Consider the following 258,569-nt stretch of genomic DNA (forward strand, 5'->3'; position numbering starts at 1 on the left):
GACCTTCTCAGCCAACAGCCTTCTATACTGGGTTCCCAGCTAGTTGTGGTCCGTGGCAATGGGCCACTGGCCCATGCAAGTCCGACCATAGAACCCATGCTGCGAAGCATTAAAACCTATTCATCAAGTCTACTGGCTAGGGTCCAGTATGTTTGACAGTGAAGAATCGAGGTGAAAAGTTCAACACCACAGCACTGTCCAAATCCATAGAATCCATAGAATTTTGAAATTATGTTAACAATTTGTTAGGAAAACGGCTTGGAAAGTTATATTAGCATGACGCTTGATGCCGATCCAATCAAGGCTTGACAGGTTAGTCCCCACCCCCAGTGGACGTCATCCCCCATTGTTTGCCTTGTACCTGACAGAACAGACTCTGGTATTTTGTTTTAACGGTGCTGAGGTGATTTAAGGAACCCTAACAGAAAAAGACATGCAGACCATATTCTCATGCCTGTCTTAGTCTAAACACATCCAGATTTTTATAAAAGCGTTGTACAGGGGTGATTTGCTGACATTATTTACATGGGGAAAGTTTTGCAGCCTTCCTGAAGGCCAGCAGATCGGGATTTGGGAATTTTTTGGCAGTGACCTCCATCTAGATTTGTGTGCTAGCGGGTGCCCCCCCCCCCCCCACCCCCCCCCCCACCCACCCACCCTCCTTGAAAGCCCACCATTCTCCTTGAAAGGAGCCCCATACAGAACCAAAACCTGAAACTCATTCAGAAGCAGCTCTCTTCCTCTGTCAGTAACACCAACACCCCCCAACCCTCAACATTCCAAATGTATGCCCTTCGATGTTTCTATCGTGCCTATCTTTGGAGGGGAACTCTGCAGACGCTTCCTGTATCCCCGAAGAGAAGAGTGATGCAACGGAGAACAGCCAGCAGTCCAACAGATTGGGTTCTCTCTTCAGCAGCCATATGGGACCACAGAGAGCCCAGTCTGGTTTTCATCCTCAGTCAAGTCAGTCAGCTGCCCTGCCCTAGCTCTGTACACAATGGATTGGGAGCAGGCCCATGACTTTGACTTTTAACTCACTTTGCAGATTCCATGCTCTGCCGCCAGTCTGGCCCAATATGCTGCGCAGAACCTCCCTTGATGTGTCAGCCAGAGCAGCTTTGAATCCAATCATAAGGCCATAGGTTCCCCCTGTAATAGTCCATCCCTGTTCCTGGAGAGGGGACACTAGGGAATTGCGTTTATGGTCAGCAATGTGGAAAAAGACAGATTGATTTTTCGCCACAAATCTCAGGTCCCTCAGTGATGTATTTCAGCAGAGAAAAACTGACAAATAGTCCGGTAAATCTATACGGTAGTTAATCTGAGGAGATAACAATTTACTCCTTCGGCTCGCACCCTACGGCTGACAGTCGTTTATCAGGATCTTTGTGAATTGTTCTTATCAGTTAAAAAGCACTGAATCTAATATGGTGATGGAATAAAGCCACCATCATCTATTCCCACACAATTCCTGCCGAGTACATATCTTTCAGTCAAACACTCAAACTCATGGTAAAAACTCATAGGAAAGAAGAGGGTCCATTTTGTGCATTTTCTAGTTCAAATGCACTAAATCTAAAATGGTGATTGAATATTTTTTTTGCTATACAATACAGTCAAGTGTCTTCTGTACATCTTCCAGAATGCACCGTCAAACTCATGCTACTACTCACACTACTTCCCAGACAGATCTAGGGAATCAAGAGAGTCCATGTGCATTTTCTTATCAGTAAAAAAGCAATGAATCTAACATAATGATCAAAATAATGCCATACATGTAGGCAGGCTATTTCTATAGTGCCAAACATATTCCAGAATCAAACTCATGTTACTACTCAAGCTACTGAACAGACTGTTATAACTAAGAAATCCAGAGAGTGGATTTTGCACTCGTTTGGAATTATGATTGAACGAGTTAATGAAATAAATCTGGACTGAATTGAATGAGTCAGTCTGTCTGCCTGTCAAGCAGGTTATCAGTCTGTCAAGATTTTCAAACACCATTTAGCAGGCTGAGCGTCTCAGTGGTCTGTTTTGAGTGGTTTCCCCCGGCCTTCGTATCCGTCACACAAACAGAGGCAGCCCCCAGGTCTAGTCTATCCCTCATCCTTCTCTCCCATATTGGACTCGGAGCGAAGTAGAGAGAGGGCTTTCAGGCTATAATTAAATTCCAATCCCAGCTCTCAGTTCTCCACTGGCCGTCCCCGGCTCTCTCAGTGGGAGGTTGAGAAGTTGGGATTGCCGCCTGTTGTGGTTTGTTTGAAAGCTCTCTGGAAGAGTTCTCTGGAAACCCCTGCTATAACGATGGAATTCGCACATGTGGTGCAACAGCGGTGGGCCCCTCTATGCTCAGTCAGTACAGGCAGAATCATGGAATCATAGAATAGAATCATGTATGGTTCTCTGTCCTGCCCATTCAACTGGGAGAAGTCAAGAGCCTCACTGCTTGTTGTGTGTGTGACTCACGTCCCCCCATCTCTCTCAGGGGGAATGGTATTCGTGTATACTGTCACGTCATCTGTCATTGTCGGTTATGAAAAGCCATGATAGCCTGCATATGATATCACGATTATGATAGCTTGCCATCGTACACGCATTATGACACATACCTCGAGTGCTGCACCACTCCATTCTCCACTGTCTTCCACTTTTTCTTCCTAGTACTGCACTCCCAGCACACTACTACAGACAACGGCAGATCATTGGCATCGATCCATGGATACAAACTGGAATCAGCTGCAGCAGCGGGGTGTCAGGCATTGCCTCCTGACAGCGATATGAGGGCTGGACTGCACAAGTCCAGTCGGGCAGGCAGGGACTAGCACTGTAGGAGAGACAGGCAGAGTTCTGCACCACTGATCCACGTTGACAGTGATGGACAGGTTCTGAGAGGAGAGCTGATGGCCGGGCTTTTTCGCCGCTCTGGACAGTTCTTTGAAAGGATGGACAAGACGGTCGCAGGGCTTCAAAGTCAGCAGGGCATTTTGTCTAGTGTATGTGTGTGTGTGTGTGTGTTTGTGTGTGTGTGTGTGTGTGTGTGTGTGTGTGTGTGTGTGTGTGTGTGTGTGTGTGTGTGTGTGTGTGTGTGTGTGTGTGTGTGTGTGTGTGTGTGTGTGTGTGTGTGTGTGTGTGAGTGTGTCCTTGCTTGCATGTGCGTGCGTGTAACGGCAAACGGACAAGCAGAACAATACACGTTAAAGAGGAGGAACACTTGAGTTATTGATTCTGTTGGATTTTTACCACAAATGTCCATACAAGACATACAAGATTCCATTAGCCTATGTAACTCTGATGATTTAGTGACCAAACGTTGTTCACATGGTGGCTGAATACTACACTGCAATGGAAAATGAATGTATATGGTCATTTGGGGTATTATCAACAGTAACATACTGTGAAAGACTCATACTGCCCTGTAAAAAATCTATGTATTGAGATTCAGTCAAAATTACTCATTTTATGTAGCGAAGTAAACTACATTTGCAAAATTTGTTGAGTTGACAATGATTTTTAAGTTGAGTTGCCTTCAACTCACTCAAAATGTCCAAATGTATTAAATCAAGCTACCAAAAAACTGCGTGTTTATCAAATTAGAAATTCACAACCATAAAGTTTTGCGTTGACAAAAAAACATCAAGTTCTTATAACCAGAACTTATCAAATTGGCTTAACTTATGAAATCAAGTTGAATCACCTAAGAACTACATGTTTACTCAACTTATACATTCACAACAACAATCTACTGAAGCAACATAACAGCTGTGTTGAGTTAACATGTCAAGTTAAGATGACTTCAACTTGTCTAATTGTCTATTTTTATAATTAAGTTGAATCAACAAAGATCAATGTGTTTACAATTTAGAAATTCACAACCAAAAAGTCAAATCAACTGAAACAACATAACAGCTGTATTGACTAAAAATGTCAAGTTCAGATGACTTCAACTTATTTTGTGTGTGTGTGGGGGGGGGGGGGGGGGGGGGGGGGGCAGAGCTTATTTGAATAATACCCAGAATGGTTTGCAATCGTTAATTGTTACATTTACATGTTGGTAATTTAGCTGACGCTTTTATCCAGAGCGACTTTAATTAGTCCGTGCATAAAAAGTTACAAGTAAAACGTTTCTGTAACAGCACTGAGAATGTCATTATAGTTAAAGTGTTATGTTGGTTGGTTGACATCACTGAGTGCACTGGCAGTTTTGAAACTGGTGAAAAAGCTTACACGAGCAAGAGACAGATGGGAGCATAAAGGTCCATGCTGAAATCTTCATTATATCATTGTTACACTATAATTAAAAAATATATTTTTTACAGTAATTTACAGGTAACTAGCTGCCAGTAAGTTACTGTAAAAAAAAAAACGTGATTTTTTTACAGTTTAGGTTTGTTTAGTGTACAAAACATCAGGAACTTCTTCCTAATATTTAGTTGCATTCCCTTTTGCCCTCAGAACAGCCTCAATTCGTCGGGGCATGGACTCTACAAGGTGTCAAAAGCATTCCACAGGGATGCTGGCCCATGTCGACTTCAATGCCTTCCACTGTTGTGTCAACTGGGTGGTGGAACATTCTTGATACACACGGGAAACTGTTGAATGTGGAAAAACCCAGCAGCGTTGCAGTTCTTGACACACTCAAGCCGATGAGCCTGGCACCTGCGAACATACCCCGATCAAAGGCACTAAATCAAATCAAATCAAATCAAATCAAATTTTATTTGTCACATACACATGGTTAGCAGATGTTAATGCGAGTGTAGCGAAATGCTTGTGCTTCTAGTTCCGACAATGCAGTAATAACAAGTAATCTAACTAACAATTCCAAAACTACTGTCTTGTACACAGTGTAAGGGGATAAAGAATATGTACATAAGGATATATGAATGAGTGATGGTACAGAGCAGCATAGGCAAGATACAGTAGATGGTATCGAGTACAGTATGTACAAATGAGATGAGTATGTAAACAAAGTGGCATAGTTTAAAGTGGCTAGTAATACATGTATTACATAAGGATACAGTCGATGATATAGAGTACAGTATATACGTATGCATATGAGATGAATAATGTAGGGTAAGTAACATTATATAAGGTAGCATTGTTTAAAGTGGCTAGTGATATATTTACATCATTTCCCATCAATTCCCATTATTAAAGTGGCTGGAGTTGAGTCAGTGTCAGTGTGTTGGCAGCAGCCACTCAGTGTTAGTGGTGGCTGTTTAACAGTCTGATGGCCTTGAGATAGAAGCTGTTTTTCAGTCTCTCGGTCCCAGCTTTGATGCACCTGTACTGACCTCGCCTTCTGGATGATAGCGGGGTGAACAGGCAGTGGCTCGGGTGGTTGATGTCCTTGATGATCTTTATGGCCTTCCTGTGACATTGGGTGGTGTAGGTGTCCTGGAGGGCAGGTAGTTTGCCCCCGGTGATGCGTTGTGCAGACCTCACTACCCTCTGGAGAGCCTTACGGTTGAGGGCGGTGCAGTTGCCATACCAGGTGGTGATACAGCCCGCCAGGATGCTCTCGATTGTGCATCTGTAGAAGTTTGTGAGTGCTTTTGGTGACAAGCCAAATTTCTTCAGCCTCCTGAGGTTGAAGAGGCGCTGCTGCGCCTTCTTCACGATGCTGTCTGTGTGAGTGGACCAATTCAGTTTGTCTGTGATGTGTATGCCGAGGAACTTAAAACTTGCTACCCTCTCCACTACTGTTCCATCGATGTGGATAGGGGGGTGTTCCCTCTGCTGTTTCCTGAAGTCCACAATCATCTCCTTAGTTTTGTTGACGTTGAGTGTGAGGTTATTTTCCTGACACCACACTCCGAGGGCCCTCACCTCCTCCCTGTAGGCCGTCTCGTCGTTGTTGGTAATCAAGCCTACCACTGTTGTGTCGTCCGCAAACTTGATGATTGAGTTGGAGGCGTGCGTGGCCACGCAGTCGTGGGTGAACAGGGAGTACAGGAGAGGGCTCAGAACGCACCCTTGTGGGGCCCCAGTGTTGAGGATCAGCGGGGAGGAGATGTTGTTGCCTACCCTCACCACCTGGGGGCGGCCCGTCAGGAAGTCCAGTACCCAGTTGCACAGGGCGGGGTCGAGACCCAGGGTCTCGAGCTTGATGACGAGCTTGGAGGGTACTATGGTGTTGAATGCCGAGCTGTAGTCGATGAACAGCATTCTCACATAGGTATTCCTCTTGTCCAGATGGGTTAGGGCAGTGTGCAGTGTGGTTGAGATTGCATCGTCTGTGGACCTATTTGGGCGGTAAGCAAATTGGAGTGGGTCTAGGGTGTCAGGTAGGGTGGAGGTGATATGGTCCTTGACTAGTCTCTCAAAGCACTTCATGATGACGGATGTGAGTGCTACGGGGCGGTAGTCGTTTAGCTCAGTTACCTTAGCTTTCTTGGGAACAGGAACAATGGTGGCCCTCTTGAAGCATGTGGGAACAGCAGACTGGTATAGGGATTGATTGAATATGTCCGTAAACACACCGGCCAGCTGGTCTGCGCATGCTCTGAGGGCGCGGCTGGGGATGCCGTCTGGGCCTGCAGCCTTGCGAGGGTTAACACGTTTAAATGTCTTACTCACCTCGGCTGCAGTGAAGGAGCGACCGCATGTTTTCGTTGCAGGCCGTGTCAGTGGCACTGTATTGTCCTCAAAGCGGGCAAAAAATGTCATGTACTGTCATGTTGTGTCTTGTCTCTGTCCTTTCCCTTCACCCTGTCTCCCTCTGCTGGTCGTTGTTAGGTTACCTTTTCTCCCTCTCTTTCCCCCAGCTGTGCCTTGTCTCCTCCTAACCACCTCGTCACACCGTTTCCCACCTGTTCCCTTTTTCCCTCTGATTAGGTCCCTATATCTCTCTCTGTTTTTGTTCCTGTCCTTGTCGGATTCTTGTTTGTTGTGTTTCATGCCTGAACCAGACTGTCGTCATGTTTGCTGTAACCTTGTCTTGTCCTGTCGGAATCCGCCGGTCCGTCTGAGCCTACCTATGTTTGGTAATTAAAGAAGCTCTGTTTAAGTTAATTCGCTTTTGGGTCCTCATTCACGCACCGTAACAGAAGAATCCGACCAAGAATGGACCCAGCGACTTCGGATCCTCTCCACTCAGCCGTCGGGATCCAGGGAGCGATGCTAGGCAGACACGAGCAGGAAGTGTCTGCTGCTCGACATGCCGTTGAGACCCTGGCCACCCAAGTCTCCAACCTCACAGAACAGGTTCACCATCTCCGCCTCGATCCACCGGCCACTTCCAGGGCTTTCGAATCTCCGGAGCCCAGAATCAATAACCCGCCGTGTTACTCTGGGGAGCCCACTGAATGCCGCTCGTTCCTCACCCAGTGTGATATTGTGTTTTCTCTCCAGCCCAACACTTACTCCAGGAGCACTGCTCGTGTCGCCTACGTCATATCTCTCCTTATTGGACGGGCTCGTGAGTGGGGCACGGCAATCTGGGAGGCAAGGGCTGAGTGTACTAACCAGTATCAGGACTTTAAGGAGGAGATGATACGGGTTTTTGATCGATCTGTTTTTGGGGAGGAGGCTTCCAGGGCCCTGTCTTCCCTATGTCAAGGCAATCGATCCATAACAGACTACTCTATTGAGTTTCGCACTCTTGCTGTCTCCAGTGGCTGGAACGAGCCGGCCTTGCTCGCTCGTCTTCTGGAGGGTCTCCGCGCAGAGGTAAAGGATGAGATTCTCTCCCGGGAGGTTCCTTCCAGCGTGGATTCCTTGATTGAACTCGCTATTCGCATTGAGCGACGGGTTGATCTTCGTCACCGAGCTCGTGGAAAGGAGCTCGCGCTCTCCGTCGCCCCCCTCTCCGCATCACTACCATCTTCCTCTGCCGGCTCGGGTGCTGAGCCCATGCAGCTGGGAGGTATCCGCATCTCGACTAAGGAGAGGGAACGGAGAATCACCAACCGCCTCTGTCTCTATTGCGGTTCCGCTGGTCATTTTGTCACTTCATGTCCAGTAAAAGGCCAGAGCTCGTCAGTAAGCGGAGGGCTACTGGTGAGCGCTACTACTCCTGTCTCTCCTTCAAGATCCTGCACTACCTTGTCGGTCCATCTACGCTGGACCGGTTCGTCAGCTTCCTGCAGTGCCTTAATAGACTCTGGGGCGGAGGGCTGTTTTATGGACGAGACCTGGGCTCGGGAACATGACATTCCTCTCAGACAGTTAAAGGAGCCCACGGCCTTGTTCGCCCTGGATGGTAGTCCTCTCCCCAGGATTCAGCGTGAGACGCTACCTTTAACCCTCACTGTTTCTGGTAATCATAGTGAAACCATTTCTTTTTTAATTTTTCGTTCACCTTTTACACCTGTTGTTTTGGGCCATCCCTGGCTAGTTTGTCATAATCCTTCCATTAATTGGTCTAGTAATTCTATCCTCTCCTGGAACGTCTCTTGTCATGTGAAATGTTTAATGTCTGCTATCCCTCCTGTTTCCTCTGTCTCTTCTTCACAGGAGGAGCCTGGTGATTTGACAGGGGTGCCGGAGGAATATCACGATCTGCGCACGGTGTTCAGTCGGTCCAGGGCCACCTCTCTTCCTCCACACCGGTCGTATGATTGTAGTATTGATCTCCTTCCGGGAACCACCCCCCCCCGGGGTAGACTATACTCTCTGTCGGCTCCCGAACGTAAGGCTCTCGAAGATTATTTGTCTGTAGCTCTTGACGCCGGTACCATAGTCCCCTCCTCCTCTCCCGCCGGAGCGGGGTTTTTTTTTGTCAAGAAGAAGGACGGGTCTCTGCGTCCCTGCATAGATTATCGAGGGCTGAATGACATAACAGTGAAGAATCGTTATCCGCTTCCTCTTATGTCTTCAGCCTTCGAGATCCTGCAGGGAGCCAGGTTTTTCACTAAGTTGGACCTTCGTAACGCTTACCATCTCGTGCGCATCAGGGAGGGGGACGAGTGGAAGACGGCGTTTAACACTCCGTTGGGGCACTTTGAATACCGGGTTCTTCCTTTCGGCCTCGCTAACGCTCCAGCTGTCTTTCAGGCATTAGTCAATGATGTCCTGAGAGACATGCTGAACATCTTTGTTTTCGTTTACCTTGACGATATCCTGATTTTTTCACCGTCACTCCAGATTCATGTTCAGCACGTTCGACGTGTCCTCCAGCGCCTTTTAGAGAATTGTCTTTTTGTGAAGGCTGAGAAGTGCACTTTTCATGCCTCCTCCGTCACATTTCTCGGTTCTGTTATTTCCGCTGAAGGCATTAAGATGGATCCCGCTAAAGTCCAAGCTGTCATTGATTGGCCCGTCCCTAAGTCACGCGTCGAGCTGCAGCGCTTTCTCGGCTTCGCGAACTTCTATCGTCGTTTCATCCGTAATTTCGGTCAGGTGGCAGCTCCTCTCACAGCCCTTACTTCTGTCAAGACGTGCTTTGAGTGGTCCGTTTCCGCCCAGGGAGCTTTTGATCTCCTCAAGAATCGTTTTACATCCGCTCCTATCCTTGTTACACCTGACGTCTCTAGACAGTTCGTTGTCGAGGTTGACGCGTCAGAGGTGGGCGTGGGAGCCATTCTTTCTCAGCGCTCCCTCTCTGACGACAAGGTCCACCCATGCGCGTATTTTTCTCATCGCCTGTCGCCGTCGGAACGTAACTATGATGTGGGTAACCGCGAACTGCTCGCCATCCGGTTAGCCCTAGGCGAATGGCGACAGTGGTTGGAGGGGGCGACCGTTCCTTTTGTCGTTTGGACTGACCATAGGAACCTTGAGTACATCCGTTCTGCCAAACGACTTAATGCGCGTCAGGCGCGTTGGGCGCTGTTTTTCGCTCGTTTCGAGTTCGTGATTTCTTATCGTCCGGGCTCTAAGAACACCAAGCCTGATGCTTTGTCTCGTCTCTTCAGTTCTTCAGTAGCCTCCACTGACCCCGAGGGGATTCTCCCTGAGGGGCGTGTTGTCGGGTTGACTGTCTGGGGAATTGAGAGGCAGGTAAAACAAGCGCTCACTCACACTCCGTCGCCGCGCGCTTGTCCTAGGAACCTTCTTTTCGTTCCCGTTCCTACTCGTCTGGCCGTTCTTCAGTGGGCTCACTCTGCCAAGTTAGCCGGCCACCCTGGCGTTCGGGGTACGCTTGCTTCCATTCGCCAGCGTTTTTGGTGGCCCACCCGGGAGCATGACACGCGTCGTTTCGTGGCTGCTTGTTCGGTCTGCGCGCAGACTAAGTCCGGTAACTCTCCTCCTGCCGGCCGTCTCAGGCCGCTTCCTATTCCCTCTCGACCGTGGTCTCACATCGCCTTAGATTTTGTCACCGGACTGCCTTCGTCAGCGGGGAAGACTGTTATTCTTACGGTTGTCGATAGGTTCTCTAAGGCGGCTCATTTCATTCCCCTTGCTAAGCTTCCTTCTGCTAAAGAGACGGCACAAATCATCATCGAGAATGTTTTCAGAATTCATGGCCTTCCGTCAGACGTCGTTTCGGACAGAGGTCCGCAATTCACGTCTCAATTTTGGAGGGAGTTTTGCCGTTTGATTGGGGCTTCCGTCAGTCTCTCTTCCGGCTTTCACCCCCAGTCTAACGGTCAAGCAGAACGGGCCAATCAGACTATTGGTCGCATCTTACGCAGTCTTTCTTTTCGCAACCCTGCGTCTTGGTCAGAACAGCTCCCCTGGGCAGAATACGCCCACAACTCGCTTCCTTCGTCTGCGACCGGGCTATCTCCTTTTCAGAGTAGCCTCGGGTACCAGCCTCCGCTGTTCTCATCTCAGTTCGCCGAGTCCAGCGTCCCCTCCGCTCAGGCTTTTGTCCAACGTTGCGAGCGCACCTGGAAGAGGGTCAGGTCTGCACTTTGCCGTTATAGGACGCAGACTGTGAGGGCTGCTAATAAGCGTAGAACTAAGAGTCCTAGATATTGTCGCGGTCAGAGAGTTTGGCTCTCCACTCAGAACCTTCCCCTTAAGACGGCTTCTCGCAAGTTGACCCCGCGGTTCATTGGTCCGTTCCGTATTTCTCGGGTCATTAATCCTGTCGCAGTTCGACTTCTTCTTCCGCGATACCTTCGTCGCGTCCACCCGGTCTTCCATGTCTCCTGCATCAAGCCCGTCCTTCGCGCCCCCGCTCGTCTTCCCCCCCCCCCCCCCCCCATCCTTGTCGAGGGCGCACCCATCTACAGGGTCCGTAGAATTTTGGACATGCGTCCTCGGGGCCGTGGTCACCAGTACCTCGTAGATTGGGAGGGGTACGGTCCTGAGGAGAGGAGTTGGGTTCCCTCTCGGGACGTGCTGGACCGTGCGCTGATCGAGGATTTCCTCCGTTGCCGCCAGGTTTCCTCCTCGAGTGCGCCAGGAGGCGCTCGGTGAGTGGGGGGGTACTGTCATGTACTGTCATGTTGTGTCTTGTCTCTGTCCTTTCCCTTCACCCTGTCTCCCTCTGCTGGTCGTTGTTAGGTTACCTTTTCTCCCTCTCTTTCCCCCAGCTGTGCCTTGTCTCCTCCTAACCACCTCGTCACCCCGTTTCCCACCTGTTCCCTTTTTCCCTCTGATTAGGTCCCTATATCTCTCTCTGTTTTTGTTCCTGTCCTTGTCGGATTCTTGTTTGTTGTGTTTCATGCCTGAACCAGACTGTCGTCATGTTTGCTGTAACCTTGTCTTGTCCTGTCGGAATCCGCCGGTCCGTCTGAGCCTACCTATGTTTGGTAATTAAAGAAGCTCTGTTTAAGTTAATTCGCTTTTGGGTCCTCATTCACGCACCGTAACAAAAAAGTTATTTAGTCTGCCTGGGAGCAAGACATCCTGGTCCGTGACTGGGCTGGATTTCTTCCTGTAGTCCGTGATTGACTGTAGACCCTGCCACATGCCTCTTGTGTCTGAGCCGTTGAATTGAGATTCTACTTTGTCTCTGTACTGGCGCTTAGCTTGTTTGATAGCCTTGCGGAGGGAATAGCTGCACTGTTTGTATTCGGTCATGTTACCAGACACCTTGCCCTGATTAAAAGCAGTGGTTCGCGCTTTCAGTTTCACACGAATGCTGCCATCAATCCACGGTTTCTGGTTAGGGAATGTTTTAATCGTTGCTATGGGAACGACATCTTCAACGCACGTTCTAATGAACTCGCACACCGAATCAGCGTATTCGTCAATGTTGTTATCTGACGCAATACGAAACATCTCCCAGTCCACGTGATGGAAGCAGTCTTGGAGTGTGGAGTCAGCTTGGTCGGACCAGCGTTGGACAGACCTCAGCGTGGGAGCCTCTTGTTTTAGTTTCTGTCTGTAGGCAGGGATCAACAAAATGGAGTCGTGGTCAGCTTTTCCGAAAGGGGGGCGGGGCAGGGCCTTATATGCGTCGCGGAAGTTAGAGTAACAATGATCCAAGGTCTTTCCTCCCCTGGTTGCGCAATCAATATGCTGATAAAATTTGGGGAGTCTTGTTTTCAGATTAGCCTTGTTAAAATCCCCAGCTACAATGAATGCAGCCTCCGGATAAATCGTTTCCAGTTTGCAGAGAGTTAAATAAAGTTCGTTCAGAGCCATCGATGTGTCTGCTTGGGGGGGGATATATACGGCTGTGATTATAATCGAAGAGAATTCTCTTGGTAGATAATGCGGTCTACATTTGATTGTGAGGAATTCTAAATCAGGTGAACAGAAGGATTTGAGTTCCTGTATGTTTCTTTCATCACACCATGTCACGTTGGCCATGAGGCATACGCCCCCGCCCCTCTTCTTACCAGAAAGATGTTTGTTTCTATCAGCGCGATGAATGGAGAAACCCGTAGGATGCACCGCTTCGGATAGAGTCTCTCCAGTGAGCCATGTTTCAGTGAAGCAAAGGACGTTACAGTCTCTGATGTCCCTCTGGAATGCTACCCTTGCTCGAATTTCATCAACCTTGTTGTCAAGAGACTGGACATTGGCAAGAAGAATGCTAGGGAGTGGTGTGCGCTGTGCCCGTCTCCGGAGTCTGACCAGAAGACCGCCTCGTTTCCCTCTCTTTCGGAGTCGTTTTTTTGGGTCGCTGCATAGGATCCACTCCGTTGTCCTGTTTGTAAGGCAGAACACAGGGTCCGCGTTGCGAAAAACATATTCTTGGTCGTACTGATGGTGAGTTGACGCTGATCTTATATTCAGTAGTTCTTCTCGACTGTATGTAATGAAACCTAAGATGACCTGGGGTACTAATGTAAGAAATAACACGTAAAAAAACAAAAAACTGCATAGTTTCCTAGGAACGCGAAGCGAGGCGGCCATCTCTGTCGGCGCCGGAACTAAAATCCTTTGTCTTGCCTATTCACCCTCTGAATGGCACACATACACAATCCATGTCTCAATTGTCTCAAGGCTTAAAAATCCTTCTTTAACTTGTCTCCTCCCTTAATCCTAAACTAATTAAGTGGATTTAACAAGTGACATCAATAAGGGATCATAGCTTTAGCTTCAACTGGATTCACCTGGTCAGTCTATGTCATGGAAAGAGCAGGTGTTCCTAATGTTTTGTACACTTGTTGTGTATATAGTCTACTTAACTTGATAGTAAGTTATATTAATTGAAAATAAGGAGTAATTTGTAAATGGAGGCTAGTTATCTCTACTGAAACCTAAATTGATTAAACTATAAATAGTATATTTGACTGACAAACTGCAAAGTTGACTTAACTTTCTTTGATTAGTCAAAGTGAATTTGGTGTAAGTTACGATAGCTTGAAATGAAAAGTTGATAGAGCTTGAAAAATTCCATGCAACGTTATTTCTGGAAATTCGATAGTATTGTATCATTACACAGCACTTGCTTTGATTCTGTAATACGATTACAATAGGTGTACTGCAATAGGAAATACAGTAACTTACTTGCCAATTTGCTGCCTGTAAGTTACTGTCACATTCATGGCAAGTTTGACACTTTGACACTTTAAGTTTACATCTGCAGTGCTGACACAGTCAGAGACAAGTCCTATCATGCTATGAGCAGGAGTTATGTGTCACAGAAAATGTTCCTCTGCTCCTCCCAGCTAATCCAGTGTTCAGGTTCCCTGCTAACTCATTAATTCAAGATTAAACGTCCCCAAGGGAAGCAATTAATGCTAAACTTATTAGACAATATGCGGCCCCTCGGGCCGCAGTCTAATCTGGATGGTAGGGCCCCAGGTTGTGTCACTTACCCAGCTGTCAGCTTTGATGACTCACACACATATGAACACAGACGCAATAACACAGACGCACGCGAAAACACAGACACACACACACACACAAACACACACACACACACACACACACACACACACACACACACACACACACACACACACACACACACACACACACACACACACACACACACACACACACACACACACACACACACACAGAGTCCCAAAAGTGTTTGTGTTTGGGTGTGTGTTTGTCTATGTTTGTTTGTGTGTGTGTGGGTCATTGCGTGTGTCTGTGTGTGTCTGTGTGTGTTGTTTACTGAGTGTGTCTAGGCGAGAGGATCTATAGTGTATAGTATGTACAGTATGTGAGTGTGCAGAAGCCTATGCGTGTGTGTTCATGTGAATATTTCTGTGTGTATCTCAAGGACAACTAGGACAACATCCTCAACAGACACACATTTTACAGACATGCACACATCTGCGGAGAGCAGACTCGTAGAGGAGAGCTGTATGTCCTCTTTACGACAAAATTAATCTTCTCGGAATACTTATGACTGCTCCTTTAAGATTTGTTCTTCCTGTGCAAAATATATAGGCCTATGTCCAAAACATGTAGGACAATTGATGTACTGTATTTTCTTCATTGATGCTACAATACTGTAGAAAGGGCCCACATCTTACCCATTGCTGTCCTCAACTACTGGACACTATGTTGCTGGAGTGCAACTTTTCACAGAGTAATCCCCTGACTCAAGCCCTTCTATTATGATATAATTTATGTTTTTTTTAACGTTGCCTCGATCAATAATTAACGAGACACAATGTACGACAAATGATCCATAATCAAATAGTCTACGGCAAACACTGGGTAGGGGGTTAAGAAGAAGTCTGTGTGTGTGTGTGTGTGTGTGTGTGTGTGTGTTTGCATGAGGTGGTCAGAGACTCAGAGACAGACCCAGCTTTAGGGGCTCTTTTGAGGTTGTTAAACATGTTCCTGTTCACTTTACCAGCTGCCATTCTTAAATGGCACAATAAAATCCAGTAAACCCTAAAAGTCACCCGGGAAAACATGGACTGCTCTTTGAGCATCAAGTGGGGTCAAGGACAATCCTGCTACTCAATTCTCTTTTTTTTCATATGTGTAATTTTTTAGGTGTACATAGATCGACACTAATAGATCACAAATAGTCATATATCACATACAAATACAAAACAATGTTTTTTATTCACTTATGCAAAATAGTTACAACCTAGAAATATTGGATATGGCACAGCCAGAAGAGGGAGTTTTTCCTAGCCACCGTGCTTCTACACCTGCATTGCTTGCTGTTTGGGGGTTTTAGGCTGGGTTTCTGTACAGCACTTTGAGATATCAGCTGATGTACAAAGGGCTTTATAAATACATTTGATTTGATTTGATTTGGACACTTCAATTAAATAAATAGGAAGCCAAAAATTTTTTCAAACATGTTTGTTTTCTGCTATTAGATGATGAGAGTCATCATGAAGATAAGTCATTGTAACTCTATGCGATATTGTATTATATAATGAGTGTACAGTATTATACTAAACATATGTGCTGTAATTTCCCCTGCCCCAGGCAGATTATCTGCTACAGGACCACTGTGTACTAGACGGATAAGGATGAGCAAGCAGCCGTGGTTTTAGTGCTAGATGTTACATCTGGTCATATTGTGGTTGGTAGCCTATGACAGCTACTGGAACGATAAAGCGTATTGCTCTGAGAGCACTGAAACACAGCCAGTCTGCCTTTACACCATCGTGGCCACAATAACACAGCTCCCTCTTCTATGGATGAAGAACCCTGACTACCTATTGAAAGTAGGCTACAGCTTGGAATGATGCACTCAAAGAACAGCTTTTCATTTTAAGATGAGAATAAACATCATAAAGGGCTATTCGGGCCTGTTTTTCAAGACATATTGCAATGTTAATACCACGCACAGCCTTGAATCAATACATTTCAGCCCTGTAGGAGACACTGACTAACAAAAAGAACACTTAGAAAAAAGCATTGTGGGGAAAATAATGTAACATTAAAAGCCACGTCTTATTCTGTAAAATGAAGGTGACTGTATTATTGAAAAGGTTCACACAAATGCACTAATAACATTTATATACACAAAGTGAGGGGCTGTCAACAGTTTTTTCAAAGCACAGTATAGAAGTTTGCTTGGTCATAAGGAGATATAAGTTGGGGAAAGTTGAGGAATGTTTGTACAGTGTACAGTGGGTATAATAGAGCAAGTGCTAACTGTTTTGCGGGGTGTTTTTCTTCCTTCTTTTCTAACACAAGATAAACAGATTACTGGAGTTCACACTGACTCTCCTCTTAAAGAAAATAGCAAGTATCTACACCTCCCCTGCTGTTCCCTGCCTCCATTTTTTTCTTCCCTCATTTTTTTTTCTCATGGCAGGTAGTTGCCACGGAAATATGACTTGACCAATATCCTGCACAAAAGCAGTGATACATCAATGCATCACAGTGGGCATTATCATGGTACCAGATATTTATTTTAAATGAAAAATAAACATCTACATTGTGTTAGGTAAGAACTCCATAAGGGAAAAACAATAGATGTTAAAGTAAACCCTTTGGTTTCATAAGGTTTCATTGGATTCACAATATAGGCTTGTCCTTATTCCAGAAAGCCCACCAGATCAAGTAGACCCTGGCATTATGTGTAAAGGAGTGAGTAACTGGCTGCAGGGAAGTCAGGCGCAGGAGAGCAGAAATGCGTAGCAAACGGAGCCCTTTATTGAGGCGAACAAAACACGGCACTCAGAAAACTAAACACGCAGAAAACTAAACACACACGGGTTACAATAAACCCGGCGCAAACCAGCCTGGAGTACACATACATTTACACATAACAATTCCACACACAGACATGGGGGGGGGGAAACAGAGGGTTATATGCAAGACGAGTAATGAGGGAATGCAAACCAGGTGTGCGGGAAAACAAGACAAAACAAATGGAAAATGAAAGGTGGATCGGCAATGGCTAAGAAGACTGGTGACGTCGACCGCCGAACGCCGCCCGAACAAGGAGAGGGACCGACCTCGGCGGAAGTCGTGACATTATGTGGCTTAACGATGAGGAGAAACTGTATTTTTGTTGGGGCCATTGTGTATTTCAGTGAGCAGAATTTTTTTATGAAGCCTGGAATAAAAGTAAAAGGGTGACATAATTAAATTCTACAAATATTTAGCAAAGTGCACGTAATAGACTGCCGGTCAAAAGTTTTAGAAGACCTACTCATTCAACGTTTTTTCTTTATTTTTACTATTTTCTACATTGTAGAATAATAGTGAAGACATCAAAACTGTGAAATAAAGAGCCACCCTTTGCCTTGATGACAGCTTTGCACACTCTTGGCATTCTCTCAACCAGCTTCACCTGAAATGATTTTCCAACAGCCTTGAAGGAGTTCCCACATATGCTGAGCATTTATTTGGGCTGCAATTTCTGAGGCTGGTAACTCTAATGAACTTATCTTCTGTAGCAGAGGTAACTCTGAGTCTTCCATCCCTGTGGTGTTTGAGAGCTGTTTATTCCATAGAGAGCTGTTTATTCCATAGAGAGCTGTTTATTCTCTGTTGGTTGGTGCTTGATAGTGACTAGGGTGGGTCATCTAGGTGATTAATGGTTTATGTTGGCCTGGTATGGTTCCCAATCAGAGACAGCTGTTTATCGTTGTCTCTGATTGGGGATCATATTTAGGCAGCCATTTCCTCATTGTGCTTGGTGGGATCTTGTCTACAGATGTGTGCACACCAGTAGCGGCACTTCTCGTTTATTGTTTTGGTGAGTTTCGATTTTGGTTAACCTTATCTACTTATGTATTTATTTTCCTTCTTTATGAGGTGCACACTGCACAGAAGAATTATGACTGAATTATCACTGTGAATCATTGTAGTATATGTCAATTAATCCCTGTAAGGGATGGGGTTGCCAACTGGCAATTTGACACAAAAAAATATTTATTTATTAATTTCATTAATTCATTCATAATGTTTTGAAGTGCCAAAACACGGTAATTGCTATGTTATTTTTTTCACTAAAGCTCTCAACAGTGCTATTCTAATTTTCACAGTGGAAATAATCTCAAATATGCTTACATTTCTACCACTTTAAACACTGTCTGAAAACACGACATCACTGGCTGCTGCAGAATCTTCTAAACTGTGACTGTTAACAGGGCGACCGCAATCTTCTTACAGGCAATAATTTCAACAATAACCCCCTAAAGGCCAGGAGAAAGGAGAACCATATATTTCTGAGTCAGGTAAGTTAAACTAGAATCAACAACATGGTCGCAGTTTGACAAAGACTATTGACTATTGGCCTTGATGACACTGACTGACGCTCTGCCGTGACTGTTTGTCTGCCATCACCTGTTGCCAGGTAACGTAACAAGAAACAAACTAATGCAGTTCAATCAACATATTTTCTTCCTCCTCCCTCCCTCCCTTGCCCTCTGGTTCATGGGAGAGGCTCCACTCAAGGTTAGCGACAAGCTGAACCTCTGAAAGGGTAGCATAAATGTAACCACATGTAACATATGAATTTGCATTAGTATACACAGCAAAAGTCCTAATGCAAAGTTACAACTCACTTTCCTTTTGTTCAAGTAATTACATATAACCGATGGCATTCTTCGGAATTCTGAAAGTAAAAAAAAAAATCTGGGGTGGGTGATGTAACACGGAGGACCCGGCAAGCCAGTCTATTCCCTATAATGTAAACTCCAACAGAAATACCTTCAAATGTATAACTTCAAATTAAACCAAATAGTTTGTACTCGTGACAACTGGTTTCAATTTCATAGTCAGCCAACGTACAAGCAAATACATTATGAATTTATTGCTACTTATCAACTTGCAAGGTTGATAGCCAACTAGCCTGCTAACGTTAGCCCTACTAGCCTGCTAACGTTAACCCTACCACCCTGCTAACATTAAGTTAGCAGTACATGAGTCAGCCAGCTGCGATCAACACCTAGATACAGCTACATTAATGACTCCAACCTAAGTGTACGTAAACTTCGACTTCAATTGTAAATTCACACATTTTGCTCCTAGCCTGAGAGGATGGATGTTCAATATGTAGATAGATGCAGAAGGGTAATGTTGCCCATGAAAGGTAGTTAGGCTAGTTAGCAAGCATTTTAACCAGGTAGCCTAGGACAACAAACTAAAAGTGTGTACTGTATGACAGAGTCATAGACTGTTTCGTCAACATGAAAGAAAGGACAATGGCATCGGCGTTTCTCTACAAGTAGGGTGAGTCAGCAGCACACACACACAAATCAGAACCATGGACGTTCACATCATATTTAGCTTACTCTGATTGGACTCAATAGTTTTAGGTATCTTTTAGTTGTCGTTGTATTACACTAATTATAGGTGATAAAATGTTCAATTTGAAAAGGTGCTGGAATAGTGGAGGCAGCTCCTGTTATCTTTGCAACTTGCGGTAACTCTCCGTGGTTCTAAATCAATAGTTATTTAGTAGTTCGAAAATGTTGGAAACATTAACTTGCTTGACCATGCAGCCACATGGTTTGTTACATGCAATATGCTTTGTCAACTTCACCGGACACGGGTTGCTCTCCGGTTTTGTGATGAATCAAAGTGTGGTTGAACTTATTCTGCCACTATGTCTTATTGTCTCGGTGTTAGGCCTATGTATCACAGTGCCAAGACATATGAACTAACAGGTTATAGAGCAAACAATGCAATTATCACAACACAGGTTGTAATATGGCGTTTCTTCTGGCTTGGCTTCCCAAGTGTATTTACCCACGTACCTCTACTGGGTACTGCAAAATTAGAGCAAGCAGGTATGATTTTCTCTTTCGTTTTGAGCCCACGGAAAGGCACCCAGAGCCTGCCGTGCTAATAGTTTCACACTAGATAACACAGACACAAAGTCTGTGAAAAGCATGCTGCATGGCCAAATAAAATAATTTTATTGTCACGTACACATGGTTAGCAGATGTTAATGCGAGTGTAGCGAAATGCTTGTGCTTCTAGTTCCGACCATGCAGTAGTATCTAACAGGTAATCTAACAATTTCACAACTACCTTTTTCACACAAGTGTAAAGGAATGAATAAGAATATGTACATATAAATACATGGATGAGCGATGGCCGAACGACATAAGATGCAGTAGATGGTATAGAGTACAGTATATACATATGAGATGAGTAATGTAGGGTATGTAAACATTATATAAAGGGGCATTGTTTAAAGTGACTAGTGATACATTTATTACATCAAATTTTGTATTATTAAAGTGGCTAGAGATTTGAGTCAGTGTTAGTGAAGGCTGTTTAACAGTCTGATGGCCTTGAGATAGAAGCTGTTTTTCAGTCTCTCGGTCCCAGCTTTGATGCACCTGTACTGACCTCGCCTTCTGGGTGATAGCGGGGTGAACAGGCAGTGGCTCGGGTGGTTGTTGTCCTTGATGATCTGTTTGGCCTTCCTGTGACATTGGGTGGTGTAGGTGTCCTGGAGGGCAGGTAGTTTGCCCCCGTTGGTGCGTTCTGCAGACCTCACTACCCTCTGGAGAGCCTTACGGTTGTGGGCGGAGCAGTTGCCGTACCAGGCGGTGATACAGCCCAACAGGATGCTCTCAATTGTGCATCTGTAAAAGTTTGAGTTTTTGGTGACAAGCCAAATTTCTTCAGCCTCCTGAGGTTGAAGAGGGGCTGTTGGGTGGACCATTTCAGTTTGTCCGTGATGTGTACACTGAGGAACTTAACTTTCCACCTTCTCCACTACTGTCCCGTTGATGTGGATAGGGGGGTGCTCCTTCTGCTGTTTCCTGAAGTCCACGATCAACTCTTTTGTTATCTGCATGAACATGCCTTAGGCATGCTGCAAGGAGGCATGAGGACTACAGATGTGGCCAGGGCAATAAATTGCAATGTCAGTACTGTGAGATGCCGAAGACAGAGCTACAAGGAGACAGGATGGACAGCTGATCGTTTTGCAGTGGCAGACCACATGTAACAACATCTGTACAGGATCGGCACATCTGAACATCACACCTACGGGACAGGTACAGGATGGCAACAACATCTGTCCGAGTTACACCAGGAACGCACAATCCCTCCATCAGTGCTCAGACTGTCTGCAATAGGCTGAGAGGCTGAACTGAGGACTTGTAGGCCTGTTGTAAGGCAGGTCCTCACCAGACATCACCGGCAACAACGTCGCCTATGGGCACAAACCCACCATCGCTGGACCCAGACAGGACTGGCAAAAAGTGCTCTTCACTGACGAGTCGCGGATTTGTCTCACCAGGGGTGATGGTCTAATACGCATTTATCGTCGAAGGAATGAGCGTTACACCGAGGCCTGTACTCTGGAGCGGGATCGATTTGGAGGTGGAGGGTCTGTCATGGTCTGGGGCGGTGTGTTACAGCATCATCGGACTGAGCTTGTTGTCATAGCAGGCAATATCAACGCTGTGTATTACAGGGAAGACATCCTCCTCCCTCATGTGGTACCCTTCCTGCAGGCTCATCCTGACATGACCCTCCAGCATGACAATGCCACCAGCCATACTGCTGGTTCTATGCAAGATTTCCTGCAAGAAAGGAATGTCAGTGTTCTGCCATGGCCAGCAAAGAGCCCGGATCTCAGTCCCATTGAGCACTTCTGGGACCTGTTGGATCGAAGGGTGAGGGCTAAGGCCATTCCCCCCAGAAATGTCCGGGAACTTGCAGGTGCCTTGGTGGAGGAGTGGGGTAACATCTCACAGCAATAATTGGCCAATTCTGGTGCAGTCCATGAGGAGGAGACGCACTGAAGTACTTAATGCAGCTGGTGGCCACACCAGATACTGACTGTTACCTTTGATTTTGAGCCCATCTTTGTTCAGGGACACATTTCATATCTGTGGAACGTGTTCAGTTTGTCTCAATTGTGGAATCTTGTTATGTTCATACAAATATCTACACATGTTAAGTTTGCTCTGTGTTTGAATGTTGGCACCCAGCCCCAGTGATGCTGTAAACATTTGTTGCGCCAGTTGGACTCTCTTGTGGTACTCTGTTTTTGTTCTTGTTTATTTATTTTTGATTATCTTTTGAGGCTTTTCTGCTGTACCTACCACCTTGTGGATTTACCTTTTTGACTTGGAGGATTACCTTTGTTCTCTTGGAATTACTTTTGACGTTGTGGATTTATATTTTTGCCTGAAGAACTTTCCTTTTACTTTATTAAAACACTGTCTCAAGTACTGCTGTTTCTGCCTCATCTTCTGGGTTCTGCCGACTATTAGTGGCTCAGTTTGCTAAGGGACTGTTTCTCACACCGGAGACCCGGGTTCGTAACCCGGTCCTGACAGAAACACAGAGCAAAGAACTGAGGAAAACTAAGGGTTTAAATACAATCAAGGGAAATGAGGCACAGGTGCAAATAATAACTGGGAACAAGGGAAAACAAAAGGGCAAAAAGCACAATGGGGGCATCTAGGACCAAGACCGGCACAACCCTGACAATCATGGCTTGGTTTTTGCTCTGACATGCTCTGTCAACTGTGGGACCTTATATTGACAGCTGTGTGCCTTTCCAAGTCATGTCCAATCAATTGAATTTACCACAGGTGGACTCCAATCAAGTTGTAGAAACATCTCAAGGATGATCAATGGAAACAGGATGCACCTGCACTCAATTTAATTTCTCGTCTTAGATTTTCTGCCTTGTATTGATCCATATCTGAATATAAGCACAGACCCGGCATTACTGACATGAATTTGACCAACCTTACTACATTTTTTTCAGGACATGCATTCTTAGGGAAATGAGTGAATCAGAGGAGGAATCTCACAATAACTTCTGGCTTTGTAGCTGTAAAAAGTTTATCAAAACAAACATATTCCCTCATGTTACGGAGCTAAAAAATAAAGTGACGTGTGTGTGTGCGTGCGGGTGTGCAGGGGCGTAAAGATGGAGGCGGGGTGGTTTCGAAGAGCCATAATCATGATGCCTAATTCTATTTAAAAAGCAAATAGAAATTCTACAAAGGTTATCTAACATACCTCTTTACCTGTTTAATGGTCATTTTAATGAGGGTGTCATTCTGACTGTTGTAAATCACACATCTCAATATACTGAACTAACCCACCTAGGATATTACATGCAAATTACAACACAGTACATGGGATCATAACACACATCAATGCAGGCACATATCATATGGCATCATAATATCAGGATTTGTGTATTAATTAATATCATAAGGTGCCAGATTACATTTACACATTTCGTATCCTTCATGTCTAAGCATACCTCTCTATGCTCCTTACTGATGGTTATTATTTTTTTTAAATAAACTAAATATGCTTCTCTGCATCTCAGCTAAAATCTGGGTTGAATACTGAAAGTAATGTGAGTTTTATTCAGTACATTTAGTAACTGCTTGATTTTCCAACAGGCATGCCAACTTAGATAGTTAAGACAAGCTACTCCAACTTGATTGATATCCTGAAATGGCTAGGTGGCTAGTTATGAGGTTGGAAGATTGGGAACCAGCTAGCTGGCTCGCTAAAGCAAACTTCATAAAATGGCTTGGTGGTTAGTATAACAGAGGAACAAAAACATTTTTGATTTATTTATTAATCAAGAAGGAATCAGTAAGATACATATCTTGATCAAATGAATTTACAAACATACCTCCTGCCGAGTGTGTGCAGGGGTGGGGGGGCGGACTCTTTGCCTGGTCCAGTCAGTGTGCCCCCTCCACAAAATACAGTGGACAGATTTTTTTTATAAACAATTATGATGACAGCGTCTTTTTTTCTCTTTTCTTAGACTCCACTGGATCAATGAAAAGAGTTCACAGCCCCTTAGCAGCGGGATACCTTTGAGTCATTCTCCACTTTTTACAGGGACTTATTCACAGCTAATTTACTTACAATAGTTTCAACCACGTACTGAGACTATGCCCCCCAAAAATACAGTACAGTACAGTCAAACCACGTGGAGATAATCGCCAAGCTTGGGAAATCAATGTTCTGGTGAGGAGCTATTGCTTTCCAAGCCTAGGCCGACTCCAAACAATGTTCCTTTATTGAATCACAAGGATTTCAAGATCACGGTGGCAGGCTATAAAGGCAGTCACTGTTAAAGCAATAGGATATGCTACTGTAATTTGACCCTGGACTGTATAGCCAACATCAAATGTATTTTATTATACTCTACTGTAGCAGGACAACAAGCCTTCATGACGTGAACTTACGAGGATTGGCTTTTGTATGGTACATTATGCTCTGCATGCTTCTCTATCTGTTCTATACACTAACAGATACAGTAGAACAACATACATGTGTATACAAACATACACACGTTTAACATCTATGTGTATGTCAGCCCAGACAATTCACTTTGTTTTGAAAATAGCTGCTGGATAGCTGTGTGTAGTCTTAATAACTTAGATAAGTCACAATCTGGTTACCTGTAAGGACAAACATAGTTATGCATTGGAGTTATTATTTATTAACTTAGTTCGGGATATCTTCTAAACTACCCACAATACACTTTTTCTCAACGTCATATGGAGGCTCTACTCTGCTACCGAGTTCGTAGGCTAGCTCGGTATCTATCTCAAGCTGGCTAACATGATTCACTAGCCATGCTAGCATTTAATGACATTCCAGACCAAGTGTTGGCGGTGGTGAGCAACAATCCACCAATCACAGGAAATGTGACATAAACAGAAGCAGATGGGGAACGTGTGGCCTGAAAGCGGGAACCACTGCTTTTAATCAGGGCAAGGCGACCTAAAACATGACCGAATACAAACAGTGCAGCTATTCCCTCCGCAAGGCAATCAAACAAGCTAAGCATCAGTATAGAGACAAAGTAGAGTTGCAATTTAAATGGCTCAGACACGAGAGATATGTGGCAGGGTCTACAGTCAATCACAGACTACAAAAAGAAAACCAGTGCTTTGAGAGACTAGTCAATGATCATATCATCTCGAGGCCCTGGGTCTGTACGCTGCCCTGTGCAACTGGGTCCTGGACTTTCTGATGGGACGCCCCCAGGTGGTGAGGGTAGGAAACAACATCTCCACCCCGCTGATCCTCAACACGTGCATGGCCACGCAGTCACAGGCCCGCCTCCAACTCAATCATCAAGTTTGCAGAAGACACCACAGTGGTAGGCTTGATTACCAACAACGACAAGACTGCCTACAGGGAGGAGGTGAGGGCCCTCGGAGTGTGGTGTCAGGAAAATAACCTCACACTCAACGTCAACAAAACAAAAGAGATGATCGTGGACTTCTGGAAACAGCAGAGGGAGCACCCCCCTATTCACATCAACGGGACAGTAGTGGAGAAGGTGTAAAGTTTTAAGTTCCTCGGCGTACACATCACGGACAAACTGAAATGGTCCACCCACACAGACAGCGTGGTGAAGAAGGCGCAACAGCCCCTCTTCAAACTCAGGAGGCTGAAGAAATTTGGCTTGTCACCAAAAACACTCACAAACTTTTACAGATGCACAATCGAGAGCATCCTGTTGGGCTGTATCACCACCGCCTGGTACGGCAACTGCTCCGCCCACAACCTTAAGGCTCTCCAGAGGGTAGTGAGGTCTGCAGAACGTATCACCGGGGGCAAACTACCTGCCCTCCAGGACACCTACAACACCCGATGTCACAGGAAGGCCATAAAGATCATCAAGGACAACAACCACCCGAGCCACTGCCTGTTCACCCCGCTATCATCCAGAAGGCGAGGTCAGTACAGGTGCTGGGACCGAGAGACTGAAACAGCTTATTTTTATTTTTTTATTTCACCTTTATTTAACCGGGTAGGCAAGTTGAGAACAAGTTCTCATTTACAATTGCAACCTGGCCAAGATAACGCAAAGCAGTTCGACACATACAACGACACAGAGTTACACATGGAGTAAATCAAACATACAGTCAATACAGTAGAAACAAGTCTATATAATACGATGTGAGCTAATGAGGTGAGATAAGGGAGGTAAAGGCAAAAAAGGCCATGGTGGCAAAGTAAATACAATATAGCAAGTAAAACATTGGCATGGTAGATTTGCAGTGGAAGATCTCTTCTATCTCAAGGCCATCAGACTTAATAAACATCAGTTAAACAACCATCACTAACATTGAGTGGCTGCTGCCAGCATACTGACTCAAATCTCTAGCCACTTTAATAATAAAAAATTGGGCATCTTTCTTTTGGTGTTTTTCGGAGTAAGTAGAAAGGCCTCTTTAGTGTCCTAAGTTTTCATAACTGTGACCTTAATTGCCTACCGTCTGTAAGCTGTTAGTGTTTTAACAACTGTTCCACAGGTGCATGTTCATTAATTCATGGTTCATTGAACAAGCATGGGAAACAGTGTTTAAACCCTTAACAATGAAGATCTGTGAAGTTATTTGGATTTTTACTAATTATCTTTGAAAGACATGGTCCTGAAAAAGGGACGTTTTTTTTTGTTGCTGAGTTTAAAAACCTGTTTTTGCTTTGTCATTATGGGGTATTGTGTGTAGATTGAGGGTGAACATTTTTTACATCGATTTTAGAGTAAGCCTGTAACGTAACAAAATGTGGAAAAAAGTCAAGGGGTCTGAATAGATTCCAAATGCTCTGTAGACTAGTACATCAGAATCACTAGTTGGTGTTAGGGTTAGCCCGGGTTAGGGTTAGCCCGGGTTAGGGTTAGCTCTAACCCTAACCCTGAAAATCAATCATAAATAACCATTAGAAAGAACTGCATCATAAATATGAACTAACCAATTTTAATTGACTAAAATATAAAACCATATAACAACTTGGTGGACAATTCAGCTAAAATGTAAAAATGCATCCCTCCTATGTCAAAGGTCCTTTTTCTCCTCAGTGATACGTTTGACAACTACATATCCTCTGAGATGTCATTGTTTAAAGTGCTGTGAAGTGAGAAGGAAATGAGTCATATTTAAACTTCAAATGTGTTTTTCATATAAGTTTGAAGTCACTCCACATCGTCCAGGCTCTTCTTATCAAATACACTTTTTCCCCTTACAATATTCCACATATTAAATGAAGAAGAAGCGGGAGATTTTTTGCCAGTGTGTTTTATCATGTTGTGCTTCACAATTTATTTTACCACACACTATTTCAACTTTTATTAGTAATACAACAATTTATTTAACATTTTCTTCTCTGTTTCAAACAGAAATAGAGTCCATGTTTTTTTCTCCATTTTCACAGATGTATCAAATACCTATAGTTTGGAGACAAATGTTATCACATTTCAGAAAATAAATACCCCACAGTTGGCCTTGCCTGTATGACGGCTGCTGGTGTGGCTGTATTAGCTTTGGTATAAGATGTGTAATGTGCTGTCACGTCCTTGGCTCAGGGGATTGCATTTCCTCCATCACACTTCATGGGTAAAGCCCAACAAAACACATACACATGGACACACACACACACGCTCACACACAAACGTAGAGCCTAACGAAAACACGCACCCGTGTGCAGTGTTTACAGAGCAATCAGTTTGACAGGTAACTGTAGACCTGTTTCTAAGTCAAAGGAAATGTTTGATATGAGGGCTGACAGTTTTACAATTATTTTGTGCACGAACTAGGATGGTTTATGACAGATGACACAATGCACAGGCAGGCTCACACATACAGTGCCTTTCAGAAAGTATTCATACCCCTTGACTTATTCCACATTTTGATATGTTACAACCTGAATTCAAAATGGATTCAATGGATCTATACCCAATACGGATGAAGTGAAAACCTGTTTTTAGAATTTCTTTAGAAGAACAAAACAATTATAATGTACATTCCAGATATTTCTGTATTTAATTTTCAATAAATCTGCAAACATTTGGATAAGTCAACGGGTTTGAAAGTAAGGCTTTCTGGGTAGGTCTCTATTCAATAGTTTGGACACACCTACTCGTTCCAGGGTTTTTCTTTATTTTGACTATTTTCTACAATGTAGAAAAATAGTGACGACATCAAAACTATGAAATAACACATGTGGAATCATCTAGTAACCCAAAAAGTGGTAAACAAATCCAAATATATTTGAGATTTGAGATTCTCAATGTAGCCAGCCTTTGCCTTGATGACAGCTTTGCACATTCTTGGAATTCTCTCAACCAGCTTCACCTGGAATGCTTTTCCAACAGTTTTGAAAGAGTTCCCACATATGCTGAACACTTGTTGGCTTCTTTTCCTTCACTCTGCGCTCTGACTCATCCCAAACCATCTCAGTTGGTTGAGGTCGGCGGATTGTGGAGGGCTAGTCATCTGATGCAGCACTCCATCACTCCCCTTCTTGGTCAAATAGCACTTACACAGCCTGGAGGTGTGTTGGGTCATTGTCCTGTTGAAAAACACATGATAGTCCCACTAAGCGCAAACCAGATGGGATGGTGTATCGCTGCAGAATGCTGTGGTAGCCATGCTGGTTAACACACTGACAGTGTCATCAACATAGCACCATAACACCTCCTCCTCCATGCTTCACGGTGGGAAATACACATGCGGAGATCATCCATTCAGCCACACGCGTCTCACAAACATGGCGGTTGTAACCCAAAATCTCCAATTTGGACTCCAGACCAAATGGTAAATTTCAACTGGTCTAATGTCCATTGCTCATTTTTCTTGGCCCAAGCAAGTATTTTCTTCTTATTGGTGTCCTTTAGAAGTGGTTTCTTTGCAGCAATTCGACCATGAAGGACTGATTCACACAATCTCCTCTGAACAGTATGAGCTGTGTCTGTTTCTTGAACTCTGTGAAACATTTATTTGGGCTGCAATTTTTGAGACTGGTAACTATAACGAATTTATCCTCTGCAGCAGAGGTATCTCTGGGTCATCCATTGCTGTGGTGGTCCTCATGAGAGACAGTTTCATCATAGCGCTTGATGGTTTTTGTGACTGTACATGAAGAAACTTTCAAAGTTCTTGAAATGTTCCGTATTGACTGACCTTCATGTCTTAAAGTAGTGATGGACTGTCATTTCTCTTTGCTTATTTGAGCTGTTCTTGCCATAATATGGACTTGGTCTTTTACCAAATAGGGCTATCTTCTGTATACCCCAGTACCTGATCACAACACAACTGATTGGCTCAAACGCATTAAAGAAAGAAATTCCACAAATGAACTTTTAAGAAGGCACACCTGTTAATTGAAATGCATTCCAGGTGACTACCTCAACAAATCAAATTTTATTGGTCACATACTGTCAGAACTCCCCAAGGAGATGTGGTTGTGTAGTCAGGCGCAGGAGAAACAAGTTCAGAATGAAAAGGGCGTTCAATAAACCAGCTCAAAAATCACAGGACACCGGACTACAGCAGTAGCCATGAAACCCCACTCAGACACAGTCCAGGGAAAAACCACCTGTTAAACATGAACTAACGAAAACGCAACCCAAACTGACAGTCAAACGAAAACAATCCCGCACAAAAATCCAAAGGGAATGTCGAGATAAATACCCCCCTAATTAACCAAAATGAAACCAGGTGAAACACAAAACAGACATAACCAAAAGGAAAAAGGATCGGTAGCAGCTAGTAGACCGGCGACGCCGAGCGCCGCCCGAACAGGGAGAGGAGCCACCTTCGGTGGAAGTCGTGATACAGTGTTAGCAGATGTTATTGCAAGTGTGGCGAAATGCTTGTGCTTCTAGTTCTAATAGTACAGCAAAATCTAACAAGTAATCTCACAGTTCCACAAAAACAACCTAATAAACACAAATCTAAGTAAAGGAACGGAATAAGAATATATACATATAAATATATGGATGAGCAATGACCGAGCAGCATAGGCAAGATGCAACAGATGGAATAAAATACAGTATATACATTTGAGATGAGTAATGCAAGATATGTAAACATTATTAAAGTGGCATTATTTCTGTATTTTTATCATATGTTTATTATTTTCCAATAAAATGTCAATTTAAAAAGTCAGCGATACAAACATTGACATTTATTGTACTCTTGAATGTTATTTCAAGAGTACAATGAATTTAGAGGACAAAACAAAACTTAACTCACACATACACAAAATAAAACTAAATTCTATTAGGTGGTACATGTATAAGTTGACAGCATATAGTCATTACAAGCAGTGTAGTTAATAAGCCAAAAGTAAATATTGAGTGGAGTACAACACAGAGTAGCAGCAGATCATCAGGTGCACAGTGTTTCCTCTGGCACATTGGTGCGGCTGGCTTCCGGGTTGGATGCGCGCTGTGTTAAGAAGCAGTGCGGCTTGGTTGGGTTGTGTATCGGAGGACGCATGACTTTCAACCTTCGTCTCTCCCGAGCCCGTACGGGAGTTGTAGCGATGAGACAAGACAGTAGCTACTAAAACATTTGGATACCACGAAATTGGGGAGAAAAAGCGGTAAAATAAAAAAATAAAACAAATAAACACATTGTGTAAAAATGTGTAACAGGCTGACAACACCACTCGCATGCATGAGCGTTGCAAAATAAATTTAGAAATCTATATTATTCAATTATTGCACCCACACTGCTCGCGCGCACCAAAGAGCGTCTGCGTTGCCAAAGGCTAAAATAGAAGTCAGTTCTGTTTGTGACGCAGATCGTGCTGCAAGTCCTGCCTCTCCCATTTCCTCATTGGTTTATAGAAGCATGTACCCATGTGCCCTCTCCTCATTGGTTATACCCAGGTGGGTAAAGACGAACGAGGTCAGTGGTGATAATGCACCTAATTTATGAAAGTTGCCAATCGCAAGTCCAGAGAAGAAAAATCCTGGAAGGAGGAGAGATGACTAGAAACTATTCGGTTGACCTTTTTTTTGTGTGGATTAATTGGCGGAGTAGAGGACCTTGTGCATTTCAGGTAAAATAACAACTCAATGTTTGTATCCCAGGACAAATTAACTAGCAACAGCAAGCTAGCTAAATAGGACAAATTAGCTAGAAAGTGCAAGCTAACTAGCTAAATTGCCATAAATGTTGAATGCTTTTCGACCTGTCCCCAAATTAATGTAATTGGTTCAGAGTTTGTTTTGATATTTTAACCTGCGTGCCGTGATCGCGTTTGGTGTGGGGGGACAAAATACATTTATGCACGATGGTCCCCCGCCGCAGCCGGGTTGAGTTCCGTGTAATGGGGATGGATGTATTCCAATCTGCTTTCTTATGCTTTTTCATGCTAAGAATGTTGTGCTAATATTAGGCACAACTTAAATATGACATTCTCTAAATGTTTTTTTAAATGTCCCGAGGACCTCCAGGACAAGGTAAACTGTATATTGTGTGAACATCAATAAAATATTATGTTAAACCTAAAACGCGTATGAACGTCATAAAACTGACTTACCTGGAAATTGGAATTGGAACATTTGGAACACAATTGGAACATTGTGCAATGTTGTGGGAATGTTCTATGCAACCTATGTGAATATCACACAAATATTCTTACAGCATCCCAAACTACTGCCATTACTTAATCAAATGTCCTGGGAACCTTTAAAGAACTTAGACAAGGTGTTCTGTCAACATTCTTAGAACATTATAGGAATGTCCTCTGCAACCTAACGTAAACACTGCATGAATGTCATCAAAACCAAGCATATTTTTGTGTTTTGGGAACCTCTCTCTTGTAATGTACCCACACTGATCCCACAACCTAATTTAATGTTCTGGGAACCGTTAAAGAACTCAGAAAGGCTGTTCTGTCTACATTCTTGCAACATCAAAGGTATGTTCTGTGCACCCTGATACAAACATTATCTGAATGTCAGCACACCTGGATAGTCTTAGTGTTTTGCGAACATACAGTATCTCCTGTTTATATCCCCATAATGTTCCCACAACCTACAGAAACACCCTGGGAACCTTTTATAGAACAGAAGAAATGTGTTCTGGGAACGTTCTTGTAACATCAGGTGAATGTTTTTTTGCACCCTAAAAGAAACATTAAATCAACACAAGACGTGTTCCCAAAACACAAAAATTGTGTTTATTTGCAGATGATTCTATAATGTTTCTAATAGTGTGTTCTAAGAACATTCTTGCAACATTAGGTAAATGCTTTATACAAACTTTCTATACTCATCAGCACGGATGGACAGTTTTTGTGTTATGAGAATATGGACCGGGACCTAATGGACGTTCTGGGAACTTTCACAGAATTCATTTTGGTTTGCTGGGTACACACTCAAAAAAGTCAAAAATGATCATCATTTCCTATAATAGGCTTCTGTGTGGAAGAGTCTACAATCCTGTTCTATCTACCCTTGCTCGCTCGCTCTCCTCGTCTCGTGTTTATCTCTGTCTCTGTGTCTGTACCTCCTGTCTGTCTCTGTTTTAGAGGGTCAAGCTCTGGCCACGGTATCCTCGAAGCAGCAAAATACAATTAAAATGAATAAAAGGTACTTGATAAAAGCTATGCATTAGCGGAACATGAAATAACACAAAGACACAACATTAACTTCACATAACTCAGCATTATTCTTAGGTTACCAGGCAGAGAAGCAGGCTGGGTATGATTCAATAAGGTTATTGTTACTTAATACCGTTTACCTTAATCATTGAGACTAAGCGTGGGAGCCGCGGCTTTTTTGTCCAGACCATGCATTTTTCTTTTGTTCAATCAGATAAAAACAAGGCTTACAAATACATTTCAATTACCCACAATACATATACCGAGAAGTCGTCACCACAACAGAAATGTGACCAAAGGAAATATCCATGTGTTTTACAGTTTGTGTTAACTATCAATTATTTTAATTCAAAGAAGCCTACAGTTTTGGTTGTATAAATATAGCATACACCACACGCAGAATGCAGTGTAGCAGGAGTGTGATGGCAGGGATGGAATGACGCAGAGAGCCACATTCAGATGTTCTTTATCTTTTTGCTGCAGAGTGAAATGTAGAGGAATGTAAGCTGTGCATTTACAGGGGCCCTGAGGTAATATAATACTCCTTCTGCTTGTGTCTGTACTAATGTGATTATGCATAGTTCCCGCTTTGGCTAAAGTTTGCTATCCCTCACTAACAAACGTTTGCCCGCAAGAACGCCTTTTTTTCATCCTAATATGACCGTTTCTTTGTGTTTTTCTCCCAGCAAGACCGTAGTGAAATGGTCAAATTATATATTTTTTAAAGTGTTGGCATAGACAGAATGTTCATTTTCATTTATAGCACGTTTAGGATGCACACACACACACACACACACACACACACACACACACCATAAAGGGTCTGTGATCTGAGTTTGAATGAAGCATCTTGTTTGATGTCTTTTGAAGATGGACATGAAATAATGTCCAAAACACCAGCGGGAACAACATCAAACGGACCCAAATGAAAACACCATGTCTGTTCGGACTCTGCCTTATTATGCCTTCATTTGCGACCGGGCCCTGTGGAAACTAAGCTCCAGGATTGTCTGATTATAGATTAAAGATGGGTTGATTAGTAAAGTTCTTTCATCTCTACCAAACTTCGACAACTTCTCATTTGCTTCACGAATAGTGTGTCATCGCTGATATATATCGTCTAATCCAAGGTAATACTTGGTGGGAAAGCTGGGACGATTGATGGCTAGGAGCGTGAATGGTGACATCATTGAGGGTCCTTGTTCTTTCGTCAATGGCACGTGACTGTGTCCCAATAGAAAATGGAGCCGCTCCCTACCCCTCCCCCTCGTGCACAAGTGTATATTACAGCATTACCCATGCTCCCCTCAAAAGCCTTCCTCCCACTCAACATCGGGGGGAAAACATGATCACCAGTATATTGGTTGATATTACAAAGCACTTGTCTTGAAGGTGATAAGGTGAGAAAGCTAATTTATCAGACAGATTACTTAAGAGATAATGAACCAATATATATGCAACAAAAAAACAACCCCTAAAGCCTTGCGAGAGAAGGGAGGCACAGATTTTTCATTCATCATTATTTTGCCTGAGCTAGGAACACACAGATAGATGGGGGGATTCAGACACAAAAATGACACCGCCACGTCTTGTACCCGGGTTGTGTTGTTGTTGGTGTCAGAAAGGGGGATTTGATTGTGTACCACTCGGATTTAACGGTTTACGATAAAGCTGCCTCTACGGACAAGACATGGTCCAAATGAACTGCGTGTCCGAGAGAGCCTGACTGTACTACTGTATGCATGGGTCCTGGTCATCAGCTTTTGGATTTCATCTGATTTATAAGCAAACGTGAAGCCAAGTTTCCATATAATATAACAGACCTGTTCAATGTCTCCCGGCCCCGGGCCTGTTGGATCTGGATGGCTCTATGTAAACGCAGAGGCTGACATTCAAACACCGCGGCAGGGAGCCACGGTGGACTTAGCAGCTCAACTCTGCCTTGGCCTCGGGCCTCTGCTTTGCTCTCCCTCTCTCTCCCTCCGCAGTCTGACAGAGAATTGGCATCTCACATCGTCTAATGAAGTGTATGTCACAGTTAAATGCTGAACTGAGCAGACGTACGTCGTCTACTAACAACAACTGGGTGGCCAGTTCGAACCAGGACCTACCTGCTTGCTGCAAGACCTTACTAGGCAATAACATTTGAATGAAAGTTATTGAGCAGGATAAATCTGATGACTCTCCCTTTGCCATTTCTCTCCATGGCTGCAGGTCTAAACAGAAGCTTACAGTCATCATCATGAGCCATGTCTGGACTTGAAAGAAAGAATAGTCAGACATTTGCAAACAAGAAAAAGTCTCACATTTATTTGATATCAAACAAGAGTTGAATTTTTATATAAGCTGACAATGGGATCGTACAAAATAAATGATATGAACCTAAACAGTGCTGAAACAAGTCACACTTCTCAACCATTTTACTTTTTCAAATTTTCAATAACTGTTAATAAATTAATTAGTGTCAAAGTCTGAAATATGCTTGTAAAACTTGAAATATCGCGTTGACACATTTTTTGAAACCTGACAATTTCTTTCAAGTAAAATAAATTACACAACGACCAAATTCACGCCAAATCTGTGCTTGGCATGGTGTTAACACAAAATATTACTGGCAAAGCTCTTGATTCATGAAAGCAAAAAGCACTTCACAAATGAAGATGTATGGTTTATTATGGGATTTTTAAAAAAAGATTTTTTTATTTGATTTTTTTTATGTTCAAACATACCACAATGAGTCAAGTGAGAGGAAAAAACTGATTTGAGCAACCTGTTTCGAGAATAATCTCAACATTGAAATGTTGTATAATTGGTTGCCATAACATTTTTTCAATATTTTTTTTTTTTTTTTTTTTTTTTTTTTTTTTACACTTGTGGTACAGCAAAATATATTTTCTTTTAGCTATTACTCTGACAACAGTTAAATGTGCAATAGAGAAAATATAAGGCCTGAGTCTGAATTAGTGGTTCTTTGTTTGACAGTCCTCACTATTTAGTGGAATGACTCTAGAACATTCTAGAGTCCAGGACCCAACAGATACTCATCCTCATTCATTCTGGAATCCCCTCCAGGAACACTTCACCAGTGTTCTAAACCTGGAGTTCTAAACCATTGTTTTTTTCTCTTCTTCAATATAATACAAATGCAGGCTGGACAGGAATGGCGCCAGACAGACTTCTCTCTGACACTTGTAGTGGTCTACGCATTTACCTCTCTGAAGTCCCACAGCAGAGCAGAGCAGTTCAAGTCCACAGACAGACAGACGGTTTCAGAGGATATTTGTGTGTGTGTGACCGAGTTTATGTGTGAAAAAGTAATCCATCTCCTTCCTCCCTACCACTCACAAACATTTCACTTCCCGCTCCGACGGGTCATTAGGAGTGCAGAGATGGAGGGCTGGGAGAACCGATGAGGGCTGGCAATAGTCTTGACATCAACCAAAGCCCACACACATACATATGTTCAAACCTGTGCAAAAACACCAGAGAAGTGCTTCCTCTCCTTCCTCCACCCATCTGTTTAGAGGCTGGTAATGAGCTGCATCTGTCCGTCCCGGGGGCCCTCTCCCTCGGGTACACAATCCTCAGCGCTGGGGGATACGATGCACCCATTGCTGGTGCCCCGGTTTATGTGGTAGTAGGACAGGGGCTGGGGCCCGTCGCCCAGCTCAGGCATGCTTTTATGGTACAGGTCCTCCCCCTCGCTCCTGGGGGAATGTGACAGGTTATCGTCTTCATCGGGGGGGTAGGATGAGGCTGAGGGGGAGGCTGAGGGAGAGTCTCTCAGGTTGGGCATGCTGGTGTACAGGGAGTCCCTGTTGTTGTTGGGTGACTGGGAATCCCCGTCCCCTGTTGCCCCCACTGTCTCTGAGCCGTGGCACCCAGGGCCCTCCACAGCCCTCCTGGGGGCCTTGTGGGCGCTGTAGAGCAGGGAGTGAGTCCTCTGGGGCAGGAGTGGGGCCTCTAACGCCTCCTTATGGTGGGGATGGAGCAGCAACTCTAGGGTGGGGTGACCTCCACCTACTACCCCGACTATACTGCCTCTCTGGGGGGACGAAGCCTCAGCGTGGTCCACCACTACGGCATCATCTTCGCTGCTGCTTCCACCCCCACAACCCCTATCCCTGTCCACAGTCACCCTGGTCTGGAGAGGGGCCTGGTCCCTGTCCCTGCTATCCCTATGGGGGTTGTGGCCCTTGGGGGCCCCGCGGGGCCTCAGGTTGTTGTGCACCAGCTCAGAGATGATCATCTTCTCGAAGGCGGCGTCATCCAGGCTGAGGCCCCCCAGGTCCCCCGGGCCGTGGACCACGCCCCCGACCACGCCCACAATGTCCTCATAGTCGTCTTCCTGGTTGTCTTCCTGGTCACGCAGGGAGTAGCTGTTGTTAAAGTTTCCGTTGAGGGGTAGGGTGTCCATGGCACTGATGTCCCTGCTGTGGGTCAGAGAATGCTGCCCTGCAACGAGAAGCATGATACCTGGATTAGATATCCCTGTTTTAAAGTTAAGAATCAATATCAAATCAATAATACAATACAATACAGTTTGATACTGCTCAGGACACCTCACTGTTAAGTGTTTGTAACTTTTGCTATCTGGATATTTTACATTGATTTAAATCATATTTATATGTTCATAAAATATACAATTAAAGAGGTTCAAGTACAGTGAGTTCCAAAAGTATTGGGACAGTGGCATTATTTATTGTTTTGGCTCTGTACTCCAGAACACTTGACTTTAAAATGATACAATGACGATGAGGGTAAGGTGCAGACTGTCAGTTTTAATTGAAGGGTATTTTCATTCATTTCAGGTGAAGCGTTTAGAAATGACAGCACTTTTTGTACATAGTGCTCCCATTTTAGGGGACCAAAAGTATTGGGAGAAATTCACTTGTGTATTAAAGTGGCCAAAAGTTTAGTATTTGGTCCCATATTCCTAGCACGCAATGACTACACCAAGCTTGCGACTCTACAAACTTGTTGGATGCATCTGCTGTTTGTTTTAGTTGTGTTTCAGATTATTTTGTGCCCAATAGAAATTAATGGTAAATAATGTATCGTGTCATTTTGGAGTCACTTTTATTGTAAATAAGAATATAATACATTTCTAAACACTTCTACATTAACGTGGAGGATACCATGATTACGGAATAGTACTGAATGAATCATGAATAATGATGAGTGAGAAAATTACAGAGGCATAAATATCATACCCCCCCCCCCCAAAAAAAAATGCTAACCTCCCCTGTTATTGTAATAGTGAGAGGTTCGCATGTCTTGGGGGTATGATCTTTGTGCGTGTAACTTTCTCACCATTATTCACAATTCATTCAGGACGATCCGTAATCATGGTAGCATCCGCATTAATGTAGACTTTAGAAAAACGTTCTATTCTTATTTACGACAAAAGTGACTCCAAAATCACACAACACATTATTCACCATGCATTATTGTCACTTACCCAATACTTTGACGCTTACTGTACTTCAAATTTGACCGTAACTGTAGTTTTTAACTGTCGTTTTCTATCATATGTGTCTCCATCTAGCATCATCATGTCTGAACATCATAGACAACACAGAAGATATCCTGAACAATATTTCACAAATGAGAGAAAAAAAAAACTTTAAAAAAATGGAACATTACAGCAACACAACACACAGATAATGTAGCTAGCCAGGTAACAACGACAATGCAAGATCAACATAACACCATAACACCGAAGTCATGAGAGGGAAAAGCTGTGGGGGAGGTGGAGGTAAAAAAAAAAGAAGTGACAATGACTAAAACATTCATTCCACCCTTAAAAAAAACAAAAGAAAAGAAAGAAGAAGTAATGTCGAACAAAGACTTTACGGCCATCTCAAGCACAGCCCCCAACACCACCACGACACACAGGCACGGTGCAAAGACTCACTTTACCACCACTCACATCAAGTGTGTCTGCTCAGGCTATCTGGCCTAAGAACTGCTGATATGCAACAAAAAAAAGTAAAACATATGCTTTTTTATTGCGGCTTAAAAAAAATCAAAAATTACTTGAAATAACACAAAAGAGGAACGAGGAGGAGGCTTCGAAAATCAGGCCTGGATTCAGTCGGTCTGTCTCAGATTTGGGGGCCCTCAAAGTGACTGATTTATTTGAGTACAACTCTCATTTTACAGATGAATTTGAAATCATTTGAAAACGTTTCAGAGAGCTATAGAGAACAAATCCTGTGAACAACTGAATCCAGGACTTGGCAGGTGGAGGGGTTTCAGCAGCAAGCAATCACAGCCTCTTAAAGTCTAAAATGGCAGGTACACTATCATATCTCTTACTTTCTCTCTCTGCTTAGAATGTGATTGGGGGGGGTAATTTGATTTAACAGGTTTCTATCTATCTACTTCTCCCAGATGGGAAGGAACTACTTTGTACACAATAGACCACATTGATAACCTCTTGTGAAGACCAAAGACTGGCTAGAAGAAAGTCGGCAGAAGATGAAGAAGAGGGAGAATAAGAGGATGGAGAAGAAAAAAAAAGGCAAAGATGTATTTTGCAGATGAGTTACTGCTTTGCTTCAAGCTCTGCAAAAAATTGGTGAGATTGAAGTTTTTAGATTTCAGTTAAATGAGTCTGAATAGACCTGACTGGGAGGCGGAGGAATACAATCGGAGCTGAGCTGTGACACACACTGCCGTGGAGATGAGGAGCATCTCTTCTCTCTCTTTGGTGGAGAGAAAAGAGTGTGAAAACAGACATCAAAGAATTTTGATAAAGAGTGGAAGGTGGGAAGACAGAGGGAGGGATGAAGTGTGAGGGCAAAGAAAGGGAGAATATGGACAAATTCGGAAATAGCGTGAAAAGCCCCATTGCAGGTTTTGCATTTGTTTATGTATGGGCAGTCATTTGAATGCAGACAGGTACGCAGTAAATTTGGCAGTTTTAAATCAACACTTAAAAGGAGTTAATTTTAAGCACTGTCTTAAAAGTATATACGGTCCCACTCTACAGAGTGTAAAAGGTACTCTGATTAGAGTGTTGCATTTTGAGTGTTAATACAACACACTTGCCAGTGTTATTCACATGTAAACGAGAATTAACACTCACAGTGAATAGAATTAACTCCCATTAGTGTTAAAGAAAAACACTGTTACAGTGAGTCGTTTGGGGTGAATATGGTGGAACGCAGGGGTCCCCCACTGGCGGCCTTATTTGGCCCACACATTTTTATTTTTTATTGTTTGGACATAAAAGACTTTAAAGCAAATAAACTCCCAAGAGATTTTAATTTTGGACATATGTTCCAAAGTATTCCCTGGCATTATAGAGAGATTTATGTGATCGTATACAAATGTAAGCAGGGTTTGAAATGACTCTGTTTTAGTCAAATATGATATACGTCTGAGCTTCTTGCGGTCACTTTGCATTCTACAAGTTATCTGTAATTATGTTCTGGTACCCTGACCATCCGCTCAAGAACAAATTGGCCCGCGGGTGAATCTAGTTGATGATCCCTTGTGTAAAGCCAAGTTTGCATATTTCCCATGGTGCCTTTTCTTTGAGTTAATTGTAGAGTTATGCCCCATGACTGTATTTGTTAATGACAAGGTTGTTGAATTCTTTCCCTTTAAAGGAATGTGGCTTTCACCTAGGTGAATGTTATTACAATTCAACTGTATGACAATACATTACATACTGTATATATTAAGGCTTAACTTTGATGGCCTAGTTTGACCCTAACACAGTGGTGTTAGGAAACTCCTGGTTTACAGGCAACATCAGGACTGCAAGTCATTTTTATTCACCGCAACCTGCATTCAGAATGACTGTCAGGGTTAGGAAACTTGACAGAAAATATTACCATTTAAACTGGAACAAACATTTCAGTAACGAGTGCAATAAATCTTACCAACTGATTGGATTAGTTAAGAAAATGTATATTATTTGTCTTTGTGTAGCACAAGATTAATCAATCAATTGATTGGGACAAAATTGGTTTGACTTTGGATAGCCTATTTCTACAATTTATAGTTAGTTTGAGGGGTTTAAATCATTGAACTTTGAAGATATTGGAATTTTAACATATTGTCCCATGTACATTGTGCAATTTACTGACGGTCCCTAACTAGCCCCATAGGGATATCCAAAGTCAACTCAAATATACCACAGGCAGTTAGATAGAGTCGTGTGCTGCTTCACTACAAACTGATGATTACTTGTGCTGTCAGCTGTGGGCAAGATTAAAACAAACCCAACCTTCATTTACATGGTGCTGCAGTCACGACTACAAGTCTCGCAATACTCTGTTTTGGACTAGATTGCCTTTATGACCTAAATTTATCCTATTGGCATTTTGTAGTCAAGTTTGACAACATAATACATGTTTCTGACTCATATTGATGCCACAGCCTGTTTTCTGAACGAGAAGTCAGTTTTTAGGGGCAGTTGCTCTTTAACTCCTGAATCCACACTAGAAATGGTACACAGCGAAATCAACACCGGCCAATTTGCTGTGTATTGTCTACTGGGAGGGGGGTAAGTGATGTGAACATAATTTAACTGGACACAGCCGGAGCCAGACAGCTGCATTCTGGGAAAGATTCCAACGGAGATTTGCCCAAGATGTTCTCTTTATCGTTACTGCATCAAATTAACATCTGCACTGTATTACCTTCAAATGAATACACTTCCGGGTGGGGAGGCTCATCTAGAACGACTCGAGCATTTTCAACTTGAGCCTCTTCAAACACTTTACACTCGGGTGATTCATCATCACATAACACTACTTGACATCTGTCTGTTAAGAGAGTTGCACCCAAACCAGTCAACATCTATTCGGTCAATTCTTCAGCTTTCCGTGTTCTTCAATTAGTCACTCATAATGTTTGAGTGCTTCCATGTTCTTCAACTGTGAGTCGCCAACGATAGTTTCTGTGATGTGTGAGGATGTAAGTTTAAGGAGTATCTCCCTCGTGGCTGTGTGTCTCTCACGTGTATTTCCACATGACTAATCTGCCTGTAGGGAGGACTGACTGACTGACTGATGATGTGTCTCGGCAGGTTAAGGGATGATGACACTGACGCAGACAATAAACGCTTAATTAGACCGTCACTTCATTCACCACCACTGCTCAACTAGAATAAGTTAGCGTAGACTGTAATTATCCTATCGTGAAAAAAAAATGATGTCTCAAAAGCATTGTCTGCTTGCTACATAGCAGGGGTATTTGTAGATTCCACTTACATTTGTGGTGTTTTGATCATACTGGTACTTCATTGATATCACGATGGTAATTAAATCATAATGTGTGATTGTCACATAAATCGGTTCGTTAGGTTCCCAAACTCTTTCCAACCTCATCCAGGGGGGAAAAAGGCAGAAAATGTGACTTAAAAGTGTTCTCAGTGTTCTCATTGTGAAGCGAGTGAACTCGGCGACCTGCCAAATCAGAGCGAGCGACTGCAGTTTCTGTATATTCTCCTGTATCCTTCTCCCCCCCCCCCCCCTCCACACATTCATCCTGGTGCTGCCTCCTTTCCTTCCATCCGCTCCTCTTTCATCATCAAATGCCTCTGCATATCTGAGGGGTATATAATTCTGCCTGCATTGCGTCATGTGCTCCCGTGTTTTTCTGTTCCTTTGCTTGGCTTCCTCCTTTAGTCTGACAGAGAGGGTATCTGGGTCACGCTACACAGACAATGACAGCATTCAAATAAATGGGGATTCGGTGTTTGTAGTCAAGAAATAAATAAAGAATGCCATTGAACCTGCTCAAAATGGTATCATCGAAGGGCGAAGGAGGAGAATGGTAAATAATAGGATATAATATATAAACTGAATAAATTCATCTCGATTTCCTATAAATGAATGTTGGAGTAGTCTCGATAAGATAGCATTGACCATTCTCAACCTTATCTCATGCTGTGTTACAAAGCGCAGCTTGCATACTAGCTAAATAAAGAGAAGTGGTAATGAGAGAGAGAGAGAGAGGAGAGAGAGAGAGGAGAGATGGAGAGAGAGAGAGAGCAACTCTAAAACAGAGTAAGGCTTCTCAACAATTCATGCTGTGTAGGGGCCCACAACCCCACAAAGTACCGCTATTTCAATTAGTTTCAAACACACACAAAAACAAAACAAATGTTTGTCCAAATGGCACCCTATTCCCTATATAGTGCACTAATCGAGTCAAATTTGTCAAGGTGGCACCATGGTGGAACTATGGTGCCATTTCAAACACAGATCTGCATTGAAAGGTTAGAGGTCACCATGCACCTGGTGAGTGAAAGGCTGGAGGGGAGGGGGTGTTGCACACCACCGTCTCAGCCAGCAGGTTGTTATAGGGGTTGTTAGGGTCGTGGGCTCGGAGCAGAGGGTTAGTTAGGAGGTAGTTGCCAGTCATCCCTGTGAGAGAGAGAAGGAAAGACGAGGCAGGAGAGTGAGGAAGAGAGGAGATAAAGAGAGGGTTACTTAGGAGGTAGTTGTCAGTCAATCCTGCAAGAAACACAGAGAGAGAGAGAGAGAGAGAGAGAGAGAAGATGTGAGCGAGGGAGGCAAAAGGCTATTATATTATTATACAGTTTCGTAACATTATTATAGAAAGGATGAGGCCGGAGAGTAAAGAAGAGAAAAAGAAGAAGATGAGACCAGAGGAAACAGGGACGTGTGTGTAGGAGTTTCAGCAGTGTGTTCCTTCAGTAAATACAACGTGCTGGTTAGTTGAGTAGCTGATGTTTAAATAATGTCTGCACACCGCGTTCTCCAGACTTCATTTCACAGAACAGCAGGCACTAAATATCATCCGCAACAAGTGCGTCGGTCGTCTGTTGTAAACAAAGCCACTTGCTTTACCACCAGATAGTGCCAGAAACTCCGGTACAATACTCACAACATTGCCAAATAGTTTCTCTGTTAAACAAATATTTGACTAATAAATAAACACAACAGTGGGTTATAAAGTGGGAGTCAAATGATTCAGTATGATTAGCCATTCATGGTCAAAATATTCAGTATGATTACAGTAGCCATTTAAAACAAGTAATTGCGAGTATCCACTCTGCAGTCAGCAGACATAATATAGTCAATACAACCACACTGATGATGTGGGGACTGACTACACATCGGTATCTAGTGACATCACTCTGCTCCAAAATGTATATAGTATACGTAATACATAAGTATAGACACCGGCTGGAATGTGGTTTTAACGAATCAGCATTCAGGATTAGACCCATGTGTTGTATAAAAGTATAATGTCCCGTCATTGAAAACTAATCTCTTATATCTCATCTCTTATCAGGAGCGATTAGGAGTTATCTTTTTGCTGATGGCACACACTGATAAGGGGGAAAGTTGAAAAAAACAGAGCGGTGTAGTGTTAAACCTCACTGCGACCCCCCCCCCCCCCCTGTCTCTCTCTCTCCTTCCCCCGTCTCTCTCTCCTTCCCCCGTCTCTCTCTCTCTCCGTCTCTCCCAAGCTTTTTCTCTATCTCTCTCCTTATCCCATCTCTCCCTCTCTGTATCTTTGTATCTCTCTCCTTATCCCGTCTCTCTGCATCTCTCTCTCTCTTCTTATCCCATCTCTCTCTCTGTATCTCTCTCTCTCTCCTTATCCCGTCTCTCGCTCTCTCTCTCTGTATCTCTCTCTCTCTCTCCTTATCCCATCTCTCCATCTCTGTATCTCTCTCCTTATCCCGTCTCTATCTCTGTATCTTCCCACCTCTGGTGAGGAAAACGTATAAGGAGAGATACAGAGAGAGAGAGAGATGCAGAGAGAGATGGGATAAGGAGAGAGATACAGAGAGAGAGATTGGATAAGGAGAGAGATACAGAGAGAGAGATGGGATAAGGAGAGAGATACAGAGATACAATCTCTCTTTATCCCATCTCTATCTCTCTCTCTCTGTATCTCTTTCCTTATCCCATCTCTCTCTCTGTATCTCTCTCCTTATCCCATCTCTCTCTCTCTGCACCTCTCTCTCTCTGCACCTCTCTCTCTCTGTATCTCTCTCCTTATCCCATCTATCTCTGTATCTCTCTCCTTATCCCATCTCTCTCTCTGTATCTCTCTCCTTATCCAATCTCTCTCTCTGTATCTCTCTCCTTATCCCATCTCTCTCTCTCTGCACCTCTCTCTCTCTGTATCTCTCTCCTTATCCCATCTCTCTCTGTATCTCTCTCCTTATCCCATCTCGCTCTCTGTATCTCTCTCCTTATCCCATCTCTCTCTCTGCATCTCTCTCTCTCTCTCTCTGTATCTCTCTCCTTATCCCATCTCTCTCTCTGTATCTCTCTCCTTATCCCATCTCTCTCTCTGCATCTCTCTCTCTGTATCTCTCCTTATCCCCCCCCCCCCCCCCCATCTCATGGCTGAAAATCAGCAGGATCAGGTCAGGGTGAGGATGAGTCAGTGCAGCCAGCCAGTTCCTGTAGCCAGCCAGGGTCTCCCAGAGTTGAACACACAAGCAGACACCAGCTTCTCATCACTAACACTTGAAGCCAGACTAAATAGCTACATAACACTTCTCCCATCCAACAAGTAGCAGTTGTGCAGGTCGACCATCAAACGACATGTTTGAAGTGAACTTTGACTCATTTAAAAATATTTTTAGCGTGTATTTATTTACCCGTTCAAAATAATTTATTTCATTTGTTATTCATGGTTTATTTAAATGAGGACGGATACGAGCACTAGACCATATTGAGTAAACAATAATCCGTTTATCAAAACGCAGCCTCTTTGAATGTGGAGGATCATCCATCAGTGACTTGGTCAAGTTAAATGCACACAAATGAAATCTGCATCTGCCAGATTTATTCCGGCACTTGTTGTCTATTCAAGGTCACATAACAGAGAGAGTACAACATGTGTAAACAGAGACCGTGTGGACAGAGGGGGCGGTGTCTTACCCTGGTTCAGGGTGGAGGTGCTGTTGATGTCTCCGGAGATGAAGGAGGATTCGGACTGCTTCCTCACCGTGTCGTTCCACATCCTCCTGATACGACTCTGTGGAGGAGGTAAACAACACACGCATCGTATGAGAACAACTGTTAACACCGACGTCAGTTCCATGCAACAGAAAAAGAGCACAACTATATGGAGGCATCAAGCAAACACAACGGATTACAAGAACCACTTCCAAGACTGACGCAGGAAACAAAATGGATGCATCCGAAATGACACCCTATTCACTTTTTTTCATCTTTTTTTAAAATATTTTTTACAAAAGTAGTGCACTATATAGGGAATAGAGTGCCATTTCAGACACAGCCACAGTGTATTGAAATGACCTTCCACACTGATGTCCTTCCGTGTCACCTCTACATGCTAGCATGCAACAGGACAACAAGGCGTAGGCGCTCCCTTTCACTCTCAGGGGGAAAGAAAGGAAGGCTATTTCACACAAGGGGATTGGACTGTCCACCTTTAACTCAACACTAACACTCTCCCCTCTATGTTAGCATGCAACAGAAAAAAGAAAAAAAAGCCTTTCCCTTCTATGCCGCAAACCAATTTCCCCCGGGGACTAAAAAGCTATACTGAAGTACACTACAGTACTGCTCTCAATGGAAAGAAAGGGTTGAGAGTGAGAGAGTTTATTCCAGTGTTCATGCTGCTCCTCGACGTGCTAGCATGCAATAGGAGAAGGAGGGGGGAAAAAAAACAGGAAAAGAACTCTCCTTTCACTCTCAAAAGCAAGAAAGGACAGAAAAAAAGGTATATATATAATTCAACTTCCCGCTGCTGTACTGTACCTAGTATGTACTGTACCTGTGTGGCGGAGGAGTAGCGTGCGGTGGATCGAGACGTGGCCGTCTTGGCCGAGCTGTGGGACCCTTCAGAAGGCAGACCTCCGCAGCACTGGGACTGGCGGAAGCATTTGCTGTACTCTTTACGGACCTGCAGCGGGCACAGGATCAGGGCAGAGCGACAGAGACACAGTGAACACAGAGACACCACAACCGTGACAGTCGACTCCAGAGAGCGAAAAAGAGAGGAAGCTGCCTCGGTCCTGCAACAAAGAGCCACAAAATAAATATGTTTATCAAATGCCACCGAGCCGACAGCAGCAGTTCAAATGGCGTGTCTTTGGAGATAGCCCTATCACAGCTACCACGATGACACATTCAAATACCACCATAAGGAGGGGGATTTTGCACGGGGACAAATACGACACGGAAGGTGTTACTTCTATCAGAGATGGTCTTAAATGTCAAGAGACAGTAGACAGCAGACTGAAAAGTATACATTTTGCATTGGCCTTCTGTACACACAGATACCTTCTGTTATCTTACTTCTTTGGGAAACTAGACATAAAAAAAAGGTTATTTCCCACCTCTGGTGAGAAACTTATAGTCAAACATTGATGTACAAAATGTTGTCGCATTATCTTCGTATATATGTCATATGTATTAAATCCTTACCTTTTTCTGGAGGAGGCAGTGGAAGATAAAGATGAACATCCCTTGCAGAGTGTTGAAGATGGTGAAGAGGTACGCCATGACCACGGAGGATTCGTTGAGGAAGAACAGGCCAAACGACCAGGTCAGACCCAGGAGGAAGAGCAGGGCAAACGCCCCAAGCACCCAGGATCTGGAGAAAAAAAACACACACACACACACAATATTGTTCCCAATCATTAATAATAAACTAGGTAACTTCCCTAATTTCATCTTTCATTGACTTGAAGTTTCTCTCTGTTCGGTTCCTACGGATTTGTTCTGTGGGGAAAGAAGGAGGCTGTAATATTATCCCTCTCTATTTCTCCTTCTGGACACGTTATACAGTATATACAGAGCAACTCATAAAAGCTGATACGTAGATTTTTGAATGAGAACTTCCACAGAGTCTCTGACAGAGTCTAAATAACTATGTTTCCTTGGCCTTCCCCGGGGTTGGCTGGTTAAACAGAAACAGCAAACACAGCAGGTTTCTCACAGGAGGTCCAGGAGAAGCCTAGAGGGAATCAGATAACCAATGGTGAGTTCCCTCTGGCCGACGGCTGGCACAGGGAGCCATCGATGCACAGGAGAAAAAAGAGTGAGCAACCCTGGACAAGAAAGAGAAAAGAGACAAGTGAAAACCAGACACCATTGTACCACATCTTTGAGTTTCAGAGAGAGTCCAAGGACAGAAGAAAATGCAAGCCTTAAAGAGAGAGATGCTGCAGATTAGTTGTGCTTTTGTGTCATTGTGTACATTTTTCGCTATTTGAAAAACGCTGGCTCTTTATGGTTGTTGAAAGTCAACTAACTGATCATTTCAATGTCTTGTGGAAAGTTACCAAATCTAACTTTGCGGGACTAAATAAGTGGTCGATTAGAGGTGGACTCCAATTAATGACAGTTAATGAGTTTTGGGTCCTTTGAATAAATGATTTGTTTGAATTAGCCACTATCTTTGAACGCAGGCTCTCTTTAAATTACATTCTTAACCAGGATAGCACGGCTCAGGGGTCAATTAAACAATTTTGCTGGTATTAAAAGCCGAAAAAACAAAATGAATTAAAAAAAATGTGATTACATGAAGTCCAAAACACAACACAGGAATGGCACATGTCATTCTGTCTCACAGTTATTGTTTGACAAGTATTTTAGGACAGAAACTGGCTAGGGACTTTTCTTTTATCCAATTCTCTGGATTGAGTGGATGTTTGAATAAAGATGTGGGCACAGCTCCAGTTCCTCCCCCATCACCCTTAAATCATATATATTTGAGCTAGGGTTCCAGAGGAACCTGAAAATGATGCCAACACAGGAGCGACTAATACAAGAGGTCAAGGTTGCACAAGCAAGGCCATGGCTGGGAATAGGACAGCACACAACGCTTTGTTTCCCCACTTAAAACTGAGCTGACACAACCAGTAACACCAGCTTTCACATCACCTCCAGAGACCCCCTCCCCTCTCACCTGATACCGCCCAGCCGGGTCGAGTCGGGTTTCATGGAAGTGGAGTGCTTCACCATCTTGTACATGGTCACCACCAGGATGATGAGGTTGAGCTGTCAAAACAGAGGCACAGCGAGCTTAGCGCATCACACTGGGGCGTGGCATTCATTCCATGGTAGGCGCAGCAATGCATGTCGCCTACATTTCGTGGCAACTTAAAACTGCAAAAAGGGTGATTTGCACACAGAAACAGGACAAACTCTCCGAAAGGTAACTGGCAGCATGTCCCCTGCACGTTTTAGTGACTTTCTGAGATCATGCATGGTAATTATGCTTAACCTGTAGTGATTGTGGCACAATCGCAAGCGTCCAACGTTAGGACGTCTTACCAAGAGGGATATGAAACATTCAAGCTCCCGTGCAAATGGTAAAACAGACTGCCTCCCAAAAGTGAGAATGGAGAGGTTTGTGGCTTAGCTTCGGTCTCCAGCCCCACTAAAACTGGCTATGATAAAGTGCCTTGGGAAGCCCCTTCCCACTCCCATGGCTGATGCAACGCACAACCTCAGGCCTTACTTAGCCAAGCAGGCGGGTGCCAAACGCAGAGTGTTATTCCTCACCGAGAGAGAAAGAGAGAGCGAGAGTGTAAATCTAATACGGCCAGAACAGAACAGAACAGAGAGAGGGTGGAAAAGACAGAGTAGAGCGCCATATTTTTTAAACAAACGTCTAGAGCCAGGAAAAACAGCTCCATATTCTAAGCTATACATTCAGAGAGGTTTCCATGACTTCAGGATGTGTTTTCTATGAGCGGGGGGAGACTTAAATTTGGCTCAGTCACTACCACATTAAAACCTCACCAAAAAAACTATTCAGTAAATATTCAGTAAATATTCAGTAAATATTCAGTAAATATTCAGTAAATATTCAGTAAATACTATATATTATTTTTATACTTCTATAAAAAAAAAACAGATCTTCAATTATAAGTTATTCAAATCTTCACCATAATCTGCCCCCCAGCCTATTTATTCTGAAACCTGACCAATCTTTCTGAAAGAAAATAAATGACAAAAACTTCATGGGTTTGCGAGAACACAAAGCAATACTGTTCTAGTAGAGATACGGTCCCAAGTTTATTAAATACAATATATTTGTGGGCTGAATTTTATGAAAGCTGTTCACTCTAGAACATGAATACACCAGTAGAGCCGTAGCTATGTACTTCCCTTTAAAAAAATAAACCAATAACGTGTGAAGAAAGACAGAAAGAGGGCAGAGACAGAGAGGCATAGAGGGAGAGGAGAAAATACAAATAAGGGGGTTTAAGATCAGAGAGATGTGGAGTTTTGTCTCCTAGCCACTAGGGCCGATTTAGGTCCGCATGAGTCGAGTGGTTGGAGATGCATTAACACAGCCACCAGTGTCGACACAGATCTGATGAGACAGGCAGGCAGATAGGTAGGCAGGCATAGAGGCAGGCAGGGAAGCACCGAACTGTACATGTCCTTAATTCCCCCCGCATCCCACTATCTACCGAAACCAGAACACACTTTTTCTTGGGTATCTATGCACGACATGTGCTGTATAAACACAGTATGTACACATTTACACTTGTCTTCTGTGCGAATAATACAAATGTATGTGTGTGTGAACTCCATGCAGCCTGTGTGAAATATTAAGAGGTGAAGACGGAGATGTCCGTGGAACAGGGATTGGCTGCAGATGCGTCATGATCCTCGGCAGGGCCAGGGGGTTGTGGGTAATGGCTGTCTGGCCCACCCACTCATTACTTCCATGTTCATCCGTCTCTCCCCATCTCCCTCAACCCCCTCTGTCTAACTGAGCAAATGACCTTCATGCCTGAGATTGTCTCTTATCCTCCTCCTCCTCGACTGAGTGTGTGAAAGGGAGGAATTCTGCCACAATGCGCAACTCTTTCCACAAAAAAAACTGCTAAGCTGTTGACTGCTGCTCACTTGACTAGACTGATTTCATAGGACTTTACAGCTGAATGGCTGCTGATGTCCTCATGTCAGATATAATGGACCACTTTCCTTTAACGCAAATTGATCAGCGAAAGCAAGAGATAAGTGACCAGACGAGAAAAAAAATATATAAAAAAATACATGTATTTTTTTCCCACTGCACATTTCTTTGAGGAAAACATTTTTTGGATAGATAGACATATTAAAACAGAGACGCAGGCATACTGTATGAAACATACACACACACCGGATTTACATTCACACACACACACACCGGATTTAAATTCCAACACAAACACACACACACACACACACACACACACACACACACACACACACACACACACACACACACACACACACACACACACACACACACACACACACACACACGGCTTACCATGATAATGAAGGTGACAGGTCCTATGAAGCTCCAAATGAAGTGGTTATCCACCCTCAGCCAGCAGCTGCAATGGGACATGGTCATGTGATCAGGTGATAGCCATCCCTCAAGAGCAAATGAGCTATTCTGGCTCTCCCACTGTGACTGTAACATCTCTGCAATTACATTCTAAGAACACAGCGGCAGTTGTTACATCGTATCCTACTGATCACTAACCAGCCTGGCTTCTAGACGAGATAGATGGCATGATTATATAGCTTCTACAGCAATAGAACAGTGATTTATTTACCTTCGTGACCAAAGAAGAGAGAGAACCTGACCTTGAGCACATTCTGGCTGCGAGCCACACAACAGCACTGGTATTGCCTGCACGACTTCAGAGGCTACCAATGTCTACAATTGAGAGAGCGGTCTGGCTCTATTTTAGACTCTAAACAGTCAAAACGTGGTCACAAACAGTTTCAACAAAATGTGTTGTGCTGAAGCTACTGTATGTATCATCAGAGGAGATGTTGATTCAAATTCAGGGACTGTTGCGCTACAGCCACAAAAATGTAAAAAAAAAAAAAACACCCTATTTAAGGAAGGCTTACAACAAATCATAAGGCTTGTTCTTGGATAACGGCCACTGAAGAATAAAAGTTTGAAGGCGCAAAGGCAAGAGAGAAAAAAAGCTCAGAGAAAATACCAGACCAGCACAACCAACCAGCCAGAGAATTCATTAATGTAGTGGTTTTGCTCACAGCTTTTCTCTTTCCTCTCTGACAGGGTATAAATTTGCCAGGAGGCAGAGGGAGACTAGGGCCTGTGATGTAGCTCTCATTAGCACTGTGGGGAAGAAAAGGAATCTTGATATGGAGCTGGCTGGCCTGGGAGACCTGATGCTCTCTGCACAAAGAAAGGAAGATAGATACTGTTGAATGCTCCCACAGTTTTATTGTGTAACGTTTCCACTTCAAGGTCTTCCTCTGACTCAACTTTTCGTACCTTGCACCTGAAGGTTACTGGATGTGCGTAAAATAGGGCTGTCAGAGTAAATCAGTTAACTTGCGCTAACTATTTGTAATTTTAGTGAAATTTTTTTAAATGTTTTTTAAAAATTAAATCGTGTTGTCTGAAAGCATTAAAAATACACTGAAAACAACCAAAATACATCATCTATACAGCTAAAAACGACAATGCGATGTCAAAATAAGTTGACATTTAGGTTAAAGAAAGTGTGCTTTATCAATCTACTTGATTTTGCTTATCATTCCTTTGGACAAAATCAAGACGTCAATATCTCGTAATGCATTTGTATAAAATGTTTTCAAATTACAGCTCAATTCGAGCAAATTCTGAAATGACGATTAATCACAGCAAATCCTGCGATTAACTCAATACAATGTTTTGTAGCGTTTGACAGCCCTAGCGGAAACATAAACTACTGCATTCGGAGTCAAGCAAGATCACAAAAGACCCTGCCTAAAGATGACATCTAGTGTTACTTACGCCTTCTGTGTCCCGTAGCTGCGGTAGTCGATAGCGGCCGAGATTCCCACCACCGCGGCGGGAAAGAGGTATCCGGAGACGTAATAGTACTTCCTGCGGGAGAACTCGCTTTCAAACACCTCAACCAGCATGAGGTAGAGCTGCACGCCCTCCAGGCACATCCAGGCAAACGCCGCCAGAAAGAAGAAATGAAGAACGCCCGCGATGATGGAGCACACCAGCTGGGAGCCGGGGACACATTTAGAGGTTACACACACACAGAGGTAAAAGGACAGTGGCACTGAAACTGCATTGATTCAATGGAAGAGTAAGAATAGATAACTGGAGCATATTCCCCTGGGAACAAAACAATGGTGCATCTAAGCCCACTCGGATACTTGACGGGGTGCCCATGCTCCTTACCTTGGGTTCAGTCATGTTGATGCCCACGAGGAAGACAAGCTCGGCGATGAAGAGGTTGAGGCAGAGGTTCTTGTGGATGGTGTTGCGGTCACTCTGCAGGCCCCTGAAGAAGCAGAAGGTGAACAGGCTGATGGCCAGACACACCAGAGACACAGCGATGCCCATCCGCGTTATCACCGTCAGCAGCAGCTCGTGGACGCTCCCCTCCACCTGGTGGACAGGACAGAGACACACAGAGGGGGTTAGAACCAAGAACCTGGCGAATCGAGGACCTAACATGACATGGTTAGACCCCAAAAGCTTTTTTTTGTTGTGAATACCTTTTTATTGTATTCAGATGGTCAGGGAATACAATGAGTAGGAAGACAGAGACAACAGTATCTAGCACAGAACAGCCGCCAACTTCCTGACTCAGGCCACTTTGTACAAATGCCGTTCCCAACATGTATCAATATGTATCAGTATATAATCTGAAGTAAACTTGGAGCTAATATGACACAGTACAGAGATTTAACTCAACCTCTAGTTAACCAATGAGAAACACACAGCAGCCCAGCAGGGAGGGTTTACACTTAATCACCTGCCGGGAGACCTAAAACATGACAGACTTCATGTCCCCATCAATGAACCTTGACATAACACGACGTCCTGACTCACTGAGGGATTTCACTCAACATCTACTGTAGGAAACAGATGACATGTCTTTAGATCCGTGTACATGTGCCGGGCCAATGTAAAAAAGTCATTAGTAAGCTGTCACAGAGCTCTGTATCGTCGCTGGGTGAAGGGTTGATTGCAGTGCGTGTCACAACCCAGGAAAATGAACACATTACAATGTGGACATGTAGGCTATAAGACAGAAGCCTTCAACCATACAGAATATCACTCAGGGATAGTGGTCTGAACATGAGGTAATCCGTTCCGTGACATGACTAATTTTTATTAAGGGCAGGCCAGGAGGAGTTGTAGTTGAGGTGAGTAGTTGGGTTGGTGTGACTGAGGGATGGCTTAAACCACAGGCTCTGGTTTTTCCTTGTGGTGAAGAGTTTTAAGGTTCGGGGTTTGCGAGGGGAAGACGCGGGAAGAGTTCATGAGTCGGGACATGTTATTATATACGCCACAAACTTATGTTCCACGTTTATTACTGGGTAGGATGCTCACAGCACATGATATTTATCATGTAATTGGATTGTAATTGCATTTTGCTTGCGAATGGATCTCACCCACTTCACGTCGTCGAGTGGAAATGGAAAATAAAGAAGCACGACACCGGGCCGCCGTGCACGTTTCTCCGTGTAGGATGTGCGTGAGTGCTATTAGTCACGGAACATAGGTAAAATGTCCTTTATTTCCAATAATGGCAGAGCTAACTTTCACTATCTTGTGTCTGCCATCTCTTGCTTTTTACTCCCGGCAAAGTAAGTGACAGCCTCCTTCTGTTTCTCTCCACATACATTAACAGCATTCCTCTCCTCAACCCCCATTCCCCCCCCCCACCTCAAATCTAATCAGCCTCTGAGTTTACTATCTTACTCTAGCCATATTTACGTACATAAAATACATACAGTGGGGGGGGAATTGGGGCAGAGCCACTACGAGTGTCCTTGAATCCCAAATCAACCCCTAGCTCCTTATGGAGATCTGAAAGGAATGGATAGGTGGGGCAGAGCCACTACGAGTGTCCTTGAATCCCAAATCAACCCCTAGCTCCTTATGGAGATCTGAGAGGATTGGATAGGTGTCCGCAATATGGTTACAATTCCACAGAGTATTGGGGAAATTCCACCATATTTCTTACACATCTCCAATCTACACAAGTGTCTTGGGGGTTAGGGGCTAGCTAGGGGTTGATTTGGGATTCAGTTTAAATCAGAACCACCCACTCACCATGTTCCCTAGATGAGACAGACACACACACACACACACACACACACACACACACACACACACACATACATACATACATACATACAGTAGAGTCCAACCACACAGCATGAGAAAACCCACAGAAGGCCACTCACCACATTTCCTCGATGGGCCATGAGGATGGCGAAGTTGGTCAGGTGACTACAGGAACAGGTGGTGTGGCTCTTGTTGGTGTCCAGGAGCTTACAGCCCTGAGTGGACCAGTAGCCCATCATACTCCTCTCAGAGTAGTTCCAGAATGAGCAGTTGGGGTTGTAGTAGTGCTCCTTCTACAGAAAGAAAAATAACAAAATAACAAAAACATGGACATTGATTTTAAACCACTAGCTAAAAGTTTGGGTTGTAGTAGTTCTCAATAAGCAAAACAAAACAAAACAAGGAAACCTCTTAAATACCACAACCAACATTATAAGCATAGTTTAAAACAATTAACAGATGACTTTAGAGTACATATGCATACTATGTGCCTATGTCATTTTCCATCAGGGGTCAATAACCGCAGGCAGACGAGCCTGCCATGGCAAATAACTATGGTAGCAAAAAGCTAAGTACTGGAATACACAAGATAGCACTCAAGTTAGCCTGCTTCGGCCTATGGATGGATCCCACCTTGTCTGTCGTGTCAAGTGCAATTATAAACCATTCCAGCATATTGACATATCATAGCATGACAAACACGATAGCTTTTCCATGTAAACTAACAGAAGCGTACATACCGTGGGAGTTCCCGATATGACACCTACTTATATTTTACAGCCGTGCTAGCTGTATCCTATGAAATTGGCATTTATCCTCCACAGCTACTAAAGACCACACAGCCATTCCTCTTTCCCACTATTTCCCCCTGCACTGAACCACACCACGGCCTGACTCTAGAGCTCCAGGGTTTTTCCAAGGGGAAGGGGGACTCACGTCGAGGTGCTCCAGGGTGAAGATGACGGGGTCGGACACAAACACGCGGCTGGACTCCTTGGTGATGGAGGCGGCCAGGATGTGTGAGTTGACGGTCAGGTCTGAAAGGTTACGTCCTCCTCCTCCTCGGAGAGTGGCGTTCTCTGTACTGAGGAACCGGCCCAGGTGCTTATAGAGGACAAAAACCAGCTTGGCCACACCTGGGGAAAAAAACACATTAGAATACGATTTATGGTGGCATTGTGAATGTATAAAATTGCTTCTAATTTCTATACTTCGGCCGCTGTCACAGTGCAGGGCAATGCTCCTTCAGCGTGATCACATTCATTCATCTTTATTCATACACCCCCCCCCCCCCCCCCCCCCCGTTACCGTTTTTACTGTTGACTTTGACTGTGTTTGCAGACAGCTGAATGGAGGCTCCACCCTTGCTGGTCTGGGGGAACCTGAAGTCCTGCATCTGGCCATCAGTACTGAGCACATACACATCCAGCACTAAAAGAGGACGAGAAGGGGGGGAGGTAGCGGGAGAGGAGCAGGAGGAGACGGAGAGAGGGGGAAGAGGAGGAGAGGGGGAGGTAGTGGGAGAGGAGCAGGAGGAGACGGAGAGAGGGGGAAGAGGAGGAGAGGGAGGTAGCGGGAGAGGAGCAGGAGGAGACGGAGAGAGGGGGAAGAGGAGGAGAGGGGGAGGTAGCGGGAGAGGAGCAGGAGGAAACGGAGAGAGGGGGAAGAGGAGGAGAGGGGAGGAAGGGAACGGTAGTAGTATACATTACTGACAGGTCACGTTTCAATAGCAACACGCAGTGTTTAATAGAGCGTTGATATAAAGGTTGGGAAGTGTGAAAGAAGGGAGGAACCAGATCAAGTGTTCCAGCTAGAGAATCCAATCTCATTGTCAATATCCCATCCGGCACTATTTACTGTAAAATAAAAGGATCTGAGCTGCTCCCCGTAACCCTGGCCTACAGAGCTCCTTATGGAGAGAGATGGAGAGAGAGAGAGCACAGCACCACCCAACCTGCTGAAGCATGAATGTCAAATATTCATAAGATAAAAAATATCATTGGGCTTTTTCTTCCCCCTGTGGGTTCAGATAACTCTGGCCTCGCCAGCGAGCAAATCTCTGGAAAGCCTGCTAGATTCCTGCAGCAAACCCCCTGCCCTCTCTCTCGCTCCCTCTATCCCTCCCTCTCTCTCTTGCTCTCCTCTCTGCTGTGCTGTGCCAGCTGCCGGATGGCTCTCTCTCTCTCTCTCTCTCTCTCTCTCTTTGATGTTTGGAATTACGGAGGGGTCAGGAGGACGCACGTATCAGCACACTCCCTCCTGTCAGAACCAGCCTCAACTTCCTCACCACAGATCGCTTTTGACACTCAGAGATGAGGAATTGTTCTCCCTCTGACATTTTTTCTCCTTTCCTTCGCTTCCTTCCTTCTTTCTCTCTTTCCCTCTATCCTAAACGCCCCCACCCCCCCGCCCCCACCACTTACCCCTCCCTTTTCTCTCCTCCTGCCCTTGACGTTCGCCTCAAGGTGCCATTTGTGTTTCAGCCTGAATCAGGAAACTATGTTAATTAGGAGTAGGGATCCTTTTGGGCTTCTCTCCTGCTGCTCATCAGGCGAGCTGCAGAGAAGACTGTCCCGGGGCCTCAGTCCTCACGTAGCATTGTCAGAGATTGGGATAGTTCTACTAGCTATATTCCTACTAGTAGAAATATATATGTATATTTTTTAAAAATCTGTTGTTGAGGCCCTGTGTGCTAAAAGCACATAAACAGAGCCTGTTCGCAACGATACATGGCGTGTATAGGCAAACGATTACATTTTATATTAGCTGGCTGCAGTACATCTGGTTTTTGTTATCCGCTTGTAATTACCATTTACCGACAAAGGGTTAAGGCAGGGTTAGAGGACATAGCTACCGTATAGAATACACTATATATACAAAAGTATGTGGACACCCCCTTCAAATTAGTGGAGTCGGCCATTTCAGCCACACCCGTTGCTGACAGGTGTATAAAATCGAGCACACAGCCATGCAATCTCCATAGACAAACATTGGCAGTAGAATGGTCTTACTGAAGAGCTCAGTGACTTGCAACGTGGCACCGTCATAGGATGCCACCTTTCCAACAAGTCAGTTTGTCAAATTTCTGCCCTGCTAGAGCTGCCACGGCCCACTGTAAGTGCTGTTATTGTGAAGTGGAAACGCCTATGTGCAACAGCGGCTCAGCCGCGAAATGGTAGGCCACACAAGCTCACAGAGCGGGACCGCCGAGTGCTGAAGTGTGTAGCACGTAAAAATGGTCTGCGACACTCACTACCAAGTTCCAAACGTCCTCTGGAAGCGACGTCAGCACAAGAACTGTTAGTCGGGAGCTTCATAAAATGGGTTTCGGTGGCCGAGCAGCCGCACACAAGCCTAACATCACCATGCGCGATGCCAAGCATCGGAGTGGTGTAAAGCTCGCCGCCTTTGGACTGGAGCAGTGGAAATGCGTTCTCTAGAGTGAGTAATCACGCTTCACCATCTGGCAGTCCGACGGACAAATCTGTGTTTGGCGGATTACAGGAGAACACTACTTGCCCCAATGCATAGCGCCAACTTTAAAGTTTAGTGGATGAGGAAAAATGGTCTGGGGTTGTTTTTCATGGTTCAGGCTAGGCCCTTTAGTTCCAGTGAAGGGAAATCTTACTTTTACAACACACAATGACATTCTAGACAATTCTGTGCTTCCAACTTTGTGGCAACAGTTTGGGGAAGGCCCTTTCTTGTTTCAGCATAACAATGCCTCCGTGCACAATGCGAGGTCCATACAGAAATGGTTTGCCGAGATCAGTGTGGAAAAACTTGACTGGCTTGCACAGAGCCCTGACCTCAACCCCATCGAACACCTTTGGGATGAATTGGAACGCCGACTGCTCATGATTTTGGAATGAGATGCTCGACGTGCAGGTGTCCACATACTTTTGGTCATGTAGTGTATCAAATGATTCAATTGATTTTCCATGAGAGGACCAGACAGTTCATCTTGCAGAACAAATTCAATGCCCCTACTTAACTATGCAAGAAAAAGGCAGCGGGGAACTCATAACCATAGCAACAAAGAGGCTTGTGTAGGGAAAATGACAGTTCACTGCACAAAGCTGACTTAAATGAATGAGATCACATTGCTAATAAACTGCCTGTGAGAACATATTAGCTTGCCTGGCGCTGAGCGAGACATCAAACCTCCTACTGTGACTTCAACTAAATTTGGTCTTTCTAAAAACCACTTTGCCTCTCTCCTGGAGGAATAGCTGTCCAGGTTCTTGTCTAGAATGAATAAGCCCATGGAAAAGAAGCCCGGGGGCCTAGCAGAAGTATGTTTCTACAGAATGGTTGTGAATGTTAACTTCCACTTCCTTGAACATAACAAACTGTAGAAAAAAAAAGGCAATTTTAGTACTGAGGTCAAAGTAATTTTCTTCCAAGACAGGGGGAGATAATACAAAGGAAAATAATCATTAAAACTGTGGATTGTAACTGGCAGACGTGTCTAGTTTTTTCTTTTTATGAGTGATAGGCAGGGGGGGTAGAAAAAACAAACATACTTATGTTGTCTGCAGGCACTTTGACTACAGCGGGTTCAATCAGGTTGTCGGCAAGGATGAAGGCTCCTTCCTCCAGGGTATCCAGTAACATGGTGGCGGCGTGCGTTTGCTCCGTGGAATTCATGTCTTCCCAGGACTTCAGGGCTTCCGGCCTCAGGAGGTTGTCAACCGTATCCACAATGGCCTGTATCCGTGGAAACAAGTCAAATGTCAGACCTTTGTCACTTAAAAAGAAAAAAAAAAGAAACATGTGATCCCTCATAACTTCTACTAGTGCCTGCAGCATACAGGCAGAAACGGGGGCAAGAAAAGCATATGATGCTGACGGCAAGTAAGGACAAGCGACGACCAAAAAAAATCAAGATGATATGAAGATTCATTCAAATTAAAACATCACTTAAAGATGGCATGGTGGTCACAGAATGAAAACTACAGGATGTTGTCTCCCCACTTCCCTGGTTTAGACCCATTTATTTTCTTTTGAATAACAAAACTGTGCCAGAGGGGAAGTTCAAACAGAAACCAAATGTTTTTCAAATGAATGGAGCAGTTCTTCCACAATAGTACTCGCTCGGTTCCTGTTCTTTAGCATCTGATTTTTCCCAAAGAGCAATTATCTTCCTCTTCGCTAACAATAAATATATTCCATAACAGGATCTGGTCATTATGGCCTTGAAATGTGCAGCTTTTCCTTCCTAGAGGGGAAAATGTTATCGAGAAAATGAATCCATTTGTTTCATGGGTAGCAGTCAAAGTAAAGAAGGGCATAATTCTGCTTTCAATGGCAATCCTTTCATTTCCTGCTTGGCTGATAAGCAGTAAGTAAGCAAAACATTCCAAACCCTCACGAGAAAAAGTATCACATGTTGATCAAAATGGAGGTCACTGTGACCCTGTGCAGGAGAGTTCACAACTTCCATGTACCTTAGCATATCTATCTATATCCATATCCACACAGCAGCGCTAACGCTAGCCCCATTGATGACTCCCATGTAGCTTATCTACAGTGCATTCGGAAAGTATACAGACCCCTTCCCCTTTTCCACATTTTCTTACGTCACAGCTTTATTCTAAAATGGATTAAATATTTTTTGTTTGTTATCAATCTACACTCAATACCTCATAATGACAAATCAAAAACAGTTTTTTAGACAAATTTGCTACATTTATTCCAAATAAAAAACAGATACCTTATTTACATACAGTACAAGTCAAAAGTTTGGACACACCTACTCATTCCAGGGGTTTTCTTTATTTTTACTATTTTCCACATTGTAGAATAATAGTGAAGACATAAAAACTAAGAAATAATAATGAAATAGGGAATCATGTAGTAAGCAAAAAAGTGTTAAACAAATATATGTTATATTTGAGATAAATTTGAAGCCACCCTTTGCCTTGATGACAGCTTTGCACATTCTTGGCATTCTCTCATGAGGTAGTCACCTGGAATGCATTTCACTTAACAGGTGTGCCTTCTTAAAAGTTCATTTGTGGAATATCTTTCCTTCTTAATGCATTTGAGACCATCAGTTGTGTTATATAGGGCTCCTGAGTGGCGCAGCGGTCTAAGGCACTGCATTTCAGTGCAAGAGGCGTCACTACAGTCCCAGGTTCGAATCCAGGCTGTATCACATCCAGCCGTGAATGGGAGTCCTATAGGGTGGCGCGCAATTGGCCCAGCATTGCCGGGGTAGGCTGTCATTGTAAATAATAATTTGTTCTGAACGGACTTGCCTAGTTAAATTAAAACAAAAATTGTTGTGACAAGGTAGGGGTGGTATAGAGAAGATAACACTATTTGGCAAGAACAGCTCAAATAAGAAAAGAGAAACAACAGTCCATCATTACTTTAAGATATGAAGGTTAGTCAATACAGAACATTTCAAGAACTTTGAAAGTTTCTTCAAGTGCAGGCGCAAAAACCATCAAGCGCTATGATGAAACTGGCTCTCATGAGGACCGCCACAGGAAAGGAAGACAGAGTTACCTCTGCTGCAGAGGATGTTCATTCGAGTTAACTGAACCTCAGATTGCAGCCCAAATAAATGCTTCACAGAGTTCAAGTGACAGACACATCTCAACATCAAATGTTCAGAGGAGACTGCGTGAATCAGGCCTTCATGGTCAAATTGCTGCAAAGAAACCACTACTAAAGGACAACAATAATAAGAAGAGACTTGCTTGGTCCAAGAAACACAAGCAATGGACATTAGACCAGTGGAAATCTGTCTTTTGGTCTGATGAGTCCAAATGTGAGTTTTTTGGTTCCAACCGCCGTGTCTTTGTGAGACGCAGAGTAGGTGAGCAGATGATCTCCGCATAAGTAGTTCCTACCGTGAAGCATGGAGGAGGAGGTGTGATGGTGTAGGGGTGCTTTGCTGGTGACACTGTCAGTGCTTTATTTTGAATTCAAGGCACACTTAACCAGCATGGCTACCACATCATTCTGCAGTGATACGCCATCCCTCCTTTTGGTTTGCGCTAAGTGGGACTATCATTTGTTTTTCAACAGGACAATGGCCCAGCACACCTCCAGGCTGAGTAAGGGCTATTTGACCAAGAAGGAGAGTGATGGAATGCTGCATCAGATGACCTGGCCTCTACAATCATCTGACCTCAACTCAATTGAGATCGTTTGGGATGAGTTGGATCGCAGAGTGAAGGAGAAGCAGCCAACAAGTGCACAGCATATGTGCGAACTCCTTCAAGACTTTCGGAAAATCATTCCAGGTAAAGCTGGTTGAGAGAATGCTAAGACTGTGCAAAACTGTCATCAAGACAAAGGGTGGCTACTTTGAAGAATCTAAAATATATTTTGAATTGTTTAACTCTTTTTTTGGTTCCATTTGCATTATTTCGTAGTTTTGATGTCTTCACTATTATTCTACAATGTAGAAAATAGTAAAAACAAAGAAAAACCCTTGAATGAATAGGTGTTTCTAATCTTTTGACTGGTACTGTATTTACAATCGAAATTTAGCTCAGGTGCATCCTCTTTTGATTGATCATTCTTGAGATATTTCTACAACTTGATTGGAGTCCACCTGCAGTAAATTCAATTAATTTGACATAATTTAACCTGTCTATATAAGGTCCCACAGTTGACAGTGCATGTCAGAGCAAAAACCAAGTGATGAGGTCGAAGGAATTGTCTGTAGAGCTCCAAGACAGGATTATGTCGAGGCACATATCTGGGGAAGTGTATCAAAACATTTATGCAGCATTGAAGGTCCCCAAGAACAAAGTGGCCTCCATCATTCTTAAATTGAAGAAGTTTGGAACCACTAAAACTCTTCCTAGAGCTGGCCGCCCGGCCAAACTGAACAATCGGGGGAGAAGGGCCTTGGTCAGGGAGGTGAACAATAACCCGATGGTCACTCTGAGTTCTAGACTTTCTCTGTGGAGACGGGAGAACCTTCCAGAAGGACAACTATCTCTGCAGCACTCCACCAATCAGGCCTTGATGGTAGAGTGTCCAGAAGGAACGTGACAGCCCGCTTGAAGTTTGCCAAAATGCATCAAAGGACTCTCAGACCATGAGAAACAAGATTCTCTAGTCTGATGAAACCAAGATTGAACTCTTTCACCTGAACGTCAAGCGTGACGTCTAGAGGAAACCTGGCACCATCCCTATGGTGAAGCATGGTGGTGGCAGCATCATGCTGTGGGGATGTTTTTCAGCGGTAGGGACTGGAAGACTAGTCGGGATCAAGGGAAAGATGAACAGAGTACAGTACAGAGAGATCCTTAATAAAAACCTGCTCCAGAGCGCTCAGGACCTCAGACTGGGGCGAAGGTTCACCTTCCAACAGGACAACGACCATAAGCACACAGCCAAAACAACGCACAAGTTGCTTCAGGACAAGTCTCTTAATGTCCTTGAGTGGACTTGAACCCGATCGAACATCTCTGGAGAGACCTGAAAATAGCTGTGCAGCAATGCTCTAGATCCAAACTGACAGAGTTTGAGAGGTTCTGCAGAGAAGAATGGAAGAGTCCTCAAATACAGGTGTGCCAAGCTTGTAGCATCATACCCAAGAAGACTCAAGGTTGTAATCGCTGCCAACGGTGTTTCAACAAAGTACTGAGTAAAGGGGCTGAATACTTATGTAAAAGTGATCCGTTTTTTTATATATATTTTTTTACATTTGCTAAAATAAAAAAACATGTTTTTGCTTGTCATTATGGGGTATTGTGGTTATATTGATGAGGGATAATGTTTTGTTGCGATTTTAGAATAAGGCTGTAAGGCTGGAAAAAGGGGTCTGAACTAGAGGTCGACCGATTAATCGAAATGGCCGATTAATTTGGACCGATTTCAAGTTTTCATAACAATCGGAAATATATATTTTTGTATGTATTTTTGGACGCCGATTTTGCCGATTAAATTTTTTTTTTTTTACAACTTTATTTAACGAGGCAAGTCAGTTAAGAACACATTCTTATTTTCAATGATGGCCTAGGAACGGTGGGTTAACTGCCTTGTTCAGGGGCAGAACGACAGACTTTTTCCTTGTCAGCTCAGGGATTAAATCTTGCAAATTTACAACTAGTCCAACGCTCTAACCACCTGCCTCACGAGGAGCCTGCCTGTTACGCGAATGCAGTAAGAAGCCAAGGTAAGTTGCTAGCTAGCTAGCATTAAACTTATCTTATAAAAAACAATCAATCAATCATAATCACTAGTTATAACTATCAACACATGGTTGATGATATTACTAGTTTATCTAGCGTGTCCTGCGTTGCATATAATCAATGCGGTGCACATTCGCGAAAAGGACTGTCGTTGCTACAACGTGTACCTAACCATAAACATCAATGCCTTTCTTAAAATCAATACACAGAAGTATATATTTTTTAAACCTGAATATTTAGCTAAAAGAAAGGTTAGCAGGCAATATTAACCATGTGAAATTGTCACGTCTCGAGTCAGGGTATATACAACAGTTTGGGCTGCCTGGCTCATTGCGAACTAATTTGCCAGAATTTTACGTAATTATGACATAACATTGAAGGTTGTGCAATGTAACCGCAATATTTAGATTTAGGGATGCCATCCAATAGATAAAATACGGAACGGTTCCGTATCTCACTGAAAGAATAAACGTTTTGTTTTCAAAATGATAGTTTCCGGATTCGACCATATTAATGACCTAAGGCTCGTATTTCTGTGTGTTATTATGTTATAATTAAGTATATGATTTTATAGAGCAGTCTGACTGAGCGATGGTAGGCACCACCAGCAGGCTCGTAAGCATTCATTCAAACAGCACTTTCGTGCGTTTTTCCAGCCTATCAACTCCTGAGATTAGGCTGGTGTAACCGATGTGAAATGGCTAGTTAGTTAGCTGATATCCATACCCACACAGCAGCGCTAACGCTAGCCCATTGATGAATCCCATATAGCTGATATCCATACCCACACAGCAGCGCTAACGCTAGCCCATTGATGACTCCCATATAGCTGATATCCATACCCACACAGCAGCGCTAACGCTAGCCCATTGATGAATCCCATATAGCTGATACCCATACCCACACAGCAGCGCTAACGCTAGCCCATTGATGACTCCCATATAGCTGATATCCATACCCACACAGCATCGCTATCCCTACAGATAAACATATCCATCAGCATAATTTCCCCACAAATTCATATCAACCCCATGACCCGATAAACCAGTGACAATTTAACCACAGGTGACATTAACCACAGCAGAGGCCCAGGCTACACTATAGTGGTAATTAGCCAATAACAACAGTCACTCAATGTACCAATTAGTGCAAAGCTGTGATTATCATCCACACACGCACTAATTGACCATAGGCACAATTACCCTTTTGTCTGGATTAACCAGTGGGGCGAATAAACACTGTAGTCCCTCGCTATCACACCAGACTGATGATTAACCAATCAACACAACAAGTAAACCAACCACACGGATGGCTACCATTATTACCTAGAGCTATGATATGCCTACAAGCCCAGTCAGAGTTGGATAGGATAGGACGAGAGTGAAGGAGTCAGAGTAGCAGTAGTGATTTCAGGGCTAGGGCCGTTACACCTCAGACAAACAAATCAAAACTCAATGGTCTACCCTCCTGGTGTGTACCCCCTTCCTTGTAGGCATGAAGAATGAGGAACAAAAAAATAAATACAAATAATCGCTGTCTTTAATTTGCGGCAGCATTAGAACAAAGAAAGAAAAAACCTCTGTTCTGATTGAGTCCTCTTTAATTTATATAATTCTCGCCTGGGTGGCGGCCCCACCACACACCAATCACAAAGGGTGTTACCCAAGATGCCCTACAGTGAGCAGGAAACGCTTGGGTGGTGGTGGTGGTGCTGACTTCACTTACATTGCCTATTGATGAATAAAGAAGACACCCGTAAATCAAGTTGACGGTGACACGCAGTGCATCCCAATTTCTCACAGTAAAAGAGACCTCAGTAAAAACAGCCCTAACTCATGGTGAAGAATGCTCCCACCAGTCAAACATAGAGACTGAAGAGAGAGACAGAGGTCTGAGGAGGCTGGTTCGTTTCGTGCAAGGCAGGCCCACTGTGTTTACGCCAGAACCGCTTCTTTCAACAGGACCTGCTCTCAGATTATAAACTCTGAGGAAAGGAAAATGGCATGAAGAGAGAAAGGAATGAAAAGACCCAACAAATCCTATATGAACACAAACACATTAATGGGACTGAAAATGAATCCATCAAACAAACACAAAAATTGGCACTTTTGTCAGCGAGAGGAGGAACAAGGAGAGGCTGGAAATGGTAAAGTGAAAAACTGAGTACACTGCCACTTTGATCAAACTTCTGGCTGACAGGGAGCTACAATTACGGCCGTGGGAAGGCAATTACTCATACAACGCACAAAGAGGGAGGGGAATAGAGAGAGATAAGAGATAGGAGAGATATTGACTTACAGACAGACAGGCAGCGATATTGACAGACAGACAGGCAGGCAGATCGACAGACCAGACAGACAGGTGAGTTGAGGGGTAGAGAGATAGATGGACATACCGTCAGGCTAGCAGACACACAGGCAAATAGACAGGCTGGCAGATGCACAAGCAGAGAGACAGGTGGAGAAGCAGATGTGTTTTGCATACAGACAAGCCAGCAGATGATCACAGACAGACAGACAAGACACCAATGTTTCATGCTACTGAGCATATTGTGGATAGGTCCACCTTTGTGGAACCAGCAGACATACAGTACCTTCATATATGCCCTGCAAGTCCTCTCTCTCTTTTGAAGCTTTTTAACACAAAGTGAGGATTAAGAACAAGAGGCATACTATTAGGAAGCAAAAGAGCTCAGAGGGAAAAGGAGGTTAGTCTATGTCTTTAGAAAACAGATATCCTAAAATACACCACTTAACCCATCAGGATGGAAATGATAATATATAAACCTTATGTTAGGTAGATGAAATAAGAAGCTCACTGTGTATTATGCAACACATTCTAAAATGTGTTTCGGGAAGCTGTATCTAGCTTACATAACGACAAGGGCGTGGCCGGCCAAGACAGAGCTGCACAGCATAGATGGGGCATCGCTGAGATAAAATTCCTGCGCTTTGCATTAACGATGTTTTATAAAGCACTGAGAAAATAAACTAAGCAGGAGATGGTCATTTGGATTCCACGGCACTGAGGTTATAACAGTATGCCGGCTTTGGGTTTTATTGTCGAGCCTTTTGTTGAATGGTCTCCGTCTCAGTCAAAGGAAACTGCTTCATTATTCCCACAGCTAGCTACATCGTGGCTGCAGGAGTATAGTACTGTGCAGTTTTAAGAGAGTACAGCCAGAACATAGACCGAAAGATTCAGTCTAGGACTAGCTAACCCAAAAGTAACCACGACAACGCTACCCTGGTGCCTTTTGGTCCAAATCATTTCACTTTTAGGTTCTGAATAGTACTGTAAAACCGTAATTCATTTCACTTTTAGGTTCTGAATAGTACTGCAAAACCGGAATTCATTTCACTTTTAGGTTCTGAATAGTACTGCAAATCCGGAATTCATTTCACTTTTAGGTTCTGAATAGTACTGTAAAACCGGAATTCATTTCACTTTTAGGTTCTGAATAGTACTGTAAAACCGGAATTCATTTCACTTTTAGGATCTGAATAGTACTGCAAAACCGGAATTCATTTCACTTTTAGGTTCTGAATAGTACTGTAAAACCGTAATTCATTTCTCCATATGACTGTCGCCAGGGGCGCAACTTTGGTTTTAGAAGTTGGTGATGGTGGAGAGGAGTTATTATTTGTGTTGGCTAGCGAGGGGCTGCAATCCATCAGCTCTAAGTAAGAGCTGCCAGGTGAGAAGGCTGTGTTTCAGAACCCAGTAATTACTAAGAAGAGGTGGGGCTGGAAGAATGAGCTTCCTCCCTCTCCACAGCCACAGCTCCCCCTATGGGCTGGGCCGGCCTCTCCTCCCCCTCCTCCCCCTAACCTCACCTGGAAGGAGAAGTGTGGGGAGGGCTAATGAGTGGGTTAACCTATGTAGAATCAAAAGGTGGAGCAAAGCGAGAGCAGGAGAGGAGGGAATACTACCCACCCAGAGATATATGTATGTTTATACAATGTACGGCTCTCGTACTAACTAGCCTACCTGAGGTCACATATACTCAGATTTATGAACTCAAATCGTCTCCTAATGACATAAATTGTTTTATATTACCTTGTTGAAGCTACGCCCAGCTGAGTCCTTTTCGCATAGCTCCTGGAGCTGAGCGTCCAGGATGTCCACCAGCTGCTCCATGAGACGCACTGACGAGCTGATGTCACCGGCGAACACTGGACCCTGTGTGTGGTGGGCCAGCTCATTGGCTAGGTTAGCCGCATTCTCCCCACTACGGATCTAGAGTTGGAGGAAAAACTGCAATATTAAAGGTCCGGTTTAAGCTTTTAATTACTTGTTTCCTCCTAAATACTGTACCTGGTATGTGGTATGTTAACTATGTGCTGGATACTTAAGGATATAATGGATACTTAAGCAATAAGTCAAGAGGGGGTGTAGTATATGGCCAATAAACCACGGCTAAGGGCTGTTCTTATGCACGACGCAACGCGCAGTGCCCTGGACACAGTCCTTAGCCGTGGTATATTGGCCATATACCACAAACCCTCATGCCTTATTGCTATTATAAACTGGTTACCAAAGTAATTAGAGCAGTAAAAATAATTTTTTTGTCATACCCGTGGTATACGGTCTGATATACCACGGCTGTCAGCCAATCAGCATTCAGAGGTTGAACCACCCAGTTTATAATAATGATTTAATGTGGATAAAGGAAGAAAACAGCAGAGCAGGAAAAGGCTCATGGTCATTGGTGAAACATCTTTGGATGATAGGCATCACAGAGTCAGGTAAGGTACAGGTAATGTATCACATACTGATTTAAACTCAAATCAATATTAATGCTGCAAGCTATAACCCACAGAAAGCAATCCACAGTGTGCAAGAAAAATATAAACAAATGTGCATTAAATGTGTATTTTGTTTACAATCTATAAGGCATTCAGTGGAATACAGTATATGTATGGGCAAGCCCCTTATTTAGTGTTGAAACCAACCAGGTGCCATAAAATGACAGATACACTGTGCCCTTTCAGATAAAGTAGAAGAGGAAAGCTGATGTGTTTTGTTCCTTCCATCGCTGTCACCAGAGCCATGGGGGGACATTGTTGACCGACCTTTTGTGCCACTTGAGTGACCCAGTGGGAGGTACAGTTGCTGAGGTCAGGTCCCTTTGGGTTCCAGGTCCCCCCTGCCACCGTGCAGAGGTAGGAGGCAATGCCTGGAGAAACGCACAACAAAGACAACCATTACACAACCCTATTGTCTGTTTTTAATGTATGTGTGCATTTGTTTGTGTACATTTCTGTAACGTTGCTGACCACTGCCATCTTGAACAGTTCTCTCTATCAAAAGAAATTGCATCACAATGAGTACAGCCTGTTTAAATAAAGGTTAAATAAAAATGTATTTAACAGAGGTTAGGCCAACTCTTCACCCTCCTACAATTCCTGTCCTCCTCTCAATAAGTTTTTCAGGAAAAACAAACAACTGAGGTCAGCCACGGTCAAAAAAGCAATGATGCAAAAAGTGGCTGACCAGTAGGAACCAAAAAGGTTGCCAGCTTTGTACTGTCTAAAAGCGGACACTGAACAGTGAGATATTCTCATACAGTTCATCTTTATACTGTAGGAATCATTGTCTGTCTTCTTATAGTCTAATTCAGTGGTATCCAAAGTTGGGGTTACAAACTGCAGTGAGGCCCCCCCCCCCCCAAAATATTTTTTTTTAAAATAAAATGCATTAAGTACATTTATTTACTGTTTTCTTTTGAAAATTAAATTAATTTAAGGTTATTTGTTGATGTAAAAATCTACATACATTTTACAGATTTCAAAAGGTTGTGTAATTATATTTGGGATTAGGGTGTGGTCGCGAGAAATTCTTGGGGAGAAAAATGGGGTCCCCAGAAATTCAATCAGTAAAAAATGGGTTCCCTGTTGAAAAGGTTTGAATATACCACAGGTCTAATTGCTGGTTGTCAATTAATAAAGTTGCCATTACCAGTGAAGGCTCCTCAGAGGAGGAAGAGGAGGACCATCCTCATTGAATTTTATAAAATAAATAAAAATTCAAATATTTACAAAGTTATCCTTTTTAGATAAAACGATACTAAATATGATCACATCACCAAATGATTTATAAAAACACGCTATTTTGCAATGAAGGCCTACAGTAGCTTCAACAGCACTGTAGGGTAGCACCATGGTGTAGTCAGAGGACAGCCATCGACTTCAATACAAAACCTAGGAGGCTCATGGTTCTCATCACCTTCCATAGACTTACACAGCAATTATGACTTCTGGAAGACGTCCTCCAACCTATCAGAGCTCTTGCAGCATGAACAGACATGTTGTCCACCCAATCAAAGGATCAGATAATTAATCTAGTACTGAAAGCATAGCCTACAGCTAGCTAGCACTGCAGTGCATAAAATGTGGTGAGTCGTTGACTCAAAGAGAGAGAAAGACAATACTTTAACAGTTTTGAACAAATTAATTTCTTCCAAAATGAAAGAGAAGCAAGAGTCATTTTTTCCCTTTCAGTTTCACTTCGCTAGCAAATGCAGCTTGCTAGTTTAGCCTACTCAAACAGGGGGATGCTATGTTAGTTAGCTGGCTATGACTATCCAACACAACACTGGAACTCTTCCAAGTTAAGGTAAGCATTTGGTATTACTTATTTATTACCAGCAGGGCCTTCCTGTGTAAGTGCTAAACTGCTTACTGACTGTACACTAACATCACTGCACAATTGTAGGTTAATTGACTACGATGTTACTTTAGCTAATATGGTGACAACGTTGTAGGCTGTGTATAGCTGTTATGATATGGTTTGGCTTGTAAAGATTTTTCCACCTGGTCACACACAGTTGGTCATGTGTTGTGCATTGAAGTCCACAAGTGAAGGGAAAAGGTTAGAGGAGGAGAGTACATAGATGCAAGATGGAATAAAATGTGGCTGCTATGAAAGTGAACTATGTTTACACGTGATCAGGGATGTATTCATTTAGCCAGTTCTGTTGAAAAAAACAAATGGAACAAAACATACCTGAATATGTCCAACAGAAACACTAATTTGCAGATGTTGGGCTAATGATTACACCCTATATCAGCTAGATGCATTCAAGACTGTGAGGGGTATAGGGGACATTCAGTATCATGTAGTAGCCTAAATCGCTGTTACATTGAACTGGGTGAATGGGATATGAATGAGAGTCATCCAACGTGCTGTAATAGAAATAAGGCAATGCTCATGAAAAGAAAATCATCCTCCCTCATCTTAAACTGCATTGACCGCGACTGCTCTGTACCGTATATATTACTGAATTCTTTGTAAGCCTTGATGCCCTGCATGTCTGCATTCCATATTATTGAAAAAACAATGATAATATACATCCCCTTACGCCACCACATTGTACATTATCTTACTGTTTATTTTATCTTCCTATATTGTCTGTTTGGCCCTATTAGCATATTGTAGGTAATGAATATCACATTTTGGGACCTTGTCCAATGTAAGGTAGGCTATGTGAAAGACAATGTCTAAACACACTAATAAGCACAAACACATTCATACACAGAGGACTACACACACACACACACCTTCCCTCCCCCACCCACCCTCCTTCCCCCCCACCATCCTGGTTCCCGATAGTACCTCTGGTTCCTTTGGGGCAGGGTCTCTCCACGGTGACTCCAGTGTGTGTCTGGGGCCAGGAAATGCCTCTCTTCGTTGTTCCCTCACAGAAACGCCTGGGGGTGGGGGGGATCTCTGGGGCGGTGGGGTCAGCCGTCCCATGGGGTTCCTCCGCTGGGTTACCCGCCTCTCTTTCTCTCCCATCCCTGGGGTCAGCCGGAATCGTGGTGTTAACTGGGCCTTTGACTGTGGACGTGGTGGTGGTGATGAGAGTGGTGGTCTCAGGCAGGGCTGATGAGAGGGAGACATCTTTTGTAGTTGGCACTAGGAGAGGATGAGAGGGAAGAGTGGTGGTTATAGCTTTCATAAAAAACCCAGCCTTACCTTGAACTCCCTTCATACATTTCAGACGTACATCAGATACATCAGTCAGCAGGGAAAGTTCAAGGTAGTTTCACTGTTTAAGTTCCACACCACCAGAAGGGGTGGTTGCTCTACTCCACACATCAACTGGAGACGGCCCATACATTCCTGGAGACACAGAGTCTACTGCAGCACTCTGGTATTACTCGACCTCTCTCTGTTCTGTTTCTGCTCCAGCACAGGAAGCACAAAGTCAGGAGGAGGAAGCCTGCACACGCTACACCAGGGTTTCACAAAAACCCGGTCCTGGGGCCCCACCTGAACTACACAATTGATTCAAATAACAAACAAGCTTTGGTTATTTGAATCAGTAGTGTAGTGCTGGGTCAAAAACCAACACATGCACCCAGGGGCGACCCCAGCACCCAGGGGCGACCCCAGCACCCAGGGGAAACCCTGCACTACACTATCTCAGACTATTTTTACCTTTACCCAATCCCCAAAATAACGAGAGGTCAGGTCGTGTAGCAGCATCTGCCTGGCTCTCCTGGGAGTGGCTGATTAAATGTCAACAGGGAAGACAAAGCCTGCCTGCATTTGACTTTTTTCTTGTTCGTTTCATCTCTCTCTTTGATAAAGCCGGCGTGGGCAAAAACCATACCTCAGCGATAATGCTCTGCTGATGTATTCAATGCACAGCTATAAAGACAATCTGTGTAGGTGTGTGTAGTAACCAAGAAGGGGTAGTCTGTAGCCTTTTAAAAAAAAAATCACAGTCTCTACCCATTTGTGTGATCACAGAACTGTGAATGTACAGTAGACGTCTATTTGAATGAAAGAGGCAAATAGGAAAATAGATATAAAAAGGGTACAGAGAAAACAGTTTATCGTGCATGCTTGGGTGTGCTTTGCAGCCCGCGTAAATGAGGCAGTGACTGTGTGCATGACTACACTGGTTGCCTCTTGCCTTACTGATCTTATATTATATCCACGGCCACACGATCGCTGGCGCTGATAAGAGGCAGCTTCCCAGAATGAGGTCTGCTACTGTGAAAGTCCCGCAGTGCCGTCTTCAGAGGCCCACGGTGCTTCAGGGAAAAGGCAATATCATGCTATCTGACACCCCATCATCAAACACATATCTCCATTTCCCCACCGACCTGAATGGTGAGAATGCCCACATTTAGAGTCTGAGCTCTGGAGCTAATCAGACCATCAGGAGACTGGTCGTCTTTGTTTTGTGTTTCCATTTCAGTGAAATCTGGAAGTTCATTACAAAGCCCTGTCTGTGTCTGTCTGTGTTTACGACAGGCTTTTCAAAAAAGACCTCAAGGGTGCATACACAACAATGCATTAAATCTAGCCGGACGCCGCGGTTCTCAGAATGATGGGGAGGGAAAAAGTGGCCCAGACAGCGACACATTTCGGATAATTATTTTTATTTTTTTAAATCACAGCCAGGATCAACCAGCCTTGTTGCAATGTTGTTGTGTTATGACATTTCATTCAATGACCTTTTCTCCCCTGGCAGGAGCAGTGTTTAATTGGGCTGTACTCATTCCGTCATTGTGCGTCCATCTGTCGGTCAGCTACTCACTCACTCACGTTTCTGAGCATTGAGCATGGATGCAAATGAGCGTCTGACATATGTCCAGTTTATTGTTGTGTGAACAGATGTTGAGAGGAGGTCTCCTATGAATATTTGACATTCATGCAGCAGCAGGTTGTGTGGTGGTGTACTCTCTCCCGCTCTCCCTGTGGACACGCAAGAGGCTGTGAGAGAATAAAGACTTAAAAGGGAATCTACGAAACACCATACTGAGAGAAAAATACTCATACCAGAGTCACCATTCTAAGGAGACAATCATAGCTACTGATAAGCACTGGAATCCTGGTCTAGTTGTAGTTTGCTAGCGCCTGAACTTGACCTCTCGGCCGCTTCCTCTCTGCAGCGGCAGATAAATAAATAAACATACCAAACCTAAAACACTTGTCAGAGGACCATCTTCCCGTTACATTTCTCTTGATGTCGCCATCCACCGCCCTCCCGCACTCTGTCATTTTCTTTTGATTATGACGAGTCGTTTCACAGATGGTGGTTGAAAACAGTGGGTCCTCTGCCAGCACTCAGGCCAGAGAGGGGCCACCTCAATTAGCTGTCATTTCACTCAAGAGCTAGTTAAAGTCCCTCTGGGTGGGGGAGGCAGACGGCTAGGACACTCTGGGTGGCATATGTTGAGTGATGTCTGTTATAAATAACACGAGGTGCTCAGAGGTTGAGTAGCACTCTGAAAAATGCACGGTGTCGGGAGTTTCGGGAACTTTTGAAAACTGAGTAGAATGAACTAGATATAATGGAATCGACAGCAGTGGAATGGGGGCCATTGAGAAAGCAAATAAATGGTTAGGCAACACACTGTGCACAATTTTTTTTATGTCGGAACATGCAAAAACGAAATAGAATGAACTATACGCAAATCGCCAGCAAGTAATGGGGCACTTCAAGGGAGTGAGGAAAGGGTTAAGCAATACTCTCCACTAATGATAAATAAAGATGAAGCTAGAGTTCTATATTTTAACATCACCGCAGGGCACTTTTCTTACTCTCCAAAAATGAAATACTAATAAGATGATCAGAGGCATAGTTACTGTATGCTGTTTGTCTAAGCTAGCCCTATTGGTTGAAGGCCAAGTCCCAACTCCCGAAAAGCCAGACTTCTCACGCCTCTGCAAAGGACACGTTTTGCCATTGTCTCTGAAGAATTGAGGATTCGACATGAAACGGTTGTTTAGGAAAGTTTGACAGGGAAGCAGCATAATAACAGGCCATCAGTGTGTCTGTGGCGTGGAAGAAGCAGACGTCGTGTGACTCTCGCTCTCTCTGCAGAAAGAAGCCGTTTCAGCCTCTACGGCAACTCAAGGTTTGTTTGGAAATCAATGATTGTCGAAATGAAAGGGTTGATTAAATACTCGATCGACTGAATGAAAATGTCAAAAAATGCTGAGTGTCCACTACATCGGCGTTAACAATAGATTCAATAATTAAGCAACGTCTCAGTGAACTTCCAAATGTCAGAGTCCTCCAAAAACCTGGTGGCGGTGTTACATTCTCTTAATTCACACAGTGTTTTTCAAAGTGTGAATCTGGCCATCTAACGAGGACTGCAATAAGAGGCCAAAACAGCCTGTACCAAACTGTTGGACGCGACACAACCAACGCACCACCAGCCTACACTGCAACGCCATGAATAACGAATGGTGTGAGGGTGAGTGAGTGTGTGGGCGTGTGTGTGTGTGTGTGTGTGTGAGAATGTATGTGTGTCTGCGAGTCTGCGAGTGTCAACGTGTGTGTGTGTGCATCCATCCATGTGTTTTAAGCTTAGCCATTTCCAGTCAGCCAGACAGTCTCCCTCTCTCTCTGAATGTCTCAAACTTAAAAAGGGAGCAAACAGCGATGCTGGTGAGCCACAACTGTCGTGTTGCTTTTTTGAAGATCCCTACGCCAGACCAGTAGCTAATGACAGAGAGAAACAACAAAACCCAGAAGACATGAATATTACACTCGCTTGTTTTTATACAGTCTCATCCCGCTCTGCGTGAGCCCGTGTGACGTGCTGATGTGAACATCAGTTCCGTGTAGCTAGTAGCTCCCGTAATGGGTCTAAGAGAACCCTCAGGGCACATAGCCCTTTCTGCCCTAGGAAGACAGGTTTTTCCTGGCTTTGCCTTTAGTACAACTTGGAATAACTCATGGGTCTTTCTGGCAGAAAAGGGCAGAAACCACTGCCATCACACAGTGGACAAAGTAAATAACTGAAAAGGCGTAGGTTGTTTTACTCCTAATGTGTTCTTATTACCTGTATTTACTGGACCAGGGCGATTACCACATCAAGCATTGCTGTGGCATTGCTGTGGCATTGCTATGGGCGTTATTGACAGTTGTTCTTAAAGATCAAGAGACAGAAAAAGCTCTGCCAATGCCAGGCAGGATTTGGATCCATGTGATCCGATTTACGAGAGCTGAAACTGAACACTGGGGCCACCTCATTACTACCGAAGGGAACACCAGGCCATGGAGCCACTTTGAGAGAGAAAGGTAGCTAGCACAAAATATACTGTGCAGCTATGAACACTCTCTCTTCCAGTTCTTTAAAATGTCCACTTGAAGTCACACATTCCAATCCACCAATCAGGAAGTCAGACTCATGAAGACTTGTGCCATGGCAACAAGAGGAACAAATGGAGGCGTTCCAACTATCCGCCTGGCACCTTGACCTCTGACACGCACACACACACACACACACACACACACCCTTGACTCCGGTCTGCATGACTCTCCTTGCTGATGTGTTAATTCCTTCTGATCCACTAAGCGGCAAGGACTCACGTGATCTGGTAAATATTCCCTTTGTTTCTCTGCTTCAAAGAGTATAAAGCCTCACTGTGTGTCAGTCACGATACAATTTATTAATGAGCCCAGCAAGTGCTTCTTCATCGTGCTACACGTCGATGCAAAGTTTAAAAAGCATTCAAATAAATATGCATAACTGAGTTTTATTAGCAGCCAAATTGAATGAGCAGAACGTCGATAGAGCGAGGCAAGACGAGGCGCTTTAGGACATTAGCACGTTTTGTGAGGCAGAAGGAGATCTAGTCGATTAGAATCTCACTAACTAGCCTTTTCCATGTGTGCAGTGGCATGGTCGGCGACTCAGCTGTGCCTTTCTTCTCCTTGGGTTGTTGGATCTCTCCATGTGGCAAAACCCCACAGTTCTCCATTGGCCCAGTTCCTCTCTGTGAAGGCATTCACTTAACACTCCTCTTTTTTACTCCTCAGATCAATGCTACCTCGATGGCAAATACATTTTCTCCCTTCTCCCCTCGTTACTTTGAAATGCTCCTGGCAATTATTGGCTCCCCTGATTAGTCTTTGGAATTAATTAGACCAAGACCCGAGTCGATGTCTTTGAGGAATCTCAGACAATACTCTTGCGAGTGTGTCCCTACACATTTTGTAACAGGTGGCACTTAGGGGCACATTTTATTGTCACGTCGGAGCAGTACGATCTCTTAAATAGTGAGCCTTCTTAAGAGGTGGACTATCAACGTCTTGATCACCGGTGTCTGTGTGTTCGGAAAGCATTCGAGGAGTTTCACTCTTCAACACATGTATGTGTTCTGAAACTCACACCCCCTGTAGTATATTCAAATGAATCCTTGGAGTTTGGAATATATCTTAGGAATTATACAGGTATCAAATACAGTTATATATGCACACAAAATATACATCTGGAAACATGGGGCCGTGGGGGGGCCCCATGAATCTTAAATGGGGCTGACACCAATTAGTCGACTGGTCAATCGTTTGGTCGATAGGCTGTCGACCAAGATTGCTTTTAGTCGAGCAGTAGCAAATATATCTATATTTTTTATGGCAAAAGACACCTGTCTTATTCGCGGCCATCTCAGTGAACTAATCCATTGCGGAGGCTGAGACTAATCCATTGCAGAGGCCGTGGGGATGGCACAGTCCAAGACGAAGGAGTTTGGCTAAGATGCACAATGCATATCTCGCTCCAGAATGCACCCCCTCCTGCCAATTTGTGCACATTCATTGTTTCATAATTCATTGTGTGAATTGTTTGCCTTTCATTGTTAGTTCCCCACTACATACACTACATGACCAAAAGAATGTGGACACCTGCTAGTCGAACATCTCATTACAAAACCATGGGCATTAATATAGAGTTGGTTCCAAACCCAGATTTGCCCGTGGGACTGCCTGATGGTGAAGCGTGATTCATCACTCCAGAGAACGTGTTTCCACTGCTCCAGAGTCCAATGACGGCAAGCTTTACACCACTCCAGCCAACGCTTGGCATTGTGCTTGGTGATCTTAAGCTTGTGTGCGGCTGCTCGGCCATGGAAACCCATTTCATGAAGCTCCCGACTAACAGTTATTGTGCTGACATTGCTTCCAGTGTGTAGTTTGCAACTGAGAACAGGTTATTTTTACGCGCTACGCGGTCCCGTTCTGTGAGCTTGCGTGGCCTACCACTTTGCGGCTGAGCCGTTGTTTCTCTTCCACTTCACAATAACAGCACTTACAGTTGACCCGGGCAGGTCTAGCAGGGCAGAAATTTGTCGAACTGACTTGTTGGAAAGGTGGCATTCTATGATAGTGCCACGTTGAAAGTCACTGAGCTCTTCAGTAAGGCCATTCTACTGCCAATGTTTGATAAACATCTCAGCAACGGGTGTGGCTGAAATAGCCAAATCCACTAATTTGAAGGGGTGTCCACATACTTTTGTATATACTGTGTATATCATCAGTAGTGCATTTACAGTTAATTCTTATTATTTATTTTTTTGCTTACGGTAATTTCTGTTAATGCATTCAATAGCTTATATTCTTATTCAGGTCTTTACCGTTCTCATTGTCGGCGTGGATACGTTGTTTGCAGAGCGCACAACCTATGCTACATTTGTGAGAAACAAGTTTTGGTTAATTTCATTCAATTTGTGAATTTTGTAAGGACATGCACCTGATTACGCATAGAAGTAGGCCTATAAGCTACATGTCCTGCGTGCAAATGTAGGCATATAAATGTGCACATTTGGGGATTTGGTAGTATTTCTGATTGGCTTAACGCACCACCACTAATGACCTGTGGAGCTTCTCAAAGTAATGTTTTCGTCACCTCAGGTAAACAAAGTCTGTTTTTACATCCATTGAGAATGACAATAGTTCCTCTATGTATCTGAAAGATCTTTCCACCTCTCTCCCTTTCCATAACCACTCAGCGTGCTCTGATCCCGTGGAAACGTCACAAAATAGGCCCACCTGATTACTTCTTATCCCTTGTGCAAATAACCTACAGCTGTGTGTCTGACCCAAGTTCATTGGCGCTGTAAATCAAATCAAACTTTATTTGCCACAAGTGTAGACTTTACCATGAAATGCTTACTTACAAGCCCTTAACCAACAGTACAGTTCAAGAAGAAGAAAATATTCACCAAGTAAGCTAAAATAAAAAGTAATAATAAAAAGTAGCACAATAAGCATAACAATAACATGGCTATATACAGGGGGCACCGGTACCGAGTCAGTGTGCAGGGGTACAGGTTAGTTGAGGTACATGTAGGGGCGGGGGGGTTGTTCAGCAGTCTTAATGTCTTGGGGGTAGAAGCTGTTGAGGAGCCTTTTGGTCCTAGACTTGGCGCTCTGGTACCACATGCCGTGCAGTAGCAGAGAAAACCGTCTATAACTTGGGTGACTGGAGTCTCTGACAATTTTGAGGATCTGGGGGCCCGTGCAAAATCTTTTCAGTCTCCTGAGGGGGAAAAGGTTTTGTCGTGCCCTCTTGTCTTGGCATGTTTGGACCATGATGGTTCGTTGGTGATGTGGACACCAAGAAACTTAAAACTCTCGACCCGCTCCACTACAGCCCGTCAATGTTAATGGGGGCCTGTTCGGACCACCTTTTTCTGTAGTCCATGATCAGCTCTTTTGTCTTGCTCACATTGCAGGAGAGGTTGTTGTCCTGGCACCACACTGCCAGTTCTCTAACCTCCTCCCTATAGGCCGTCTCATCGTTGTCGGTGATCAGGCCTACCACTGTTGTGTCGTCAGCAAACTTAATGATGGTGTTGGAGTCGTGTTTGGCCACGCAGTCGTGGGTGAACAGGGAATAAAGGAGGGGACTAAGTACACACCCCTGAGGGGCCCCAGTGTTAAGGATCAGCGTGGCAGACGTATTGTTGCCTACTCTTACCACCTGGGGGTGGCCAGTCAGGAAGTCCAGGATCCAGTTGCAGAGGGAGGTATTTAGACTCAAAGTCCTTAGCTTAGTGATGAGATTTGTGGGCACTATGGTGTTGAACGCTGAGTTGTAGTCGATGAACATCATTCTAAAATAGGTGCTCCTTTTGTCCAGGTGAGAAAGGGCAGTGTGGAGTGCGACTGAGATTGCGTCATCTGTGGATCTGTTGAGGCAGTATGCGAATTGGAGTGGGTCTAGGGTGTCCAGGAGGATGCTGTTGATGTGAGCCATGACCAGCCTTTCAAAGCACTTCATGGCTTCCGACATGAGTGCCACAGGGCGGTAATCATTTAGGCAGGTTACCTACGCTTCCTTGGGCACAGGGACTATGGTGGTCTGCTTGAAACATGTAGGTATTACAGACTCAGTCAGGGAGAGGTTGAAAATGTCAGTGAAGACACTTGACAGTTGGTCCACGCATGGTTTGAGTACACGTCCTGATAACTCGTCTTACCCTGTGGCTTTGTGAATGTTGACCCGTTTAATGGTTTTGTTTACATCGGCTACCGAGAGGATTATCATACAGTCATCCAGAACAGCTTGTGCTCTTGTGCATGTGTCAGTGTTGCTTGCCTCGAAGCGAGCATAAAAGGCATTTACCTCGCCTGGTAGGCTGCGTCACTGGGCAGCTCGCGTCTGGGTTTCCCTTTGTAGTCCGTAATAGTTTTCAAGCCCTGCCACATCCGACGAGTGTCAGAGCCGGTGTAGTAGGATTAAATCTTAATCCTGTATTGACACTTTGTTTGTTTGATGGTTCGTCTGAGGCATAGCGGGATTTCTTCTAAGCGATTAGTCTCCCGCTCCTTGAAAGTGGCAGATCAGCTTGATGCGGATGTTGCCTGTAATCCATGGCTTCTGGTTGGGATATGTATGTACAGTCACTGTGGGGACGATGTCATCGATGCACTTATTGATGAAGCCAATGACTGAGGTAGTGTATTCCTCAATGCCATTGGATGAATCCCGGAACATATTCCAGTCGGTGCTAGCAAAACAGTCCTGTAGCTTAGCATCCGCGTCATCTGACCAGTTCCGTATTGATATTCTATACAATGTGGCAAGTTTGCAAGAGCAAGCTTCAGGCCAAACCCAAGATAACAGTTGATACAATGTTTTAAGTTCATTGCAGACAGGCCATGCATAGCCAATGTGATTCATAGGATATTTATTTTCTACCTGCAGGCTGCAATGTATTTATTTGTTGGTTTCATGTAGGCTATTTTTTTACATAGTTGGAAATGCCAATAGAAGTTACTTTTGTGCCTTATTTCATCAAATAGAGTGCTGAAAGCATCAGACAAGGTCAAAGCATAAAACACATAGGGTGTGTCTACAGTTGAAGTCGGAAGTTTACATACACTTAGGTTGGAGTCATTAAAACTAGTTTTTCAACCACTCCACAAATGTCTTGTTAACGAACTATAGTTTTGGCAAGTCGGTTAGGATATTTACATGACACAGATACTTTTTCCAACAATTGTTTACAGACAGATTATTTCACTTATAATTCACTGTATCACAATTCCAGTGGGTCAGAAGTTAACATACACTAAGTTGACTGTGCCTTTAAACAGCAAGCATACTTCCAAAGTTGTGGCAAAATGGCTTAAGGACAACAAAGTCAAGGTATTGGAATGATCGTCACAAAGCCCTGACCTCAATCCTATAGAATATTTGTGGGCAGAACTGAAAAGGCGTGTGCGAGCAAGGAGGGTTACAAACCTGAATCAGTTACACAAGCTCTGTCAGGAGGAATGGGCCAAAATTCACCCAACTCATTGTGGGAAGCTTGTGGAAGGCTACCCGAAACGTTTGACCCAAGTTAAACAATTTAAAGGCAATGCTACCAAAAACTATTTGAGTGTATGTAAACTGTAAACTGACCCAGTGATGAAAGGAACAAAACCTGAAATAAATCATTCTCTCTCCTATTATTCTGATATTTCACATTCTTAAAATAAAGTGGTGATCCTATCTGACCTAAATGCAGGGAATTGTTACTAGGATTAAATGTCAGGAATTGTGAAAAACTGAAGCGTAAATGTAGTTGGCTAAGGTGTATGTAAACTTCCGACTTGAACTGTATATATGGGAAAAATACATCCATTTGGAATTTTATATCGTTTTATTGCATCTCTGGGTTATATCAATTCCCAGGTTAATTTCATGTTTTCATGTACATCTGAGCTATTGCCATTCAAGCAGGGAGAAATTCAGCTGGTATGACGTAGCATTGCAATAAATCTTACCTCACCGCACTAGAAGTTAATAGGAATATGACTTTCAAATTGCCTATCACATCTATCATACATGTCAGATTTCAATACTGGCCGATGTCATTACGTGGGAGGTTGTCTTCTCTTAAATGAGCCATTGATCATATTTTTGCGATATTCCTACCTCGATAAATGTGTAATTTAACAGAGGGTCTACCACATTTCTCCTATTAGTCTGCCTCTTCAGTCCAGGGTGCATTGCATTGCCGTTGCGAATGTCAGACTCTGCAAGGCACATCGATCTGCAGGTTGAACATGGTGAGATTGTAGACTACTAAATTGATAGTGCAGTTTGTTTAGGCGATTTTACAGTGAACTCGCTCCTTCACATGCTGATATTGACTTTCGTATTATTGTGTGAAGCTATGTTTGCTAGGGCGGCAGGTAGCCTAGTGGTTAACAGCAATAGGCCATTAACCGAAAGGTCGCTGGTTTGAATACGCAAGATGGAACAATCTACCGTTCTGCCCTTGAGCAAGGCAGTTAACACCCAACAAATGCTCCCCGGGCGCCAATTACATCGATTAAGGCATGCCTCCCCCACCTCTCTGATTCAGAGGGGTTGGGTTAAAAGCGGAAGACACATTTTTGGTTGAATGCATTCATTTGTGCAAGGTATCCCCTAGCTAGCCGGCCAGCCCACAGAAAGAGCATTGTGTGTTTTGTAGTCGACTTGAGATGCAACTGATTTCCACAATAATCACATGTTGCTACCAACCTTATTATAACGACAAAATGAAACACTTGTTCACAGTGTTATTTAACACAGTAAATCATAGTAATTTGTGGATTTTTCCTTTAATGGACACAATTAGTTCTCTCTCTGCACCTCAAGTGCTTGTTGGTATCAGTGAGAGAGAGAGAGAGAGTCGTTCTTTTAGCACCACACCATCACCCTGCAGAACAGGTTGTTTAATTCCTCTCTGTACTAAACATGAACCATTTACTCTCATGTGCCTACCTGTGCCATTCACAAAAATCTTGCAGCTGGCATAGCCTTGCTTCTCTATCTGCCTTCCTCTATGCGCAGTTCAATGGTTTCATAAAATTATGTATTCATTGTACCTTTATTTAACTAGGCAAGTCAGTTGAGAACAAACTCTTACTTGACGGCCTAGGAACAGTGGGTTAACTGCCTTGTTCAGGGGAAGAATGACAGATTTTTACCTTGTCAGCTCGGGGATTCGTTCTTGCAACCTTTCGGTTGCTAGTCCAACGCTCTAACCACTAGGCTACCCTGCCCCCCCCCCCACTTAATGATATGCAGAGGCCAGTTATGAATGCAAATATATACGTTTCAATTCCAGTAGCAGAACTGTAGCTCAAGCAAGGGTTCTTAAACTAAAAAGGGTCAAATAATCAACAACTGTGTAGGTACTGTGTGGTTGTTCTCATCATTACGTCTATCGCATGCAGCTGAGCCAGCGAGTTTGTTTGCGCGTCTGGCTCTCTGGTCTTTGCGTTTTTCTGTAGCATTAGCTGTAATAACAGAACACGGTGAAGCCCCTTGATTGGAAACGCCCTGCCATACGGACGGACTCCTCTTCTCTTTTTCCGTGTGGCTGTTATAAGACATTGAGGGTAGTTAATGATAATTCAGTTGGGTAATGACATTTACATTCATCTTACCTTGAGCATCCAAAACGGGCCGTTTGCATGTACATACATGACAGTTCGGCCATGGAGAACTAGCTCATTAGAATTCTACTATTTATTCTGTTCTATTCTACACGGTCTACTTAATTGAGTGCTTTGGTTGGGTTGGGCACACAGAGAGACTCAACCTCTGACCTTCATGGCAAGAGCTCACGGTCACTGTCTGTTTGTCTGCCTGCCTGCCTGTCTGCCTGCCTGCCTGTCTGTCTGTCTGTCTGTCTGTCTGTCTGTCTGCCTGTCTGTCTGGGCAGATATACATGTAGAGGGAGCAAAGGGAAAACAAACAGACGTGTTGACAGGTGGTCAGCGTGTCCATGGATACGTTGCCCTTAGACACAAGAGGTCGGGGATCAGATTTCACAACCTTAACGTTAATCTAGCCTGGGACCCTCACTCACCGAATATCACTTCGTTTTCAATATCGTTTTACTCCAACTTGAACCCCCCGACGTCAGCCTGGTAGCATGTTCCCCCTACAGTGACTTACACAGTGCTTTAGCGGGGACTTAGCCGAGCTCTCAGTGATAAGGAGGAAGCTGCATCCCAATGTCACGCCAGCATGGTATAGAGTTGATCGTTCCGTGTCGAGTGCAGTGCGTTAGTGGGGACTTAGCCTAGTTTTTAGGGATAAGGAGGCTTCAGGCAGGTAATTACGCACATTATCACACAGCGTGATGTAGGAGCCCTGACTGATGACACGCACGTCTGTCTCTCCTCAGACACTTCACAGATTAATTTAAAACCCTACACCGTCTGATAGATATCAATTTCGGCGGATGGTCCTTTATAAAAATGTTTTTCTTCAACAGGGCTCAAGTCACTATTCTAACCCCGTCATCCGGGCCATGATTCACCGGCCTTACCGCCACCTAGCCACACAGCACCTTAACTCTGGGTTTTAACACCAACCCCCACAAAATGATGGAGATTGTCTCAATCCTCGGGTAAATGAGGGGCCGTCAACAACACGGTTGATCGGGTAGCCATAGCAACAGATGTCCGAATCAGATCCAAAGGCATGGAAAGGAAAGTGGGGATGGGATAACCTTCTGTCATACCGTGTGCAATATTTCAGAATCCCATTCCGGGGCATTAAAGGGAAGTTCACAAGGCCACTGCTCATAATGGATTGGGATAAGACCTGAGATTAGAGAATTTGATAGGGTCCAAGTGGAGAGGGAGTGCTTGAGCTTGCCTTATGGTAATAAAGGAAGCAAGGCTTTCCAGCGGATGCCTTGTGCCAGACTGCGAAGCCCCCTAAGGGAGTTATACCGCGTTCCAAGGTATAACTGTCATCTTCTGTTTACTAATGAGGCCTTTGTCCAGGACTAACCAAACCCCACTATTCTCTGAATCACACCTGTATTGTGTTCAAAATAAAAAAATCTATCATCATGAGACTTATATACACACCCCCCCCCCCCACACACACACACACACACATGAATATGTTCAGCACCTGACAGAAACACAACACAAAGGGCTGTATACTAAACTGAAATATGTGTTTGTAACTGTACAGCAATCATCTATTGCTATTAGGTTTGTGGAATTCAGTGTACACATGCAGATCTCAAGTAAGGATTCATCTGAAACAGGCCACACTGTGACTGAGACGTACCGTCAGCAGGGTCTTTCTCCGCGTCAAACTCCAGGTCGTAGCGCAGGATGTAAAAGTTATTCCACACGTACAGCTGGTTATCTCTGGGGTTGTAATCCACAGCAGCGATGTACTGGTACTGGTTGGGGAAGAGGATGTCCGTGTACTCTCCCTGGCTCAGCTTGGTGTTGTAGATGTAGTCGATGTGGCTCTTGGGCGCCTCGCTCTCGTTCTCCTCGTAGGTGGACCGCACCACGTGCAGCACGCCGCACACCATGAAGGCATTGGAGGCGGATCTCTTGTCGTACGCCGTCTCCCAGGTGGCCTCGAAGCGAAGCGTGTATGGGTTGAGCTGTGAGACCACGATGCGCCCGTTGTTCTGCTCCGTGGCGTAGATTACCCACAATCCCCGCTCATCGACAGCGAGGTCTATGTCCGTCTTGCCGCCCCAGCGGTACGGCGAAGTGTCGTGATAGTTGGCGTTGGCCACGATGGCTTCACCGCTCTTGATGCGCGTGCGGAGGTCAAATTTCACGATGTTGCGCGTGCGCTCCTTGTTGAAGAAGATGGCTCCGTCGTAGGCCACGAAGCCGGTGCCGTCGACTCGATGTGGGAGTTTATAGGTGGTAGTCTGGCGGCCATTTTTTAAGTCCTCCAGGGAGTTGTACTCAATCAGAGTGTCGGTGCGGTACGGCGTCCAGGGCATGAAGAAGACCTTGTCTCTGGCCTGCAGGGGGTCTTTACACCACGACCCCGCCTGTTGCTCTGCCTCAAACACAAACGTGGGCTCCCCCACCTCCATCAGGGTCCCGGGACAAATGAAAACTTGTGAGGGAGAGGGAGACAGAAAGATGGGTTTAAGTAAAGAAAACACGCAGAGTATCAACACAAACATTTCTTCAAGGTGTTGCAGTGAGTATAGTTTTCGCTGCTGTCTGAGTAGAGTGTGGGACAAAGACGTGTGGCACTGTCATTGAACTAGTGCCATTGCTTGTGAATAGAGGGGAAAAATAAAAGTGCAGGAGTGGATAAAGGACTTGCTTCTTTATGGAGTCGTTGACTGTATGGGACAAAAAAAAAGTTAAACAAAAGGAGGAAAAAAACCTGTAAATGCAAGACATGTAAGGGGTGGGAGAGGTAGCTAGGTCTGAAGTGTATACTGGAACTGGTTTTACTTCCAACTTGTGACACTGGCGGTGTAAATGGTCGAACTGCACATGCTTACTGAAAAAGCACACAGAAGACAAAATGATAAAGACTTCACGCCTTGTGGAGAGACCAAATGACATATTCTGGATGGAGGTGGCAGCAAAGCTGGGATAAAATGACGAGGGTGGAGCTTTTGGGAGAAGACAGGACGACAACAGTAGAGGCTGGAACTCTACGTCATAACAGACAACAACAAAAAAAAGAAACCTTTGATGGGTGAGAGGGAGGCCATGGCAAGTGTCCCATTGGAATCCTATGGATTGGTTTTAGATGAGAAAGGCAGGTGACCATCACGTGCTATGGGGTGCGATCGAAGGGTATTGCCAAGCAGAACAAGACTAAGCCAGAAGAAAATTCAAAACTTTATTTAAAAAAATAAAATAATAATGACTCTCATACTTAAGTAGGTAAGTAGGTAAGTAAGTAGGTAAGTATCATTCCTAATGTAATCCACCTCATGAGTCAGCGATGATCGCTCTGATAAGATGTCATGTATTCATGTCTGGACCATAAATATCTTTCAATCCTCTAGACTGCTTTAAAAAAAATTGCCTTTGAAATTCTAATTGTCTCCCAGAGTAGCAATCAACACCCTATCGGTGTTTGGGGCGGGTGTTTTGACTAGAGAGGCAATCAGAAGAGAGGAGACAAGAGGGAGGGGTTGTTTTGAACACCACATAACAGGGGTCTGAGGGGGGACGGGGGGGGGGGGGGACGGGGGGTAAGACTGGACCACTCATTTACCTTTTTGTTCCACTTCTATTTTAGGCATTGGAAAAGAAAGAAAGCAAAAAAGAAAGAGTGCAAGAGGGAGAGAAAGGTTATCGTGAGTCAACTACCAGGTACACGAGTAGAGAAGGTTACAGGATATGATCGATAGAGGACCAAGAGATGCCTGTTTTGGGGGAACAAGAAAAAGACTGGGGGAAATAAATAGGACATTATCAGGCCCTATAATATGAAAGCAGTCAGGTTAGGGCTGGAGTCAAACACTGTTTAACAGATCACGATTCCATGCTTTTCTTGCCATCAAAATAATATGTTTTCACCTGGTCACTGACCGCATCGGTAATAATCAGGCCACAGTACTTTCAAATGAGTTGTTTGACATAAAGAAACATTGTAGCGTTTCTGAAATCGCTATTCAGTTTAAAATCAGATTAAATTCTTAGAGAAACAGCAATGTAGTTATTTTTGGCAGTATTGAATGGAGCAGTATTTACACAAAAACTTCATGGACACAAATCTAAACTAAATTCCAGAGTCTGCTTCGGCCAACCACAGAACATAACTTGTTGCTAATGTTACAGGCGAAATTTCCCTAATGAGCCAAAAAATACAATTGCAAGTGAACAATATTGAGTTCCTTCATTAAAGCAGTGCAGCAGCAAACGGAAGAGGGAAAGATCCTAGTGAGACAACTGAGGAACAAGAATGACTGAAACGTAGAAGGAGAGAAAGCATAGAGGTTCATTTGGAAAAGATACAAGAGAGGACGGAACATGTGATGAGAAACGAAGAGGTAAAGCAAAAATATTATTTCAGAAAATACATCTCCACTGAATTACATAACAGAAAAAAGGTTGCATGTTACAAGAGTCTGATTTTTAAAGGAAAAATAAGTCAATATGACATATGTTTTGGTATCAACTGTATATTGTTTAATAATAGGCTACAAACAAACATTACACACAAGATAACACATAACACCCCCCCCCCCAACAGGATCCCACTAAATAAGTAATGGTTGTAATAAACCTAGCAATAGGTTGAAGAAACATCACATAGTAGCACTGCATAATTAAAAGGGCGAATACTTACTGTATGGGACACACTCATACTGAACCTCTAGATACTTGTAGGTACCAGGGCAGGGGTCAGGGAACACATCGGAGCCAGTCACAACCACACACTGGGTACGGTTATTGCACCTGGGAAAAGATGGATCACAAACAATTCAGCAAAGACACAAACTACTATAACATCCCAGGAGTGGTATTAGGGTGAGAGAGACACATGAATAATACATAGGCACTTCCCTCTTCCCTCCACACACTTATTCAAATCAGGTTTGCAGCATTGCTGTGGTGAAGGATGTAAAAAAATCCTATTCATCAGAGTAGGGCCTTGATTCAATGTGCTGTACTGTCGACGCCAACGTAACACGTTGAGGGAGGAAGAGAAGAATCATTTGGGGGGAATAAATAAAAGAGAGAAACAGTAAATAGATATAAAGAGAGAGAGAGACACACACACACACACACACACACACACACACACACAGACAGACGTAAAAAAAATAAAGAGTGGAAGAACTGCGTGAAGACCTGAAGACCGGTCTGGAGTATATTATGCGATGTTGATGAGAATGTCACTTTATCAGAGCCATGTACCCACTGAGACCACTCACCCACACAGAGAACAATTTAAATTGTACACAACAGGCAGGGTAATTGGCTGTTTCAAGCGGGTCCACCAAAAACACAGAACGCTCACCATTATTTGCTATGGGAGGCTCCCGAGCCTTTGCTATGGGAGTTAGTTATTTGCCTCATAACTTGAGTTGACCTTGGCTATGAAGTAGAATGTGCTACCCTTAAATTAAAACGGTTTCAATTGTGTGTGTTTGTGTTTTGCGAGTGCAACAGAGTGAGAGATGGAGGGGGAAAGGGAGGGAAATAGAATAACTGATTTTGTATAAATATAGGATGAAATTGTCCCCACTTCAATCAAGCTCTCTTGAGACTGAAGGATTGAGACGGCAGCAACAACAGCAGAAGCAAACAGTTATCCATGACAAGTTTTAAAAAAATAAATTAAAAAAAGCCAAACAAAATAGCGACTTAACAATTTGCAGGCCGGTTTAGTGATAAATATTTGAGAAGGTCAAATGCAAAGTCGTGCAAGTTGGACAGATCTCTCACAGAATCACCGCCGAAGCAAAGAGCCTAGCTGTCCCTCAAAAGCCGAAAAGGACAGCGTTTAGTGTGACAGCCATGAACAAATGAGGTTGTTATCAGACCTGCCACAAAACTTTGCCGTGACCCCGTGACCTTGTAGAAAATCCATGTGTAATACAATTACGTACAGATAAGACACACATGCGTAAAATGCAGTGTTCATTAACCAGTCACTTGCTGCCTATTACAACCTGCATATAAGTATGCGATTTGCATTGAGATATTGGACAATTACTTCCAACTAATGTAGACTAATCATATTCTTTCTCCTATTTCGTCCCATTGTTTGTCTCATTGTTTGTCCCCATCATCAAATGTACAATTGCAGCCGGCAGATCATCGTCATCGTCACCACTATTACAATGACTTTAGAGGAGGTTGTCTGGGAGGCAGACAGACAGCGATGTCTGTTATGTGAGCTACACTTATCCACTTCCCTTCGTCAGAAAATAATAATGAAGAAAAATGTCATTATCCCCTGCCCAGGGCTATTACCCTGTCCTACTCTGAGGGAAGAGATTAGTGCTGCATGGGAAAGGGTGAGAAAAACTCTCCAGAACTTCCCCTTCATTCCAAATCCATGCAATTAATCTGTTAGCTAGCTACAGTCTTGTGATTTTTTTTACTCCAATGACACCAGAAATGACTCATTACCTCCATAATGTGTTAACACTGATTTCTGTCCACTGAAACAGTGATAATTTCACCTATCATCATTTTGTGTTAATCATATTTGTATGTTTTCCTGCTTATGACCAATGGGTTGATGGCGTCTTTGAAATGATTTAAATACTTAGTAATCCCGCGTGGCTCAGTTATCCCATTTGGCTCAGTAGAGCACGGCGCTTGCAACGCCATGGTTGTGGGTTTGATTCTCACGGGGTCGCTCTGGATAAGATTGTCTGCTAAACGACAAGCAAATATTTAACGGTGACATCCATGGTAACAGACAAATCCTCCACCAGCCTATTTCTCATTTTATGGCGTGTATTTATCTCCATTGTTTAAGCCAGCATCCATTATAACCAGGCTTCAGACTAGCGCATCATCGGGCTGGCTGTTCTGTGGCGTAGACCTGCTGCCTGAACCACCCAGGGTTATTGTATCAATACTCATTATTGTCATGTCTCATTTCCTCTGATCTACTACATTAGAATAACGCACACAAGCTACAGTAGGTTTAGTGGTGTAGAGCAAGATCGGGCTCTGGGCTCTTTACCACCTTCACTGACTCTCCTAAAAGCCTTTGTTAACAGATTAGTTTGAAGTGGAGTTCAGTGGGTTCTAGCCCAGGCAACAATGCAGACATGGGATAAAATACTATTTGATATAATTCCAAACACTTTATCTGGGCTCGATTGAACTTGTCTGATGCAGTAGAACCAAAGCAGGCCAGAGAAAATGCTCAAAGCATTTGAAAGATACCACATAGTGTTTGAACCCAGGTCGGCTAAACCAGCACGTGAGCACTAACAGGCAAATCAAGGGACACGGTGAGCATTCTCTGTCTTTGTCTCTGTCTGGTCTGTGTGCAACTGCTGAGACAAACACCGCAGTAAATGTAGCGTGACAAGCTAAATATGGGACGTCTTTATTATCTATTCAAGAGCTCATGGGAATTTTTGTGGATGCCGGATGGATAAGGCAGCAGGCAGGACCTATTTCTTAAGGTGGATGACTACATACACTCAGTAGCACACAGGTCAGGGCAGGGTAGCGGCGTGTTTCGGTAGGTGAGCCGGGGTTCTTGCTGACTTATGAAACGTTAATCTGGGGTCCTTTAAATACACACTTCCGGGCCAGGGCTGGCATAGCAGTCAATTTAAAGTGGTGCGTGCAGCCTAGTGGTAGTATTGCAGCTAAATGTCCTGGGAGAGTGTTACTAATATGAATGGTATTATGAGGGGGGTAGAGGCATTGCACAGGGCTGGGTGCTGGGCTGTGTCAATGCAGTACGAATGTTGGAACAAAAAACTAATGTTGGAAACAGAGGGATTAAGAAGGAGGTTCATGTGACTCTTTTGAGACGGACAGACTGGCTGGCTGGCTGGTTGAGCAGCTGCAGTGGTCCTGGTGCAGGGATGCATAGAGCATATGGTCTAGGGTTGCTACTAATGACCCCCTGTCCAGTTTTTACGGTCTAGAGTTCCACAACAATACCCACAAAAACATCTGATTATTAAAAAGTCAAGGAAGTGTGGGTAAATTGTCTGTTTTTGGTCAGTTGAAAAGGTAACACAAATGCTAGTCTAGTAATATTAAGGTTACCACCCAAACCAAACCACTTTGTTTTGATAGAAAACTAGTGGATGCAGAATCACTAGACTGGACTCTAGAATCACATACCACACATCCCTAACTAACTCCAGGTTATATTGTGTAACGAGACCTTTCTGCTCTATTACCTTTGAGATACAATCTTGTAGGCTTTGGGTGAGGTAGCAGTTGACTCTTACCTTTGTGATATGATCTTGTAGGCGTCGGGGAGGTAACAGTTGACGTTCTCCATCTGGAACGGGTCGGCGTCGCAGATCTTGTCGTCGGTGCGGCCGTAGTTCGCCGTCTCGATCATGATGACATCAGCACCGGGGCAGCGGAGATCGATGGCGTATCCTTCGCAGGAGAGCTCTCTCCTGACCAGGCCAAACGGCAGGGCCGCACGACCGAACCCTGGGCGGAAGGGAGGGATAGAGAGATGAGAGAGAGGGGGGAGGGAGAGAAAGTAAAAAGAGATATTAGGTAAAGTGCTGTACAAAACTGCTAAAATATACTGCATTCATAGGAATGGGAGCCAAGAGGAGCCAAAAGTACCCAATAAGATGGAGTCATTTGATATCTTAGGAGGTAGTACAGACTGCAGAGCATCAAAAGACAATCCATGTAATTAGTAACTGCAGATGACTCGCCCAATGTTTACAACGGTTTAAAACAGAAGAATCATAACATACAGTACAACAAGGATGAGGAGAAAGATAGTTAAATTGAATTACCAATTTCTCTAAGGTCTCTTTGTTTCTGGCAAAGACATTTGTATAGTCATTGTATAAAAGTCCATGTAACAACCCAAGAAACAAATTCAAATACACCTAACACAATACTATAGAACTCAAAATCCCAAACTCTCAATTCCTCCTTCGGGACCATGGTTCGATTAAGTTTGAATGGTTCGTTTCGACAAAGGGGTACAAGCTCCCTCATTTGTTTTTTGTTTCACTCGTTCAGCTTTTCTACCAGTAGAGCAAGAGGCAGAAAAGAGCCGGAATCTCCCAGCAGCAGCATGGAATGTAATTTAATCCATTTTACAGTGTCGATGATAGAAGACACTGAAGAGGAAAAATCCACAGAAGAGGAAAAATCTATATGCGGAGCTCAGCAGATGTGAACACCAGCCAAATATCTGTGCTTTGGGGAAAATTAACTATTTTGATCAGTTTTTGTTCCTCCCATCAACAAAGTATATTGAAAAGGTTGTTTTTTTACTCTCTTTTGGAAATGGAAATGCATATAAAGAGATATTAAAAGAAAGCAGAGGAGAGAGAAAGAAAGAAAGAAATAGATCAATTAAAGAAAGAAAATAGGAAGGAAAGAAAGAAAAACAAACAAACAGGTGTGCAGTTTATTTCGAGACCAATCCCTAAGAAAACACCTCAAGTTCCAGAAATGCAAATGGTGTTCCGTTAAAGGACTAAGTGCAAGGCAGTAGCACTGCATGAGCTGTCAATAATCACTGTTGTCCGCGGCAACAGTCTGCCTCTCTGAGGGGCCAGCTCAGCTGCCATTTGTGTTTTCTGCCACTGCACTACTCTGCTAATTAGTCGCTCTTTTCAGCCTGTTACCTTCTCAGCGCTCCCATTGGCTCCTCTGCATTGTCAAGTAATAACACTAACCACCCCGGGTTTGCTTTGCACCCGCCTGCTAATTGCAACCATACACAACTTGACAGCCAGGGCATGACGCAATTGGCAATTGTTTGAACGAATGGCTCAAAGTTGAAGTGATTTCGGCTCGAAACTCCTACTACCCTGAGACCTCGACCTCGGCTCACATGTCTGTCTATTTGCTTGTCATTCTAGCCTGTAGTGGTACCATGGCCCTGCTCTATTATAATGGTATTCTGTGTAGGTTCCACAAATGTCGCAGACAAACACTGGCGAGTGTCGACAAAGGTTTGGATACCAACGTGGATATAAAGCACCTGTAAGCCAAGAGATGAGAGTTTTTCTGAGACTCGACTGGAAGCATGAGGCACCAAACAAGCTCTCAATAGGAAATGCTTTTTTATGCATGAACCATTTAACAACAGAATGCTATGAGACCACTTCAGATTACAATATATGTGCATTCATGAATATACTAATGATAAACATGTATGCTAATTGGTCTGTGGATTCTGCTTCGTTGAGATGTATGTGCCGTAGTCCAACGAACTGCTATAACTACTGTAACTACCCCGTGCGGCTTCAACTTCACCACAACAACTAATGAACGGGTTTCATGGCCATTCCTCACGGAGGGAGTGACAGCTTTATCACACAGGCAGAGGCTACAGAAAGCAGACAGAGAGAATCATTTTCATGGGGTTGTAAAGTTTCTCAATGGAAAAACTCTCCTTTAGAGTGGACTGTAGCTCACTGTAACTTCCCCTCCCTCCTTTCCCTTCTGTCCAACAGTTAGCTATGGGCCATCTATCAGGGAACTACAGTTTACTGTATGGTCTGATCACACACAGCTGCTGTCAATTGAGGCCTAGCAATTGATTAAGCCTGGGGCTCGCCTGCCTCCTCTTCCCCAGTACAGTATAGATCCATCTGGCCATAGGGCAACAGTATATCAATTAAGGGGGAGTATCTTGACTGTTATGGGCGCACACAAGGACAAATTGCCTGGTCTCTCCACTCCCTTCAGATAGCATGGATCTCATTAAAGACTCACTTACCTCTCGGTAATTGGATACGTATCATGAAAAATCCCTTTAAAAAAAGTTTTCATGTTTTGAGAAAATCTTGTTTTGTTTCCTTACAATAGAATGAATTTCCTAAATAATAGAATGAAGTAAAAAGCCGTTCTGTTTGAAGACTGCACATCATGTTCTTTCAGTAACCATTAGTTCAAAGCATTCTTACCTCTTTGGCTGCATTTACACAGGTAGCTTAATTCTTTTCACATCAGATATTTTTCAGAGCTGATCTGATTTGTCAAAAGACCAATTAGTGTAAAGAATTGGTCTGCCTGTGTCAATGAAGTGAACAGATGTGAACAGAATGGAAAACATGGGTACTTTATTTATAATTTTTATTTAACCTTTATTTAACTAGACAAGTCAGTTAAGACCACATTTTTATTTACAAAGAGAGCCTACACTGATCAAACCCGGACGACGCTGGGCCAATTGTGCTGTGCCCAATCACGGCCGGTTGTGATACAGCCTGGATTTGAACCAGGGTGTCTGTAGTGATGCCTTTAGCACTGAGATGCAGTGCCTTAGACCACTGTGCCACTCGGGCATGACACATTTACAATGTACCCACTTAGATTTGTTTTGGAACATCACTGTGAATGTTGGAGACTTTTATTAAAAGTTAAATGGGGCAGAGAGGTTTACGTAGGGGGGAGAAACATTTTTGTGTGCGCATGAGTGTCAATGTCTTGAGGAAGTGTGAAAAGCTTTTCATCTCATGGCTCTGTGTAACTTTGTTTGACTTCTCTGTTCCAACTTTGCAGTGGTAGGAAAAGAAACTGCCACAGGACACAAGCATGTCGGGCAGCCAGCTGCAGTTCAGAACAGTTCAGAAAACAGGAGGGAAAATCCATAGCACATCGTGTGTGTGTGTTTGTGTGTGAAAAAAATAAATAAAAGAACGGAGCAAGACTACCTCTCTCTTCATCGCTCCTTCAGACTAACATTAAATCATCCTACATAAGGCTGGCACAATTACCGTATAATCGCGTAACCGATAATGAATTGCCCAAAGCATAGTTCTGAGATATTGAGCAATAAAGTTTTCACATTCCAGATCTCAGAACTGTTTTCTAGTGAATTATTCTTTTGATCACCCATTCTGGTCCTCACCCTAAATGTACCTGAAGTGCAGAGCATCGAAATCCTAAGACATTTGAAAATCTGTTTTTTTTTTTTTAAATGGGGTGCAATCGCAGCTAGAAACTTGTGGCTCTGAAATGTCAATCTGGCTTCAGTCATAAGATTCTATCCGGCACAGTATGTTACATTTATGTCAATAGAAAAGTACAAAAAAATGTAATGATTAAATCAAGAGAATACCCTTCTTTCTAGTCACATATATGAATTCAAATATATGAACTCATGTCCATCACACATTTGTTAAAGCGAAGATGTCAAATACACTATATCCTATGGAGAACTAGCAGCATTGCTAAAGCTTAGCTCAGGATGACTAAAACTGATATATTTTCTGGTGTCTGACACCCAAAGTATGTAAACTACTTGCTAGTCATCAATAACACATTTGTAATTTTAGTCAAATAACCCTTCCATGGAGGTTTTCATATCGCTATAGAACTAGTCAAAAACAGCAATGTCTCACTAAGGACCTTAAACATGCTCTAAGGCACCTGTATTTATTTATTTTTGACTGTAAAGAGACATTCTTCAGAAAAATTGTGGGAAAAAAATCAAAGTAATTGAAAAAGAGGACCAGAACCTATGATATGAATAATCAAGTACTTGGGAGTCCCAAGGTTATATCTGCAAAATATATGGTTTTGAGATAATCATTTTTTTTTTAAGTCCCAGATCTCAGAACTGTTTTTGTGACGTCTTCCTCTTTCATGACAATAAGTATATCACCCTCCATCCAATTATTTTTGATTGACTATCCATCATTGTGTGATTGGACTGCAGATAGAACCATATAGCAGCAAGTTAAAAGGTGTTTGTGCAGATAGAACATTCAGATAATTTACAAAAAAATTACATTATAAACTATATTATTTATTTTTATCTGACATATCTCGCATGTAAAGGACCACCTAAAGAGCAACTGTGTTAATGACACAATTTTGACCAAAATGTCAGATATAACCTTCTAGTCCCAAGGTCAAGAATTATTAACAATAACGTGAACAATTTTTTAAAATCATAATCGCCTTAATCCGTTTATTTTAAGAGGGGATAGGGATTCAACTTTATTTTCAAGTAGATAGGTTACCCAATAGCAATTATTCATTTTTACATGAAAAGGGTAAAATTGCAATCATTTTACAAATATAGTCGGAAGAAGCTTCTTTTCCAAAAGTCACAAGCAGCCAAACCTATACATATTTTAGATGGGGGTGTCGTAGATATTTTTCAAAGATGCATTATGATACATTACAAGCTCAAAACAAACAAAAATACAATTATGACTCGTTACCCAAAATTCCATATACGCCACAGTCTTAATCCTACGGTTGCAACCAGCAGGCCAGTATATAATATACTCAATAGAATGCGCAATTGAATTGCCATGGAAACCGCTGTATACATTTTTTCTGTGCCATAATTGGCTATGATCCCCTATTCCTGGCCCTGTTGACACGGCGACGCCTTATCAGGCATTCTGGTCAGTGACTGACTGACTGACTGACTGGGTGAAAGAAAATAGGCTTTTCAGATTCCTCCCCCTGGCCAGCCAACGGTAAGCCTGCTATTTGAGCTCAAGTGAGCACAGAGTAGGCAGACGGGGGGCCAATACGGACTCACAATGTGTTGTATTATGGAAGTGTGGAGTCTCTTCTCCTTTTTTCGGGTACGCAGCCTATAATTCACTGGCAACAATCCTTTCCATAATACATATTTTGTTTTCTATCAACACCCTTGAAATTGAAAGTGGCACCACAGCGCAGATGGGTGCATCTGAAAAATACAGACCCAGCCAGTGGCGCGCTGCCATCGTCTGATGCTTTTAAACCCCTGAGAAAAAAAAGAGAGAAAAAAAATAAAAAGACAATTGAGGTTTGATATAAAGCTATTGGCTTTGGCCAGAGCACCAGACCATGACACACAGTCACAGTTATGTTTAGCCCCTCATCCTAACCCCTCATTTTCCCAGGATTGTTTTGTCCTTTAAGAGGCCTATCCTATACAACCTTTAACCCCCAAAACTCCCCTCCTCTGCTCTCCACGAGGACTTCAGACTCAGACTGAGGAGCCGCAAGAGTACCGGAATGTTTGATCAGTCTGGCAAAAAGTGGGCCAGTTTTGGAGGAGGGGGGGGGGGGGGATACAGACAGAGTGGCGAGGGCCGCAAGAGCCTTCACAGACAGACAGACAGAGCACAGCTAGGCGTTGGTTGACGCTTGTCATCCTCCATTAAGGCCTCTTTGATTGGTCTTTGTGGTCGTGGAAACGTCAAACAGCTGCATGCAAATGGACCTGTTCCCCCAGGCTGGCCCCCATTGTTCTGGGCCTAGGCTTGACAGGGACGCTTTCTCCACAGGATAAAGCAGGGTGTAGCCCTTTAGAAGAATAAGAGTGGCCCCACCACTGACACAGCGTGAGTCCTTCAAAATTGTTTGCCTTTTTTGGTCGTTTTATTCTTCAATATTACTGGTAGCCTATGTCTCGGGAAGAAAGAGGGAATCTTCCAAAGTCAAGCATTCCTCCCAACTGCGCTGGATGCCTCCATAATCTAATATCCGGAGCGAGAGTATAGGGCAAGCGAGCATACAGTATGTTTTCCAAAGATGAAGTCACGATTTTCCAAAGGGAATTAAGAAAAAGGAAAAAAAATCCAAAGCATATTTGAATACTTAACAAGTGTGAACAAAGCGGCTACATGTTTTTTTTTTTTTTTTTTACAAATTCTGCTCTCTTTGTACTCCTCTGCAGTATTTCTAATCTGTTCAATGGAAGTTGTTGATTGCAGGCCAAGGAAGGATTTAAAAAACAATAGGCTGAATTCATTTGGAAATAAAGTACTTGTATGAAGAAAATCACGGTGGCTTCTAAAGGGCACTTGCAATTAACCCCTTCTTTATTAAATAATACTAGTCTCAAATTGTAAACACAACATTCTTAAGCTGACAGAAAATTATTATATTTTGTATAAATATTTCATACAAGTCTCTTTTCATAGCCCTCAGTAGCATACAATAAATAGCATAGCTGCTGGTGTCTGGTAGCATACAATAAATAGCATAGCTGCTAGTGTCTGGTAGCATACAATAAATAGCATAGCTGCTGGTGTCTGGTAGCATACAATAAATAGCATAGCTGCTGGTGTCTGGTAGCATACAATAAATAGCATAGCTGCTAGTGTCTGGTAGCATACAATAAATAGCATAGCTGCTGGTGTCTGGTAGCATACAATAAATAGCATAGCTGCTGGTGTCTGGTAGCATACAATAAATAGCATAGCTGCTAGTGTCTGGTAGCATACAATAAATAGCATAGCTTCTGGTGTCTGGTAGCATACAATAAATAGCATAGCTGCTAGTGTCTGGTAGCATACAATAAATAGCATAGCTGCTGGTGTCTGCCATTTTCTATCTGTGATACAATCTCACAAATGCTATCCAAAAGGAAGACACACATTAAAACACATGGGAGTGAGTTGAGAGATGAGGAAGGAGATTTGGAGAGTTGCAAAATAACATCTGCACAGGAGATACTCTGTACAGGCATGACCCCGCTACAACAGGCCCATATTTCATTACAACCACGAAAACTGCAATAATACAATCGACAAGGACATATGGCACCATCTCCCATGACACTCACCCCCTCTCTCTCTTTCCGTCTCTGTTCTAGCTTGCTGGGAATCGTTTCTAAAGACAATGTCAGACAAGACCGCAAAGCAGACCCCAAAGGCTAAACGCTACTTTCCCAGACAAATAACTGCTATCAAACACCTCCAGGTTCCGATATACCGTAAGCATTCTAAAATAGAACCGGATAAGTCACTTAGTCCATTTGTGGTGAAAGCCATGCTCTCAGGAATTTCTCTCTTTAATATGGCTGAAATACAATGGTGGTGCTTCAGGTTCCAAAAATCACTCTTGGTATTCATGACCGTGGCCATTCATCTCCTAGACTGTGTTTTCTATATTTTTTCCCTCTGGAAACAGTGGGTGGGCATTGCAGGAGAGCAGGAGAGCATTACACGCGCGGCATGTTGATGCGTGTCTCATTCTGGAGAACTAAAAGGGAAGGATTTGTCATATCACTGGGACTAAAGCATGATAGAGTCAGGCCCCCCCGTGGCATCTCTTAAGCGCTTGGAAATATTGGAGATATTGGAGATATTGTATGGGCGTGTGTACATGTGTGTGGCTGAGAGACCCTGTCACGGCAGACGCTCAGGTGGCATTTCTCATCCCCATTTCCCCTCAACCCTATTTTCTCTCTCCTGTTCACAAGCCCAGGTGCTCCAGGCATGCTAACTTGCAAGCCTCCTTTAAATCCCAACCTAAACCTCAAATCCACTTCAAAAGTGACGCACGAGTGAGTGATGCTCCTATTGTCCTTATTTTTACACCAAGCGCCCTTTAGTGCTTAACCTGATCTTGTTGTTGTCTTCAAAGTCAGCAATGGCAAAACATGACAGTTCCAGACAATTTACAAATTCAATGTAGCGTCTAGGCGAAAGACTGTTTTGGTTCTTCAAAGACAGCAGCAGGCTCAACTCAAGCTAAAGACATCCCTCGATGACATCTGATTTTCCAAGCTCTGAGGGAAAGCGAAAGAGTATAACCATAGAACTAAAATTACAAGAATGGGAATTCCCAATCAAGCCAATGGGTCTGTGATGGGTGAAATTCTATTTCTATGTTTATAACTAACAATCTAACATGCCCTGTTTAAACTGAGGTCATCTTCTCTGTCAATGGGACTGCCCTAACCTCTGACCTTTAAGACACATCAAAAGGAAGCCATTTAAGAATGGGGAGCAACATCATTACACAGCTAACGCATTTAATCCTCTGAGGCCAACGCAGGGTCACCCATTAATTAAGCTCTTCATGACAGGGACGACACCATGTTAAAAACATGTCTTAGAAAAATGTCTCCTTTAGTCAATCTTTATCCAAACCAAACGCCTGTTGGATTATTAGAGCTTGGCAAATCAAACGTTTTTTTTTGTTTGTTTGTTAAGGAAATAGAAATGGGAAATTCCACAGTGACAGAATTACCCTGAGGCTCCCGTTTTTTTTTCATTTTAAACAGTGTGCCGAACAAAAACCATGGATTTCAAAGTTTAATGACAACGTTGAAACATTTACACAGTAAATAAATAAAACATGTAGATGCAATGATGCACATTTTAGTAACATAATTACGATAAAATCTCCCTCCGTTTAATTCTGTTACCAAACTTTCTATCTGCACAGTTCTATCTGTAAACGTGTTTTTATAAAATGTTCAGTGGAAATTGTTAAAAGTAATCCTTGTGCATAGAGTGATGGTTTGTCAAACTTTGAAATCAATGGTTTTTGTTTGGTATACAATTTAAAGTGTGGTCTCAGCATCCAAAGAGTCTCAGCGTCCAAAGAGTCTCAGCGTCCAAAGAGTCTCAGCGTCCAAAGTCTCATCGTCCAAAGAGTCTCAGCGTCCAAAGACACAAATATGTGTCACAGGCGTTAATAAACATTAAAATCACAAAAGGCTTTGGTTGAGAGTTTATGAGAAACCTATTCAGTATACACAAGGGAGAGCATCAATAATTAGTTAACTGCTGCAAGCTGGCCTAGCATATTATTGCATGTGTTTTCCACAGAGTTGATGAAACACACAGAAAGAGGAGAATATAGAAGGAAAATCTCCCCTGTGTGTAGCAAGGGCGCAGTTTCTTTATCTCCCCTGAATGATTGTGCTGCATCCTTAAATGTCCTCAAAGCCAAAGCCCCGTTCCTAACCCCTCACATTTAAACCCCAGCTGGGCTTTCTGCTTCAAGTCCCGGAACCAGTCAGGTGCTTCCCTAAGGGGGGTCCCCTCCTCATCACATGGCCCTGCATGCGTGTGTGTGTTTGTGTGTTCTGAGCCCGGCCCAGGAGGCTCCCTCAGTACGGCACATTGACAGAGTATGTCAGGAGGAACTGTGACTGGAACAGGGATTAAATCGGTTCTTAATAATGAGGCTGGAACAGTAGGGCTGACTGGGGACCAACCAGAACCGGAGGACTACGAGTAGCCAAGCGGTTAAAAGTGTTGGGCCAGTAACCGAAAGGTCTCTGGTACGAATCCCAGAGCCAACTAGGTGAAACATCTGCCAATGTGCCCTTGAGCAAGGCCCTCAACCCACTTCTGTGCGTCACTCGCTGGATAAGGAAAGGACACAGATGATAGGGGAACACTCTCATGCACGCCGCAAGCACACGCTCACACAAATACGCCACATGCACATACATGCAAAAACACAGCTGTGAAACCCTTACACTATATATTAATGATAACAAATACTAATGTGTTAGAATATTATAACAGTGAAGGTCCAATTCGAGTCCTGACATACAATACAATCATGTTACAATCAACTCCTGACAGAGTACAGTTAAGTGATAATGCCCTCGAAGCTGGTGTTTGGAGGATATATTGGCACGGGTGTTGTTAGGCATATCCTCCAAACACCGGCTTCGAGGGCATTATCACTTCTATACAACGGTTTACCAACATATTCAAATAATGATTTACAGTTGAAGTCAGAAGTTTACATACACTGAGGTTGGAGTCATTAAAGCTTGTTTTTCAACCACTCCACAAATGTCTTGTTAACAAACTATAGTTTTGGCAAGTCGGTTAGGACATCTACTTTGTGCATGACACAAGTAATTTGTCCAGCAATTGTTTACAGACAGATTATTTCACTTATAATTCACTGCATCATAATTCCAGTGGGTCAGAAGTTTACATACACGAAGTTGACTGTGCCTTTAAACAGCCTGGAAAATTCCAGAAAATGATGTCATGGCTTTAGAAGCTTCTGATTGACATCATTTGAGTCAATTGGAGGTGTACTTGTGGATGTATTTCAAAGGCTACCTTCAAACTCTGTGCCTCTTTGCATGACATTATGGGAAAATCAAAAGAAATCAGCCAAGACCCCAGAAAATAAATTGTAGACGTCCACAAGTCTGGTTTATCCTTGGGAGCAATTTCCAAACGCCTGAAGGTAAAACGTTCATCTGTACAAACAATAGTATGCAAGTATAAACACCATGGGACCACGCAGCGGTCATACCACTCAGGAAGGACTTTACCTGAAAGGTCGCTGAAAGGAAGAAGCCACTGCTCCAAAACCGCCATGAAAGAAACAGACTATAAGGACAAAGATCATAGTTTTTGGAGAAATGTCCTCTGGTCTGATGAAACAAAAATAGAACTGTTTGACCATAATTGCCATTGTTATGTTTGGAGGAAAAAGAGGGAGGCTTGCAAGCCGAAGAACACTCTCCCAACCGTGAAGCACGGGGGTGGCAGCATCATATTGTGGGGGTGCTTTGCTGCAGGAGGGACTAGTGCACTTAACAAAATCGATGGCATCATGAAGATGGAAAATGATGTGGATATATTGAAGCAACATCTCAAGACATCAGTCAGGAAGTTAAAGCTTGGTCGCAAATGGGTCTTCCAAATGGACAATGACCCCAAGCATACTTCCAAAGTTGTGGCAAAATGGCTTAAGGACAACAAAGTAAACATATTGGAGTGGCCATCACAAAGCCCTGTTCTCAATCCTATAGAAAGGATGGGCAGAACTGAAAAAGTGTGTGCGAGCGAGGAGGCCTACAAACCTGATTCAGTCACACCAGCTGTCAGGAGGAATGGGCCAAAATTCACCCAACATATTGTGGGAAGCTTGTGGAAGGCTACCCGAAAAGTTTGACCCAAGTGAAACAATTGAAAGGCAATGCTACCAAATACTAACTGACTGTATGTAAACTTCTGACCCACTGGGAATGTGATGAAAGAAATAAAACTGAAATAAATCATTCTCTCAACTATTATTCTGACATTTCACATTCTTAAAATAAAGTGGTGATCCTAACTGACCTAAGACAGGGAATTTTTACTTGGAATAAGTGTGAGGAATTGTGAAAAATTGAGTTTAAATGTATTTGGCTAAGGTGTATGTAAACTTCCGACTTCAACTGTACATATTTTCAATAAAAACTTTATTTTGATGAATTTATTCATACCATTTCATCCTTCTACAAGATATAGTCCCGAAACAAATCTAGGGTTGCTACCCAAGCCGACTTGTCGTTCGTTAAATTGGTTCGGTTGCCAGAGACAAGATCCAGTCGTTCGTTCTAAATGTTTCATTGCCATACTGGCTGGCAACGTTCTTATCCCTTGCATGCTAGCAAGCCAACTACGGCTAACTTACAGTCACATCAAACAGTGCAGCCAGAATAACAACAGTAGCTGTATTTTTTAAAGCTGTTTTCTAGTGACATATTTGGATAAATCCATAACAAGGAGCTAATGAGGCACGATTTCGCCTGGCATAGAACATTTGCTCTCTCGTTAGGACACTGTTGTTCAGAGGAGCTAGGCAACAACACAGCTAACACAATAACTTCAAATTAAAGCTGGAAAAACTACAAACTAGCTGCACTTCACTTCGTTTTACTTTTTTTTCAATTTACATTTCTTTGTATATATCCATAAAATGATGTCAGCTGATTCATGATTTCGACTGGCTGAGAAACTCTGCCTGCCTCTCTCTCTCGTCTCCCGAACCCCACACGTTCATTATTATGGGATAGTTGGAGATTGAATTTGAATATTGAAACATTGTTGCAAATGTCTGAGAGACAGACAGCAAGGTTTATACAATTCTCCACTGTTGAAAACTAAATGTTTGTCTAAAAGACATGTGAGATAATGTCTAGATGGTTTTTATAGTGGAGATCAAGTTTTCAAAACCTCTTAAGGATCCTCCACTTTTTTTCCAATTTTCACCTAAAATGACATGCCCAAATCTAACTGCCTGTAGCGCAGGACCTGATGCAAGGATATGCATATTATTGATATTATTTGAAAGGAAACACTTTGAAGTTTGTAGAAATGTGAAATGAATGTTGGAGAATATAACATATCAGATCTGGTAAAAGATAATAAAAATAAAAAACTGTTTAAAAAATAATTGTACCATCATCTTTGAAATGCAAGAGAAAGACCCTAATGTATTATTCCAGCCCAGGTGCAATTTAGCAGTGTATGTGCTAAGTTTTAGACTGATCCAACGAACCATTGCATTTATGTTCAAAATGCTGTATCAAGACTGCCCAAATGTGCCTAATTGGTTTATTAATAACTTTTCAAGTTCATAACTGTGCACTCTCTTCAAACAATATCATGGTATTATTTCACTGTATTAGCTACTGTAAATTGTACAGTGTAGATAGATGAACAAGAATTTAAGCTTCTGCCAATATCAGATTTGTCTATGTCCTGGGAAACGTTCTTGCTACTTACAACCTCATGCTAATCGCATTAGCCTACATTAGCTCAACCGTCCCGAGGGGGACCCATCAATCCTGTAGAGGATAACATCCCTGCCTGGGCTGATGAGATGCACAGTCAGATGGAACAGAGTAAATAGGTATTTTAACGTCATAGATTTAGCCAGTGGTAACTTGTGCAATAGACACCGGCTGGAATGCACTTTTAACCAATCAGAATTCCGGATTAGACCCACCAGTTGTATAATCATTTTATAGAAATCACATTCCAACATCCCATATACGGTCGTTGTAGGTGACCCTTTTAGAGCTTGGTCAATGAAGTGAGAGACAAACAGAATCCAGACACATTCCAATGCAGTAGCCCAACCCAACAGGCGGACAATCTCTGGAACACTGTCTGACTGACCACTGATTGACTAGAGTGTGATGACTGTGATGACCTTGCCCCCTCCACTCCTCCACCGGTCAATACGAGCAACAAGCAGCCTGGCCACTGATAAGAGATTGGCCAGATGGGGAGACCTTGATGACAGACAGCTTCCTGGTTCCCTGCCCCCCTCCTTCATTTCGATGAGGAGCCATTGCGGGCTGGCAGCCCTGTGCACTCAACGGAGGAATATGCTGATAACGTACCAGGCAAACAAAAACGCTCTTTGTGCCTCTCTCTCTCAGTCTCTCTGTTTCTCAGACCCCTGTTTCGGGGGACTTTATTCCCTCTCTAACCACACTTATTCAATTTCCTGCACAGCAGTAGAAGGGTTCCTTATCTTGGGCTGTTTATACCTGCAAATCGCCCAGCAGCCCTTTTGTTTGCAGGTGACCCACCCCGAGGTGACATTTAATTCCTGGACAGAAAATGTGGTCATGCACCATGGCACAGCCTCCCTAGCCTTGGGGGATTTACTATTACATGCTACAGAGTGGTGTTCGTTCACCATCTAGAGTATACAGTCCTAGCAGACAGAGGTACACAAACAAGAGTGCTGCTGCTAATAAAACATAGTGGAAATAAACCAAGCCCAATGAGACACAAATACACGCACACACAGAATAGTAATCAGTATGTAGACTAACCTATCACACAAATACACCACTGACAGAAATATGCAAGCAAACACGCACGCGCGCACACACGCACACACGTGCACACGCACACGCACACGCACACGCACACACACACACACACACACTCGTAATTCATTTTTGAATTGCTTCACTCCTTTTTATTTGTATATCATTTTCTTTTTTATAATTAACATCTGGGGTGTATAACATATTCAATGCTGGCAAATTGTTTTTATTATAAACTCCTACAAAATCGACTGCAGTGTAAAGTCAACGTCAGCAACAAATTCTTCTCTAAATAGCAATCATTTTCTTCACAGACACTACGGATGCAATATATGAGACTACTTTCCCATTGATAGAGCCAAGATCCCCTTTCATCCTATAAAATCTCATTTAATTTGATTTGTCACATGTGCTGAATACAACCTTACAGTGAAATGCTTACTTACAAGCCCTTAACCAACCATGCAGACTTAAGAAAATACCTTTAAAAAGTAAGAGATAAGAATAACAAATGTTTAAAGAGCAGCAGTACATTTTTTATTTGTGTTTTATTTCACCTTTATTTAACCAGGTAAACTAGTTGAGAACAAGTTCTTATTTACAACTGCAACCTGGCCAAGATAAAGCAAAGCAGTGCGACACAAACAACAACACAGAGTTACACATGGAATAAACAAGCGTACAGTCAATAACACAATAGGGAAAAAATGAAAGTCTATATACAGTGTGTGCAAATGGCGTGAGGAGGTAATGCAATAAATAGGCCATAGTAGCGATATAATTACAATTTAGCAAATTAACATTGGAGTGATAGATGAGCAGATGATGTGCAAGTAGAAATACTGGTGTGCAAAAGAGCCGAAAAGTAAATAAAAACAATATCGGGATGAGGTAGGTAGATTGGGTGGGCTATTTACAGATGGGCTATGTACAGCTGCAGCGATCAGTTAGCTGCTCAGATAGCTGATGTTTAAAGTTAGTAGGGGAAATATAAGTCTCCAGCTTCAGTGATTTCGTGTGATTCGTTCCAGTCATTGGCAGCAGAGAACTGTAAGGAAAGGTGGCCAAAGGACGTGTTGGCTTTGGGGATGACCCGTGAGAGATACCTGCTAGTGCGCGTGCTACGGGTGGGTGTTGTTATCGTGACCAGTGAGCTGATGATGAGATAGCTTTACCTAGCAGACAAGGCGGAGCTTTACCTAGCATCGACTTATAGATGACCTGGAGCCAGTGGGTCTGGCAACGAAAATGTAGCGAGGGCCAGCCGACTAGAGCATACAGATCGCAGTGGTGGGTGGTATAGGGGGCTTTGGTAACACAATGGATAGCACTGTGATAGACTGCATCCAGTTTGCTGAGTAGAGTGTTGGAAGCTATTTTGTAAATGACATCGCTGAAGTCGAGGATCGGTAGGATAGTCAGTTTTACGAGGGTGTGTTTGGCGGCGTGAGTGAAGGAGGCTTTGTTGCAAAATAGGAAGCCGATTCTAGATTTAGTTTTAGATTGGAGATGTTTAATATGAGTCTGGAAGGAAAGTTTACAGTCTAGCCAGACACCTAGGTATTTGTTGTTGTCCACATATTCTAAGTTAGAACCGTCCAGAGCAGTGATGCTAGTCGGGCGGGCGGGTGCGGGCAGCGAACGGTTGAAAAGCATGCATTTATTTTACTATTGTATGGCATTGAAGCTCGTTTGGAGGTTAGTTAACACAGTGTCCAAGGAAGGGCCAGATATATACATAATGGTGTCGTCTGCGTAGAGGTGGATCAGGGAATCACCCGCAGCAAGAGCGACATTATTGATATATACAGAGAAAAGAGTCGGCCCGAGAATTGAACCCTGTGGTACCCCCAAAGAGACTGCCAGAGGTCCGGACAATGGGCCCTCCGATTTGACACACTGAACTCTGTCTGAGAAGTAGTTGGTGAACCAGGCAAGGCAGTCATTTGAGAAACCAAGGCTGTTGAGTCTGCCAATAAGAATGTTGTGATTGACAGTCGGAAGCCTTGGCCAGGTCGATGAAGAAGGCTGCACAGTACAGTCTTTTATCGATTGATATTGTTTAGTACCTTGAGCATGGCCAAGGTGCACCCGTGACCAGCTTGGAAACCGGAGAAGCGGAGAAGGTACGGTGGGATTCAAAATGGTCAGTGATCTGTTTATTAACTTGGCTTTCGAAGACTTTAGAAAGGCAGGGCAGGATGGATATAGGTCTATAACTGTTTGTGTCTAGAGCGTCACCCCCTTTGAAGAGGGGGGTGAAATAACAATAGCGGGGCTATATACAGGGGGTACTGGTACAGAGTCAATGTGCGGGGGCACTGGTGTCGAGGTAATTGAGGTAATATGTACATGTAGGTAGACTTATTAAAGTGACTATGCATAGATCAGCAACTTGAAGCTCTCAACCTGCTCCACTGCAGCCCCGTCGATGAGAATGAGGGCGTGCACTGTCCTCCTTTTCCTGTGGATCTGTTGGTTCAGTATGCAAATTGGAGTGGGTCTAGGGTTTCTGGGAAGATGGTGTTTATGTGAGCCATGACCAGCCATTTAAAGCATTTCATGGCTACAGACGTGAGTGCTATGGGTCGGTAGTCATTTAGGCAGTTTACCTTAGTGTTCTTGGGCACAAGGACTATGGTGGTCTGCTTGAAACATGTTGGTATTACAGAATCAGACAGGGAGAGGTTGAAAATGTCAGTGAAGACACTTGCCAGTTGGACAGTGCATGCTTGGAGTACACGTCCTGGTAATCCGTCTGGCCCTGCGGTCTTGTGAATGTTGACCTGTTTAAAGGTTTTACATCGGCTGCGGAGAGCTTTATCACACAGACGTCCAGAACAGCTGATGCTCTCATGCATGTTTCAGTGTTACCTGCCTTGAAGCGAGCATAGAAGTTATTTAGCTCGTCTGGTAGGATTGTGTCTGTAATAGTTTGCAGGCCCTGCCACATCCGACGAGTGTCGGAGCAGGTGTAGTACGATTCGATCTTAGTCCTGTACTGATGCTTTGGTTCGTCGGAGGTTCGTCGGAGGGCATAGCGGGATTTCTTATAAGCTTCTGGGTTAGAGTCCTGCTCCTTGAAAGCTGTAGCTCTTCCCTTTAGCTCAGTGTGAATGTTGCCTGTAATCCATGGCTTCTGGTTGGGGTATGTACGTACAGTCACTGAGGGGACGACGTCCTTGAAGCACTTATTGAAGAATCCCGGTACATATTCCAGTCTGTGCTAGAAAAACAGTCCTGTAGTTTAGCATCTGCTTCATGTGAAAACTTTTTTATAGACCGAGTCACTGCTTCAATTTTTGCTTGTAAGCAGGAATCGGGAGTGTAAAATGATGGTCTGATTTGCCAAATGGAGGGTGAGGGAGAGCTTTGTACGCATCTCTGTGTGTGGAGTAAAGGTGGTCTAGAATCGTTTTCCCTCTGGTTGCACATTTAACATGCAGATATAAATTAGGTAGAAGTGATTTAAGTTTCCCTGAATTAAAGTCCCCGGCCACTAGGAGCGCCACCTCTGGATGAGAGCTTTCCTGTTTGCTTAACATACCACCACATCATCGGTCTGTGGTGGTATGTTGACAGCTATGAACAATACAGATGAAAACTTTCTTCGTAGATAGTGTGGTCTAGAGCTTATCATGAGATACTTCTACCTCAGGTGAGCAAAATCTCGAGACGTCCTTAGATATCGTGCACCAGCTGTTGTTTACATAAATGCATAGGCCCCCGACCCGTGTCTTACCAGAAGCTGCTGTTCTGTCCTGCAGATAGTGTATGAGTGCCAGCTGTATGTTCTTAAAGTTGTTGGTCGGCCACTCGGTGAAACATAAGATATTACAGTTTTTAATGTCCCGTGGTAGGATAAACGTGCTTTCAGTTCGTCCCTTTTATTTTCCAGCGATTAGCATTAGCTAGCAGGACGAAAGGCAAGGGCAGATTAGCCACTCGTCGCCTGATCCTCCGGATCTCTTTCCACTAAATCTCAGTTTCCTTCTCCAGCGAATAACGGGGATCTGGGCCTGGTAGGGTGTCTGTATTATATCCCTCCCGTCTGACTCACTGAAGAAGAACTCTTTGTCCAGTTTGAGGTGAGCAATCGCAGTTCTGATGTCCAGAAGCTCTTTTCAGTCATAAGAGACGGTAGCAGCAACATTATGTACAAAACAAGTTACGAACAACGCAAAAAAAACTAACAAAATAGCATGGTTAGTTAAGAGCCGATAAGACGGCTGCCTTCCCCTCCGGCGCCACCCCCATCAAACAAGCGCCTTAAGAGAATTGTTTTTTAAAAACATGGTGTCCCGGACACATTAAAATCTATGTCATGATGAAGGAGAACATTGCTGACAATGCCAAGTTAAAATATTCAATAGCGCAGGTAGAAAGAGTCATGCCGCAATACGACAGATTGCATTGTTTACACTGATCATCGCTATTCTTGTCTTTGGTCTCACCTGTAATAAATCTTCTTTGTTCTTATTTGTTGTCTAGTATTTGCTATATGTTGTGTATATTGTTGAATCAATGTGACATACTCTTGGCTTCAATTCATCTCTATTTAAATATTACCATTTGAACTGGAAATTATACTGTAATAAAATCAAACATATTGCTATTACCTTCAATCATCTTCCTTATTCTAAAGTCCCATACATGATTAATGCTGAATATTTTTTTTAAAAGACAGCCTACGTGTTTTTGCAGACATGAACGTTTGATTAAATGCATGACTTTGTCATGACATTTGTAAGCCCTGGGAAGGAAGTGACTTGTGAAAACCAACTCCAAGAATTTACATTCAAGCAGGGGTGTTCAATTAAACTGAAACTCCTCTCTATTGTATACACCACAGGGAACAATATTACTTTGCCACCACCATTATTTGAGTTGGGTTGTTTGAGTCTGAGGAACTTCCATTTACTTTAACTGTAGATCTCACATTTGAGTGGGAAAAAAGTGAGGCTGGGGTCTGGTCCCGTGTGTTTATATCCACTTGAGACGTTGGAGGGGTGTGAATTGAGCTGGGTTGTGTCGCTGCCAGCAAACAAGATTTAGGGGCATGCTAAGCAAATGAAATCAACCTGTCAGGAGGCTTAACTTCCAACCTAATAGATTGAGTGTCTGTTCATCATAGGGCCATATAACAGGGAGTTTTACAATCACATCTAAATACACAATAAAAGCAAGCTAGGCCTCTCCTCTCCCAAAGGCCTGCACTCTTAAATCATAGCTGTGCGTACGGACAGACCGGAACATTCTTGTTGCTGCTCTTGGTTTCCCAAGACCCACTCAGGAAATCACTGCTAATCTAAATTACCCCATCAAGGGTGATATTGTGTTTTGTTTTCGCAGAATGAAATGCTGAATCCTGTGCTGTTCAATACAGCTTTTTACCATAATAATTACATTTTTCTGGACAAATCGTATCTAGGTTTACCGGCTTCTCCTATTCATGGGAAATTCTGCAAGGTTACATTCAAAAAGACACATTTCATCTTAAAGATGGACATGGTGAGAAAGCATTGTGAGGGAAAGGATTGTGTGGGGAAAGCATCGCTACATATGCTGTAGCCAATACTGACTGAATTATAATGATGACTGCAGTATAATAAACATTTTGAGAATGTGAATGTGACGGTTAAGATCCATCTCTCAGCGACACCCCCCATGCGGTCATGGCTAGATGAAAGTCCAAGCGATAAAACCTGTCTTGTTTCACGGAAGACTTCCATTTGGGCCAGAACGTGCCGTGGGAAAGGGATAAATCAGAGGGCGTTCTGTGTGCATGTTCACAGCACGCCGTCTCGCCAGTCATCTGTGAATCTCCCAGGGCTCGACTGATAATTCATGATAGCCCTGCCATAGACCCGCACCGTTCAGATATGAATTATAAAAACACCAAACCAAGCATATCAGTCAGATGACAGACTGGACGTTAATGGCTGGAGGCCAGTGTGGAGAATCGAGGCTCGCTGCTTTCTTTCCATTCATTCCACTCTGACAACTGGAAATACCAGTGTGGCACATGGGAGGCCATTCCATCAATACACAGCCATGGCTTTCTTATGGCTCGAGTCCAATCATTTTTGATGAGTTGGGACCTATAGTTGACCCTTATAACCATCTTGATAGAAAAAAATCACTCAAGTATGGGAGTTGATAGAATAATATAATAACTTTTAGGCAAGATCTGCTATTGAAAGCAATGCAGTCCAATGCATGTGAAATTTCAAATGATGTGCAAATAGTTTAAGTAAAATTGGAAGCCCTCCATGTCTACTAGGAGTGAATGAGAGTGCCTGCATTTTGGCAATTTTCACTGACTGAAAAAGTTAGTCTAACTCTCAATATGTACAGGGGTCATGTGAATAAACTAGGTCAAAAATAATTACACCACTGTCTGCTTTAGCCCTTCGGCACTTTTCACAAAGGCTGGTATTTGAATAGACAAAACATTGACACCTCAGTTTAATATGCTTGTCAAATAGACAGAACCTGGTGTAGAAACTGAATATCGCCTGCAATCCAAACACTTGTTGGGAACAAAACAAACAGTGTTTCCTAAATTATACTTAATCCCCATCTACACAAAGAGATGACACAGACAAAGAAGAGAAACTACTTTTATCTTCCTCTTTCTGTTTCATACACGTTTGGATGTTTCGGTTGAGGGGCCTATTCCACTCCTGGTATTAACAACAGAACGACGGCTACACAATATCTACACAAAATAAAGCGCAGACCATAATCCCCCCCCGTCCCCCCTTTTCTTTGAAGTTCATAATAACTGCCATTGTGAGAGGAACTCGGCCCTACCTTTGCAGGGTTGGCTGCTTGGCTAGGTCTGAATCTGGTTGTCACCTTCTATCTTCATATCTACAGGCTGGGCGGTCTAAAACCACCCTTGAGTAACATGATACCATCCCTGACCCAGTTTGCTGCTCCAGGAATGATATACTTAGTCAATATATAAGTTAGACAATGATTTGAAAAGGCAGCAATAAAAAGACACGAGTGCAAACATAGAACGGAAGTCATTACTAGAACTTTTTAAAAAGCTGTGCGCATAAACAGAGAGAGAATCAGAGAGCTATATTTGAATATAAAAACCACATGCACTGAAGCAAGGTTTCCAATGATGTCCCTATTATGCTAATAAGAAAACCCACCAAATGGCATTTTTCATAAGCGTTAATTAACTCGATGGAATGAGGGGACAGTCACAAGTATTTGTGCCGACTCCATTCCTCTAGTTACAAAAACCTAGAATAAGCATTCAATAACCCAAAAACAAGATAAAAAAAAAAATAAATAAAAATACATCTGTCATTAAAGATTTTCAAAAAAAAAGGAATGTTTTTGTTTTGGGTGTACATGGTCACGTCATAGTACTATCTCCTCCTCACCGAAAAGAGGAAGTCGTTTTTAAGAGGGGGCCTTTTGTAGGTCTGACATCCATGGAAATGTGGTTTATGCTTCAAAAAATGGCACACACACACACAGGGTGAAGGTGAGTGGCGTACGAATGGATCCGACATAGTTTTCAATGTGAAAACCCACACACATTCCTTCTTTGATAAAAATGGGCAAATTTGCATTCATAGGCCTGAGAGCCCTCGCCTTCGTCAAGTGAAACCCAAAACCTTGACTTTCTGCATACCAAAGCAGGAACTCGCCCTGAAAAGAAAATCACCGGGACCGTTCAGCCCAGACCATCTCGCAGCTCAAATCAGAAGCCCCATTCTTCAAACTTTTCTGAGGTCGTTTGTTTTCTTGGGAAAAAGATTTGAGTTATTTAGTATCGTATTCAAATGCTATACATCTACAAAGTGAGTCTATCTCCTTCTGAATGTTTGTGCCTGCTTCGACTGTTCCATTCCCCATCTCTTTTTAGTTAACAAATCATCTTTCACAGTCAGATTTAAATATAAAACAACAAAAAAACTATTGAAATCTATGAAAGTGTGAAATAGAAACATGACAAAGAGATATTTAATTCAAAAGAAATCTCAGGAGTTGATACGCTTTGACGTTTGGCTGTAATCAATGTTTGGCACGCTAGCATGTGATTTGAGTACAATGAGAGTAAAACCGAACAGACATGTAATGATTGTCATTAAGCAGAAATACCAACCAACCGATATTAATGCCTCCGATGGGAACATATCAGAGAGAATAGTTTGACAAACTTGTAATGACAGCCAAACGTACTAATCTAAAGTAAGGCATGGAAAAGAAAAGAAAAAAATAATCACAAGATGCCTTTGGGTAGCATGAAAAACAAACACAAAAAAACACTAGTAGTTCTTTCCAAAAACTCTTCTGTTAGGCAAAACGCCATCTCCTTTGATTGAAGCCTCCAGGTGCAAGGACTGAACAGAATCATCCTATCAAGTTGCATATAAAAACGAATGGGGTTTTCTGAATTACAAAAGCCTCGGTGCACTGCACTCAGATCAACAACTCAGTCCCTGTGCTATTGTGAACCTTCAATGATAAAATATCTTGGAAGTGAATTCACCATATAACACAACTCTTCACTCCCATTAGAAGACTGCAAACATACTTTCAGTGAACACAATCACATTCAGTGAACACACACACACACACACACACACACACACACACACACACACACACACACACACACACACACACACACACACACACACACACACACACAATGTATCGGACTCAAATCCAGACAAGGACTTACCTTCTGAACAATGGAAATGAATTAGGGTGAGCAGTAGACAATGGAGAACTAAACACCTCCACGCTGCAGGAGCCATTGTTGCTGAGTGTGGAGAGGTCTCCAGATGCCCTCTAGTTAACAACTGTGGTTGTAGGATATAGAATCGAAAAAGCAGAGGAGTCTTGGAGTAGTCAGCGATCTGTGGTTTTAGGAGAAGCCTCACCAGTCATCTTCTCATCTGAAAATACAGAGAGGAAGATTGGGGTGAAAAGGAGGGGGGGGGGGGGGGGTACTGCTGCAAAATGAGACAAAATCATCACAAAGCCTATGTCATCACTGCTGCCATCTTTCAAGATGGGTTTGAGCGATGCATTACCATAAATATTCAACACACAGTACAAATGGTGAATATTCATGGCGAGACAAATGTATACTGAAAATGTGTGATAACAGTAAGTCACTTCGGATATATGCATCTGCCAAAATGACCACAAACATTCATCAGTCAAACCAGTCAGATAGTGAGATATTCAGTCCATGCAGACAGGCAAATGGAGAGGTTTGACGAAATACTGGAGCTATTCAGTCTATCAAGACTACCGTTAGTGTTTATTATTCGCTTCTGACAGGAAATACTCTTGGGTAGAAGAGAGGATGACAGAGCACTCATCCCTGGGCTATAGGCTCATCTTTTCCATGTAGCGAATTAGTGTTTACACTGACTACCTTCACCCCGTTTATCCCTCCACTCCCTGCCTCCCTCAATCTCCTCCCCAGAGCTCTACTGCCTTATACCCACAAGAGAGGACCCTGTTGCTCAGGCAACGCACTCACACAGACTCAGACAGGACACCATTAGAGACACAGCTTCTTTGTGAGGTACTTTTGTCTGCTTCTTCCTTATCTTGAAGGGAACCACAAACAGCCCAGCCAGCTTTGTCTGCCTCAGCTAAGGTTAGGCTCAACTCCCAGAAGACGCACTCCACACACCAGAGAGACTTGTTAGAATACAAGTCAAATAGGCCGGATAGAGGTCATGTCACATATACACTACCGTTCAAAAGGTGGTCATTTAGAAATGTTCTTGTTTTTGAAGGAAAAGCACATTTTTTGTCCATTAAAATAACATAAAATTGATCAGAAATACAGTGTAGACGTGGTTAATGTTGTAAATGACTATTGTAGCTGGAAACGGCAAATGTTTTATGGAATATCTATATAGGCGTACAGAGGCCCATTATCAGCAACCATCACTCCTGTGTTCCAATGGCACGTTGTGTTAGCTAATCCAAGTTTATCATTTTAATGGCTAATTGATCGTTAGAAAACCATTTTGCAATTATGTTAGCACAGCTGAAAACTGTTGTTCTGATTAAAGAATAAATTAAACTGGCCTTCTTTAGACTAGTTAAGTATCTGGAGCACCAGCAGTTGTGGGTTCGATTACATGGAATAGTCTTCATTTCTCAGAACAAGAATAGACTGAATAGTTTCAGAAGAAAGTTCTTTGTTTCCTGCCAATTTGAGCCTGTAATTTAATTAGCCTTTTAAAATGATAAACTTGGATTAGCTAACACAACGTGCCATTGGAACACGTTGATGGTTGCTGATAATGGGCCTCTGTACCCCTATGTAGATATTCCATTAAAAATCAGCTGTTTCCAGCTACAATAGTCATTTACAACATTAACAATGTATTTCTGATCAAGTTGATGTTATTTTAAATAGACAAAAAAAAAAAAAAAAAAAACAAGGACATTTCTAAGTGACCCCAAACTTTTGAACGGTAGTGTACATGTTAGCAAACAAGAACACACACACACACACACACACACGCATGCAAGCAAATACACATACACACACCTTGACCTGCACAAAAACAAAACAAACACACCAAAGAGACTACTATCCAGTACACATGACTTAACCTAGTTCATGATGTCCTACCTATATTTAACTTCCACAATGTGACCTTGTCCATGAAGACATGTCATCATGAACACAGTACGCAGCATTTTACACTTTGAAGTGTGGAGGACGCCACGAGAGGATAATTTGCGTTTCTATGTTCTCCTCTCCAGAGACACTCATCAACTACCCTGATTATTTTATAATGAACCTAAATTTGAGCAGGACAGCACTCGGTTCTGATCACTCTCTGGGCTCCACTAATGCACTGCTAAGATATATTTATGGCAGCACACACACAAAAAGCATTGTGTTGTGGGAACTTCTATATGCATTAGCATACAGAGTCATCATTTAAATCTCCATTATGGATTCAGTCTTTAAAATGGCTCTATGGGTGGCTGGAGAGTCCTGTTTTTAACAGGCTAACTAAACATAGTGCACATAGTCTACAGACCCAAGGGTAATTCATCTTGCTTCGAGGTCAAATCTGCCACAAACTGTTGTACTGTGCGGCGCCAAGCTAACACACGCGAGGCTATGATGATATATCAGTTAGAAGATAGGTGGTGCTTTCAGACACAGAGACAGAGACAGAGAGAGTGAGATGTGATTATTTGTCCGGAAATGACTTATCCAGCCGCAGTAGGCCACCAGATCAGATAACACAGTGGAGCGGCAGTGAAAACGCTACTCCCTCTCAGAGCGGCCCAAGACAACGTGAGCCTCGCTAATAATCGCTGGTACTCTGGTGTCTGAGTGACGTGTGAGGCCTGTCCTGTCACCCTGCAGATGCATTTAAGGCATGAGACCAGAAAAATGGTTACCATTCAGTTCCCCCCCATAGCCCCCCCTCCAACCGAGGCCACACGTGACTGTGCCGCCCTCCCCCAGCGCTTTACACATTTATCATCCACAAATATGAGTCCTGGAGGCAGGGGGTTTAAGGAAGGGGGGCTTTAATGGAAGACGCATGGTGGTTGACCGGTGGAGACTGGAGAGACAGGGGGTTTATGGGGTAGAGGATACACCCCTCCCCAATACCCCCTACCCACTAACCCCTCTGCCCTGCTGGGCTGGCTCAACCGCTGATCCCAACTAGACACCAGGGGGCGAGGGGCCTGCGGGGCCTGGGGTTCCCTCCCTGCCTCCCGCACAGCCTGCCCCGGGGCCCCTTTCTCCTCCTGCACAGTACTCAGTACTACTCAGACCCACCCGCACCGTCGCCCCGCTGAGTAACATGTTCCCTTTCTCCCTTAAGCTTGCGGAGGAGCTCATCCCCCCCTTCCCCAACCAGCCGTTTTGTTTGGCGGGGTTTCTGGACAGGATTTGGTCAGACTTGAGATAAAAAAGGATTAGCAGATTAACATGAAGACGTTTTTTTGCGAGTGCTGACAGACGTATCATAGTTTTACGTCGGGGAAGGAAGGGAAGATTGTGGTAGGTGCCGGGTAGCTTCCTCAAGCAGAAAATGACTTAAAGAGGTAAGTGAGGCGTAGTTAACCCCTGGGAGATGGTGTGTTTATGTGGACAAATGATCTACAGCACAGCTCCTCCAAGCAGCAAGGGAATTATTGAGGTTACTTGTTACTCGACCAGGAAGGAATTATCACATCTTGTTCTAATACCATCATCGCCATGGCAGCAGCTATAGTAACACTTGTATACCAGACCCAGTTATGACTTACTGTCACCAGCTACATTAACCTTAACCGACTTTAATAATAATCCTGAAATCTTCTAGAATCATTAGACGTTATTAACTCATCATCTGTACTTTTTGCTCAATGTTCCCCCATAAAGGAACTACAGGAATTAATATCTTCCTGTATTTGCTCTTTCTATTAACAGTATATCATCCCAGACACCCAGTATCCATCACAGGGGATGAAAAATGACGTGCAAACATCTAGAACATCTGTTTTTCTTTCTCTCCCACCCATAAGACAGCAAGAAGAGCGAGGAGACAAATGTATCATCAGTCTGGAGGATCGAGAAAAAAAACACCACAGTGCAAACAAATGTTTCATGTTATCAGAGGAATGATAGGGAGAAAAAAACAAGCAAGCATTTCAAAAGGGGGAAGGCAAGCAATTAAAATGTAATTAGAATAAATGGATGGAAAGAGACAGGCCACATGTCCTAGCATGAAATACGAGGCTGTTTGGGGCAGCAGCAGGCTGAATGAATGTGAAACTTCTTTGACAAAGCTTGTGGCTGCCTCAAGCTCGAGGCGACCGGCAAAAGAGTAGCCCAGAGAGAGAGAGAGAGCCAGACAGAGAGAGAGAGAGAGAGCGAGAGAGAGAGAGAGAGTGAAAGAGAGAGAGAGAGAGAGAGAGAGAGAGTGAAAGAGAGAGAGAGAGAGAGTGAAAGAGAGAGAGAGAGCGAGAGAGCGAAAGAGAGAGAGAGCGAAAGAGAGAGAGAGTGAAAGAGAGAGAGAGAGCGAGAGAGCGAAAGAGAGAGAGAAAGAGAGAGAGAGCGAAAGAGAGAGAGAGAAAGAGAGAGAGAGTGAAAGAGAGAGAGAGAGCGAGAAAGAGAGAGAGAGAGAGAGAGAGCGAGAGAGAGAGAGCGAAAGAGAGAGAGAGCGAGAGAGAGAGAGCGAAAGAGAGAGAGAGCGAAAGAGAGAGAGAGAGTGAGAAAGAGAGAGAGAGAGAGAGAGCGAAAGAGAGAGAGCGAAAGAGAGAGAGAAAGAGAGAGAGAGTGAAAGAGAGAGAGAGAGAGAAAGAGAGAAAGAGAGAGAGAGAGAGAGAGAGAGAGAGAGAGAGAGAGAGAGAGAGAGAGAGAGCGAAAGATAGCAAAAGAGAGAATCTAGAGAGAGCAAGAGTGGGAGTCCAGGGTTTTCTAAGAAGGTAGTAACTGAATAGATGAGAGAGAGAGAGCAAGAGGAGAGGGAGAGAAGAATGGGAAGGGAGGAAAAAGAAATGGGCGGGAGGGTCACTCGGAATGATTGACAGCTTGTGAGTATGGCTTGACCTGCTGGGTTCGCCCCCCAGTACTCTCAACAGGCTTAGAGAAGGACAAAATAAAGCCGCAGGAATGTTAATTTATTTTCAATTGTTAGTGCCAGGGAAGGGGAGAGAAATAAAGAGTGCATATATACATATCAAGTGAGACTGGGACACAACTAGAGCACGTAAGTAGTCCTGGACTGGTGTAAGCTTGAAGCTTTCAGTTGAAATAAAGATGTGGGCATGTGTGTTCTGTCTGTGTTCCAGTCTGGACCTCACAGGCACAATGCTTCAGTCCTTTAGCCCTCTCTGACTAACTAATTTGGGGAACTGTCCACCCCACAACAACAGCCAGCTACATCACCACTTATATATACTGCAAAGAAGTTTACACACTTGACTAATGCAGCACGGCATGTAGAAATGTTGAAACGGTTAATTACTGTTTGCAAAATAATGTTCATTATAGGGTAGAACACTTTACATTGCTACAAGGCACCGGAATATTCCAGCTTTGTAGGCTAACTTTGCTTGCTAGTTTACAGCTGAAGTTAACAATTCACTACCCAGTACTTTTTTGTACGATAATATGCAAACCATTTCAAAGCTGATTGTCACCAAAAACGTAATTAATTCACTTAGTCTCCCCCGCCTCACATCTCTCCCAGTCAAGATCATCTTTGGTTGAACCTTGAACTGACTGTGAGTGAAGTCATGGGTATTTTTTTCTTCTTTTTTATTTAACCCTTATTTTACCAGGTAAGTTGGCTGAGAACACATTCTCATTTACAGCAACGACCTAGGGAATAGTTACAGGGGAGCGGAGGGGGATGAATGAGCCAATTGGAAGCTGGGGATGATTTGGTGGCCATGATGGTATGAGGGCCAGATTGGGAATATAGCCAGGACACCAGAGTTAACACCCCTGCCCCCTTTTTCTCCACAATTTTGATCTTGTCTGGTCGCTGTAACTCCCCAACGGGCTCGGGTGGCGAAACATGACTCGGCAAACCGCGCTGCTTAAGTGATGTGTCAGAGGAAACACTGTTCACCTGACGACCGAGGTCAGCCTGCAGGTGCTCGGCCTGTCACAAGGAGTCGCTAGAGCGTGATGAGCCAAGTAAAGCCCACCCCCTGGCCAAACGCTCCCCTAACCCAGACAATACCGGGCCAATTGTGCTCCGCCCTATGGGCCTCTCGATCACTGCCGGTTGTGATACAGCCCGGGATCAAACCCGGGTTCTGTAGTGACGTCTCTAGCACTGCGATGCAGTGCCCTAGACCGCTGCGCCACTCAGGAGGCCCTAGTGCCATGAGGTCTTTAGTGACCAGAGTCAGGACACCCGTTTAACATTCCATCCGAAAGACGGCACCCTATACAGGGCAATGTCCCCAATCGCTGCCCTGGGACATTGGGATATTTTTGTTTTTAGAACAGAGGAAAGAGTGCCTCCTACTGGCATCTAGTCTCATCCAGGGACTGATTAGGACCAACCCTGCTTAGCTTCAGATGCAAGCCAGCAGTGGTATTCTGCTGAGTCTTAAAGAGGGACTGACTTCAAAAAGCCACAAATCCCTTTGAAAACGGCCTATGGGGCATCGGTATGAGTCCGAAACAGTTATTCTAATGTCAAAATGTTATACTACAAATTGTAAATAGGATCATTTGGGTCTTAGTCATTTTTTTCTAAAGAAGAGTTTGGAACACCCGTGGGTCACACCATGGAAAATGTGGGTTAGGTTTTGATTAGACAATGTCCATTTGCCCACGAACATGGGGTGAAGAGCTATGGTGATTGCTCTCTATCCAATAGCAGTGAGACAGGCCTGCCCTGCAGCTCCGACTGTTTACATAAGACACATTTTTTTACTTGAGAAATACTTCACCAAAAACCTTAGTTAGATATAAAATTGTGCAACTAAAACATCCTCGGCCAAAACGTCAAAATGAACTACAGATTTCTTGAGTTATCTTAGATTAATTCTGGGGATTTTGAGGAAGTGAAATAGGCTTCCGCGTCTACAGTGTCTCATGGGGGACAAACATCATTAACCAAACGCAGAATCGGTCCCAAATGGAAGGAAAACAGATTGTTTTTCATCTATAGCCCCATGGAATCAGCCAAAAACAATCTCAATAACTCAAGACATGCACACACACACCTACACGCCTACTGAATATGCTTTGTAAAAAGGCCTATAGGCTACATCTTGATGTACCCAATTTATCAAGAGATTTACCATTCAAATAAATGATTACCATTATGTTATGTAGTTAGATTGCTAGACAAGTCAAAGTGATTGCATTAATTTATAATTGCTTAATTAATGGGCACATTCAAAAATCAAACATTTAAAAATGTAATGATATTGAACTCAAAACATCAATCTGGATCAACTGCCATTTTGTGACTTTGGCTAATATGCCTTCTTTTATGCAGTGGTATCATTTTGGTATTGAGTATCATGATACTAACCCTGGTAACGGTATAGAAGTCAAAATTCTGGTATCGTGACACCACTAGGTTAGGGTGTGTTCTAGTTGGGATCTACAGGAACTGACTGATAAAATAAAGCCCCCCCAGATAATTATTTGTCCTCTATGCACCCCAACGCTACCCAGGAACACTTTGTCTTCACTGTCTCTGTCTGTCAGGGTTAGGGCTGCGCCCCCCTCCCCCCCGCTACCCCCACCCCTCTCCTTAGGGAAATTATGTCACTTCCTTAGCTCTGTCAGTGGTGCAGACAGAGCACTTGTCATGGCTGCCAGTGATGGAGATAGGCGCTCGTCAGGCATGACAGTCAGGTGGGAGGAGGGTTCAGCACTGTGGAGCTGATAAGATATTTTTGGGACAGGGGCAGGGGCAGGAAGGGGGGAGCGGGGGAAAACATGAACAGGTAGCTGCATGGTATTCATAGGGTCGACGACAGTTGGTTGGTGAATTTCAAGGCTCTCTGCCAACAGATTGAAATGATAGATAAAGAGTGCCAACGGGCACAGAGAGTGAACGAGAGAGAGAGAGAGAGAGAGAGGAAGAAAGATTGGTGAGAAGGATGGTGAGAAGGATGGTGAAATTGAGGGAAGGATGGCAAAATTGAGAGGGAGGAGAGAGGTAGCCTTTAGAAAACGACTAGAATAGAGAAAACAAGTCAAATATTGTGGTTAGCAGAAAGTGGACAAATTAAAATTAATTGGCAGAAATAGGAGTGGGAAATGGATGTACGAAAGGCAGAGAGGAGTATGAATTGTATGGTACTGAATGAGCAGAAACAATTGTGGGAACTGTAAAAAGTCCATTAAAACTATCCTCATCATCATAATTTCCACCATCACCACTACAATATTTCCCCAGCAGAATTATCATTGCCTAATTACTAAGTTTGGAACCTGTCTTGACATTACATCGACTTATGTTACATTTAAAAATGTCCTGTTAAAAATATTCCTCCTCATCTTTAGCCTTTAGCTTCTCATCCAGACCCATTTATAAAAGGTTACAGGGGCTTAATGAGCCCAATGTAATCTACGAATTTGAAGAAGAAAAATAATAATCAGAAGGGGAAAAAGCCTTTAAATGTCAGTTTCATTCATAGAGATTCTATTAAATTACTAGAGGGGCATATGTCACTAACCCTCAAAGTTCCATAATGGGGTGAAAATGGCAGCCATCTTGGCCAGGGAGAAATTCTAAAATAGTTTAATTGGAATGAATGGCAGTAGAGGCATAGGTGATGCATTTCCTGATTTTACGTATGCAGCAAAATAAAAGTAAGGCATGTGATGTATTGGAAATTGTGTAATGAAATTATAATATAATTAGAAATACAGTTTATACGGGTTATATACCAATTTTCTATAGCCTCTAAAATATATTTAAACAGACCACACATGTCTCAGATTTTGTTTTCTTGGAAAGCTTTGAGTGCTATTATATGATACAATTTCAGTACTTGTTGCATTTACAACTTGTCTATATCCTATCATCAACTGATTTGAACCAGTGTATGGCTGTGAATTGACCACATTGTTTGAATGGAATGTTGGCATATTGGTAGTTAATTTGGAATCATTCATCTAAAACTGTTTGGCTAGCTAGCTAACACACATACAGTGCAGATAAATTCTTCACATTCATTGTTTTACACAATATCTTATCAGAGCACTGGCAAACCGTGGTTGACCTTTGAACCATCATAAGAAAGTTCAAGTCCATTCCAGTATTCTAATTCTATGGTTTCCATAACCAATACTACACCCCTCTTTCTGTTCCATGAAGAATCAGAATCAAAATAATCAGAATCAAAAAGTTGAAAAAGCCTTTAAATGTCAGTTTCATTATCCAATACTAGATCCCCCCCCCCCCCCCCCTTCCCTCTCCAGCTTGGTAGTGAAATTAACAGGCTGACCTTCCCACAGTGAGTTAAACAGTGACGGTCAGGGGAGCAGCATCTCAACCCCTGAAATGTCACACAGAGCTCTTCTTTTCAATCAGTCAGTTCTTCATATACTCACACTAATATACATCCTCCTCCTCCACGCCTTGTTCTCCTTCTCTCGCTCACGCACTCCTCCACATACGCACGGATCGCGGGCATTAACGCACACGCACACGTACACACACAAACAATCGTTTGCTAAATGTGAAAACGTGGTGAGGACATTGGCTGCAGGACACGAACAGATCGATTCCCCTGCAGGTAAGGTGGTAGGAACTTCACACCTACCAAGGTTAAATACACACTGCCGTCAGAACGTATTCACACCTCTTGACTTGTTCCACCTTTTGTTGCGTTACAGCCTGAATTCAATATGGATTACATGTGTGTCACTGGCCTTACACACCCCATAATGTCAAAGTGGAATTATGTTTTTCAATCTTTTACAAATGAATTCAAAATCAAAAACCGAAACATCTCGAGTCAATTAGGTATTCAACCCCTTTGTTATGGCGAGCCTAAATAAGTTCAGGAGTAAACATTTCCGTAACAAGTAACATAATAAGTTGCGTGGACTCACGCTGTGTGCAATAATAATGTTTAAATTATTTTTGAAAAACTACCTCATCTCTGTACCAAACACATACAATTATCTGTAATGTCCCTCAGTCAAGCAGTGAATTTCAACCACAGATTCAACCACAAAGACCAGGGAGAGTTTCAAACGACTCGAAAAGAACCGGCATTTCTTGAATATCCCTTTTGAGCATGGTGAAGTTATTAATTCCACTTTGGATGGTGTATCAATACACCCAGTCAATACAAATATGCAGGTGTCCTTCCTAACTCAGTTGCCAGAGAGGAATGAAACCACTATGGGATTTCACCATGAGGCCAATGGTGACTTTAAAACAGTTACAGAGTTTAATGGCTATGATAGGAGAAAACTGAGTATGGATCAACAACATTGTAGTTACTCCACAATACTCACCTAAATGACAGAGTGAAGAGAAAGAAGCCTGTACAGAATAAAAACATATTCCAAAACACATGCTTTCACTTTGTCATTATGAGGTATTGTGTGTAGATGAGAATAAATGTTAGAATAAAGAATAAATGTTCAATTTAGGCTGTAACACAACAACAACTGAAATAAGTCAAGGGGTGTGAATACTTTCTGAAGGCACTGTATCACACGCTGCTGTAGACATGCTCTGAAGCAGCACACCTGTGCCTCTACCTATCTATCTACACCAGGGTTCCCCAACTGGTGACCCGCAGGTGGGGTTTTATTCCCCCCCCCCACCATAGTTTTCTGAGCCCCCCCAAAAAATGTGTTTTGTTTATTTTTGTTGGACATGAAAGATTAAAAACACAAGGAAATACGCTCCAAGTGATCTGATTTTTTTTAATTTTTAAAAATCTGTTCCCACTCATACTAAAGAGACATTTGATCCTATACAAATGTAAGCAAGGTTTGAAATTATTATGTTATAGTCAAACATATCTGTTTCGGCTTCTTGCGGTCAATTTACAGTCTACAAATGATTTGTAATTATGTTCCACTCAAGAAAAAAAAAATTGTCATGTGGCTGAATCTAGTTGATTATCCCTGATCTACACTCTCAGTGAGGTAGAATATAGTGTGTGCCAAAAGGAGTATGTAAGCCCAAGTACCAGTCAAAAGTTAGGACACACCTACTCATTCAAGGGGTCTTCTTTATTTGTACTATTTTCTACATTGTAGAATAATAGTGAAGACATCAAAAATATGAAATAACACTTATGGAATCATGTAGTAACCAAAAACAAATCAAAGCTGTCATCAAGGCAAAGGCAAATCTCAAATATAAAAAATAAACACTTTTTTGGTTAATACATGATTCCATATGTGTTATTTCATAGTTTTGATATATTCATTATTATTCTACAATGTATAAAATAGAAAAAATAAAGAAAAACCCCGGAACGAGTAGGTGTGTCCAAACTTTTGACTGGTACTGTATATCTATTGAATGTAAACTAGTATCACTGGTGCTAGCTAGTTAGCTAAGGGAGGGAAAGGTTAGAGCTACTGTATTTCATTTCCAATCCTGAACCCTCCTGTATAAAACATATGCATTTCCCAGAGGAAATAAGAAACTGGTTTGACCTGTTTACTCTGTTGTATGTTGGCTAATAATTTAATTCTCGCTTTCAAAGAGATTCCCACAAGAGACCGCTGGGTCATACTTAAACCTGCCCATTTTCTTATGGACATTTTGTGTTATGGTAAGTTGAGTCCCCCCCCCCCCCCCCCCACACACACACACACACACACACACACACACACACACACACACACACACACACACACACACACACACACACACACACACACACACACACACACACACACACACACACACACACACACACACACACACACACACACACACACACACACACACACAAATGTTTTGAATCTCAATTTTTTAACTTGTCTTCCATTCAGACAACAGACAAAATCGAGAAATAGGAAACAGCTATAGTCCTTCTCAATGCTTCAAACAAAGCAAGAGACCTGCAGGGGATTCAGAGATTTTCCTTCGCTGCAAAATGTGTCTTATCCTGTAGCTAAGCCCAATACTGTAATAGAAGACTGGGTCTGGAACAGAAGACGCCCTGCCCTCTTTTTATTTTATTTTCAGCCCCCCCCCCCCCCACCCTCTTCAGGTTTTTATTTTTTCTCCTCCTCCTCCATTAGGCCTACATCATTCCTTTGGGTGTTTGTATAGTGTCCCTTAGTTACCTCTGAAGACACCCAGCAGGTCGGCAGCGGCAGGCAGGCAGCTCAGAGAGTTAAAAGCCTGCCCTGTCTCACTCATAGGAACAAGGCCATCAATAATTCACCGTCATCGGGAAGCATTATCTAACAGGCTGATAAAACATTTAAAATGGTGGGTGACAACACGGAAAGCGTGAAGAAGTGTGCCGTAAGAGAAGGAACGCAAGAGGAGGACACTGCAGGTGGCAAAGGAGGAGGACGTTCATTCTTAACAGATGTGACACTGCTGCAGTTAAAGATGGACTGGGCGAAGACGAAGTCTCACTTCCAACAGTACTCTGATGGGTTACCTACTCCTCCGAGGCCAATTTACTCATTACACATCAAGTACAGAATCTGCCTTACTAAACAACTGTAAGTGAATGTACTCTGATGTGCTAGCCTGCTATACACTGCGCAGCCTTCAGTCTGGTTTAACTGCTAAGCTAGCTACCCACTGGAGGAGTAACTAAATTAAACTAAATAACAGCACTGGAAGTGAATGAAAGATCAGCCTATTGCGGTGCATCTCTTTGTTTGCACCATAACAGTTGAAGTATAGGCTGTAAGTGGAGGTGGAAGCATTCACTGGCCTGTATTAACAACTAGGCCTTTCTCAGTGAAAAGAGAAATCCCTTTAAGCCCAGATCAATTACACCCAGGCTCGGCTGTAATTAAAATGTCTTGACAAAAGATCCAGGAGCGCATGACACAAACCTGCATGCTGAAAATAAGCCTAGTTCAATCTATAGCAAGCAGGGATTGGTTGGAAAGGGTTTGGGTTTAAGATTCAGCTCAGGTTTCCTATAGGCATGTTGTATGGTACGCTAAACTTCAAAGGAATCTTTTCATGTTTCTTCACATCGTTTTTTCCCCCTGCTTGATATGACATTATTTCCCTCATTAAGATGGGTAGGGTTAGATGCACCATGAGGTAAATAGCATATACTGTACATCAAGTACATCATCTACTCAAAACCTTAAACAAAATCCTGTTTGCAATCACATAAAATTAAATATTTAATTAGGGCCTACAGCCAAAAAACATTTCCACTTTTTTCTGTTACTCTAACCATCAACAAAGTAATTATTTGTTCCATTTAAGTATGTTTGATAGTTAACTGTGTTCAGCAGAGAGAAGACAGGCTGCTTACGACTCTCTAATTAAAACTGCCAGAGCAATCAGCAATCACAACTCTGCTCTCCAAATATCATCAAGATCTGATTTGCTTGGCTGATCAACAACAGAGCCCTGCTCTCGCTAGCTCTTTCTTTCTTTCTCTCCCTCCCTTTCTTTCTGTCTCTCTCTCTCTCTACCACCTCTCTCTTTCATTTTCCCCTCTCATCTCTCTCTCTGCCTGCAGCCTCTCGGTCTTCAGGACGCTTTTGAAATGGAACAAATCATCACAACTCAAGGAAGGGAAAAGGGGGGGGAATGAAGGAGTCTGGCTCTGACTCTGAAAGGGAGAATTGCTTTGGTTTGTTCGGTTTGTTCAGTATGCCATTTGGGTCGGGATGTTATTCTTCCCAAACATCATGCAGATGCAGACGCAGAGACAAGTACATAGAATTAAGAGTGAATTCTTTGTTATGAGGCCAGTCAGGCCACAACAACCCACAGGAAATAATCAGTGCAAAATAAGATAGATGATATCATCTGATTGTTGGCGGTAATGGTTGCAGAGATCTCTCTCAAAAACAGTGTCCTTGGATAAACACAAACACAGAAAACCTGGGCAGTGAACAACATTCACTCAATAAATATCCAGTGAGAGACCTGTCTATCAGGCCCTTCTAGTTCAGTGCAGTGCAGGCTAACAACCACTATCATGGACCAAGATAGACAGAGCCGTGTAAAAGACAGAAAAAATGGACAGAGCCGTATGAAAGACTGGAAGTGTGAACTCGCCAGCTGGATAATCGCTACCATTTGTTGCCTTCCCATCATTTCCTGGTGCTCATAGTATCTCAGATTTGGGTGACAGACAGGGGGCTGCCAATCAAATGTTCCAGGACGTTGACAATGGCTTCCTCACATTGGAAACATAATGGTTCCATCTCGAGCCCCATGTGTGGCACAAACAGACAGCAAAATGGACATTAGACATGGTGGGGGAGAGGAAAGGGGGGGTTCTGAAGACCACAGGTGATAGTGATGCTGTGTCTATGGAAGCATTGTTTTCCACCCCCCAAAAATATATTTGAAATTGGCAATAACAGTCTTCTGATGGGAAAAAAATTCCTCACGTCAAATGCCAGCAACATCTTGACATTTATGTTCGGGACTTGGGCAATACACACACAAAGTAAATAAGCTTCCGCTCAACCTACAAGGTATAGAAAAATAGTTCTCTGCTTATATACTCAGCAAAAAAATAAATGTCCCTCCTTCAGGACCCTGTCTTTCAAAGATAATTCGTAAAAATCCAAATAACTTCACAGATCTTCATTATAAAGGGTTTAAACACTGATTCCCATGCTTGTTCAATGAACCATAAACAACTAACGAGCATGCACCTGTGGAACGGTCGTTAAGACACTAACAGTTTACAGACGGTAGGCAATTAAGGTCACAGTTATGACAACTTAGGACACTAAAGAGGCCTTTCTACTGACTCTGAAAAACATCAAAATAAAGACGCCCAGGGTCCCTGCTCATCTGTGTGAACGTGCCTTAGGCATGCTGCAAGGAGGCATGAGGACTGCAGATGTGGCCAGGGCAATAAATTGCAATGTGCGTACTGTGAGACACCTAAGACAGCCCTACAGGGAGACAGGACGGGCAGCTGATCGTCCTCACAGTGGCAGACCACGTGTAACAACACCTGCACAGGATCGGTACATCCGATCATCACACCTGCGGGACAGGTACAGGATGGCAACAACAACTACCCGAGTTACACCAGGAACGCACAATCCCTCCATCAGTGCTCAGACTGTCCGCAATAGGCTGAGAGAGGCTGGACTGATGGCTTGAAGGCCTGTTGTAAGGCAGGTTCTTACCAGACATCACCGGCAACAACGTCGCCTATGGGCGCAAACCCACCGTCGCTGGACCAGACAGGACTGGCAAAAAGTGCTCTTCACTGACGAGACGCGGTCTTGTCTCACCAGGGGTGATGGTTGGATTCAGGTTTATCGTCAAAGGAATGAGCATTACACCGAGGCCTGTACTGTAGAGCGGGATCGATTTGGAGGGGGATGGTCCGTCATGGTCTGGAGTGGTGTGTCACAGCATCATCGGACTGAGCTTGTTGTCATTGCAGGCAATCTCAACGCTGTGCGTTACAGGGAAGACATCCTCCTCCCTCATGTGGTACCCTTCCTGCAGGCTCATCCTGACATGACCCTCCAGCATGACAATGCCACCAGCCATACTGCTGGTTCTGTGCCTGATTTTTTGCAAGACAGGAATGTCAGTGTTCTGCCATGGCCAACAAATAGCCCGGATCTCAATTCCATTGAGCACGTCTGGGACCTGATGGATCGAAGGGTGAGATCTAGGGCCATTCCCCCCAGAAATATATGGGAACTTTCAGGTGCCTTGGTGGAAGTGTGGGGTAACATCTCACAGCAAGAACTGGCAAATCTGGTGCAGTCCATGAGGAGACGCACTGCAGTACTTAATGCAGCTGGTGGCCACACCAGATACTGACTGTTGTTTTTGATTTTGACCTCCCCTTTGTTCAGGGACACATTATTCCATTTGTTAGTCACATGTCTGTGGAACTTGTTCAGTTTATGTCTCAGTTGTTGAATCTTATGTTCATAGAAATATTTACACATGTTAGGTTTGCTGAAAATAAACGCAGTTGACAGTGAGAGGATGTTTATTTTCTTGCTGAGTTTATTATGCAATGTGTGAATGAAGCGCAACAATTAAAATAACAACAAAAATTATAAACCGACCCCAAAAAGAATTATATCTGAATTTGGATTATGGTGGTGTGTCATCAGTGACCAGAAAGCCCATGGCGTCTGTTTAAAAAATGATAGTCTGACAGCTATTTGCTCAAATCCTCTGAAACAATTTTACATAGAAATTCAATGTGTCTATCATGAGAACAGGCCCCAGAGAGGAATTCAAAGGAATAACATTGGTTTGATGGAGTGTGAATGGCTCTCAGATAAGCAAATGATTTGTCTTACTTGTATGCAAATATTAAAATACAAACCTTCATGCGATGAGAGAACTTATGCTAATGATTTATGCATACATGTTCATATCAATGCAAGACTAATTTCCAGTTATGATGCATGTTAAAACCTGTGCGGATGGTGATGGCAAAGAACGATGGCGATGGCCAAAATGAACAAAGATAATCATGCAGAGTCCTGCCTCAGCCTAATCCACCCTACCAAGACAAAAGCATACCACCTGACCTCTATAAGCGCCACACTTCCTGTGACCTGAAGGTATGTCAGACCACCAAAATAAATCACACCGTGTGCCCATTCCCCCTGAGACAAGTCTCAGAGCAGTGTCTTCTTATTCTAATGCGCTCCAGTCCAGTGGTAGTAGAGCATCACAGAGCATCTCTGAAGGTGGTCCAGGCAACTCACAAGGTCACTGCTAATCTCTTGATAGTTGGAGCCTCTGGACACCTGCCCATCCATTACACCCCAGCGACACGTATCCCACTGGGACAGCTTTACACACTCCAAAGGGTTCAACACGGACCCAAAAAAATCATCCATCACTCAAAAGACTACCAGCCCCTCCGCTCCCCTCTGGAAGACGAGGACTTTGACAACACCAAGGGGGGTTTGCTTTCTTAACTGTGGGGAAAGCATTCCGTATTGAAAGGACTAGGTAGGGTAAGTAAGGAGGGAGCTGTTTGGTGTGAACATATCCAGGGCAGATTGGCTCTATAGCTCAGCTCCAGGGTCTCAACATATCATTAAACATCCATTTAAGAAGCAGTGGGGGAAAGTTAACTGTCATTTAAAGCACAGAGGGCGGTGAGGGAGATTTTGACCCTTTCCGGTGCCCTGTTCTCAATTGAAATACCAAAGGGATACATTAAATCCAATTGGTCAGCTAACCTAACACAATGCAATTTGTTCCAGTCTCAGTCCATTTATCTAAGTGGATATAAAAAGGAGGAAGACGGATGATGAAAAAGCTATGATGGGCATTCGCGATTAAGACTAAATACTGATCAAACAAACCCAGCTTCCTCCTCTTCCTCACACCCCTCTCTCCTTCATTTCCTCCCGTTTGCTCAGTCTCCATCTGTTTGTTCCTAGCTTTTGACAGTGAGTGTGTCAGAGAAACATAACAAGACAGCTGTCAAACTGGCCCCTTGTGATTGAAGATGGCAGGTGAGTCTCTCTCTCTCTCTCTCTGTGTGGAGTACTGCGCTCACTTTACGACCGGGAGGCAGGATGATCAGGGCCACTGACCCCTAAACAGACGCACCGCTTTATACGCCACCCCTGGCATTTACATCCACTGCCTCTGGAGGTGCGTCCCAAATGGCTTGCTATTCTCTATATAAACTAGAGGTCGACCGAATAGGGTTTTTCAACGACGATACTGATTATTGGAGGACCAAACAAATCCGATACCGATTAATCTTCCGATTTTATATATATATAGATATATATATATATATATATATATATATATATATATATATATAGAGAGAGAGAGAGATTGATATATATATATTTGTAATAATGACAATTACAACAATACGGAATGAACAATGAACCCTTTTATTTTAACTTAATATAATACATTTTTTAAAATCTATTTAGTCACAAATAAATAATGAAACATGTTCAATTTGGTTTAAATAATGCAAAAACACATTGTTGGAGAAGAAAGTAAAAGTGCAATATGTGCCATGTAAAAAAGACAACGTTTAGGTTCCTTGCTCAGATTATGAGAACATATGAAAGCTGGTGGTTCAATATTCCCAGTTCTTCAGTATTCCCAGTTAAGAAGTTTTAGGTTGTAATTATTATAGGAATTATGACGCATCAACTATTTCTCTCTATACCATTTGTATTTCATATACCTTTGACTATTGGATGTTCCTACAGGCACTTTTTTGTATTGCCAGCCTAATCTCGGGAGTTGATAAACAGCGCTGTGCTTCAAGCATTGCTAAGAGCTACTCGCAAACGCAGTAAAGTGCTGTTTGAATGAATGCTTACGAGCCGCCTGCTGCCTACCACCGCTCAGTCAGACTGCTCTATCAAATATCAAATCATAGAATTAATTATAATAAACACTCAGAAATACGAGCCTTTGGTCATTAATATGGTCAAATCCGGAAACTATCATTTCGAAAACAAAATGTTTATTCTTTCAGTGAAATACGGAACCATTCCGTATTTTGTCGAAAGGCTGGCATCCCTAAGTCTAAATATTGCTGTTACATTGCACAACCTTCAATGTTACGTCATAATTAGGTTCAATTCTGGAAAATGTATTACGGTCTTTGTTAGGAAGAAACACAGTTCGCAATGAGCCAGGCAGCCTAAACTGTTGCATATACCCTGACTCTGCTTGCACTGAACACCAGAACAGTGACACAATTTCCCTAGTTAATATTGCCTGCTAACATGCATTTATTTTAACTAAATATGCAGGTTTAAAAAAATATACTTCCGTGTATTGATTTCAAGAAAGGCATTGATGTTTATGGTTAGGTACATTTGTGCAACGAATGTGCATTTTTTCGCGAAGTTGAATTAGAATGTGATTCGATGATAAATTAACAGGCATCGCATTGACTATATGCAACGCAGGACAAGCTAGTTAACCTAGTTATATCATCAACTATGTGTAGTTAACTAGTAATTATGTGAAGATTGATTGTTTTTTAAGTTTAATGCTAGCTAGCAATTTACCTTGGCTCGTTGTAGCCACAAGGTCCTTTTGATGCTGCACTCGTGTAACAGGTGGTAAACCTGCTATGCAGTTTCCTCATAGATAGCAATGTAATCGACCATAATCAGCATCCGAAAAAGGCAGACTACCGATTGTTATGAAAACTGGAAATCGGCCCTAATTAAATCAGCCATGCCGATTAAATCGGTCGACCTCTGATATAAACTCAGCAAAAAAAGAAACATCATCTCATTTATTTTCAGTAAACTTGACATGTATAAATATTTGTATGAACATAACAAGATTCAACAACTGAGACATAAACTGAACAAGTTCCACAGACATGTGACTAACAGAAATGGAATAATGTGTCCCTGAACAAAGGGGAGGTCCAAATCAAAAAACAACAGTCAGTATCTGGCGTGGCCACCAGCTGCATTAAGTACTGGTGTGCATCTCCTCCTCATGGACTGCACCAGATTTGCCAGTTCTTGCTGTGAGATGTTACCCCAGTCTTCCACCAAGGCACCTGAAAGTTCCCAGATATTTCTGGGGGGGAATGGCCCTAGCCCTCACCCTCCGATCCAACAGGTCCCAGACGTGCTCAATGGGATTGAGATCCGGGCTCTTTGCTGGCCATGGCAGAACACTGACATTCCTGTCTTGCAGGAAATCAGGCACAGATCCATCAGTATGGCTGGTGGCATTGTCATGCTGGAGGGTCATTTCAGGATGAGCCTGCAAGAAGGGTACCACGAGGGAGGAGGATGTATTCCCTGTAACGCACAGCGTTGAGATTGTCTGCAATGACAACAAGCTTAGTCCAATGATGCTGTGACACACCGCCCCAGACCACGACAGACCCTCCCCCTCCAAATCGATCCCGCTCCAGAGTACAGGCCTCAGTGTAACGCTCATTCCTTCAACGATAAACGTGAATCAAAACCATCACCCCTGGTGAGACAAAACCGCGACTCGTCAGTGAAGAGCACTTTTTGCTAGTTCTGTCTGGTCCAGCGATGGTGGGTTTGTGCCCATAGGTGATGTTGTTGCCAGTGATGTCTGGTGAGGACTTCCCTTACAACAAGCCTGCAAGCCCTCAGTCCAGCCTCTCTCAGCCTATTGTGGACACTCTGATCACTGATGGAAGGATTGTGCGTTCCTGGTGTAACTCGGGCAGTTGTTGTTGCCATCCTGTACCTGTCCCGCAGGTGTGATGTTCAGATGTACCGATCCTATGCAGGTGTTGTTACACGTGGTCTGCCACTGCGAGCACGATCAGCTGTCCGTCCCATCTCCAAGTCAGTAGAAAGGCCTCTTTAGTGTCCTAAGTTTTCATAACTGTGACCTTAATTGCCTAGGGTCTATAGGCCCTGGTCAAAAGTAGTACACTATATAGAGAATATGGTGCCATTTGGGACTTAACCAGGGTCTCTGTGACAAGCCACATCAACAGGCACACAGAGCAACAGACAGCAAGGCTTCTTCACTATTAAACTGGCAATCAGCAGTTGAAACAATAAGGTGAAATCCCCCGCCCCTGTTTCTGTAAAAAGCTAACCACTCTCAAATTCATAGACAAATCTATGGATGCAATGATGGAAGCAAGGAATGACCATACATGATATCAAAAGTATAGTGTTAACCATGTTGAGGCTACAGTGTCTTCAGAATGCATTCATATCTGTTAGAAATCACCTTTGGCAGCAATTACATCCCCCGGTAAGTCTCAAAGATACTTTTTTTTATATGCTTCAAACTCTGTCAAGTTGGTAGTTCATCATTGCTAGACAGCCATACATTTAATGTCATCTTGGTAAGCAATTCCAGTGTATATTTGGCCATGTGTTTTAGGTTATTGTCCTGCTGAAAGGTGAATTTGTCTCCCAGTGTTCGTTGGAAAGCAGACCGAACCTGTTTGTCTTCTAGGATTTTGCCTGTGCTTAGCTCTATTCCATTTATTGTGTTGGATTTGCCCCAAACATAACACTTTGTATTCAGGACAAAGCATTATCTTTGCCCCATTTTTTGCAGTTTTAATGCCTTTAGTGCCTTAATGCAAAAATTATGCATATTTTGATTCTGACAGGCTTCCATCTTTTCCGGCTGTCATTTAGGTGAGTATTGTGGATTAACTACAATGTTGTTGATCCATCCTCAGTTTTCTTCTATCACAGCCATTAAACTCCCTGAGCGGTTTCTTTCATCTCCGGCAACTGAGTTAGGAAGGAAGCCTGCATCTTTGTAGTGACTGGGTGTATTGATACACCATCCAAAGTGTCATTAATAACTCCACCAGGCTCAAAGGGATATTTAAAGTCTGCATTTTATTTTTTAACCCATCTACTAATATGCGCCCTTCTTTGCGAGGCATTGGAAAACCTCTCTGGTGTTTGTGGTTGAATCTGTGTTAGAAATTCACTGCTCAACTGAGGGACCTTACAGATAATTGTATTTGTGGGGTACAGAGATGAAATAGTCATTCAAAAATCATGTTGAACACTATTATTGCACACAGAGCAAGTCCATGCAACTTATTATGTGACCTGATAAGCACATTTTTATTCCTGAACTGATTTAGGCTTGCCATAATAAACAGGTTGAATACTTATTGACTCAAGACTTTTTCAGCTTTTCATTTGAATTAATTTGTAAACAAATTCAAAAAATATAATTCCACTTTGATATTATGGGGTGTGATGTGTAGGCAAGGAACACAAAGTCAATTTAATCCATTTTAAATTCAGTCTAACACAACAAAATGTGTAAAAAGTCAAGTGGTGTGAATACCTTCTGAAGGCACTGTATATAGTGTTTCTTCACATTTACAAACATTGGAGTAAAACAAGCTTATATTTTGGGTACTGATGTAGTACGACAATTGAACTAAGCTAATGATGCATTTATACATTATATTCTTCATGAATCAACGGGTACATATAATTAATTTATAAGTGGGAAAAAATGGTTGCAGCAACTGCAGATTGAGGTCCTATCAATCAAATCAAACAGTATTTGGCACATGCTTGGTAAACAACAGGAGTAGACTAACAGTGAAATGCTGACTTACAGGCCCTCCCCAACAATGCAGAGAGAAAGACAATTGAGAAATAATATAAAAAGTAAAACATGTTATAATAAAAGTAATAAACACACAATAAGCAACATGGCTATATACACAGGTTACCAGTACCGAGTCAATGTGCAGGGGTACGAGGTAATTGAGGTAGGTATGTACATAAACACTGAACAAAAATATAAACGTCACATGTAAAGTGTTGGTACCACGTTTCATGAACTGAAATAAAAAAATCCCAAAAAGCTTATACTCTCAAATGCTGTGCACAAATGTGTTTACATCCCTATTAGTGAGCATTTCTCCTTTGCCAAGATAATCCATCCACCTGACAGGTGTGGCATATCAAGAAGCTGATTAAACAGTGTGATCATCAAACAGGTGCACCTTGTGCTGGGGACAATAAAAGGCCACTTTAAAAATGTGCAGTTTTGCCACACAATACAATGCCACAGATGTCTCAAGTTTTGAAGGAGCATGAAATTGGCATGCTGACTGCAGGAATTTCCACCAGAGCTGTTGCCAGAGAATTATATGTTAATTTCTCTATGACAAGCTGCCTCCAACTTGGTTTCAGAGAATTTGGCAGTATGTCCAACCGGCCTCACAACCACAGACCACGAGTAACCGCACCAGCCCAGGACCTCCACATCCGGCTACTTCACCTGAGCGTTTGTCTGAGGGTTGTGTGTGTATGTCGGGGTATTTCTGTCTGCATGTTGAGTTTGTTTTGTGTTCAGTATAACTAGGAATAAAGTGACAGATAAAAGAGTAGCAGCAGCGTATGTGATGAGACATAAAAGTTAGTGCAAGAAAACGGTCAATGCAGACAGTTAAACAGTTAACAAAAGAGCTACCGAGACTTACTATATATTTACAAGTCTTATGGCTTGGAGGTAGAAGCTGTTCAGGGTCCTGTTGGTTCCAGACCTGGTGCATCGGCACCGCTCACCGTGCGGTAGCTGAGAGAAGGGTATATTTGATTTGATACACTTCCTTCCTCCATAGGCCACCCTGATTTTTAGCAACCTGAGCTGCAAATAATGGGTTTGAGCTATGTAAATTCCAGAAGAAATAGAAAGAAAATGAAAGAATGAGGGAGGGAGGGGAAGAGGCTTTTCCTCTTTCTTGACTGCCATATATTGTTATCCATCTGTGAGGAGGTGTGTGTGTGTGTGTGTGTGTGTGTGTGTGTGTGTGCTGAATCTTTCCAATTTAATTGTGTTCGACATCCCTATTAGGTACTGTTTGATAAGATATTAAAGAAACATTTCTTTCTTTAAATAAACACAGCAAGACCACACTCAGCAAGTCATTCTTTCACAGAAGAGCAGAACAGCTGCATTGCATTGAAAATAAACATTATCTCTTTAACAGAGAAACATTAGAGGCCATTGGTTGCTCAAAACAGTGCTTTACAAAAACCTCTCGAAGAGGCATCCAGAAACCTGTATTGATTTACGGTAAAACGTGTAATTAACAAAAACTGTGTTTCGTTACACAGCAGCCCGTAAATATAAATCTATTGACCTTTTAGCTTGAATTATTATAATTATATATTTTTTTACAAAAGTAATTACACAACATGCCACTTAAAGATTGTAGGTCTATTGTGTAGTTTCACCTTGAGTTATCTTTATAAAAGAGCTGAGGGGAAGGGTGTTTATCCCAAGTATAGCCCTACTTCATACTTGTATTATGTTAGGCAATAGCAAACTAAAATTGAGCTGTAAAGGGTTAAATTCATTTAAGCCATGTTCTAGTTTGAACATTTTTGCAAAAATGAATCACACGTCAACATATTGAAATAAGCTCCTACCAAAATCCCCAAGGGAACACGGCAATGAGTAGTTTTCCATTTTTGCTACTTACTTTGGGGATTTTGGATTGAATTATGGCGGCCTACCAACTCTGTCAATCCTAACTAAATATGCATTTGCAATCGAAACACAAGAACACACACACACAGAATATTGATGTTGTACAGTTGTCTGCAATAAACAACACCATTCTTATTCTGTAGCACACCGCCGCCTGTCCCCTCTCCGGACAAAACTGGTTGGGGGAAGGTAGCTCAAGTTCTTGCCATTGAAATGCAGCCACTTTGATATGTAAATTGATAGTTACGAGAAAAAGAAAAAAAACATGAGAAATCACACTAGCATACATTGAAGCCATTTGCACTCGAGCCGATGTGAGATGAGATGGCACTTCCCCTGGAGACCCCGGGCCTGGACAAATGGACCAACCTACAGAGATAGTGTCTGGGGCGGGGGAGCGGAGGAGTAGGGAGAAGGGGGGCAACGGGACATTTGTCCCAGTGAATTCCCCATCCCAACTCTGACATGAGTAAATGATGCTCCTGCCGTTTCCAAACCGGTATTGAAAACAAATTAAGACAAGGATTTCGATTTTACCATCCATTATAGGCCATTCCAGTATTTGATCAAATAACCTGGTTAAAAATGCTTAGATTTTCAAGTACATTCCCCGTTCTGATTTGACTAAGTTAAACAGGCCACGTCACCAGTGTCGAGAATGGAATGGGCCAACACAAACAACATTTACTCCCTGTAGTGAGTTTAGTGTTGTGTCTGTTTAGTGTTGTAAGCTACTGCATCTGCACCTGTGTTATATATAGTTTATTAGAATAATCATTTATAAACTACGGTTTTCCACACTCTACCTTTTACTATACCACAGGTCAGTATAGTTCACTTGCCTATCCATCATTCATAGTGACAATAGTGGTTGGTAGATCATTTGTCCAGATGTGCAATAGGCTAACTAGCAATCATACCACACATAAAAGCCACATCAATTTTCAATATGAATCCACAACAACAAATAGGAATAGTTGAGAGGCAGCAGAGAGGGCAGGTGCATCATTCAAGACATGGGACATTCAGCTTAAAAAGCTCTGCTTTTGATCTTGTTTAGGGGACAATACAATTATCCTACCGAGTGGCTATTTTCTTGCGCATATATATTGCTTCTATGCAGATTCTTAGAATATTCACATTAAAATCTGTCAAAATCGGATGGAAACCCAGCTACACACCCTAAAGACTCTGGCAAGTGTGCTAGTTCAGTGTCACTTTGATTATGCCTGCACATCATGGCTCACCAGCATCCCTAAACATCTAAAGAACAAGCTACAGGCCAACCAAAACAAGCTTGTAAGAATCGTACTTAAAAATCCCCCCTCATACTCATCTGGAGGTTGAGCATTTTTTTGTCTGCATCTCTGTAACTGTATATGTATTTATGTTTAAAAAAAATAGACCACAATGGAAATAAGTCCCCGACTTTATTGTTCAATCCAGATGACTTAAAAAAAAACTTTGTACTGTGCATTTAAAAAAAAAAATGTACTGACAAAATCAACCCGAGTGGCGCAGTCTAAGGCACTGCATCTCAGTGTTAGAGGCGTCACTACAGACCCTGGATCGATTCCAGGTTGTACCTCACCTGGCCGTGATTGGGAGTCCCTTAGGGCGGCGCACAATTGGCCCAGTGTCTTTAGGGTTAGGCCAGTGCAGGCCGTCAATGTAAATAAGAATGTGTTCTTAACTGACTTGCTTAGTTAAATAAAGGATAAATAATGAAATAAAAAATCCAAACTGTGCAGTGGCCATTTGATGAATGGAAAGAGACATATGTTACAGAACACCAGAAAGTTGAATGACACTCGGAGATTGTCAAACCTTCGATACTGGGTCAGCCTACAAGGTAGGGAGAGATAAATGTTATGTTTGTCGTGATTGGAATAGTCTGCTTATTGTGGTGTTGAACAAGTGAAACATTATATTGAAGTGCCTGATGTCGGCATGCTTTGTACATTGGTTGTGTAGTGCATTGGCACAGAAACCTATTGGTGGAAAATGTGTTGCATATATTCTATATAATTATAAATATGGCATCAAAATGTTGAAAATCTGATTTCCCCCTAGCTGATAATTGTCTGCAGCCGGCTCTGATCGTAGTGTGATGAAACAGGCAGGGAGAGTGAACTCCTCCGTGCATGCTGATGTGGCAAAGTCAATATTCAGGTTAATAAACAGGGTCGCTACAGTTACTGTTATTTGCGGTAGTAAACATTATTTTGAGTTCAATTGCACAGCCTCCCCTCCTCATATAATTATTTTACAGTACAAGGGGAGGGTCATGTGAAAATATTTGTAATGTTGGGGGGGTGCATTTTTTTTATGACACCTTGAGTTGGGCCACCCCCCCGACTAAATTTCGACCTGTCCCTTAAATGAATGCTGTATTTGATGCCTTTAGTAGCCTAGCCCTCTCTATTCAACGCAGCACATCAAATCCATTTTTTTTGTCACATGCTCCGAATACAACGGTGTGGACCTTACAGTGAAATGCTTACTTACAAGCCCTGAGATGCTGAGCTGGCGTGTGTGTGCGTATCATCACACATGGTTGGCTTAGATATCTGTGAATTATACATGTTCAGTGAAATTATCTCATGTTACAGCCGTGGAGTTGAGAGGTCGATGAAGACAGCACCTGACTTAGGTCGTTGTGTCAACAGGATTACATGTAATGGGCGAGGTTACATTTATTTTGACGGCAACACTGCACTTCTGTAATTGAAAGCGAGTTACCTAGAAAAATAATTATAGCCAAGCCACCATAATGCACATAAATTGTCATTTTCTTTCAAATCCAAGGTGACTATGCTACTGTCTCTTTTACAGTGACTCGCCCAACACCTCAGCATCACAGGTGAGATCTATTCTAATTATCAAAACCGAGAGAAGAAGAACGAACGCCTCATTCCGAGACAGACATAATAAAACACATAATACTATATTTCAGTTAGTAGCCCTCTTATCCATCCATTAATTAATTGCATGTCATTGTATAACTAGCCTAGATTTTTTTTTATCTCATTCATAGTTTGAATTGAATCCAATTCAGAGCAACGATGGCCGTTGAAGAAACCACATCTAGATAAGCCTCATGCAACTTTTTTTTATATATACATATAACCCATGGCCCGGAGTCGCTTAATGTGAGAACCACTGATGTCTGGTAAAAATGCAATTATTTCATTTATTCAGAATGTACAATCTTTAGGCTGGTATGTTATAGAATGCAGTAGCAGACATACCTCATTTTCAAAGAGACTGGTTTATTTTCAAGCGATGTCAATGCCAAGCAATCTGTAAGTGTTTTTAAAATGGAATGAAATTCGGTCAAATGTCAGTTAGTGACTTGTACCACACCGATATCTTAAGGAATGGTTTTCTCAACTTAGCCTCTAAACTCCCACCGTTCTCACAAGTAGGCTCACAAGCGTATAGACGCGATGATGACATGCTATGCCAATGTTTGAATACTTACATTTGAGGTGAACAGTCCTAAATGGTGTTTGACGAATATTTCAGTTTGGCATTGAAGGAACACGGAGAGAGTGGTCACCCCTTCAGCAGGCTAGAGGCCCCCCTCAAACTCGCAATATGCAGCGGGCAACACAAAGACGTCCGTGGTTCCGATGCATGCTCCAATTACGAGGGACAGATCGTGTTGTTTCTTGTGGCAGGTATCTCTCTCTCCAAGTCCATGCGTCCCCAAGGACCGGACAAACTGTTCCTTAGCGAGATGCCGTTCGGGAACTATTAATCAATAGTTTTTTTCCCATATCCCCCTCGCACGCATCCACATTTTCCCTTCGATTGGACACAATGAATTAAAAAACTGCACGGCTCCAATGTTATTGTAGCCTAAAAGAGGCGAATGAGAAGCATATCAGCACATATCCTAAAAATAAAACATGCAGTCGTATTCCACGACGATGTCAAGCCTTTCGGGAAGTCGCCAACACAATGCTGAAACAGTCTACAATGCGACTATAGTTCGGGGGGCCTGTGTCTGTGCGTCGGGCTTGTGCTCCAGGCAATCTCTGCGCTGCTCCAATCACACACCGATCTGCCAGCGCCAGTCGGACTCCTAAACCAAAAAATACGAGAAGAAACGTTGGGCCGGCTCCCCGCTCTGCAACAGCTGGCTTTCAATGGGCCACCCTAAAACCTGGCGCGGATCATGCAAAAGGCAGGGAGGGACTGGTGTATGGTGATTTCAGCCGTTTTCTATCGGATTTGTCTATGAAGAATAGGGCCCCTAAAGGCAGGAGCTGGTAGCTGGATATTGATAATGATAACAGAGACTGTCAAATAGCCCACAGATTGCAAGATGCATCTAAACACAGTGTATAATATATAGGTCTGTGAAATATGTCATTCATTTCAATTTGGGCTATTATTACGGGACTCGTACTCATTCTCACTAAAGAAAAACAGGGTAAGGGAAAATGCAGCTCTGTTATTATATTATCATTTCAGCTGGACCTCCTGGATAAAGGTGAAAAAGCCACACCAGGAAGTTAAAGGCAGACTCAGCAAAATGCAGTTTACGAGCAGCACCGCAGATATTGAGATGAGTTGAGATGAGTTGCAAAATGTAGTTCTTAAACAGTCACACACGGTATCTATGCATGTTGTATGGGTTTGCTTCACACTGTTCCAGTGTGGAACCAGGGGACCAAAACAGCGAAGTTGAGCCTCGCACCTCAACGCTCTTACTTGTTGCAGAAATGGACCCACTATGCTGTTTACTTTCTGCATGTACGTCATATCGCGGAGTCCACCTTTAATAAGATTGTATGGGGCCACTGCTCATGGGAAAACGTACGTGTTAACGACATCAATGTGCTGCTGACAGTTTAGCGTCCTCCACTGTCCCTGTCTCCACACAGGGCTCAAACCAGTGATCCTCTACCTTGCAACACACGTGACTGCCCTTCTTGACAACGTGCAAACCAAATGAGCTATACAAAAGGTGCCGATTGGATGGCTCTATCAGCGACATTTCAAGCTAGCTGTGGAGTGATCTTACAGCAGGTTCCTAACTCCGTTACATAAGCCCGCCAAGCACAAGAAGCCATCACATCTAAACACGTCCAACTTAAACACAAACCAAAAAGCATCCCTCTAGTAATCCACCTGCCAATAGGAACTGTTTGTCTACCTGTTTATATAAATTTACCAGCTGTGTATGTATACACTATCAACATGACCACAGAGTCACTGCAATGCATAACCCCCAGAGCAAGTCCCCTGGTGACAACATGTCGTTTTGGATTACAGGCAAGAAATTGTAATTCCCTGTTGTTTTATGACCTTGTTATGTGGGAACATCAAATGTGAACTGTATATGTCTTGTTGTCATTATGGACAACAATGGATGCACTGGAGGGGAAATTATATCCGTCAGCTGGATTGAGCTCGGCAGCTTTATAGTAATTTTCTTCAGTTTCCCAGAATTCCCAGGTATGTTTCCCTTTGACCATAGTATCACACGGCCTATTAGTAATATACTGTACAGTTTATGCACCATTACTTTCCACTATTTATAGAAATAATGTTTGTTAAAACACCACTCTGGTGCAGCGGTCTAAGGTACTGCATCTCAGTGCTTGAGGCATCACTACAGACACCCTGGTTTGAATCCAGGCTGTGCCACAACCGGCTGTGATTGGGAGTCCCATAGGGCGGCGCACAATTGGCCCAGCGTCGTCCGGGTTTCGTGGTACATAAGAATTTGTTCTCAACTGACTTGCCTAGTTACAGAATTTTTTATTTTATTATTACCCTAAACAATAAGTACCCTACTCTATCAAAAAGAAAAGACAGAAAACACAACAGCAAAGTTTGAAGAAAAGTTATTGTCCTGAATGAAGATGAATTGACCCTCTTTTTCTCTCAAGTCAAAGTACATTGCAAGGTCAGTGGGCTCTGTTACACGTAGGCTTCAATAAAAAGCCAGTCTCCTGGCCGCACAGGGGAAATGTGAATTTGGGTCAAATTCACCAGGTGGAAAGTGAGAGGATTAGTGAGGAGCTCATGTTTTTCGAGGCATCATTTTTACAAAATAAAGAATAGTGCAGTAAGAGAAAACAGATGTAATGATGGTAATCCGCTGGCACATATTCCTATTTAGAGAAATAATGTTTATGTATAGAGTACTACTGAAAGTATAAACACTCTTCTTTATTTGAACTGAACTGCGAAGTTCCTGAAATATTTGTGTGTTTTACTCTTTCGGGGCTTGTGGTAAATCCCATATATGTCCAAAAGACACACAAGTAGCCCCTTCCCTGTGTTTTCAGAACACTTATGGTGCTCTCAGAAAATGCTTATTCTTGCCATTTCACTGTAGCCTCGCATTGTTGCCCTTACTCAATGTGGGGCTGACGTTTCAGTCCATTTTGTTTACATTTTTTTTTGTTGGTGTGAGCCTGTGAAGAAAAGCTCCAACCCATACATATGCATCACCTCACCCTGGATTCTTTCTCAAGATTGTCAGGTTTCCCCGTTTTTCTGAGTAATGAAGCCTTAAAATGGGTGAAAGAAAGAAACCAACAATAACAGGATCTCATATTGAAGTACTAAGACAGTCCTTCCTTTCCTACTACAAACCGATGCTGGCACTTCGGTAGTACAGACTGGAATATGTTCTGGGATTCATCTGATGGTATTGAGGAGTTTACCACATCAGTCACCGGCTTCATTAATAAGTGCATCAACGTCGTCCCCACAGTGACGTACGTACTTTTCCCAACCAGAAGCCATGGATGACAGGCAATATCCGCACTGAGCTAAAGGCTAGAACTGCCGCTTTCAAGGAGTGGGAAACTAACGCAGACGCTTATAAGAAATCCTGTTTCGACCTCCAATGAGCCACTAAACAGGCAAAGCGTCAATACAGGCCTAAGATCGAATCCTACTATGCAGATGATGCTCATCGGATGTGGCAGGGCTTGCAAACTATCATGGATTACAAAGGGAAACCAGGCCACGAGCTTCTCAGTGAAAAGGGCCTACCAGATAAGCTAAATGTCTTCCATGCTCGCTTCGAGGCAAGCAACACTGAACCATGCATGAGCGCAGTGATTGTTGCCCGGCGACAGTAGCCAATGTGAGTAAGACCTTTAAACAGGTTAACATTTACAAGGCCGCAGGGCCAAATGGATTACCATGACGCGTACTCAGAGCATGTGCTGACCAGCTGACAAGTACCTTCACTGACATTTTCAACCTCTCCCTCTGTAATACTTACAGTGCCTTCAGAAAGTATTCATACCTCTTGACATATTTCCCATTTTGTTGTGTTACAGCCTGATTTCAAAATGGATAAAATAAAAATTACCCATCTACACACAATAGCCTTAGTGACAGTGTAAACATGTTTTTAGACATTTTGGCAAATGTATTGAGAATGTCTAATTTACATAAGTATTCACACCCCTGAGTCAATACTTTATGGAAGCACCTTTGGTGGCGATTACAGCTGTGAGTCTTCTTGCGTAAGTCTCTATGAGCTTTGCACACCTGGATTGTACAATATTTGCCATTATTCTTTAAAATATTATTCAAGCTCTGTCAAATTGACTGTTGATCATTGCTAGAGAGCCATAGATTTTTAAGATGATTTAAGTCAAAACTGTAACTAGGCCACTCAGGAACATTCTATGTTAAGCAACTCCAGTGTATATTTGGCCTTGTGTTTTAGGTTATTATGCTGCTGAAAGGTGAAATCGTCACCCAGTGTTTGTTGGAAAGCAGACTGAAACAGGTTTTCCTCTTGGATTTACCCTGTACTTATAGCTGTATTCCGTTTCTTATTATCCCCTCAAAAAACTCCCTTGTCCTTGCTGATGGCAAGCATATGCATAACATGATGCAGCCACCACCATGCTTGAAAATATGAAGAGTGGTACTCAGTGATGTGTTGTGTTCGATTTTCCACAAACATAAGGATTTTATATTGAGGACGAAAAAGTTTGTTTCTTTCCCACATTTCTTGCAGTATTACTTAAAGGGAAATGTAAAACACATTCTATTTCATATTCATCATCTCCAGCATCACCCCTACATCAACATATGTGATGGTACATCTCTATGTTTTGTATTAACAAATATAGAGGAAGATTTATTTCCAAAGTCATCATCGGTGTGCATCATGTGATTTTTAACCAGTTATTAATTGTCCACTAATTGGTTGATGATGTAATTGGAAACACTTATCTTCCTCTCTTTTTGACAACAAAACATAGAAATGCGCCATTTCACATATGTTAATGATGGGGTATTGTGTGGTGTTTTGTTGCAAACAGGATGCATGTTTAGGAATATTTTTTTATTCTGTACAGGCTTCTTTCTCTTCACTCTGTCATTTAGGTTTGTATTGTGGAGTAACTACAATTTATTTATTTTTTTAACCTTTATTTAACCAGGCAAGTCAGTTAAGAACAAATTCTTATTTTCAATGACGGCCTAGGAACAGTGGGTTAACTGCCTGTTCAGGGGCAGAACGACAGATTTGTACCTTGTCAGCTCGGGGGTTTGAACTTCCGGTTACTAGTCCAACACTCTAACCACTAGGCTACCCTGCCGCCCCACAATGTAGTTGCTCCATCCTCAGTTTTCTCCTATCACAGCCATTAAACTCTGTAACTATTTTAAAGTCACCATTGGCCTCATGCTGAAATCCCTGAACAGTTAGTTTCCTTCCTTTCCGGCAAAGGAGTTAGGAAGGATGCCTGTATCTTTGTAGTGACTGGGTTTATTGATACACCATCCAAAGCCAAATTGAAAGTTCACCATCCTCAATGGGATATTCAGTGTCTGCTTTTTCTTTTCTTTTTTTAGATATCTACTAATCGGTGCCCTTCTTTGCAAGGCATTGAAAAACCTCCCTGGTCTTTTGAAGTTGAATCTGTGCTTGATAGTCACCACTCGATTGAGGGAACTTACAATTAATTGTATGTGTGGGGTACAGAGATGGGGAAGTCATTCAAAAAATTATGTTAACCACTAATATTGAACACAGAATGAGTCCATGCAAGTTATTATCCGATTTGTTAAGCACATTTTGACTCCTGAACTTATTTAGGGGTTCCAGAACAGAGGAGTTGAATACTAATTGTCTCAAGACATTTCCGCTTTACGTTTTTTATTAATTTAGAAAAATTCTTACAAACAAAATTTCACATTGGCATTATGGGGTATCAGTGACACAAAATCCAATTTTAATCAGTTTATAATTCAGGCTGTAACACAACAAAATGTGGAAAAAGTAAAGGGGTGTGAATACTTTCTGAAGGCACTGTACATGTTTCAAGCAGACCACCATAGTCCCTGTGCCAAAGAATGCCAAGGTAACCTCTCTAAATGAATATCGCCCCATGGCACCCACATGAAGTGCTTCAAAAGGCTGGTCATGGATCACATCAACACCATCATCCCAGCCACCCTAGACCCACTGCAATTAGCATACCACCCCAACAGTTCCACAGATGACACAATCTCTATTGCACTCCACAAAGCCCTCTCCCACCTGGGCAAGAGTAACACCTATGTGAGAATGCTGTTAATTGATTACAGCTCAGCGTTCAACACCATAGTGCCCTCCAAGCTCATCAGTAAGCTAAGGATTCTGAGACTGAACACCTCCCTCTGCAACTGGATCCTGGACTTCCTGATGGGCCAACCTCCAGGTGGTAAGAGTAGGCAACAACACATTCTCCACACTGACCCTCAACATGGGGGCCCCTGAGGGGTGTGTGCTCAGTCCCCTCCTGTACTACCTGTTCACCCACAACTTCAACACCATTATTAAAGGAAAATTCCACACAAAAACTTTTGGTATTTGTTTCATTAGTCATTACCAGTCGAGGGTTTGGACACATCTACTCATTCAAGGGTTTTTCTTTATTTTTACTATTTTCTACATTGTAGAATAATAGCGAAGACATCAAAACTATGAAATAACACATGGAATCATATAGTAACCAAAAAAGTGTTAAACAAATCCAAATATATTTTAGATTTGAGATTCTTCAAAGTTGCCACCATTTGCCTTGATGACAGCTTTGACCACTCTTGGCATTCTCTCAACCAGCTTCACCTGGAATGCTTTTCCAACAGTCTTGATGGAGTTCCCACATATGCTGAGCACTTGTTGGCTGCTTTTCCTATACTCTGCGGTCCGACTCATCCCAAACCATCTCAATTGGATTGAGGTTAGGTGATTGTGGAGGCCAGGTCATCTAATGCAGCACTCCATCACTCTCCTTCTTGGTCAAATAGCCCTTACACAGCCTGGAGGTGTGTTGGGTGATTGTCCTGTTGAAAAACAAATGATAGTCCCACTAAGCGCAAACCAGATGGGATGGCATTTCGCTGCAGAATGTTGTGGTAGCCATGCTGGTTAAGTGTGCCTTGAATTCTAAATTAATCACAGACAGTGTTACCAGCAAAGCACCCCCACACCATAACACCTCCTGCTCTGTGCATTAAGGTGGGAAATACACATGCAGAGATCATCCATTCAGCCACACTGCAAAAAAAATAATTACAAAAAATCTCACAATGACACGGCGGTTGGAAACAAAAATCTCCAATTTGGACTTCAGACCAAAGGACAGATTTCCATTGTTCATGTTTCTTGGCCCAAGCAAGTCTCTTCTTCTTATTGGTGTCCTATAGTGGTGGTTTCTTTGCAGCAATTCGACCTTGAAGACCTGATTCACACGATCTCCTCTGAACAGATGTGTCTGTTACTTGAACTCCGTGAAGCATTTATTTGGTCTGCAATTTCTGAGGATGGTAACTCTAATGAACTTATCCTCTGCAGCAGAAGTATCTCTGGGTTTTCCATTCCTGTGGTGGTCCTCATGAGAGCCAGTTTCATCATAGCACTTGATGGTTTTTGCGACTGCACATGAAGAAACTTTGAAAGTTGTTGAAATGTTTCATATTGACTGACCATGTCTTAAAGTAATGATGGACTGTAATTTCTATGTGCTTATTTGAGCTGTTCTTGCCATAATATGGACTTGGTGTTGTACTAAATAGGGCTATCTTCTGTATATCACCCCTACCTTGTCACAACACAAATCAAATCAAATGTATTTATATAGCACTTCGTACATCAGCTGATATCTCAAAGTGCTGTACAGAAACCCAGCCTAATACCCAAAACAGCAAGCAATGCAGGTGTAGAAGCACGGTGGCTAGGAAAAACTCCCTAGAAAGGCCAAAACCTAGGAAGAAACCTAGAGAGGAACCAGGCTATGTGGGGTGGCCAGTCCTCTTCTGGCTGTGCCGGGTGGAGATTATAACAGAACATGGCCAAGATGTTCAAATGTTCATAAATGACCAGCATGGTCAAATAATAATAATCACAGGCAGAACAGTTGAAACTGGAGCAGCAGCACAGCCAGGTGGACTGGGGACAGCAAGGAGTCATCATGTCAGGTGAGGCATGGTCCTAGGGCTCAGGTCCTCCGAGAGAGAGAAAGAAATAAAGAGAGAATTCGAGAGGGCATACTTAAATTCACACAGGACACCGGATAGGACAGAAGAAGTACTCCACGTATAACAAACTGACCCTAGCCCCCCGACACATAAACTACTGCAGCATAAATACTGGAGGCTGAGACAGGAGGGGTCAGGAGACACTGTGACCCCATCCAAGGACACCCCCGGACAGGGCCAAACAGGAAGGATATATCCTCACCCACTTTGCCAAAGCACAGCCCCCACACCACTAGAGGGATATCTTCAACCACCAACTTACCATCCTGAGACAAGGCCGAGTATAGCCCACAAAGATCTCCGCCACAGCACAACCCAAGGGGGGGCACCAACCCACTACAACTGATTGGCTCAAACACATTAAGAAGGAAAGAAATTCCACAAATTAACTTTTAAGAAGACACACCTGTTAATTGAAATGCATTCCAGGTGACCACCTCATGAAGCTGGTTGAGAGAATGCCAAGAGTAGGCAAAGCTGTCATCAAGGCAAAGGATTTTGGTTACTACATGATTCATATGTGTTATTTGATAGTTTTGACATCTTCATTATTATTCTACAATGTAGAAAATAGTAAAACATTAAGAAAATCCCTGGAATGAGTAGGTGTTCTAAAACTTTTGACTGGAACTGTATATAAACTGAGACACAACTCCTCTTTGTTGGGCTCTCAACCATACACCATTGAGGTGATGTTTGACCGGTCTCATTTTTGCAAATCTTAATTTAAAAAAGGTTGTTGAATAATCAACAGTCTCTCTCCTTTCTGGTTAGAATTTCCATGACAGCCATGAGACTGCTAAATAGTTAGTCCATGTAGCTATTAAGTGAACTATTTACCTATCTGCATTGACCCTTTTTGCGCTAACTCTTTTGACTCATCACATACTGTATGCTATTGCTACTGTATATTATCCATCCTGTTGTCACTTTATTCCTAGTTATATGTACATAACTACCTCAGTTACCTCGTACCCCTGCACATCGACTTGGTACTGGTACCCAGTGTATATATAGTTATCATTACTCATTGTGTATTTATTATTACTTGTGTTATTACCTCTTTTACATTTCTATTTTTTCTCTATTTTCTCTCTCTCTGCATTGTTGGGAAGGACACGTAAATAAGCATTTCGCTGTTAGTCAACACCTGTTGTTTATGAAGCATGTGACAAATAACAATGGATTTGATTTGATTTTGAGTTGTCTCAGGCAAGGTTATTCATAATTTGACTGCATTTCAGTGAAACATCTGCACGACACATTTCACAATTTCACAGTGCACATTTTCTTCTACTAAAGTGTATAACAAACAAAGCACATTGAGATGAACCTTTTAACACTTTTGTAGCCTGTAAGAAGTAAATATACTATACAGTTTTTTATATTTTTGAAAAATGATCTGAGGATTAGTTCAATCTTTGCTGCCTCTGCACCAGTACTGGTTGTCTTCAGATACTATGCTTAAGTCTTTGAGAACTACCTTTTATGTTGCCTTTTTTGGGGGCTGTCGGAAAAAGACCCCCCAAAAAGTCCCATGTGACGTCTCCCATTCCTCCACCCCTACATATTTTCTTTGATTTAGCTTCCCATGGATCTGTTTTCCCCCAAATGTGTTGTTCAGATTATTGTCAAAACCTCATGCAGGATTGTGGACCGTTTCAACAAACCTTAACGCTGTTAATAAGAGGGTACAAGAGAGTGTTGTGGTAAATATGTCTTGAGTCATTATTCAGTGGTTTTACTCATTATGATCAAAAGCCCCAACATTCAAAGGCAATCTGAAGTGAGAGAGGGAAAAGAACATACATTGAAAGAATACAAATATTCTAGAAGAAGGTTTGAGGGATTTGCTCTGGCATTCGATAAATGCCTGTTCCGTTCAGACAATAAACACTCACTGCTGTTCTCAGTCTGTGTTCAGACGACGCCATTTCCATTTCACAACATATTTGTGTGCATCTCTTTAAGTCTCATTGTTGTCACGTGGTACCAAACATGTTTCCATAAAGCTCAAGGACAAAACCACCTGAAAGGCAAGCTAATTTTGGACCGCAAAGAAGAGAAACCGCCTGTCAGTTTTTCTAAATTGGCAATGTTAGGGAAACTGTTATTGTATCAGTAAATTGTGTGGTAATTATGTTCGTCATCTTGTTCATGATGAAGTCATTCTAATTCACAATACAGGGCAACAAGTTCCTCATTCAAAATCAAACCTTCAATCTTAGATCTGACTGAATTTAAATCATCAAGTGAATTGTGGAACTTGCAACACTCTACAACACTCTGTTTTCGTATTTCAAAAGCGCACAGCTATACTGATAACTCTCCTTTTCTGAAACCCATGTCTAGGCTTCCTCCTCTATTCTCATAGGACTTCCTCTGACTGCAGCCAGCCAGGCAGCCCAGATGACACACGTTAGATCAAGAATAGAAAAAGAATCCAGGCCTCCACATCGGATTACATCTGACAAGTAACATGGACCCAGATTTGTCCACTCTGAAGACCTTCCTTGGCTCACAGAACTTTCCCTTCCCTCTGTCATCCAAAAATGTTTTGGACGTAAGTGAAATGTTATAGAGAATGCAAATAAACTGGGAAAACATTTGATATCTTTCAAACATTTGGGCTGTACTTTAAATATCAACATTCTGATCATTGAATATGTCCCTGATCTTTGTTGATATAATAATCTACGCCGTGTGTATCAACAACAACAAAAAAATCACTTAAGACCACATTTTAACAAGTTGAAAATAGTTGACCTTTTTTTCTGTGTAAACTATTGCCTTGCAGACATTGCAATGTCACTTTCCTTGCTAGGTTTTTTATTTACTTGTGTGAGGTTTTGTTATGTGCCTTGGTTCAGGAGAGTGCGATGGTGTCAAGGTTTGATTGTTGTGAGTCTGATCTCTTTTTTTTTTCTTTTTCTCTCCCCAAGCACATGCAGCTAAATGGAAACAGATGCCCCTCGCGCCAGTGAAAGAAAGAGAGAGAAAGGAAGAAAAAAAAAAAATTTGATTTACAGTGTCTAACAGTTCCATTCAACAGTGCATTAGCCTGTGCTACTATGGGCTTCCACAAAAAATATGGATAAATCGTAATTATCTCACACACACACGCACACACACACACACACGCACACACGCACACACACACACACACACACACACACACACACACACACGCACACACAGTCAAAGAAGGCACCCTTTCCTTTGTTTTACTTTTCATAGCTAATTCTTAGAGCATTGTTACCAGCCATCAGAACGTTGTAGCCTGATTAACGTTTCACTTTTTAGGAACCAGGAAATGGATCATCTTCGCATGCCACCGAAAAAGGAATCTGTTGTTACTCAAGGCGGAGCTCTAGGCTCAGGGACTGTCTCTAATTTTAGCACCTGGAGTTCCATATAAGCATACCATATATTTTAGCCATGACACACAGAAACAATAAATCCTAAAACCAAACACCAGACATAGAGGCAAACACTATGTTCTCATGACTTAAACGAGTCAGTCATTTGAAATGCTGATAAGCTCCTTTAATGAAAATAGAGTGAGAGAATTGACTCGGAAACAAAATCAGAAAAAAAAAAATTCAACTGAAGTATACAAGGCTTGTAAAACATAGGTGTATGTATCTCTGTCATTTTATACTTTCCTTATAGAATGTAATGAAACCGAAAACATTTAATGCGAACTGAAATAACTTAAACAGCCCATAAATTGATCCTGCACTTCCATTTGCACATGAGACCCCTCATGTGCAAATGTTTATGAGGGAATGAATACATAATTGTATTCTTAAAAAAATATTGGTTCAACCATTCTGCAGAGACTTTCTACAGATCCCCAAATATAGTTTAATCAATAACAACGCCAACAACTTCAATGCCCTCCACTGACTTTAGCACCTTTTATATTTTATATGATTATGGCTCTCATCTCCCGCTCATTCTCCTGTGTGCACAGCCTTGAGCCCTGTCTGTTACAGCTCCTATGGAAGGCTGAGTAAATGTTTCCTTTTGTGCGGGAGCTTTGCTTCTGTAAAGGACAGCCGTTATATTTCTCAACCTCTACAGTATAGAAGCACAAATAGAACTGTACAATGGGGGATGTCAGAGGAGTGCAGATGACAAAACTCTGTAGGGAGTCATGTACTGTAAGTGCAGGCTCTCATCTCAACTGCTAGGAATCAATATGTCATTTCCTCCCTACCTGTCAGAAGTGTGCAGAGACCCAGATCTAAGTTTTTCTTTTTTTTATATGTACAGTTCAAGGTATGTGTGCTATAGATTCTGTCTTTGAATTTATCTTAACAAGTGCTACATTGATACGAATTGGAAATATGTGTGGAAATCCAGTTATATAATGCTCTATTCTTCAGCAAATGCCTATGTCCAGTTATATAATGCCTATGGTAACACTTTATGTGAAGTTGCCCTTATAGCCTACCTGTGTAATAACACAGTTATCACTATAGTTACAATATTGTATTAGCATGTTACTACATGGTTAGTTAGTCATTATTTGTAGTTGTCTTTGTTGGAACCTGCAGAACTGTGATTGGGTGTAGGCCTAATGTTATTATAGTGTCCTTTGTTTTCCTGTGCGTGGAGGCTCATAGTGACAGACAAATGAATAACATGAGTAGGGATAAACACTTCACTGTAGGCATGTATTGCATGTATGTGATTGCATATTGTGTACTGGTAGCGGACGAGGTGATTCTCCCTTGACAATATGAAGCACTTTTAACTCCTTGGAAAAGCCTGAATGAATCCAATCCGTTATTATTCTAATAGCATATGGCCTTCAAAATTGCCCGAGATGGCAAATGTGAATGTGCAAATGTGCATTTTTATTGTCATTTATGAAAGCTGCAATAGTATTTACCAAGGTGTCCGTGGGGTTTTATTGGTCAGCCCAGTTATTTCCCCGTGTGTTTAGTGCTGGCTGTTTTCTTTATTTGTCCCACACATTTAAATCGGGAGGGGCTGTGGATCTGTCTCCGTCCGTTAATATGTTCGTACGTTCGTCACACGCAATATCTCAGACAGCACTGGCCTGATTATGATGAAACTTGGGTGAATGATGTGTCTTTACGCGGAGTACAAAATTACACTGACTGACCAGATGGTGGCGCTATAACAAGTGATTGAAAATGCAAACCCCTCACTCCATTTGACCTAAAGTCATGAAATTCAGTACATAGGTACCTCTCCTATGTAAATTTACTTCTGGTACCCTTTAGGTCCGCCATTATGTATTTTCCGCCATTTTGAATTTTGTGGATTTATTTTAAAAACGCTACTCTGCTGGCACGGAATGACCAATCTGAATAAAACTTGATATGTGGCATCTATGGAAAAAGGTCTCTCAACGCAACTTTTTTCCAGACTAGTACCTAAAACAATATGGTCGCTATTGACCAATAAACAATCTCTCAAAACCTCATTGTACTTGACTATTGTGTGCCTTTTGTGCCTTTCAATCGGATATATCGCTTAGCATATCAATATTTCTCCACTGTTGGATTTCAGTGTTCCCTTTTGTATGCATACCATGTGTGGACTGGAGACGGGGAAGCAGGCTGAGCTGTTTGACTTGGTGGTAGTGCGGTAGTGCTCAGGCGTTAGACCTCATGACAGATACTTTACACATGCCAGACTTTCAGACAATGGAAGACTGTGAGACAACGATAAAATGTTCATATCAAAAGCATTTACCCCTCTCTGGGCGCCAGACTGTCTGACACTGGCTGAAATTGATTCTTAATTGGGTTTGTATGGACCCTGGGTCTACTGTTGGGGAGCAGCACACTGTGCTGCGCTGAGGAGGATTGAGACTTTCTCCAGTTCTGCCGACCGCCCAGGAAATGTGATAACACCACCCGACCGACCCCACTGGAGAAAGGAAATACATCACATTGTTTTATTTGTTATTTTTTTATCTTGCAGGAAGAAATTATGAAATTGATTATCTAGCACATCTTGAAAAATAATTCAAAGGAGTGATCCATCATTTAGACACGCAAGAACAAAGTCTCTAATTCAAAGGGATGTCATTACTCATCAGCAGTCACAACCAGTTGGCGTTAACCAGCTGTGGTAGCTAAATGTCTTTTCTGGAAGACTTGTCTTTTTTTGTTGCAATAAATCACTCCAGGTTGCTGTGGAATGTAAATGCTGGACCAGTGCTCCGGAACAGCTTGGTCTTGGTAGTGGTGATTTTCATTTTCTAGGCTAACATTCCTCATGATCTATTTTGGCTTGCTGCACACTGGGTTGTGCTGCAGAGGCCTGCCTGACTGGTTAAAAAAGTGAGCCAAGGGTGGGGGGCCCATTTGCTCCCCAGTGTTTTTTTTACCCTGGCCCTCCAGTGAAGATCAGCATGCTAGTACCTCCCCCGAAGTGGGAGGGAGGAAGGGAATAAGGGAGGGCACAAGGGAGGGAGGTTACCCCTACCTTGTTTGAGCTTAATCCACAGCAGATTTCTCCCCCGGTCACAGAAGAAGCTTGTTAACAGTACAGGCAGAGGAACTGGAGAGAGTCTGGAGAGCCGCTCCACAATGCCTTATGGAGAATCTGCTGTGGATCATGCCACATCTTCGGCTTCATTCGTTCTCATTTCCATTGCTTTTATTCAGACTTGATGGGTGCTTCTTGTTAGTCTCCATTTTTTAAAGCCCAACAAAATGTAATATAATTCAGAAATATTGCCCAGAGAATGTTGTTATTATTAATTATTATTATTATTTATCTTGAGTTATTTATCCAGAGTTTTACCTGGTCAGGTCAAAATCGACCAGCCCTAATTATCAGTATTGTCAAGGTTGTCGTTGTAGTTTGTGTTGTTGTTGTTGTTAACATTGTATCATTTGCCCTCGTGCTGTGATCCCCTTGATAACAGCAGGGGAGGTGTTGTTGAACATGCCCCCGCCGTACAGCACAAAGCTTTGTACATTGCATTGCCAGAAACCTGCAGAGAGCAGGTGAGCAGTGTGACATTGGATCATACCCTCCCTGTGTCTGACACCCTCACTCGCCGACACCTCCTGCTGCCCTGCAATCAGCTGGTGGGGGTGAGGCTGCTGCTGTAACTGTAAATTGGGCCAGTCACCCAGGGTGGTCATCCTCCTCACCCATCCCAGCTAGGGTGGGCCTGACTGGGCCTGGGACCCTCTCTCCCTACCTACCCATAGCAGGCCCAGTGGCCTTGTCAATATCACTTTGACACTTCTATTCTGTTCTAGTTCACAAGTCAAAATGAAGAAGGGATTTGGCAAGTCGGTGGGAGGGGGGGGGGCCTGCTGTAATGATGTTGTATTGTTTTTGTGCATCTCTGAACGCTGTTCTATCGATTCCCAGGGTCATTTCATGTTTTCATGTGTATCTGAGGTAGTGCCGTTGTATGTCCGTTGCGAATGTCAGACTCCACTCTGCGAGGCACATCGATCTGCAGTCTGAACATGGTGAGATTGTAGACTCCTAAATTGCTAGTGCAGTTTGTTTATGCGATTTTACAGCTAACTATTTACCTCACATGCTGATATGGCCTTTGGTATTATTGTGTGTAGTTACGTTTGCTAGCAATCTACACAACTTGGCCAAAAGTATGCGGACACCCATTCAAATGAGTGGATTTGGCTATTTCAGCCACACCCATTGCTGACAGGTGCGCTGATATGGACTTTGGTATTATTGTGTGTAGTTACGTTTGCTAGCAACCTACACGACTTGGCTAAAAGTATGTGGACACCCATTCAAATGATTGGAATTGGCTATTTCAGCCACACTCATTGCTGACAGGTGCATAAAACCAAGCACACAGCCATGCTATCTCCATCGACAAACATTGGCAGTAGAATGGCCTTACTGTAGAGCTCAGTGACTTTCAACGTGGCACCGTCATAGGATGCCACCTTTCTAAAAAGTCAGTTCGTCAAATTTCACCCCTGCTAGAACTGCCCCGGTCAACTATAAGTGCTGTTATAGTGAAGTGGAAACATCTAGGAGCAACAATGGCTCAGACGCAAAGTGGTAGGCCACACAAGCTCACAGAACGGGACCGTTGAGTGCTGAAGTGAGTAGCATGTAAAAATTGTCTGTCCTCAGTTGCAATACACACTACCGAGTTCCAAACTGCCTCTGGAAGCAACGTCAGCACAAGAACTCTTTGTCGGGAGATTCATGAAATGGGTTTCAATGGCCGAGCAGCCGCACACAAGCCTAAGATCACCATGCACAATGCCAAGCATCGGCTGGAGTGGTGTAACGCTCACCACCATTGAACTCTGGAGCAGTGGAAATGCGTTCGCTGGAGTGATGAATCACGCTTCACCATCTGGTAGTCCGACTGACGAATCTGGGTTTGGCGGATACCAGGAGAACACTACCTGCCCGAATGCATAGTGCCAACTGTAAAGTTTGGTGGAGGAGGAATAACGGTCTGGGGCTGTTTTTCATGGTTCGGGCTAGGCCCCTGACCTCAACCCTATCGAACACCTTTGGGATGAATTGGAATGCCGACTATGAGCCAGGCCTAATTGGCCAGCATCAGTGCCCTCGCTAATCTTCTTGCAGTAATGTTCTAACATCCAGTGGAAAGCCTTCCCAGAGGAGTGGAGGTTGTTATAGCAGCAGGGGGGAGGGCAACTCCATATTAATGCGCATGGTTTTGTAATGAGATGTTCGACGAGTGTCCACATACTTTTGGCCATGTAGTGTAGCTAGCTAGCGAGACAGCGCATTGAGAGAGCATTGCATTGTGATTCCACAACGATTTTCAAGTCCTGCTACCAACCTTATTATAACAACAAAATGAAACATTTGTTCACAATTAATATTGTTCTCACATATTAGTGCTCCCAGCTTCCTTTTCCCCTTTAACACCACTAAAACACTGTGGAGTACCTTCTGTAAAGTGGGAAGGTAGAATTTACAAGGCAAGCCTGGGACGCACCTCTTAAATGTAATCCTTAAAACTTCCGTTGAGAATTACTATACGAGTCACAAACTGACAGGAATATGAAACTGTTGTCTAGGTCTGTGCTAGCTCGGTCGGTCGGTGGCACAGTATGACAGTGATTCCCCCTGGATCATGATCATGATGCAGTTGGATAAAACTCAAACTAGGACCAGTTTTGACTTCTTAAGCAGCTTATCTGCTCTCCAGCAAATATAATGGATAAAATACTAAAACAGTGAATACTTCCAGTATTATAATTTTCTGGACTTTTTACATCCTGGTTTTCAAACTGGTCTCTCCAGGTCCATAACCCCTCCCTCATTCCCCTTTTCTGATCAACCAAAAAATAATAGTGTCTCTCTCTTTCTTTCTCTTTCCTTCTCTCTCTTTCTTTTAGAACACAGTTGTCATTAATCCTGAAAAAAACGTGAATAATAGGGAAAAAAGGGGGATTGCTGCCAAGAAAGTAGGAGTTGCTATTTTTTGCAACCATGGTATTTTTCTTCTATAGTGGTCTTTTCTTCAAATGTACAGAGGGCTATTTTTCATACTATGTAGAACAAAGATATAATCTGTTGCCAAGTCAGATTCAACTGTTCCTGTTTAACAGACTTAAATGCATGATTGTCTACTCAAGTCTTAGCTTTTTGTTAATGGGACAAGTGAGTACGGAGAGGGTACAAGAGAAACATTCCATTCCATTCTGTTAGTTAGTAATAAGCAGAATAATTATTTGTCATTATTTGTAAATAAATGGCAATTCATTTAATTAAGAGAGTTGGTACTCAATGCACAATTAACTAATGAACTAGAATGATACGTTATTTCCCAAATCTTTTCTATTCTTCTGGAATAATCCAATGGCCGACGAGGAAGTTTGTCCTGTTGCCATTCAATTGTGTGCATGGTAATCACAAGAAATGCAAGTCATTTTTTTTTTCTTCCATTATAAAGAAATGTTTTCTATGATTATGTGTAAAACCTTCCAACGGATATGGAAGGGATTATTCTGTCATAAATAAATGCTTCCTCTGATCCAGTTGTTCCCATATATCTCTTTTTAGGTTCTTAGATGTTTTGAGGTCATTTGTGTAAAGTCAAATTTGGCTTTTTTTTTTATACTTTATTGCATTCCATCCCTAACCAGATTGCTCTTGCATTTTAATGGGTAGAATGTTCCTCTATAGTTGTACTCAGAGAGGCAGCAACCATTGCCAGATTTGTGGCCTGTTGTGGCCCAAAAGAACAGCACCACAGGGAACTTCAGAAAAATTCACTCAGATTTCAGTTTTTGAAATACAGTCCCTGCCTGGGGGAACAGACTATTTCTCAGTCCAATATGTCAAATCAGAGAAGGTGTAGCTAGGCTCCATGGGAGAAGACCAAGAGGATTAGGAAGAGATCTCCTTGTAGGAAGAATTTAAAAAAAACATTAGAGAAGTAAAGGGAAACCAAACAGAGGTAGAGAGACAGACAGCATCAGATCAGTTGGACACAGCACATGTTTCTGGGTGCCAATGGCTTCAGCCCAACACATGAATGACCCCTGGACAGGTGCAGAGGTCTTATGCGTCTGGAGGGAAGCTTTAGAGCTCTCAGCACTTTTACAAGGCTGGATTTTCTGCTGGATTCACCCAGCACATGTCTCTATTTTACAGTGCTCTGGCACGTGGTATGTGAGATGTGTCTCCAACTCTCAGCTTCATTATGCACTTGTGTTCATACAATGGATGAATGGAGTTCATTTGTCACGTGAAACCCATTCCATGTATGTTGTGTAATGTGACATGTATTTTTGTTCTCTGGGGCCTTTAAATCCAAGTCAATGCTGTACTCTGCAGCTCAACTTTCTTGGAGACCAAATGAAAAATTGAATGGAAGGAATAGCTCTCTGTATGTCTGTATATTTTGAATTACAAATATATTCATGAGACACTAGCATTTTCCTAACTGAGCTATCTTCCATTACTTCCTATGTAGTGGAAATGAAGCATCGTGTTGGTGAAACAGCCAGCTGCATTGTGTGTACACAGCATAGGCCTACATTGATTTGTTCCTGTGAGGAATATTTATTTCTCTCTGCCTCTAAAAGTCCCTCATTTGGAATATGATAATGAGATCCGTCACGATCGTCGATTCCCTTTGAACTTTTCTTTATAGGCGGAGTCATAGAGGTAGAGAGCAGGAGCTTTCTGCCGCAAGCCCATGGCCCCTCTCACACCATCTGCCGGACCTCATTTCATTTGAATAAATTGTTATTTTTTTCAGAGGCGCTTGCTTCGACTCACTAACTTGTTTTTGCAGTTCAAGGCAACAGCCACCAGCAATGAGTGAGGATTGTTGTTTCTTCTCTCTCAGACTCCCTACCCTACCAATGGTCTAAGGCTGCAGCATAGCATGTAGGATTCCTTGAACCCACCAGCAGCAGCCGGCAGCATTCCACAGTGGGATTCAAAGCTGGATGTATTCTGAGCCTTTCTGTGAAGGGATAGGCTTGTTCTCTATTTGGAGTAACTGCGGATGAATATAAAAATGAATACGCATGCTGTTTGTTTTAGGAACAGAAACCTGGGTGGAAAAAATATTATTTAATTTGGAGTTAATTCATTCAGCAAGAAAATACTGTTCAGGACAATACCAAAAGTCAGAACCAGAAATAGAATGTGTCGTTTTCTGTGTCATGGGTTTAATAACCACATCTTTGTAACAATTCAATAATGATGAGAGGCAGGAATTAGTTCAACTATGTCTCTGGAATGTGCTCATCTTAACACCTAGATCCCCCCCTGATGATCTGGCACTACCCCAATATGCCACATCTCCTCTTCTACATAAAGTGTCCCCATTATGAACAACAGTGCTGAGCAGGTGACTGGGAGGCCCAAGGTGAAGACTAAACAGTTCTGGACCACTCATGACTGGTGTTTCTGTCTGTGTTTCTTTACTCAACAGTAACTGATCTGTGTGCCTTTTCCAGATGACCTCCTCTGCAGTCTGGACAGTGTAGGACACAGGACCAGTATGAGCAATGACCGTAGCAAGAACTCACTTTGGTCCTTTGAGGTAGTTCCTAGCCAAGACAGTATCTCCCTCAAATACGATTGTATTTGTCACATGCTTCAAAAACAACAGGTGTAGACTAACGGTGAAATGCTGACGGACCCTTCCCGTCAACGCAGAGAGGAAAAAAATAGAGAAAAGATAGAAAGGTAAAATACGTAATAATAAAAGTAATAATAAATACACAATGAGTGATGATAACTTGCTATATATACAGGGTACCAGTACCGGGTTGATGTGCAGGTGTACGAGGTAATTGAGGTAGATATGTACATATAAATAAGAATAAAGTGACAGATAATAAACAGTAGCAGCAGCCTATGTAATGAGTCAAAAAAAGTTAGTGCAAAAAAGATCAATGCAGATAGTTAAATAACCACATAGCTACCAGGACTAACTTTTTAGCAGTTTATGGCATGATTGAAAGCTCTGTTGTTTGCTCTCAGTTCACAACGTTTGACATAAATCTCCTGTTGACGTTGCACGTCCTTTGCGTTTTGAGGTTTGAGTAGGTGGAAGCTTGTGCTTAGGCTCTCTCTTCATGAGTGGCGATGTAGGCAAAGCCTTGGTGGTTGCATGAGGTGTGTTCCTGTGTCCCTCGAGGTCAGCTTTTAAGGCATGTTTCATGGTCTGTATGAACCTCTCCGCCAGCCCGTTGGTCGATGGATAGTAAGGTGCGGACCTGATGTGTTGTACGCCATCCACATGTAGGAATATTGCCATTTCTCAGGACACTAGCTGCTGTCCACTCTCGCTAATGGAGAAGCAATCTGAACCAACCAAATAAACACTTTCCCAAGCTTCTCGATGGTCTTCTCTGAAGTACTACACCCTATGATGGCAACCTCTGGCCACTTGGTTTGAGCATCCACGACCTCGAGAAACATTCTGTCTTCAAATGAACCTGCGAAGTTGACATGTATGCATTGCCACACCTCCTCAGACATATCCAATGCATGAAAAGCATGTGACGAGGAACATGTTTTCACTTTCTCCTCAATGCTCCCATCCTATCCAGGCCACAATGACATGAGTGTAGCTGTTGCAACAGTGCTTTTCTCAGCGAAGGCGGAATGATAACTCTCCTCCCCCACAGCAGTCAACTGGACTGCACTGACAGTTCAGTTCTCCTGGAAAGGTAAGGTTCTGGAGCATTTCCTACGTCTTTACCTTTGTTAATAATGTCCATCACTTCAGATAACATTGGGTCATTCCTGGTGTTTCTCCGCACTTGTTGAAGTGATTGGTGTGTTTTACACTTGTCTGAAGTAGAATATCTCCACTTTTTGTGACTGGCTTGACCACAGGTATTGGCAACCTAAAGGCCATCTGTACTGCAGTGCAGTTCTGACTTGCAGTACTTGATGCCATAGGTGTGTACTGACAAAAGCCCACCTTTGTATTCTGCTTGTCGCAAGAGACGGAATTCCAGTATGCGGTCCAAAGATTCTTGTCAGCGGGCGATGATCTGTAAGAAGGGTGAACGTCCTCCCTTACAGACACTGGTGAAACTTACAAACTCTAACAACGATGAACAGGGCTTTTTGTTATTTCTGTACGTTGTTACTTTCTACTTTGTTCAATGTCCTCAATATGAAAGAGATCGGCTTCTCTTCACAAGAAGGCATGATATGGGACACGACTGCTCCCACACCATAGGGACTAGCATCACAAGCTACTTGGATGGTGGATCGAAGTCAGTCAATGCCTCAGATTACAGGATTGTTTCCTTGGTTTTCACAAATGCGTCCTCGCATTGTTCTGTCCCTTTCCATTTTTTGTCCTGACAAAGCAACTGATGCAGTGGCTTCAGTTTAGTTGCTAGACTCGGAATAAAACATCTGTAGTAATTCAATAACCCCAGGAAAGAACACGGATAGCTCCATTCTGAGGAGCTTGGGCATCCAAAATAGCCTTGACTTTGGACGGAGACTTGTGTATGTCCGAGGTATTCAACCAAAGATTGGAGGAATGCACATTTTCCTTATGAACTCGCAGTTTGTGGTCCTTAAACCTCTGAAAGGTTGCATCCAAGTTCTGGAGATGGTCCTCTTCGTCCTTTTCAGTAACGAGGACGTCATCCAAGTACAGCGCCTTAAGAAAGTATTCACACCCTTTGACTTTTTCCACATTTTGTTGTGTTACAGCCTACATACAATAGCTTTTCAAAATGTTTACAAATTAATACAAAATTCAAAGCTGAAATGTCTTGAGTCAATAAGAATTAAACCCCTTTTTTCATGGCATGCCTAAATAGGGGCAGGAGTAAAAATGTGCTTAATAACAAGTCACATAATAAGTTGCATGGACTCCTTAACATGATTTTTGAATGCCTACCTCATCTCTGTACCCCCCACACAATTATCTGTAAGGTCCCTCAGTCGAGCAGTGAATTTCAAACACAGATTCAACCACAAAGACCAGGGAGGTTTTCCAATGACTCGCAAAGAATGGCACCTATTGGTAGATGGGTAAAAATATAAGAAGCTGATATTGAATATCCTTTGGAGCAATGTGAAGTTATTAATCACACTTTGGATGGTGTATCAATGCACCCAGTCACTACAAAGATACAGGCGTCCTTCCTAACTGCCGGAGAGGAAGGAAACCGCTCAGGGTTTTCCCCATGATGCCGAAGTTTCCCCATGATGCCGAGTTTAAAGTATGTGATAGATGAAAACTGAGGATGGATCAACAAGAATGTACTTACTCCAAAATACTAACCTAAATGATAGAGTGAAACGAAGGAATTCTGCACAGACTAAAAATTGTCCAAAACATGGATTATGTTTGCAATAAGACACTAAAGCAAAACTGAAAACATTTGGAAAAGAAATTAACTTTATGCACTGTATACAATGTGTGGTCTTCATGGTGGTCGCTGAATCTGGTGGCTGCATCTTGTTATGAGTATCCTTGTCATCAGCAAGGACTAGGGAGTTTTTTTTTAAATAAAAATAAACGGAATAGAACTAAGTACAGGCAGAATCCTACAGGAAAACCTGGTTCAGTTTGCTTTCCTACAGTCACTGGGAGACAAATTCACCTTTCAGCAGGACAATGTCCTAAAACTTGAAGATGCACGTAAATGATAAGTCAAAGGAGCTGCGCCAGTGCTGTTCCAGAGGACAATGGACCAGATTTTGAGTGGATTGCCAGGGGTACAATGCTACAGTGCCTTCAGAAAGTATTCATATCCCTTGACTTATTCTACATTTTGTTGTGTTACTGCCGGCAGAGGTCTTTTTGCTGAACTTTGACCCCCAGCTAAATCCGTGAAAATGTTGTTGATGTGTGGTAGGGGATACTGCTCAGCGGATAACACAGGGTTAACTGTGACTTTTTAAAGTCTCAACATACAGGCATCCTGATACCATACTTCTACATACAGGCATCCTGATACACCATACTTCTTGAGGACTGGTACGATGGGTTTTTCCTATTCACGCTTATCGACTCCAGTACTGTTCTTGACTAAAACATCCAAGTCAGCCTTGACTTTTGGTCTGATAGCATACGTTTCGGATTGTGCTTTCATAAACTTTGGTTTGCAATCTGGCTTAATGTTAAGCTTTACTGTAGTGTATTTCATACTACCCAGCTCTCCATTAAAAACTTCTCCATGTTTTTTTAAGATGGCAGGTAGGCTTGTGTCTCCATGTGTCATTGTACGCACTGATGACCAGTCCAGTGGGATTTTCTCTAGCCACGAACGTCCCAGTAGTGATAGATAGTCTTCTTCCACAACTTAGAGTGGCAGCGTTTTAGCTTGCCCGTTTAACTGAACTGTGACCTCAGTGATGTCTCACGGTGACAGATTCACCTGTGTAAATCTTGAACATGATGTGCGCTGGCTGAAGTGATAGGTGTTTCAATGTCTTTTTGTAGACTGTGTCTGACATAAGAGATACAGCTGCCCCTGTGTCAACCTCCATATGGACCGGCTGCCCCTCTAGTAAGGGAGAGACATAGTAGCCGTGCGTTCCCTCCCCCCAGCAACAGTCATCATATTCAGTGTGAATTCCTCGTCTGATGAGTCACTTACCTCTGTGTTCTCTTGCTCAACAGTGTGAAAGTCATGTTTTCTTTCATTGGGATGACTTTCTTGTTTTTAGTCTTCAACGATTACTCTGAGCTCTTTTTGTTTCTGCAGGCTCATTCGATGTGGCCCTTTTTTCCCTAGACAAATACATGTCCTTATTCCAACACGTAGATGCCTGATATCCCACTTTGCTACAGAGGAAGCATGTGCCTTGATATCCCTGTCTCTGATTTTCAGTTGCAACTCTGTGCACTTTTCCTGTTGAACCTTGGACACACTGACTTCAATAGCCGTTGCCCAGGTCAGATTACTTTGTCAATAGTCTCTTTTGTGTAGCTTCACTCTGTAGCCCACATACAAGTCTGTCTCCAACAGTGTCATTTAGATCATCATTAAACTCAGTGCTCTGATAGTTTATGTAATTCAGCAGCAAACATTGTCACTGATTCTTTCTCTCCTTGATTTCTTCCATGGAACCTAAACCTTTCAGCAGTAACTAGTGGTTTTGGTGAAAAGTGTCCTTTCAGTATTTCCACAATATCCCCATCTTATTACCTGGCCTGTCTGGCTGTAGTAGGCTGCGTTGTAAATAAAATTTATTTGGCCCAATTATACAAAAAGTTGTAGGCACAACTTTGTCCTCATGAATGTAATTTACGAGAATAAAATATTCAAACCGCTCTGTATATAAGCTCCACTACTCAACACTTTCATCAAACTGTTCAATGTTTCCAACAATTCCAAGCCATTTTTTCATTTCTCAATAGGCTCCTGATTGTCACTAACTTCAATATTTTCCTCAACAACTGCAGTATTTTCCTCAGTCACGTGATCTTCATTCACTTCACTCACTGACATTTCATCCTTAAATTCTTTCATTTAGCAGTTTTTAATTTCCAAAGTTTGTCTTCGCAGTTGAATAAATGTCCTTTCCTTTACTCATTGTATATTCCTTCCTTTTTAATCACGCCGTTTTTCTGCTCCAACGTCCGTCTTGAATGCTTTTATGCCATCCATGAGGATGGTAACTCTCTTTCTTAGCTAACTCAACTATGCACTTGTCTCTGCTAGCAATACATTGTTTCAAAATGGTAAAAAAATGACTTCCTACGGACAGAATAGTTCCCGTTATGTCTCGTGGGTTTCATAGCCATGTCTTTATAACAATTCAATAATGATGAGACGGGAGACAGGAATTAATTCAACTATTTATCTGGAGCGTGCTCATCTCAACACATAGAACCCCCATGACGCTTTGCGGCACAACCCCAATACACCACATCATTGGATTTACTCCACATGGGCTTACCTACATGAACACATGGGGACTTTCCAATCAAAACCCACGATCACTCATAATGATTGCCCCGGGTATAAGTGAAAGAAGAAGTAGCACACTACCAGTAGCAGAACCAGTAGTAGCAGGAGGCGCTAACTTCAGCTTGCAAATATAAAGGTGGCTCATTGATTTAACAAAGTCCCCAGCTGGAGGTGTACTGAGGCAAATCAGATTTAGACTCTTACTCAAAGACACACAGCAATGCCCCACATAGCCACAGAGCTCCTAGCCTCTGCTCTCGAGCCTGGCTCCCAATCTCCACACTCCACAGCCCCCCCCCCCCTGTTTCCTATGTAAAGCTTTTAACATGTGCTCACAAATGGATTCAAATCCAGTCAACGATAGCCTCTTCCCCTGACAGAGAGAAGAACAGCATGTGGCTTCTCAAATAGCTGATGCAGTGTGTATCTTGCAATTGTTAATATTAAAATACTTGGCCATGATTCAGTCAATTATCATTTACAGCTCATTCATGCAAAAATGTATCTGAATATAAATGACATCTTGGTTAATCCCCTTTCCCTGGATGGAATACAAAAACCAATCAACTGACAGCAGATTTTGGAACACTGAATCCTGTATTCTAGCATGCCGTATTCTAGAGAGAGAAGAGTATGACCAAATCAAATCAAATTGTATTTGTTTCAGTGAAATGCTTACAAGCCCTTAACCAACAATGCAACTTTAAGAAAAATAAGTGTTAAGAAAGTATTTACTAAAATAAACTGAAGTTTAAAAAAATTACATTTAAAATTTAAAAGAAGAAAATAGAAAAATAACAAATAATTTAAGAGCAACAATAAAATAACTTTGGCGATGTAGTCGAGGTAATTGAGGTATGTACATGTAGGTAGATGTAAAGTGACTATGCATAGACAACAAACAGAGAGTAGCAGCAGAGTAAAAATGGGACTCCACACCGGATCCCTTACTTCATTGCCTTCTCCAGAGTTTCTGGCATTATGACCTCTTTTAGTTTTCGGATAGAGTACCTGGAAAGGGGAATGCCCCTGATACACTGGTTATGATGGAAAGAAAAACGAGCAGAATCCCCTGGGATTGGTGGGGCAGCGAACCAGACCTTTCCATTTCCCTCTCCTATAAAACCACTCCCTGGCTCTCTGCACACTAGGACCCACAGGCCCTGGACAGAACAATAGAATCCAGCTTGCCATAATTAAACAATTATCAGTAATGCCTAAACATTAACTAACTTCCCAAATCATTATGCAGTCTGCTGTTGCGCCACAGAATTACAGAATAAGTAGGAGGGAAATGTAGATAGGTACCATAACGGAACAACACTGAGTCTTAATAAACTTTGTGCGATTCCGGGGCCCCAAGTAGAGACCGATGGGCCCTCCTGTTTCCCCTTCCCATCAAAACCATTAGGGGTGATAATGGCTAAGCATACATAGGCCTACCAGCTGCTGCCTTGAAACAACATCCCAATGAGCTGGGAGTTTAAGTCTCTCGTTATCATTCCTAAAGTGTTGATCTCCCTCCTACTGTATACCAGCTGAGCTTCATGCAGCACTCCTAGCGGCAATGTGGCGCTAATCATGGGATAAGCTGGAGTGCCATACTGTGAAAACATATCACATTGTCACCTTTGAGTCCCTACCACCCAGCCACATGAGCAGCAGAAAATGCTGGTGGCACTGAGCTGAAACAGCGGGATGCAGTTTGTTGTAGCGTTTAGCTTTTGTTTCATAAGCCTGTTCTGAGCATACTAGTCATAGTGGACACGGAGCATTCTAAGCCACCATAGTGAAAGTCTAAATCCCTGACTGTCATTTCAGAGTAGACAGACTTTATTGCAAAAAAGTTTATGTAACTGCTCTCAAGCCCTGTTTCCACTGGCACTTAAAATCAGTGGTGGAAGAAGTACCCAATAGTCATACTTGAGTAAAAGTAAAGATACCTTAATAGTAAATGACTCAAGTAAAAATGAAAGTCACAGAGTAAAATACTACTTGAGCAAAAGTTTTTTTAAGTATTTGGTTTTAAATATACTTAAGTACCAAAAGCAAATGTAATTGCTAAAATATAATTAAGTATCAAAAGCAAAAGTATGAATAATTTCAAATCCCTTATATTAAAGAAACCAGAAGGCACAATTTTCTTGTTTTTTAAATGTATTGATAGCCAAGGGCACACTCCGATACTCAGACATAATTTCCAAATTAAGCATTTGTGCTAATTGAGTCTGCCAGATCAGAGGCAGTATGGATGACATGGGATGTTCTCTTGGTAAGTGCATGCATTGGATAATTTTCCAGTCTTGCTAAGCGTTCAAAATGTTTCAAGTACTTTTGGGTGTCAGGGAATATGTATGGAGTAACATGTACATTATTTTCTTCAGGAAGGTAGTGAAGCAAAAGTAAAAGTAGTCAAAAATATAAATTGTAAAGTACAGAAGTAGTACTTAAGTAGTCCTTTAAAGTATTTTTACTTCAGTACTTTACACCACTGCTTAAAATTAGGGCCAAATTCGAGCTGGGCACATGGTCAAGCATAGCTCGATCCTTCATTCATTTTTGCACTACACAAACTTTTATGAGAACAGTCAGCCCTCGAATGCTAGCTACGTAATGTTAGCTTACAAATCAGAGTTACTTAGCTAACATGCAGAAATTTTGGCTGGCCAGGTTATATTGAAAGCTAGCTACATCATATTAAACCTATCGTCTGATTTGCTTGGTTAGCTAACTAGCTAATAGCAAATGCTATGGCATGCAAGGTAGAAATTAAGCCAGCCAGCTAGCCTGTTATGCTAGTGACGATGCTGACCATTTAGCTAGCTAGCTAATGTCAGCAAGCTAAATATATATATCTGAGTATGGCTGGCACTAGCAGGAGTATGGGGTAACGTTAGTTACAGCATGGTGAGGGTGAATTACATTTTCCAACATATTGCTAGCTAGCTAGCCAGCAACATTAGCAAAGCCAGCTGCAGTCACATATTGACTACCTAGCAACATGACATAATTTCTCATTTCTGGAGGCAGAGGAAACACAATTTGAGCTAGCCCACCAAGGCCATTCCAACCTGGGTTGACTTCAAAGTGCCAATGGAAACGGGGCTTCAGTGTGTCGCTGATAAAAAAGGAGCAGTGTAATCAGTGGCAATTTAGTATGTAATTCTTGGTGGGGCAAACAGACAAAAATGTGTATGCATGTCATCAAATGCCAAGAGTGTGCAAAGCTGTCTTCAAGGCAAAGAGAGCCTACTTTGAAGAATCTCAAATATAAAATATATGTTGATTTGTTTAACCGTTTTTTGGTTACTACTGTACATGATTTCATAGTTTTGATGTCTTCACTATTATTCTACAATTTAGAAAATAGTACAAATTTTAAAAAAAACTTTAATGAGTAGGTGTGTCCGAACTTTTGACTAGTACTGTATGTATATATATTTTTTAAAGCTAAACAGGTGCGGCTCAAAACAGGTTTGGCTCGGCCCCACCTGTCCTGAAACACGCGTCGCCACTGAGTGTAATAGTACCACAGAAATAACTCAAGGACAGACTCGGTGTTGAGGAAGCTACACTGAAAATATAGTTTACCAAGCGATCAATTACTTCACAGTGGAAGAAGTTAAGATGCACTTAAGCTAACCTTATGAAAAATATACTTTACTAAACTAAAGTTAGTTTGAAAAAGTAGCTCACTACATCCCAACTATTTTGTGATAAATTATCATATCTAAATCTGAAATGTCCTAGTCTACAAATTGCAAGAAGGAGTTTCCAGGTAAAAAGCTCTACGTACATGTGAACTTCATAGAAATGTAATGTCAAATGACAGCTAAGTCTATTTTTGAGAAATTAAGGCATATATACATTTTTGTAATAAGCAAAGGCCTTGATTTCTGGTCAAATCGATTGAAAAGGGGTATTAGAAAAACATCTAGCAGAAAAAGTCTTAAAGAAATACATCAAAACACAATAATGTTGAACTAAAGACCCCTGCCAACTAATATCAACATATACTGTATTTTAAATATTGCGTAGTGTCATTCTGTTACCAAAACCCATCATATCTTTTAGATATTTTTAAATGTCTTCCTCTCATGAGGAGGGACAATAATTAAAGTTCACAGAAGTAACAAGTAAAGATAGACACACCAATTAGTTTTTACTGATAACAATTTGTTTTTTAAGTGATAAAAAATGTGTCATTCTGCTACAAAATTGTTTAACTTTGCAATCAATGGTTTTTGTTTGGCATGCTTTAAAAGTCAGTATGTTATCGAGGAATTGCCCACTCAGATCACTCTGGAGTCAGATGTTAACAGAATGGGTAATTTAGCCTATTAAACACAATACCTTTGTTTCAAGTGAGAATTAGGCAGGTCTGATGCCGAAAAAGAAAGGAAATGATTGACTACTTATTGACTACCCATATTTTCTTTTCTTTTTGCAAAAAAAGTAGTGTGTAGTTCCAGTAGTTAGTTACACCGCTACATGGCAAAAAAAAGTTTTTAACTATTGGAAACACTACCAAGATTACAATTTTGTTCAACTACAACCAAGCTACTGCAAAATGTAGTTAAATTACTAGTTGCACTACATGTAGTTCACTATTCTCCAACACTGCTGAGACTTTACCCAATATCCAGTATGCCCAGTCAGGTGTGGAAAATTTGAATAACATTTCAGTAAATGTGGACTCCAGAATTATAGTGGGCAGACTGGATCCGGGCCGGGAGAGAGGGAGAAAGAGAGAGCCCCAGGCAAGCTGCCCTGGCTTTGTTTACAACAAGAAGCCATTGTTTGATGTGGCCGCGCAGCCCTCTCCAAAGCTCCCACAGGATGTGCTCTGGGTAACATGCCAGATGGAGGCCACTGCTGTATGACTTCCACCCAAGCCAGTTCAACTGCATGCATGGGACTAACAGTCCAGGCCTCTTGGGGCCCTCCCGAGACTTCTCTCCCTGTCTATCTCCATCAACCCAACTTATAGAACAATAGCAGAGTTGTTGCAAGGCCAAGGGGTGTTTTTTCTGTCTACTCATCCGTCCCAAAATATTTCTTATTTAACTAAGCAAGTCAGTCATGAACAAACTCTTATTTACAATGGCGGCCTAGGAACAGTGGGTTAACTGCCTTGTTCAGGGGAAGAACGACAGATTTTTACCTTGTCAGCTCGGGGATTCGATCTAGCAAACCTTTGGCCCAACTGGCCCAACACTAACCACTAGGCTAATATGTGGATAATGTTTGTCATTTGTTGATATGCAATTGCGTTGGAGCTTCCTTATTATGTCTGTCTAAATTGGAAAATGGAAAATGAAGACAGAAACATCCGTGCCTGACCTGAACATGTTCCAGAGACAACACTGATTAGTATTATTTTAAAACAACAAAGTTAATGTAACTGCCTGAAGTGTTGTCTATGAATACAAAGATTTACACCGACTCCTTCATAAATCGGTTTGTTTGTACTCTTTGCGCAAGTGTTCCTTACTGCCATGCTGCTTTTCAAAGGAAGAACAGAAGTTATGAATTCATAAGTGGTGTAGTATTCACACTGAGACGAGTCAAGTGTAATTAGTTTAAAAAGAAATAGCAGTCTAAGGTTTAAAAAAAAAAAGAAGCCATGCCAGGCATGGTAATTTATTTTCTTCCTTCTCTTCCCCTGCATTCTACTGGTAACATAAGTGGCCTTGATTTTCATGCAATATAAGCTTTCTCTCTCAGCCTGAGCCTAGCCTATGTTACAGTGCATTCGGAAAGTGTTCAGACCCCCGCCGCTTTTACCACATTTCATTACATTACAGCCTTATTCTAAAACGGATTAAATTCGATTTTTTCCTCATCAATCTACACACAATACCCCATAATGACAAAGCAAAAACAGTTTAAAAAAACAAACATTTTTGCTCATTTATAAAAAATGCTAAACAGAAATAACTTATTACATAAGTATTTCAGACCCTTTGCTATGAGACTCGAAATTGAGCTCAGGTGCATCCTGATTCCATTGATCATTCCTTGAGATGATTCTACAACTGGTCTGGAGTCCACCTGTGGTCAATTCAATTGATTGGACATGATTTGGAAAGGCACACACCTGTTGGCAGTGTATGTCAGAGCAAAAATCAAGCGATGAGGTGAAAGGAATTGTCCTTAGAGCTCCAAGACAGGATTGTGTCGAGGTACAGATCTGGTGAAGGATATCAAACATTTCTGCAGCATTGAAGGTCCCCAAGAACACAGTGGCCTCCATTATTCCTAAATGGAAGACGTTTGGAACCACCAAGACTCTTCCTAGAGCTGGCCGCCTGGCCAAACTGAGCAATCGTGGAGGAAGGGCCTTGGTCAGGGAGGTGACCAGGAGGTCTCTTCACAGTCCAGAACAGACTGTGGGAGGCGCACAGTACTACATAGAGCCATGACTACATGGAACTCTGTTCCACATCAAGTAACTGATGCAAGCAGTAAAAATGTATTTAAAAACAGATAAAAAAAACACCTTATGGAACAGCGAGGACTGTGAAGCAACACAAACATAAGCAGAGACATAAACATAAGCAGAGACACATACACACACACACACACACACGCACGCATGGATTTGTACTGTAGATATGTGGTAGCGGTGGAGTAGCGGCCTGAGGGCACACAGTGTGTTGTGAAATCTGTGAATGTATTGTAATGTTTTTAAATGGTATAAACAGCCTTAATTTTGCTGGACCCCAGGAAGAGTAGCTGCTGCCATAATAAATACAAATACAAATACCAAGAACCTGATTGTCACTCTGACAGAGCACAGTTCCTCTGTGGGGATGGGAGAAACTTCAGCACTCACCAATCAGGCTTTTATGGTAGAGTGGCCAGATGAAAGCCACTCCTCGGTAAAAGGCACATGACAGCCTGCTTGGAGTTTGCCAAAAGGCACCTAAAGGATTCAGACCATGAGAAACAAGATTCTCTGGTCTGATGAAACCAAGATTGAACTCTTTGGCTTGAATGCCAAGCGTCACGTCTGTATGAAACCTGGCACCATCCCTACAGTGTCCTCATACCCTTTGCCATATATATTTTTTATATATATATACATTTGCAAAAATGTCTAAAAACCTGTTTTAGTTCTGTCAAAATGGGGTATTGTGTGTAGATTGATGAGGGGGGGAAAAAAACAATAAAATCCATTTTAGAAAAGGCAGTAATGTAGCAAAATGTGGAAAAAGTCAAGGGGTCTGAATACTTTCCGCACTGTATATCTGCCTGCCTGGGTTTCCACAGAGCCAAATCATTAACAGAATTAGGCTACACGCTCATACTCTCCTGCCTCATTGGCCGAGCCACTTGGAGACAAGACAAGACCAGTGCCATGTTTTTAACATGATTGTTCAATTTAAACAGTATGGCCCATATGTATAGGCAACCGGCTAGGCATTCAAAGAATGTGCATGTAAAAAATTCTGTATTCTGGTTATTCTTAATCTTTTCTCACTCCAGGCCCTTGGAAGAGGTGACTGGCCATATGCCTGCCAGCCCGCGTCTTGTCGCTAAATCCAGCTTCGAGTAAGTTGCTCATTTTTAATCCTCTCCCCGTTGATGTTGTTTGATGATCAGGAAAAAAGGCAGCGGTTACATCAACATGCAAGACTAGGTAGGATAGAAATAGTATAGGCGAGGTGGCCAATCGGATCTCGGTGTGTTAGCAAGGAGCTGTTGTGCCACACAGACACAAAGGTTTGTTGTAACAGTAGCCAGTGTGTGGGGATAATCTGTGCCTTAAAGCAAGACTGGGCTAGCAGAGAAACATGTGGTGGTAAGCCAAGCTTAAATCCCCTCTGACCTTGCCCCCTTCCCTTCCTTCCCTTCCCTTGGAGCAGCCAGGAGAGGAGATGAAAGGGTGTGGTGATGCCTTTACTGCCACCTAGAGGATGGTTCACAGACTGGTGGGGGAAAACATCAAGGCCACTCTTCTGTTTACTTCAAGTATTTATTCAATAATTATTTAATGTTTTTGAGTGATCATCTACATACAATTCTAGTGAAATACATTTACTCTAAGGGGTGCGTAACTGGTGGCAGGGAAGTCAAACGCAAGAGAGCAGAACTAGGTAATAGCCGGAGCAGTTTAATACCAAAACCGACGGCATCAAGAAAATAACAACATGGGTACAAAACCCGACGCGCACCAGTCAACATGTGTACAAGCACTTACAACAAACAATACCACACAAAGACATGGGGGGAACATAGGGTTAAATACACAACACGTAATGAGGGAATGAAAACCGTGTGTGTGGAAAAACAAGACAAAACAAATGGAATATGAAAAATGGATCGGCGAGGGCTAGACCGGTGACGTCGACCGCCAAACACTGCCCGAACAAGGAGAAGAACCGACTCCGGCAGAAGTCGTGACATTTACAGAGTTCCTTTTGATAAAACAGTAAATGCATTAATTTAAAAGGGACTGTTCCTTATTCCACTTGTTTAAAAAAAATATTATGCCTAATTCTCAAATACAAGTTACTCAAGTACAATGTAACAACATCATAATACAATGTTGTTACTATAGTTATTCCAGTGATACTACACAGGTGCACTGTATAGATACAGATATTGCATTTAGTGTGCATTTTTTAGTTACAACTATGCCCGATAGTTTGGTTTTTGACAACACCAGCAGTAAGTGCACCAAACATTTTGGCTTGTTTTGCAGTCTCTTCCCCTCTGGCATACAGAACAACCCGTAATGTCCTTCAGAGATCTCAATGAACAGTCAAGTGAATCATCATTGAGAACATAAAATGTCCTCATACCCTTTGCCATAAATTGTGGTGTAGGAGGAGGAGTGGTGGTGGTAAAGAGATGTAATACAGCTAGATGATAGAGGAAATTAAATCTCTCAAACAAAAGACGGGACTAACGAAGGTCGACAGGCTCCTTTTCATTTCACGTTGCACAAGTTTGTCACAATGGTTTATGGCCAGCCGTTTCATCTTTCAGCAGCCATAGCTTGGGATTAATGGCCCCTTAAAGGCACACAGCTGTGAATTTTCTATGGCTTGTGGCAGGCTATGTTTGTCAGGGTCGCCGTTGGTATTTTGATATGAAGAGACATCCTCTAATGTATGGCATGGGGGCTGTGTTTAATCTTGCCTATAGCTCCCGCTATACGACAGGATCACAAAGCCCAACAACATTATCTCAATTTTCCTGAGCTTTCTCTGAGGAAAGCTATCCAGCTTATTGCATTATAGCTCAACATAGTTATTATTGAAGACAGACGTAGTATAAATCCAAGCATCACATAAATATCTTGCAGTTATATGTTTTGTTGCGTGAAAATGATTTTGATCAATGGAATCTATACACTAAAAACATGAGTGATGTGGAGTGCCTCAATGCAAATATTGCACACTTCTATAGTTGCCATGGTGCTCGAAGTAGCAGCCCATGCAGAGAGCTCCTGTAGATACAGTGCATTCGGAAAGTTTTCAGACACCTTGACCTTTTCTTAATTTTGTTACGTTACAGCCTTATTCACCTGCCTGACCAAGGCCCTTCTCCCCCGATTGCTCAGTTTGGCTGGGAGGCCAGGTCTAGGAAGAGTCTTGGTGGTTACAAACTTCTTCCATTTAGGAATGATGGATGCCACAGTATTCTTGGGGACCTTCAATGCTGCAGAAATGTTTTGGTACCCTTCCCCAGATCTTCGTTTTTGCTCTGATGTGCACTGTCAACTGTGGGACGTTATCTAGACAGGTGTGTGCCTTTCCAAATCATGTCCAATCAATTGAATTTACCACGTTTCAGGAGAAGACTCAGATGATCTCAATACAGACCGTGTCGAAGTGACAAAAGTGCATTACTAGAACAGGGGGCAGGCAAAACGACAGGTCAAGGGCAGACTGTCAGTAATCCAGATCAGAGTCCATAAGGTATAGAACAGCAGGCAGGCTCAGGGTCAGGGCAGGCAGAAATGGTCAAAAAAAAAGGAACTAGAAAAAGAAAGGAGCAAGGGGAAAACCACTGGGAGGCTTAATGAACAAAACGAACTGGCAACAGACAAACAAAGAACACAGGTATAAATACAATGAGGATAATGGGGAAGATGGGCAACACCTGGAGGTGGGAGGAGACAAGCACAAAGACAGGTGAAACAGATCAGGTTGTGACTCCAATCAAGTTGTAGAAACATCTCAAGGAGAATCAATGGAAACAGGATGCACCTGTGCTCAATTTGTAGTCTCATAGCAAAGGGTCTGAATACTTAAAGTTTCAGTTTTTTTTCTGTTTTTGATTTTTAATACATGTGCAAAAAATTCTAAAAACCTGTTTCCGCTTTGTCATCATGGTGTATTGTGTGTAGATTGATGAGGAACATTTTTTATTTAATACATTTTAGAATAAGGCTGTAACGTAACAAAATGTGGTAAAACGGAAGGGGTCTGAATACTTTCCGACTACACTGTACACGTAGCTACATATTTCATTATTTGTAAGTGTTTTTAATTTTGTTTTGTTTTATCAGCTGTTTTGTTTTTGATATTTACAGGCTGCGGGCTTCGGCACTCGGCGGTCTCGTTCTGTGAGCTTGTGTTGCTTACCACTTCGTGGCTGAGCCGTTGTTGCTTTTAAACATTTCCACTTCACAATAACAGCAGTTACAGTCAAGGCAGAAATTTGACAAACTGACTTATTGGAAAGGTGGCATCCTATGATGGTGCCACGTTGAAAGTCACTGAGCTTTTCAGTAAGGCCATTCTACTGCCAATGTTTAATACACCTGTCAGCAACGGGTGTGGCTGAAATAGCTAAATCCAGTCATTTGAATTGGTGTCCACATACTTTTGCACATTTAGTTTATGTATGTATATATATATTTGTACTGCTCTAGGGATATAATTATTGTTTGGATATCCTTATTTACTATTATGTATTGATTTACTTTTTATTCTTAATGTGATGCGTACTGCAGAGAACACTGGAACGATTATCACTGTGAATTATTGTAATGTTTGTTTGTGTCTATTAATCCCATAAAAGATGGGTTGCCAACTCGCGAATAAAATGTAATTCATTCATTCATTGTCATTCATTGTAGGCAGAGATGAGGAGAAAGTGACTGGCAACAGGATAAATAATAATAATAATAGTAAACATGGAGCAGCATACTGTAAGTGGTGGGTGAGTGTGTGCGTGGTGGTTAGTGTGCGCATGTAAGTGTAAGTGTGTGGGTGTCAGTGGAGTGTGTGAGTGTGCAAGAGTAGCAGGAATATATAAATACTTATGGTAATATAAAAATCGTAATATATAGAGTTGAAGTCAGAAGTTAACATACACTTAGGTTGGAGTCATTAAAACTCGTTTTTCAACCACTCCACAAATGTCTTGTTAACAAACTATAGTTTTGGCAAGTCGGTTAGAACATCTACTTTGTGCATGACACAAGTAATTTTTCCAACAATTGTTTACAGACAGATTATTTCACTTAATCACAATTGCAGTGGATCAGAAGTTTACATACACTAAGTTGACTGTGCCTTTTAAAAAGCTTGGAAAATTCCAGAAAATGCTTTAGAAGCTTCTGATAGGCTAATTGACATCATTTGGACATCAATTGGAGGTGTACCTGTGGATGTCAAGGCCTACCTTCAAAGTCAGTGCCTCTTTGCTTGACATCATGGTAAAATCAAAAGAAATCAGCCAAGACCTCCGAAAAAACATTGTAGACCTCCACAGGTCTGGTTCATCCTTGGGAGCAATTTCCAAACACCTGCAGGTAACACGTTCATCTGTACAAACAATAGTACGCAAGTATAAACACCATGGGATCACGCAGCCTTCATACCGCTCAGGAAGGAGAAGCGTTCTGTCTCCTAGAGATGAACGTACTTTGGTGAGAGAAGTGTGAATCAATCCCAGAACAACAGCAAAGGACCTTGTGAAGATGCTGGAGAAAAGATGCACACAAGTATCTGTATCCACAGTAAAATGAGTCCTATGTCGACATAACCTGAAAGGCCGCTCAGCAAGGAAGAAACTACCACTCCAAAACCACCATAAAAAAGACAGACTACGGTTTGCAACTGCACATGGGGACAAAGATCGTACTTTTTGGAGAAATGTCCTCTGGTCTGATTAAACAAAAATAGAACTGTTTGGCCATAACGACCATCATTATGTTTCGAGGAAAAATGGGGATGCTTGCAAGCTGAAGAACACCATCCCAACCGTGAAGCACGGGGATGGCAGCATCATGTTGTGGGGGTACTTTGCTGCAGGAGTGACTGGTGCACTTCACAAAATAGATGGCATCATGAGGTAGTAAAAGTATGTGGATATATTGAAGCAACATCTCAAGACATTAATCAGGAAGTTGAAGCTTGGTCGCAAATGGGTCTTCAAAATGGACAATGACCCCAAGCATACTACCAAAGTTGTGGCAAAATAGCTTAAGGACAACAAAGTCAAGGTTTTGGAGTGGCCATCACAAAGCCCTGACCTCAATCCTATAGAAAATGTGTGGGCAGAACTGAAAAAGCGTGTGGGAGCAAAGAGGCCTACAAACCTGACTCAGTTACACCAGCTCTGTCAGGAGGAATGGGCTAAAATTCACCCAACATATTGTGGGAATCTTGTGGTAGGCTACCCGAAAAGTTTGACCCAAGATTAAATTGTTTAAGGCAATGCTACCAAATACTAATTGAGTGTATGTAAACTTCTGACCCACTGGGAATGTGATGAAAGAAATAAAAGCTGAAATAAATCATACTCACTACTATTATTCAGTCATTTCACATTCTTAAAATAAAGTGGTGATCCTAACTGACCTAAGACAGGGAATTTTTATTCGGATTGACTGTCAGGAATTGTGAAATGCAGAGTTTAACTGTATTTGGCTAAGGTGTATTTAAACTTCCGACTTCAACTGTTGATGATGCTTTTATAGTGGCTAATGGGGATCCTAAGAAATACCAAATACCAAGGAGTGTGGCGCCTATAGCTTGTTGTCTTGGGCCAATGACAAGTTATCAAAGCGGCACTAGGCTCTGGCTCTGTGTGTACCCTGGCAAGCAAGTAAGAAGATCATTGGATGATGGAATGAAAATTAAGGAATTAAAAGTTAAAGGTCCAATGCAGCCCTTTTTATGTCAATATCAAGTCATTTCTGGGTAACAGTTTAGTATCTTACTGGGATTGTTTTCAATTAAAATGGTCAAATAGAAACAAAAATAGCTTCTTAACAAATTCTCAAGAGTTTTGATAGGACTGTCATGGAGTGTTTGAGTGGGAAGGGGAAAAATTAAATGAGCTATTATTGGCAGAGAGGTTTGGAAGTCTCTTTCTTATTGGACTATTAATTAATTTACCGCATGGTAATGTCGCCATGGAAGGCCAATACTTCTTCCCACCAAAACAGGGCAACATTTTTCAAACAGGACTAACAACGTTACGCCTACAACGTGTTCTCTACCAGGATCTGTATCGAAGTCCATATATTGAGTATCCTTAAATACACATGATATTGGTTTATCTTGGTCGTGAACACGTTGTAGGCCTAACATGTAATTTATGATTGGTAATCCAGGCCACTTGTAATCCATGTGCCACTTAGAATACATATCTCAAAACAGTATAATTTGTCATCTGGTTAGAAGTTAGGCTAGTGGTTAAGAGTGTTGATCCAGTAACCGAAAGGTTTGAATCCCTTGGCCGACTAGGCGAAGCAGAAAACAAATTGTTAATGTGCCGTGAGCAAGGCACTTAACCTGTGAGTGTCTTCTAAATGACCAAAAAATAAATGTATTTATGTAGTCGCACAATTAATTACATAATAGCACAACAATTATTACCGTGTGTGTGTGTGTGTGTGTGTGTGTGTGTGTGTGTGTGTGTGTGTGTGTGTGTGTGTGTGTGTGTGTGTGTGTGTGTGTGTGTGTGTGTGGAGGGTACAAAAAAAAAGTAGAGACCCCCGGTTGTCACGGTATAATTCGCACTCTGGTTACAATGACCAATCACAAACAGGTAGGCTACTTAATATGGAGTTGTTGTAATTGTGTAGCTAGATAGCATAACTAGCTTCTCTTCACGGTTTGATGCAGTCAAAAGAAGTATTACGTGATCGGATTGGATGATAAATAACCTAGATTTAGCAGCTAGAAGTTAGTAACTATTGTGAGTTGGCTTGGTTGCTGCTCTATCTCCCTCCTCCCCACTGCCTACACCCGTGTTGCCAGGTCAAGCAAAAATGTCTAACCCAACGACCACTCAAAACCCGCCCAAAAGGCCTGAAAACTAGCCCAATTTTTCCATAACCCTATCGAGCCAATTAAGAAGGAATATCCTAGTAACTTGTAACGATGTTAGAAGCTAAATTCTGATTTCCTCAAAATAATAATTAATGCAAGCTATGACATGACAATTGTGCCCACAAACTGTTACGGCCTACATAAAGCTGTCCCAACGGCAGAGCTTTTCAGCACCATGGAGTGAATCCTTACCACTGCTACACCTGGCTATCAGCGCAGTCTTGTCTGGCAGCAAAACAGTTAATTCAGCCTAATTTACTGCCTTTTAAAAAAACATAGCTGATATGGCTGATTTGCTTAAACAAATGTGGTTTCTACTGATGTACAAACTATGGGATAAAGGAATAATGAGAGTATAAGAGGCCATCTGTAATTTTGATTAAGACAATGACTGAGCTAAGACGGACGTAGTCAATATAACTATTTGTTCAGCAATTTTGAAATGTACAGCAACAGAATTCAGAACATGGGCCGTTCTTACAGTATTCTCCCTGTACACCAAGTCAGAACCTGGCGTACTACATAATTTATGCAGCAGCATACAGTACAAGACATTTTTGGACTCACCATTGTGCTTTGCCCACTTGAACAGGAAGGTGGCACGGCAGTCCCTATTGTGGGCAAATTTTGTCATGAAACTTTGTCATCAAAGTCTGGCATTCGCCTGATTTAAAGTGCTTCAAAGACAACTAGGAACTCTGGAAAAAAACTAAATTGAATCATGACATCAGTCATCTTCAGGCCCAAGTTTCCGACTTGGAATTTCGAGTTAGATGACCGTTATTAAAAGACGTATTTTCCCAGTCGGAGTTCTCAGTTGTCTTGAACTCATGGAAGTCTAAAATTTCCCAGTTCCGAGGTTACAGTTGTTTTGAATGCGGCAGAAGTCATGCTGGATTGACAGCATGGCCAATGTATTGAACCTTTTCTGGCCAATGGTGTTGCGTGTAAATGTTTATCCTTTTAAGTTTGGCAAAGAGACCCTTAAATCCAGACTTGGACCACACGCAAAATAGTGATTGCTTTGCAACACTTGCAGTTAGCGGTGGTGGAAAAAGTACCCAATTGCCATACTTGAGTAAAAGTAAAGATACCTTAATAATAGAAAATGACTAAAGTAAAAGTAACTCAGTAAAATTCAACTTGAGTAAAAGTCTAAAAGTATTTGGTTTAAAATATACTTAAGTATCAAAAGTACCTGTAATTACTAAAATATACTTAAGTATCAAAAGTCAAAGTCAAAGTCAAAACAAAAAAAAATCCTTATAAGGATCGGACCATTTTTTTTCAATTTTCAAGTTTGTGGAAATGTGAAATTAATATAGGAGAATATAACACATTAATCTGGTAAAAGATAATACAAAGAAAAAGCATGCATTTTATGTATTATTTTTTCATCTTTGAAATGCAAGAGAAAGGCCACAATGTATTATTCTAGTTTAGGCGCAATTTAGATTTTGTATGTATGCAGTGTATGTGCAAAGCTTTAGACTGATCCAATGAACCATTGCATTACTGTTCAAAATGTTGTATCAAGTCTGCCCAAATGTGCCTACTTGGTTTATTGATACATTTTCAAATTCATAACTGCTCTCTCTTCAATCAATAGCATGGTATTCTTTCACTGTAATAGCTACTGTAAATTGTACAGTGCAGTTAGATTAACGAGCTGGAATAATACATTATGGCCTTTCTCTTGCTTTTCAAAGATGAAGGTACAAAAAAATATTAAAAAATGTTTTTTTTCTTTGTATTATCTTTATCCAGATCTAATGTGAAGCATTCTCCTACATTAATTTCACATTTCCACAAACTTCAAAGTGTTTCCTTTCAAATGGTATCAATAATATGCATATCCATGCTTCAGGTCCTGGGCTACAGGCAGATAGATTTGGGTATGTCATTTTAGGTGAAAATTGAAAAAAAGGGTCTGATCCTTGACCAATTTGTGAAAGGCCTACTTATATATTTTGGACATTTTGCACAGTGGACTATTTTCTTTTGGATTGTGATACTCAACTGTACAACTGAACTGTAAAATTAAGCATTTTTCTTTTCTCAGAGCTGAATTATTGGATTTTTGCTTACTTCTGGATTTCTTACTGGATTTTGAGACTGAACTCAACATTTACTTTTATTGGAGGACAAACACATTGTACCAAAACAGATATTTGTTTGTGTTTTATTTGTGTTTCAGACTGAGCCTATACATTTGAGATTGTCTGTGGGGTTGGTCCTTCAGAAAGTTGAAATTTGAGACAAAATATCCACAGGAAATAATTATTAAACTGACTTCAAAACGCATCTCTCCAACTGGTCACAAACTGGTTAAATCAGTGTCGTTTCAAACCTAATTGTTCAATATCTGGAATCTGGAAAATATTGAATTTGAAAAAAGTCAACCTAAATTGTTGTTTTGAGGTTGAAATTTCCACCACAGTTTTCGACGTAGACAAACTTATGAAATATTTAGAATTTGTAACTTTTTGAAACAATATCAGAGATTCAACATAATATCCACTATAAGAAAAATCCATAGACTGGAAAGCACCTCCTACTGGAGTGTTTAACCAAACCCTTCACTGCTTAGCTTTGGTATTTTTTTTACTTGACTATAACCAATATGCTATTGTGAGAATGACTGGTGAGGACCTCCATTTAATAGATTTACTGTGGCTATCGTAGCCATTCCAAATGAAATATAACCATACTTTATCAATTAAATATCAGCAATTACGCTATTTAGGCCTTGGTTAATTTCAAATGGAATAAAAGTTAACATTACATATGTTGAATTCACCTCTCCATCTCAACCAAAAAGCTAAATTAAAGAATAGGATTAAATCAAATCAGACTTTATTTAAAGTGCATTTAAAGTTAGATTTTATTTAGTCCTATTCTTTAACTGATAATCAACCTTAAAATGAATAACATCCATGGCCACATTTAGAGGATACTTTAACAAATGTATTCTTATGCAATCAAAGAAAGAATCTATGTTCAGGGTCGCAGTTCTGTGGAATTCTTCACAATTGCTATGATAATCTGCACAGAATCTCAAACCGAATTGATCACTTGCACCATGTACAATAACTTTAATGTAACCTCAACTGCAATCAAGATAATTTGGTTGTGCCATTAGATGAAGCCAGTGCTAACACATTAAGTTGTTGTATAAATAAATAAATGTAATATCTGACATTGTAGTCTCATTTGAACTTGGTGCTTTTAATTGGTTGAAAGTGCAGTAATAGTACATTTATGTGACAACTAAACCAAACATCTGACAGATTTATCGGAATTTGGATGTGCTTTTAGATGGTTGAAAGCATACTGATAGCACAGTGTCTTTTTGAGTGGGTGAAAATATGTTGGAATATCATTGATCGACGTATCTACCAGAAATCACCCAATTCTTCACATTGAAATGACGTGGTGTGCCCACTGGGCTGTGTTTGGCAATGAAGATTGGTTTGCTCATCACCAAAGGCACAAGACAGAAGTAGTGCTTGCAGTTGTTAGCCGTAAAAGGCTCTCAGTCACATATAAAGTTCTAACAGCAATTACAGTTATTTTAATAACAGTAACGTTCCATCTTCAGCCATTGCTGAGATTAGTACTTGGCCAATGACTGTAACTGTTTTAGAAGCACATGTCTCGCGTTGGACGGTAACCGTAATTGTTTGACTGTTCTGATTGAAACATTGTTGTTTGCATCACCTAGTAAGTATTACAGTACATCCTATTGTTTGATGCTCCCTCCATGGCTCACCCACTCCAATCTAATTCAAATATGGATTACCCGGCTGTGCACCCGCATGGCACGCTCTCACCTCTAGATAGGTAAACACAGACTGTCTGCAATCGTAACACTTCCTGGGAGAATCTAAATTGCATACTCCTCACGTCCTTTCTCCTTGCCTCAAAATCCATTGGAGGTCAGAGGGGAGTGAAGTCAAGGGAAAGATTGTGTTCACAGTCACTTTGCCCATCTTGACCTCAAAATCATCTGGGCATATTGGGGAGAGTGGGGAGAGTGGATCGTGCCATTCCTATTCGCTGTTTGGAGAGTGGATCGTGCCACTGCTCCAAATTTCTGTGACATGGTGAGGTTGGACCCAGCTGCAGAAAAGAGACCAGACGAGGACTCAGTGGTTAAGGGTAAACATAATACTTCACTAAGAACAGTAACCGCAGGATCAGAGTAAACTTGAGGCAAACCAACAAACACTACATCTCAAACACTGACTCAGTAACCAAACAGTAAACAATTCAAACTTCTGCAAAGCATAACAGAAAACATACTTATTTAACAGGGAAATGCTAATGAGTAATAGAACACACCTGAGTGTCATAATTGTCTCTAGGATGGTATCTGCCACCCTCTGGTGACAGGTGGAACCATGACAATCTCACACTTCAGGAAGACATCAGCTCATGACCTTGGGACTATAAGGTTCTATCTCCACAAAGCACAGTTCTGAGATATGGAGCATCAAATTTGTCACATCCCAGATCTCAGAACTTTTTTTGTAGTGAATTCTTCTTTCATATCTTCTTTCATAAGGTCATTCATCACCTTAAAGGTGCCTAAAGTACAGAGTATCAAAATCCTGAGACATTTTTTAATCCTTTTTTAGGGGGGTTCAATCGCAGATATAAACTTGTGACTCTGAAATGTCAATTTAGGTTAGCCACACTTTATAATTAATTTGTTTTGGAGGGGGGAGGAGCAGTTACAGGTATATTATCCATTTCAAATTATACTTTTATAAAACATGTACCCGTAGGCTGCCATTTTTTTTTTATTATTTAGAGGCTTCTCACACAGTGCAATAGCAACAAAGCTGACATAGTAGGCCAAATCAAAGTGACATACAAAAATTTGCTGCTTGATACGCACTAGCTCAGCACCGGGATTAAAATTCTAGTTTCATGTCAAATCATACAGCAGTTACTAAGCGAAAACCATCTACTACAGTCATCTTTACCTCTGTAATGAGTTGGAAAAAGTCCTGCTGTTTCCTGCAGCTGCGTCAATGTGTTCTCCACAGAGAGGAAAAGGCGACGTGAGAGGTTACACTCTCGCCAAAATCTGTCAAAAATAAGACCTATGCGTTTCAATGGTCTTATTTTGCACTCCCATCTTGTCATCATTCTATACAGATCTATACTCTCCATAAAGCCAGTCAGCCATTCAAACAGCCTTCCCTCCCGCTCCCAGGCATCTGCATCATCCGAAAGTCATCCCTTTACTACCGCTAAACCGTATTTGCCTTTTAATAGGGATTGGAATGATTTTAATAGCTTATTTTAAATTGTTTGTGTTGAGCTAGGGTATGGAGATTGAGTATGGGCATGCCATTTTGATTCCCAGTTACAATCTTTTTCAATTTTGCGCCAATTAGAAATTGTGTGAGCAATAATAGGACCAAAGCGTAGTTATATTGTTTAAGGGATATATCAGTGAAGACCACATCTTCCAGGGCAATAGGAGACGCCATATGTCTCTCTATACTTAGCCAGGGGGCGGAAGAATCATGTCTAAACCAATTCAGGATGGGATGAAATTCTAGTGCCTGGAAATACAATTTAAAGTTTGGTACGGATAGTCCTCCTAAGTCTTTGCCACTTTGCAAGTTTGTTAATTTATCTGGGCTCGCTTACCTTGCCATATACATTTCTTATCCACACTATGGATTTTATCCCAATAGCCTGAAGGGGGAAACATGGAAAGCATTGAACTACAGAAATTCAGTCGTGGTAATATATTCATTTTGACAATAGATATTCTGCTCCTTAAAACAACTGGGATATTAGTCTGTTCTGTTAAAGTTTCAGGCACTGGTTTTTTCTATTACCAGATATTTAAAATGGGAAACGAGTGGGATTCCATAAGTATAGAGGCAATAGGGCAGATTTGGTTAGATGCATTTTATAAATTGAGATGGAGGTGAATTTGTATGATCTTCCAAAGCTTTTGGGAGGGGTTGGGATACATTGTCTAAATAAAGTAAGATATTGTCAGTGTATAATGAGATGACGTGATATGTAGAATTGAGAGATATGGGTGTAATTTCTTTCGATTGTCGAATTGCCAGGGCCAGGGCCTCCAGTGACAAAAATTACAGAGGTGAGATGGGATCACCTTGCCTGCTACTTTTAGTTTTTTTCTGAACAAAAAAAAAGCATGTATTACCTGTTATTACTATGGCTGGGGAATTGGAGTATAGTATTGTAATCATATAATGAAATTGGAATCCCATACGTTCCAAAACCGATCAACGATATGACCATTCTTGTCTATCAAAAGCTTGTTCTGTGTCCAGAGATAGATCTGCCAAAGGAGCTTTGGTTTCTGATGAAGCATGTTAGATACTTAATAGACAGAGCTTATCTGAGGATAATCGTTTTTTTAACAAACCCGCTTTGGTCCAGATGTACCAATTTAGGTGAATTTCGAGACAGGATGACAACATTTTTGAAAATAGTTTAATATCTGTGTTTATCAAAGATAGAGGGTGATAGTGAGAGCACTGGCTGGCATCCTTACCTCTAAAAAAAAAAAATAAGCTAAATTAGTGCTGTATGTTAAATCCTTTCCAAGTAACCTTTGTGAACGGCTCATTTCAACTGAAAGTGAACATAATTGGTTCCAAAATGTTAAATAGATCTCAGAAGGAATACCGTCACAACCAGGTGATTTGCCTTTATTCATGTTATCCAATGCCCTTTTGAGTTTATGGAAGAGATTTGGGTTCCCAACAAGCCGGCTTCCTGAGTTGAAAGAAGAGGAGTTCAAATTATTTTTAAAGGAGTCGTTCTCACTTGATGTGGATTTACAGTCAGAGCTGAACAATTCTATATAGAATCAAGATAATAATAAAGATAATAATAATTCATCCGATTCAGATTTAATAGTTGAAATATCATTACTGCGAGGCTTGTTAGTCAGTAGACGACTGGGTCGATTACCATGGAAGTAATGGTCTAACTCGATGGATGGCAAATTATGCTCTGCCTTAATGTATTTGGTTCAGTCTTGACTTTGAAGAGAGTAGTCACTACCTGGTAGTAGAGTAGTCGCTCTAATGTCGTAAACAACTTTTTTTTGTGTGATTTATTTAGCCCGGATGCAAATGCAGTTGCATTATTTTTAATAAAACCTTTAATGGCGTCCCATATAATCAGAAGACCGTTGACTGAATTTTTGTTAATGATTATGAATTCATTCAACTCAGTTTCAAATTGTTCACAGAGAGTAGAATTTTTTAGTAAGGAAACATTAAAGCACCATCTTGTGGCTCTTTTAGGAGATTCTGACATTTGTATCTGACAATATGTCGAATTTCTATTTTCTTGATTAAAAGAAAATAGAGGAGTAGATAATAGCACAAACTCGATTCGGGAGAATGTTTTGTGCCTGTTTGAATAGATGGTGTACTCTTTAACTTTAGTGTTATGAGCTCACTAGGCATCAATTAGGTTGTCATCAGAGAATATATGTTGAACAGCCTCGGCTGCCTGTGGATTGTAGTTGGTCTTATTAGACTTGTCCCACACGTCCAGAATGGCATTCATGTCTGTCCCAATAACCAGTTGGACTTCTGTTCATTCTAACAATATGCTGTTCAGAGAATCAAATGTAGAATCATCTAACTGTCAATTATTTGACCAACTCATTTTTGACAAAAATGTCAGATAGAACCTTATAGTCCCAAAGTCTTGAGCTGTCAGACATGGTCTGCAGGGTTGACCTTTGTGTTAACATGCGTGACATCTGACGCTTCTCTGATGGTGCTTACCCTGTTTGCCACAAACGTCTGACATCTTTTGGTCTCATTCTTGATGTACTTCAAGACAGATTCACCATCTGTCCAAATTGTAGATTCCTCCAGTGGAAGCTGTAGCTCTGTAGCCGGCATCCTTTCAACACTCAGCACTGCTGCAGCGGTGCTACTCTTGCCTTTCCCATTATGAAAGCTAAGTGCACCTGATCTTCAGACGTTGTCAGTCTTAAGTAGCTTACGATGCCGTACCCCGATTCACTTGCATCACAGAAATGTTGCAGTAGGGCTTACTTGATATTTCCAAAGTTCTTTGACTTGATGCACCTGTCGATGCTGAAGCCCTCCATCTGCTGTAGCCCTACCAGCCACCTTTGCCATGGTTAAGCTGGGATAACTCCTGCAGGATGTGCTTTTTCAGTGAATTTGAATGAAGCAAGAAATCCAAGGGGATCTTACACACAACTAACAGTAGACAGAATACCTCTCCTGATAAAGGATTGATTCTTCATGGACACTTGAAACTTGGCGTAATCTCTTCCACACACGCCACTAAAACCCCCATGGCTCCTTCTAAAGATAGGTGTTCTTTGTCCAAGTCGAGGTCCTTCACCTCCTTTTCTCTTTCTGCCTGGAATCAAGGCCAACCCAGCTAGTCTTTTGCTGATCCATTTTGTCAAGAGAAAACAACCCTTTGCATAGACAGTCCTGAGTTCTTCACACAGCGCTATGGCTTGCCTTTCATTTGGTACAGACTTCAACAGTCATCTACATAGAAGTTGTCATTGATGGTGTCAATTTCCTCAGCTGAGAAGCTGCTCTTGTTGTCCTCTGCAGTATTCTTCAGGGCATGACTAGCATAACTGGATGGGGGATTGGAATGCACAGTCATTATGTACTCAGTAAGGCTTTGACTGAAATCATCTCCTGGCCACCATAAAAAGCGGAGAAAGCCTGTCTGTTGCTGTTACCTCGACTTGATGAATACCTGCCTTCTATGGCTGCCATCATGGAGAAAAGTAACAACTCTTAAATTCAAAGGCAGTGCTATGGATGCAAGGACTGACCATGATAGTTTTAACTAAGTGTTTAGGCTATAGAGTATTTGTTTTTCATTTACTTTGTTTACAAACATTGGGGTAAAACATGTTTATATTTTGGTTTCCAATGGGCTAAGCTCACAAGGCATTTCTAAGTTGTATTCTTCAAGGCTCAATGGGTACATATCATTCATTTTCCAAAAATGGATGTAGCAACTACTGATTGCCCCTTCAACATGCAACATGTCAGGATCACTCTGTTGGCACTCTGTTGCAACTTCCACTGGTGCTTCTAATCCTACTACCTTTGTTTCTTCAACATTACTTCCTTCTTACACTCTTCTCACCGCCTAGGAGGCGCACTGGACACCGCTTATTCTTGCCACGGTCTCCATCACCCCAACAGGGCACTTAAGGAATTCGGGCGCATGTTCACCACCACAGTTGCAGCATTTAACCTAAGCTGGCATACGATGTACAAATATACCCACAATGCATGGGTTTGGGCACGTAGGCTCATACAGGGTATCTCACATAACCCCAAAATACGTGAGAAGGGAGCGACCCCTTCTTCAAAGAACAATAGAATGGATACAGGTCAGTCGGGGTGCACCAACCACTCCATCTATTTCTTCAGTTATATCCTGTGCATTCCCTTCTAGCGCCATGCCAGGGATAACCCCCTTCATAGGTGCCCTGCTTCGAAGATCCACACACATTACAATCCAATAACTTTTTGAGGCGCAAAGCAAGCTCCTTCTGCTCTACGGACACACGTAAATCCAAAATAAGCTTCTTATTACCACTGACGTGACCTCATCCAATGCACCTATGATTTTCACAGAGATGTCAAACTGTCAGAACTATGCTAGGATTTACTAGATTTCACAACCACTTTACTTCTCCTTTGCTTTGTTGTTCACCACTGTAATCCATTCCATCTCCACTCAATGACCCATCAGTTTCAAACAGAACATCCGCTTCAGCCACGTTTCCTTGCGGTTCCTGCTGCTAGTGACAGACGTGCTGAGTCACCTCTACCGCCATCTTTACCCATAACCCCCTTATGCTAGCCTGCAGGTAAACCCAAAAGGCTGCCACTAGGTGTCACAATAGCAATAAGAGGAATTCCACACAAATAAAGAGTACAGTACGTTTCCAATATATACTGTACATAAGCATTTCTATACAATTTATTTTCCAAATCAAAATGGCTCTAATTGTATTGGTCACATACATATGGTTAGCAGATGTTAATGTGAGTTCAGTGAAATGCTTGTGCTTCTAGTTCCCGAGAGTGCAGTAATATCTAACAAGTAATCTAACAATTCCCAACAACTACCTAATACACACAAATCTAAAGGGATGGAATAAGAATATATACATATAAATATATGGATGAGCGATGGCCAAGTGGCATAGGCGAGGTGCAATAGGTAGTATAAGGTACAGTATATACATATGAAATGAGTAATGTAAGATATGTTAACATTATTAAAGTGGCATTGTTTAAAGTGACTAGTGATCCATTTATTAAAGTGGCCAGTGATTTGAGCCTCGATGTAGGCAGCAGCCTCTCTGAGTTGGTGATGGCTGTTTTAACAGTCTTCTGTCCTTGGGATAGAAGCTGTTTTTCAGGCTCTCGGTCCCAGCTTTGATGCACCTGTACTGACTTCGCCTTCTGGATGGTAGCGGGGTGAACAGGCAGTGGCTCGGGTGGTTTTTGTCCTTGATGATCTTTTTAGCCTTCTTGTGTAGGTGTCCTGGAGGGCAGGTAGTTTGCCCCCTGTGATGCGTTGTGCAGACCACACCCCCTACTGGAGAGCCTTGCGGTTGAGGGAGGTGCAGTTGCCCTGCCAGGATGTGATACAGCCAGACAGGATGCTCTCGATTGTGCATCTGTAAAAGTTTGTCAGGGTTTTAGGTGACAAGCCACATTTCTTCAGCCTCCTGAGCTGTTGCGCCTTCACCACACTGTCTGAGTGGGTGGACAATTTCAGTGTGTCTGTGATGTGTACGCCGAGAAACTTTTCACCTTCTCCACTACTGTCCCTTTGATGTGGATGGGGGGTGCTCCCTCTGCTGTTTCCTGAAGTCCACGATCATCTCCTTTGTTTTGTTGACGTTGAGTGAAAGGTTGTTTTCCTGACACCACACTCCGAGTGCCAGTGTTGAGTTAATTTTTTTTTATTAATTATTATTTCACCTTTATTTAACCAGGTAGGCAAGTTGAAAACAAGTTCTCATATTCAACTGCGACCTGGCCAAGATAAAGCAAAGCAGTTCAACACATACAACACAGAGTTACACATGGAATAAACAAACTTACAGTCAATAATACAGCAGAAAAATGTATATACAGCATGTGCAAATGAGGTAGAATAAGAGAGGTATGGCAATAAATAGGCCATGGAGACAAAGTAATTACAATATAGCAATTAAACACTGGAATGGTAGAATGTGAAGAAGATGAATGTGCAAGTAGAGATACTGGGTGCAAAGGGGCAAGATAAATTAATAAAGGCAGAATGGGGATGAGGTAGATTGGATGGGCTATGTACAGATGAGCTACAGTTGGTGATTAAAGCTAGTGAGGGAGGTTAGAGACTCCAGCTTTAGTGATTTTTGCAGTTTGTTCCAGTCATAGGAGAGGCAGCCAAAGGAAGAATTGGCTTTGGGGGTGACCAGTGAGATATATCTGCTGGAGCGTGTGCTACAGGTGGGTGCTGCTATGGTGACCAGTGAGCTGAGATAAGGCAGGGCTTTACCTAGCAGAGACTTGTAGATGACCTGGAGCCAGTGGGTTTGGCGACGAGTATGAAGCGAGGGACAGCCAACGAGAGTATACAGGTTGCAGTGGTGGATAGTATATGGGGCTTTGGTGACAAAACGGATGGCACTGTGATAGACTGCATCCAAATTGTTGAGTAGAGTGTTGGAGGCAATTTTGTAAATGACATCACCGAAGTCGTGGATCGGTAGGATGGTCAGTTTTACGAGGGTATGTTTGACAGCATATGTTGCAAAATAGGAAGCCGATTCTAGATTTAATTTTGGAGTGGAGATGGTTAATGTGAGTCTGGAAGGAAGTTTACAGTCTAACCAGACACCTAGGTATTTGTAGTTGTCCACATATTCTAAGTCAGAACCGTCCAGAGTAGTGATATTGGACGGGCGGGCAGGTGCGGGCAGCGATCGATTGAAGCATGAATTTAGTTTTACTTGCATTTAAGAGCAGTTGGAGGCCACGGAAGGAGAGTTGTATGGCACTGAAGCTCATCTGGAGGTTAGTTAACACAGTGTCCAAAGAAGGGCCAGAGGTATACAGAATGGTGTCAACTGCATAGAGGTGGATCAAAGAATCACCAGCAGCAGGAGCGACATCATTGATGTATACAGAGTAGAGAGTCGGCCTAAGAATTGAACCCTGTGGCACCCACATAGGTCAGAGGTCCGGACAACAGGACCTCCGATTTGACATACTGAACTCTATCAGAGAAGTAGTTGGTGAACCAGGCGAGGCAATCATTTGAGAAAGCAAGGCTGTTGAGTCTGCCAATAAGAATGTTGTGATTGACAGAGTTTAAAGCCTTAGCCAGGTCGTTGAATATGGCTGCACAGTAATGTCTCTTGACGGTTATGATATCGTTTAGGACCTTGAGTGTGGCTGAGGTGCACCCATGACCAGCTCTGAAACCAGATTGCATAGCGGAGAAGGTACGGTGGGATTCGAAATGGTCGGTAATCTGTTTGTTAACTTGGCTTTCGAGGACCTTAGAAAGGCAGGGTAGAATAGATATAGGTCTGTAGCAGTTAGGGTCTAGAGTGTCTCCCCCTTAGAAGGGCGGGATGACCGTGTCAGCTTTCTAATCTATGTGAATCTCAGGCGATACGAAAGAGAGGTTGAACAGGCTAGTAATAGAGGTTGCAACAATTTTGGCAGATCATTTTAGAAAGAAAGGGTCCAGATTGTCTAGCCCGCCTGATTTGATGGGTTCCAGATTTGACAGCTCTTTCAGAACATCAGCTATCTGGATTTGGGTGAAGGAGAAATGGGGAGGTTTGGGCGAGTTGCTGTGGGGAGCGCAGGGCTGTTGACCAGGGTAGGGGTAGCCAGGCGGAAAGCATGGCCAGCCGTAGAAAAATGCTTATTAAAATTCTCAATTATAGTGGATTTATCGGTGGTAACAGTGTTTCCTAGCCTCAGTGCAGTGGGCAGCTAGGAGGAGGTGTTCTTATTCTCCATGGACTTTACAGTGTCCCCAAACTTTTTTGAGTTTGTGCTACAGGATGCAAATTTCTGCTTGAAAAATCTAGCCTTAGCTTTCCTAACTGCCTGTGTATATTTGTTCGTAACTTCCCTGAAAAGTTGCATATCACGGGGGCTGTTCGATACTAATGCAGAATGCTACAGGATGTTTTTGTGCTGGTCAAGGGCAGTCAGGTCTGGAGAGAACCAAGGGCTATATCTGTTCCTGGTTCTAAATTTTTTGAATGGGGCATGCTTATTTAAGATGGTGAGGAAGGCACTTTTGAAGAATAACCAGGCATCCTCTACTGACGGGATGAGGTGAATGTCCTTTCAGGATACCCGGGCCAGGTCGATTAGAAAGGCCTGCTCGCTGAAGTGTTTTAGGGAGCGTTTGACAGTGATGAGGGGTGGTCGACCCATTACGGATGCAGGCAATGAGGCAGTGTTCGCTGAGATCTTGGTTGAAAACAGCAGAGGTGTATTTGGAGGGCAAGTTGGTTAGGATGATATCTATGACGGTGCCCGTGTTAACAGATTTGGGGTTGTACCTGGTGGGTTCATTAATCATTTGTGTGAGATTGAGGGCATCAAGCTTAGATTGTAGGATGGCCGGGGTGGTAAGCATGTCACAGTTTAGGTCACCAAGCAGCACGAGCTATGAAGATAGATGGGGGGCAATCAATTCACATATGGTGTCCAGGGCACAGCTGGGAGCAGAGGGTGGTCTATAGCATGCGGCAACAGTGAGAGACTTGTTTCTGGAAAGATGGATTTTTAAAAATAGAAGTTTGAATTGTTTGGGTACAGACCTGGATAGTAAGACAGAATTCTGCAGGCTCTCTCTGCAGTCGATTGCAACACGGCCCTCTTTGGCAGTTCTATCTTGTCGGGAAATGTTATAGTTAGGGATGGAAATTTCAGGGTTTTTGGTGGACTTCCTAAGCCAGGATTCAGACACGGCTAGGACATCCGGGTTGGCAGAGTGTGCTAAAACAGTGAATAAAACAAACTTAGGGAGGAGGCTTCTAATGTTAACATGCATGAAACCAAGGCTTTTACTGTTACAGAAGTCAACAAATGAGAGCACCTAGGGAGTAGGAGTGGAGCTAGGCACTGCAGGGCCTGGATTAACCTCTACATCACCAGAGGAACAGAGGAGGAGTAGGATGAGGGTACGGCTAAAGGCTATCAGGACTGGTCGTTTAGTGCGTTCAGAGCAGAGAGGTAAAAGAACAGGTTTCTGGGCGTAAGAGAATAGATTCAAGGCATAATGTACAGTAGGTAGGTATGTATGGTAGGATGTGAGTACATTGGAGGTAAACCTAGCCATTGAGTAATGATGAGAGAGATATTGTCTCTAGAGACGTTTAAACCAGGTGATGTCACCGCATATGTGGGAGGTGGAGCTAAATGGTAGGTTAAGGCATATTGAGCAGGGCTAGAGGCTCTACAGTGAAATAAGACAATAATCACTAACCAGGACAGTAATGGACAAGGCATAGTGATATTAGGCATGTGTAGCCGGATGATCAATAGGGGTTCAGTAAGTGGTTGGGCTGACTGGAGACACGGCGATTCAGACAGCTAGAAGACCGAGGCTAGCAGACTGGGGCTAGCAGGCTAGCAGACTGGGGCTAGCAAGCTAGCAGAAGGGCCTTAGAGGGATGTCTCGATGGAGGAAAGTCTGTTTTGGCCTCCATGTGTGGTGACGTCGGTAGACCAGTCGTGATGGATTAGTAGGGTTCCCAGTAGCAGAGGGGCCCAAGTCCAATTGGAAAAATAGGTATAGAGCCCAAGAAATTAGATCAGCGATGTGGAGAGATGTTGTTTCCTACCTTCACCACTTGGGAGCGGCCAGTTAGAAAGTCCAGGACCCAATTGCACATGGCAGGGTTGAGACCCAGGGACTCCAGCTTAATGATGAGCTTGGAGGGTACTATAGTATTGAATGCTGAGCTGTAGTCAATGAACAGCATTCTTACATAGGTATTCCTCTTGTCCAGATGGGATAGGGCAGTGTGCAGTGTGATGGCGATTGCATCGTCTGTGGACTTGTTGGGGCGGTATGCAATCTGAAGTGGGTCTATGGTGGCAGGTAAGGTGAGGGTGATATGATCCTTGAATAGTCTCTCAAAGCACTTCATGATGACAGAAGTGAGTGCTACGGGGTGGTAATTATTTAGTTCAGTTATCTTTGCCTTCTTGGGTACAGGAACGACGGGGGCTATTTTGAAGCATGTGGGGACAGTAGACTGGAATCGTGAGCTATTGAATATTTCCTCAAACACACCAGCCAGCTGGTCTGTGCATGCTCTGAGGACGCGGCTAGGGATGCCGTCTGGGTCAGCAGCCTTGCGAGAGTTAACACGTTTAATTGTCTTACTCACGTTGGCCACGGAGAAGGAGAGAGGGGTGCTGGATTCCTTGTCCTTGCGACGGTGGCACTGTATTATCCTCAAAGCAGGCAAAGAAGGTGTTTGTCTGGAAGCGAGACGTTGGTGTCCGTGACATGGCTGGTTTTATTTTTGTAGTCCGTGATTGCCTGTAGACCCTGCAATACGTTTTGTGTCTGAGCCGTTGAATTGAACTCCACTTTGTCCCTAAACCGACATTTCACTTGTTTGATTGCCTTGCGGGGGGGAATAACTACACTCTTTATATTCGGTCATATTCCCAGCCCTCTTTCCATGATTAAATGCGGTGGGACATATACAGTGGCTTGCAAAAGTATTCACCCCCTTGGCATTTTTCCTATTTTGTTGCCTTACAACCTGGAATTAAAATTGATTTTTGGGGGGGTTTGTATCATTTGATTTACACAACAAGCCTACTACTTTGAAGATGCAAAATATGTTTTATTGTGAAACAAACAAGAAATAAGACAAAAAAAATAAAACTTGAGCGTGCATAACTATTCACCACCACCAAAGTGAATTCTTTGTAGAGCCACCTTTTACAGCTGCAAGTCTCTTGTGGTATGTAAGCTTAGCACATCTAGCCACTGGGATTTTTGCCCATTCTTCAAGGCAAAACTGCTCCAGCTCATTCAAGTTGGATGGGTTCCGCTGGTGTACAGCAATCTTTAAGTCATACCACAGATTCTCAATTGGATTGAGGTCTGGGCTTTGACAGGGCCATTCCAAGACATTTAAATGTTTCCCCTTAAACCACTTGAGTGTTGCTTTAGCAGTACGCTTAGGGTCATTGTCCTGCTGGAAGGTGAACCTCCATTCTCGTCTCAAATCTCTGGAAGACTGAAAGGTTTCCCTCAAGAATTTCCCTGTATTTAGTGCCATCCATCATTCCTTCAATTATGACAAGTTTTCCAGTCCCTGCCAATGAAATACATGAGAGGGTGTTCTCGGAGTGATGAGAGGTGTTGGGTTCGCGCCAGACTTAGCGTTTTCCTTGATGGCCAAAAAGCAACATTTTAGTCTCATCTGACCAGAGTACCTTCTTCCAAATGTTTGGGGAGTTTCCCACATGCCTTTTGGCGAACACCAGATGTGTTTTTCTTTTTTTCTTTAAGCAATGGCTTTTTTCTGGCCCTTCTTCTGTAAAGCCCAGCTCTGTGGAGTGTATGGCTTAAAGTGATCCTGTGGACAGATGGTCCAATCTGCCCTGTGGAGCTTTGTAGCTCCTTCAGGGTTATCTTTGGTCTCTTTGTTGCCTCTCTGATTAATGCATTCCTTGCCTGGTCCATGAGTTTTGGTGGGCGGCCCTCTCTTGGCAGGTTTGTTGTGGTGCCATATTCTTTCCATGTTTTAATAATGGATTTAATGGTGCTCCGTGGGATGTTCAAAGTTTCTGATCTGTACTTCTCCACAACTTTGTCCCTGACCTGTTTGAAGATCTCCTTGGTCTTCGTGGTGCCGCTTTCTTGGTGGTGCCCCTTGCTTAGTGGTGTTGCAGACTCTGGGATCTTTCCGAACAGGTGTATATATACTGAGATCATGTGACACTTAGATTGCACACAGGTGGACTTTAGTTTACTAATTATGTGACTTCTGAAGGTAATTGTTAGCACCAGATCTTATTTAGGGGCTTCATAGCAAAGGTGGTGAATACATACAGTGGGGAGAACAAGTATTTGATACACTGACGATTTTGCAGGTTTTCCTACTTTACAAAGCATGTAGAGGTCTGTCATTTTTTATCATAGGTACACTTCAACTGTGAGAGACGGAATCTAAAACAAAAATCCAGAAAATCACATTGTATGATTTTTAAGTAATTAATTTGCATTTTATTGCATGACATAAGTATTTGATCACCTACCAACCAGTAAGAATTCCGGCTCTCACAGACCTGTTAGTTTTTCTTTAAGAATCCCTCCTGTTCTCCACTCATTACCTGTATTAACTGCACCTGTTTGAACTCGTTACCTGTATAAAAGACACCTGTCCACACACTCAATCAAACAGACTCCAACCTCTCCACAATGGCCAAGACCAGAGAGCTGTGTAAGGACATCAGGGTTAAATTGTAGACCTGCACAAGCTTGGGATGGGCTACAGGACAATAGGCAAGCAGCATGGTGAGAAGGCAACAACTGTTGGTGCAATTATTAGAAAATGGAAGAAGTTCAAGATGACGGTCAATCACCCTCGGTCTGGGGCGCCATGCAAGATCTCACCTCGTGGGGCATCAATGATCATGAGGAAGGTGAGGGATCAGCCCAGAACTACATGCAGGACCTGGTCAATGACCTGAAGAGAGCTGGGACCACAGTCTCAAAGAAAACCATTAGTAACACACTACGCCGTTATGGATTAAAATCCTGCAGCGCACGCAAGGTCCCCCTGCTCAAGCCAGCGCATGTCCAGTCCATCTGAAGTTTGCCAATGACCATCTGGATGATCCAGAGGAGGAATGGGAGAAGGTCATGTGGTCTGATGAGACAAAAATATAGCTTTTTGGTCTAAACTCGCTGTGTTTGGAGGAAGAAGAAGGATGAGTACAACCCCAAGAACACCATCCCAACCGTGAAGCATGGAGGTGTAAACATCATTCTTTGGGGATGCTTTTCTGCAAAGGGGACAGGACGACTGCACCATATTGAGGGGAGGCTGGATGGGGCCATGTATCGCGAGATCTTGGCCAACAACCTCCTTCCCTCAGTAAGAGCATTGAAGATTGGTCGTGGCTGGGTCTTCCAGCATGACAACGACCCAAAACACATAGCCAGGGCAACTAAGGAGTGGCTCCGTAAGAAGCATCTCAAGGTCCTGGAGTGGCCTAGCCAGTCTCCAGACCTGAACCCAAAAAGAACATCTTTGGAGGGAGCTGAAAGTCCGTATTGCCCAGCGACAGCTCCATACAGATCTGGAGAAGGTCTGTATGGAGGAGTGGGCCAAAATCCCTGCTGCAGTGTGTGCAAACCTGGTCAAGAACTACAGGAAACGTATGATCTCTGTAATTGCAAACAAAGTTTCTGTACCAAATATTAAGTTCTGCTTTTCTGATGTATCAAATACTTATGTCATGCAATACAATGCAAATTAATTACTTAAAAATCATACAATGTGATTCTCTGGATTTTTGTTTGAGATTCCGTTGTCTCACAGTTGAAGTGTACCTATGATAAAAAATTACAGACCTCTACATGCTTTGTAAGTAGGAAAACCTGCAAAATCGGCAGTGTATCAAATACTTGTTCTCCCCACTATATACACGCACCACTTTTCCGTTTTTTCTTTTTTTGAAACAAGTAATTTTTTTGTATGTCCATTACTTGAAATCCGAATTAAATTCAATTGAAATTACAGGTTGTAACACAAGAAAATAGGAAAAACGGCAAGGGGGATGAATACTTTTGCAAGGCACTGTACCGCCATAATACCACAGGGAGAAATTAACAAATGCAGGCCTATGCTCTTTGATGTTCAGGGGCAAGGTGCACTGTGCACACGTACGCACACAAATCCCTAGTCTATATACTCATGTATGTGGTCTACCTATGTGAGGCATGCTCTAGTCCAGGGGCCCAGAGCCTGCTGGTTTTCGGTTTTACCTGATACTCAACTGTACCCACCAGGTGAAAAAAAAGCAGTGAAACTGGCTTTGAGGTCCTGAGTTGACTTTGAGGACTCAAGTCTATTGCAAGTTTTCTTCATAACATTTCCCAGCCAAGAATGATATCACTTATTGCCTTGCAGAAGAGTAATTTGTCTCTTGTTTTGCCTGAGGGGCCCCTGAGGTGGGACCAGGCTTTTAATCTCTCTTCCAGCTGACTAACACCACTTCGTCTTCTATGTAGAAATAACAAACGTACTTAATCATTTAATATTAGTCATTAAAACCAGTGCGCACCGGGAGGCTTTCTAAGTCTGTGTTCAAAGTGCAGACGTCATGTGATATTGAAAGGGACAAACTTCTACATGCAGAAGTTAAACTTTGTAGGCCTAAATAGGAGAGAAGCTTAGACACGTACAACATTCAATCCAATACGTTTTGCCGCAAACTTTTTGCAGACTTCTTAATCTGAAAGGTATTGCCGACAACAAAGCCCGTAGGGGACAGTGGAGTAAATTGAGCATTTTTTTAAAAACATTCAGCATCACTCCATCAAGGGAAATAGTATTCTTTCTAACAAAGATATCTTCAGTACTAATCAAAAGTTTGGACACGCCTACTCATTCCAGGGTTTTTCTTTATTTTTACTATTTTCTACATTGTAGAATAATAGTGAAAACATCAAAACTATCAAATAACACATGTAGTAACCAAAAAAGTGTTCAACAAATCAAAATGTTTTTTATATTTGAGATTCTTCAAAGTTGCCACCCTTTGCCTTGATGACAGCTTTGCACACTTTTGGCATTCTCTCAACATGCTTCACCTGGAATGCTTTTCCAACAGTCTTGATGGAGTTCCTATATATGCTGAGCACTTGTTGGCTGCTTTTCCTTCACTCTGCGGTCCAACTTATCCCAAACCATCTCAATTGGTTATAGGTCGGGTGATTGTCGAGGCCAGGTCATCTGATGCAGCACTCCATTACTCTCCTTCTTGGTCAAATAGCCCTTACACAGCCTGGAGGTGTGTTGGGTAGTTGTCCTGTTGAAAAACAAAATTATAGTCCCACTAGGTGCAAACCAGATGGGATGGCGTATCGCTGCAGAATGCTGTGGTAGCCATGCTGGTTAAGTGTGCCTTGAGTTTAAATAAATCACTGAGAGTTTAACACTTTTTTGGTTACTACATCATTCCATATGTGTTATTTAATAGGTTTGATGTATTGACTATTATTCTACAATGTAGAAAATAGTAAAAATAAAGAAAAACCCTGGAATGAGTAGTTGCGTCCAAGCCTTTGACTGGTACTGTACATGTTTCAGGATGTTTCATTGGAAATAATCAGAATTCATGTAAACAGTTTAGAAGACATAGCTTGTCACAAAAAAATTTTATCTTGGCACGAACCAGGCATGGGGTACGTTTTTCTCCCCAATTTCGTGATATCCAATTGGTTGTTATAGTCTTTTCCCATCGCTGCAACTACTTACGGACTCAGGAGAGGCGAAGGTCGAGAGCTGATCAGGGACAGGGTAATTCCTGCCACCTACAAATTTCTGTTCTGAATTAAATATTACCCCTACCTTAATTTTTTTATTTTTTATTTCCCAAACAATTCAACACTTTTGTATTTTCATAATTTTAAGCATCTTTTAAACAAGCTTAACACTAGTACTTTTTAAATCACGTTTAACATAGGCCAGGCCTTGCTACCGCATATCCCAGCAATAATGACTTGCGTTAGTTACCCACCGCAAACATTGACTTCATTAGCCCACAGCTACAAGGATGCATTTCAATGCTAGATTTAGGACCTCCTATTGAAGCGTATAGAGACCGCAAATGATGTATAAAACAATCTTGAAATAGTCAGCTTTGGTTTCGAGACAAGAACCATGAAACCTCTAACAAATTCATTTGACTTGGTGAAACTCGCCAACTTGTCTTTCCACTGTTTTTTTTCCTTCAAACTCCATGAAATGACCTTTTCTAAGTATAGGATAGTGTTTCCTAGAAACAAGGGTGGCTCAACTTGCCCCACTCTCCCATACTTTAATTTCTGCCAACTGACAGAGTCATGATTGCGGTATCTTTAAAAGTCCTGCCAACTTCACAGTATAAATGTCCACTTTCATCTTACAGGCCTTGGCACTCATTAAGAACATTCTATTGTTGGCCTTGTCATTATGAAAAAGCATAAACAAGTCTATTCTGCATGCAGCATTCTGGTACAAATAACAACATTGCCTGCTATTTTTTACACAAAAAATAAAGTAATCTTTCTAGACAAAGAAAGATTTTTTTATTTATTTTTATTTTATTTGACTAGGCAAGTCAGTTAAGAACAAATTCTTATTTACAATGACGACAATCCTTGACCAAACCCTCACTAACTCAGACAATGCTGGGCCAATTGTGCGCCACTCTATGGGACTTCTGATCACAGCCGGTTGTGATACATCCCAGGATCAAACCCGGGTCTGTAGTGACGCCTCTAGCATTGTGATGCAGTGCCTTAGACCGCTGTACCACTCAACTTTAGTTTGTTGCTGGCTTGGTGGCTAACTAAAAGCCAATAAAGACCTAAACTGAATACTGGATCAGAGAAGACACTCTAATGTACTTGTCCTCTTGCTCAGTTGTGCACCGGGGCCTCCCACTCCTCCAGCTATTCTGGTTAGAGCCCGTTTGCTCTGTTCTGTGAACGGAGTAGAACACAGCATTGTACAAGCTCTTCAGTTTCTTGGAATAGCCTTCATTTCTCAGAACAAGAATAGACTGACGAGTTTCAGAAGAAAGGACTTTGTTTCTGGCCATTTTGAAAACATAGCCTATCCTAAAAACAGGACAGGTCAAAGTAAAATTGACAATTACTGTAGGCTACTAACAACTGGGGTCCAGGAGTTTCATCCCTTGGGCTAAATTGTCATGATCAGTGGTTTCTATCCATACATTTTTAACGAGCTGATCATAGCAAAAAATAAAATACTTCTGCATTTTCCGCTGTGTAAACACATTGCAAATAGTCTAAGGATAACTCTTCCTGATAAAGTTGGGTAGCTAATATTCAGAGCTTAAATAACCAAATTGATTAGTCACAGGAATCATGACTAATAAAGCCGATGCAACGATATGTTTTACAAATGGTGGGCCTACCACATAGATGGGCATTCCTAAAATTCAATTTCAGGCGACACTGTAGGCTATACCTCAGCAAGCATGGGCCGACGCCTTTCCGACTGTGGCAATTTTTTTGGTCTCGCTTAGGGAGGCAGAACGGCCCGGACTGGCCCTGAATACAGAGAAATAGTGTAACGATCTCCTTCATCTGAGGAACAGGAAAGATCGGACCAAAGTGCAGCGTGGTAAGTGTCCATGTTAATTTAATATAACTGAACACGAAATACAAAATAACAAAGTGAAACAACGAAAATCAAAACAGTCCTGAAAGGTGATACAACACAAAACAGGAAACAACTACCCACAAACACCAGGTGGGAAAAGGCTACCTAATTATGGTTCTCAATCAGAGACAACGATAGCTGTCTCTGATTGGGAACCATACCAGGCCAAACACATAGAAATAGAAAACATAGAAGACAAAACATAGAATGCCCACCCCAACTCACGCCCCAACCAAACCAAAATAGAGACATAATGAAGGAACTAAGGTCAGGGCATGACAGTTCAAACAGTAGACACCAAACTTTTCTTCTTTGTTAAGTGCAGCATGTAGATTTGGAAACAACAACTGCTGTCCCTGTCATTCCCTTAATTCTCCAGAACGGGAAATAGACAACCCTTTTAATTAAACCCCACCGTTACAAAAAAGATTGCCGTTTTGTAACTGCAGTCGACTGGTATTTTAGACGCAGTAATTGCAATAACTGCAGTGCCATTAGTCTTACTAATGGCGCTGGAGAAGAAGGCAGACGTTTTACGTGACCCCAGCCGATTGTGTTTTCTCTTTGTTTATTTGCGCTGTTTGTAACATATTTTTTTACTTATTTTGTACGTAATGTTGCCGCTACCGTCTCTTATGACCGAAAATAACTTCTAGACATCAGGACTGCAATTACTCACCACGGACTAGCAGAATCCTTTTTTTCCTTTCACGACTCTGACGAGCCTGACGAGAAGGCTACGCGATCTGCATGAAGAGAAGGTGGAGAAAGAGGGGCCGAAGGGCGGGCTGCCTTCTGAGAATTTGATCGAATAAACCCCCACTTCCCTCCATTCTGCTAGCAAACGTGCAATCCTTGGAGAAAAAAATCAACGAGTTACACGTAAGATTAAACTACCAATGGGACATTAAAAACTGTAACATCTTATGATTCACGGAGCCGTGGCTGAACGACGACAATATCAACATACAGTTGGCTGGTTATACGATGTACCGGCAGGATAGAACAGCGACTTCTGGTAGACAAGGGGCGGCGGACTACATATTTTTGTGAATAACAGCAGGTGCATGATATCTAAGGAAGTCTCGAGCTATTGCTCGCGTGAGGTAGAGTACAGTGCCTTGCGAAAGTATTCGGCCCCCTTGAACTTTGCGACCTTTTGCCACATTTCAGGCTTCAAACATAAAGATATAAAACTGTATTTTTTTGTGAAGAATCAACAACAAGTGGGACACAATCATGAAGTGGAACGACATTTATTGGATATTTCAAACTTTTTTAACAAATCAAAAACTGAAAAATTGGGCGTGCAAAATTATTCAGCCCCCTTAAGTTAATACTTTGTAGCGCCACCTTTTGCTGCGATTACAGCTGTAAGTCGCTTGGGGTATGTCTCTATCAGTTTTGCACATCGAGAGACTGAAATTTTTTCCCATTCCTCCTTGCAAAACAGCTCGAGCTCAGTGAGGTTGGATGGAGAGCATTTGTGAACAGCAGTTTTCAGTTCTTTCCACAGATTCTCGATTGGATTCAGGTCTGGACTTTGACTTGGCCATTCTAACACCTGGATATGTTTATTTTTGAACCATTCCATTGTAGATTTTGCTTTATGTTTTGGATCATTGTCTTGTTGGAAGACAAATCTCCGTCCCAGTCTCAGGTCTTTTGCAGACTCCATCAGGTTTTCTTCCAGAATGGTCCTGTATTTGGCTCCATCCATCTTCCCATCAATTTTAACCATCTTCCCTGTCCCTGCTTAAGAAAAGCAGGCCCAAACCATGATGCTGCCACCACCATGTTTGACAGTGGGGATGGTGTGTTCAGCTGTGTTGCTTTTACGCCAAACATAACGTTTTGCATTGTTGCCAAAAAGTTCAATTTTGGTTTCATCTGACCAGAGCACCTTCTTCCACATGTTTGGTGTGTCTCCCAGGTGGCTTGTGGCAAACTTTAAACAACACTTTTTATGGATATCTTTAAAAAATGGCTTTCTTCTTGCCACTCTTCCATAAAGGCCAGATTTGTGCAATATACGACTGATTGTTGTCCTATGGACAGAGTCTCCCACCTCAGCTGTAGATCTCTGCAGTTCATCCAGAGTGATCATGGGCCTCTTGGCTGCATCTCTGATCAGTCTTCTCCTTGTATGAGCTGAAAGTTTAGAGGGACGGCCAGGTCTTGGTAGATTTGCAGTGGTCTGATACTCCTTCCATTTCAATATTATCGCTTGCACAGTGCTCCTTGGGATGTTTAAAGCTTGTGAAATATTTTTGTATCCAAATCCGGCTTTAAACTTCTTCACAACAGTATCTCGGACCTGCCTGGTGTGTTCCTTGTTCTTCATGATGCTCTCTGTGCTTTTAACGGACCTCTGAGACTATCACAGTGCAGGTGCATTTATACGGAGACTTGATTACACACAGATGGATTGTATTTATCATCATTAGTCATGTAGGTCAACATTGGATCATTCAGAGATCCTCACTGAACTTCTGGAGAGAGTTTGCTGCACTGAAAGTAAAGGGGCTGAATAATTTTGCACGCCCAATTTTTCAGTTTTTGATTTGTTAAAAAAGTTTGAAATATCCAATAAATGTTGTTCCACTTCATGATTGTGTCCCACTTGTTGTTGATTCTTCACAAAAAAATACAGTTTTATATCTTTATGTTTGAAGCCTGAAATGTGGCAAAAGGTCGCAAAGTTCAAGGGGGCCGAATACTTTCGCAAGGCACTGTATATCATGAAAAGCTGTAGACCCCACTACCTACCGAGAGAGTTTTCATCTGTGTTCTTCGTAGCTGTTTACATATCACCACAGTCAGAGGCTGGCACTAAGACAGCATTTAATGAGCTGTATTCCGCTATAAGCAAACAAGAAAACACTCACCCAGAGGTGGCACTCTTAGTAGCCAGGGAATTAAATGCAGTGAAACTTAAATCAGTTTTAACAAATTTCTATCAGCATGTTAAATGTGCAACCAGAAAAAAAAGAACTCTGCACCACCTTTACTCATAACACAGAGATGCATACAAAGCTCTACCTCGCCCTCCATTTGGCAAATCTGAGCATAATTCTATCCTCCTGATTCCTGCTTACAAAGCAAACATTAAAGCAGGAAGCACCAGTGACTAGATCAATAAAAACGTGGTCAGATGAAGCAGATGCTAAGCTACAGGAATGCTTTGCTAGCACAGACCGGAATATGTTCAAGGTTTCCTCCGATGGCAATGAGGAGTACGCCACATCAGTCATTGGCTTCATCAATAAGTGCATCAATGATGTCGTCCCCACAGTGACCCAACCAGAAGTACATACCCCAACCAGAAGCCATGGATAACAGGCAGCATCCGCCTTGAGCTAAAGGCTAGAGCTGCCGCTCCAAGGAGCAGGACTATAACCCGGAAGCTTATAAGACATCGCACTATGCCCTCTAACGAACCCTCAAACAGGCAAAGAATCAATACAGGACTAAGATCAAATCGTACTACACCGGCTCTGACGCTCGTCAGATGTGGCAGGACTTACAAACCATTATAAATTATAAAGGGAAGCACAGCCGAGTGACACGAGCATAGCAGACGAGCTAAACTACTTCTATGCTCGTTTCGAGGCAAATAACACTGAAACGTGCATGAGAGCACCAGCTGTTCCGGAAGATCACGCTCTCTGCAGCCGATATGAGTAAGACCTTTAAACAGGTCAACATTCACAAGGTCGCAGGGCCACACAGATTACCAGGACGGGTACTGCGAGCATGCGCTGACCAACTGGCAAGTGTCTTCGCAGACATTTTCAACCTCTCCCTGTCCGAGTCTGTGATACCAACACTAATGTAACCTGCCTAAATGACTACCGACCCATAGCACTCACGTCTGTAGCCATGAATAGCTTTGAAAGGCTGGTCATTGCTCACATCAACACCATCATCCCAAAAACCCTAGACCCACTCCAGTTTGCATACAGCCCCAACAGATCCACAGATGATGCAATCTCTATTGCACTCCACACTGCCCTTTCCCACCTGGACAAAAGGAACACCTATGTGAGAATGCTATTAATTGACTACAGCTCAGTATTGAACGCCATAGTTCCCTCATAGCTCATCAATAAGCTAAGGACCCTGGGACTAAACACCTCCCTCTGCAACTGGATCCTGGACTTCCCCAGGTGGTAAGGGTAGGTAGCAACACATCCGTCATGCTGATCCTCAACACAGGGGCCCCTCAGGGGTGCATTCTCAGTCCCCTCCTATACTCCTTCTTCACTCATGACTGCACGGCCAGGCATGAATCCAACACCAACATTAAATTTGCCGATGACACAACAGTGGTAGGCCTGATCACCGACAACGATGAGACAGCCTATAGGGAGGAGGTCAATACCTGGCCGTGTGGTGCCAGGACAACAACCTCTCCCTCAATGTGATCAAGACAAAGGAGATGATTGTGGACTACAGGAAAAAGAGGACCGAGCACGCCCCCATTCTCATCGACGGGGCTGCAGTAGAGCAGGTTGAGAGCTTCAAGTTTCTCAGTGTCCACATCACCAACAAACTAACATGGTCCAAGCCTACCACAACAGTTGTGAAGAGGGCATGACAAAACCTATTCCCCCTCAGGAGACTGAAAAGATTTGGCATGGATCTTCAGAACCTCAAAATGTTCTACAGCTGCACCATCGAGAGCATCCTAACTGATTGCATCACATCACTGGGGCCAAGCTTCCTGCCATCCAGGACCTCTATACCTGGCGGTGTCAAAGGAAGGCCCTACATTTTTTCACAGACTCCAGCCACCCTAGTCATAGACTGTGCTCTTAGCTACCGCACGGCAAGTGGTACCGGAGCGCCAAGTCTAGGTCCAAGAGGCTTCTAAACAGCTTATAGGCATAAGACTCCTGAACATCTAGTCAAATGGCTACCTAGACTATTTGCATTGTCGCCCCCTCCCCTCTTTACACCACTGCTACTCTCTGTTGTCATCTATGCATAGTCACTTTAATAACTCTACTTACATGTACATACTACCTCAACTAACCGGTGTCGCCGCAAATTGACTCTGTACCGGTAACCCCCTGTATATAGTCTTGCTATTGTTATTTTACTGCTGCTCTTTAATTACTTGCTATACTTTTATCTCTTATTCTTATCCGATTTTTTTTAAATGTTGGTTAGGGGCTTGTATTTGGCGCATGTGACTAATACAATTTGATTTGATTTGAGTGTACTAAGTTATACTGCACTCTAACTGCAGTAACAGTGCAAAATTACTGCAGTAAAAAAAAATTATGTTGTATGCAGTATTTGCAGCATACTGCAGTTATCATGCACTCTGACTGCAATCTGTTTTTCCAAGGGCAGGTAGATGCACACCTGAAAACAATCAAAGCAACAGACAATTAGCAACAGCATTCACAGTTCAAACTATCCAATAGAAACATCACAAATCTCTTGACTCAAATTAACCCCTTGTCTCTCAGTCCACCCTGTTAAAGCGATCTAGTTGGCTAGCCAGCTCATGTAATTACCAGAACATATCTGACACTGTTTTGAGTTTAACTGTAGCCAACTTTTATTCACCATAAGAGGAAAATGAACACATTACAAGGTAATTATTTACATATATGGTGAGCTGTTAACTTAGTGTTGTGAATGTGAAGAAATTAAAGCAGTGCATTGCATTCCGTCCAATCAAGGAATTTAGAACTTGATAATGTTGCTTGCTGTATCAGGTTACCATGACAACTGTGGCTACAACAGGGTCAAAGTTTAATCTCCTGCTCGGTTGCCGTCAAATCAATGGCAATATAAAAGGTGCATGCTGACAAGAGCGGTAAAGACTGAGCTTTTTGAAAAGGGATCATATAAACATTGCCCAATTGTTTTTCCAGGCAACATACTGTGAATCCTATGCGAAAGAAGTAATAGACACACGCACGCACACGCACACACACACGCACACACAGGCATCCCATTTCCTCCTCTCCTGCTGCTCTGCCCTTAAACCCCTTCACCCTCCATGCAGGGAGTAGACACAACACTCTTTTACTCTTTGTCATGGTAATAACACTAAGCCTAACTGTCCCCATTTTGCCTGTCAACTTACGTTTATTTAGCATTTCTTTTTTCTGTATGTACTGTCAGATTGTTGGGGTCTGTATAAGTACTCCCTTCCTCCTCCTCCTGCTCTCACACTCCTGGAACCAATTATATTATCCCACCAACTCTTTCAAATTCTGACAAGAAGGACAAGAAATATATATTCTCTACCCCAGCAAATTTCACAACTTTACTAACCTTCTCTCAAGAGGTGCTAAAAGTCTGTTGAGAATTTTGTACTTTCTTTCACATTTTTTAATCGCTCCCACTCACTCTCCCGGCTGTCTTTCATTCTTCTATGTGAAGGCCTTCTTGACAGTGTGCAGAACAGACTTCTTGTTTGTGACACCTACATATCGCAGTGTGACACATGGTGTACTAAACCACTGCAGTGTGATGCAGCCTAGAGAGTCCAGTTGTATAGTGTTAGTCCCAGCCTCTCCCCAGGCCATCCTTTGCTTTCCTCTGCAACATTGCTACAGGCTAATCCCTGGGCTTCTCTCCTGGGCTGGGAGACAGCCTAGCATCAGCAACTCTTATTTCAGCCATTTATTTCACATTCAATAACATGTTATACCACTGCATCTATTATACCTACCACTACTACTTATGCTACCTTTAGTACAACTACCACCACTTACCGAATGATGATTCCAGCCACACTTTTTACTTATGTGTAAGTGATTTTTGTATTGCAAACTGTTAGGGGGTTAGGATTTGTGTGTGGAAGTCTCACTACAGCAGGTGTGAGTAGGCTAGCAATCTTTCCTTCTCTGCTCCCATACCATTTCAAATTGCACAGTGAACAAATGATCATCACATGCATGTATGAAACTGTTCTTTCATCTCCTTCCAGCCAGATGCCTTTTTCAGCGAGGCAAGGTTTTTAATATTCCAAGTCAACATGTACTGTACAACTAATTTGCTTTGATGCAGGTTCAATTTCATAGAGATGAATGTATCTTTAATTATTTTTATTTTGCTTTCTTTCCACTTAGGGACGTTGGTCTTATTCAATTCCATTCATGTCATGGAAAAGGGGATTGTAGCACCATGGATGATTGTAGCCAATCTACACCCCCTGGTTTAAAGAGGTGAGGTCCTCTGCTAAACAACTAAATACAACTAAACAATACCAAGGTAAAACATCTTATTGTACATCAAGAGCCTGAGAATAAAAAACGAAGAAAGTGTAACAATTTATTTTCTGCTTCTCGTAGTTCACAAATGCGCAATAATCAGATAATCAATACGAGCTCCATGCTGTACTACAGACAGTGATTCAGTTTAGAGTTGCTGCCAATATAGATTTGTTTCAATCAAAACAAGACAGGGACCATGTTTACATGCACACCGATATCCTATTATTATTTGGGATACTCAAGTTTTCTGTTTTTGAGTTGACGCATTTAAACATATCCAGTTTACAATAACCTGATAAAGCTTGTATCCCGGTTATGAGAAACCCGGATTAGATGCCTGGGATATCTTCGATGGGATACTGTGGCAGGTAAACATCTTATCCTGTTTACTGTCGTTTTCCGCGGTCTGCGCAGAATCAGTTTTGCATATCATGTGTGTTGTATAATGTTTTCATCTGATTGTCAAATAAATCACTAAGCCTACATGCGCTGTTCCATCCAACATTCTAATTAATTTTTCTGATATTCTGTACTGGACCACATAGCCTACTGGGGACTTTCACCCCTAAGTTCCTGATAATAATTTCCAATATTTGGTAGGCCATATAATTTCCGACATTTAGTCAGCCAGTTCTTTGTCCACTATAGTTAGATGCAACTTCTCTTCTGTCATAACTTGTTGCCCCAGAAGAGTAAATAAGAGTAGTGCTCCCCAGAATAATGTCTTACATCAATACAATGGATGCATTAGTAATCTTTTATTTATCTTGTTATTGAACCTTTATTTAACTAGGCAAGTCAGTTAAGAACAAATTCTTATTTACAATGACGGGCTACCAAAAGGCAAAAGGCCTCCTGTGGGGACGGGGGCTGGGATTAAAAATACAAATGAATGAAATAAAAATCTAGGACAAAACACACATCATGACAAGAGAGACAACACCACACTATATAAAGAGAAACCTAAGACGACAACATAGCATGGCAGCAACACATAACAAGACAGCATGGTAGCAACACATCACGGTAGTAACACAACATGGCAACAGCAAAACATGGTAGCAGCACAAAACAGGGTACAAACATTATTGGGCACAGACGACAGCACAAAGGGCAAGAAGGTAGAGACAACAATACATCACGCAAAGCAGCCACAACTGTCAGTAAGAGTGTCCATGATTGAGTCTTTGAATGAGGAGACTGAGATAAAACTGTCCAGTTTGAGTGTTTATTGCAGCTCGTTCAAGTCGCTAGCTGCAGCGAGCTAAAAAGATGAGCGACCCAGGGATGTGTGTGCTTTGGGGACCATAACAAAATGTGACTGGCAGAACTGGCAGAACAAGGGTGACTGGCAGAACAAGGGTGTTGTATGTGGAGGATGAGGGCTGATGTAGATAGCTCAGATAGGGGGGAGTGAGGCCTAAGAGGGTTTGATAAATAAGCATCAACCAGTGTGTCTTGCGACGGGGGGACAGGTATACAGAGATGACCAGTTTACAGAGGAGTATAGATTGCAGTGATGTGTCGCATAAGGAGCATTGGTGGAAAGTCTGATGGCCGAATGGGAAAGAACATCTAGCCGCTCGAGAGCACCCTTACCTGTCGATCAATAAATTACATCTCCGTAATCTAGCATTGGTAGGATGGTTAGTTTGGCAGCTGGGGTGAAAGAGGAGCGATTACGATAGAGGAAACCAAGTCCAGATTTAACTTTAGCCTGCAGCTTTGATATGTGCTTTCCAAGTACTTGTATGAGATGACTACCTCAAGCTCTAAACCCTCAGAAGTAGTAATCACACCTGTGGGGAGAGGAGTATTCTTCTCACCAAACCACATGACCTTTGTTTTGAAGGTGTTCAGAACAAGGTTCTAGTTAATCTAATCTAGTTAACACCGGTAAAGTTGTTTGTTTTGGTTGGTGACTGGGGGAAAACGCAATAACTCCAAAACAGTGGAAGGATTGGTCCTGTGCAAAATGTCCAAATGTCATCAGTTTGAACGGTTTTAAGGAAATGAAAAGCTGAGAAAACTAAAAAAAAAGTATTCAGTTCGTCTTTTGTGCATATTTAATGTGGTTGAAATACTCTCTGCTAGCGTAAGTGTCAAAGATTACACATTACATGCGCAGTCAAATTCTCAAGAGATGCTGAAAGAAAGAAATCATATTTCTCCTGTTCCCCACTCCTGTTGTATAAATTTACTGAAAGAAATGCATAATTCCGCAGGAGTTAATATTATATTACGCTACATGCGAGAGTTTTAGGCCTACTGTCAGTGTCCATATTTCACTTACAATTCCATTTAATCCACTTAAATGAGGAATATTCTGTTTATTCATGGATACAGGGATACTCGTGAGTGGGATATCAAATTTGCATGTAAACAGCTTATCCCAAATAAGACCTTAAGAGGGTATGAGTTACTGTGCGGATGTGAATGTAGTAATGTTGCAACACTTACTGGAAGGTGTGCCCAGGGAGAAGGATAATGGTTCTAGGTTGACTAAGAGCATTGCCATAAAACTACTTTTAAATTGACTATATTTACTTTCAGAGGGTACAAACACCCATCACACCTCCTGTCCTCCCAGAGCACTCCAACCAACACAAAGGGGATCCCCTGACTTCTTCTTCTTTGGGGTTTGACAGCGGTTGGCATCCAAGATGTTGCATTACCACTGGTCTATAATATAAATCCATTACAGTTGTGATACAACAAAAAAATAATATATAACTACAATTAAAAAATCAAATCAAAAACACCCTTCCAATTAACCCTACACTCATTAAAAACCCACTACCTGATTCCACTACTTTGACCCTATCTCCTCCTGAAAATGAAAATGGCCTGGGAGGACAGACACCACCACTCAACACACCCTGTAACTCTTCTGATGTCAAATCTCATATACCCAAATACTTCTCTGGTGCCACCACAACATATATTTTCTGTTATTTACGTTCCATTTGTGCGATACAGTTGATAACCATTGCTATGAACACTAAGAAGCCAACCTTACTGAAGCATATATCACTCGATAGCCTATCCCTCTGTGCTGGCACATATCTACTATTCACAGGGATCCTCTCAGGATCCATCACCCTTTCTTTTTTTTACCCCTTTTTCTCCCCAATTTCGTGGTGTCCAAATGTTGTGGTAGCTACTATCTTGTCTCATTGCTACAACTCCCGTACGGGCTCGGGAGAGACGAAGGTTGAAAGTCATGCGTCCTCCGATACACAACACAGCGCGCATCCAACCCGGAAGCCAGCTGCACCAATGTGTCGGAGGAAACACTGTGCACCTGGCAACCTTGGCTAGCGCGCACTGCGCCCGGCCCGCCACAGGAGTCGCTGGTGCGCGATGAGACAAGGACATCCCCACCGACCAAGCCCTCCCTAACCCGGACGACGCTAGGCCAATTGTGCGTCGCCCCATGGACCTCCCGGTCGCGGCCGGTTACGACAGAGCCTGGGCGCGAACCCAGAGTCTCTGATGGCACAGCTGGCGCTGCAGTACAGCGCCCTTAAGCACTGTGCCACCCGGGAGGCCAGGATCCATCACCCTTGACCATCCTCCTCTACTTTCTTTACTGCTTCAGCAGACAACATCTTCTGCACTACTCTGACTCTTCCACCTCCACCTCACTTCTGATCCCCAGCAACATGGGCACCCCTACAGTTGACACGCACAAACTTTATCCACCAAAACTACACAATCCTCTATCCCATGCCCTCCTGCACACTTCCCTTATCTTGGAATCTCCCTCCTACAAACTACTGCAACTTGACCATAAACGTTGCACCTGAAACACTGCATTGGATTCGGCACAAAAGCTCTAACAGGATGACTGATATATCCTAATATGATTTTGTCGGGTAAAGACTGACTCAAAACTCTAAAGAACTGACAAAGACTCCTCTGTTTCATCACGCTCGCCATTGCGTCTGTGTCGCACCAAAGAGCAGGCACTACAAACACCACGAATTTTCAACTTCAAATTTTCCACCTCCACACTTAACTCTGCCCCAGAAATCACTCATTTCAATAGTGCCTTGTTCCTAAGAGCATAGCAAGAAACAGATTATGGCCCAAGTTACGTGACACGGACCGTTCACTCCCTCTGGTCAGAAGAAACACAAACAAATATCTCAAGTCCACTACAGGTTACCTTCACTGATTCAACTGCACCCAACTCCTTTCCAACCCACCCAGAAACCACAAAGGAATTCACCAAAAGGCAGGTATCCACTTTCTTGAAAAAGTGTCACTCCTACTGGACCAGATTCTTATTCATCATGTCCTTTGATGCCAGGCTTTGGTTCTGAGCTCTTTACCACACCTTCCACCTAACTTCACTTCATTTTCGCCTCCAGAACTCAGTCTGGCGCACGGCCCACTCAGTTTGCACTTGACACCAATCTTCTTCGACACCCCATCTCTATTCTTATCGCCATCTTCCTCAAATTCAAATCCAACCTTTGACCTCTTCTTCCTCTTTTTTCTCCTCCATCCCACCTCAGAAATCCACCTTTCTGTGTCCCTGTCCAAATATTCCTCTTCTCCCAACTTTGCTGGTGGCCCGGAGGGCATGAGCAGTGGCCACACACAGAAAAACAAACCCCAAACTCAACTGTGTGCTACACCCGTCGTGGTGGAATACCTTCAGAGCTCTCTTTTGGTACACAGCTCAACCGGATCCCCTGATTGAGCTGACAGCTAACCATTTTTCTAGAGGCCACGCCTTTAATTAACAATAAGGAATGCCTGTGCTAACAGTCCATGAGACTGCATTCAAGAGCTCATGCCTTTTACATGATGTATCCATTGAATTGCTAGATTCCGAGAATGCATGGTCCATTGAAGTGGTAGATTCTGAGATTGGATGGTCAGCGAGAGTTTAGGGGGAGAAATTATAGAGAAATATCCTTGTTGAGTATGAGTCTGTGTCACGGTCGTCCTCCTCTTCTTCTGAAGAGGAGAGGCGAAAAGGATCAGAGGACCAATATGCGGCGTGGTAAGTGTCCATGGTAAATCTTTAATAAAGAAAGACTGAACACTATACAAACGAGTAACAAAAACAATAAACCAAATTCGACCGTGAAGCTACAAAATGAGACCTGTGCTGAAACAAGCCATCAACATAGACAATCACCCACCAACAAACAGTGCAACCCAGGCTACCTAAGTATGATTCTCAATCAGAGACAACTAATGACACCTGCCTCTGATTGAGAACCATACTAGGCCGAAACAAAGAAATGCCCCAAAACATAGAAAAACAAACATAGACTGCCCACCCAACTCACGCCCTGACCATACTAAATAAATACAAAACAAAGGAAATAAAGGTCAGAACGTGACAGTCTGATTTAAATTCCAGCGGTTCGTTCAAAGCTGGCCTCAGCTTCTCCTGAAAAGCAGCTCTATGTAATTACTGTAACCACAGTTTAAAAAGCAATATGGCTGTCAAATATTCCCCGGGAACATGTACAATATTGGTGGAAAAAAGCAACTCTGTCTGATGCCCTGAAGTGAGCATCTTGACAGGCCTGCCCCCCCCCCCCCCTCCTGAGCAAGGTGCCCTCAGAGTGCTTGTGACAATACTTATGAAATCACCTTTTTTTTTATACACAAGTTGTAATTAAGAGCTCAAAAGAATGATACAGTGCAGCCATGGCACCCATACTAATTTTGGTGTCATCTGAATCGGCCCTGGTGGGTAAGCATCAGCAATACCCACCAGGGCTGTTCATATTCAGTTGATGGGTTTCCAAGGCACACAAAAAAACAAGGATAGACTAGTGTGTGGCATGAAAAGAGCATCATTGCTCAGGGACGTCATCGCCGGCTTCATACACGTTTAACTGTTTCATGTCAGTCCTTTTTATTTTGTCAGTTGACTTGGAGTGTTTGCGCCAATGTACTTTATCCTTAGGTGTGGAGCTTTTGTGTGGGACTCTATTGTTTACATTAGGCATAAGGAATAGACCCCCCTTTTTCATAATATCTTTAGACATGTGGCTCATTCACACGGTACTGTAAAGCAGACTAGTATATTAAGGACATGAGATGGTTGTTGTGGTAATTACTTAATAATGCTCAATGTCAGGCACTGTTAGACCAGCTAAGAGATCTCAGAGGTCTTACGGGTCTTAGATGATTGAACATCAGTAGAAGGAGACCTAGTGATGATACAGTCTGTCTGATTTGTCGTGTTGTGATTTCAGGTGAGCAAATAAGTCCTGAAGTGCATGTTTTTTGTTTTTTTTGCACATGTTAAGTGAATGTATACCACAGTAAGGGCATCAGGGAAACAAATGAGGTGTGTGTAAAAGTTTTCCAGATATAGAGAAATATACCTACTGTGTCGTATGCTAACCGAGTGCCTAGCTAGCCAACTGGCTAGATGACATATGAAATTAGCCATATGTAACAGAGAATACGGAAATGTGAATGTGTCCATATTACCAGTATTTCGCTATGTTTGTTCATGTTAGAAAGGTGTTTTGTATAAGTTTATATCCTTTAAGAGAATGAAAATGTACATATTTGAGATAGAGATTATTGGCCATCAGTGAAAGAGAGCGAGTGGTGATACAGGCAGCATGTCTAATGTGCATGTATGTCTTGTGATTTCAGAAAAGAAAAGTAAACGTTCTCATCTCCTGCACGCTTGAAAGTCGTCATTATTACATTGTGCAATACAATTGGCGAGCTAGCCAGGGAAAACATTGTGCCACGGCGTGGGTGACGCGCCTAAAAATAGAATCGGACCTCGATTGACAGAGGTCGAGCGAGCTCTGCGGGAAGAGAGGCAGCATACACAGGGGTTGTGTCTACACTTGCCACTTACATGCGACTTCTGCAATCAGAATTGAAGATCGCATTGAAAAGACGGGTGTTCAGATTTGGCTGACCACTTCAGGACGTGGTCAGGGATGCATTGTTTGTGGATTTCTCCTAAGTATGGACACAATCAGGCTACCGAAAGCCATTCACTGGGCGACGTCATCAGCACTCCTCCCACAAGTCTCCAGAAAAATTGTGTTTTGGTTTTGGGACAGAGAGGCACCTTTTCATTATAACGTTGGGGGAAATATGTTTATAGCGTGTGAAGAATGTGTTTGCTGGCCTCATAAATGCTAGCCAGCTAGCTAATATTTAGACAAATAATTATTTTGCTTGGCTAAAGTTATGCTAACCCATTTGCAAACCCTTTAGTATTGCTTACCAGCTTGCTGGCTAGCCACAGAGGTTAGCTGGCTAGTTGGCTACAGTAGTTAGCTACTGTCGTCAGATGTTGTGTTATCATATTTTGTCTATTCCACCATTTGTAGAATGCATACCGGCATTTGAATATAGTGCGGGAAAGGGAATCTGGACACACTGTGGACACGGTAGACACATTTAAATGTAGGCGTAGATGAATGGCGCGTTATAATCAGAATACTAAAGCTGCATGAACAGTCAAGTCTAGACATGGCCAGAGAGTATGGCGCTGGAACATGAGTGAGAAACTACTGCGCCTGAGTCTGGAACAGCTAAAAGAAGTGTGTGTTCATGTTAAAGTCCCAGCTGAAAGAGACAGGCAAACGTTAACTTCTCAATACTGCAGGGGGCAGTATTGAGTAGCTTGGATTAAAAGGTGCCCAGAGTAAACTGCCTGATCTCAGTCCTAAAAGCTAGGATATGCATATAAGAAGTAGATCTGGATAGAAAACACTGAAGTTTCTAAAACTGTTTGAATGATGTCTGTGAGTATAACAGAACTCATATGGCATGCAAAATCCTGAGAAAAAAATCCAACCAGGAAGTGGAAAATCTGAGGTTTGTAGTTATTCAACTCTTTGCCTATCCAAGATACAGTGGAAATTGGGTCATATTTCACGTCCTACGGCTTCCACTCGATGTCAACAGTCTTTAGATCCTTGTTTGATGCTTCTACTGTGATAGAGGGGGGAATGGGAGCTGAATGAGTCAGAGGTCTGCCAGAGTGGCATTAGCTGGTCACGCGCGCTCACGTGAGAGTTAGCTGAGTTCCATCGCATTTCTACAGACATACTTCGTTTGACATGTTTCTACGAACTGTAATATGATCTTTCGTCTGAACTTTCACCTGGACTTGCCTGCGCGTCATGAGTTTGGATTGTGTACTAAACGCGCAAACAAAACGGAGGTATTTGGACATAATTGATGGACTTTATAGAACAAATCAAACATTTATTGTCGAACTGGGATTCCTGGGAGTGCATTCTGATAAAGATCATCAAAGGTAAGTGAAGACTTATAATGCTATTTCTGACTTTGTTGACTCCACAACATGGCGGATATCTGTATGTCTTGCTTTGTTGTCTGAGCGCTGTACTCAGATTATTGCATGGTGTGCTTTTTCGGTAAAGCTTTTTTTAAATCTGACACAGCGGTTGCATTAAGGAGAAGTGGATCTAAAATTCCATGCATAACATTTGTATCTTTTAGCAATGTTTATTATGAGTATTTCTGTAAATTGATGTGGCTCTGCAAAATCACTGGATGTTTTGGAACTACTGAACGTAACGTGCCAATGTAAACTGAGATTTTTGGATATAAATATGAACTTTATCGAACAAAACATAGATGTAGTGTGTAACATGAAGTCCTATGAGTGTCATCTGATGAAGATCATCAAAGGTTAGTGATTCATTCTATCTCTATTTCTGCTTTTTGTGACTCCTCTCTTTGGCTGGAAAAATTTCTGTGTTTTTCTGTGACCTAACATAATCGTTTGGTGTGCTTTCATCGTAAAGCCTTTTTGTAATCAGACACTGTGGCTGTATTTACAACAAGTTTATCTTTAAAATGGTGTGAAATACTTGTATGTTTGAGGAATTTTAATTATGGGATTTCTGTTGTTTTGAATTTGGCGCCCTGCACTTTCACTGGCTGTTGTTGAGGTGGGACGCTACCGTCCCGAATATCCCAGAGTTTAATACGCCTAGTTATGGAATTAATGGAAGTTATTTGTAAAAGAAGATTGGGATGTAGCCAAGCAGTATCTGAATGACCTGCTAAAGTTAACAGACCAGCTAAAGCAAAGTGATAGAAAAAAACAATACTCAGATCTCCAGTTGAGTTTTTAGTCAGCTACCCAGGCCTTAGCTTTGAAAATCAAAGAGGTTGCTTGAGAAAGTGGGACACACAGGACACAGCCCAGGGCCAGTGAAACAGTGTGCTACATCCACAGTCAAATCGATTAGCTGAAGTGACGTTAAGCAGACAATTCAAGATTTGTGGACAGATTGGGAAGAGGAGACAAAAAAACAAACTCTCATACACAAATCTGATGCATCAGATTGACATGGGACTGAACAAGGGACACAGTGAAGCTGAAGTCATTGAAGCTGTAGTGAAGGCCATACATGATATGCTTGAAATAAAAAGTGACTTCACCCTTCCATTAACATTCGAGTCATTTAGACTCTCTCATTGTCACACCCTGATCTATTTCACCTGTCCTCCTTATTGTCTCCACTCCCTCCCCCCAGGTGTTGCTTGTTTTCCCAAGTGTATTTAGTGTGTTTCCTGTCTCTCTGAGCCAGTTTCTCTGAGCCAGTTTGTCTTGTATTTCCAAGCCTACCAGTGTTTTTTCCCGGTTTCCTGTGGCCTTTTCTCCGTTTTCTAGTCCTCCCAATTTTGACCCTTTCTTGTTCTGAACTCTGTACCCAGTTGCCTGACCATTCTGCAAGCCCTCTCGAGCCTGCCTGCCACTCTGTACCTCCTGGACTCTGATCTGGTTATGACCCTTTGCCTGTTCACGACCATTCTCTTGCCTATTCCCTTGGGATTTTTTAAACATCTTAAACTCCAACCATCTGCCTCCTGTGTCTGCATTTGGGTCTCCCCTAGTGTCATGATACTCATAGCATTACAGTCACCTAATCATCCCCAGCTTACAATTGACTCATTCATCCCCACTCCTCTCCCCTGTAACTACTCCCCAGGTCGTTGCTGTAAATGAGCATGTGTTCTCAGTCAACTTACCTGGTAAAATAAGGGTTAAATAAATACAAATAAATACATTTAACAGACACTCTTATCCAGAGCAACTTACAGTAGTGAGTGCATATTGTTCATATCTGTTCATACTGGTCCCCAATAGGAATCAAATCCACAACCCTGGCATTCCAAGTGCCAGGCTCTACCAACTGAGCCATACGGGGGAATCTTAAAGGGGCATTTCAAGGGCGACAGTTCCAATGACCAGTACCACAGGCCAGTAAATATAACCCAAGACAGTCGTGAGTTCCCACAGAACATTCTGTTCAGAACAATTAAGTTGTAAGAGAGGTTTCTGCCAGAGAGGCAGGTTCAAGTGAGAAGTACAGTCCAGAGCTCATACAGAATAAATTATTCAGGTCAGTTAGTACAGAGCTGTTGAGTGATCACAATAAGTTTCAACTGAAACATTACCTCGATGATTAACCTTTCTAGGGCAGGCGTTCCGCTAGTGGAACCCCTCGACAACATTCCGCTGAAAAGGCAGCGCGCGGAATTCAAAAATATATTTTATAAATATGTAACTTTCACACATTAACAAGTCCAATACATCAAATGAAAGATAAACTTCTTGTTAATCTACCCATCGTGTCCGATTTAAAAAATGCTTTACTGTGAAAGCACAACATATGATTATGTTAGATCACCGCCAAGTCAAAAAAACTGCAATTTCAGTTTTCAAATTTCAAGTCACAAAAAGCAGAAATATAGATACAATTAATCACCAACCTTTGATGATCTTCATCAGATAACACTCATAGGACATCATGTTACACAACACATGTATATTTTGTTCGATAATTTGCATATTTATATCCAAAAATCTCTGTTTACATTGGCGCGTTACGTGCAGTAATGTTTTGATTCCAAAACATCCGGTAATTTTGCAGAAATACTCATAAACATTGATAAAAGATACTATTGTTATTCACAGAATTAAAGATAGACTTCTCCTTAATGCAACCGCTGTGTCAGATTTCAAAACAACTTTACGGAAAAAGCATAATCTGAGAACGGCGCTCAGAGCCCAATCCAGCCAGAGAAATATCCGCAATTTTGGAGTCAACAGAAGTTAGAAATAACACCATAAATATTCACTTACTTTGATGATCTTCATCAGAAGGCACTCCCAGGAATCCCAGTTCGACAATAAATGACTGATTTGTTCCATAAAGTTCCATAAAGTCCATAAATTATGTCCAAATAGCCACTTGTTGTTAGCGTGTTCATCCCAGTAATCCATCTTCATGAGGCACAAGCACTTCGTCCAGACAAAAACTCGAAAAGTTCTGTTACAGGTCGTAGAAACAAGTCAAACGATGTATGGAATCAATATTTAGGATGTTTTTAACATGAAACATCAATAAGCCTCCAACCGGAGAATTCCTATGTCTGAAGAAAAGCACTGGAACGAGAGGTAACTCTGTCGGGAGCGCGCATCACGAGCCTGAGACACTGCCAGACCACTGACTCAAACAGGTCTCATGAGCTCCTCCTTTATAGTAGAATCCTCATTCAAGTTTCTAAAGACGGTTGACATCAAGTGGAAGCCGTAGGAAGTGCAAATTTATTAATATCCCACTGCGTATTCGGTAGGCCAAGCTTTGGAAAACTACAAACCTCAGATGTCCCACATCCTGGTTGGATTTTTCTCAGGTTTTCGCCTGCCATATGAGTTGTGTTATACTCACAGACATCCTTCAAACAGTTTTAGAAGCTTTAGAGTGTTTTCTATCCAATACTAATAATATGCATATATTAGCATCTGGGACAGAGTAGGAGGCAGTTCACTCTGGGCACGCTATTCATCCAAAACTGAAAATGCTGCCCCCTATCCCAAAAGAGTTTTAAAGAGTGACAGACGATATGTTAATTGACAAGATTAATGAAACGGCTAGCTTTGAGTACGAAAGACGAAGCAATCTGAGAAAGAACACAAGCAGTACAGTAACCAAAATGAGTGAACTACAGACCTAAGGTGCAGATCCAGCAGCAAAGTAACAGCGGCGCAGAGACAATGCTAGGGGTCCAAGATCACCATTCTCAAGTTGTAAGAGTTGCAAACCACCAGCAGCAGCTAGTCAAATGGATGCTGAGTTTTATGAAATGGTGAAGAAACTGAAGGAGGAAGTGGAGAAAATGCAGAAAAGTATACACAACCCCCTGCGCCTGCTCATCAGCCTAGATGGAATGGAAAGAGAGGAAAATGATACAGGTGATCGGTGTGAACACTGCTTTAAGTGTGGACAACCTGGGAACTTCTCAAAGGCCTGTAGAGCACAAAGGAAGCCAGTGGGAAAAACTGATCAGGTGAACATAGCAGGCCACACTGTCACCGCCAAACGTATTATCTCAGAGCCAAGAAGAACAATGTGACAATGGTCATGATCTTCTGTGTGATAGAATCAGAGAGTTAGAGGCTAGTGAGGCTGCAAAGCAGAGTCAATAGGGGTCAGGGAGTAAGTTGGAGGGGTCCACCTATGTAAGCCACTTCTCCATACTGCGTCACTCAAAGCTACTGAACCTGATTGGGAAAAAGTGTATGGTGCTGTTTCTACAATGGAGTTGCGACTCAAGCATTGTGGGATACAGGGTCGCAGGTCAGTCTCCTCAACGAGGAATGGAGACAAGACCACCTCCCACACACAATGGTGTGCAGCACAGAAGAGATCCTGGGATCTGGGACAGTTAAAAAGGTTAATCAGACAGCCATCCCCTTCACAGGATGGGTGGAGGTGAATGGAGCAACAACCACATCAAAGACTGCGAGCAAAACGTTCTCCTTTGACTGTAAGAAGACAGATGTACTAGTATAGCTCATTCAAAGTAGTGATATGGACGCGAAAGAAGGAGCGGTGAGAGTTAGATGACTATATGCAGTGATTCCAGCCGGCCAGAGGAAAGAGGTGAGGTGCCAATCCAGAGCTTTTGATTGAGGAAGCAGCAAACCTTCACTGTGGGGATGACGTCAGTGATGCATTTCCTGATGATGCCGGTGACAGATGGTTAGCTAGTCGACACTATCGGCAGAGTCCCAGTACCCATGGTCTACCGAAAGTTTACCAAAGCAGAGGCTATGCAGCAACACCTCCGTCACTGGCTTCATCAGGAAATGCATCGGTGATGTTGTCCCCACAGTGAAGGTTCGCTGCTTCCCCAATGAAATACCTTGGATTAACACAAGGTGCGTGCTAAGCTAACGGACAGATCTACCACTCACAGGGCTATCACAGCTAACGGCTATGGCTGAGGACACTAATGCGTACAAGAAGTGCTGATACGACTTCCCCAAAGCCATCAAACAGGCAAAAGGACAATATAGGAATCTAATACTAATATACCGCCTCCGATGCTCGACACATGGCAGGGGCTACAGTAAATTACAGACTACAAAGGAAGCCCTTGCCGTGATCTGCCCAATGTTGCCTCTCTACCAGCCTAATTCAATGATTTTAACCTTTTAAATGTAAAGTCCCCATATTTGGGGACCCTATTTGATTTTTTTATTCAATTCAGTCTGGTATGAGAATGGTAGCTCCTATCTGTCTGCGAAAAGCAGAGTATCTTGGCTATTGATATGTGCCGTAAAATCTTTGGTGTGACTTTGGTGTGACTCCCATATGTGGGCATACGAATTTATAAGGGCAGACCAAGCCGATGATCTCAGGTCATGTGCTGATCAGCTGACAGGCATTTTCAGACATTTTCAATCTCTCCTTGTCCAAGTCTGTAATCCCCACATGTTTCAAGCTGACTACCATCCTTCCTGTTCCCAAAAACTCTAAGGCTTCCTGCCACAATGACTACTGCCCTCTAGCATACATCTGTAATAATGAAATGCTTTGAAAGGCTGATCATGCCACACATCAACTCCATCATACCAGACACCCTGGACCCATTCCAATTTGCATACTGTCCCAACAGATCCGCAGACGACGCAATCTCAATTGTACTCCACACTGCCCACCTAAAAAAAGAGGAATACCTACAGTTGAAGTCGGAAGTTTACATACACCTTAGCCAAATACATTTAAACTCAGTTTTTCACAATTCCTGACATTTAATCCAATAAAAATCCCCTGCCTTAGGTCTGTTAGGATCACCACTTTATTTTAAGAATGTGAAATGTCAGAATAATATTAGTGAGTATGATTTATTTAATATTTTATTTCTTTCATCACATTCCCAGTGGGTCAGAAGTGTACATACACTCAATTAGTATTTGGTAGCATTACCTAACATTTCGGGTAGCCTTCCACAAGCTTCCCACAATAAGTTGGGTGAATTTTGGCCCATTCCTCCTGACAGAGCTGGTGTAACTGAGTCAGGTTTGTAGGTCTCTTTGCTCGCACACGCTTTTTCAATTCTGCCCACAAATTTTCTGTAGGATTGAGTTCAGGGCTTTGTGATGGCCACTCCAATACCTTGACTTTGTTGTCCTTAAGCCATTTTGCCACAACTTTGGAAGTATGCTTGGGGTCATTGTCCATTTGGAAGACCCATTTGCGACCAAGCTTCAACTTCCTGACTGATGTCTTGAGATGTTGCTTCAATATATCCACATAATTTCCCTTCCTCATAATGCCATTTATTTTGTGAAGTGCACCAGTCCCTCCTTCAGCAAAGAACCCCCACAAGATGATGCTGCCTCCCCCCGGCTCCCCCCTTTTTTCTCCAAACATAATGATGGTCATTATGGCCAAACAGTTCTATTTTTGTTTCATCAGACCAGAGGACATTTCTCCAAAATGTATGATATTTGTCCCCATGTGCAGTTGCAAACCGTAGTCTAGCTTTTTTATGGCCGTTTTGGAGCGGTGGCATCATCCTTGCTGAGCGGCCTGTTGTAGGGCAGGTCCTCTCCAGAAATCACTGGCAACAACGTCGCCTATAGGCACAAACCCATCGTCGCTGGACCCGACAGGCTGGCAAAAGTGCTCTTCACTGACGAGTCGTAGGTTTGTCTCACCAGGGGTGATGATCTGATTCGCGTTTATCGTCGAAGGAATGAGCGTTACACCGAGACCTGTACTCTGGGGTGGGATCGATTTGGAGGTGGAGGGTCCGTCATGGTCTGGGGAGATGTGTCACAGCATCATCGGACTGAGCTTGTTGTCATTGCAGGCAATCTCAATGCTATGTTTTACAGGGAAGACGTCCTCCTCCCTCATGTGTTACCCTTCCTGCAGGCTCATCCTGACATGACCCTCTAGCATGGCAATGCCACCTGCCATACTGCTCATTCTATGCGTAATTTCCTGCAAGACAGGAATGTCAGTGTTCTGCCATGGCCAGCGAAGGGCCCGGAACTCAATCCCATTGCGCACGTCTGGGACCTGTAGGAAGGCTAGGGCCATTCCCCCCAGAAATGTCTGGGAACTTGCAAGTGCCTTGGTGGAAGAATGGGTTAACATCTCACAGCAAGAACTGGCAAATCTGGTGCAGTCCATGAGGAGGAGATTCACTGCAGTACTTAATGCAGCTGGTGGCCACACCACATACTGACAGTTACTTCTCATTTTGACACCCCCCTTTGTTCAGGGACACATTATTCCATTTCTGTTAGTCACATGTCTGTGGAACTTGTTCAGTTTATGTCTCAGTTGTTGAATCTTATGTTCATACAAATATTTACACATGTTAAGTTTGATGAAAATAAATGCAGTTGACAGTGAGAGGACGTTTCTTTTTTTGCTGAGTTTATATAGGCTAGGAATAAAGTAATATGTATATTATTGTATAGGTTAAACCCGTTTTAAAGAATGAAAGTGCTCTAGCAGAATGAACTTTACTCCTGACATTGAGAACCCTGGTAGATTCATATATTCTTCGGGAATGCTACTGGGAATGGAAACATATCTGATTTTGTCCATCAATGTTTCAAATCAACAAATATGTCCATTGCTAGACGCTATCGAAGAGTGACCACTCTACAAAATATGTTGCCTTGGTTATCTCTTGTGGTTAGGATATATATATTCCCCATATCTGATTGTTAAGTTAAGCCTGGACCAGACCCTCCTGGAAATGTATAATGTCTTTAAATCCAAATTACACGGTTATCATTTTTCTGTGACATAAACAAGCAGGGAATTTGTTCACTCTATTTCAGGACTCAATTCTCAATGACATGTATCTGATTAGGTGTTGTGTTTTCTTGTCCGACTGTCCAGTACAGGTCCTCCACCATTTATTCTTACTTTATTTTCTCTTCCCACTCGACTCCCCACTGACTTTTTATGGCAGGCTATTTTCATATTACTTTTGGATTTAATGTGCTAGGGATTATCAGGTAGTTTGCTCCTCATACTACCTTCCCAGGGCCAGAACAAATCAGTTGGAGGGGACTTTGATATCCATAGGGGGGCACTTTTCTTTCATGGGACCTCCTATGTGTGCACGCGCTTGCGTTATAGTAAAGGCCATAGGCAGCTTGTGAGTTTCAAGTTTGGTGAAGCTTACAATTTATCCGACCATTTCTACCGATCTGTAGTGTAAGTTATTTTTATACGCGCATTTTCGTGGAACAGTTTCATTTCAATAATAACTTTAGTTTCTCAAAATCACTGTCACGTGGTTAATCGTAAATATCTGAAGTGAAATGATAAAAATCGAAAAGTTCAAATTCATCTAAGGAGAGAGCACCATCCTCTGCCATATGGACACATTGATACACCGTGATCCATTAGCAGCTAAAGAACTGAGCTTATGCAACACAGAGATAGCAGTAGGTCTACATTGTCAACTCACTAAGTAAAATACATAGGCCTAAAGTCGATAAAATAAAAACAGTAGACAATATCTTGAGGAAAATTCTGGTTCTTTACAATCACCTTTATCTCTCTATCTGCCTGTCAGCCTCCCTTTCTATCTGTCTTGACTTGATCTATTGCTAGTGAAGTGCAACATTTGTGTTAAATTATCAACTGGATTCAGCCTGAAGCTGTTGCTTGCGAACTTGCATCAACTAGAATATTCCGGGCCCACGGAGCTTTGCGTGCCAGTGAGCTCCACTGGAAATATTGCTTAATCACACCGAGGATTGGTTATTATCGAGGCAGGGAGTGTTGGAAAAGGATTTAAAATACAGAATAACTACAATTTATAATGGATGTAAAAAATACAAATAAATACTTAATTTACAATGTGTGATGTGAAGAAACAATTACTGAGAAGTTAAACTTGGTGGATGTGGTGAGTTAAGACAATCAGAAATCAGACATTGCCAAATGATCACATCAAATCTAAATTTAGTGATCAAGTACACATATTTAGCAGATGTTATTGCAGGTGTAGTGAAATGTTTGTGTTCCTAGCTCCATCAGTAGTCTGAATTTACAGGGCATTCTGAAAGTATTCAGACCCTTTCTCTTTTTCCACATTTTGTTATGTTACAGCCTTATTCTAAAATGGACTAAATTATTTTTTAGAAATGTTTGCAAATTTATGACAAATTATAAACTGAATTTCCTTATTTACATAAGTATTAAGACCCTTTGCTATGAAACTCAAAATAGAGCTCAGGTGCAACTGTTTCCATTGATCATCCTTGAGATGTTTCTACAACTTGATTGGAGTCCACCGGTGGTAAATTCAATTGATTGGACACAATTTGGAAAGGCACACCTGTCTATATAAGATCCCACTGTTGACAGTGCATGTCAAAGCAAAAACCAAGCCATGAGGTCGAAGGAATTGTCCACAGAGCTCCGAGACAGGATTGTGTCGAGACACAGATCTGGGGAAGGGTATCACAACATTTCTGCAGCATTGAAGGTGCAAGAACAGAGTGGCCTCCATCATTCTTCAATGGAAGAAGTTTGGAACCACCAAGACTCTAAATAGAGCTGGCCGCCCTGCCAAACTGAGCAATCGGGGGAGAAGGGCCTTGGTCAGGGAGGTGACCAAGAAACCAAGAGCTCCAGAGATCCTCTGTGGAGATGGGAGAACTTTCCAGAAGGACAACCATCTCTGCAGCACTCCACCAATCAGGCCTTTTAAGATAGAGTGGCCAGATGGAAGCCACACCTCAGTAAAAGGCACATGACAGCCCACTTGGAGTTTGCCAAAAGGAACCTAAATGACTTTGACAATGAGAAACAAGATTCTCTGATCTGATGAAACCAAGATTGAACTCTTTGGCCTGAATACCAAGCGTCACTTCTGGAGGAAACCTGGCACCATTCCCACGGTGAAGCATGGTGGTGGCAGCATCATGCTGTGGGGGTGTTTTCTGCAGTAGGGACTGGGAGACTAGTCGGGTTCAAGGGAAAAGTGAACGGAGCAAAGTACAGAGAGATCCTTGATCAAAACATGCTCCAGGGGGCTCAGGACCTCAGACTGGGGTGATGGTTCACCTTCCAACAGAACAACGACCCATAGCCAAGCAGGTAGCCAAGACAACGCAGGAGTGGCTTCGAGACAAGTCTCTGAATGAACTTCTCACCTGTGGTCTTGATGTGGATAGTTGCGTGCTCCCTCTGCAGTCTCCTGAAGTCCATGATCAGCTCCTTTGTTTTGTTGATGCTGAAGGAGAGGGTATTTTCCTGGTACCACTCTGCCAGGGCCCTCACCCCCTCCCTGTAGACTCTCTCATCACTGTTGGTAATCATGCCTACTACTGTTGTGTCGTGTGCAAACTTGATGATTGAGTTGGAGGTGTGTGTGACCTTGGGGATTATGGTCACGGACAGTGCTATTTGCATGTGTTATGCCGAATGCGAAAGCCCAGGAAAATTAACAGGTACAGTAGGCTACAATACTGTAAAGTAGGCCTAATAATGCAAAAAAATAATGCTTAAATAAATCTACTGCTGGTCTTTACTGTATGCTACACATTTTGACATTGTATTCCATTTCCAGCGAGACCATTCAAGCCATCAACTCACTAATGGTTGAAGATGATGAGCAATCAGCAAAGGCAATTTGGAATCTGCTGGCATCACAGCACAACATCAGCATCGCTCTAATCGCAGTCAGAAGACAGTTGAAGGAATTTGAGTGGACTTATGGAAAGGCTCTGTAAGACATGTTATATATATATGTTTTTTTTCCCAGAACATTAAACATGTGTGTTCTCTTGTTTTGTACTATTCTGTAGTTTCGACCCCATGATTGGTCTGACCAACAAAGACATTTGCTTGCTGCAGGCCCAGGCATGGATCAAGGCTGGCGAGACATTCAATGACATCATCAAAATATATGCTGGACCCTATGTCAGAGAGGTGTTTTTGGGACCACATCGTGTCTATTGTCCTGCTAATAGCCCTTGTGAAAAACAAGCATGTTTTCAGAATGCCTCCAGGGCCGACAGACAAGTTCCTTACCTTCTCCCCCTTCCACTTGCCTCTTCCATTTTTGCGGTAATGCTGCAATTAGTTGGTTGTAATTTTGTGTAGAGCAGACATTTCCATATATTTGTGTTAGCTGCATGTATGACATAACTTGAACATGGGGTGAGACATTCTTACTAATTTGCTAGAGAACCAGTTCGGATTTAAGTATAATTTTTGTATGACTGACACCTTTATTGAGAGGTCTAATGCTTTAATATTTAATCATTTCTGCCCCTGGAATTCATATTCGTTATATAAATAGGCCCATGTGCACCTTCATCAGATGTACCGCAACATGTCAGCTAAAGCGATTTAATTCATGAATGCATTTGAATGTTTTTAATATTGTGATAGTGAAGAACATTTCCAAATAAAAATCTGATTGATATATCAAGACCAGTCCCCATGTCATCCAGTGATTTTTCTTACCATAGTCATTTGTTCCATTAATATACTTAAAGTCCCTAAACTTGGCAAGAGTCTATTATCCTGCTGATAATTGAAATCAACATCTGCATCTTGAAAGAGTATTTTTTTGAATATATTTTTTAAAGAAAGCATAAAGATGTTGATGAAGAAATACTGTACAGTATATGCTTCATCCTACATGTTGCGGTTGCATGAGGTTTGGAGTTGTAAAGAGTTGTTCTTTTTTAAAGAAAGCATAAAGATGTTGATGAAGAAATACTGTACAGTATATTTGCATGATGTTTAGAAATGTAAAACTTTAGAGTACTTAACACATTGCAAGTTGGAGGGATTTTTATTCACACTTAGCCGAGCTATCCTTTTGATAGTTGTCTATTGTACTGCTAATAGCCCATCATAGAAACGTTTGCACCCATAGATTTTAGGCCTGCAGCAGGTTATAATAATCCATGCCTTCTGGGAATGTTTAAAAGTCCAAAAGTTATGGGTGTGTAATGTGTAACAATTGTTGTTGGGAGAAGGAGAAGAGGACCAAGGTGCAGCGTGGTAAGTATTCATAATACTTTTAATACATACGAATACTTGAACAGAAAAACAACAAACAAACAGTTCTGCAAGGTGCAATACACACAAAACAGAAAACAACCCACAACCCATAGTGGGAAACCAGGCTGCCTAAGAATGGTTCTCAATCAGAGACAACGATTGACAGCTTTCTCTGATTGGGAACCATACCAGGCCAAACCCATATAAATCTAACACACAGAACAAAACATAGAATGCCCACCCCAACTCACGCCCTGACCAAACTAAAATAGAGACATAAAAAAAGAACTAAGGTCAGGACGTGACAAAATGTCAGTCTTTAAATGTTTTATTATCCAAATGTTTAAAGTGCAACACGCATCTGATTATTCAATATGAAAACACCTCCAGTAATTTACAAACAGATAGTCAATTTGTGCCACATTTTAGACTACCGATAGATGAGCGATATTTTGGAGATTATTTCGTTTTTAAATAACCAAAAGTGAGCAGTTGTAATCTGCATAAAGGGAAAAAGGCCATTCTTGAACATTGGGTAATGCAATAGGCCCTTTTAATTTTGTCTGGCTTGCCATTCTAAATAAAATATCATGTTTTTTGCTCAAATAATTTAAACAGGTCGCTAGGTGTAGGCAAAAACATAAGCAAATAGGTTAACTGTGATATGACTAAAGAGTTAATCAGGGGGATTTTTCCACAAATAAACAGGTATTTTCATCAAGGTCAAATTGTTTGCAGAGTCCACAAACAGGAGGTGGAGTTCCAGAGCTCACAGGTGTGCCTGGCATGGATTGTGACTCCATCTCGTTCCTCGCCCTCTTCAACGAGTCATTCTCCGCCTGACTCTCCACCAATGACACCTGGCTCTGGACCAATGCATCAGCTGATTCATTTTACAATCACAATCTTATTTGTATAACATGATGTTGACAGAGGTGGTCGCCTCACTTCAGGTCCTTAGGAAACTATGCATTAATTTGTTTTTTGATGTATTATTTCTTACATTGTTAGCCCAGAAAATCTCAAGTGATATTACATACAGCCGGGAAGAACTATTGGATATAAAAGCGATGTCAATTTACCAATATTACGACCAGAAATAAGTTTGTTCGGACCTCCATCCTGGACATGGGATCTTATCCCAGAGGCTGACACAAAACAACGCGGTCGCTGCAGGAGAGGCAGACGGAGCGGCCTACTGGTAGACTCAGAAGGCGAGCACACTGTCCACCGCTTCCGAGCATATTAATTTTTGAGCAGTGAGGTTAATTTCTCCTCCCTTGGCCTTATGTTTCTGCTCTGTTCTCCTCAGGTTGAAGCACATCCCACCCCATCACCCAAACAGATGTAAAGAAGATAATAGACGTGGGTGATTTCTGCCCCAGGGTACTGCTCTGTGCAAGTTTTTATTCCTGCCGATCAACTATTAATTGTCTACAATTTAGAGCACAATTAGTTGAATGAGGTGTTAGTAATTGGTTGGAACAAAAACCTGTGAGCTCTTGTCCAGTGTACAAAAAACCTCTGGTTTGCCATCATGTGCTGAACAAGCTTTCGAATGTTAATCTCCTTGATGTCCCTCACATGAGGATGCTAAAATGTTTATTCTACTGAGCCATTTACTTTATGTTCATATTCAAATCTTTTATTATTTCTTATTGTTGTTGAATTGTCGAGAAGGAACCTGCAAGTAAGCATTTCGTTGGACCATGTATATCCTGTACATACGACTAATAAAACTTGAAACTTGACTTATTTTGTACAATGGACTGTGTTCTAAGGATTAATGCACAGATACTGGAAAAACAATAAAGGTGTTCATATTTATTAAACATGAGAAGTTGTCACGTTCTGACCTCTATTTCCTTTGTTTTGCATTTATTTAGTATGGTCAGGGCGTGAGTTGGGTGGGCAGTCTATGTTTGTTTTTCTATGTTTTGGGGCAGTTCTATGTTTTCGGCCTAGTATGGTTCTCAATCAGAGGCAGGTGTCATTAGTTGTCTCTGATTGAGAATCATACTTAGGTAGCCTGGGTTTCACTGTTTGTTTGTGGGTGATTGTTCCTGTCACTGTGTTTGGTGTCACAGGATAGGACTGTTTTGCGTTTTCACATTTCTTGTTTTTGTTAGTTTGTTCATGTGTAGCGATTTATTAAAACATGAATAACCACCACGCTGCGCTTTGGTCCGCTTCTCTTCCTCCTACAGACGAACGCCGTTACAGAATCACCCACCGCAACAGGACTAAGCGGCGTGGTAACGGGCAACAGCGGCACAAGGAGGAATGGACTTGGGATGATGTGTTGGACGGCAAGGGTTGCTACACATGGGAGGAGATCCTGGCGGGAAAGGATCGCCTTCCATGGGAACAGGTGGAGGCAGCGAGGAGAGCAGAGGCAGCCGGAGAGAGGAGCCGGCGATATGAGGGAACACGGTTGGCAAGGAAGCCCGGGAGTCAGCCCCAAAAATTTCTTGGGGGGGGGCTAACAGGGAGTATGGCTACGCCAGGTAGGAGACCTGAGCCAACTTCCTGTGGTTACCGGGGGGCTAGAGAGACCGGGCAGGCACCGTGTTATGCTGTGGAGCGCACGGTGTCCCCAGTGCGGGTGCACAGCCCGGTGCGGTACATTCCAGCTCCGCGTATCGGCCGGGCTAGAGTGGGCATCGAGCCAAGTGCCATGAAGCCGGCTCTACGCATCTGGTCTCCAGTGCGTCTCCTTGGGCCGGCTTACATGGCACCAGCCTTGCGCACGGTGTCCCCGGTTCGCCTGCATAGCCCAGTGCGGGCTATTCCACCTCGCCGCACTGGCAGGGCGACCGGGACCATTCAACCGGGTAAGGTTGGGCAGGCTCGGTGCTCAAGAGCTCCAGTGCGCCTGCACGGCCCGGTCTATCCATCACCACCTCCACGCACCAGCCCTCCGGTGGCAGCTCCCCGTACCAGGCTGTCTCTCCGGCCCATCCGTCCAGAGCCTTCCTCCTCTCCAGCGCTGCCGGAGTCTCCCGCCTCTCCGGCGCTACCAGAGCCTTCCTCCTCTCCAGCGCTGCCGGAGTCTCCCGTCTGTCCGGCGCCTCTGCCGGAGTCTCCCGTCTGTCCGGCGCCTCTGCCGGAGCCTCCCGCCTGTCCGGCGCCTCTGCCGGAGCCTCCCGCCTGTCCGGCGCCTCTGCCGGAGCCTCCCGCCTGTCCGGCGCCTCTGCCGGAGCCTCCCGTCTGCCCAGCGCCGCCAGCGCCGCCCGTCTGCCCAACGCCGCCAGTGCCGCCCGTCTGCCCGGCGCCTCTGCCGGAGCCGCCCGTCTGCCCAGCGCCGCCAGTGCCGCCCGTCTGCCAGGAGCCGCCAGTGCCGCCCGTCAGCCAGGGGCCGCCAGTGCCGCCCGTCAGCCAGGGGCCGCCAGTGCCGCCCGTCAGCCAGGGGCCGCCAGTGCCGCCCGTCAGCCAGGGGCCGCCAGTGCCGCCCGTCAGCCAGGGGCCGCCAGTGCCGCCCGTCAGCCAGGGGCCGCCAGTGCCGCCCGTCAGCCAGGGGCCGCCAGTGCCGCCAGTCAGCCAGGGGCCGCTAGAGCCCCTCCGCCCGGAGCAGCTGCCCCTCTGTCCCGAGCAGCTGTCCCTCTGTCCCGAGCAGCTGTCCCTCTGTCCCGAGCAGCTGTCCCTCTGTCCCGAGCAGCTGCTTCACCTCTGTCCCGAGCTGCCCCTCTGTCCCAAGCAGCCCCTCTGTCCAGTGGGGTCATTGAGAGGGGTGGGCATGGTGAGTAAGCCACGGAGGCGGACAATAAGGCGGACTGAGACAATGGCGAAGTGGGGTCCGCGTCCCGCGCCAGAGCCGCCACCGCGGACAGACGCCCACCCAGACCCTCCCCTATAGGTCAAGGTTTTGCGGCCGGAGTCCGCACCTTTGGGGGGGGGTACTGTCACGTTCTGACCTCTATTTCCTTTGTTTTGCATTTATTTAGTATGGTCAGGGCGTGAGTTGGGTGGGCAGTCTATGTTTGTTTTTCTATGTTTTGGGGCAGTTCTATGTTTTCGGCCTAGTATGGTTCTCAATCAGAGGCAGGTGTCATTAGTTGTCTCTGATTGAGAATCATACTTAGGTAGCCTGGGTTTCACTGTTTGTTTGTGGGTGATTGTTCCTGTCACTGTGTTTGGTGTCACAGGATAGGACTGTTTTGCGTTTTCACATTTCTTGTTTTTGTTAGTTTGTTCATGTGTAGCGATTTATTAAAACATGAATAACCACCACGCTGCGCTTTGGTCCGCTTCTCTTCCTCCTACAGACGAACGCCGTTACAGAAGTGTTCATGTCTCCCCGGGGTTCTGGTTTTGAGGCTCTGTCTAATCCCCTGCAAGGAGAGAGAAAGGCATTCATAATATTACAATGCTGTATTGATTTAACTGAATATACAGTGCATTCGGAAAATATTCCGACCCCTTGACATTTTTCACATTTTGTTACATTTGGCAGCGATTAAAGCATTGAGCCTTCTTGGGGAGTTTCTCCCATTCTTCTCTGCAGATCCTCTCAAGCTCTATCACGTTGGATTTGGAGCGTCGCTGCACAGCTATTTCCAGGTCTCTCCAGAGATGTTCAAGTCCAGGCTCTGGTTGGGCCACTCAAGGACATTGAGAGACTTGTCCCGAACCCACTCTTACGTTGTCTTGGCTGTGTGCTTAGGGTCGTTGTCCTGTTGAAAGGTGAACCTTCTCCCCACTCTGCTGCGTTCATCTTTCCCTCGATTCTGACTAGTCTGCCAGTCCCTGCTGCTGAAAAACATCATAACAGCATGATGCTGCCACCACCATGCTTCACCTTAGGGATGGTATTTGCCAGGTGATGAGCAGTGCCTGGTTTCCTCCAGACCTGATTCTTGGCATTCAGGGCAAGGAGTTAAATCTTGGTTTCATCAGACCAGAGAATCTTGTTTCTCATGGTCTGAGAGTCATTTAGGTACATTTGGCAAACTCCAAGCGGTCTGTCATATGCCTTTTATTGAGGTGTGTCTTCCGTCTGGCCACTCTACCATAAAGGCCTAATTGGTAGAGTGCTGCAGCGATGGTTGTTCTTCTGGAAGGTTATCCCATCTCCAAAGAGGATCTCTGGAGCTCTGTCAGAGTGACCATTGGGTTCTTGGTCTCCTCCCTAACCAAGGTCCTTTTCCCCCGTTTGCTCAGTTTGGCTGGGCGGCCAGCTCTAGGAAGAGTCTTGGTACTCATCCCCAAATCTGTGTCTCACAATAATCCTGTCTCAAAGCTCTACGGACAATTCCTTTGACCTCATGGCTTGGTTTTTGCTCTGACATGCACTGTCAACTGTGGGACCTTATATAGACAGCTGTGTGCCTTCCCAAATCATGTCCAATCATTTGAATTTACCACAGGATGACTCCAATCTGGTTGTAGAAACATCTCTAGGATGCACCTGAGCTCAATTTTGAATTTTACATTACTAAATACTTATGTAAAATCGGTATTTCTGTTTTTATTTTTTATAAATTTACAAAAATGTCTAAAAACCTGTTTTTGCTTTGTCATTATGTGGATTATGTATGTAGGTTGAGGAGGGGGAAAACGGTTTAAACCATTTCAGAATAAGGTTGTAACGTAACAAAATGTGGAAAAAAGGAAGGGGTCTGAATACTTTTCTGAATGCGCTGTATTTTCTTGCTTGATATGAATCAATATAATTACATTGGATATATTCTCCGTTATAATATACCAGTGTTTGTTTTGTATCCAATGCATTTAACTTACACTACCGGTCAAATGTTTTAGAATACCTACTCATTCAAGGGTTTTTCTTTGTTTTTTTCTATTTTCTACATTGTAAAATAATAGTGGAGACATCAAAACTATGTAATAACATATATGGAATCATATAGTAAACAAAAAAGTGTTTAACAAATCAAAATATATTTTATATTTGAGTTTCTTCAAATAGTCACCCTTTGCTTTGATGACAGCTTTATGGGTGTGTCTCAGTGTGTCAAATACGTTATTCATATTTTATTTGAACGGGCAAGGACGTACGGTAGGGCGGACCAGGCCCCTTAAGGCCCACCCATAACGCCAGCCCTGTGCCTTCATATTATGTCATATTCCCAAAGACAGCAGCTAACTAGTTGGTCATGATATGTACACTCGCATTGTCCTGTTGCTGATGGTCTGTCTATTTATATTGGCATAGTGTATACAAATATGATTATATGATAAGTTAGTTCCATGGAATGGCTTATTCCAGTATTTTGTGTTTCAGAATAATTGATCGTTCAGTCAACATGGATTTGATATAATTCCAAATTAACTATCGCTACTCCTGGTACTGGTACTCCCAGTATATAGCTCCTTTCTTGTGTATTTTATTTTATCCCTCTGCATTTTGGGAAGGGCTCGTAAGCAAGCATTTGATGGTGAATTCTACACTAGTTGTATTCGGTGCATGTGACATACAATTTGATTTGATTTGAAGCCATCTATCAATGGTTATAGTGAGGGCACCAGTCACCCAGAGCTAGCAGCTATTATACAAATTTTGCTCTTGTGTACTGGACATGTTCTGGCACCATGTAACCATGTAAAGTATTGTGCACTACGTGACATTTCTGTAACTGTGTGCCCAACAGCCTTCACATACGACCTGACACTAATGTCAGTCAATTGGATATCTTGTTATGGCATCCTCCTTTCGTTTCACTGTCCAACTTCCCAGTGGCAACAGTTTATCTCTCTTGGCTTAGCAAACTTGTTCTGTTTTGAGTGGTGTTGTCATTGTGTAAACTGCTGTTGTGTACGCTGTAACTGAAATTGTAGTCCATTGACAGCTGTATGTCCATGTGCCTGGCCACTCTGAATGTTTACACAAACACAGGCTGATGGATGGAGGAAACGAGGTGGAGAGTGTCTGACAAATGCGTTGTGTCGTGATGAGCACGACACAGAACATTGTGCTGGCAGAGTGTAGGGGGAATTATACACCCAAGGAATATGCTTTCTGGGACTGGCCTTAAACACAAGATGAGTGTCAAAAAGGATTTGAGTCACAATTACTGTGGTTTGGTCACTGTTGCAATAGCTCCCAGGGATCTTATTATTTCAAATTATTGACACAATTGAATAAAAATTGGGATTCCACAGAATTCCAGAATTGAGATCAACAAGATTTAAAAGACAGACATCAGTGCCCCCCCATATAATAGATAATATCGGTTTGGTTTGCCACCCACACAGACCAAATAATTTAAAAGCATGGCAAAATATGTCCCCGACTTGCCCCTGAAAAATGTACCTACACAGACCAAATAATTGGTCAGCTTGTTCATGAGATCATCCAACTTCTTACTGGTTGTGTATACGTAAATCTCAGTGTGTGTTCTTTAAAATATGCACATTGTTGCCAAAATACACCTTCATTTAAAGACCTGTCTCGGTCTCCTCACTCCTCATGAAAATTCAGAGGATTAGAATAAAATTTTAAAAAATCCATCAGGAGGACTTATAAAGGAAGACAGGAAAAGTAGGCCATCCTGATTAGCCCCGCAGGGTGTTTTAGAAAAAGTGAATCTTCCAGCAAGACAATAACCCCAAGCACACATCAAAATCCATGAAGAAAATGTTAATTGGCAACAAAAATCAACATTTTGCAATGGCCATCTCAGTCTCCGGACTTGAAACCTGGGTTATGAATTGAAGAGGGCAGTCCACAAGCACAGACGAAGGATATCAAATCATCTGGAAGGATTCACCAACTCATAAAACATTTTAGAAAAAGGCCCAGTGCCTTATCTTCACAAGGTGAGATATTGAAAACAGGGGTGTCTATCATTTTGACCACTACCTTTAAAAAAATGTTATACTTGGATTAGTATAAAATAATAGATTTCCCCTAGTATTTTTGTTGTGCATACAATATACACTGCATTACCAAAAGTATATAGCATTAAGATTTCCCTTCACTGGGCCTAAGAAGGCCTAGCCCGAACCATGAAAAACAGCCCCAGACCATTATTCCTCCTCCACCAAATGTTACAGTTGCACTATGCATTGGGGCAGGTAGCGTTTTCCTGGTATCCACCAAACCCAAATTAGTCTGTCAGACTGACAGATGGTGAAGCGTGATTCATCACTCCAGAGAACTCGTTTCCACTGCTCCAGAGTCCAATGGCGGCGAGCTTTACACCACTCCAGCAGACGCTTGGTGATCTTAGGCCTGTGTGCGGCTGTATTATAATTCATTATTTTATACGTCATTTTTTCTCATCATTATCAAAGGTGTCAATAATTTCAGACCTCACTGTAAATGCAGAGAAGCACTTATTGGGGGCTGAAATACTGTCTTTTGTTTCATGGCAGGTGCATGCTAGAGGGAAATTGTCAGAGACAGAGAAAGAAAATCATGATGTCTATGCACAGCACACGAATTTGATGCCATGGCATGGTTTTCTTTATACAGTACATTATAAAATAATTGCTTTATATAAATGTCATACATGACGTCCTTTAAAAAAAAAGAATTGCAGCCATGATGATATATCAAAACCATATAGTCTCAAAAGGAAAGGTCTTGATATTACCTGACATTCCCAATGGTGTTCTGTCAGAAAATAATTGTTTTCAATTGTCTCTAGTGTGTCACTTTCAGACAGATAGTGTGTTCCTTTCTTTGGCTGGCTTACCACAGTTGTGTCTCCTTCTTTTCTGCCTTTTAAGAGTTAAACTGTGCAATAAATTATTACCAACTTCTATGCTTACGGGGAATCAAAGAAGAGTGCGGCATATATCATATGTTGGCCTCTGTAGAGTAGACAACTGTATGGGAATGGAAAAGTAATGAACCTTGACTCCAACCACTGAGAGCTTCTCCAGTGTAAAGGATACACATTTATCTGCCGAGTGTATGCTGAAGCAAGGTTCAGACCTTAAACCTCTCAATATGAATAGGGTTTTCATATGAAATATCAATATGAAACATCTTAAGTTTTCACATGGCTCTCTGACCAACGGATAAAATAAAATATTTGTTGTTGATCTAAATATTTAGCAAAAATTAGGCGGAGTTCAACTATGTTGACTTATAGCTGAGTAACTGCAGATGAATAACCTTTGTACTTACTGTAACAAGCTGGTAATAAGTTACATTTGTGGATGTATTTGGATCTCATATGTTTGGATTTAGTTAGAAGTTAGCCATGTATTATGCTACAAACTATTCTAAGATGCCTGGTACTCTCACGCCCTGACCTTAGTTATCTTTGTTTTCTTTATTATTTTGGTTAGGTCAGGGTGTGACGAGGGTGGTATGTGTGTTTTTGTCTTGTCTAGGGTTTTTTGTACATTCTATGGGGGGTTTGTATGTCTAGGTAATGTAGGTCTATGGTGGCCTGAATTGGTTCCCAATCAGAGGCAGCTGTTTATCATTGTCTCTGATTGGGGATCCTATTTAGGTTGCCATTTTGGTTTGGTGGGTTATTGTCTGTGTGTAGTTGCGTGTCAGCACTCGTTCTATATAGCGTCACGTTTGTTTAGTGTTCTTTCTTTATTAAAAGAGGAATGTATTCATATCACGCTGCGCCTTGGTCTCCTCTATACGACGAACGTGACAGCTACATTGTAATGACATAAATCCTTTCCCTTATAGTTACCCTGAAATAATGCCTCTATAATTACATGTTTTGCACAAATTAGTCTGGACTCTTAGTTTGGTGTTATAATTACTGAAATAATATTGATGAAGTTAGTTATTTATTAATACTATTATTATTGTGTACTTCAACTGTGCACAGCTATTGGACAAAAATAAATGAGGACTTTCCTGTCACACTATATATAAATTGTAGTTCACCGGAGGAATCTGAGGCACCAAGGGTATTAGAGTTTGACTCCAGGACATTATCATAGAGTAGATCTGCTCTCCAAAATGGAGGGAAATTGAGAAAATGCAAACGCATGTCAAATGGATGTCAGACCATGATCCCTGCTATGATTGACATGACACCCGAGAGACTGTCTTTCCATGCAGCCTTCCTACAGAGTTTTAAAAATCCCTTTGCGTATAGTCACTGTCTCATACGAGGATGGAAAAGTGACCTCACATCCCATATATAAACCATGTTATGTGAGAAGGTTGGGCTCTCAATTCTACGACCATGGAGCTAAAGAGAATTGTCCCATGACTCTGAGAACAGCTCAATGACATAGGAAAGTCATTAACAAATTCAGAGGAATTACATTTCAGCATCAACAAAAACTTCAGCATCCCAACTAAGAACTTCCCAATTAGTTAAAATTTGGCATTTTATAATTGAATAACTTGCGTTATTATTTGAATATTTTACCTTTAGTTATGATGAATCTGAAGTCAACATATTTTGTGTTGTGACTGGAATAATCAAGGATACAAGTGAATATAAATGATTAAATAATCCATCCACAGCTGTTATATTTAAAGGGAAATGTCACGTTCTGACCTTAGTTCCTTTGTTTTTGTCTTTGTTTTAGTATGGTCAGGGTGTGAGTTGGGGTGGGCAGTCTGTTTGTTTTTCTATATGGGTTTTTGTGTTCAGCCTAGTATGGTTCTCAATCAGAGGCAGGTCTCGTTAGTTGTCTCTGATTGAGAATCATACTTAGGTAGCCTGGGTTTCACTTTTGGTTTGTGGGTGTTTGTTTCCGTGTGTGTGTTTGGGCCACACGGTACTGTTTCGGTTTTGTATATTTCACGTTTATTATTTTGTTCCAGTGTTCAGTTGTTTTTGAATAAATCAATATGGACACTTACCACGCTGCGTTTTGGTCCGATCCTTACTCCTCCTCAGACACGGGAGGAAATCCGTTACAGGAAGTTTCAAAATAGATAGAGGAAGATAAGTGTTTCCAATGACATCATCAACCAATTAGTAGGCAATTAATTGGTTAGTAGGCAAGGAAGCAATTAGTAGGCAATGTCTACTCATAATTGGTTAAAATTATTTGATGCACACTGATGTCATTAGAAAAACGTATCTTCCTCTATCTGTTTATCCACAGAACATACAGTACCAGTCAAACATTTGGACACACCTACTCATTCAATTTTTCTTTATTTTTACTATTTTTATTACATTGTAGAATAATAATGAGTACATCAAAACTATGAAATAACACATGGAATCATGTAGTAACCAAAAAAGTGTTAAATAAATCAGAATATAATTTGTATTCTCAAAGTAGCCACCCTTTGCCTTGATGGCAGCTTTGCACACTCTTGGCATTCTATCAACCAGCTTTGTGAGTTAGTCACCTGGAATGCATTTCAATTAACAGGTGTTTCTTGTTAAACATTTATTTGTGGAATTTCTTTCTTAATGCGTTTGAGCCAATCAATTGTGTTGTGACAAGGTAGGGGTGGTATACAGAAGATAGCCCTATTTGGTAAAAAAAAAAAAAAGTCCATATTATGGCAAGAACAGCTCAAATAAGCAAAGAGAAACGACAGTGTCAGAGATATGTGTATAGGTGGCAGGGAAGTCAGGCGCAGGAGAGTCAAACGGAGTGTAAAATGGAGTCTTTTAATATATGTCCAAGTAACATGCTCCATAACACTAATAAGAAAAATGAATATAAACAAATATGGGTACGAAGACCCGTCGCGCACCTATGCAAAAAACACTACACTGACAATAAACAATCTCTGACAAAGACATGAGGGGAAACAGAGGGTTAAATACACAACAGGTAATGAATGGGATTGAAAACAGGTGTGTGGGAAGACAAGACAAAACCAATGGAAAATGAAAAATGGATCAATGATGGCTAGAAGACCGGTGACGTCGAACGCCGAGCACCGCCCGAACAGAGGCAACGACTTCGGCAGAAGTCGTGACAGACAGTCCATAATTTCTTTCAGACGTGAAGGTCAGTAAGTAAGGAACATTTCAAGAACTTCCAAAATTTCTTAAAGGGCAGTCACAAAAACCATCAAGCGCTATGATGAAACTGTCTCTTGTGAGAACCGCCACAGGAAAGGAAGACTCAGAGTTACCTCTGCTGCAGAGGATAAGTTCATTAGAGTTACCAGCCTCAGAAATTGTAGACCAAATCAATTCTTCAGAGTTCAAGTAACAGAGACATCTCAATATCATCTGTTCAGATCTGTTCATGGTCTAATTGCTGCAAAGAAACCACTACTAAACAACACCAATAAGAAGAAGAGACTTGCTTGGGCCAAGAAACACGAGCAATGAACATTAGACCGGTGGAAATCTGTCCTTTGGTCTAATGAGTCCAAATTTGAGATTTTTGGTTCTAACAGCTGTGTCTTTGTGAGACACAGAGCAGGTGAACGGATGATATCATGTGTGGTTCCCACCGTGAAGCATGGAAGAGGAGGTGTGATGGTGTGGGGGTGCTTTGCTGGTGACAATGTCTGTGATTTATTTAGAAGTCAAGGCTAACTTAACCAGCATGGCTACCACAGTATTCCACAGTGATATGCCATCCCATCTGGTTTAAGCTTAGTGGGACTATCATTTGTTTTTCCACAGGGCAATGACCCAACACACTTATAGGCTATGTCAAGGCTATTTGACCAAGAAGGAGAGTGATGGAGTGCTGCATCAGATGACCTGGCCTCCATATTCACCTGACCTCAACCAAATTGAGATGGCTTGGGATGAGTTGGACCGTATAGTGAAGGAAAAGCAGCTAACAAGTGCTCAGGATATGTGGGAACTCCTTCAAGACTGTTTAAAAGCATTCCAGGTGAAGCTGGTTGAGAGAATGCCAAGAGTGTGCAAATCTGTCATCAAGGCAAAGGGTGGCTACTTTGAATAATCTAAAATCTAAAATGTATATAGATTTGTTTAACACTTTTTTTTTTACTACATTATTCCATATGTATAATTTCATAGTTTTGATGTCTTCACTGTTATTTTACAATGTAGAAAATATTAAAAATAAAGAGTAGGTGTGTGTCAACCTTTGACTGGTGCTGTAGAAACATGCCATTTGTTGATGTTGGGGTGGTGCTTGAGTTGATGAATATTAAGTAGAAATATTCTGAAATGTCCCTCTAAGCCAATATTCATGACACTTATTTTATTTGAATTTAATTTCAAAACTCATCTTAATGAGCAAAAAACCGTCTTCATAATTTGAAATATACACACGTTAGAGTTTTATATTACCCAAAACCCCTCTGTGATGAAGGTTGAGCTACTGTGTCAAAATTGCAATACCAGTTGGATTTAATTAATTGAGCTGCTTACAGGTTGGGTTTCAATCAAACTTGTGGAGCTCAGGCAATTTAAAATAAAACAAAACACATTTTGATGTAAATGGAAATGATCCGATTTTTCTGCAATGCGAATTTGATTGAAAACGGCCCAGAGTGGAAGTTGGTAAAAGTTTTCTAGTAATTGTTCTTACAGAATGTCAAAAAAAGGTGAGCTGGGATCCTGCTTGGGAAGAGATTCTCTATTTCTGAAGGTACTATAGGAGAATTAATCACGACACAGGCCTATTTTTCCTCCTGGAAATAACCCAAGAAGCAGTAATTTATGAAACAGGAATTGGATGGTATAAGTGTTCCTCTCCCTTGGTAATCCCTCTGGGTAACCGAGGAGACTGTACACACACTGAAACCCACACACTGAAACATACACACACTGGTAGACAGTGAGGGAAACAGTGCAGATCCTCCTCCTTCATCCTCATTGCCTCTGTGTCACCATGGCGATTTGTTTCATTATCCAGCCAAACAGACTGTTTCACAGGTGGTTTTGGTTAATTGAAAATGGCATATTTTATCATGAGAAGTATCTTCCTACTCACTTTGCACACTGCAGAATCCTCCCGTTTCATATTTAGCTTGATTAAATAGCTCTGACTTTATAAGAAGACAATGTATGAGTTGAACACATTTACTGTTGCTTACCTTTAACCTGGATGAGCCACTTCCCTTCACTACCAATGTAACCACCAATGTGACGTGATTATATTACATGCAGTGAAGTCCATGCATGATCATTTTGTGTTATCCAAATGGAACTGTGATTTAAGACCCGTGTTAGTAAAAAAAACTGTCACTGTATATCTTGAGTGGAGTGTGTATTTCTGAATGTGTTTCTGACTCTAAGATGTGCTCTGTGTGGTGTTGGTGTATGAGGCCCTGCAGCATGGCTGAGCAGTAATTGGTAGGGTGGTCAACCCGATAAGCGTTTGAAGATTGCAGGGAAAAACCTAAATGGTCTGACTGATACGATTTAAGGAGCTCTTAGAGGCATAGTGAGGCAGATTTTACAATATGTTGGAACAATGATGTCACCGCTATTCCACTGTAAAACCTCCACACACAGAAATAATAGATTTTCAGTCATTTTATTTATTTATTTATTCACTGTACTATTTCCCGGACAGCAGTACTGGCCTTGGACAAAATCAATAAGTGTACTTTCAATAAGTAACTGTCCTTTCAATTGCCTATATTCCATGTGGGAAAATAGGCAAATCGTGTATCGTATACTATCATTACTTTCCATAAAATTGTTCATATTCGCATTGCCAATATCAATCAAGCCTGTTATTACCTTGATTGGATGATAAGGATATGGTTTTACATCTCTGGACCTGTTTCAAAGCAGCCCAAACTGTGTTCCCTTCAGCGTAGTAATCGATTGGATGATAAGGATATGGTTTTACATCTCTGGACCTGTTTCAAAGCAGCCCAAACTGTGTTCCCTTCAGCGTAGTAATTGATTGGATGATAAGGATATGGTTTTACATCTCTGGACCTGTTTCAAAGCCAGCCAAACTGTGTTCCCTTCAGCGTAATAATTGATTGGATGATAAGGATATGGTTTTACATCTCTGAACCTGTTTCAAAGCAGCCCAAACTGTGTTCCCTTCAGCGTAGTAAATGATTGGATGATAAGGATATGGTTTTACATCTCTGGACCTGTTTCAAAGCCAGCCAAACTGTGTTCCCTTCAGCGTAGTAATTGATTGGATGATAAGGATATGGTTTTACATCTCTGGACCTGTTTCAAAGCAGCCCAAACTGTGTTCCCTTCAGCGTAGTAATTGATTGGATGATAAGGATATGGTTTTACATCTCTGGACCTGTTTCAAAGCCAGCCAAACTGTGTTCCCTTCAGCGTAGTAATCGATTGGATGATAAGGATATGGTTTTACATCTCTGGACCTGTTTCAAAGCAGCCCAAACTGTGTTCCCTTCAGTGTAGTAATTGATTGGATGATAAGGATATGGTTTTACATCCCTGGACCTGTTTCAAAGCCAGCCAAACGGTGTTCCCTTCAGCGTAGTAATTGCTCCAATTAGGAAAGTTGGACTTCAGATCTAAACACCTACTAGTTCAGTAGGAAGAATGCTGGGGTATTATACCACTTATGCTTGTTTCTGGTTCATGTGCGGCATTATCTGTAACCATTGTAACAACAATGGCCTTTCGAATCATACTTTTGTAGTCCAATTGGGTCAAATTCAGATCAATGTTGATGCATGTCAAAACCTTGAAATACACTGCTATTACTATTTAGTAATTTCAATTTTCATATGAAGTTTTCTTGATATTTTGAGTTGTTGTTTTTCTATTTGTTATCCCATTAACTTGATTCAATTAAATTGCCATGCTGAGAAAGAAATACTTGCTATCATCTCTAAACCAGACATTTGGACCCCTAAACAACACATCCTGCAAAGATTTTGTCCGTTCTCATCAGTAATATATATATTTGTCTGATCAACACGGACCAATGGATAGTTTCTCCAATAAAAACACAACATGGTTTTCCTTGTCAAATTTCACAGTGCTTTGAGGATTCCATCTGGTGCCGAGCTGTTTGGGTCCTATTTCCTGGTGCGGTGTAATTTAGAAACCAATAACGATGGCCCTGGATGTTTGTTTTGATTGTGATGACTTGATAACCATCAACACCTCATGAATATGCATGAGGCTGCTAGCTAGGTTTCTTTGCGGCAATTTCCCAGAAGGGCAAAGTCTTAACTTCGTCATCTCTTATTAGTGAGTTGAAAGAACCATCTGAACTGCCTTGAGTGTTATTCTGTTGAACATCAAAGCCAATTGTTTTCAGAATATGGAATGGAGCCTCTCATGATAAATGTTTTCCTGTGACACACAAACACAGGTTAAATAGAACACACTTTCAGTAGCCAAACAGCAGCATAAAGCCAGCCACCAAGACTATCATCATCATCATCATCATCATCCTCATCATCATCCCGCTCACCCTCACTACTATCATCAGCATCACCCCTATCCATCAACATCACTGTCGCCATCACAACAATAGTTGACATTTTGCATGTGTTCTCCCTGCAACTTTTTGTCTTTGCCTGTCAGTCACTTCCATTCTGAACAGCCCCATGTTAGACTAATCCCTTGTCCCCTGCCCTGCCATCCACAGGGAACTCCTCAGTCCTCTCCACCCCCTGCCCTGCCATCTACAGGGCACTCCACAGCAGGACATGCTTGCCTTAGTGGGAGGCTACATATAAATCCACTCCTAATCCTCTCTCTTCCTCCTTTTCTCCTGTAAATATACCTTTCTCATTTGCCCTTGGTCTCATTAGCAGCAGATATATTCTTCTATTTAGATTGGCTCTCTGCCGCAGTTTCACACTCATATTGTTGAGAGTAACACTAGACCTTAGAGTCCTAACACACAAAATATGATGACAAAATATGGCATTTCACTTTCCCAATGTGCAGTGTGGCTGTTTTCCGTGCCTCTAGCTGGAGCAAATATGATCCAGTTCCCTGAGAATGCTTTGAAAAAGGTTGGTTATAGCCGAATTAATGTGCTGGTTTCCCTCTTCTGCACCTCATCAAGGGTTCATTCTCTCTCCCTCCCTCTCTCTCTTTCTTTCTTTGTTTCTTTCTTTCTCACTCTCTCTCTCTCTCTCTCTTTGTGTCTGGCCTGTTAAGTTGTGCAGGGAGAGAAGCCTATACAAAGAGAATCCCTGATCAACCTCAGTACATGAATACAGTCAAACACAGGAAGACCCAAACAGGGACGCCTCTTTCTCTACCACAACAATAGAATTACAAATCCTATTCAACAAGGCGTGAGCTATAAGCAAAAAAATAAACCTTGCACATAATAGCAAGTATTAATACTCCTTTTTCATTTTTCAGTGGCTTGCAGATTGTATCTAAAATGTCAGAATTAATGTCGTTTTTTTTTTTTTTTACCATTGCATAAGAATTCATTCATTTTGATATTAATGTATTATTGTCAAAATTATTAAGTTTTTTTTTTTGGTAGAAGATGTCTCAATAACCTCTGTATTTATATGAACTATTGATCCCTATATTGATTACACATGCTCAGTCTTTGACTCTCTCTGTGTGTTTTACCGGTGGATGCTCAAGCATACCTTTGAATTAGTACCACACAAAATTACTGTGGTGTTGTTTCTCAGCAGGCTATTCGCTATGTGTATTAAATGTCTTGTATATTTAAATGTCTAACTGAGTGATGAATTAAGAGCATAATTTATGAAATTATTCACCAAATAAAAGTTTAAATGCAATACATCAGGGGGCTGATAGGCTTATTAAATACATTTATTTGCCATGAATCAAATGCCTCTTGCTCGATCTCCCTGCCCTCTTTCATTTACTAAATGTATTAATCTATTCTCTTTCATCCATCTGAGATGTTATCCAACCTTTGCTGTATCAGTGTAATTGCAGTCTACAGAAAGTGTCACCGTACTGTGGTCATCTACTCCTAAAACTCCATCGATGGTCTTTTACTTTTACTTACTTTACTCTTGGTACCTTTTGAAAACACAAAGACAAAAATGGCATGTTTTGTAATGGATTAAATACCATCTGTAATTATTGTCCATGTTAAATTAATAATCTTAACTGTTCAGATTGAATGATTTTTTACACATTTTCCAAGACCATGCACAAGAAAATCTCATTTCCATAACACTTGTAAAGTAAAAAAAAAAAAAAAAACATAGGAAGGTGGAAATGTAAAAAAAAAAAAAAAAAAATCCTAAAATCTGGAGAGTTTCAAAAATATACGTTTGATAAAATTACATTTTGAAAAAATGACATTTTGATTTTAAATATATTTCCATTTGAATCCGTTCTCATTACTGTAACGTATGGCATGTTCATAACCTGGATTGTTTATTATTTATGTTTTAAACAATTATTATTATTATTGTTTCAAAAGTACACAAATATAGAGAGCAAATCATTTTATGCACAGCTCAACTATTTTGAATTCTGTAATAATATTCTAGTGGGTAGATGGTACAATGAAAGCCTCCGGGATAAAGATCAAGTGCAGCAAGTAAGGCAGGACATCGCCGACGGTCTTGAGAACATCAACAAGACCCTACTGCCTGGGAGGCTCAAGCTTTGGTGCCTACAGTTTGGACTTCTCCCCCGGGTAATGTGGCCACTCACCGTCTATGAGGTCCCAATAACAACAGTGGAGAAGATGGAGCGAACCATTACCTCATACGTGAAGAAATGGCTGGGTGTCCCACGATGCTTGAGTAACATCGGCCTCTATGGCAAAGGGGTCCTTGAACTACCTCTTACAAGTCTAACGGAGGAGTACAAGTGCTCTAAAGTAAGACTTCAGATGACATTGAAGGACTCCAAAGACCAGACCATTAGCAAGGCTGCACCTCCCCTACAAACTGGACGGAAATGGACATCATCCAAGGCTGTGCAGCAAGCAACATCAGCCCTGAGACACCAAGACATTGTGGGGAATATCCAGCATGGAAGAGGAGGCTTTGGCCTGGCAGCAAGCAAACCAACGTTCCAAAAGGCAACAACATCTGAACGCAGGAAGCTGCTGGTCGAGGAGGTGCGCAGACAGGAGGAGACTGCAAGAAGTGCAAAGGCTGTCTCTCTTGCTAAACAAGGGCAATGGACGCGGTGGGAAGGCCTGGAGAGGAGAAAGATCAACTGGAGTGAGCTTTGGCAAATGGAGGCAAGCAACATCAGCTTCATCATAAGAGCTGTTTATGATGTGCTTCCATCACCAAAAAATCTACATCAATGGTATGGCGAGGACTCGACCTGCCCCCTCTGCCCAGCTCCAGCGACTCTCAGGCATATAATGACAGGTTGCAAGACCAGCCTCTCACAAGGCCGCTACACCTGGAGGCACAATCAGGTCCTCAAGAGCCTGGCTGCAGCACTTGAGACCAAGAGGAGTGCAACCAATTCATTACCTCCAAAAACAAGCAATCCCGTCAAAACAACAACATTCATCCGGGAGGGACAGAAAAGGCCCAAGTATCCTCCTACAAAGCCAGAAACTGGACACCTAGCCATGGCCCGGGACTGGAAGATGCTTGTCGATATTGGCCAGCAACTAATTTTTCCACCTGAGATTGCTTCTACCAACCTTAGGCCAGACATGGTACTCTGGTCCCCTTCACGAAAGGCTGTGTACATCATAGAGCTCACAGTCCCGTGGGAAAACTCTGTTGAAGAGGCCTACGAGCGTAAGAAACTGCGTTACACAGAGTTGGCAGCAAACGCAACTCAGCGTGGCTGGAATGCAAAAGTCTGGCCAGTTGAAGTGGGATGCAGAGGATTCGTGGCTTCTTCCACCATCAGGTTGCTGAAAGAACTTGGAATCCATGGACAGGCTCTGCGGCAGACCGTCAGAGCAGTTTCTCAAGCAGCTGAAAGAGGCAGCCAGTGGATCTGGATCAAACGGAAGGACCCTTGCTGGGCTATAACTTCATGACCCCCCACCCCCACCTGAGAACCCAATTCAGATCCCTCCAACTTGAGGAGGGCATATGAGGTATGCGGTCAGCTGTAGGACTGGCTCAGGGAAGAGGACGCCCCTGCCTTGCATAGTCCCGTGGGACATCTTAATTGGGCATGGGACACAAGCTAAGGCTTGATCACCCTTTAGCTGGCCACCTTTGATGAGAGTGTTTAGTGATTAAAGGCCGAAACACCCACTGATTCGAAGGCACACTACTGAGGATGTGTCCCAAAATTGACATCTTAACCCAGTCTAAGAAATAAACCTCCCATGCCACTCTGTCAACATCACGGCAAATCTCATGCGAGTGCATTCCATCTATTGGCACAATGGACAGTTTTTAACATCTCGTCCCGTGTTTTATGATTCTTAGTAATATTTGATCATTGATTTTGCATTTTGGTAATGAGGTCCATGTTACAGTAGATGAGAGACTGCATTATGGTAATGAGCAAATGAGCAAACAGTGCTTCATCAAGAGCAAAAAATATATAATTTTTAAACATAGTAACAATCTGAAGCATTAAGCAATGCTTTAATCATCACAACAAAGGAATCATTAACTCCCCACCACTGCCCAGCTCCTCCCTATTCCTCTTGTGTAATTACATACACATCTAAACTCCATTAGCATGCAATTACAATGCAATAACATGATTACAGTTTTACTAGTGTAGACTTACAATGTTACAACCAACGCCTAAAATAATGCTAATCGCTAACTAGCTAGCTGGCTAGCTAAATGGCATTTAGCTAAATGCACTAGCTAGGGCAAAGCAAACATTAGCTCTAATATAGGTTGCTACAAGTGGTGGTGCTACAATCTAGATCAGCATGTTGTTTGTGCAACGGCATGTTCTGAATCAGCCTATTCTAAAATCTTTGTTTAAATGCTATTCAAATGTGATTAGGGTCCCCTGGGAAACATCAGCCAACACTTTGGTTCCTACCCTACCATAACTCCTACCTGGCTTTTTCATTTGTTGTCATGCCAAACAGCACCAACCATAGAATTAGAATAACTAATATATTTCTATGATTAAAACAGTTAACCCAAGTGTTCTGATCTATAGCGCAGGTCAAATCGCAATCTTTGGTTGAAAAATAGCAATAAGATTTTTGTTTTGCCCATATCGTGCAGCCCTACTAACAACTTGGTAACAGTATATGCAAACATTTGGTGGCACAGAAAGAAAGGAAAATGGCTATCTTCTTCAGGAGATGAGCTTCAAACGTAAGTAGGGATTTACGTTGGCCCAATGTAGGCCAAATCTCAATCAATTTAAAAATCTATTTTTCTGGTGCTTCTAAATTGTATGTGGTGCTCCTAACATTTCTACCAATGAAAAACAGTGTTACCATTGAACATTATTAAAAAAATATTATTATTATTATTGTTATTATATCATTATTATTACAACACGGGTATAAAAGCAATGCTGTGCATTGTTACCAAACACTTCTGTAAGGACAAGGGAGTCGGCAATAACACTCTTGTCTGCAACCTTTCTCTATACACCTCTTTTCCTTTCTTCTGTACTCCTCAAGAAGCTCTGGATTCATGTACAGTTACTATCTATGCTTTTCCACCCTGGCATCTGATGCAGCCCTCTTTCCTTATCTGCCAATCTTAACAACAAGACGTTTAGATTAACACAATTGTTCTGTTTATTAGACTACTACATCACTACACAACCCCTACATGGGCATTACACTCAAAACATTTTGAGTCTGTCGGATGTTTTGATACCTGAAAAGTAGACTTATGGGGATAGTTTGGTACATCGGTTTCCTTAACCTGTACGCAGTCATTGGACAAGGTAAGACCGCATTCTCTGCTTTGGCTTTGTTTAGCATTTTATAGCACAAAACCAATGCAAGGGGGTTATCCTCAATATAAGCATTTTCACATTCCAAGTCCAAATCATCCCAAAGGTGTCAACAATTGATTGCCTCAATAAAGTTGCCTCAAGATGATTTGGAAATGAAAAGCGAAAAATGCTAATATCAGGGATTTTCACTGGCATTGGTTTTGTGCTCTGAAAGCTAAAAAGGAGACAGTGACCAGGTAAACAAAACCCAAGCATGGATTGCTGTCTTATGATGTTCATAGACTGCTGACAGGGTAGGGAAACAGATATGTCATTTGTGTGAACTGTCCCTTTAAGTCCACATCCCAGGGCATTAATTGTGTAGACACACCTATATGCAAAACCCCCCACATGAATAAGAAAAGATAAGCAGCAAATAAGATATGGAAATCATATGGCGTTCCTTTTTTTTCCTGTTGGTGTTGAGGCATACAGCTGGCTCTACACAATCAATTTGCATAAAAGTTAGTAGAGGTGCTGATTAACGATGAGTAAGCTATAAAATAAAGATAGTCACACACTATGTATAAGCTCCCAGTAATGTCTATGGGTAAACCACCGTTTCGTCAACCTTCTTGTACTCAATCTGACAATTGATCTTTTGACGTTTGAGTGTGTAACTCCCCTTTAACAGTTTATATCAAAGTTTGTCAGGTGTTTTCAGATCTCAAAAGTAGCACAATGTCAAGAGTCCACTACGCATGCAAACAATTAGAACATCGTGCTATATGCCTCCACCCCAAATGAATAATTGTATTTATTTTTATTTGGATCCCCATTAGCTGTTGAAGAAGCAACAGCTATTCTTCTTGGGGTCCACAGAAAACATAAAACAGATCAAATACAGAACACTAATGGACAGGAACATGAAACAGAAATGTAAACTACAAATAATTAACTGGCTGAACAGACAATTTGGTACTTTCAGCATGTCAATACTTATAACAAAGACCAGTAGTGATGCAGTCAATCTCTCTACCACCTTAAACAAGTAAAGACTAACCTGCATGTTATTGCCGTTGGCCCTCTGTGTACATTTGAGAGCCAGACGTGCTGCTCTGTTCGGGGCCAGCTGCAGCTTATTGCAGTCCTATTTTGCCACACCTGACCATACAACTGGAAGGTAATCAAGACGGGAATCAAGACCTGAGCACTGCGGGACTTGTTGAGTCGCATGTGATGTTACAAAAAGCAGAGCATTTCTTTGTCACCGACAAACCTCTTCCCATCGTTTACAACAATGGAATCAATATGCTTTGAACGTGACAGTGTACAATCTAATAGAACACCAAGAACTTTAGTTTTTAGTGTAAAAGATAAGCACAACAAATCTGGAAATTATTTGGGGATCATTTTTTCCATTCGTTTTGGATTATTTGCAAACAGCTGGTCTAGGATGGGAACATTTGTTGACAGAAGACCACTTCTGAGTTCTGAAAACAGACTAACTTTAGATTTGTAAGTGTAATGTGCCTTTAAAAAGCCTAATTATAAATGGTAACTCAGTGTGGCCCCTACAGTATATTTTCTCTAGCAGTGGTGGTACTGAAAAGGCCGTGAAAGGGGGAAGGGGTGGGGGTTGTTCAGATTTTTTCTTCAGGTTTTCACACTGTCACACCTTTCTAATACTCTGAATGATCGGCTATGAAAAGCCAACTGACATGTATTCCTGAGGTGCTGACCTGTTGCACCCTCGACAACCACTGTGATTTTTATTATTTGACCCTGCTGGTCATCTATGAACATTTGAACATCTCGGCCATGTTCTGTTATAATCTCCACCCGGTACAGCCAGAAGAGGACTTGCCACCCCTATTAGCCTGGTTCCTCTCTAGGTTTCTTCCTAGGTTCTGGCCTAGGAGTTTTTCCTAGCCACTGTGCTTCTACACCTGCATTGCTTGCTGTTTGTGGTTTTAGGCTGGGTTTCCGTACAGCACTTTGAGATATCAGCTGATGTAAGAAGGGCTTTATAAATCAATTTGATTTGATTTGATAATAGAAAAACAGCAACATTAGATGTGCTAGCAAAGCTTAAACCATACCAGGAGACAATTTTTCCGGTCTGGGATAAATTCAAGATTTTGTAGTGTAGTTACCCTTTAATTCAGGTGTGCATGCACCTAGCACTGTTGTTTGGTTAGCGGTGTGATAGTTACATTGTACATGCATCAGAAACAGTTTTTATCATTACCGTAACTGAACTTCTAATTACCGTAACAGACAACCATATGGCATCATGGGAAATGGGCATTATGGTAATGAGAGGCCCGTAGCAAATGTAGCTAACCATTTCAGAAGCCATTACGGCAGAAAAAAAATACATAATCAATTCATGCTCTTTCTAATCTATTATACTGTAAATAGTTGAATCGATAATTTTGCTCACACATCAAGTATTACAAAACGAAAACGCTAGCTTACCTTGTAGCCATCGTTGATCTTCTCTTCTTAGTAATGCGTTATGGGTAAAACAAAATAAAAATTATAAATACAAAAATTATAAATGACTTTGTACAGGAACTCGAAGAATGGTAATCAGAAACATCCACTCGGACACACGTTTTTTTGTCGAAAATGTAACTAGTTTGTAATATGAGTAGCCAGGAATGATAAAGTTCTTTGAGTATGCAACACTTTAAACAATATATCATTGGTAGTAATTAAATAAACTGAACAAAAATATGAATGCAACATGCTACAATTTCAAATATTTTACTGAGTTACAGTTCATATAAGGAAATCAGTCAACTGAAATAAATTGGTCACCGATACATAAAAAAGACGTAGGGGCGTGGATCAGAAAACCATGGTACTTATACAGTACCAGTCAAAAGTTTGGAGACCTACTCTGTCACGCCCTGACCTTAGAGAGCCGTTTTATTTCTCTATTTGGTTAGGTCAGGGTGTGATTTGGGGTGGGCATTCTATGTTGGCCTGATATGGTTCTCAATCAGAGACGGCCGTTTATCGTTGTCTCTGATTGGGGATCATATTTAGGCAGCCCTTTTTCCCACTTTCTGGTGTGGGATCTTGTCTACAGATAGTGCCTATGTGCACACCAATAGCTTCACGTTTCGTTTGTTCTTCATTGTTTTGTTTGGTGAGATTCAGTTTATTAAAAATATGTGGAACTCTATGCACGCTGCGCCTTGGTTTCATCATTACGACGAACAACGTGACATACTCATTCAAGGGTTTTTCTTTGTTTTACTATTTTCTACATTGTAGAATAATATATATAGATATTTTTTTTTTACATTGTTTACATCACAATAGTGAAGACATAAAAACTATGAAATAACACATATGGAATCATGTAGTAGCCAAAAAAAGTGTTGGTAAAAGACCAAGTCCATATTATGGCAAGAACAGCTAAAATAAGCAAAGAGAAACGACAGTCCATCATTACTTTAAGACATGAAGGTCAGTCACTCTGGAAAATTTCAAGAACTTGAAAAGTTTCTTCAAGTGCAGTCGCAAAAACCATCAAGCGCTATGATGAAACTGGCTCTCATGACGACCGCTACAGGAAAAGAAGACTCAGAGTTACCTTTGTTCACCCAGAAAATGGCGTCGGAAGAAATGGCAGCAGTTTTACTGGCGCCCAAAAAATGGTGCTATTGTGTGGGGGTTTTTCGCGTTATTTGTAACTTATTTTGTACATAATGTTTCTGCAACCGTATCTTACGGCAAAAAAGAGCTTCTGGATATCAGGACAGAGATCACTCACCTTGGATTAGACAACGCACCAGACATTCTCCAAACACCCCACAGGGCCGATATCCCTGTTATTTGCAAGAGGAAGCAACGCAGGTACAGAGGACAAAGAGCCGGATGCCTGGTCAGGACCCGAAAAAGGCGGGTGGAAAGCTGCCATTACCGTCAATGCTACTCGCCAACGTGTAATCATTGGACAATAAATTAGACGAGGTACGATCACGAATATCCTACCAACGGGACATCAAAAACTGTAATATCCTATGTTTCACGAAATCGTGGCTGAATGACGACGTGGATATTCCGCTAGCGGGATATACGCTGCGCCGGCAAGATAGAACAGCACACTCCGGGAAGACGAGGGGTGGCGGTCTGTGCATATTTGTAAACGACAGCTGGTGCACGAAATCTAAGGAAGTCTCTAGACTCTAGACTGCTCGCCTGAAGTAGAGTATTTTGTGATGAATTGCAGGCCACACTACTTGCCTAGAGAGTTTTCAACTATACTTTTCGTGGCTGTTTATTTACCACCACAGATAGATGCTGGAATCAGCTGTATAAGGAAATAAGCAAACAGGAAACCACTCACCCAGAGGTGGCACTCCTAGTGGCCGGAGACTTTACTGCAGGGAAACTACATTTCTATCAACATGTAAAATGTGCAACCAGAGAAAAAAAATCTAGATCACCTGTAATCCACACACAGAGACATGTACAAAGCTCTCCCTCGCCCTCCATTTGGTAAATTCGACCACAACTTTATCCTCCTGATTCCTGCGTACAAACAAAAAATTAAAGCAGGAAGCACCATAAAAAAGTGGTCAGATGAAGCAGATGCTAAACTACAGGACTGTTTTGCTATCACAAACTGCAACATGTTCCGGGATTCTTCCGATGGCATTGAGGAGTACACTGACTTTAACACGGAAGCTTACAAGAAATCCTGCTATGCCCTGCGACAAACCATCAAACAGGCAAAGCATCAATACAGGGCTAAGATTGAATCATACTACACCGGCTCCGATGCTCGTCTTATGTGGCAGGGCTTGCAAACTATTACAGACTACAAAGGGAATCACAGCCGTGAGCTGCTCAGTGACACGAGCCTACCAGAGCTGCGGGGCCAGATGGATTACCAGGACGTGTGCTCCCGGCATGTGCTGACCAACTGGCAGGTGTCTTCACTGATATTTTCAACATGTACCTGATTGAGTCTGTAATACCAACATGTTTCAAGCCGACCATCGTAGTCCCTGTGCCCAAGAACACAAAGGCTACCTACCTAAATGACTACAGACCCTACGTCCATAGCCATGAAGTTCTTTGAAAGGTTGGTAATGGCTCACATCAACACCATTATCCCAGAAACCCTAGACCCACTCCAATTTGCATACCGCCCAAAAGATCCACAGATGATGCAATCTCTATTGCACTCCACACTGCCCTTTCCCACCTGGACAAAAGGAACACTTATGTGAGAATGCTATTCATTGACGACAGCTCAGCTTTCAACACCATAGTGCCCTCAAAGCTCATCACTAAGCTAAGGATCCTGGGACT

The 258,569-nt window shown here is 42.5% G+C and overlaps 1 protein-coding gene across 8 annotated transcripts; it reads right to left on the minus strand.

Moving 5' to 3' along the window:
* Positions 1-34,857: 34,857 nt before the first annotated feature.
* Positions 34,858-142,442, minus strand: LOC139376155 (adhesion G protein-coupled receptor L2-like). 8 transcript variants are annotated; one of them, XM_071118404.1, is made up of 21 exons: positions 114,474-114,673; positions 91,713-91,926; positions 88,118-88,227; positions 85,109-85,912; positions 71,391-71,693; positions 68,849-68,952; positions 67,833-68,012; positions 59,136-59,319; positions 55,918-56,040; positions 55,546-55,745; positions 54,729-54,902; positions 52,708-52,917; positions 52,306-52,526; positions 50,812-50,878; positions 48,445-48,536; positions 46,959-47,127; positions 46,306-46,434; positions 45,444-45,540; positions 42,810-42,938; positions 38,483-38,518; positions 36,941-37,005 (listed from the first exon to the last, which is right to left on the minus strand). In XM_071118404.1, exons 1-20 carry the CDS (start codon positions 114,547-114,549, stop codon positions 38,484-38,486), a joined length of 3,621 nt encoding a protein of 1,206 aa, XP_070974505.1. In that variant the 5' UTR covers positions 114,550-114,673; the 3' UTR covers positions 36,941-37,005; position 38,483. The 8 variants fall into 8 exon arrangements, 5 of the variants coding, with proteins under 5 accessions (XP_070974503.1, XP_070974502.1, XP_070974506.1 ...); XM_071118403.1 differs by having other exon boundaries at positions 36,942-37,005; positions 38,483-38,521; XM_071118402.1 differs by lacking the exons at positions 38,483-38,518; positions 42,810-42,938 and adding an exon at positions 141,836-142,422 and having other exon boundaries at positions 34,858-37,005; positions 114,474-114,690.
* Positions 142,443-258,569: the final 116,127 nt, after the last annotated feature.

This window comes from Oncorhynchus clarkii, chromosome 20 (genome assembly GCF_045791955.1).
Source record: "Oncorhynchus clarkii lewisi isolate Uvic-CL-2024 chromosome 20, UVic_Ocla_1.0, whole genome shotgun sequence".
NCBI classification, from domain to species: domain Eukaryota; kingdom Metazoa; phylum Chordata; class Actinopteri; order Salmoniformes; family Salmonidae; genus Oncorhynchus; species Oncorhynchus clarkii.

Bases quoted from the DNA above. Each gene is read 5' to 3' on its own strand.
- LOC139376155 (XM_071118401.1), bottom strand. From the start codon at position 114,549: ATGGCTCCTGCAGCGTGGAGGTGTTTAGTTCTCCATTGTCTACTGCTC. The intron at 91,927-114,473 runs GTAAGTCCTTGT...CCTTCCGCCCAG, and splicing joins TCATTTCCATTGTTCAGAAG to GGTTCGGTCGTGCGGCCCTG. The intron at 52,527-52,707 runs GTAAGGAGCATG...CCCGGCTCCCAG, and splicing joins TCAACATGACTGAACCCAAG to CTGGTGTGCTCCATCATCGC.